The 288,358-nt window shown below is 40.8% G+C and overlaps 1 protein-coding gene and 1 long non-coding RNA gene across 6 annotated transcripts; one reads left to right on the top strand and one right to left on the bottom strand.

Annotated features, from left to right (window-relative positions):
• Nucleotides 1-34,425: 34,425 nt before the first annotated feature.
• On the bottom strand, nucleotides 34,426-117,586 carry LOC311521216. Its single transcript, XR_014711824.1, has 3 exons — nucleotides 117,484-117,586; nucleotides 38,744-38,837; nucleotides 34,426-35,211 (listed from the first exon to the last, which is right to left on the bottom strand). It is a non-coding gene; the product is annotated as an uncharacterized lncRNA (long non-coding RNA).
• Nucleotides 117,587-163,531: 45,945 nt separating this feature from the next.
• On the top strand, nucleotides 163,532-287,085 carry DAPK1 (death associated protein kinase 1). 5 transcript variants are annotated; one of them, XM_084628387.1, is made up of 26 exons: nucleotides 163,532-163,617; nucleotides 164,435-164,605; nucleotides 218,456-218,677; nucleotides 232,533-232,671; nucleotides 234,203-234,332; nucleotides 234,634-234,682; nucleotides 234,768-234,794; nucleotides 235,288-235,440; nucleotides 235,590-235,635; nucleotides 239,792-239,881; nucleotides 241,606-241,698; nucleotides 245,599-245,718; nucleotides 250,746-250,844; nucleotides 251,604-251,702; nucleotides 253,633-253,731; nucleotides 255,453-255,650; nucleotides 256,698-256,895; nucleotides 260,450-260,548; nucleotides 266,541-266,618; nucleotides 269,905-270,127; nucleotides 273,294-273,482; nucleotides 275,558-275,755; nucleotides 278,189-278,327; nucleotides 279,562-279,682; nucleotides 282,812-283,000; nucleotides 284,814-287,085. In XM_084628387.1, exons 2-26 carry the CDS (start codon nucleotides 164,544-164,546, stop codon nucleotides 286,044-286,046), a joined length of 4,293 nt encoding a protein of 1,430 aa, XP_084484513.1. In that variant the 5' UTR covers nucleotides 163,532-163,617; nucleotides 164,435-164,543; the 3' UTR covers nucleotides 286,047-287,085. The 5 variants fall into 5 exon arrangements, with proteins under 5 accessions (XP_084484513.1, XP_084484514.1, XP_084484515.1 ...); XM_084628388.1 differs by lacking the exon at nucleotides 163,532-163,617 and adding an exon at nucleotides 163,642-163,827; XM_084628389.1 differs by lacking the exon at nucleotides 163,532-163,617 and adding an exon at nucleotides 163,886-163,963.
• The last annotated feature ends 1,273 nt before the right edge of the window (nucleotides 287,086-288,358 follow it).

The raw sequence follows: 288,358 nt of genomic DNA, 5'->3' as shown, positions 1-288,358 counted from the left end.
GTCTGAGTTTAAACATAATACACAGAAAATGATCATTAAGGGTAAAATCCTATCCCCACTAAAGTCAATGGTAGCTTTCACCCTAGGTATTCAGTTTTGTGTCAATATTACTCCATTCTCATTTTGTCATCTTGGTGGGATGACATGTTTGTTCTAAAGAAGCTAGAATCTGTTGAAGATACTGAACATTAAAACTAAAAAGAAATAAAGCAGGTGAGGTGATTTGTGTTCATGATAAAAGCAATTTTCAAAAATAATACAGCATGAGGTCAATCATTACACAGGTTGCTTTTACCACTTTATGCCTCCAGCCAGATTACTACAGTTCAGGCCCTGTTACACCAGCCTGCATTACTGTTTCATAGTGATGAAGTCATGACAGCTGTGATTGCTGGCATGTAGGAAAAAAATCGGTAGAAACAGGCTCGATGGCTTCCCATTGCACACCAGCCAAAAATACGTACATTGGAATTAAAACTGCAAAGGAAAAAGTTTGAAGGTGGAGGGGGAAAATAATGACATTTTAGGTTTAGCTGGGAGAAAAACAGATTGACACACAATTACAGTGAGCCAAGTTCTGTCCTTGTTCACAGCCCTGCAACACTGCTGGAACTAATAGGGCTGCATGGATGTAATAGAACTTGGTCCAGCATGTCTGACTTCATGTAAATTGGAACTTTGCATTTCCCGCTCCCCCGGAGAGGCTCAAGTCGTTTGAAATGAATTTACTCCCAGCTTAACAACTGCCCCAGCACATCACCTCAGCCCTTGCACCTGAGGAAACATTTTAAATGATCTATAAACTTACAATGCCCCACTTGAAAATGGGAAGCAGGTGCTATTCACTGTTGTGCTGCCAACATTTTAACAAGGGACTCACACAAAAATGTCCTCACTTCACTGTGACAACCTCCACGGTTCCAGAGGTACCTATGTATGCAGAGCAGAGGGGTGAGGACATGGAGAATCAATTCCTTTTTATTTTTTTCTGTTTGCACCAAAACTTTCTTGTGTTCATACCCAAGAAGAGAGGCAGCACTGCTTTGCACGCAAACGTAGACATGACTGTCACTGGAAATGTTTATACTTTGTTCCTGGAACCCGTTGTGTGTGTGTGTGTGTGTGTGTGTGTGCATACACACACCTTAGAGAATAGATTAGCAGTATTCTCCCCAAGGATTTTTTAAAATACCTGATACTCGGTGCAATATTGTAAAGGCAAAATATGTGCTCTTCAGGATTATTTTTAGGAGCTTCAGGGACATGTGATTTCTGGCTGAGATGGTATCACAATACACAGAGACAAGGTAACCTGTAAGAGGCAGGGAAATCACCTCAACCCTTCCTACCACAGAGTTTCCAAGAACCACTAAGATTTCCCTCCAGCACATCGGTGACACCAGCAGATGGATGCTTTGTAGTAGGAAATCAACGGAACTACTCACATACTTAAAGTTAAGCACACGCTTAAGATAAATTTTTTCTTAAAACTGGGCCTTATTTATCTAGACATCGTCATATTGAGAGAACCAAACTACTTGTGGCTGTTACTTATGGTACATCTAGATTTACATGAAGTCAGACATGTTGGACCAAATTCTATTACACCCGTGCAACCCCATTAATTTCAATAGTGTTGCAGGGCTGTGAACAATTCCCAGCTCACACAGACGTACCCAAGTTAAGGCTGCTCAATCTAGCCCCTAAAAATAGCAGCGTGTCCAGGAAAGCATGGGTGGCAGCTTGAGCTAGCCACCCTGAGTACAACCCTGCCTGATCCTCTGGATACATACTCAGGCAGCTAGCCCGAGCCATTACCTATGCTGCAACAGACCCACTGCTAATTTTAGGTGCTAGATCAAGCAAAGCTAATGTGGGTATGTTGATGCAATCACACCTCCCCGTTCAAATGTAGATGTACCTTGAGGCTCATGGTAATTGCTGGTGATAGCTTCCTCTCCCTCAGCATCATAAGTTTTTTTTAATTAGAACTCCCCATTAGGTGTGATGGGAAATTGGATTATAAATTGATGGCATGATATACGCCTCGTGTTATGCACAAAGCACATGATGCATCAAATGGAGATACACAGAACACAACAGTTCAAAACAAAGATGAGATCACACTGCAGTCCTTCTCTTTTGGATACTGGGGCAGTAGCTAGTTTGATGTCCTCTGATGAGAGAAAATACCTGCCCCATTCACCCAAAGAAACATCAGAGATTCATTTCAAAAGCTATTGAGATATATTTTTCTCCTGAGTTTTACTAGCAAAAATGTGTGATGTATTTGAAAACTGTGTTAAAATGGTAAGTTATCGCTTGAAATTGCAGCAGTTGGTTTGCAAGGAGCCAGCCTACAACCAGGTGGGTTGAGTTGTGCCTCTCTACCTTAGGGAATAGCAGTGCCACCCAGAGAAGAGGATTCCGGGGGCCTGGGGCAAAGCAATTTCGGGGGCCCCTTCCATAAAAAAAACTTAGTTTTTGCCACCCCGTGTGAAGGAAAAAAAAAAAAGAAAAACCTAAGTCGTGCCACCGAAGAAAGAAGAGGACAGGAAGACCAGCCACCAAATTGCTGCAGAAGACTGAAGCGGACCGACTGAGCTGCCGCTGATGAGGAAGAGAGGGACTGAAAGACCCGCCGCTGAAATTGCCCCCACCCTGTCTGCAGGGCCTAGGGCAAATTGCCCCACTTGCTCCCGCCTCTGGGCAGCCCTGCGGAATAGGCATCTCTCTCTGTGTTTTTGGACTCGTGTGTGTGATCATTCTGAAGCAGTGTTTTGTTGCAACCTCCCAGAAAGAATATTTTTGGTTTTTATCTGCTTTCTCTGTGTATATGACATGAACGTAACAGCGTATAACAGGCAAGAATGGAGCAAGGGACTCACTTTGCATTGATCTATACGTATAGAGACTGACCCAAAGCCCAGTGAAGGCAAAGGCAAATCCAGCTCATTTCAGTGGGCTCATGCACGGAAAGTTCTTTTACAACATCCATTATCCAAGCACAGGCATTAATTCAGTACAAATCAATCCCCCTTGCACAACAAAAATGTCAGTTAACTCAATATACTAATAAAAGCTTCTAGTGCAAGGAAAAGAAACCAATCATCCTAATGAAAAACAAAAATAAATCATCATATTTAATATATTTAGTCAATAACAATGTTTAATGGCTTCAAGGATGGATTTGGCCCTATATTTAGCTTCATATCCAATATTCACTGTTTTATCGTACAGGCTGCATAGCTCTTATATATGAGTGTCTACTCTCCCCTTGATCTATGTACATAATGTGTGTTAGCTGTAGAAGAACACTTTTGCTTTGTAGCTTTAGATAAGGGGTGAAATCTTGGCCCCATTGAAGTCAATGTCAAAGCTCCCATTGACTTCAGTTAGATGAGGATTTCGCCCTATGAGTTCATATAATTGATTTATTTCATATGAAAATGGTGTATTGCTGCTTAGCCATTTGCAGGAGTAGAATACTGACCTCTGAGAGAAGAGCAGTAATTACATTTTGTCATTCATCCATGGCAAGCATGTTTATCTTCAAAGAGATTGGAGGAAAGGTCTATTTCCTATTCCTAGTTATGAAGATATGGGGGAAAGAGCTTTGGTAAATTCTCACAATAATACATTATCTTCCTGCTGTTCATAAATGACAATGTGATGTCAGTGACCTACTGTCCTTCCATAGCTGAGAAGCTGTCCTTTGTCTCGGAGACACGACTGGGTTGTGATGAAGTTCCCTAGTACGCATCAGTGACAGAAACAGCAGCTTGTTTTCCCCCAACTCATGTGGTAAGAACTAGTTTTTACCTTATTTAGAAATAAACTTTTTATTATGAAACTGGCCAATATGTTAACACAAAGAGAGACAGAGGGAGATTCAGAATGTTTGATTTTCTAATCTTTGTTTATGATTTTAAAATAATTTAAAGCCAGAAACAAAATAAGATTAGAAAATCAAACACTGTGAAAGCCATATACAAAGGAAGATTAGAGACACAAACATTCTCGCTCTGTCTCAGTTCAACAATCATCCTGTTTCATAAAAACCTTCTTCATGCAATGGCAGTGGCTATTGGAAAAGCAGTTAGAATACTTCTGAAAATCCTATTGAAAGATGATGAAACAGACTGATCAATATGAAGCTCAAAGTACACCTTAAAAGCTTCTTTCTCCAAAACTTTGAACAGTCAGGGCTCAGGAAAGACATCAAATACCTTCTTTGAAAATGGGATTGTAAGTCATTCCTTTCCTTCTAGATTAAGCCCTGGAAACCAAGACTAGACATATGAGTGACCCAATATGTTGCTCTGCTATAGCTAGTTGATTGATTAATAAAGCAGAATGAGTGTGATAGATTTTGACCTATTTCATCCACTAGGGATTATAAATTCTAGAGATGAAGGAAAACTTCCTTAAATTAAAAATTGGCAAAAAGTTCTAGTTCCACACCCATCATGTAAACAGCACATTAAATACTCAGACTTTTACTTTCCCCCTCCCAACCGCTTCCCCCTCTCTTTTTTGTTTGGATTTGGTCTCTCCTCTTCAGGCTGAGACATAAGTTTACATGGGGTCAGTGCAGTGACGCCAAAGACAGCAGGCTTGACAAGAAGATAGGATCTTTTCCAGCTTAGAGCAGAACCATTTACTTGTACGAAGGACTTTTGTACACTACACATCTTCCCGTCAGCCAGTGGTGTAACTTCACTGCTGCAAACCCCAAGAATGGACAGGAGGAGCTGTGATTTCAACCAGTGCAGTTTACCAGGTTTCAAGCAAGGGCAAGCTCCCCCCTGCAAACTGTGGCTTTTCTTGCCTACTCTAGGGAGTTGCATTGGCACAGCTACACCAGTAGTGAAATCAGGGCAGATACCTAATGTACACAAGGCTGAATCTGGCCCAGTTTGTTTTGACTGGTAATTCATATTTCTTTTTCCTGAGGGGAAAAAATGACAAATAGAAAAACTGAATGCTGATGACATATGCAAATCTCAGTAGGACTCCAATATGTTCTGTTTCCGTTAGCTAGTATGAGGTACACAGGTTCAGATAAAATTACACTTTATCCAAATTACACCTTACAACCAAAACTCAAACCAAATATTATTTCAGGCCTGAAAAGTTCCAATAATAATTATTCAATATTGCCTACCTAGGCACTTCCTGATTAGATCAACAGGAAACAGGGAATACCAGAAATCTTCCAAGGGTATGCCTACACTCCAGCCAGAGGTGTAATTTCATGCATGGGGAGATGTACCTGTTCTAGGACACTCAAAACACCACTGTGTCCACAGAGGTGTAAGCAGCAGCATGGGCTAGCTGCCCAAATGTGATCCCGTCCAAGATGCTAGGTAAGTATTCAGGTTGAGAGCCTACGGTGCCATCTGCACTGCTACAACTATGCTTCTGTTTTTAACGCATTAGCTCTTTCAAAGCTGGAGCATATACACCTAACCAACCTGGAAATTACTCCTTCAGCTATAATGTAAATGTATCATAAAAAAGTCTATTTTCCCAAGATTTTGAGCCTAGTTTTGCAAACCCAAGTAGTTCTGATAAATATCCAAATTTTTAGATACTTATTCAAACCAATCCAAAGAATGTTTTGTGCTCTGCCCATCACTAGTTAGTTCCAAACTGGGATGGTCATATCTTGTCCGATATGAAGTAATCTTCATTTAAATTCTTTGCAACGGGGCCTTGTATTCTAGGGATAAAATCCTGACCCCACCTCATGGCAAAACTCCCACTGACTTCAATAGGGCCAGGATTTCAGCTTGGATAGATAATGGTGACTTTTTAAGTGTGCCTTGATTTTTGTTCTCCTTTAATTGTATTATTGAAGAAGAAGAAGAAAACTCACCTTGAACTGTTTGAGGAAGAACGATACTCCTTGTGGGTTTTCATTTTCAGATTCTTAATTCATAAAGACTAAAATGTCCTGTACCATAAGAATTCTTTAAATTTATACAGCAAATCATCTGGGGATATCAAAGCACATTGCAATCAATATTAATGCCTCAAAACACTCATAGAGGTAGGTAAGTAATATCATCCCTGGGCCTGACTGGTTAGCCAATACTGGGGCCTTGCAAGATTGTTTCCATTAGGAGGAGAAATTGATCCTATCAATCAGGTATTTCTTTTGGTGCACTCATGTTTCTTTACAAAGAATGTACATAAAGCTCTGTTTCCCCGAACACAGTAGGAACAAACAGGAGCCAGTGTCCTTGCTAACAAAGCCAAAGCTGCTTTCCAGACAGTTCAGTGCCCAAAATAAGATCTGTCTCTTGGTTTCTTTCCAGGGTCACACTAACCAGCAATCTGTCTTTCTGGTCTTGTCTGCTGGCTTCCTTTTGGCTTTCTTGCTCTGTCTATCTCTGACACACAGAAACACACACAGCTCCACCAACCAATGCTCCAGCTACTATGTTTGCAATCAGTCTCAGGGAAACACCTCTTATCCTCCCTGAGTTAGAGCTTGGTCAGGACTTCTAATGCAGCCAAGCACCTTGGACAATGGCTTCTATTGTTTCAGCTATCACTAAAAAAGGGGCATTTAATTGCTCCCTGATTTAGCCAGTATGAGCAGTGGGTAGCATGCCCATCAACTTCAGCAAAGTCTGTGATTGTCCATGGATCAGACATCCTCCAGCATAACAGTATTATTATGAAAATGAGGAAACATAGGAATAAAGAATTCAGTTTATTAAGGTTGCAGTGCAGGAAGTAGCAGTGCCATTAACAGAACTGTAAATGCTTGACTCCCAGTTCAGTGCTCTGTCTACTAGCTGAACTCCCTTCCTAGACCATGCTTTCTCTGTGTACCACTAGTATACGGAACAGGGACTACACCGCTTCTCTCTAAAACTACCAGGCTTTCCCCTTCACCATTCTGTTATCACCTCAGGATACTGACCTTGAAGCTTTATGATTGGCAGGAGGCTTCCTGAATATCATATTTTGAATATTCTTTGCCTGTTTTCATACATGTTGATTCACGTTGCTAAATGGCAAAAATGACTTCCGTTTCATACAGAACAAAAGATTTACAGTCTTCTTATTTCAGCAGGAATATAGTACTAAAAAGAGTGTTTTTTGTCTTTGAGAAAAAATAAGTTGTTATAACTCTCTCATTATCTGGATTATTATTATTTTTCCACATATTTATAATTATGCAGTATTAATATCCCAATGATGTCTTCCCTGATCCCCATGCAGATGGTTTCCTCCATGCATACATCATCCTCACCCCAGTAGACCTGTATAGATCAGGAAGGAAAAGTGAATAGATACAGAAGTTATATTACCTACGAGCAGTGGAACAAGGGTGAAGGGGTGTTTAGCACCCCTGCTATGGAAATTTTGTGATGGCTGATGTATATTTCCACCCTCCAAAATGTTTTCCACCCTCACAATACCTAGCAGAGGCGAGAGCACAACCCAGCTATGTTTCTGTCCCCATGAGCATGCATTGGAGAGTAGAGGAGAGCCGTGGTGCACAAGATTGGGCCAACTGCTGGGGAGTAGATAGGAACAGCTATCCTCTCCCCACCTTCCAGCCACAGTGGGTCTCAGCAGAGACAGCTGGCCAGGATAGAGGCAGGGTCAGAGGCATGAGCACAATCACCAGCTGCCGGGGTGGGGTGGGGACAGGGGGCACTGGCATGTGGGTGGAGTGTAGGGCATTGGCCCACAGGGTGCCAGCTGCTGAGGGCAAGGAGAAGCATAGGTCACCAGGCACCAAGGAACAGGAGTAAGAACTGCCATGATGCCCTTCCTATCCTGGAACTGGCCACCCCCCAACCCTGAGTCTCAGTATCTTTCCTCACTCCCCCTCCTATTCCTCTGCCCCCAACATTCACAGCGAGCTCCTCCCCTCGGTATTTCTTTTCCTGCAGAGTTTCTTTTGCAATAGGGAACCATATGCCCCAAAATGGAATGCCACCTAGAGAACTTCATGGAAGTTTCTCCCCCCCTTGGTCCTGTCTTTTGAATTTTCTCATTGTGCAGTGGGCCTCAATGAAATCAATGTTGAAACTTCCATGGACTTCAAAGGGTCAGGATTTCACACACAGTGATTTACACCTTCATGGTTATCACATTCCGGGGTGCAATCCAGACCAGTGAGGGGCTGTGTCACCCCTGCCCTGTGAACTGGGGGTGTCTCGCAGTGCTTTGCTGCTGTAGCTCCCAACCTGGGCTCCTCACAAACAACATACAGGTTACACCCTGAGTATCTGTGTATAGTCACAGCCCTGGTCCAGCAACTCAGCCTGTCAGCAGACACCAGACACACTCTGACTTCCTGCAGCCTTGGTTGCTACCTGCGGGGTGACCCCAACACATCCCCAGTCCTGAATTTTTCCAGAAAAACCCCCTATATTCTGCTCTGTCCAGCCCTCTCCTGAGCAGTCCAGATATATTAGGTCTGTTGTCCCTCTAAGGGAATCAATATACAACACTTTGCTTCCATAAATGGAGTTACCCACACAGTTCAAAGATAACACTGGATTAGTTTTAATTAAAGAATAAAACATGTTTATTTAACTACAAAGAGAGGGGTTTTAAGTGAGTACAAATAATGAGGCATTAAAGTCAGAAATGTTTGCAAGAGAAATAAGGATAAAATGCTTTCTAAACTTAACTAACTAGACTTGGTTCATGGTGAAATTCTTACCACAGGTTCCCATGGAACATTACTGACCAAACTCTCAGGCCAGGATTTGCTCTCAAACTCCAATGGCTGTTTCATTTGTCGCCTTGGGTGAAAAGAGACATGGACAGGGAGCAATAACTTGGGATGTTTTGTCCCTCATTTTTATAGCTGTCACGCTTTGAAATGCATTTTCCTGAGGATTACCCCTAGATAAAGTTCCTTTCAGCTGTGGGAGTCCCTGTGAAAGAGGTTTCATGCTATTGTTTGCTAAAATGCAAATTTGCCTTGTCTCCCTCTTGCCGTTTAAGGATCTTGTTACTACTTATATGTAAATTGAGGTAAACACAATTTTTTTACTGTAGACAACTCCTGCCTAATCACGGCTACATGGGTTTGGACATGTGCTACCAATATCATTCAGGGGGAATTCAAAACTTTACATATGATATTGCAACACACATTTCATCATATTATTAGCCAGTGAGTTATTAGGTTTATGAGGCATATTTTGTACAAAGATTATTACAGTGGTGTGTAGGGTGAGAATACAGGAGTGCATTCAATCACAATGGTGCTCTATATAAAATAAGTATTTAACCTTAATTAATAAAGCTCCTCTGTGAGGCAGGTAAATATTATCTCTATTTTACAATTGAGGATTAAGGCAAAGAGAGGGTTAAATGCCAAGGGAACACAACAAGCCAGTAACAGAGGCAGAATTAACATTTAGTCATTCTTGGCTCCCAGTCCTGTGCTCAGACCACTAGACGATACTGTCTCTTAAATGAAGTGTGTATTAGATAGCGGTGGGTGAACTTCTAAAGGTACATCGTTTCAGTTCTGTTCATGCTGGATGCCTAACCTAACCACTCTATTCTAAGCATCTGGTGGAAATCTCAAGAGAACAAGCTTTCTGATGAGGCTTTCAGGAATTTCTCATTCCACCTAGGTCAGAATCAGAAACAAATGGGCCAATCACTGGGGCTTCGTCCACACTGCGATACAAAACCCACAGCACTGAGTCTCAGAGCTCAGGTCAATTGGCTCAGGCTGTGGGGGGTAAAAGTTGCAGTACAGATGTTTGGATTCAGGCTGGAGCATGGGTTCTACAACTCTCCTCCTCACGAGGTCTCAGCGCCTGGGCTCCAGCCTGAGCCCGAACGTCTACAATACAATTTTTAGCCCCAGCCTGAGCCTGAGTCAGCTGACCTGAGCCAGCCACGGATCTCTTATTGTAGGGTAGACAAAGCCTGAGACAACCTGAGCACCTACAACTCCCATTGACTTCAATGGGAGTTGCAAGGATTCAATAGATGAAAAAGAGCTCTCAGGATCTGGCCTCCTCTGAGCAGCCTTTCTAATTCAGTCTTTCCACCGCAAGTCCTGGCCAAATCCAAGGAACCACAAGCATGTAAAAAATAAGTTATCCAGGTCCTACCCACCTCAAAATATAGTCTGGATTTGGACTGGAGAGTTGGGCAAAGTTTTAGGGTGGAACTGCCGTATCAATACTGTATTTGATTTATCCAACTCTGCTGTTAAAAAAGTGAAATTCCCCACTGTGGAGAGAAAGGGCTGCTGAGTGGGACTTTAGTGGTGCACATGCTTCATGCTGACCTTCTGCACAGGGGTGAATTTCACCTAGCAATGAATAAAATGTTTAACTAACAACAAAGGGTCACTGTTTCTATTGTTTCTGGTATATGGTTGATGTGTGTGCGTGTGTGTTCCAGATTAATCTCACTACATGCAACATTGCTCTATCATAAAAAACTATTGTGTAGTACCATAAATAAATGGTGAGATATGTCACACATCTGCCACCATTTGAAAGCTATAAAGGGGTATGTATGGGGAGGAAAATAGGGACATGCATGGAAATATATTGGAATGGGAGAACTTTCTGAAGAGAGCAACTGGAGAAATACTAAATATATTGCTAAAAAAGCTAGGGACTGTCTCTGCTAAGAAGGAACAGCTGGCATATGCATATCATATGAAACCAGTAATTCTGTTATGTCAGTATTCCCAGAAATGATATTAAAATAAAATGCCATTCAAGCAACAAATATATGCTAGGGCCTTCCTATGCTGAACAATAAGTCAGCTTTATTACAGTGATTATTGGTAATATGAGGGTTGTGCTGGTATTTAGTCATAACTACATAAAATTATTGTTTTTCTGTTGTAATCATTGGCTATGCAGTTACAAGGGACCAATAACAAGTTTGTCAGTAATTAGTGACAAAGATTTCTTTTGTGCTTAAATGGAGTAAAAGCCTCGGGGTAATCTTACCAGCATGTTCATATGATATCACTTCCTGAAAATACATGAAAGTTTTTTTTAAAAGTGTGCACACAAAAATGAGGCGTCGTAGTCTTACTGAGTAAATGGCCTCCAGAAATATGCTGGATTTATATCTGAGAAACTTGATTTAACAGTCAGCACATTGCTAGAACTCAAACAGAAGTGCTGGTTTTGCCTTGATAAAAGTTCTATAGAAAACTGAGATCAGTTTTCACACTGTTTTGTTTGTTTGTTTGTTTTGTTTTGAATAAGGGGAAATTTGCCTAGAGGGTTGTTAAGTCAATGGAAAGTTCCTCTGGCCATGCACTGTTCCAGAGATGGGAGAGCTGTAGGGCCAAACTGTTCAGCCTGAGGGTATGTCTACACTACGGAATAAGGTCGAATTTATAGAAGTCAGTTTTTTAGAAATCGGTTTTATATATTTGAGTGTGTGTGTCCCTATAGAAAATGCTCTAAGTGCATTAAGTGCATTAACTTGGCGGAGTGCTTCCACAGTACCGAGGCTAGAGTCGACTTCCGGAGCATTGCACTGTGGGTAGCTATGCCACAGTTCCCGCAGTCTCCGCTACCCATTGGAATTCTGGGTTGAGATCCCAATGCCTGATGGGGCTAAAACATTGTCGCGGGTGGTTCTGGGTACATATCGTCAGGCCCCCGTTCCCTCCCTCCCTCCGTGAAAGCAAGGGCAGACAATCGTATCACGCCTTTTTTCCTGAGTTACCTCTGCAGACGCCATACCACGGCAAGCATGGAGCGCGCTCAGGTAACCGTCACCCTATGTCTCCTGGGTGCTGGCAGACACGGTACAGCTTTGCTACATAGTAGCAGCAACCCCTTGCCTTGTGGCAGCAGACGGTACAGTACGACTGGTAGCCGTCATCGTCATGTCCGAGGTGCTCCTGGCCACGTCGGCTGGGAGCGCCTGGACAGACATGGGCGCAGGGACTTAACCAGGTCATTCTCTTTAGTCCTGCAGTCAGTCCTATTGAACCATCTTATGGTGAGCAGGCAGGCGATACGAATTGCTAGCAGTCGTACTGTACCATCTTCTGCCGGGCAGGCAAGAGATGAGGATGGCTAGCAGTCGTACTGTACCATCTTCTGCTGAGCAGCCATGAGATGTGGATGGCATGCAGTCCTTCTGCACCGTCTGCTGCCAGCCAAAGATGTAAAAGATAGATGGAGTGGATCAAAACAAGAAATAGACCAGATTTGTTCTGTATTCATTTGTTTGCCCCCCTCAAAAAAACATATCCCTATCTTGGCACCGGAGCACCAAGCCGCCGAGTACATAAACCGCAAGGGATACTTTTCGATAGTGCTGCAAGCTCTGGTGGATCACGAGGGACGTTTCACCAACATCAACGTGGGATGGCTGGGAAAGGTGCATGATGCTCGCATCTTCAGGAACTCTGCTCTGTTTCAAAAGCTGCAGGAAGGGACTTTATTCCCAGACCAGAAAATAACTGTTGGGGATGTTGAAATGCCTATATGTATCCTTGGGGACCCAGCCTACCCCTTAATGCCATGGCTCATGAAGCCGTACACAGGCAGCCTGGACAGTAGTCAGGAGCTGTTCAACTACAGGCTGAGCAAGTGCAGAATGGTGGTAGAATGTGCATATGGATGTTTAAAGGTGCGCTGGCGCAGTTTACTGACTCGCTTAGACCTCAGCGAAACCAATATTCCCACTGTTATTACTGCTTGCTGTGTGCTCCACAATATCTGTGAGAGTAAGGGGGAGACGTTTATGGCGGGGTGGGAGGTTGAGGCAAATCGCCTGGCTGCTGGTTACAAGCAGCCAGACACCAGGGCGGTTAGAAGAGCACAGGAGGGCGCGGTACGCATCAGAGAAGCTTTGAAAACCAGTTTCATGACTGGCCAGGCTACGGTGTGAAAGTTCTGTTTGTTTCTCCTTGATGAAACCCCCCGCCCCTTGGTTCACTCTACTTCCCTGTAAGCTAACCACCCGCCCCTCCTCCCTTCAATCACCGCTTGCAGAGGCAATAAAGTCATTGTTGCTTCACATTCATGCATTCTTTATTCATTCATCACACAAATAGGGGGATGACTACCAAGGTAGCCCAGGAGAGGTGGTGGAGGAGGGAAGGAAAATGCCACACAGCACTTTAAGCACAGCACTTTAAAAGTTTACAACTTTAAAATTTATTGAATGACAGCCTTCTTTTTTTGGGGCAATCCTCTGTGGTGGAGTGGCTGGTTGGCCGGAGGCCCCCCCACCACGTTCTTGGGCGTCTGGGTGTGGAGGCTATGGAACTTGGGGAGGAGGGCGGTTGGTTACACAGGGGCTGTAGTGGCAGTCTGTGCTCCAGCTGCCTTTGCTGCAGCTCAACCATGCACTGGAGCATACTGGTTTGGTCCTCCAGCAGCCTCAGCATTGAATCCTGCCTCCTCTCATCACGCTGCTGCCACATTTGAGCTTCAGTCCTCTCTTCAGCCCGCCACTTACTCTCTTCAGCCCGCCACTTACTCTCTTCAGCCCGCCACCTCTCCTCCCGGTCATTTTGTGCTTTTCTGCACTCTGACATTATTTGCCTCCACGCATTCGTCTGTGCTCTGTCAGTGTGGGAGGACAGCATGAGCTCGGAGAACATTTCATCGCGAGTGCGTTTTTTTTTTCTTTCTAAGCTTCACTAGCCCCTGGGAAGGAGAAGATCCTGTGATCATTGAAACACATGCAGCTGGTGGAGAAAAAAAAGGGACAGCGGTATTTAAAAAGACACATTTTATAAAACAGTGGCTACACTCTTTCAGGGTAAACCTTGCTGTTAACATTACATACATAGCACATGTGCTTTCATTACAAGGTCGCATTTTGCCTCCCCCCACCGCGTGGCTACCCCCTCAACCTTCCCCCCTCCCTGTGGCTAACAGCGGGGAACATTTCTGTTTAGCCACAGGCAAACAGCCCAGCAGGAATGGGCTCCTCTGACTGTCCCCTGAAGAAAAGCACTCTATTTCAACCAGGTGACCATGAATTATATCTCACTCTCCTGAGGATAACACAGAGAGATAAAGAACGGATGTTGTTTGAATGCCAGCAAACATACACTGCAATGCTTTGTTCTACAATGATTCCCGAGTACGTGTTACTGGCCTGGAGTGGTAAAGTGTCCTACCATGAAGGACACAATAAGGCTGCCCTCCCCAGAAACCTTTTGCAAAGGCTTTAGGAGTACATCTAGGAGAACCGTGAATGCCAGGGCAAAGTAATCCTTTCACATGCTTGCTTTTAAACCATGTATAGTATTTTAAAGGGTACACTCACCAGAGGTCCCTTCTCCGCCTGCTGGGTCCAGGAGGCAGCCTTGGGTGGGTTCGGGGGGGTTCTGGCTCCTGGACCCAGCAGGCGGAGAAGGGACCTCTGGTGAGTGTACCTTTTAAAATACTATACATGGTTTAAAAGCAAGCATGTGAAAGGATTACTTTGCCCTGGCATTCACGGTTCTCCTAGATGTACTGACAGTTCCTGGCTGTCGGGAAAACCGGTTTCTCCGCTTGCTTGCTGTGAGCTATCTACAACCTCATCATCATCATCTTCTTCTTCGTCCCCAAAACCTACTTCCGTATTGCCTCCATCTCCATTGAAGGAGTCAAACAACACGGCTGGGGTAGTGGTGGCTGAACCCCCTAAAATGGCATGCAGCTCATCATAGAAGCAGCATGTTTGGGGCTCTGACCCGGAGCGGCCGTTCGCCTCTCTGGCTTTCTGGTAGGCTTGCCTCAGCTCCTTCAGTTTCATGCGGCACTGCTTCGGGTCCCTGTTATGGCCTCTGTCCTTCATGCCCTGGGAGATTTTGCCCTGGGAGCAAGGTTTTTGGCATTTCGAAAACTGGAACGGAGTTCTGATAGCACGGATTCCTCTCCCCAAACAGCGATCAGATCCCGTACCTCCCGTTCGGTCCATGCTGGAGCTCTTTTGCGATTCTGGGACTCCATCATGGTCACCTGTGCTGATGAGCTCTGCATGGTCACCTGCAGCTTGCCACGCTGGCCAAACAGGAAATGAGATTCAAAAGTTCGCGGTTCTTTTCCTGTCTACCTGCCCAGTGCATCTGAGTTGAGAGTGCTGTCCAGAGCGGTCACAATGGAGCACTCTGGGATAGCTCCCGGAGGCCAATACCGTCGAATTGTGTCCACAGTACCCCAAATTCGAGCCAGCAAGGCCGATTTAAGCGCTAATCCACTTGTCAGGGGTGGAGTAAGGAAATCGATTTTAAGAGCCCTTTAAGTCGAAATAAAGGGCTTCATCGTGTGGACGGGTGCAGGTTTACATCGATTTAATGCTGCTAAATTCGACCTAAAGTCCTAGTGTAGACCAGGGCTGAGTGATACTGGGAATGAGTAACATTTTTGGCCCACAGTCTGGCTTAAGGGAGTCACCTGGGCAAAATGCCCTTGCTAGGATGCATTCTATGTCAGCTGTAGCCTGGAATAGCCAGTCACACATTGGTGCAGCTTCACCTCTGTAGCGCTGCACATGAAGACAAGAAGCCCTTAGTTTTTTAGTTTGTTCAAAGAAAAGCTTTGATCAAATTCTGCTTTCAGTTAAGTTGGAGTAAATTCAGAGCAATGCAATGTGCCTCTGTAGCACATCAGTGAAGATGCTCCTGCACTAACAGGAGAGCTTCTCCCATCAGAGGAGTTGATCCCCTCCCCGAGAAGTGATAGCTCTCCCATTGACATAGTGCTGTCTATATGAGTGGTTAGGTTGGTATAACTAAGTTGCTCAGGTCGGGTGACCAGATGTCCTGATTTTATAGGGACAGTCCTGATTTTTGGGTCTTTTTCTTATATGGGCTCCTATTATCCCCCCACCCCCGTCCCGATTTTTCACACTTGCTGTCGGGTCACCCTATGCTCGGGGTGTGGATATTTCACACCCCATGAGCCACGTAGTTATATCGATTTAGATCTGTAGTGCAGACCTGGCTTAAGAGTGTGTCTATCCTAGAAATATGTGTGCCCATATTCCAGCAATGACCAACAACAACACAGCTGCATTGGTCCTAAGCCACTAGTATAGACAGGGACCAGATGTTTATTAACCACTCTCCTGAAAACCTGCTCTAAGCGAACTGTAAAAACACTTATACTCTTGCTACCACAGGTGCTGTTGTACCATTGCTACCAATTTCTGGAATACAGGTATTTTTTTGGTTTTCTTATGGAGATAAGGCCTATATATAAAACTCATCTGAATCTAGCCCAAGTTTCAGCCTGATTTCTGGTTGCAACTGGGCAAAACTGCTGAGTTTCCTATGATTTCCTCCTGAAACCATAACTTCCTCTGGTTCACACAAAACTTACCCCATGTTTGCCTCAAATTCACCACAAGTTTACAGAAGGATTCATGACTCTCAGCTGAGTTTTGGGTTCATAATTAAAATAAAACCCTGCAAGTTTAATGTGGTTTTGGATTTTCTAAAAAAAGCTTCCCATGTCTCTCTACAGTTTGCTTAGCATATTGGTTCAAAACTTCACTATACACCTTTTTTCCCAGTGAAGCTGATCCTGTTCTTGTGTCTTGATGTGGAATTGCATTCTACTGAATGGTAATTCTTGGTAGGGGTGAGTGAGTTGATGCAGAAGAAAATAGGAACCAAAGCAAATCCAACCCCAAGTCAAACTGACTTAAAAAAAAAATTGAGGTTGGACACAGTTCAATTAACTTATTTTTTTATTTCTATTTTCTCTGTACTACAGTAGTTGGGTTTGGACAGAAGTCAAAATATCTAAATACCACAAGGAAGGCCAAAGAGATTTGGATAACTTCAGATGAAGTTATTAGCAGATTATCTGCATCCAATTTACAGTTCACAAAACCCATCCTTGATTCCTAGCAGAATTCTTGCATAGGCTTAAGACCTTCAAGTGAATGCTGCTGGATAATATAAATCAGAGACCAAAGGAGTAGCAATTAGCACTTTTTAAATGTGACTTACCATTTAGTTCCTGTGCCCCTGTGTTATGCCAACATGCATGTTATAAAAAGTTTTGTGACAAAAAATGCCCATATACATGGAGTCACAATGTCGGCAAAGATAACAGCACCTGGCATTGATACTGTTTTTTCTGATGACTCAAATGTTGGCAAAAAGCCTAATGGGCCTGATTCTCATTTACACTAAAGAGGCCTCTGTACACTGCTAATCATGTAAAGGAGCCTAAAAGTATAAATTAGTCAGATCCTAATACATCTAAGGCCTAACTTTGGAGCTTTGACTCATATGGTAGCTTTATGTTGGCAAATTGTCTGGGGCCATGCAATGCAAATATCAGGTCACTTTGGGATTTCTCAATATGAAGAGTCAATACAATAATACAGACAATCAATTCTTCTGGGAAAATAAAACTAACTGGGTCCATAGCCTGGGTTTTACTCATATCTGATGTCCATAAGTGAAACTATGAGTGATAACAGAAATACAGGCTAGAGTCTTAAGTAGACATAACTGCTTGTCTCAGAAGCACTCTATCCCAGGTTAGCTAGTCCCTGGGGACAGACTAAGCCTAGTGCCCTGGGACCAGAGTAGATGAGCCTAATCCAGCCACTTAAAGAGGGCTGGGCTACACCTGGGCCTATAAAGGGCTGCTAATGGGCCGTTGGGAGAGGGAGTGAGATAGGCTGTGACCTGGGGATGGAAAGTTTATAATGGAGTAGAGCTAGCCCCTGAGGTCGATCACTGGAACAAGGGGCTTAGGGAAGCAGTTCTGAAGCTGTTGCTCCAAGAAGGGAATAGAAATGACTGAGACTGGAAAGCTTTTAGGAGCTGGACTCTAGAGAGCCCTGGGAGGGGTGGTTCTGAAGCCTGGGGCCAAGGATTGAGTTTAAAAACTGTTTTCTGTTTATTAGATAGTCTCTATTAATGAAATAAACCTCTGTTCAAAAGATTGGGCATGGCAGCATGTGCTTTGGAGCTGGGGAGAAGCTTTGATGGGTAACACTCTCAGAAGACACTTTGACCGTTGGCTAATATAAACACAGATGTAAGCAAATGGGCTAGGAGGCTATTATGAGAGACTAAAAAAAATGCTTTTGTATGTTTATCACAGAAGAGAAGTTTTCCTGCTCTCTTGCAGATATTGATGATTGTGATGTGGTGTGGGTTATGCAGAGGTTGAATGGTCACAAACTCTATCATAGAATCATAGAATATCAGGGTTGGAAGGGACCCCAGAAGGTCATCTAGTCCAACCCCCTGCTCGAAGCAGGACCAATTCCCAGTTAAATCATCCCAGCCAGGGCTTTGTCAAGCCTGACCTTAAAAACCTCTAAGGAAGGAGATTCTACCACCTCCCTAGGTAACGCATTCCAGTGTTTCACCACCCTCCTAGTGAAAAAGTTTTTCCTAATATCCAATCTAAACCTCCCCCACTGCAACTTGAGACCATTACTCCTCGTTCTGTCATCTGCTACCATTGAGAACAGTTTAGAGCCATCCTCTTTGGAACCCCCTTTCAGGTAGTTGAAAGCAGCTATCAAATCCCCCCTCATTCTTCTCTTCTGCAGACTAAACAATCCCAGCTCCCTCAGCCTCTCCTCATAAGTCATGTGTTCCAGACCCCTAATCATTTTTGTTGCCCTTCGCTGGACTCTCTCCAATTTATCCACATCCTTCTTGTAGTGTGGGGCCCAAAACTGGACACAGTACTCCAGATGAGGCCTCACCAATGTCGAATAGAGGGGAACGATCACGTCCCTCGATCTGCTCGCTATGCCCCTACTTATACATCCCAAAATGCCATTGGCCTTCTTGGCAACAAGGGCACACTGCTGACTCATATCCAGCTTCTCGTCCACTGTCACCCCTAGGTCCTTTTCCGCAGAACTGCTGCCTAGCCATTCGGCCCCTAGTCTGTAGCTGTGCATTGGATTCTTCTGTCCTAAGTGCAGGACCCTGCACTTATCCTTATTGAACCTCATCAGATTTCTTTTGGCCCAATCCTCCAATTTGTCTAGGTCCTTCTGTATCCTATCCCTCCCCTCCAGCATATCTACCACTCCTCCCAGTTTAGTATCATCCGCAAATTTGCTGAGACTGCAATCTACACCATCCTCCAGATCATTTATGAAGATATTGAACAAAACCAGCCCCAGGACCGACCCCTGGGGCACTCCACTTGATACCGGCTGCCAACTAGACATGGAGCCATTGATCACTACCCGTTGAGCCCGACAATCTAGCCAGCTTTCTACCCACCTTATAGTGCATTCATCCAGCCCATACTTCCTTATTTGCTGACAAGAATACTGTGGGAGACCGTGTCAAAAGCTTTGCTAAAGTCAAGAAACAATACATCCACTGCTTTCCCTTCATCCACAGAACCAGTAATCTCATCATAAAAGGCAATTAGATTAGTCAGGCATGACCTTCCCTTGGTGAATCCATGCTGGCTGTTCCTGATCACTTTCCTCTCATGCAAGTCATGAGAGTGTTAGTGACTGTCTCTGTTTTTTTAGGCCATAGCAGACCTGAATTTTAAAATGAAGGGAAGTGAAATATTCACCTATACCCCTTGCTTTCCCATATATTTAAGAAGACTTTATACAATGGGAAAAACAGGTCTCCTGTGAATTTGCAAATAAATGATTACTTTTGTCATTAACATTCCAAAAGGCTGATAGATAGAACATGTGAGCACGTCAGCCTCAGCCAACTTGCTATGGTTCAGCTGGAAGGTACTTTCTTATGTTGAAAGACAGAATGTAAAAGGGCACTGCTTTAAAAACAAAGTATCACTCTCTGAGTATATCCTAGTTTGGAAAATGCCCATGATTTAAACTATGTGGTATCCCAGATTTCTTTAAAGCCTTGGTCTTTACACTTCAGTTATAGAATCCTGTAGTAAGCATTTGTCTGTTTAATACACCATCTGAGCCACAACCTCTGACATCTTTAACTAATAATAGCAAAGATCTGGGAATGGATCATGCTGGAGTATTAGCAGCCACAAGAGAGCTGAGTTGGAATGCCTGCAAAGGCCACAAATTGGTACACAGAACTTGTGTTTTTCATTATGGTCTCAGCAGGTCTCTAGCATTCCAGTGGAGATTCAGACCTATATTAAATTAAACACAAAAAACAACAACATTTAAATAACTTGAAGGGTCAGAGTGAAACCAACAAAAGCTGGGAAATATAAAGTTAAAGCTGATACACACTGTTCTTCAGTCATACTATTGGTAAAAGATACCAAATTAGGATGACGTGCAAGTTAAAGATGGACTGCTAGCCTCAGTTCTGAAGTCTGACACTGCTGCTTTATGTCAAACCCTTGACTTCACTACAGGGTAGTGTGCTTGTTTGTCCGTTGTTTTTATTGGGTATTTTAGATAACTATTGAGTATGATTTTAAAAGTTATTTTTACTTATTTTTATTTTAACTTCAGTGCCATAACTAGGAAGGCTTCTCCATGGAAAAAAACATGGTGCTTCTGCCAGGGTTAGTTCACCTTCCCAGTTGAAGGGAATGAATCCAGGGAGGTCATATGGGAGCATGTGATGTAGACCCAGGCCTGCTGGGAGACCTGAGTTCAGGTAAAGACTCAAAAGGGTTTATGGGTTGTGGTTTTTCCAGAGATATTCTCTTCAGCGCCCAGACAGAGGGCCTGAGGGATGCAAGCCAGCAGGGCTAGCTAGGAAGGCAGGAGCGTAGGGACCGAGCCTGTTGGAGGAAAGCCTCGACAGAGCTGGAACTAAGAACTCTGCACCAAGGGTTTTGAGCTGGGTGGAAGTTTGAGTAGTTTTGAACTTTACATTAATGTACTAGGTCCCTAAAAGGGGAGAGTTAGTGAAAAACTACCTCCGTTGTGAAGTTTTATTAACTAAGAAAGAAGGAAAAAATGAGGTAGCTGTTTGGAGCCTGATTGAATAATCCTGCTATGTGCCCACTAATTTCTTCCCCCTGCAAGGCTGAGTCTTACCCATTCTACTTCTCTGACCTTCTAAGGTCTTCTCTGGCTCATAATAACAGAACTCCGCATTGAGAAATTCTATTTCAAGACAAAGTGTGAAATTAGTTATAGGAGAAATTCAGGACGGCAGAATGTATAGCAATTATCCGTTTTGTAATTGTCACTCAGGAAGTCAGTGCTGATACTGCCAATGCAGCTGTATATAACCCTCCTAGTGACATTTTTTTAGTACTGGCACTTATCTGGTATATTAATATTTCGATCGAAAGAATATAAACTGAATTTCAAAACAAAGAAGTCATTGCTGAAGTCACACTGCTAGAAAACTCAGCTGTCTTCTGACTCCAGAAACCATGCGATTCTTGAAAGGGAAGAGTAAGAGTTGGAAACCTCATTTGATCCATGTCTCATTTCTATGATTTACACTAGACTTACTCCTGATGCTGAAGGTTTCTGGAAAGATTATTTCCATGACCAGCATTCAAAACATCACATTAAAATAATTATCTCCATATTTCATGTGCAGGCTAAGTATGAGTCAGGGAACTGAATGTCCTCTAAGATAAGAGAGTGGAAAAGGAAACTCAGAGTGGATGGACTGATACATCTGATGCTATTATAGACAAGCAATGCACCTTTACCATCTCTGAGTGCTGTAGAACATGCAGTTATAATTTGGGCCTTGTCTCATCAGCCCACAATGTGGCAGGAATATTCAGTCAAAATCAATGCATGAAAGAATATTTAAAATGATGAAAGATCTATACTAATAGTGAGGGAAAAAATTGCAATGTAATTGGAACTAAAATGTTAGCTTAATGCAGCATGCACAGAAACTATAATTGCCTAACTAAGAAGCTATGTACTACCACACTGGCAGAACACTTCTAGGCTGCTACTGGAATTGGATCATATTAAAGAAGTTCTGTATTAAAATCACAAATGACTTTGATTCCCCATAGTTTAAATTCCAGGGTATTACTAATTAAGAGGTCTCTTGGTTTTTGGTACTGTTTCTCTCCCTCTCTGTGTGAAACTTGCAAGCTACTAATTGTGTTAGTACATGCTAAGACAGAGTCTGTTCTCAAAGCAATTCTTTGTAACAACAACTACTCACACAGAGAGAGACTCAAAGCAATACTCTGTAACAACAGAAACAGCACCCAGAGACTCCCTGCCCTTTTGTTGTATTCATCTCGCTTTGTTAACAATTGTGATTAAAATAGAGATAGAGGATGTATGTGGATGGATGCTTGGTGTGGATAACAACTGAATGATCAGGGAGGTGCCAGCCTAAGAATCCAGTGTCCATCGGCTGAAGAAGGCGTCAAGTGGAAATGACCAGAGGACGCCCGGAGGGCAGACTAGAATCCACCCAACAGCCTCAAGGATGAGAGAACCAAAGAACAAGATAACATCTGGCAGCATGGAGCCGTCAGGAATGTGCTATCTACTGATTGATTCAGCAATAGCATGATGAAAAGGAGTACTTGTGGCACCTTAGAGACTAACCAATTTATTTGAGCATGAGCTTTCGTGAGCTACAGCTCACTTCATCGGATGCATACCGTGGAAACTGCAGCAGACATTATATACACACACAGAGATCATGAAACAATACCTCCTCCCACCCCACTGTCCTGCTGGTAATAGCTTATCTAAAGTGATCATCAAGTTGGGCCATTTCCAGCAGCATGATGAAGCAATTCCCATAGATTGGCATAGGAAGAAATTCCTATAAAAATGGATTCTAGAAAGTGAGAACTTGGGGGTCTGATTCTGCAAACCAACTTCCAGGAGCATCAGATGAGCATCTGACAAAGCCCTGCTCTCTCCTCGTGTCCAGGCCACCTGGCCAGTGGCTTGGCATGAGCAACTCTAAGGCTGGTAACTATGATAACAACCTTGCAGAACTTGTGTGTGTATGAATGAATGTGTGAATAAATATGAAATTGAATGGAATGTTATAGCTATAACTAACTGCTTACTATGATTCTTTCTGTATTCACAATAAATGTGGCATTTTGCCTTTTCCCCTTTAATAAGATCCTGCTGGTTTTTATTTTATTGGTATAACACTGGCATTAAGGGTTAAAGGACCTGCTTAATGTAGCCATTACCAAGTGCCTTACATTTCTAAACAGAAAGCTTGAAAACTTCTCAGTGTATTTCTCTCTATATATGTCAGAGGATGAGAGTGATGAAGGAGGCAGTGCAGAAGGATACATTCACTCAGAGCAAAGATGCTAATTTCACACTTTTTTTGAAACATATGTGTGCCAGATATTCACTGCTGTATGTGAGCCACTGCAGAACATAGCAAATGCCTACGGCTTCACTTGGGGCGCTTCAGAATGGTAATCTAGCATAGGCTAAAACTTGTGTGAGCTGACTTGGACTTGTGGGGCTTGGGTTAAGGGACTGTTTAATTATGGTGCAGACATTCAGGCTTAGGCTGCAGCCCAAGCTCTGGAATCCTCCCACCTCTCAGGGTCGGAGAGCCCAGGCTGCAGCCCGAGCCTGATCATCTATATTGCAATTAAATAGCCCCTTAGCCAGAGCCCCGCAAGCGCAGGTCAGCTGGCATGGGCCAGACTCAGGTTTTTAATTGCAAGTGTAAATATAACCTCAGAGTCAAATACTGCGCCCACTGAAGTCAATGGGAGTTTTGCCATGAACTTCACTGGGATCAGGATTTGGCTCTTTTTGAGTATTAATGTATATAATTGTACATTTCAGCAGGCATTCATACACTTGACCTAAATCAAAATATCTTACTTTCCACAAAAGAACACAGCTTTTCACAATGGCTGAATGGTGAATTTTCACAACTTTAGCCTAAGTGAACATGTTTTGGCAGTGACAGTTTGCCATTTTGTGACTCCATCTTAGCTAACAGAAGGGGACTGATGGATAATTATATGTGACAGAGGTGCGGAACTCAAAGTCGACATTACATTGTTTGGTCATGTCCAACAATTCAGTTACATCATATACATCATATAATAAATCATATACATAGTAAATTATGTAAAAAAGTAATCTATGTTAAAATAAACTGCAAACACTGCCTTTTTTCACAAAATATTAACTACTAGAAAGTGGAAGAGTCAGTGAGTCCCAGCAATAGAAGACTTGGAAATAGAACTGCTTGAAATAAGTCCCTATGAAAACTTTGTTTATAAAGTTAATCAGAAAATGCAGGGTTACAATTCTCTATTTAGTAATTGTACCTCTTTAAAAGTAAATGCAGATAAACACATGAGTAATGCAGTATCAGAAAGGCAGAGAGTACAGAGCACTGGGGATGTAGAGTAGGTTTTTCGGTGGGGAGGGGTTTATATCTCACTCCTGTCTTCTTCCTCTTCCTCCTCCTCCTCCTCTTGTATTTTGTGATTTATGTTGGAACATACCTGGCATCCAGGCTTACTATGGTAGAGTTTTGTATTTGCTTTCTCCTTTTGAAACATTGTCCATGCTGTAGTAAGACACTGAATTGTGTTTCATCAAGACTGTCTGTTTTATTATTTTCATTTGTGGAGCGTAATGTGGATGTGGGTATCTGTATAAGGAAGTACAGAGGGGAGTTGATGCCCTTTTATCAGTCTGAGAATCTTAATGAGCGCTGGTGAGATAATACTTGGTCCAGATCTCAGTGGTAATTTTGGATAATTTATTTGGGTATCAAAGAATCATCTAAAAATTATTCAGTTCATTAATTCTCTCAAATGATAGTAAAGAACCTGAACTGCTCACTGAAAAAGACTTTGGCATTATGCTTTACCATGCTGAGCTTCTCCAGAAGTGCATAGGGGAAGCAATCACTGCATTCATTTCTGATCGGACCTTCTACTGGCTCTCTGCATGCTGTTTCCCACTTCCCTGTGTCAGGGTCTGTCACAATCTTGCCCACAATGCTTAATGGAAAATAACACACACAGCAATCACCAGTCCTGGATGTGTTACCAGATTGTGTTGCCCAGTGGATGGAATGCTAGACTGAGACCCAGGTTCTGTTCCTGTTTTTTCCATTGGCCTGCCGGGTGACCTGGGCAAGTCACTTCCCCTTTCTGTGCCTCAGTTTCCCCATCCATAAAATGGGGATAATGATACTTCTCACTTGTAAAGTTCTTAGAGAGAGTGTGCTTTTCACCAGTAGATATCTATATATTTTCGTTACCACCAAATGAAAGTCTCTTGATCTCATGAGAATTTGACATTTTGATTATTTTTTCCAGATTAATATTGATTGTCTGATATAATAAACAATGTTCAGCAATGTGCTTATTAAGGCTAACATTACCGAACACACATGCCATAGTCCACGTGGAAAGTTATACATCTGTGTTTTGGGTATATGTACGTCATGTTTGTGTGGTACATATATTATGACAAATACATGTCACAATATCTATAACAGAGACTAGATAACTAATGAAATATTTTTCACATCTAGACAACTAGTTCAGATTGTAATATTCTATATTTATTTTACATGTGGTCAGGTGTATATGTGAGACACATACGTATTATAGTATTGTATAGTGTATTCTGGAATTCTGACACAAAATGGGCTTCTTAGCAGGTTGTTACACCAGTCTTCTGGCTCATAGATATGGCCTAATAATGCTATGAGCTTTAAGAACAAACTGAAAAGCCTGGGGATACACCCAGTAATTTTCAAAAAAATCTGCTTGGTAGAGCTGGGAGGAAGGAGTATGGTTGCAGGAAATTCTTGTTAATTTGTCCAATTTATGGCATTTGGAGTCCAACCCCAAAACTGTGTGATTTCTACTACTATGAATTTCAGCCCAAACTCAAACATTTAGAAATGTATCTATCACTGATTCTCACTGCTGCCATTAACTTTTACATGAAATCCACCTTCATGACTGACTTCACAAAAACCACGGCTCAGCTGATGACAGAATGCAGGAGCTGGGTTTTCTGTTCTGGGAGAATAAAACAAGCAGTAAAAACAATATAGATACTTTCAGACAGAAAATTCCAAGTGCCTACCTGAGCAAAAACAGAAGGCAATCCAGCCCACTGGGCCTATGGAAATGCTTTAGCATTAATAATACCTGGCTTTTATAGAGTGCATTTCATTAGCAGATTTCAAATAATTTCATAAGGGAGGTCAGTATCATTAGAGATCAAGGGATTTTAGGAGGAATAGAACTTAACATGGGTCTTCTGCACTGTGGTGCACCCACATATATATGTGGAAAGTCTGTGATTAATATCTATTTTCCATCTGAGTCACATTGTAATTGGTCTACTGGTAGTTTCCCATTTATATCTGATGAGCCAACAGGACTTGGGGCTCAATCCTGCAAGGGGATGAGTAACCTTGCCTTGATCTAGCAACTTGCAGACATTGTTCAGATGAAGCCTGGTGAGCATCTGATGCAGGTTATCTTGCACACTTTTAAATTAAAAAAAAAATTGACATCACATAAACTTGAGCACACGTGGCTTCTTTTTTAAGTGTTGCAGGCTTGGTGCTTTTTTTGTTTTAATTACATGAATGTATATAAAGAGTGGTCCAAAAATACAGGGCTTCTCCAAGTTTCAGAGTAGAAGCCGTGTTAGTCTGTATTCACAAAAAGAAAAGGAGTACTTGTGGCACCTTAGAGACTAACCAATTTATTTGAGCATGAGCTTTCGTGAGCTACACCTCACTTCATCGGATGCATCCGATGAAGTGAGGTGTAGCTCACGAAAGCTCATGCTCAAATAAATTGGTTAGTCTCTAAGGTGCCACAAGTACTCCTTTTCTTTAGGGCTTCTCCAAGGGTTTCTGACCCAGTTGCTAAGACTGAGAGAGAGGATATAGCTTTTTATAGCTCGATCATCCACAGCTGGATCTAACTAGTGAAACTAGGAAAGGAGCAGCCTTCACCAGTGACTCCCCTCTCCTCCCAGATAGAGAAGTTATTTGGAGGACCAACAAGAGGAAGGTGGAGGGGAAGTGCATACAGCATGTCTTCTCACAGTCACTTAGCCAGCTTCCAGAGCCTCTTTTCCATCTTTTCCTCACTCTATCAAGTCTCTTGGGCTGCTATCCAGTATGTGTCTGCCTGCCACTTAACAAACTCAAGCTGCGGTTTTCAGGCTGATAAATAATTATGCTAATTAACAGGTTGGGGGAAAATGTGATGTTATTTCTGTGGAATGTTCTGAGACGCTGGAAACACTTAACTGCAAAAACTACATGTGGTGAAATAACCAATAATTTGCTTAAGAAACCTACATCTGGTTTGCCTGCTAGAAACAGGGGTTAATAGTCTGTCAGGGGCAGGCAGTGGCAGTGAGTAGCCCTAGGATAAACAAAAAAGCCTTAACAGCAGGAAATGGGCTTGTTCTCGTAGCATAAGCATTTACATTGGCTGCTAACCAGAAAGAGATGTAAAAGGAGTTGTTTAGTTTGCATTTTAAAAAAAATGATGGAAACAAACAGACTTTTGCATTATGTATATTTGTGTGTGTGGCGGCCGGGGGCGGGGAATAAAACCCATCAAGTGTAACTAAAAATGGTAATAAAATCCATGCTGCATACTCTGGGAAGAATAAGCAGACACAACATGAGATTACAGTGATAAAAAGGAGAAAGGATTACTTAACCATATTCATGTATTATTGCAATAACTGTGAGACAATTATATGCATGACTTGTCCACTCATTACCCATGCAGAAGACATGCAGGCACGGCCAAAGGCAGACAGTAGAGGAACCTTGAGTAATGGGTTAGGATAGACATACAGTCTCTCCGCTAAGTATATAAAGCTAGATTCTGATCTCCACTACGCTGGTGAAAATCAGAATGACTCCTCAGAAGTTGACAGAATTACTCCAAATTTATACTGGTGTAACCAAAAGCGGGAGGGGGGGGGGCTGGGGTTGGAAGGCTTTCATCCTAGTACATTATTACTGAAAAAGCTATTGGAGAAAAAGGCACACGCCACATTTAAGATGGATGCAATGTAAATAATGTATTCATCTGATGAGAGTCAGATGAAGTGCTCTGTGTGTGGCAAGAAGAATCCTGTATTTATAGCAGTTAAAGAAACACCCAAGACGCTCTGGATACACTAAAGAACATGAATGATACATTGTTAGTTTCTAATTTTCATTTTAAATAAACTGAAGATGATCTACTGATGGTATTATTTTGAACTAGAGTGATGCTAGCCTTACAAAACTTGCTGCAAAATCTGGTTCATATTTTTCATATGAGGCAACAAGACACCTCAGCAAATGGTGGGACCACTAGCTTTCTATTCCACACTAGAATATTTGACATTGCACTTCTAAACAGACTACACTTTCTCTCATACTCACTGTCACAAATGTATATTATTTCCTGTCAAATAAAGAGTTGCGGTCTTTCTCCAGCTCAGAAATACAGTAAGTGCATATTATTACCATAATATGTTAGCTATTCTCTCTGTCCTTCCAATATGTAAGTGCATATTATAGCCTTATAAACTACCCTTTCACAGCCTTGTGTTTTAGTGTCATGTCTCAGTTTATGATTCAGTATATTCAATATATACTGAGCACAGCACCCTTGTGGCCTTGTTGCTTTCTGAGATTTTTCATGGTGCAGAGAGCACCGGGGGATGCCTTTAAGCAATGAAATTTCTTGGGGAGCAGGTGCTGGTATCTAAGACAGGGAGCAGCAGCAAAATATGCTAGATATTCACTTATCAGCAAATTGGGGATGGTAGTATTTAAGGAAGAGGAGAGTCAATAACAGGTGCTCAAATAGTGATGACTGCCATTATACCTACACTATTGAATTTGTTCAGGTCCAGGCTGCACTCCCACCCGCTGTGAACCCACAACACACTTATACATGGTGAAGTTCTGTTATCATCCATCCTCCCTTGCCTTGTGAGGTACTAGCAAAAAGGGCAAGTGCCTTCAGAACACATGAAATGCCAAGTGGATTCCATCTCTACCTTCTGTGGGCCTGTTATTCTTCACCTTGTGAATATGACGCTGTGTAATCACACATGCTGGACTTTATTAATATATTCATGTTTCCTTTGATATTAGATGGTTCTCATGTGAGCAGGATGACACTAGAAGGACTACAAGGTTCCAGGTAGGACCAGAAATGTAAATCCTGAAATATAATGAGGAAGCCCACATCTCTATGTTTAAATGTTCTCTTTTTTCTTGGTTCAGCTGTGTGAACAGAAGAGTTTATCCTGTTTCCAATTAGATAGAGTGGATAGGTTTTTTATCATGAGATTTCAGGGGACAGATGCTCAGTTGGTATACATTTTTGTTCTGTATTTCCTACAGCCCCTACATAGTGGGTTCATGGTCCACAACTGGACTCCTAAGTGCTACAACAATACTAATTGTTAATAACAATAGCTCCAGTGAAGTCAAGGGTGCTATGACAATCTACACCTGCTGAAGTACTGCACTCAGACTTCATTTCCAGCCAGTAACTGTAACAAGGAAAATAGAAGACAGCAATAATTAACTACAATTACACAAAAGTTAACTGAAGTCTTGGAACCTCAATAACGATTTGTTTTGGATTTAGTTTGAGTTGTAGATGAAGGCTCAAGTCAGACTTTCTTTTATCTGTACATGTATGCACATTTCTAGTCAAGGTATATTGTACCATTTCATTCTCTAAAAATAATTCCTGACTCTAGACAGGGTACATAAGAACGTAAGAACATAAGAATGGCCATACTGGGTCAGACCAAAGGTCCATCAAGCCCAGTATCCTGTCCTCTGACAGTGGCCAATGGCAGATGCCCCGAAGGGAATGAACAGACAGGTTATGATCAAGTGATCCATGCCCTGTCACCCAATCCCAGCTTACGGCAAACAGAGGCTAGGGACACCATTCCTGCCCATCCTGGCTAATAGCCATTGATGGACCTATCTTCCATGAATCTATCTAGCTCCCATTTGAACCCCATTATAGTATTGGCCTTCACAACACCTTCTGGCAAGGAGTTCCAGAGGTTGACAGTGCATTGCGTGAAAAAATACTTTCTTGTGTTTGTTTTAAACCTGCTGCCTATTAATTTCATTTGGTGGCCCCTTGTTCTTGTATTATGAGAATGAGTAAATAACACTTCCTGATTTACTTTCTCTATACCACTCATGATTTTATAGACCTCTATCATATCCCCCCTTAGACACCTCTTTTCCAAACTGAAAAGTCCCAGTCTTATTAATATCTCCTCATATGGAAGCCATTCTATACCCCTAATCATTTTTGTTGCCCTTTTCTGAACCTTTTCCAATTCCAATATATCTTTTTTGAGATGGGGCGATCACATCTGCACACAGTATTCAAGGTGTGGGAGTACCATGGATTTATACAGAGGCAATATGATATTTTCTGTCTTATCTATCCCTTTCTTGATGGTTCCCAACATTCTGTTCACATTTTTGACTGCCACTGCACATTGAGTGGATGATTTCAGAGAACTATCGACAATGACTCCAAGATCTCTTTCTTGAGTGGTAACAGCTAATTTAGACCCCATCATTGTATATGTAAGTTAGGATTATGTTTTCCAATGTGCATTACTTTGCATTTATCCAGGGCTGGCCCACAACATTTTGGCACCTGGGGCAGGGAGCTCAAATGACGCCTCCATGCTCCCTCGCTTGGGCCAAAACTTTGAAAGGTCTCAGTTCTGCTCTGCTACCTACCCCAGTAAAGGAGAACTGACAACTTAAAATGCCTTGTTCAAAAATGTTAAGTGACACTTAATTTTCAAATGCCTGAACAGCAAATGTAACTTTTTTTGTCTGCATAGTAAACACTGGCATTTTTATCTGTTTGAATAATCAAAGTGGTGCTTTCCATGCTGCCTTGGTTGCAAAGATTTGAACTGCTTCCTGCTGAAGGTCCACAGTCTGGGCCAGCTCATCCTCTATTGAGATGGTTGCAAGGCTGACCAGCCTCTCCTGTGTCATTGTGGAGCATAGATGTGTTTTTATTAACTTCAGCTTGGAGAAGCTGCGTTCTCCACTGGCAACTGTTACAGGAAGTGTTAGAAGTATGCGCAGAGCAACAAAAGCATTTGGAAAGAGGGTGATCATCTTATTTGTGCACATATATTCTAGAACAGCCTTTGGAGTTGATCCTGCTGAAATGTATCTTGAAAGGGCTTTCAGTTCATCACCTAAATCCCTTGCATCAATATCGCTCATGTCATCATGTGTCAACATTGTCTCTAGTGCCCTGCATTGCTGATGTAGGTCTTCTTCAGGTATAGTGAGGAGTTTTGGAATATCAAACAACATCCCAAATATACTGGTGTGTTCCTTGAGCTGCGTGTAACGTTCTTCAACTGACTGTATTGCACAATCTAGCACCTGGTTAAAGAATTCAACTTTGAATTGTTGTTTGGAGTCTCTTATGGGATTATCCCATGCCTCGTAATCAAAATGTCTTCTTCTTCGGTGACTCTTGTAGTCTTGAATGGGTGGGAAAATAGCTTTAGTGTGAAGTTCCTCTGCCAACTTCTGTGCACTGTTCAGAACGTTTTGAAATCCCTCATCTGACCGGTAAGACTGTAGGTATGACTTTGCTTTGTCCAGTTGTTCCATTGCTCCAGATACATCAAGGTCAACACCTTGGAGTCTCTTACTTACAACATTTATTTCAAACAGTATGTCATGCCACAACACTAAGCCACACAGAAATGTGAAGTTATGTATGGCTCTGGTGATTCCATTTCCCTCTGCCACTGTTCTCCCACAAACAGTTCCTGTCATGGCATTATCCTCCATAATGGCAACAATGACATCATCTGTCTTCCCAATTTGGTGTTTGATAGGCTTTATTGCCTCCACTCGACTTTCCCATCATGTGGCACTCAGTGGTTTCAGTGTCAGAGAGGATGTTCCCAGATGTTGTTTCAAAATTTGCCATCGATGAGTTGATGCCCAGAGAAAAATACATAGATGCTTTGAATTACATTAAAAAATTCAGCAGCCTCACTAGAACTTAATGCTGCATCACTGACCACCAAGTTCAATGAATGAGAACTGCATGGGACAAATAAAGCTCGAGGGTTCAACTCTTGGATCTGTGTCTGTTCTTTCCTCTCATGTTTGCATCATTATCATAGCCCTGACCTCTCGTGTCAGCTATTGCAATTCCCATATCTTCCAGCTTTTTAGGAAGCACATTTGTCATACCAGCTCCTGTAGTATCATCAATATCAATAAATTCTAGAAAATGCTCTCTGACAGTCACCATTGCAGGGACATTTTCACTAGGTTCTGTTGTTGTTACAAAATGCACCATTAAAGTCATTTGTTCCGTATGGCTGATGTCAAGTGTGCTGTCCAGAATAACAGAGTAATATCTTGCTGACTTCAGATCTGCCACAATCTTCTGTTTGACTTTTGTTGCCAATAACTGTATGATCTCATTTTGAATTGTTTTTCCAAGGTAGTGGTGTGTGTACATTTCTCGGGTGGTGACTATTCTTGAGTAAGCATCAAACTCAGCCATCAGCTCTACAATTTTAAGGAAGTTTCCATTGTTTGGCACATACAGCTGATCTGAAGTGCCACGCAGTGCTAGGTTTTGGGTAGCAAGGATTCTCACAATGGCAATGAGCCTTTTCAGAACATTTTGCCAGTAAAGAGACTCTGATGCAATCTTTTCTTGATGCTGATCATCTATGGCGGCCTTTAACCTGAGTCTGATCTCAAGCTTTTTCCACCTATGGAATGCTCTTTGGTGATTTGCTGCCTTCTCATGGCATGCCAGATTTCTAGCCAGATTTTTCCAGTCCTTTGTTCCTGTAGAACCCAGTGTGGCTGGAGCATTAGACTGGAAGAGTTTGCAACAAAAACAGTATGCAGCTTTCTGGGTTTTTGAGTACATAAGCCATGGCCTCTCCACTTTGTCACCACTGGTGATTTCACGCCAGTAATGTTTTGGATGGAAACTTCTATTTTCATCGTCTTTGGGGAACATGAACTTTTTCACTTACTGTGGCCCATACAGAAAGTCCCTCAGGCTACTGCTCAAGTGGGTCCACAGTCCTGGATCATCTAGACTTAAGGAACTAAACTCAGCAGCAGCTCTTTCTTGCGCCTCCACCACACTCTTCTCTGATCTACACTTTTCTTCAGAAATGTGCATGGTTACATCCAATTGAGATGGAGATATGGATGCTGCAGTAGCTGCCAGGTCACCTGCACTCTGACTAACTGGAAGTTCAGGCATCTCCTCACCATTCACATCCTCACTGGGGCCAGAAGGCTCACTGTGAACATTTGTGTCTACGTATCTCAGGAGAGCTTCTTCCTGCTTAGATAGAAAAGCTTCCGTTGCTTTCTTTCTTTTTCTGAATGCTGCCCCAGAGGGGCATTTTCTTCTTTCACTCAGGACTGCTGTTCTGTGCCAGCTATAGTGGCTCTCAACACTCAATTGAAGGGGACAAAGAAGCAGGCTGGTAGCAGGGCCTGAGTGAGGGAAGATATCAGCGTCTTAAGGGTCTAACTGGCTCCTACTACTTCAGTTGACTGCCTGTTCTCCTCAAGTGGGTTCAGGGAAGCAGCAGGAAACAGAAAGCTCCCTGAGAAGTTGGTGTCAATCAGTCCAAGCTCCTGGGGGTGCTAGAGAGGTACATAAGAGGCTCCTCCTGCTCTCTCTCCCTGCAGCTCCTGCTGCTTTCTGTTATCCCCTCTCACCTTTTCGCCTGCCTGCCTGTTATGTCTCTTGTGCCCTCCTTCCTCCAGCCCAGCACTCCACCATCTCTGTGCATCTAGAGCAGAGAGAATACATATGCACCAGCAGCAGACACAATTTTCTACACTCTGGGTCCTAGTAGCGCCCCCCCACAGTCTGGCACCTGAGATGGCCGCTTCAGTTCACCTCATGGTAAGGCTAGCCCTGCATTTATCAACATTAAATTTCATCTGCCATTTTGTTGCCCAGTCACCCAGTTTTCTGAGATCCTTTTGTAGCTCTTTGCTGTCTGCCTGGGACTTAACTATCTTGAGTAGTTTTGTATCATCTGCAAATTTTGCCACTTCACTCTTTACCCTTTTTTCCAGAATAAAACAAGGTAACATAGTCTTCAATATGACAGCACAGATCAGGATGAAAAGATATTTAAAAACTGTAGGGCTAGCTGAATGTTGTTTATTGAACACATTATTCAAGGAATGCTGCTGAACAATTCATTCACCAAATAGCTGTATATCTGTCCCCATCTATAGTACATTTATTTTCATAATGCTTCCATCAACATAGCAAATCACATTTCAGCCCCACACAAGGTTCACATAAGTATTCAAACTTTGGGTGATCTGAAGGAAATCTACAAACCTGTTGAGAATCTCCCATCATTTATCTTGACCCTATAAAATGGAAAACAGGATCAAATCCTGTGTTTCTTATTTAGGCTAAACTCCGATTGAAGTCATTAGGGGTTATGACTTAAGAAGGACTCCTGGATCAGGCCTAGAGAATGAACTGTAAAAGTATTTCATAGTCTTTTATTTCTTTATCCTGAATTAAATAGAAATATATTTTTACTTAGCCTTGTATGCAAAATATACCACAGATGTGTTGAGGTTAATAAATATGCTGGTATTTGTTCAGCCAAAGGAAAGTTCTACAAGAATCTACCTGGACTGTAACAGATATTTATATCTGACTCCAAACACAGATTGTCTCTATCTAGGATGGCTCACCCAGAATTTTGAAGACATTTAAAGATTCCCCAAATGAATGGAGAAGCTTACCCCCTGGTGATTTCTAGACTTCTTAACAGTTTCATTCCCCTTGTTATTAAATAAACAGAAACCGTACTTTAGTTAAGCCTTCAATAGATTACTCTAAGTAGGTTTTATCTTTTATGATAACCATTATACTAAAAGATTGTGCTTATAAAATATTCTTTACATTTCCCCCATAGGCATTCTGTTTCCCTCAGCATGAGAACTTCCATTTAGACAGGAAAAACAACAGGAAAAACATCACAATGGGAACAGCCAGAGGCAGCTATTTTCATATAAGAACAGCTATATCGTCTATGGAGACAATGTGGAAAACAAGGTCAAAATGGGATTGACTACATAGGGGTTTATATGAAGTTTGTCTTCATAGTCCCTGACTTTACAGTTGGATTCATGCACTTCCCCACTGATATCTGCCTGGGCACAAGAGCTTGCCCATGTGGATCTGACTGCAGGATCAGGGCTTCAAAGTCCAGTGAAGCCAGTGGGAGGCTTTCCTTTGATTTCAGTGAGGTTTGGATCAGGCCCTAAGAGAACAAGCAAAGACAAGAACATACATTTTTTTAAAATATTCACTTTTCTAAGTTTTGGGGTATCTTGAACTGAGTCTATCAAGCTGCATATGGGCAGCAAGAACTGCTTAGAAGGTTTGCTTTTGTTCATATTTCCTTAAGCTTTCATCAGTGGTTTCTATTAAATCAGATCCTTTTTAGACATGTACCCAGTTCCCTTAGGGCAACCATTCCTAGCAGAGGTGGGAGTCTCTGAGGAACAATGACGGACATTCCTTCTCTCCCTGCAAATGAATTATAGTCACACAACACCTTTTATTGTTCAATTTTTTTTTCTATGCATTTTATAAATGGGTTGTTGGGAACATGACTGATAAGAAGGAAGAACAACGGGATATAGACAATTTCGAAGAATAACTTAAGAAGATAGGAGTAGTCAGACTGGATCAGATTCAGACCCAGAATCCAGTAGCCTGTCTCTGACAGTGGCCAGATGCTTCAGAGAAAGTTTTAGGAGCCCTGCAGTAAGAAGATCTGAGATTATCTGACCTTACATAGCTCACCCTGATCTCTAATAGTAGGAGATTGACTGAAGCCCTGAAAAATGAGTTTTAATACCCCTTCCAATATTTTTATTATCATTAACCATTGAAAACTCTGGATACTATTATCCATCTAACTGCCCAATCCCTTTTTAAATCTTGCTAAATTCTTGGCCGCAGCGTCTTCTTGTGGCACCTTTCAATATCATTGAATGTCCCTTTGTTCTTAAACTGGTCAATTACACCAATAGCAGTCCATGTGTACCTATGTGAGGACATACACATGGGGATGCATGAGGGGGGAGTGATTGGGTATATAAACATGTGAGTACACGAATGCACCTACATGTGGCTCAGTGAGTGCTAGTGTGTGCAGGTGAGTACTAGGTGTGCAGGAAAGTATTTGTGTATGAGTGCACCTGTGAAGATATGTGCAAAAGTATCTCCTAGTTCAGGTATGAGTGCCTATGTGTGTGTGAAAATGAGGGCATGTAAGTGTGTGGAAGCAAGCACATGTATGAATGCACACATACTTCCAGGAGTACTTAGAGTACCTGAATTGGTCTATTTGTTAGTGAGTGCCTGTCTGAGCAAACGTGTTTGTGTTTGTTTAACAAGAGACACCATTGTTACCTTAAAAGTTATGCTGTGTATGCCTGAGTATTTTACATTTTGTAGACAGAACTTTATACTGGCATTTTAATTATTATTATGATTATATAATATTTGCATTTCAATAGATCTCAGAGTTCCCATTCAGGATAAGAGCCTGAATGTGCTATACCCTATGCACATCAGACACTACATTTCTTCCCGTGCTGTTCAATTTCAATATTACTGTGGACAGGTAGTTTAATCTAGTGCTTTCTTTTTTCTCATTTTCAAGCCAAAATTTAAAACATACATTATTAACATTAATGTGAGTTGCACCCATGCATTGTTGGGTATAAAAGACTCTGTTAACTGTATTTGCAGTTTAAACATTTTACAAAATGCACATTGTGCGATTGCATATTTAAATGTCTAATGTTTTAACTACTTCGTTTTCAAAGGGCTAATTTCATTAATATCAGGTCATGTAATACAACACATTCCAAACTGGGTATTAATATGAATTTCTTCAGACATGCAAATTGTGGGAACAGTTCTAAAAACACTTGGTCTAGCACATTTATCTCAGTAAGTCTGTTTATAAAGGTTAAATGGTGGCATTCTGTTATATTTTTGTGCATGTTTCCATTAATGCAGTTCCGGTGAAAGGGACCAGACAGCTAATCTTGCAAAGTGAAGCTTTTTATTCACCGATCCAACAGATTCAGCACAGACATAATAATAATAATCGTAATAATAGCTTGGCTTCATCATGCGTCCCTGACAATGTGACTCAACACTGTTCAGAAGGGGGCACCTCTGTGGTAGAGCGGGGTTTAATATCCTGCCCATTCAGTCCCTAGTCTTTTTGCACTGCAACTACCAACAACAATGCCAATTAGCAAAAGCATGATGGGAACAATTTTGTTCTGTTCTTGGAAGTGGACTGAGTCACAAACCTCTTTCACACAGACCACTAATGAGCCATCATATCATTTCTCAAGCTGGAAAATATATGCTGGCATGCTCTCTGCTGCCTGTGTTCCACACAATTTCCTGAACCTCAGAAAGTTTCTCCCTTTCTCTACCTTTCCAACTTAGGTTCAGCCTTTTATGGGAGCATTACCTATTTTGCTCTGGTGGTGGCTGGCTCTTTAAATCTGGAACAGAAAACTGGCACCAACCCAAAGGGGAACATTGGCATTTGACTACTGCAGGCTGTACTTCCCTCCTTTCTGGGTGGTAAATGATTTTAGCTCCAGTTATGTTTGCTCCTGTTTTTCATCTCATTCCTTATCAGGGGTACAACTTCACAATCTTCAAGTCTTACCTAGCAACCTTCGCCATTCCTTGAAAGATACTGGGTCTTGCATAACTTTCCTGTCTTTACTGCAATGTAAGTCCTGTCAATGCCCAGTAAAGTTTTCAACCAAACAGGGAGAGTGTTTTCTCCCCCTGGAATTCCTAAATTTGTAAAAAATGCTGAATTTTGGGGTGCAATTCTCATACAGCCCTAATCTCTTTCTTAGCCCCTTGAAGCCCAGAATTGGAGCAGCTGTTGAAAAGTGCTTTTTTCTGATTCAATTAAGTGTTGTCAAATACCAACTCCTATCATCAAGATGTCAATTAAATGTAATTTCTTTCTGCATGCATGCACAGAGGGAGCTTAAGCTCTCTCTCATTTCGTTTCTTCATCCTTAAAAGAAACAAACAAACAAAAAATACTGTACAGTATTTTTTAATTTGATAGTATCTTTATAGGATTTTAATATCCTCCAATTTGCCAGCTATAAGCTAGTCCAGGAGCAACTGGAGATAGTGTTATGAGCTGCTCAGGGCCTGTGAAGCTCAACCTACAGTAGGAAATGTTTTGAAATATTTCCCATCATTGCTAACACTGGTCCAGTTCCCCTGGCATGAGCAAAAGTGGGAGCCTTAATGTAAACAGCCTTATGCAGTGGGTAAATTATACCTGCTCTGAGCAAGGTTTAGTTGAAATATAGTTTAAAACAGTGATGGCAGTTGGTAGCCAGTCTTTATACTAAGGCTCTCAATTCTGCAAACCCCAGTGGAGCCTAACCAGTGCAAGCAACAGAAGAAAATTCCAAGTGTAGAATTCAGTCCAAAAAGTATTTGTTGTTGTTTAAATGAGAGACCAGGCAGGCATGGGTAACGGAGTTTTTTTCAGGGTCTTTTTAGTGAACAAGTTTCGAGCCTGTTCCTGCCTTCTCTGAAGTCAATGAGAGTTTCGCCACTAATTTCAGTGGGATCAGGACTGAGCCTATAGAGCAGAAGTTAGAGGATTTAGCCAAGTCTTTTTCTGTATCATTTGCAATTTATTTACTTACATTTCCTGACAGTATTGAACTATAGACACTTTATATAGCATACAAAATAAGTTAACACAAACATACCTTCTCAGGTTGACCCTCCTGTTATGACATTATCACAAGCCTGCTAAATCATTTGGTAACCGCTCTATTCCAGCTCATGAACAGACCATCCTTCCTGAAAAAAAGGTGAGTATTACAGCATCCTCAAAAGGACGTAGATGTAGAAAGGTGATACGTGCAGAAAGACCTCTATAAAGACCTGGATTTAAAAATATTGCAATCAGTGTGAAGCTTGGAGTTATCTTGTGGATGGTTTTCCTCTTGACTACAGGTATTAAGCTTCCGTAGAACACGGTCACCCTGTATTCATGTGAAGTCTATACCAAACTTATCCAGCTAGTTAGGAATGCTAGCGGAGGGGTAGCAACTGTGGCTGGAACATATATGTAGATGTGAGGAGATACACAGGTTTCAGCTGCTTACCTGAATAGATAAAAAGTTTAGCAACATTTGAGGGTTATATATAACTATTTAGAGGATTTGGTCATATAGTGACCCTTTGTACTAGGATCAGGGTATCTGGCAGCTATTTTTCCTGCCCACCTGCAGTAGCTATAGTGCTGCTGTATTTACAAGGTACACCAAAATCAGTGGAAAGTGCCATTCTGAGCAACTCAGAGCACAGCGTCACCAGGACAGCTCTCTGTTATGTTCATGGCATACAAAACGAGACGCTAGATAAAAATATAAATTACTTTCTGGAAGGTTGCAGCCTAACGCTATTTTATAAAATCCAGAACCTTAACACACAAGAACTAAAAACAGAGCAAGTGGAACAGGAAGAAGGTACAGAGGCATCACATCACTCTAGGCTGGCTCTCTGTGGGCTGATTGCTGAAAGACCCACATTGCATGTTTCCCTGTAGAGCCCTCTAGGCTGCAAGCAGGACCAGGAAAACCTCTGCAGATGTAAAGTGATAGCTTAAAATTTTAACATAGTTTTCAATACACCACAATCTCCCTCCACTTCTTGATACTATCCAGTAGTCCTGACTCTCAAAATCCTTGTCTTCTGATGATGGCTTTCTCATCAAGATGGAGTAAGTAAAAAGGATTCAGATAACAGGTAACAAAGAGCAATTTTCAGTGTGAGGATGAAGATGCATCAGAATGCATAACACTTCCTTAAAACTACAATGTTTTCTTTAGAACATAATCTCTTACTGCCCAAAGGGCGTTCAGAGAAATTTGCTTCCTTCATACTAAAACTGAAATTTGTGAATTAATTTTAATTCCATAATAGAACTCTGTGGTTGCTGTCAGACTTGAAGGAGAGGATTATAGAAGCAAAAATATGTCATTCTGTAAACCAAACCTCTCCATCAGTACTATTCTGACACTAAATCTTTGTTTATTCAATGAATTAGATGTAATGTGTTTGTCTAACTAGCTCTTTCTGCCTAGAGCTTCAGAATTAAACCTCATTTAATTCTCTTTTAAACTTATTTGGCTCACTACCTTCATTCACAATAGCTTTACTAAAGGCTTGGTTTCACACTACAAACTATTCCTTTTTTCTGTCTTTAAATATTCTTTCATGAGCCACTGCTATACACATTAGACAGAGCAAATAAGCATAGGAAAACAGGGTGGAAGACAGCTGCATGAAAATGTATTGAGAAAGCTGCTGAATTTTAAGGGCCTCTCTGTAGTAGGCAAAAAGGTGTTGGAACAAATGCTTGGATACGTATACGTTGAGTTTGCAATGCTTGTACAATGCACACCATAGTCATCCCATTTATTTTGCAAATATTAGTGTTATCAGTTGCTCGAAATGTTTAGGATGAATCTTCAGCTCAGGTACAACTGAACTTATATAATCTACAACGATTTCTCCATGGTGTGGATGGAAAGCAACAAGTATCTCAGTTGCACTGGTTGACACAGTGTCCTGAATCAGGCAAACATATCTCCTTTTTGCACAACTCTACCATGTGCTTCGGAAACAGGCTGTGGTTCTACTTTCTCAGTGCCCTTCACCTCAGAATTTCAGCTTCTTTTCATGTGTCTACACCTTAGGGCCTCAAGCCACATATCACAAATCCAACCATTGCACAGTGGTTTGGCATCTGTCCAAGGCTTTCAGCCTTCTGTCCCTCTCTGTGCTTATCCTGCTGGCTCTTGTTGCATCATCACAGCTAGGCAGAGTAGTGATTATGTGCTTATACATAGAGTTCAATGTTTTTTCATCAAAAATTAAACTTTTTATGGAAAAAATATTAACAGATCAATATTTTCAATTTTTGCTAAATTTTCTGCAATTTTTAATACATTTTTATCAAAATCTGCCTCCCAAACCAATTTTGAAAATATTAGGGACATTTTTTACTTACCAAAAATCACTTTTTTTTTTGGCAAACATGATTTATGGTCAACAATATTCTTCAACATGCCTGTAAAAAACCTCTCAGAAAATGTCATGAATGAATGGAAAATGGGTCCATTTGGAGCTCTATGAAATGAAAACAACTTAAATAATTCAACATTTTGAAATATTTTGTTTCCCCTATTCCAGCCAGCTCTACTTCAACCCTTCGCTGAAGTCTTCCACATACCTCTAATTTTGCATCAGATTCACATGTGGAGAGACTTTTCCTTCATCACTGAAGTCCTATTCTACCCCACTCAGGGCTTATGCTGTCAGCCCACACCACTACCACCAAAGCAGCATCTCAGTCACTGTGCTGAGAATGCCTAGGACCTGCCTGAGCAGCTGTAGTGGGAACAAAAGTTATAGGGGTTGAGAGCTAGGCTGGTCTCCCCCAATGGCCTCCCAGACAAACACGTGGCCCCAACAGCCCAACCCTCCCTCTGGGCACACCACATGCACCAGGAACTCCCTCCATCTACTGCAGAGGAAGACAGTAGGGTTGCCAACCCTCCAGGATTGGTCTGGAGTCTCCAGGAATTAAAGATTATTATGTCATGCAAAGACATCTCCAGGAATAGATCCAGCCAACATTGGCAACCCTAGAAGAGAGAAAGCTGGGTCAGGCTTTTGCCCTGACTAACCCAGCAGACCAAGCAACTGGCCCCATGAGCCTATTTTCTTCCTTCTGAGCTAAAAGCCTTCTCCTGATGCCTGCTAATGTGTTGCTGAGTCCTTCACTAAGATAGTAGATATCTATGCTGCAGTGCGGAAGGTTCAGGATTTCACCTGAACCGCTGATGCTGTGTGATGGAGCAGTTGTTCATGGCAGAATTTGTTTTTACCTTTTTCCTTAACCCCCAAAAAAACCTCTAGGCAATTACATTTTTTAAAAGAGCCTACTTTAAAAGAATGGTTTCAGAGTGTTACTGTATCAGCAAAAAGAACGAGGAGTACGAAAGCTTATGCCCAAATAAATGTGTTAGTCTCTAAAGTGCCACAAGTACTCCTCGTTCTTTTTATATTAAAAGAATGTAATTTAGATTGCAAAGTCAAGCACTCAAAAATTAGAAAACGTTGGATTTAAAGATGCCGGTGCAGCCTGCTTTCATCCCCCCTGCACCTATACATTATGGTACAGTCTTTAACTGCATGATCACATACCATGTTTTCCACACGACCACTGCCTCATTCAGTGCACTAGTTGGATGCACTAGGGTCGCATGACCAACTGGACATTTCCTAACTTTCAGGTGCTTGACTTTGTAAACTAAGTAATGTTCTTTTAATGTACATTTTAAAAAAAATCTATACAAGAGATCTCTTTAATAGTCAGTAGCCAGTTGTAGTACATTAGTGATGATTCCTTATACAGAGGTTGCGCTACTGATTTATTTAATGCTGGTCTAATACTACGGGTATGTCTACACTGCACTCACAGTGCAACTGGAGCTCATGTAGCTCTATCTGAGCTAGCTTTATTCTAGTTAGCAGGAGTACCAACAGCAGTGACTGCATGGGTTTAGACACAGGCTGTACAAGCCCACCTGGGACCTTCGGTACCTACTTGAACGACTAGCCTGTGCTGAAGTCCATGCTCCCACATCTTCGCTGCTATTGGTACTTGCGCTAGCTCAGTGGTGGGCAACTTGCGGCCACTGGGCCGCGTGCGGCCCATCAGGGTAATCCACTGGTGGACCACAAGAGTATGTTTACATCACACACACGGCTGCCCACAGCTCCGGGTCGCTGCAGTTCGCAGTTTCCAGCCAATGGGAGCTGAAGGTGGCCATGGCTGTGGACGGGAACTGCAGAGTAGACATAATTTTAGGGCTTGTCTACACAGAGGGGTAATGCACACTACAGGGGTATGATTTGTAAAGCTCATTAATGTGTTGCACATTAATTGGTCCATATGGACCCTGCTGGTGTGCACTAAAGGCTCCCTAGAGCACTTTAACGTAATGCTGTGTACTACCTTAAACCGTACTAGGGAATCGTTAGTGAGCACCAGCAGGACCAATTAATGTACAGCACAGTGCTCTTTTGAAACCATACCCCAGTAGTGCGCATTACCTCACTGTGTAGACAAGCCTTTATATTAGAAACATGGTTGCTTATTAGTTGTAATTATGGCAGTAGCAATCATCCATGCTCCATTTTCTTTTTGAGTTCCCCTTCCTTTCTCCCTGTTTGATTCCTTCATGCTGATCTCCTTGCTGATTCCAAATCTTATGAAATACCACAGAATCCATCTGTTCTGATTGTCTCCCCAGTAATCACTCCCCACTTCACATGCACAAGCCTGGAAGTCAGAGCATTTGAACTCAGAACAGTAGGGGAACTAAAGTCACTACATCCAAAGAACTAAATAGTAGAGATTGTTTGGATTTGGCTTATTTACAAACAAATCTTCCAGGATTCAAGGTTTAAAGAGCTTGCTCCATCATCCAATTGGAGTCCTTTGATTGAGTTTAATAGGAGTTGGAGTGGGCCCTAAATAAAAATGACCCTATATTTCAGTCTCTTGAATAGCTGTAATAACATTATAGCAAGATGTACTGTTTTGACCTATGCATGAAGAATTCTGTAGTATTAGATACATTAGGCAGATAAGAATCATTTTCCCATCCCTATTGCCAATTAACAGAATTTATATGACATTTAAAGTATTTCTGTTAATAATTATTATCTGTTATTAATCTTGCACACTCTGGAAAGTTATGCACATTTCATGCCAGGATGTTTTTTGGAGGGAGACCGTTTTTCTATTATTTATGTATAATGTAAGTTGAGAAGAAATAGAACATAATGAATCTGGACTATGGGTCTTCTTAATGCCTGATAAAGCAGAGTTAGAAAATCTTTCGATCTAAGACCAGCAGTTACATTTTTCCCTGGGTCAGAAGTAAAGTAACTGATGCTAAAACTCAAAGGCAGGGAGATATTTACAGCAGATACATAGAGTACTCTCAGATTAGCCTTTTATGCACAAACACACTTACACTTTTATATTTCTGATCACAGAGACAACCTCACATCACTAGTTATAATCTGCACTATTGTCTGCAAAAAATCAGGAAATTGTTCATCAAAAGAAATCATCAAATTGCCACAAATATTCATACTGTGTTTTCTAAAGCCAATGTAGCACAAACATTCTGTTTCAGAGAAACTGGGATATTAATTTTTAAATATGCCAAAATAAGAACTGTAAAGAAAACAAATTCTGCCTTCTATCCTCAATGACTTCAATGGCTGTAATTGAGGAAAGAATTTTGCCAATGAAATCCAATTGTGTCTCCAGGGTTCTGTTGCACCCTGTGAAGCCAAGGGCAAATTTGCCTGATTTTTAAAAGTACTGAGCATCAACAATTCAATTGGAAATCAGTGGGTGCTGTGAGTGTTCAACATTTCTAGAGTGAGAGGAAGGATTGTCCAACAAATAGGGCACTAGCCTCGGACTTGGGAGACCCAGCTTCAGTTCCCTGCTCATCCACAGACTTCCTATGTGTCCTTGGGCAAATTGTTTTGTCTCTCTGTGCCCAGTTCTACAACTGGGATAAGAGCTTGCAAAGCTATTGTGAGAATTAATGCATTAAAGGTTATGAGGTATTCAGATACTATGGTAATAGGGGGAATGTATGTATGTAAGAGAGAGAAAAATTGGGCCCACCGTGACTAAACCTTAAAGCACTGTATTACAACAACCATAACTTCATTCTGTCTTGTAGGTAATTACCACTACAGCCCTCAAGACTAGTCACTATCAAGTGATGTCATATAAAGGCATCTACCAAGTTTCTCCCTTTCCCGGAGGAATTGCTATAGAAACGTTTCCCCTGTTGTTGTTTCGGAGGTCTATAGTTTGCTCGTTATGCAGTTCTGCAGGATATGCAGCAGGACTCCAGCTGTCACTGCCTGCAGTGGTCATTGTTTTAGTCAATGGGTGGGGCAAAGCGAGGGAAACCCAGATATTTGTCTAAACCTTGACAGTGAGTTACGATGATGTGTGGATTTTAAATCGGTGTAATGATTCACGCTGTTCAGAGCGTTAACTCAGGAGATGCTGCTCTTATTCAAAACGTTACTAAAAAAAAAAGAAAAAAAAAGCTGTAGCTTGCCCAGTGGTATTTGCCAACACACTTTATTCTTTTAAACACGTTCTAGGTTAAAGTTGACTCCCTAGCAGGTAGTTACGATATGCACTAATGAAAACAGATAAAGCTTTGCTGCTACAGAGCAGGGAGAAAAGGAGGTCACAATTTCCTGCTGTTGAACTCTAGAAAGGAAATTATTATCACATTCCCCGACCACTCAGAGCACTCCCCGTCTTCTGTTACATCACTGCTTCATCATCACAACATCTCCTCTTACTGTCTGCCAGAACATACTGTATAAATTAGAAATCCACCACAAAAAAGGACATACCTGTGGTCGCATAAACACTTTCACTCATAGCTGTGCTCTCATTATCTGGCCATCTGAGACAGCTAACAGTGAGACAGGAGAGACATTACTGAATCCTGTCTGCCTATTATGTTGATGGTCCACTCTAGCAGGGAATGCATTCCAGATGTTGGAGTGCTGTAAATATGCCTCCAGCCTGTAGCCTGACCCTCTAGCAATTACACTGGACAATGCTAGCATGGAGTGGGGGGAAATTACACTAATGCAGCCTTGTGACTTTCACTGATTTCAGCAGAAAAAGAACCTGGCTCTCCTGGGATGACTGATTTTGGAAATGCCCTATTTCTGTTAGAGAAAAAATATTTCATATAATAAAAATAAATAACCAGAAACCCACACCAAGATTAAAATAGCATCCTTAAATCCATGACATGAAATCCATCATAAATCAGTGGCATGTAGAATGAGCCTGTTGTTCGATTACCTGTGAAGGAAAATAAATGTGTTTGGGTCCCTTTTTGGTTGCTTGCTTCTTTATGATTTAATGTTATAAAGAACATCTGAAAGCAGCAAAAGGCTGTTTGTTTAAACCAGGCATATTTCAGGTCAGCTTCAGGCCTGGTCTACAATAAAAAGTTATATCAACATAGCTATATCCATTAAGAGTGTGAATAAACCACACCCCTGACCGACGTAGCTATGCCAACATAACCCCCAGTGCAGACACAGCTAGGTCAATGGAAGAGAGCTTCCATCAGCATAGCTAACTTCATTCAGGGATGTGGTGTTCCTACACTGACAGAAGAATCCCTTCTTTGGGGTAGGTTGCAGCTACACTATGGGGCTTTGCGGGTATAGTCTCTGTCATGTAGACATACCCTAAGTCCATTAGGAACAAGTTTAAGCTAAACCAGAATAAAACACTGTTAAACTTAAATAAGAGTGTCCACACTGCCTTCAAACCTATTTCAGTAAGCCAGTGCAGATCTGTGTATCGATAACCCCCATTTAAAACTTTTTGGATTTTGTTTGTTTTTGTTAATACCTGTTTAGCACAAACTCCTAGCAAACAAGACTTGAGAGAAAGGTTTTCTTTGTGAAAGATTCCACCCTTTCAGCTGAATGGTCAGACTTTGGTCACACACAAACGTTGTGGTTTTCTTATTTCAGTTTAAGGGCTTGTCTTCACCTACAGGGCAGCAGCAGTGCAGCTGCGGCCCATAGCGCTTCAGTGAAGGCATTCCTATGCCGATGGGAGAGTTTCTCCCATCAGCCCAGTTAAGCCACCTCCTCAAGAGGCAGAAGCTTCTCCGGCCGACATAGCACTGTCCACATGGGGAGTTAGGTGGGTATAACTACATCACTGAGGGGTGTGGATTTTTCATATCCCTAAGTGACATAGTCAGGGACATAACCAGAACAAGGTGATTGGGGCAGCCACCGAGGGCACAAAGCCATGAAGGCAGAAAAATGGGGTGGAAAAATGATGAAAAAAATGCCAGGGGTGCAAATATAAATATGCTTGCTTGCCCCAAACACTAAAATGTATAGTTACGTCTGTGAACAAAAAGTTATACTGATATAGGTCTGTAATGTAGACCTGGCCTAAGAGTTGCCTTATATCAGTTTAACTGAAGGATTTCCATACATGAAGGTTGCATCTATTCAACTACATCAATTTCTATACACATTTAGTTAAATTTGTGCAATTTTCTCACATAGGCAAGGCCTCAGAAAGCATCCACCTCTGTTACCTTGCTTTTTAAATTGTCCTCCAGTAAAAACAGGAAGACAAGACTTGCCTTTACCCATATTTTTAAATAAAAATCCTTTTCCCTTAAAAACTAAAACAAAAGACCAAAGACATCTTCCAGGCCTTAAAAAGAATACAACTTGCTTTATCCCCATCCGCACTGACAGGTTACTCTTAATTCATCCTCATTGTGTCTCTGTAATTGCAGACCTATGAGCGTAGGCTATGATACATCACACATGCTGCAATACCCAGGTTATACAAAAGGGTATGTGTTAAGGATGGCGTATGAGCCAGAGATGCCTAGACTCTGAATTTCCTGAGGTTTATGGGTTTAATCAGACCCTTAATATTACTTTTGCAGCTTTTGTATAATAGTTTAATTTCCTTTTTCTTTATAAAAAAAAAACTTTTTAAAAAAAATATTTCCTGGCTTTTTAAAATGAACAGAAACTTAGATTCTGAGATGTACCAGAATAGAAAATGAGATGTGAAAAGTGAGATGCCTCCAAGCATTTCTGTAAGGATGGAGAGAATTAAAGTATTTATTGTAATGAGTTTTGTTGAGTTGTCCAGATCCACACAATGGAAACTCAAGAAGATCTGACAACCATTGGGTGACAATGGAGTGCACTGCTCCCTTTCCAACAAACTATAAAATCAGATATGGAGTAACATTTTCAAAAGTGCCTATGTGACTTAGATGCTTAAGTTCCATTGACCTTCTGCGGGACTTAAGCACCTGAGTCACTTGGATGCTTTTGAAAATGTTACCCCCATAATATCAGTTTAAAATTGGATATACTCTCTCTCTCAGGGAACTCTACCCTGCCTTTGCAGGAGATGGATTTGATGATCTCGTGGTTCTTTTTAATCTACTTTGTCTCTCTGGTCTTTATGGGCTCCCTGTAATGAGATGGAGAAGAAATGAGATGAGGACGTAGCAGCACTGCAATATTTTAACAAACACACTTAACATGGAACTCTTGCTGCAGTAACTAAGTAATGGAGATTTTAGAGTAGTCATGGCAATTTTTAAACAGCTAGGAAACTTGTTTTGGTTTTGGTTTACTTTTATTGATATATTAGTACAAAATCTTCAGTTTTCCTTGTTAACATTCAGAATGCTGGTGCTTTTTTTTTTAAAATTGCAAGCCAGTGCTGTGATTCAGCAAGGTGCTTGATCACACACCCACCTTAAATGCATCTCAGTGACACCACTCTCAGGCTTAAAATCAGACCAATGCTCCCTGAACTAGAGCCCAAATGAATGTGAAGGAAGACGTGTGTGTGTGTGTGTGCATGCATGTATACTCTCAAAGGAGTCAAACTCCTCATTAGAAATTAGATTAATAAGACCTACATTTTAAAAAGTATTTAGGTGTCTAAAGATACGGATAGGTGTTGAGTGAGATTTTCAAAAATGCCTAAATTCCTAGCTCACCACTAGACGCCTAGCTGCATCTTTAAACACTGAAATACATTTAAAAATCTGGCCCTTAGCCTCTCTTGTGGTTAGCAAGCCACTCACAAACCAGTCCTGTTTTTCTCTGACTTTGTTACTTGTTAGTATGCACTAAATAATGTGAAGGAATCATTTTCATGCTGTGGGCTATTTGCAAAATGTTTGTTTCATCTGTTCACTGTTGTTCATGTGTGTGGTTAGTCACCTTAGTTACATGGCATTGTTTCTGTTTCCTGATTGGATGACTGAAACCTTTTAAACAGGGGAGCTATAAACAGAAAACAGCAAACAACAAGTAACAGAATCAGAGAAGATTAGAATTGGAAGAGACCTCAGGAGGTCATCTAGTCCAACCCCCTGCTCAAAGCAGGGCCAATCCCCAAGCCTCTCTCAGAAGTCGTATGCCCCAGCCACCTAATCATTTTCATTGCCCTCCGCTGGACTCTCTCCAATTTGTCCACATTCTTTCCATAGTGGAGGGCCCAAAATTGGACACAATAGTCCAGATGTGTCCTCACCAGTGCTGAATAGAGGGGAATAATCACTTCCCTCGATCTGCTGGCAATGCTCCTACTAATGTAGCCCAATATGCCGTTAGCCTTCTTGGCAACAAGGGCACACTGTTGACTCATATCCAGCTTCTCGTCCACTGTAATCCTCAGGTCCTTTTCTACAGAACTGCTGCTTAGCCAGTCAGTTCACAGCCTGTAGCAGTTCACAGGATTCCTCCATCCTAAGTGCAGGACTCTGCACTTGTCCTTGCTGAACCTTATCAGATTTTTTTTGGCCCAATCCTCCAATTTGTCTAGGTCATTCTGCACTCTAACACTACCCTCCAGCGTATCTCCCTCTCTCTCCAGTTTAGTGTCATCCATGAACTTGCTGGGGGTACAATCCATCCCATCATCCAGATCATTAATGAAGATGTTGAACAAAACTGGCCCCAGGACAGACCCCGGGGCACTCCGCTTGATCCGGCTGCCAACTAGACATCGAGCCGTTGGTCACTACCCATTGAGCCCAACGATCTGGCCAGCTTTCTATCTGCCTTATAGTCCATTCACCCAATCCATACTTTTTTAACTTGCTGGCAAGAATACTGTGGGAGACCATATCAAAAGCTTTGCTAAAGTCAAGGTATATCACATCCACTGTTTTCCACATATCCACAGAGCCAGTTATTTCATCATAGAAGGCAATCGGGTTGGTCAGGCATGACTTGCCCTTGGTGAATCCATGTTAACTGTTCCTGATCACCTTCCTCTCCTCCAAGTGATTCAGAATGGATTCCTTGAGGACCTGCTCCATGATTTTTCAGGGAACTGAGGTGAAGGTGACTGGTCTGTAGTTCCCTGGATTCTCCCTCTTCCCTTTTTTCAAGATGGGCACTATATTTGCCTTTTTCCAGTTGTCCCAGACCCAGTGCAGCAGTCTGGGTGCTGACCTTGTCTGTGAAGACTGAGGCAAAAAAAGTATGAATTTTAGGACAAATAATTATTCCTGTTAAAGTTCATTAAACTTCTGGAATTCACAAACACTTTCACAAATACCCAGCAGTTGTCCAAATCGACTAATGAACACTGAGCCCCTACAAATCATAATGAACCAATCTCATTTTATTCACAAAGGTACTTCCAAGTTTTTGCTGTTGTTTTGTTATTTGTACACTTATACTATAGCTGGTCAAAGAGCTCTATTTACTAACATGGAAGCCTAAGACTAGGTGCCTTAACATGTATTAAGGAATCTAAAATGACTATTTATATTTCTATGTGCCTATTTGGGGATCTAATTACAGATTTAGGTGCTGATCCATAGTAGAACTTTGAAAATATGGCTCTGTGTGTGTGTTTGTGTGTGTGTGTGTGTACATGCAGAATCCAAATGCTAAAGATTTATTTATTCTTTATTACCTGGCTCCCAATCTTCACGTCTGTTGACTTTCATAATAAAAAGTGACCAAGCTAATAAAAAACGAACATCCTGGTAGAAACCATGCCTAAACCACTATTGATCCTTTGTGGCAAGAAAGGTAAATATTTGACCCACAAAACACCTGTCAGACAGTGACAATTATTGTACATATATGTGATTTCAGTAAAATCTGAGTGAGCCTGTAAGTAACTCATTGAAATACAGAGCAACAGACTCTTTCTTCCCAAAAGGATGTCAAAAACAGCATTCAAACAAATTCCAAAGCAGCAAGACTTGGCATACATGTGAGGTTTTCATCAGTACAGTAGCATTTTATTTTACAGAATACAAATTGTACATAAGAGCTTAAAATGCATTGTCTCAGTCTACCTAATTGGGATGATTAGAGTATATATTTTTGGCTGTTCTGTGGTTTTCAGAAGACTAGGTCTCTTTTTATAAAATGTTCCAGGCTTAATGCACCATTAGGATAATGCATTGTGTCCAGATTCCCCTGCCTCCTACAACATGATGTATCACTGCAAAACAACACAACCTCTCATCCCTTTGGCAGTTCAAGTGGACTGCAACTGGAAAAAGAAGCAGTGGGATGCTCTTGTGACACTAGGTCTCTTTTAAACCCTGGAAAGGATTTCAGGTCCTTCTGTTTTATTTACTCTTCCTGGCTACCCACAGTTCTCTCTTTATCTCCTCCTGCAGGGATGCCTGGGGAGCCCAGTGGGGTCTCTCCTGGGAAGGAATTCCTATATTTGAGCGAATGGGTTTCACAAGATGAAGCAAACATAGATTATTCTTTACACATGCATTTACAATTGCACAGGGGAAATAACACTTTCATTGTGACTGGCCATAAAATCACCTACAGCAAAAGATAAGGACATCAATGTGGAGATATAGGCTGTCAAGGTTCCTCCCCCACTCTGAACTCTAGGGTACAGATGTGGGGACCTGCATGAAAACCTCCTAAGCTTACTTTTACCAGCTTAGGTTAAAACTTCCCCAAGATACAAATTAATTTTATCCTTTGCCCTTGGAATATCCACTGCCACCACCAAACTCTAACTGGGTTTACTGGGAAAGGTAGTTTGGACACGTCTTTCCCCCCAAAATCCTCCCAACCCTTGCACCCCACTTCCTGGGAAAGGTTTGGTAAAAATCCTCACCAATTTGCATAGGTGACCACAGACCCAAACCCTTGGATCTGAGAACAATGAAAAAGCATTCACTTTTCTTACAAGAAGACTTTTAATAGAAGTAAAGAATTCACCTCTGTAAAATCAGGATGGTAGATACCTTACAGGGTAATTAGATTCAAAACATAGAGAATCCCTCTAGGCAAAACCTTAAGTTACAAAAAAGACACACAGACAGAAATAGCCATTCTATTCAGCACATTTCTTTTCTCAGCCATTTAAAGAAATCATAATCTAACACATACCTAGCTAGATTACTTACTAAAATTCTAAGACTCCATTCCTGTTCTATCCCTGACAAAAGCTGCATACAGACAGACACAGACCCTTTGTTTCTCTCCCTCCTCCCAGCTTTTGAAAGTATCTTGTCTCCTCATTGGTCATTTTGATCAGGTGCCGGCGAGGTTACCTTTAGCTTCTTAACCTTTTACAGGTGAGAGGATTTTTCCTCTGGCCAGGAGGAATTTTAAAGGGGTTTACCCTTCCCTTTATATTTATGACATAGGCAAATCCCTTAGAGGAACTGGAAGTTCAGGGGAATTTCACCTCTTCATGCCCTTGTTTCATGTTTAATTTTTTTATCCTAAATTACTAGGCAAAGTGGCTCAGCAGATTGTCAGCTCAGGAACTCGGTGCGGACTGGATTCTTGCTGACCACAGTGAGGAAACCTCACCTCAATCCTAGCTCAACAGCTGAAGGTTTGGCAAGTGCCGTCTCAGCCCATTTGCCAAGAAACTGTGGTCCTCATCAAATAAAGCACCACCACTTTGGCAGCACATGCACATCCCTGCTTACTCAAGAGGTACAGGTGAAGAGACCAGCGACTCGGATATATTTTAAAACCAACTGAGAATGGCCAGGCAAGAAGTAGAGAGGTGGAGGAGTATGGATCTCCTTTCATTGCAGCTGCTCCTGCTGTGGCTTGTGGACTAAAACAGGACTTCAGGCTCTCATTCTCTCCAGCTCTAATGTTACCACTAGATAAGTGTGGGAAACATTTTAATGGCACTATAGTGCTTTTGAGGTTACAGCAGAAAGAAAAAAAAAATCAAAATCCTCCTAATATGTGCGTCAGCAAAACTCAGCATCTCTTTGTACTGTTAAAAGCTATCACTCTACTGGCTCTTCCCCCCCATAACGCAACCACTTTTTGTCCCACCACAGCCCAGCTCAGGGCAGGTGATTCCAGAGGTGCCAGGTCCAGGAAGGGAGTGGGTGCCATGAGGGGGAGGGCCCTTTCTGAACACTGTGGCAAGAGCCAATGGCCTGGAGCAGAGAGCTATGCCAGCCCCATGAGATAGGAGCAGCTGTGGGGTGAGTATAGGGTCTAGGGCACTTTAAATGGCACTCTTCACCCCCGTCTGGTAACATTATACAGCCACTTTGCACAGGTGTAAATGATATCACAAAAAGCAAGGCAGTGGAGAATCAGGCCCACAGTGTATGTGTAAAACGAGTAGGCAGTATGGTTTGCTTTCCCATGCATTTCCTTTACCTGTTTCAGTTCCAGTGTTATGGTCTCTAAGTACAGCTTTGGCTGCATTCCATCAGTGCTGCCACTGAGTTCCTTCCTGAGTACCTTCACAGAGGTATTTGTTCAGAAACACCAATTTATTTCCCTTAAATTTCATCTAAACTGACATGGGAGAAGAGAAGAGGAGTAAGGGGGCAGGGGGCGCTTCATAAAAAGTTCTTCACTTTCCAAATTCTCCAAGAGGTGGGTTTTTTTTTTAATTAAAATGTGGTGTTACTGGGGGAGGTGGAAGTCAATAAGAAAGTCTTTCCCCAGGCCACCAATGATTGTCTCTTTCTTTTCCCTTTTCTTGGGCAGGTCTACACTACGGGGCTAAGTCTACTTAAGTTATGCAATTCCAACTACGTGAATAACATAGCTGGAGTCAACATAGCTTCTGTCAACCTATTGTTGTGTCTACACCGTGCTGGGTCGACAGGAGAAACTTATGTTTCTCATTCCAGTGAAATACCAAAGTCGATGGGAGAGCAATCGGCAGTCGATTTACCAGGTCTTCACTAGACCCACTAAATCGACTCCCAATGGATCAATCACTGCCCTGGTAAGTGGAGACAAGCCCCTTGTCTGTGTAAATGGAGATTCTGAAGGAGCTTCAGTTGGGTAGTGGGTGAGGTGAAGAGAAGTCAGCAGTTTTCCCCCCAAAGCAGGGCTTTGGGGGTGGGGTAACTGGGGCAACTATATAAGGTCAGAGCAACCTAGAGGAGTGGTTTCAGAGGAAACTTGGCATGAGGTAGTATGATTTTGTGAAATTACTCACAAATTAGACACAGCATGGAATGGAGGAAAGCAAGCCAGCTAGCTCCTTTCAGACCTGAGCAATGGGAGCAGTGGGCTCCTAGGGGTTTTCTTCCCCTTTCTCTAACCATTTGGGACAAGAGCTCTTGGAAATGGTCAATAAAAAGCCTCAGCTCCCCTTCCAAAAACAGATTCAATCAGGGCACGAGCAGGAGAGGCAGGCTAAGATCAAGCTCACTAGCGCCTGCCTTCCATTACCTTCCAGTGATAGCCTATAGATTCATTCTGTTTATGTGAACAAAGAGAAGGTTCAGAAGTTATTTGATTACAGTCAAAAAGTGCCTACATGGGAACGGAAATTTGATAACAAATGCCTCTTTAAGCTGGCAGATAAAGGCATAACAAAACCTAATGGCTGGAAGTTGAAACTAGATAAATCCAGACTAGAAATAAGGTGCAGATTTTTAACAGTGAGGTTAATTAACCACTGGAACAATTTACCAAGAGTTGTGGTGGATTCTCCATCACTGGATACTTTTAAATCAAGATTGAATATTTTTCCAAAGGATATGCTCTAGCGGAAACAGGAATTAATTCAGGGAAGTTCTATGGCCTGTGTTATATGGAAGGTCAAATAAGATGATCACAATGATCTCTTCTGGCCTTATAGCCAATGAATCTATTTGAAGTCCCAACTCCTGAAGGAAGGAAGGGGCAAAGTGAGCAAATATACACTTCTTCTCACTCTGCCATTTTTATACTACCAATAAGACAAGCCCAGAAGGGTAGCCCTAGAAGAAGACTTAGAAATCACTTGAATATTTATAATGCCCTTGCACTATGATCATCTGAACATCTTTCCTTCCTGTTTCACATACATTCATATTGTACCCATCTATGAAATACAATCCTTATTTGCACATTGCTTTATCTCCACTCTGCCGAGAGAACACATGCAATGTCAATGTCTTCAAACCCATTTCCCAATGTGCACAGTAAAAATATCCCCCCAAAATGTTCTAAGTCACTTTCATCAATACAAACACTGATATTCATTATATTAAGCATCAGAGCTTCTACCTGATGACAGCCAAGAAACCATAAGCTGCTTTGAGGCTTGTCTTCCGATCAGTTCATGCAGCTGGATGGTGTTGGGTTGAAACTATTAGGTTGCTGTAGTTTATTTGGTTTCAGTTTGCCATAATTGCTGCCATTTTCACGAATGATTTGGGCTATGTTTGAAACTGATGTACAATATGAAGTGTGCTGCATGTGTTGCTTCTCGGTATGTGTCAAGAAATTAGAGAGGGAGAGTGTATGTATATTTGCATGTGTATATATAAACATCTGCCATGAAACTGTCTTCTACTTACTCGGGGCTCGGAGCGTTTACTCTACCAAAAGCAACTGGATGTCTTAAATACTTCCTCAGTGATAATCATTCAGGTTGCTGCTACTGGGCAAATTAATTTTTGTCAGATAAGGGCAAGGAACTTGGCAGGAAAAATATAGATGAATGGCATAGAGAATATTTCATAGTTTCTTATGCTCCAATAGGTCCGTTAGTCTATAAGGTGCCACAGGACTCTTTGCTGCTTTTACAGATCCAGAATAACACGGCTATCCCTCTGATGCTTAACAAATAATACTTACAGGCTGTTGGCCATGAGGTACTTGAAGCAGGCAGCCACATGGAAAATCAAGGCTGTTGGGGCTCATCATTTATAGGCCCCAAGCTCTGATCCCTCTGAGGTATTATCATCTTATCCAAGGACAGTGGAATCAGGAGTGTGAGGGCAAGTGGGATGGGGTGGAGGGGTAGTGCCCTTGCAATGGATATACTGGGGAGGGCAGACTTACGTTTCTGCCTCCCTCTCCAATATTTTCCACTCTAACCACTCTCACAGAGGTGAGACTGGGACCCAGCTATATTCCTACCCGTCACATGCACGGGGTGGGGATGGGGGCATAGGGCAGAGACAAGAGCAGGATCCGAAGGAGGGGCTAGAGCAACCCACCACGGTGCTTGACATCAGCTCAGCAGCCTTCCAGCCACCATGAGTCCCAATGGAGACACTCAGTCCAGGGGAGGGGCCAAAGCATGTGTGCTGGCCATCGGGGCAATGGGGGATGGAACAGGGCACCAGTACCTGGGGGCTGAGATGTGTTGGCACACAGGACACCAGCCACTGGGGGGGTGGGAGAGAGGGCACAGGGCACCAGCTGCCCAGAAACTGCCATAGGAAAAGCAGGAGATCTACCAGAACACACCTTCCCAGCCTGAAGCCAGCTGCCCCTCAAGTCTCAATAGTTCTCCTTGCTCTCTCTCCTATCCCTCCACTCCCCCATTCACAGTGAGAGTCCTTCCCCCAGCCCTGACATCTTATCTCAGCTACAGCATCAGAAGTGCTTAGACCTACACACATTGATACTTAACTGATTTGACAGAAACCCTGGGACTGGAAAAGAAACAAGAGATGATCATACAGTGAAAGGAAGGGTGCTCTTGTGGTGAAGGCACTTGCCTGGGACTCAGGACAGCTGAGTTAAATTTCTTTCCTCTGCCACAGACTTCTTGTGTAGCCTCAGGCAAGTCACTTAATCTCTCTGTGCTTCAGTTCTCCAACTGTAAAGGAGGGATAATAATGGTTCCTTTCTCCCCTTTGTGCCTGTCTTGCCTATTTCTATTGTAAGCCCTTTAGGGCAGGGACTGTCTCATGCTATGTGTAAATACAGTGCCTAGCATGATGGGGCCTTGGTCTTGGTTGGGACTTTGGGAGCAAGTGTAATATAAATAATAATAATGATAATGAGTACCATGTGTATGGGGTATGTTTTGATCCATAAAAGTATAGGATAAAAGGAATGGAATAATAATAAATGATTGCAGATTCTTAAATTTTTCTTTAATAATATGTTTAGGGTGTCTTTCTCTGGGTTTGCATTCCTTACATTGGCTTAAGGGAGATGAGAATTGGGCCCTTCAAATCTTCAGGGATGTTACTGAGTTCAGGGAGGGAGAGTAGGATGGTTGTGGTTCCTTTTTAAAATTCATCATTAGCATGTGGAAGGAGTGGTGGGAAATGGGAGTATCCCTCTATTTCCTGTTTCCATATCCCATCCTGTTTCATATCCCGTATTCTTGTTTGTGTATTCCAGCCAGCAGCTGTTATACTACTGGCAGACACAGTGTCATGTCATTCCAGCTGGGATAAATGTAAACGCAAGAAGGTGATGAGGGGAGAGAAAGGAGCTTGAAATGTATATTAAATATGATGTCTAGGGACTTCTTTAGCCAGATGGGTACAGAGTAACATTGTTCCACACACACACCTGAAGGTTCTGTCCAGTATAGTAAAGGGATATAGATTACAGTTAATGTTATGCTGTCCTGTTCCAAGTTGTATTAATATTTTATGGCATTGGTGGAAAGTAACTTAACAAGCAAAAGGTATAACACTTAAAGAAGATGTCTAAATGTCACTGCCAATATACTCAGTGTTAAACAACAGGGGCCCAAACATCCCCTCTTTCTTATTGAAGCCAATGTAAATTGTATATGCACAACTGAGGGGTGAACTTAGCTCTGAAGACAGAGATTTGGTGAGTGTTATGTCTTCCATGCTCCAATGGCAACCTCATACTTTTAGTCTACATGACTTTGGATTTTACAAAATGATAAAGAACCAAACAAGAATGAACAATTAAGGAGCACAGTGTGTGTTTCCTCTATAGCAAACTTGCCTCAGCTCTGCCTCACAAAATGGCAGCTGCTTCTGCAGATAGTAGATTCCTAGAAATATAAAGGTAGAGCACACAGAATATAGGATCATAATGGTTATCTATAGCCGTGGTTCTCAACCAGGGGTACATGTACCCCTGGGGGTACACAGAGGTCTTCCAGGGGGGACATCAATCCATCCAGCTATTTGCCTAGTTTTACAATAGGCTACATAAAAAGCACGAGCAAAGTCAGTACAAACTAAAATTTCATATAGACAAAATGAGAAAGTCAGCAATTGTTCAGTAATAGTGTGTCTGTGACACTTTCGTATTCTTATGTCTGATTTTGTAAGCAAGTCGTTTTTAAGTGAGGTGAAACTTGGTGGTACACAGGACAAATCCAACTCCTGAAAGGGGTACAGGAGTCTGGAAAGGTTGAGAACTACGTACTGATCTATAGCTACATACACAGTCATGAGCATTGCAGAAGGATTAGTGGGTAAGCAAGATCAAACTGAACAAAGTACTGTACACACCACCCTAATCTACAGTTGGAGCATTGCTTGGCTGTGTATTATTGTATACAACAATTGTAAGCATATGCACAGAATTCCTACTCCTCTGATCATTGTTTTTTATTATTTAGTTTTTATATTGTGGTAACTAATAATGCAATCAGAGTAATACTCCCATTGTGGGAGACTTGATATGAAAACCGAAACAGACATGATTTCTACCCAAAGAGCTTACAATATAAGACACATGCAACATTTGAAGAGTGGAGTGGTGTTGTTTCAAGAGGGGTCTAGATACTCGCACCTCTATTTTCCATCCCCCCCCCCCCCCGCCATAGAAAAGCCATTTTGTGATTCCAAGAAGGGCTGGGCACAATTTTTTCCAGAGCCTGTTAACACTGACCCTTAGTCAACCAGAAGGATTGCTTGCAAGGAACACAGTACACTGACTGCCCCTGCCTAGAATGAGCCTGGTGAGCCAAGAGCGGAGCTTTGATCCCAAAATAACATTATACTGTGCTTCAATTGGGGCTGGTCCTTGTGAGGAAATTTTGCAGCAGCTGGGCCTTTGTGCTACTCCTGCTGCAAGGCATTACCTTGTTCAGACCAGAGTGGCAGGAGACCTGAGGCAAGTCACTTCACTTCCCCTTGTCTATCTCCCTATTGTAAAATGGGGATAATGATACTTATCTTCATCTGCAAAGTGCTTTGAGATCTATGGATGAAGTATGGTATAGGAACTGCATATTATTATATATATTAATTAATTAATCAAAAATTCAGGGCCTGGAGCGTAAGCAGTTCAATTTTCCAAGGAGACAGCAAATGCCATGTTGTCCATGGGAGAAGGCTAAATAAACTCTAAGGTGTGCTGAGATACGAAACACACACACACAGACACCAAGCCCCTTTGATCAACTCTAAATGCTACAGTCACCTTCCTGGACCATGGCTCCTGGAATCCCTTCACTAAGTCTCCATCTTCCATTGCACCAGATACACATTTCTTCTTCTTCTCACCTTCAATGCCCTCTGTTCACAGCCCTGTCTCTCCATGATTGCCTGCTCTTATACCACACTCTGTCTCCTTTTCTCCACCACTGACTACTATCTTAAACACCCAAGTGTCTGTTTCTCCCACAAAGGTCTCTACACTTTCTTCCATGCTTCCCCTTATGCATAGAATACTTGGAAATTATCCATAAGGCAGTTACCCTCTCCTTGTTCAAATCCTTCAAGACCCAATGCTGCTGTGATGCCTACAAGATCAGGCAATCAGTGATGCCTTATGGCAGTTGGGGATAGCTGAGCTTAATTTTCTTATTTTTAAAATCCCTACTGATGATTAGGAATTATCAGGTTTTGCAATAGCTATTTAACAATGTAAGTTTATTTTTGTTACCCCCTTTTGTTACCTTCTTCCCATTGTTTATTGCCATCCTGGATCAGCTCAGTGTCCTGTCAATATCAGACAAAGAGAGTCTGTAGTAGAGCTGGGAATAGAAATGGAGTCTCCTGACCACCAGTCATGTGATTTAGCCACAAGAACAACTTTTCTCCATGAGTTACGCTCACTTGTCATGTCTTTGGTTAGACTGTAAACTCTTCAGGGCAGGGACTGTGGGCAAGTCTACACTACAAAATTAAGTTGACCTAAGTTGCATAATTAAACTGCTTTTACATGTCCACACTATGCTCCTTGTGTCAGCGGTGTGCATCCTCACCAGGAGTGCTTGCACCAATTTAACTCCCAGTGTGGGGCATATGTAAGCAACACAGTGTCTACACAGACACTGCGTGGACCTTGCCAGCAAGTTAAAGAAGTATGGATTGGACGAATGGACCATAAGGTGGAAAGAAAGCTAGCTAAATTGTTGGGCTCAGTAGGTAGTCTCAAAGTCTAGTTGGCAGCCGGTATCAAGCAGAGTGCCCCAGGGATTGGTCCTGGGGCCGGTTTTGTTCAACAGCTTCATCAATGATCTGGATGATGGAATGGATTGCACCCTCAGCAAACTCAGAGATGACACTAAGCTGCGGGGAGAGGTAGATATGCTGGAGGGTAGGGATAGGGTCCAGAGTAACCTAGACAAATTGGAGGATTGGGCCAAAAGAAATCTGATGAAGTTCAACAAAGACAAGTGCAGAGTCCTGCACTTAGGACAGAAGAATGCCATGCACTGCTACAGGCTGGGGATTGACTGGCTAAGCGGCAGTTCTTATGAAAAGAACCTGGGGATTACAGTGGATGAGAAGTTGAATATGAGTCAACAGTGTGCCCTTGTTGCCACGAAGGCTAACAGCATATTGGGCTGCATTAGTAGGAGCATTGCCAGCAGATCAAGGGAAGTGATTATTCCCCTCTATTCGGCATTGGTGAGGCCACATCTGGAGTATTGCGTCCAGTTTTGGGCCCCCCCACTATAGAAAGAATGTGGACAAACTGGAGAGAGTCCAGCGGAGGGCAACTGAAATTATTAGGGGGCTGGGGCACATGACTTATGAGGAGAGGCTGAGGAAACTGGGCTTATTTAGTCTGCAGAAGAGTGAGGGGGGATTTGATAGCAGCCTTCAAATACCTGAAAGGGGGTTCCAAAAAGGATAGATCTAGGCTGTTCTCAGTGGTAGCAGATGACAGAACAAGGAGCAATGGTCTCAAATTGCAGTGGGGTAGGTCTAGGTTAGATATAAGGAAAAACTATTTCACTAGGAGGGTGGTGAAGCACTGGAATGGGTTACCTAGGGAGGTGGTGGAATCTCCATCCTTAGAGGTTTTTAATACCTGGCTTGACAAAGCTCTGGCTGGGATGATTTAGTTGGGGATCAGTCCTGAAAGAAAGGGCTGAGAAGGTGCAAGGGCCAAAGGGGAAGTGGCCCAGGGAGTGTGAGCAATAGAGGGGAGAGAAGGAGGGCAGGACATGGCTGCTGCCAGAGGGTCCCTGGGCTGGGACCCAGAGTAGTTGGCGGGCCTGGATCCCTTCCACCCCCACTTACAGTGTACCTGGCCGTGGAGGAGCATGGCCAGATACAGACTGTGACTTCCCCCTGAGGCAAGGGGCTAGACTTTGGAGCTGAAGTTGGCCACGAGGCAGGGGCAGACAGAGGACTATGGATACCTCCTGAAAGGGGAGAAAACCGAGTGGAGCACAGTCGGAGGGCTGTGTCCAGAAAAGGACACTTCAAGCCAGGGAGCAATGTGGGTCCCAAATAGACAAACAACAGAGCAGACAGTGGCGGGACACCACCCACAGAGGGCACTCCACAGCTAGGACAGAGCTAGTTCCCGGAGCAACCAGAGGGAGGTGCCATGGTGGTGAGTCAGCAACCCGTTACAGCATGTCATGCCCTCTTTCGTTACCATTCATAGAACTGATAGCTACAGCATCTAGTGATGCACCAGTGGAAACCCTTACTGTAGTTTAGTCAATTCACACAGTCTTTTTTATCCCTTATTAATAAAAGACATATTTGAAAGTGAAATATATCATACACAGTGAAAGGAAGGGATTCAATGCCTTGCTGCTAACAGCCTTTGTGGCGCTGAATGAAATAGCAGGTTGCAACAGTCTTCTGTTTTTCAGACCAGTATTCAGACCCTGCATTTTTGACCCATTAGTCCTCCACTCATGCTAACACATTTTTGGAAATGCTACACAGACACTGCAAACAGTGTATTTGCTGACGCCAGCTGTAATCAGAAGCATTTCACAGGGACGATTGCTGGCAACAGCAGTGCTGACTGTGGGAAAAAACAGTGAATGAAAAGGAGTTACAGTAACAAAAGCCAAACTAAAACAAAGCAAAATCTCTCACATTCACAATAGTTTTATCGCTTATATAGACAATTCTACTATCTGCACCCCTCCTATTCCTGGTCATCTTGTTGATCCTATTTCTGGTCCCTCATAGCTCTATGAAACCTCACTGCTCGGGGCCAGATTCTCAACTGGAGGGTAGGCCGCACAATAATGGATGTACAGACAAACAGAACCTGAACTGAAATTAAAGAAGATGGGGGAATGCTGCCAGTTTAGGATTCAAAAAACATTCTCCAAGCCATGGAGAAAGAGAGCCTGCCCCAGCTGGCAGGCTGTGGAGCTGTACTCTTGAGGTTTCTAGTGGCTGTTATTCTAATAATACCTAGATTTTATAGAGAACTTTTTATTTTCAGTATGTCTGAAAGTGCAGCAATTTATCCCCATTTTGCAGCTGGAAAACGGAGGTACAGAGATTAAGTGATTTGCCCAAGGCCATCCAACAGGCCAGAGGCAATGCTAGGAAGAGAACCCAGGTCTCCTAAGTCTCTATTTGGTGCTCTATACTCTCGGCCAGGGGTAGGCAACCTATGGCACGCGTGCCAAAGGCGGCACCCTAGCTGATTTTCAGTGGCACTCATGCTGCCCGGGTCCTGGCCAACTGTCCAGGGGGCTCTGCATTTTAATTTAATTTTAAATGAAGCTTCTTAAACATTTTAAAAACCTTATTTACTTTACATACAACAATAGTTTAGTTAGATATTAAAGACTTATAGAAAGAGACCTTCTAAAAATGTTAAAATGTATTACTGGCATGCAAAACCTTAAGTTAGAGTGAATAAATGAAGACTCGGCACGCCACTTCTGAAAGGTTGCCGACGCCTGCTCTAGGCCAAACTATATGCTGTCCGCCATCATCACCAAATAGCGTGAACAGCTTCTTACTCAATCTACAGCACAGCAGATGGTTTATGATAGCCATAACAGGAGCATGCCTAGCACACCAGCTAGACTGTAAGGAGCACAGTTCTCCTGTTTTCTTGCAAAAATTCAAAGCTTTTCTTTTACTAAGGGAGCAAAAAGATCTATCTCCCTTCACAGATAGTGATTGCACAAAGAAAATGAAGAAAAATACGACTAAACCTGGGAGGACTGATTCCTTCAAACCACAAATGCTGGACTAATTCAGAAAGCACCAGGACCATTTTGTTCTATGAGTACAGAGAACGAGGAAGGCAACTCCTGAAATGAAATTATTTCACCTTTCTATGTCAAATTTGATGTTTTTCAAAAATCCCTATCATCTGTGGAAGAACAGGTGAAATCAATATCAAGAAAATTGACCGTTTCTGATTTTTAAATGACTGGGGCTAAACTTGTGGAGAATAAGATTCAAACTCTGAAAGACTGCAGGACAAACCTTTAACCTTGTACAGTTCCTTGTCCAGAATACACCAACTTGAGTATCACTGCCAAAAAAGGATGTGTTTTTATTGCAAATGGAGACAAGGCGCAGATAGTTTTTACTTTGATGTAGCCAGTTGAGGGCAATGCTACACTCACTGCCTGGGGATTACCTCAACCAGCTACACTGAGGTAAAAATTACCTGTGATAAAAACTATATTGAGGTTAGAGACTAGCTGTGTCTTGTCTCCCCTAGCATTTTACAGTGAGTTAGGTATCTCACTGTAAAAACACACCTTTCTGGGCAGTGAAGACTCATAGCCTAAGACTTCTTTACACTCACACATTGATAAAAGAGTATATGTAGGCCATAAATAAAGGTAAAGCAGTCTGAAGCTGCACCTTAGCAATTAGGAGGGAGCCTAGGTTTACCTCAACATGTTAAAATTATAACTGTCTTGTCTCTGCTATGAATTGACTTTGCATTTGTTATTATGTGTTAGCTAGTGCATTGTAAAAACACCCTTTTTAGTGCATTGAAGACACAGTTGGAGTGTGAGGAAGCCTAAATTAGTATAATGGTATTTAACTTACACCATCTTACACATCATCTACCAATTTGACCCAAAGAGTACATAGACACTCCAAAAGAAAAAGATCACAAATTTACCTGTGGTAACATGAAAGCAATCTGTAAAAATTTCTAATGAATTCCCATATAGCAGCATAAAAAGTAGTTCCTTACAAATGTTGTAGCGATAAGCACCAGAAACTATATGATTATATTCAACCAATGGTTAAATATGAATATATTAAAATACGTTGATCTAAGATTCCACTAACAGCTCACCTTCCAACTCAAGTAGGGACAAATCACTTGCATTTACATCAGATTTCATGTTCTGTCTGCAATAAAGTCCACCAGTCAGACTGGATTGTAAAACAAATATGTATTTTTATTTTGAACAACCTGACATGAGTATGGCTAAGGGAGTCTGAATTCTGCATGAATCCACTGAAGACTGAGAACTAATGATAAATCCTCCCTCTTCAATGTCAGGTGGATTGAGTAATGTCTGGAAAAACTAAAATTTTAAAAACATCTGGACATGTCAGGACAGTTTACATTTCCAGTCTGTGGCAAAAATGAAATTAACAATGAGATTGATTTGAAATATAGTTTCATATCCCGATGGAGATGTTAATTAAATCACCATCACCCTTTCCTTTTTTAAAAAATAAGTTCTCTCCACTGTTGCAAATGGAAAGATTTGTTTAGTAAAACAATACCTTGTGAGAGGAGATACAGAATGAATATGCACCAACTTAGTCACCTGTTTTTCTGGTGGAATGTAACTTCTGATTTTAAGATCACAAAGTCAGAATGCCTTCCTTCTTGTTTTGCATTAGCCATACACCTGTGGGAGCAGCAGTACTCAACGTTACGTGGCTTAGTAGATGCTGAACAGCTAATATGATTTTCTTTCCAGTGAGAACCCATCTTTGGAACACATCTAAGATATCTTTGATCAAAGCACAGCCCATATGGGATTAGAAACAGTAGAAAAAATAAAAATAAATGCTGAGCTTCGTTGACACATGAGTACAAATGGCAATGGGAAAAGCACCAATTACAGGCCTCTAGGAGCATAATCATTACGTACCTTGATTTCAGATTTCTTTGTTTGGCCATAATCTGATTCCAGCAGCTGTAAAGGACTAACGTAGTCTCTTCCATCATAATAGCAAAACACAAGTATTGGCATATGTATGGTGGCCTCAGAGTCTACCAAAATATATACATTTTGGAACAGAAGTACTGTTAGACTGGTCTCATTATAAGCAGAACAAGTAGAATTATTAATATAAATGACTAATAAGAATATTGATTGTTGTGAATAGTATTTGTTGCACACTTAACCTTTTATTCCATTTGTGAATCCTGTGTTAACAGCCTGACTTTAATTGGTCTTTTTGCATAATTATTCAAAGAACTGTTTATGTACAATACTTATAACCGTGGCTATTTATAATTATTAGCTGTTCATGCATAGCTCAAATTGACTATTTTAATCATATCCCTAACCAGGGTCTGTGTTTCATTGCACTCGGCCCAGTACACAGTTGGAGGCAGTCCCTGTCCCAAAGAGCTTACAATGTAAATAAACATGGCAGGCAAACAATAATAGACAGATAACATAAAATCAAACTGTTAAAAGGTAAAATACTTGGTAGTTACTGAGTAGCTATGTGGTTGCTGAGTTTTGTTTAGTAATTTCCCCAAACCATTCCTCTACTCCCTGCTGTACAGGTGCCTGGCCAACCTGCCCCATCATTGCTGTCTAAAAGAGACCTCCTTTCAGCGTTAGAAGTTTTTAAAGTTTATTGTTGTTTCTGCTCCCTGGTTGGATGTGTGAAACATTTTTAAACAAGAGAATAGCAAATATGCTTTAGACACATTAATACCTTTGCTCATGTGTGAGTATAGGCATTGACCGAAAACCAGCCATCTCCAAATACGAGAATGTACAAAAATACATTAAAATGAACGTTTATAAATAGAGAATAAGCAAAGAGCATAAACATGGTTGAAGTATGTAGCTGTTCAGAAATCAAACAAAGGTTTGCGTTTTGCAGTTTTTGCACAAAATTAATTTAAAGTATGTTCTTTAGTTTCTGGTCCATTGTCTATTTTGGTCCCAACTAAGCTATTTGCTGTAAGAAATCAAACCCAAAGAAATCTATTTTCAACCCAAGAGAGAAATAAGTATTAAAGTTTAACTACATGTGACTTTGACTAATTCACAAAGAGCCCAGTTTTAGACTTCTATGCCCTGCAGTGGTAATCTTACACAAGTGGTACTTGACCATATCTGTTGGACCAAACCTGATAAAAGTCAGGTGTAATTCCATTGATTTCAATGGAAACAAAAATGAGTTAGGACCCATTCCAGGAAAGCACTTTCTGCACAGCTCTCTCATCTGCAGATTTTTAAAAAATATTGCAGATTTTTAAAAACACAAGCTCAAACAGGAGGTTCAATGCTACCATTTCATTCACATATCGTCCTCTTTTCAGTTATGTTTTAAATTAAGATTCCCAAATAAGGAATAATTGTTAAAAATCTATAAGTATTTATCAAGGTTTATTCACCATGATATTGTTAAAATGAACAGAAAAAATACATATATTTTATGTACTAACTAGTAAATAATTCTATTTTTTCTAATAAAGGTTTTTAAACTATTTACAGTAACACTCTTTTTAAATTTAACATTTTAGAGATTTCATAAGACAAATCTCTGTCCAATACTAATTATTAAAAAAATAGAGACCTATCTTCATCTGGTATATCCTGACATGCTCCATTGACTTCAAAGGAGTTATGCTGATTTACACCAGCTGAGGGTTATTGGAGATATAATAAATATTTAACTGTTTAAGATAAGATTAGATATTTTTTATAAAAATATAATTTTAGTAACAACACACTTACATGTACTTTAATAACTGCTTGTAACAATCAAATATTTGATTACCATACTGTAGCTGCCTTGTTTAATTTAATTTAAATATACATTTTGGAACCTTAATCACAAGTAATCTCTTCCCTAGTAACATATGGTATCTGGCTGTTCCAAAAGGAAAAGTTTATATGTCTCCCTGTATAGCAATATTCGAAGGCCTCCAGATAAGGCAAAGGTATTGGACTACTTTAGTTATGATGTCTTTCCCTGAAACCAACCATGAAGCAATGTTACAAATTATTAAAATGCCAGATTAGCCAGTGTTGTGACCTTCTCAGAGTACAGAGTAACAGCCGTGTTAGTCTGTATTCGCAAAAAGAAAAGGAGTACTTGTGGCACCTTAGAGACTAACCAAGAAAGCTCATGCTCAAATAAATTGGTTAGTCTCTAAGGTGCCACAAGTACTCCTTTTCTTCTCAGAGTACTGCATTTGTGGATGCTACTTCCTGAAATACCATTCAAGTGAGATACCCATAACAAGTTAGCAGTTAATTGACCATTCCTTTATTCTGTTTAAGTTATCAGCTCCTTAGAGCATTGATTGTCTTTTTATTTAATGTATTTACAGCACCTAAAACAATGGTGTCCTGACGGGGCCTTTAAGTGCTATCACAACATAAATTATTATCATTGATTACGATGATAGGATATCCCAAACTATATTTCAATAACTGATTTACTAGTAATAATAAAATAATAAAATTCAGTGCTTATTTACTATCATCTTTTTAAAACACTCACACTTTTTCACTTCATTATTTTGAAATGTAAATGACACATGTATTTATGTGTAAAAGAAATAAACACATTTCATGTGCTAAAAGTTCAATGAGATTCTTCAGCAATCCTACAGATCAACAGTAAAACATTCCTTAGGACAATTGCTAAAACCATCAATTATTTTAAATGGAAAATAAAGTTGTTCCATATTGTCCCTCTGACATACAGTAAAGAGATGATTAACATTATGTGGTCAAAGAGGCAAAAGGTGAGATGTGAGATGCCTGGGAGCCCAAGAGATCATACAGCAATGTTGGGAATCTAAAAAATGTCCTCAGAGATATGATGTGAGCTGCATATGTACAAAACCAAACAGTTAAAATGTAATGACAATGCTTAACAACAGTGTGCAATCCGCAAAAGCTAGAAAAGCTGGACATAGATTGTTATTTAATGAATGCTGTGAATTTATAAGGGAATGGGTGGCTTGGACGATTAGTAAGGAGATATGGATCTTTTCACCTCTAGGTTACTGGTTCGGTTCCATCAATTCCAGGCAAGTTTGGTAGTGACTGAAAGCTGTTACCTGTTGTCAGCCAGTCAGTGCACTATTTGAAAATAATCAACGGTCTCAATGGCTAGAGAGAGAGAGAGAGAGAGAGAGAGAGAGAGGACAGGCATCCATCCCATAAAACCCTCCACCACTAGTGGCACTTATTAGCACCTTTTTTGGCAGACTCTGTGGAGAAGCCAAAGACTGAAAGGGCCATGAAATATTTATGTCACCTAGATGTGGCCACATCTGAACTGGCACATTGGTAGGTCTGCCCAGGGAAGCTTGCACTGCTGCCTAGGCTGTCTCTGTGGTTAAAGAGAGAGCTTCAAGCCTCAAGGACATCAATTTGGCACCTTTCATGAGCATTTCATTCAAGAAAGAAAAATACAACTTTTAAAAAATGTTTTTACCTGTGTGACCAGTAACAGTTTTGATTATTTAAATACACAGGTTATTTTAAAGTGCCTTTACTTTTAATAATGTATATTGTATCTTTGGGTTCTGTATTTCACACTCTTTAGACAAAGAAATAGAACAATTTCACTTTTGTTTTTCATCAGTTTTGTTTTGTAATTTTCATGCAAAACTACAATATTGTCGATTTGGTTTTCCAACACTGCAGGGCAGTATTTAAATTTAAAGAAACTGTGGTCAGCTAAAAGTGTTAATGAAAACATATGGTCATTTTATCATATTTTTCTTTTCTTTTGCAGAGGTGTGTATTCTATTTCAAAAAGAACAACTTTGTACTGGGCAAAACAACTAGTTGATGATGTCTCTTTAAGACATCCTGCTTTGCAGGGTTCACTATACTTGAGACAAAGAACATACATATCCTTGACACAAGAATCATTTATAGTCTAGTGTTTTTTCCTGCCTCCTAAAACATGGGCTACAGGACACATATCTTGTTACTCAGTGTTACGTGAGGGTAAACTGTGTATTTCCTCTCCAAGCACATGGAAGCTGGCCAGCCCAGCAGAGTTCCACTGAAATCAACTGGGGAAATGCCAAACAAACCAATTAGGACAGGAAATAATAACGAGGAAGCCCATGTCTATCATTATTAATTTTGTTTTCAGAGGAGGAAATGTTGTGAGTTGTACAAAGAGAAACAAGGCACCACAGGCAGTTGGCAAGGCCCAATCCTCATCCGACTCCTGCAGAGAGGAGAGCAGCAGAACAGGGTAGCAGAGGACATACAATGTGGGGAAGTACAGCCTGCGTCTCACATGAAGTAGGTGTAGTGAGTGAACGTTAGTAGTGTTATTATTTCATATGTCTAGTACCATAGCACCCGTTGCAGTAGGTGTTGTACAGGCACGGAGGTATCTGTCTCCGAGACCTTACAATCTAACATGACAAGCAACACACCATGAGGGAGAGAAAGAGGGAGAGACAGGGTTTATATACATACATATTATGTGCTTTCTATTATATTTTTGTCATTTTGCAATTAAAGAAATAAATACAAAGCGAGACATTGTAACTTGCACTCTGTGCACAGACAAAGAAGTAAGGCACCCCTTTGCTCCTTGTATGAGCTGCCGGTGTCCTGGGTAGTTAAATGAGGGTTGGGTAGGGAGCAGACTCCACAGGGCTGCTTCTTGCACAGATAGTCAGAAAGTGGGTGGGGAGATGGGAATCCAGCACTCCACGGCTCCCTCTGCCCTCCCCCAGTGTTCTGGGATGATCCAGCTCAGTCAGTGCAGCGGGGAAAGGAATTTGCACTAGGTACCAGGCTGACACATTTACTAGCAAGGGGGGAAATATGGACCATATGGTGATTCCTTGAGTCACAGTCTGGTACCTCATCTGCTTCTGTGTCAGGGCAAGTACACTCTGCCCCCTCCTCAGGGCTTGCGGGGCTGCCCAGGACAGGGCAGTTTGCCTCAGGCCCCCTGTTTGAGAGGGCCCCCAACCTGAGGGGCACTACAACCCAGACCAAGCTGAGTGGTATTACAAGCTTGTGCACTGGGTCTCCATGCCCAGAGAGGGGAGTCGGATCCAGGAGTCACTGCTATTGTGTGAGTGTGGGTCGGGCTTGCTCTCCAACATCTCCCCCCCCCCCCCCCCCCGAAGGTCCTTCCCTCCATGTTTTGCATCCTTAATTATTTTGGATGACTAGGGGGAACTCAGTTTCAGAGTTTGCCCCTGGCCCCCCAAATCCTCTGTGCGGCCCTGAGGGCTTGTGGCACTATTGTGCCCACAATGAGAATGATTTTCCTCTGCTTTACTGTAACTGTGTTTCTAGGGGGAGGGGTGTCTTTCTTTTTTACTAGAAGCAACATTTCCTGCTTTAAAAATTCATGAAATGATCTTGTTACCTTGGCAGCCGCATTTTAAGGAAACCCCATACTTTAGTTCTCTCAAGCTGCCCTGTCATTACCTTGAAATGTCCAATAATCCCTGCTTAAAGATCTCCTTTCCTTTCTCCCCTGAGCCCTGACCTAAAGTGAAGTCAACACAAAATAAACTTTAGGGTACTTTTTAAAAAAGGTGTTCATTACATATGCTGGGGATCAGCTTCACTAGGCTTTTTTACTTCCCTTACTTCTCTCTCTTCCTTTTCAAGAGACATTTTTAAAACAGTAAATGGCAGGATTCCAGGTGTTATGTTACTGTCAAAAATTAATTTAATAAACAAAAAGAGAAAAAGTCTGTGAGCTGAAAAGAGTAGAAATGGGAAGCATGTTGGTAAGCAGCTTTCCTTCCGCATTTGAGAGCTTAGACTTTTGGAAGAGTAACTGGTTCCATTTACCTTGAAAATGGAGGCCTCAACAAGACCCAGAACTGCCATGCTTCTGTGTTGCAATGGGGTATGTTTGTAAAAGGCCTGTAAGGCCTTGTACACTGAACGCCTTACCATTTGCTATGGGAGAAGAGATGGACACTTCACCCAGTTCAACTTCAGATCACCAGTTTTAGGGAAGGTCTATAATACAGTATAAAAGCTGGTGCCTTTTAGACTCAAAATGTCATTGTTTTACCATAGTAGGACTAAGGTTGAGGAAGAAGGTTAGAAAGTGCCTGCTCACTTAAGAAGACCCTAGGAAGAAAGTGGATGTGTTTACAAGAGGGAGGGCTGTGCTGCTCTGTAATGGAGTGGATGTTTTCAACAAAGATACTTGTTTGTTTGTTTAGACTCACCCACACATCCACTGAAAAAGGAGAATCTAGATCTTCCCCTAGGCACTCCATGACCAATCTTATATTGACAGAAATTAAACCACTCCTGTAGCCTCACTTCCATTTCAACCAATAATAACATAGCGGCAAAAATTAATAATAATAATAATAATTATTATTATTATTATTATTAAGATCTCCTTCTAGAACCTTCCACTTCCTCACAGTTAAGCTAAACAAATGGGCCTTCCAGCATGCCCTTAATATCAATAAATTAGGGTTTTTGCAAGCAAAGGGTGGGAATCCGTTCCGAAGCTGAGGAGAGCCTTACAGAGAGTTCCCTTCCAGCTGCCCCCTCTCTCTTATCCAGATGAGGCTCCAGTTCAGGAATAGCCTCTCATCTCTGCTCCGTCATTATGACACAGAGATGTAGTCTTTTTTCAGAGAAATAGGTCACAGGTCTACTTTGGGGCTTTACAGTTCAAAACCAACCACTCAGGTTCTTCCCAGTAATTAATAAGTAGCCAGAGCAGATCCAAAAGTACTGATTTTATCAGTTCCTGGCAAGATGTGCCCTTTAGAAAAGCAAGCTGCAACATTCTGCACCAGCATCAGTTTCCAGATAAATCCAAGATGTAGCCCCACAAAGTATGTACTGCAGTAGTCTAATCTGCTGCTGATAGTTGCAATGTCTGCAACAGAAAGGATTAGTTGCAACCCCCTTAGCCATAAGTAGATGAAAAACAGTTGTCCTGGCCATAACTACTACCTGATTTTCTGGGAGTCCAGCCAGATGCCTCTTTTGTCAACATACAGCAGGTAAACCCCCTCCATCAGAGTTTACATGAGTAAGGAATGCAGACTCAGGTCCTGGGAGTTTGAATTTATTAGTATTTTTATTTACTGATAGCATTATGGTAGCATCTATGGACTGGAGATCAGGGTCCCAGTGTGCTAAGTGATGTGCAAACAGACTAAAAGACAGTCCTTGCCCTGAAGAGTTTGGGTGTTTGTTTTTCGTTATTATGGAAATGAAGCAACCCTGCATGTCTGAGATTAGTTTGTATAACAGGTTTTTTGTATTTCTTCTTGATTTGCCACAAGCCTCTTCCCTGTGATAATATTTCAGTTTTCAGTTTTCTTTCAAGATATTACAATTCAAAACCTTTTAAATGTGTTTTGATTTTTGTGACCATTTAGTGTTTTCATGTTCAAATTAAATCCACATTATTAATAAAATCCCTTCACATCAATTACATTTCTTTAGGTCAAGGCATACAACACAACGATTTAACTCTTCAATAATATACTCATTTATTTAAGCAATGCCGTAGTGTATTCACATTCAACTGTAATGTGCAATAGCCCAACTTTCTAAGGACTATTTAGTCAAATAACAATAAGTCCAACATGTAAGTAGTTTGCCCCCTATATGGTGAAAGCCTGGCACCATTGAAAACAAATAGATTCTTATAGCTGCAGTCATCACCATAGTGTCTGACTGCCTTCCAAGGTTAATAACCCAAATTGCAGTAGGCCAATGGTAGAAGGTCCAGATTTTCAAAAATGTGTACCCCAGGTTAAGCTTTGAGTATTAACGTCATTCAGATGGGCAAGATGCTCATCACTTTTGAAAAGCAGACCACTTATTTAAGTGCCTAAATACAAACTAGGAACATAAATTTAGGTATTCTTTTTCTAAATCTTGGCATAATTGTCCAACTTTTTTCCTTACTTCTCTGAGGTAATCGTCACTTTAATTTTAAATTTCCTTCCTTCCTCCTCTCTCTCTCTCCTCTTTTGTTTCTACCTCTTTGACTTCCTCTTCCTCCTCTTCCCTCCATCTTCACTGTTTTGAGTTGTGTCTGTGAGAATACTAGGTTGAAGTCATGAATTTCAAGCCTAGTTCCAAAGGCTGTGAGTGGTGTGACCATTCTAGTGTGCTCTGTAAGGAGTCCCAGAATCCTGACCCTGTAGTCAAGAAAGCCCTGTCTCTCACTGTTCCTGTATGAACTTCACCTCTGAGATTGACAACTTCATCATTCCTGAGGAAAGCAGCTGTCATAGGAGGTCACTGTCACAATAAGAGACACTCTCTGTGGTATCTTGGACCAAGTCCATTGAGGGCCTTGAAGATAAACCTTGAGACCTTGATTTTGACTTAGTATTTCATGGGGAGTTGGTGTAGTGAGTTGCACTCCAGGTTGATGTGCTTTTGACAAGTGGTGTTGCTGAGGAGGAGAGCAGTAGCATCCTTGACTAATAGAAGCATTTTGCATGCCAAACTGCTCATTTCTAGGGATAATGCATTGCACTAGGCCAGCCTGCAGACATGCGTCATGGTGGCCAGGTCTGTGTTGGATAAGATGGGGCATAGTCTTTTGATAAGTCATAAATGGAGGAAAGTTTGGAGAGATTTTTTCCCTCTGCTTATTGTAATCTGTGAGTCCAGCAGCAGTGAGGAGACTGCAGATCATTCTGACAATCTGGGGGTAAAAGGAGGGCCAGGTGATAGTCATTGCTAGGTCTTCCAGATGGTTCCCTCTTTCCACCAGTTTCTTGACCAGGTTCAGCCATCTGCCTTTCACCCAGGTGCTGCTGATTTTGACTGGGATAGTTGGGAAATGGTGCATTTGCTATGACCCTGATCAGCAGGTCTTGTCAAGACATTTTCTATATGTAATTTGAATAGGGAACGCTGTTATTTTAGCTGTTCCTCTGAATCTTAAGGTATAGTTTGGGCTCCATTCTCCCCTATGGGTCAAATCCTGGTTACCACAGAAGCCATTTCTGACAGACATTTATTGTACACAGCTCCAATTTCACAAAGCAGTGACTACCAGAAGGGATTTTTCCCCTGTGAATTCTTTGTGATTCCTCCCTCCAAGAAGCAACAGGCCTGATTCTCCATAGTCACGCTGGCGTAACAGGGGGGAAATCAAGCCCAGTGTGGAGTAAATGCAGTTTTCTGCTTGACATTTATTTCTGTGGTGTCCACTCTACATAAACATAACACTGAACACTGCAAGGTATAAAGGGGAGGGACTCACAGGACCCAAAACTAGATCTCATAAATCTGTATGAGTCTCCATTGAAACAGAGGTCTAGGACTCTTCTGTAATCTGCTGTGTTCCCACAAAACTCCCTGCTACTGATCAACCAGTGGCCCTTTATAAATTCACAAAGTAGGAGGACAGGTAGATATGTACACAAAGAAGCAAGGTAGGTCTTATACAATTACTAATACCACCCATATCTAGGGAATAGCAAAATGGATGGAAATAACTCCAAAGAGAAAATCCAATCCAATTTTGTTTTCCAAACTGTAGTGGCATGTACAGTATCCTCAGGAGTAAGTAAGAGAGAAACTAAAACAGGAGTTAAGGGCACTGACTACCAGCTGGAGGAGAGAAACATACATTAGGCAGTTCAAAATAGCCATGCCAGCGCTGTTCTGCTTGGGGGAAGAGTTCCTGTAAGAGGGCAGGGAGAGTTAGTTAGGGAGCAGGCAGTCACAGGCACCTACCTGGGGAAGGGACAGCTGCTCTGTGTTTCATATTGGACTTTTATTCACACTGTATCCCTAAAAGCTTTACAGATTATGGGCTGGATTCACCACAGGGATGAAGTCGCACTTAAAACGGAGGGCTGAGGAGATGGGGACTAGTGGTTCTAAGCCACCTTCCTGCTGCCCCAAACCTAAAATGACAGGGGGCTGAATCTACCCACAGCATAAATTAGAGCAGCATGGGGGCTGTCGTGGCTCTGCTGGCCCAGAATCAGCAGCGTGTTGTATATGCCATGCTAGCCCTGACACACCCCATTTTCAGATGAGAGTTAAAAGAGAGGCGAGCGAGTGACAAAGGCCGTTCCAGATGGCAGGATCTGCGGGGGATAAGGTTTCCTTGCACCAACAGTGGGCAGGCTGAGGAGGGACAGAGAGGTGAGCAGTGATCGATAAGCTGGGATTGGAGTAGAGAGAGAAAAGTACAAGGTTTGATTCCCATACTGTGCTCTGCTACACATTCCAGACTTCTCTGCAAAGGTTACTATCAGCACAATGTACTTTAATTCAATCAGCAACTAGTTTATTCTGACAACTGTTTGCTCTCACTGCACATGAAAAATTATATGAATTCTACACTCAGGGTTTCCTCCTGTTAGTTTTCTGACTGATGCAGCCAGTGTCTCCTGCTTGTCTTTAGTATAAGTGGGTAGGAATAGCACTGAGGTACAATATAGCTGTTAAAAAGTTTTCTGGTTACATGGTGGTTTATTTTCCTGTAGTACTGCCAAGCAAGTGTCAAAAAGGGTGGATAAAAAACTGTGTTCTTGGAATAAATGGCACATTCCTCCCTGCCTTATTACAAATACTGTTGAAGGGCATGATAAAGCTCAGCTGCCCTGCCCTGCCATCTTTCTTCAGCAAAGGCAGACTTGAAAACAAAACCTGGAGTAATTTCAGCACTTTCACTGAGTGCAAGTAGAAAAGGAGTACTTGTGGCACCTTAGAGACTAACCAATTTATTTGAGCATGAGCTTTCATGAGCTACAGCTCACTTCATCGGATGCATACTGTGGAAAGTATAGAAGATGTTTTTATACACACAAAGCATGAAAAAATGGGTGTTTACCACTACAAAAGGTTTTCTCTCCCCCAACCCCACTCTCCTGCTGAGTGCAAGTGTAACCTAAACATGGGCAGGAGGCAAAACACAAAGACATCCCTATTGGTGTTCGTGGGAAACAGCCTTTGCATATCTATTTGGTCCTCCTCCTAAGACCTGTACTTAGTTACCAAACATTGCATTCCGCAGCATGCTAGAAGTCAGACTGCCTGCGTAGTCACTGTATCATGCACTCATATTGCTGTGTCTGTGGAAAAGTTACTTTCGTCTCAGTCGCTATTGCTGGGCAACAGGTTTGAAAGATGGGCTGGATCATCAGCTGGTGTAAATCAGTGTAACTTCACTGAGGTCAATGGCACGATGGGGCTTTATACCCACAGAGGATCTGGACTACAATAACAACATGAGTGGGATGTCAATGCTTGCTCTCTCACACACACACGCACGCACACACACACACAAAATCCATGCAGAGGGAAAGGATAGGCCAGGAGAGCAGGGTCAGGCCACTGGGTACATGTGATACCCCCATAGTGCTGTGCTGTGGAATAAAAGCAAAAACACAACCCAGCCTGTGGCAGTGCTATATTTTTGCTGGACCTGTCTGCCATATGAATCTCTCTTTAAGAAGACCTCCAATGCATCTGCTGGCTGCGGGAGCCCTGGCACTGTACCTCCATTACACCCACACTGCCACGAATTGGGGGATGGAGGGGTTACCACTGGCACAGAGCTGGTGTGTAGGCCTGTTCCATCATGCAGATGATCATGGCCTCCCACTGATACCTTGTAATTCACAGGGGCGGTGGGTCAGCCTTGCAGCCTGTTCCAAGGTTACAGAGGGAGTAACACCATTCATATCTTCACCTCTGATGGAACAACTAGGCAGAAATCTCCAGGAAGGAAAACCTCCCCTGTGTTCCCCACCCACAGGTTTTCCCAGTACCAGAGGAACTTAGGTCTGAGTAAGGACCGCAGGATTTAGCTCTATGTTAATATGCTTGGCTCTGTGGAAGGTACGATACCATGAAAGCCAAGTCATGCTGAGAATATAATAGAGTAAGGTTTGGTTCTTATATTTCATGCCATTTTCAAAACAAACAAACTGCAATTTTGACCTTGTCACAGAGCAAAAACTACTCAGGCTTTCAGGGGATATATTTTTAAGGGGGCCAAAAAATTGGCTCTTGCGTATGTGCAGTTGCTCCCGTTTATTTCACATCTCGATGTGCCCACAGACATCAGCGGATTGCATACATAAATACTGGGTACACAATTGCCCATCTATGCATGTCTGTGTGGATTTTGCACTTGCAAATGGCTACTGGTGTAAAAGTAGCTTTTGAAATTCTGCCCTCCACCCATCCCAATGTCTAGTGTTACGAGACTGTCTTCCTCCCCTCAAAAAACAAACAAAAATCAGGCCAGGTCATCTCTATCTGCATAAAACCACTTAAAAGGTTGCAGTAGTTCATTATAAAGGTAATAGAGTAGTCCCTTTGGGGAGCCCAGGGATGGTTGGTTAAAGAGAAATGACCTTCCTTAAGCAATACATTTATCTCAGGTTTGTTGGGTTTTCTTTTGTATACTTGTATGCGCTAAGTATATGTCCTCACTCCAGGTTATATTAATCATCCTCCAGTTTAATATGCCAAAGACGAATGATCATCTTTATCAAGCTGTTCTTACGAGTAAACTCTTCATGCATGTTAACTCTTCCCTTTGAAGCTGGTCAGTCAGCATGAGTACAGTACAAATAATACCTAGGTTTTGGATCTAGCAATGTGCCTCTGTAAGCAAAGTGTACTCCAGTGTAATGTTGTTTTTACCATTTCAGATCTGTAGGCTTATTAGCAAAAATATTTGACGCTTTTCAGTGAATGACTCATTACAATAGATTACCACACAAAGCGAGAGATTCTGTGCCTTAGATCCCTGTTCAGCAAAGTGCTTAAGCTGATACTTCACATTGACTTCAAGTGCCTAACCACTTTGCTGAATAGAGATGGGCTTATGCATATGCTCCATTGCTAGTTTGTTAAATATAATGTAGGAAACCAGACAGGAGGTGTTCTGGGGAGGTTCTATACAGAAACTGTACAATGTCTACAGTGAGACAGAGAAAGAGAGAAGCTTTAGGGACGATGATCATTGGAGTTACGTACACCACCAGGCCACACTATGTTCAAGCCAGCCACACTTGCAGACTCATCATGACTGAGTTCTTCTTTACTGTTGAGTTCTCAATATACTTATTACAGCTGACATTACCATTTTGAATTTTGTAACAAAATTAAAAAACAAAGTTGTTTCCTTTTTGCAGAGTTCAAAATGGACCCATTTTCATCGATCTTCAGCAACATTTTTATTGAAAATATTATCAAACTGTTATTAAAGTGGTTCTCCAACTTGTCATTTACCAAAAGGGGTTTTAGTAACTGGAATATTTCTATAATCATTTCACTAACATTTGTGATTTTAAATGTTGTTTAAAATGTTATGAGAAAACAAAAAAAATGAGGCAATAGTTTTTTTAAATTGTTTGTTCAAAAAAAGATGTTTTTTAAAAAAATGAAAATGTTATGTTTGAAAAATGTTGATCAATTCTAATACTTTATCCATCCCATAATGGTAGTGGGGAGTTAGCCTTGTATGAGAAGGAGCCATTTGGTGGCACTGTTCAGTGGAATGATGTATTTGTGGGGTTTTATAGTATTTGTCTCTTTTTTGCATTGGCTTATCTTATCCTCTTTTTTCCACCATTTCCCATTTCGAGTTTTCCTACCCTTGTTAGTATAAATGGAGAAGTTCAGCATGGGCTGCATATCTTCTGTGTTCTTGCTATCCAATTGTGGATGTTTTATTGTCTTGGATTGTGAGCATTCCTCTCATAGCACAAGTAAGTTGTCCTGAGGGAACTGAAGCTTTCACTCTGGGTGTGAAGTCTGTTTCCCCAAGTGGAGACATCATGCATACTCTAGCATGGCACTGGATTCATGCTCCTGGAGAGCCTCCTCAAATAGACCCAGGTCTCTGCTGCCTAGAAAAATTGCACCTTTGCTCAGAGGAAGTGGCAGGAGTTTCTGTGAGAGAGGCATGACATTGATAAACTGCCTTTTGTAACTAAATAAAATTAAGTTCTTGCTTTTGTTTGTTGAGAAAAGTTCACATGACTAAACTGCTATGAGGTATTTGGTTGATTGGCCAATGGACTGTATACAGAACAAATGAGTGATAAATCTGATACTATAGGAGATTCTATATTAGTGTCTGAATAAGGGAGGAGGAGGATGGAGTTCTGTAATGATTCTAAAGAACCAGATTTTAAGAGCAATGACCCATCATGGGACCAGACATAAAATACTTATAGAATAAGATTGAGGCCCAGATCCTCAGCTAATATAAATTAACATAGCCCCATTGACCTCAAGTGATGCGAGTTTATGAGGCTGAGGATCTGGCAGGAGTGATATTTTTAAAATCAACTCCAATCAGTTATATATCTGCTTACATCTTACAAACAGTGTATGTGAAAATTAATTAGGCAGGGAAGTTGAGTAGTTTTCATTTGCTGGAAAATGCCAATTCATGGAGTTTTCAGGGCCAAACACAGGCTTTTCATGACCTTGTCCTAAGTCTGTTGTGCAGGGCTCTGGGCAGATTTCCAAACCACATACATCTGGAGGGCAAAGAGAAGGTTTCTCAGATGGCTCAGATTGGGGCAACTGCAAGTAGAAACTATAAAGATATTCTACTGGCAACTGTAGCTAAACTATTGAATGGCATCTATTCTGTTTAACCTATATATATAAACTAGCACGCAAACACAGAGAAACCAAATGTAAATGTTAAGTGGTGCATTTCAAAGATTTCCTACTCCAGTTCCCTGCATAGTCAAGTGTAACCAGACACTGACTATTGCATTTGTTAAACAAAATGGACCACAAGTGATAAATGGGGAGAGAGCTATAATTTTATTGAATTGCACTCAACAATACTCAGAGTATGTAACAGTAATTCTATACCTTTTAATTCCGATAGCCATGTTTTATTCATTAGGGGCACTGAGCACAGACGCAAATGGAAGGCTCTGTTATGTCAAATTATTCCTGACTTTGGTGATATAATGAACTATAACTATTACACTAACATTACAACCACTTGCATGTGAATTCTGCTGCTTCATCTCCTAATTCCAGGGGTGAGGGGGAGCTTAGACCAGTGTACACATTCTTGTAAACTGCACACCCAAAACAAATTACACAGTAAAGATTGCAGAGGGGCATAATTTGTTTCACAAATAAACAAACAAACAACATGTGGTTCTTTCTGTGGCTACTGCAGTTATAATGAAAGTCTAAAAACAACAGTAATGCTTTTGACCATAAAATTAGAAGGGAAGAAAATGGATTTAGATAACTGCAAGAGCCGTAATTGCCTGTTTGTAAACTTACAGACAAGACTTTTATTCAAATATAGCTTTGACTCAAATACCATGGCACATGCAAAGCCCACATTCCCTCCCCCACCCATCTCCTTCCATTTGTGCGTAAGCAACATCCCATCAGACAATCCATACTTGCCAAGAGGGATTAAACAAATGGTGAATTTTTGCAAAGTCATCGTTGCACCGTGGAGCTGAAAAAGAACTAATACTTTATTAAGGATGCAGCTCAATTAAAGTATGGGGTTTTCATTCCTAAATTATTCTTATTACCATATCCAGATTCCAACTAACAAGTCATTTGGGAGCTTTCCTCAAGGTGTGCTCCTTACCAGACAATGCTGGGTATGTTTTAGACCAAAAATAACTGATGCTGGAGAAATAAAGGATCTGATTCATGTGTCTAATAAGATTGTGTTTTAAATTTAACTGGTTTAACAAAGCTGATCAAAGTATTTAGAAATAGTTTACTACGTTTCAAACAGTGGCAAGAGCAATCACCATAGCAGAGCCCTGTAATTTAACTGAAGCAGGAGAAAACTCTCTATATTGATCTTATCTGCTAGGGAATGTGTTGTCAGTGTCTCAGTGCTTTTAAAGGTATCTTGATCTCTGTCTGAGCCAGAAGACAAACATCCTGTCAGTTCTATCGGTATATTTTTCAAATGGTCTGTAATGTCCTGGTTTGAAACACAGGGGTAATTTTTGTTTTATACCTCATGTTCTGGGGGAATGAGGTTGCTGTTAGAGGGACTTTTTTCTAGCACAGCCTATAGGCAGTATAGTTGGACTGATGTATCTCCATTTGTGTCCACACACTAGTTTAAAAATAGACCTCTCTGACAGAAATGAGAGTTTGTTCCAAAGCAATGCGAACAGATCTAATGATAGAAAACTGTGTCAACTGGCAGATGCTATAGGCCTAAACAACCTTCAGTATTTTCTGTTCCCTGCAGATGAGCTGAAGAGAGCCTTAATTTCCTCCCATAATTCAAAGAAAAAATTGGGCCAAACCCTGCTGTCAGTGAAATCAATGGTAATACTCCCATAAATTACAGTGGAACCAGGAGTTGGCTTTAATGTTTAAGACCTTTGGCTAGGTGGCACTTTTATTCATTTACTTACTTACGAGTACTTACATCTTGGTGCCTAGATAGTAGTAACGTGATGAGAATTTTTTACCCCTAAAGATTTGTATTTATATTTTCATAGTCAGACTACAAATTTACAGAAAAAGCAGCATGGATACAGTCTAAAGAAGTTTCACTCAATACGAGCAAACAATTGGTAGAAAACGTTAACAGGAAACATTTCAAGGTTTAGATTGGTTCAAGATGTTTGTCATTATTTCGACAAAAATAGAAAGTATTGAAAGAGAAATAAAAGAAAGTAGGGGCAACCAGCAGGTTAACAATATTCAATGAGCACCTTATCTATCTATATGGAAGGAAAACTGAGGAGAAGGAAGAAGATAATGAGTCACAGAAAGGAAAGCAAAGAAAAGAGGGGGAGACAGAGCTGAGGAAGGAATACCACAAGAGAACCTATCCGCTTGTGCAGAGCACTTATAATAATATGCAATCATAAAGAGTCTTGAAACATCCCCCAGGGCTGTGAGGGTGGCTTTTTCCATTAGGAAGGTAGATACTAACTCTAATTTCTTCTTTGAGACTGGGGAACGATGTGGATCTTTCCAATGTCTCATAAAACTCTTGCATATAAGGTGAGAGTTGGTACAGTAGGACAGACATCAAAGCTAAGCTGGCAGAGGGGGGTAAGTTTAGTGCTTCTGACATGTGATTGCAAATGATTGCTCATGTAGAAGCACTCATGTTCCAGGACCATAGGATCTGTGATAGTGAGGCATGTGAAAGGCTGCATCTCCAGCAGTTAGCAGATTCTGTGAAGTTTGCAACCTGTAATCTGGGTCACATTCAGTAGAATCTGTTCAATGTTTTGTTTTTGAGTTAGGTTTGTATGAAGGCTAAATGCATTTTACATTGCATCAGATTCATTTCCAAGTTTCATCCCCTAGAAAGATTATGAGCTATTCCCTCATTTTGTCCTGGATTAGGGGGAAGGATAAACGTCACCAGTTCATACACATTTGGCCACCTGTAACATGGGCCAGCAGAGTGTGGAAGTCCACCACATGCTTATGGCAATTGAAAAAGGATCAATCTGATGACTGCTCAAGGTTTTTACCTTTCTAATAGCTGATAATAATAATAATAATAATAATGGTCAAACTTCCAAAGATCAGAAATTTAGTTAGATCGGCTAAGCACCCAAATCTCTGCATGTTTATTCAGAATATATTAACTAATTGAACCTGTAGGGTCTGCAAAACTGAAATGGAAATCTCATAAGGCTCTTTCACAATATTCTGAATGTTTCCTGCTTTGCAATTTAACCACATTACTTGACCCTCAAAAACAGTTCATGTCATAAATATAAAGGGAAGGGTAAACCCCTTTGAAATCCCTCCTGGCCAGGGGAAAGCTCCTCTCACCTGTAAAGGGTTAAGAAGCTAAAGGTAACCTCGCTGGCACCTGACCAAAATGACCAATGAGGAGACAAGATACTTTCAAAAGCTGGGAGGAGGGAGAGAAACAAAGGGTCTGTGTGTCTGTCTATATGCTTGTTTCTGCCGGGGATAGACCAGGAATGGAGCCTTAGAACTTTTAGTAAGTAATCTAGCTAGGTATGTGTTAGATTATGATTTCTTTAAATGGCTGAGAAAAGAATTGTGCTGAATAGAATAACTATTTCTGTCTGTGTATCTTTTTTGTAACTTAAGGTTTTGCCTAGAGGGGTTCTCTATGTTTTTGAATCTAATTACCCTGTAAGATATCTACCATCCTGATTTTACAGGGGGGATTTCAAAGGGGTTTACCCTTCCCTTTATATTTATGACAGTTCATTTTGGGTCTGCTTTGAGTTTCGGCAAAGTCTGGGTCACACATCCCTAATTCTAAAGCACTAAGGGCTATCCCACTATTCAAAGGACTCATCTGACTGAACATTGTTCCTAAGAAGAGATGACTCTGAGCTGCAAAATCCTGATCCAGATCCAGCTTCAAAGTTCCCCAAAGTTTGGAAGTGTTCGGATGAAGCACTTTGGTTCAGGTTTTTAGGCAGAAAGGGGCAGCTATGAAATATAAATCTGGATCCAAGCTTCTTTTCTTACTTGCACAGACACCTCGGTCATTTGTAGTCGCCCCCTTCCCCACCTACACACATGTGTAAGGGAAATCACCATGGCACAGTTGTGCAAAGGATCCCTGCAGCACACTCACAGTCCAATTCCAGCATTTTCAATACAATCTGAAACTTCTGAACTGACCATTGAAGTTTTGGATCCTTATTTCCCCCAAAGAGGGGGCACTTTAACAGGGAGGATGAGGCATGAAAATAGTTAGCCACAAGGACAGGGTTTTGCTCTTTAAAAAACAAACAATTAGACCTCCCTGAATGTATGTTTCATTGCCCAATCAGTGACAACCTCTGGCATAGTGTTGGAAAGGTGATGGATGGGGTGGGACTGAACCATGAGAGAGAAGCTGAGGGTACCTGCCTAAACACTACAGCCAGCAGTCATTACAGGCAAGGTCCCCTCAGAGGGATGTACAAATTATTTCAAATAAAGAAAAATAAACACCAGAAGAATCAGCTGCACTGAGCAGCTTGTGTAAAATATGAATGTGGGCAAGTTTTGTGAGTCCAGGGGGAATCCAGCTTTGTGAGCTTACCACACAAAAATGCAAGCCCTAGCTCGGAGCTCCTATAAAAGTACTGAAACGAAAGAGCGAAGACCTTTCTGAACATACCAAGAGAATGTATAAATGATTGCAGCTCACAGCTTGTCAGGCAACCCTCCCATACCAGTGCAATTTATTAATGGTTACCTAGGTTGTGATGCCCTCTTTATGTGTCTAGCACAGGCAGAAGAGAAGACAGGATAACTAAAATATGTTCCCTATCAAATGCTGAGGTGAGACTGGTACAAGGAAAATAAATCTCTCCTGATGTTTTGTTTGGCAGAGATTATTTCAGCAGACTCAGTTACAATCTCATACATTTGCAAAGCTCAGACTCCAGCTCCATATATTATTAAAACTTAATGGCTAATCACTTTCCACATTGCAGTTTTCCACACTGCAGCATTGCCAGAGCTGGGAGAACATAAGCAAAACCATCTGGTCAGCAAGATCTTTTCTATTTTTTAAAAAAAGAGTCCAGAATATTTCTCTGAATACACCAGACTTATTGGCCTGAATTGAGCTAACATCAATGGGAAGAAAACAAGGCTCTTCTGGATGATATCATGGGGAATCCAAACTCAAGACAAAAGAGTTTTAAATGTTTGGGTTTTGCTATGAGAACAAGAAATTGAGTACCCAAAACAAGAACATTGCCTCTCCTACATGGTTTCTCCCCAGCTTCCCTGCAGTACTTCCCTTCAGCTGCAGATTCCACCCAAGAGCTTCCAACTGCCATGACAGGCCTGACTTGGGATCCACATTGAAGATAATTTTTAAATGCTATGAAATTTGGACATATTGTATCCTCACACAGCAAAACCAATGGAAAAAGAGGACGGTCTGAGCCTTTAACTTCACTGACTTGTCCCCTAATTCTCCCCTGAGAGGAAGTAGCTTTGTGTGGAATGCAGGAAGCCTGGACCTATAAAATCCTTATATCCATGAGGAATGCTGCTTCCAACTCTGTGGATTCTGGAGACTCCACGGGGAGCCTTACTCCTTCATGGTGAGCTATAAGCCTTCCTCCAACCAGTAGCACAATTCCTGGAAGAACTGTTATAAAGTGTCACCATGGCCAGGGTTAACAAGGTTACCCAGAGTATATGGGAATGGAGCCAAGCTCCAACCTTCCTACTTCCTATTTAATAGGAGTTCCCTCCCTTTGCCCCTATGCTCAGTTTGTTGTAATGCAGTTGAATAAAGCATCAAGTTCCCCGGCCTGCAGGCTTAAGAGTAAAATGTTGGTTTTGCTGCACTGAGCAGTCCCTTACAAAAAGGTTACATTTCCTCATTGCCAGGAAAGGGGCTCCGTGAGATTCAGTGCTGTCTGGAGTAGTACTATCTCTCTGTAACAGGGTGGCATTGACCCAAGCTGTTCGCAAATGGCAGAATCCTGAGGAGAAATGCTGCTGGATTCCTATTGACTCATTGCAGCAGGTGAGGCTCCTTAACTTTAGCCTAGGCGTGATGGCAGAATGGCTGTTGGAGTACGGTGGGGTTTAGGTAAAAAAATGTGTGTTCGTACTCGCACTTGGATAGCCCTGGGCTTTGGAGGGCTCCTACTAGATCAAGCAACTGCTCTTCAGCTCCTTCCCTTCCTCCCTAACGTCAAAATTTCCTGACTCACAGATTGCAGACAAACTGTGAGGTGGGGCCTCCATGGAATCAAAGGCAGGGGAAAGTATGTTGCAGAACTACTGCTTCCCACTACCATTCCTGCACAGATCTACCTGACCTAGCTCTCCTCTACTCACTTTGCTGAAGATCACCACCACTGTTATATATTATGTATTGGCACTTTAACCTTTTGACAGCACTAAAATAAAACCCTTGAGAGATCAAGTATCCCACAGAAAGGGTGCTCTTGCTCTTACTTGCTCTTATGTGGCAAGTGACATGACCTTTCACTTCTGGCATCTTGCATCACAATTTTGTCCAGGTAACAAATAAGAATGAGTTTAGTGATCTCAGTCTAGCTCCACCTTGTGGGTATCTTTCCATGTCAAAAAAGCAGTGACAGTCTTGCCCAACTCAGTACGCTTGTCATTTGCTTCAGAAGAAGCCAAATACATAGATAATAGGCATGTTAACAATGCAGGCCAGAGGCGTAGATTTTGGAGGTAGGGTATGCACCCTAGGCAATGCCATTGTTTCTCTGATGCACCTTAATTTGAAAAAAGAAGTAAAAGCCAAGAGTGACCAATCACCTCTATAAAAATAGTATATGAAAAGTTATTAGACCTCATGAAAATACCTGCCCTATATTTCTTCTATATTTTAGTGCAATAACAGAGTTTCCACATAAATCCAGCAATAACATTATTTCTATGTATCCATATTCAAAAAAGGAGAAAAACTTTTCCTAAAGAGTACAGTAATATTAAATATAAAACCAGACAGCTTCTTAGCAGGTGCACAGGAATTGGTTTATACTTGTACAGCTCTCCTGAATGTAAACAAAAATACAAAAATATTTATAAAGCGCTATGAATCATTTTCATTTTCTAATGTGTCTCCTCTACTCCTCTTATCTCAGAAAAAATAGTTCTCGTTGGAAAGACAAAAGGTGATCTCTTCTTTCTCATCTACCTCTTTATTAGGAAATTTCATATAAATTATCTTGCAATTACATTTGCACCAACTCATATTGTTTCAATTGAGCATTACATGAATATTTGCAAAGGGTTATAAGCCCTGCAGATGTGCTCTGGTCTCTGGTGTGGCATATGGGGTTTTTACAAATTTAAAATAAAAACAGTTTCATGGTTTTAAAATTACAAGAGAGCAAAAGAAAGTAAATGTGAAGCTTTTCATTCTCATACTTATTTTTTTGCAAGTATTTTAAACAGCTCTCGTATTTTACAGTGAAATTGTTCAGGACAAAATATGGCTGAACATGTTGGGTTATTTCCATATTTAATTGAATAACCAGGTTGGAGGAATGTGAAGTTTTCTGTGTCTTAAAATTAAACTGGGTCAAGTCCAAGTTTTTTGTGTGTGTTGGTTTTGGGGAGTTTTTTGCACAGAAGAAGCAAACTGAAAAAGCTTGGCCACTAATCTGTCTTTTCAGGTAGTTGTTGATTGTTGTAAGTACCTAAGTTTCAGAACTGCAAATGTAGGAAACAAGTTACATGAGTTTAATAACAAGCCCTGTGGTTATATGGCACTTTAATAGTGGGATAGCCTATGCCACTATGAATTAGAAGTGTGAATAAAATCACAAGGGCAAAATGTTTCCCTCTAAGCCACACAGCTCATTCTGATTGATATTTTGCTCTTTTTAGAGTCCCACTGATATGTGCCTATGTCTGCTGTGCAGGTCTGAAAGCAGAATTGTGTCCTAAATGTTTACATTCGTTCCAGGAGTTACCGCTGGGGTGGTGTAAGGAAGGGCCACCCCCACAGTGTTTCCGACTGGGGCCCGAAAATTCCTAGCAAGGACTCTGATAAACTATCTTATTAAAAGTGGCTAGATGGCAGGGTGGGCCAGGAGATAGGGCATAAGACTGATAATGAGAAAGCATGGATTCTTCCATTCCCAGCTCTCTCACTGACCTCTGTGTGACTTAGGGTAGGTTATTTCACGTCTTTGTGTCTCAATTTCCTCCCTCTTTTTGAATAGTAAAGATAATGGGCCTGATCCTCAAAGATACTTAGGCACCTAACTCATATTGATTTCAGCGCAAGTTAGAAGCCCAAATACCACTGAGGATCTGGGCCAATGACTTTTATCTTTCTTTGTAAAACACAGCTAAATCACACTATATCGGATCTTAGTATTTTAGCCATGCTGTGTGCCTATGGAATTTGAGATAATATTACACTCAGACTGTATGAATGAAATCGTGGCCCCATTGAAACCAATGGCAAAACTCCCAATAATTTCAATGGGGCCAGGATTTCACCATCTATCTAGGTATTTATATGTAGAGCTGGGCAAAATCGGGAGGGAGTTGAATAGCAAATTCACTGAAAAGTGAAGTTTTGGGATGATCTAAACTATTCATGAATACCGGTTGAATTTGACAAACAGATTTGGCTGAAAAGAAAGCATTTTGGTTTCAAAAAAGTTAACTTCATTTGAACCAATTAAAAACGAAATGTTTTGACTTTCCATTTGAACTGCTTTATTTGGAAATTTAGCTATATTTAGTTTTTAAAAAATAAAAAAAGGTGAAAAACACCCAAAGTAACTCCCCTATGCCAAAAAAATATTTCCTTTCTCCCCACGTCCACCCCATTTTGGATGGGTTTTGGTCTGAAACAAATCGTTCTTTTTTCATTATTTTGCATTTTGGCAAGAAAAAACGAAAAATTCAGTTTCGATTGAAACAAAAATAATTTTTTGTGGTTCAGCCATCCAAACAAAAAATATCAATTATTCACTCATCTCTACTTCAATGGCTCTCAATACTGAAGTATCTGAGTGCTTAAACTTCTGTGTACACAGTGATTTTCATATGACAGTATCTGGCTAATTGAGTGAAATCTGTGCTGTCTGTGGAAGGGGACATGCCTCTGAAACGTCCATCTTTTCATGTCAGGTCCCTCATTTTAGTCCCAAAGTTCCTGAATTTCCATAAAAAATTTGTTTCCCTTCACTTTTACTGCTGAAAATAACTAACATCACAACTAAAGAATCATGAAACTGAGGTTATAGAAAGTGTAATTACACTGAAGGGAGGAATCCCACAGCATCTTAACTCCCCTGTGGGAATATTTCTTGTCCCTTATTTTGAGTCTTTGTCACAAATTGCAACATCAAACATTTGGGCATTGGCAGTTTGAACTGCATAGCCAGGGGTTGCCTTTTTTTTAAGTTGAATAATAATTTTTATTGCTATTGTGTCGTCAGCTCTATGACTGCTTTGATTTAACACATTTCTGTCCTCCATTGAACTGCAGCTCTGTCATTTACGATCTCCAATCAAAGGAAATAATATACTTTGTAGAAAACAAAAATAGGTCACATTTTATATTAAAGTTCCCGTTATGAATGGTTTATTATCAATGGTTTAATAAATGATTAATCATGTTACAGACGTGAATAATATGTGTTCCTGAGGGTTATAAAAACATCAGTAGAAAGTAATATATATGCTTTTTATCATGGCTTTTAACTCACTTATTGACCTGTTGAAGTGACTCTATGACAATGTAAAACAATCAATTAACTATTTATTGAAATACCTATCAATCATCTATTGACCCTTTACCAACTATTTAAATACTGTAGTACATTCACCTAAAGTATGACCCCAAAAGAGCTAAGTTGCCTCACTCAGAAAAGCAGTTATTGTTCACTCACAATAACTGCTTCTATTCAAAATCCACAGAGCTGCTTTCCATGCAAGGATGGGCTGATTCCAGGTTAATGAAGTATGCACTAGCAGCTTGTACTGTCGGCTATCCCCCCACATTCCCCATCTGTCTATGCAGGAAGGCATCAAGGTACATCACTGAAATAACCACAGACAGTTGCAGCTGCTGTGTTAGATACATCAGCTAACATAACAGCTCCTCTCAGTGGATGTATTCTCGCCATCCCAACCGGTACTATTAGTTTGGGTGCACAGGCACTTGAGATTTGCTATCACATTGTGGAGAAACATGCATTTAACCTTGTTTGCAGAAATCCATAGACTGCACTGAAACACAACAACTTTGCACACCCTGCTGTGCCCTGCACTAAGACTTGCTGGACCAAGCCCTGCATGCACTACTAATAGCCAGGCCCAGCATGAGATAAGGCTGAAATCAGCAGAAGCCCTAATTCTGAATTTCACTGCTTGTGTTAGTCTAAATTAAGCCTTAATATTACTTAAATGTATTTTCCCCTTGTGAGCTAATTGTTTAAAACTCAAGACTTCTGCAACTGGAAAAGAGAAAAAAAATCCCTGCCTTCTTATCTGTCATTAGTAACAAGAATAGACTTCCTTTCAAAACAGATTTCTTCACACTACAAAGCCCTGTGCATTTCACCTGATTAATCATATCGGAAATCAGCATGCGAAGTCTCCCAAAGTATAATCCCTGCTGCAGAACTGGAGCTCCCTGCTGGTTCTGTCTCCTTATTGATAGTCATGCTGACCAGAACTTTTTCATTTGGAGGAAATAATGAACCGCAAGAAAAAAGTAAAAGGAGCTGATCCTAGTTAGTCGTCTGGTTGCCATCTGAGGTCTAAAATATGTCTGGAAGGGGAAGAAAACTTAAAAAATAAAAAGGTAAAGGATGAAGATGTGGAGAAAGAGTTTAAAAGGTTTATTCTATTTTATTACACCTTGTAAGAATCTTTCCTACAGGATGATTTCGATGAAATTCACAGGGAAAGAGGCACCCTATTAAGAAGAGCAAGAAAATTCAACCAAACAACTATATCTAGATATATTTCTTTTGCGTCTTCTGTGCAAAGTAAAATATAAAATTCTACAATAAATAAAAAATATATATAATAAATGGAAGAAAGGGGAAGTTGATTGCAATTAATACAAATTAGAAGGTAGGAAATGTAGAAAATTGATAAGGGAAACAAAAGGATGCAAGAAGAACTCTATGGCCAACAGAGTTAAGAACAATAAGAAGAGGGGGTTTTCAACTATATTCAGAACAAAAGAAATCCTAACAATGGTGTTGGTCCACTACTAGATAGAAATAAATAAATATTATAAATTATTATAATAAATAAATATTTCTGTTCTATATTTAGGGGGAAAGGCAGCTAATGTATTCATATCAAATGATGATAATGAAATACTTCCCTTTCCAACAGGGATTCAGGAGCATACTCAGCTACTAAAGATAGACATTTTTAAGTCAGCAGGTCCAGATAACTTGCAGCAGAAAGTTTTAAAAGAGCTGGCAGAGAAGCTCTCTAGACAGTTAATGATGATTTTTAATAAGTCTTGAAACACAGGGGAAGTTTCAGAAGACTGGAAGAAAGCTAATGTTGTGACAATATTTTTAAAAGGGTAAATGGCATGACCTGGGTAATTATAGTCTTGTCAGACTGACATCAATCCTGGGCAAAATATTGGAACAGGCTAATATGGGACTCAATTAATAAAAAATTAAAGAAGGGTAAATATAATTAATGCCCATTGCCATGAGTTTATGAAAAATAGATCTTGTCAAACTAACTTTTTTTTTATAAGATTACAAGTTTGGTTGATAAAAGTAATATGGTTGATGCAATAGACTTTTGGAAGGCATTTGACTTTGCACTATACAACATTTGAATTAAGAAATTATAGTGATACAAAACCAACATGGAACACATTAAATGGATTAAGAACTGGCTACCAAATAAGGTCTCAAAATGTAAATGGGGAATAGTCATTGAGATCTCATGTTTCCAGCGGGGTCCTGCAGGGATCAGGTCTTGGCCCTATGCTGTTTAACGGTTGTATCAATGACCCAGAAGAAAGCATGAAATAATTACTAATCAAATTTGCTGATGACACAAAGTCTGGGGGAGTGGTCAATAATGAAGAGGGAAGTCAGTGATACAGAGCCATCTGGCTTGCTTGGTAAACTGGAGGCAAGCAAACAATATGTGCTTCAATATGACCAAATGTAAAGAACAAAGAAGGTAGGTTATGCTTACAGGAGGGAAGCAGTGGCTCTGAAAAAAGATTTGGGAGTTGTGGTGCATAATCAGCTTAACGTGAGTTCTCAGTGAGGCAAGAGGCCTAGTACTATTTAGTACTATCCTGAGGCCTGGTCTACACTGGGGGGGATTGATCTAAGTTACGCAACTTCAGCTACGTGAATAACGTAGCTGAAGTTGATGTACTTAAATCTACTCACCGTGGTGTCTTCACTGCGGTGAGTTGACTGCTGACGCTCCCCTGTCGACTCTGCCTGTGCCTCTCGCTCCAGTGGAGTACAGAAGTTGATGGGAGAGTGCTCGGGGGTCAATTTATCACGTCTAGACTAGACACAATAAATCGACCCCCACTGGATCCATCACTGCCCACCGATCCAGCTGGTAGTATAGACATACCCTTAGATGCATAAACAGAGGAATATCAAGTAGGAGTATAGAGCTTTCATTACCTCAGTATTTGGGACTGGTGCAACCAATATTGCAATACTATGTCCAGTTCTGGTGTCCATAGTTTAAGAAGGCTGAAATTAGGGTTCAGAGAAGAGCCACAAGAATGTTTAAAGCATTAGAAAACATACCTTACAGTGAAAGACTCAAGGAGCTCAAGCTATTTAGCTTATCAAAGAAGGTTAAGATCACAGTCTATAATACCTTCATATGGAACAGAAAGCTGATAATAGAGGGCTATCATCAGTCTAGCAGACAAAAATATAACAAGATGTAGTCGCTGGAAGTTGAAGCTATGCAAATTCAGAACTGAAATAAGACTCAAATTTTTAAGAGTGAAGTAATTAACCATTGGAACCATTTACCAAGGATGGAGTCTCTAGCACTAGAAATTGTTAAATCAAGAGAGGATGGATGGTTTTCTAAAAGATATGCTGTAGTTCAAACAGGCATTCATTCAGGGAAATCCTGTGGCCTATGTTATACAGGAGGTCAGACTAGATTGTTACAATGGTCCCTTCTGGTCTAATAATTTATGAATCTGCAGTGTCCATACCCAGTGCCCAGACCTTCTTTCTCTGCACACTCTAAAGCCCCATTGAACTCAACAGGCGTTTTGGGTACATAAGGAATGTAGGCTCACGTTCCTATTTTTTAAGAATATTCAAAACATAGGTCAACATTTGCAGCGTCTGTTTGGCATAGCTCCATCAGTGCAGTTGTTTTTTGTACCATTTTGCATCAGATGAAGTTCTGGCCTCTGTTTTCCAGCGTAGCAGTCTTTCCATATGCCAGAATGTTATTCACTAATTGGTGGGAGCTCAGAAAAGACCAAAACAAAAGGTCAGGATGAAAGGGTTGACTTAGAAGGGAAGTATAAAAGAGTTAAATATGAATCGCTTGGCTAAGAGATGACAGGGAGATAGCAATCTATAAACATTTGATGAGTGTAAACACCAGTAATGCAGAGGAATTAGTTTGTGTGATGCATGGCAGAGTAATGAGATGAAATTTACAAAAGTGAAAAATTAGGCTAAATATCAGAAAAAACTTCCAGACAGTGAAATGCATTAGAAATACTCTTATCAAGTGAAGTGGTGGAAGTACTTCAGATTTCAACCACTAGAAAATACATCATAAGAACAATACAACACTGGAAACGAGATAAACAGGATACTCAAATAGATCTTTTCTATCTCTAATTTATATGATCCTATGAATAATTTGCCTGATCGTAAATGGGAATTCTATGTACAGAGGGAATAGGAACACAAAGATAGGACCATCTTCTTTACAGGAAACATATGTTTGTTATAATTACAAACATGTACTTTCCTGGGGAGAATGGGATACTGTACAGAATATAACCTAGGACTGAACAAGACAACATGAACTGGAAAAGCCTCCTCCTATACTAAGCAAAATTTAGAAATTAAGCTGTAGTTATCAGCTAAAGAGAACATGAAGAGCCAGTAGAGAGGTCAAATACATAACGTGTGCCATGCACATCCAAGATAAGGAAGTAAAATAATAAGTGAGGAGATAAGAAGAGTATGTAAACATCACATGATAATCAGTTTTGCTGACTCCAGCCTTCTAGATAGACATTATGCAACCTGCAAGTCAGGGTACAGTAGAAAAGAAGAGATAGATTTAATTAATGATTACAGATCTCAGAGAAAAGAGATAATCCGCTGTCAGGAGCACCAAACCCTCCACCTGCCCTAAGAGCAGCCCCTGGCCTGTGTCCCTGCCCCCTGGGGCACACCATCCAGGGCAGGTGGAAGGTCTGGGGCTCACCACAGCAGCCTGTGCCCCCGGAAGGCTCTTACCAGCGCCCGGCTCTGGCTTCCAGCCTGGCTAGGAAGCAGGGCCTCAGAGGGGAAGAGGAGGAGCAGGGAGTGGGGCCAATGGCGAGCAGGGCTAAGGCCCACTTCACCCCTCCCCCACACTGGAAAGAGGCTGGTGCCACTAGCAGGGCCTGGCCCCCCCGATACTCCACCCCGGGTTCCAGGGCCCCAGGCCTCCAGAGTGTGGGTGACCCAAATGTTCTTTGGATAAATCTTAATCCACTTCTGACCAGAGGCTAGGTCAGATTAACTACAGAGTTCATGGTGTGAATTTTTCAGATAGCTAAATTTTAAGTGCCCCAAATCTCCATAGCTCTGCATGCCTGGCCCTGCCCCCACACACCCTTTCCACATCCCACACATTCCATACTCATGGGCTTGTGAGGAGGACCTCAGGAGGCAGCCTTACGGTGCCAACACCAAAAGAATTCTCCTCTGGCTGGATACAAGGTTCTTTGGGTCCTTTTATATTGTTCACAGTAAAGGGGCAAGAGCAGGGGTGACAATCTCACCCATAAAGGCAAGGTCGAGGTAGTCTCCACAAAGGAGAGGGGAAGGGCTGGAGTTCTCATTGCTCTGTGAAATCTAGCCCTAAAAATGTTAATTCCTCCATAGTGTCACGTTTCCTAGGCCCATTGAAGTTTATGGGAGTTTTTCCATTCAATAGATCCAGATTTTCACCCTGCAGTTTTAAAATGCTCTGCTTTAATTTTCACTAGTAGAAAATGACTAGCAAAGAACAACCAGCTTCCTGCCACAGATACTTAAAGGGTAAAAGGAAGCAAAACTCAAGCAGTACAGAGCTGCCTGCAGTTAAACCAGCACAAAACGCTACAAGCTGAAGCTGCTTTGTATCATCTAGTTCTGGTTTAAGTCAGCGAATATATACTCTGCTTTGAGGACTTTTTGTTTGTTTTTTTCTCTCTGTCTCTTACTTTGAACTTTGAATTTAGCTTTGCTGAGTATCTTCTAGAGGACACAGATATACTTTTTAAATAACTTCCAAATCTTGGTACTCTGAATTTTGAGAATATTGGCCAAATTCTCTGCTCATGTAACTAATTGAAACCCCATTGCAATTAATGCAGCTGCATCCATTTATGGCAGCAAAGAATTGGGGTCAATGTCTTCTGAATAGGTATTGCAGCATACTTATAAACTAGCACTGTCCAATCATGCAAATATTTGCAAAAATCATTTTAAGGGTGGGAGGTTCAGAAGCAGATCTAACTTTGCTCCCATTGAAGTCAATAGCCATTCTTCTATTTTACAGATCTCAAAGATCCACTTCCTTATAATTTTTTTAAATATATCTATTTATAAATTAGTAGGTAATGTAAAGAAAGAGAATGTATTCTGCGCAAAGAATGGTGTTGGCACTGCTGACAAATGCTGTGAGCAGGTCAAATCAGGTCCAAATATCCTCCCACAAAACACACAGTGGTCCCATTTCTCCACTTCAGACTGTGTAGCCATCTACATCTGTGCAAAATGGGTGTAAAATTGTACCATTCATAGAGGTTAAGGCCAGAAGGTACCATTATGATCATCTGACTGGATCTCCTGCATAATAAAGGAAAAAGAACCTCACCCAATAATTCCTGCATCTATCATTTTGATTTTGACAAAAGGCAGGAAGAATCTGTGCCCAGCAGATTAGACTGATTCCTGATACCCACCCAGGACAGGAACACCTAGTTTTTAATGGTAAATATACAAGGATAATGTAAAATAGGTGATAAATAAGCAAGGATAATGTGACCATAATATAAATGTTTGTGGCATGACCTTGAAACTGCGCTACTTAATGTCAAACAAAAATGTACAAGTTCGTGAAGGCTACCTGAAAGAAACTGATGACAGACTATATATAGCTAGCATATTCCGTAACAATGAAGGGTGACCTACTTACAGGGAAATCCAAGATGTTTAAAAAACTATGCTGAATGTGCAGAACAAATAGTATTCCAAAATAATATCCAGAGTAATACAGATCCCCCACAAAATGGTCAGAATTGGCTAACAAATTAATGGTTTTATATAAAGCTTGCAAAGAAACAGGAAGCAATATACACTGGGACTAAAACAGAAATGCTAAAACAGAATGACAAACAAGGACTTTGTGAAAGCTGAAGGGTGGAAAAAATGTCCATGACTATCAGAGCCAAAAATCAATGATGAAGGAAATTAGAATACTGGGACGGAATGAAGTGAAATGTCAGAGAAAACAGAACATCCAAAGCATTGTATAGAGAGTACCTCAAGATACTTACAAGGCAAAATAGCGTTAGTCCTCGTCATAAAAGGTATTATGTCCAGAATCCCAGATAAATTCAAGATCAAGCTGCAGGAGCAGACATCCTTATAAGAATACTTTTACCATAATACAGAATATTGTGGAGTAGATCATCAACTGATGTGAATTTTCATAGCTTCAAATGGAGTTATGACAATTTACCCAGCTGACAGTCTGACCCTACGCATTTCGTGAAAGTTTGCTCCCCACTCCAAAAAAATAATTTTCCACAGATTTAATGTTATTCGGTGAAGCAGAAGCATCTCTCATAAACGTTAAACAGCTGTTTACCATAGATTTTTAATAGAGAGCAAGTCAGAAACTGGCAGAGCAAAATAAATACCAGTGTAGAACTTATGACATTAATTCTGGACAGCTGAAGAGTTATACATACCATAGTTCTCCACATCTCTTTAGACTAGCATTCACAGAAGGACAAAAGAAAGAGACATGTCAGCTGTTCAACATCAGGTGAAAAACTTGTATTTACAAAGTAACAAATGTTACCCAAAGGGATAGTTAAAAGCACAAGGGAGGAGTTTACCCTCCAATGGTCCTCCAAAGCAAAATATACTGGAAATCTTTACTGCCTTGTCTCACACAGACACACACAAATGATTCTTTTAGCTGATTTGTTCCTGGAGCACACATTAATTTAAAAGGGCCTCATTGTTTTACTTCATTTTGGAACACAGAAGATGTATCTCTTAAACAGATCTGTTCTTCTTTTATTCAAACCTTGATGGAATTTTGGCACTGAAAAGCTACTGATCAGTCTGTTACGGAGAGACATTAGCCTCTCCATAGTTAAGGCAGTGATTCTAACTATTCTTTATAAGCTCCATTTTTGACAAATGTAATTCTGGTCTCAGCCAATAAGTCTGAAATTTCTCATGTGTGCTCACTATGCCAGAGAAGAACCCTTTGTGTGTGTATAGAAAGTTTAGGGGAAATTGGATTCTTTGGGAGAGGCACAGTTCTGTTATTTCACTGTGCTGCTCTGTGTTCTTTAACTTTGTGAGCTGCTGTGGAAAGGCAGGAGAGGATCAAGTCACAACCATAGAGTCAGCCTCACTGGTCACCACCATAATCTTTGTTGAAATTCTGAGGAAGTGGTCACAAGTAAGGATAGGAAACGCCCTGTATTTCTCACTCCCATTGACAAGAGGGTGCGTGACAGGAGTTTGGGGTTGCGGAGATTGAAGAGAAGAGAAAATACAATAATCCCAGTCATCTCCACCAAAAAAACAGTCGCCATTTGGGACAACCAGAGTCCTAATATTAAGCTGGACTTAATTGCCTCCATCACTTATTCTCAGGTTTCCTCTTGAGGCTTTTATGAACTTTTAGTTACTTTTTTTTTCAACGTGTCAGGCATACCCAAAAAGACTCCATCACAGAGATTTTTCTTTCTGTCTCAGGTAAGCACTTGAATATATTCTCCTAAATTAATGGAACATATCCTTGCAAGTAATCTAGCAGCCTTTTATCAATCAGCTCTTTGCCATAAGCAATCCTATCATAAACTTTCTCTAGGTTGTAATCCCATGTAAATTCCAACCAACAAGAGTACAGGAAAAGAGAGAGGGCTGGCCCAGAGTTCAGTGAGGCACCTTAAGAAAAGAAAGTTCTTCTTTCAGCTTCAATTCCTGACTGTGACTCTAGCTTGCCTCTGGCTCTGGTAATTGGCAATTGACTCTGGTGCTGACCATTGGCTTCATTCCCCAACCTGGATGTCTTCTCTGCCCTCTAGACCTGACTCCGGCTCTGACTACTAGCCAAGACTGTCTACATCCCACTCCACAACAGATACCAGGTGTGAATTACTACAGCCCAAGGCTAAGGTAGAGTAATACTGATTCTCCTGCAGACAGTATGAAGGCTAGTTATGTTGGCTCACATCACTGATGGAGTGAATCCTAACCCTGAATCCCAGGGATCTCCACAACTCAAGTTTCTTCTCCCTAAAGCTCCAGCCTAGTGCCTAATTAATCTTCCTGATGGTTTTGAGCCTGGAAATGTGGTAATATAGTCAAGCCTACGAGACTATTCATATTGATTTTCAAGGAAATCTGTTTTGATGACCATCTGTGGCATAGGACCATGCTGAAAATATTATCCACATCAGTCAGACTACAAAGTTGTCATTAAAACTAGAAATAGCATATTCAAAGCAGTCCAATTTGCTGATGATACAGAATTGTGTTGTGTGCGGTAGGGAAGCTAACACAGGCAGCAGCAATTAAAAACAAAGGGATTTAGGTTTTTTTTGTAAATGGGGCTTGGCATATAGCACATCATAGTTCCATGCTGACAAATGGGAAACAGTTTGCATTGAGCTCACAGATAGAACAGACCTGTCTGCCTCCTACCAACACCTTCCTCAAGACTCTCTAGCCAGCCAAGATTACCCATTTCTACTGACAAGCCCATCTGAATATAAGTAACTCTGGAATGCTCTGTGAGAAGGTTGGCAATGGCACACATACAGCTCTACACATCTGGCACATATGTGAGTTGTTGATTTTTTGGCAACTATCTACAGAAAGATTTGCGGAAGGGATGGATTCCCATACAGTTCCCTAGTGCTACCTATCCTCCAGAAAAGAATGACTTGGAGACACACTGCTCAAGCCCACATGCCTTCAATTCTGAGCCATTATCAGGTTTGTTACCCTTTTCCCCAAGAAGATGACAGATTCTTTTGGCTAGAAATGGATGAGCAATATACACTAAATAGACTTGTACAAAATGTTTTGTGCCAGATCTTCTGAGCCCTAAATATTGTCATAAACAGAAAAGCAACTTTAACAATAGCACTTTCTTGTGCATGAACTCTGTGTATCCTTGTCATATCTGCTGTTCTGTTCATATACACATACATTTTTACTCCGTCACTGTTGCAACCCCATTACAATGATGGGAGAGTGAGTTGGATTCCATTCTGTATCACCTATCAACAACAGAATTCTCCTCTAATTTCCAATTCCTGAATTTTTATGACTGGCAATGATGCTAGAAGCAGAAAGAATATAGCATGATTTCTGGCCCTGGAGCTGAATTTTCAGGACTGCCAGTTACAAAAAAATACCTTTTGACTCATATACTGAGCAGATTCAGTACCCAATCATTGCTAGAGAATTATAATATTGACCCCAACAATGTATCTAAGATTCTTAGGGTAAGTCTACACAGCAGTTAGACACCTGTGGCTGGCCCATGCCAGCTGACTTGGGCTTATGGGGGTCGGGCTGTGGGGATGTTTGATTGCTGTGTGGACTTCCAGGCTGGGCCTGGAGCCCAGACCCTAGAACTCTGCAAGGTGGAAAAGTTCCAGATCTCAGACTCCAGCCTGAGCTCAGAAGTCCACACAGCAATGAAACAGTCCCGCAGCCTGGTCCCCGTGAGCTCAAGTTGGCTGGCACAGTACAGCCACGGGTGTCTAGTTGCTGTGTAGACATCCACTTTCAAAAATGCTCTGATTGACTACAACAACAACAATCTTCTCTATACCACCAATACAGAAATAAACCTGAGCTTCAAAGTTCTGATCCAGGTTCACTGGGCATGTTCATATTCAGGGTTCTGGGTTGAGCCCATCTGTACTTGGATACAATATTGTCTGACTCACAGAGAGACAAACAAACTAAAATAGATGACAAGATGACAAGGAGAAAGAAAGTAGCAATAGAGTTTGGCAGAAGAAAAACTCATCTACTTAGTTCCCCATTGTGATAAATCTTGTCTCTGGCTCAGTTACACACACAGTAGCCCACAGGATTTAGCATGGGATGATTAAAAACCAGTTTTCCATACTTTATATAAAAACTTCTAAACTCCCCCTTCACAGCAGATGAAAACATTTGCTTGATTAATCTCAATATTAAGGTGTATATTTTCCAGAGGGCCTGACCCAAGCCTTCTTTGTGTGTACCCAAAATTGCATGTATACATTCATGTATCCACTCTTGGTAGATGTAAACTTTTATGTGCACACTCCAACCATTCTAAAATCCGCACACACATTATCAACAGGATGCACAGAATTGACTCCTGCCAGGCATCATGCAATTGCAAGTGCATGCACAGGTCTTAGCACATGTATAGAGGCAGACATTGTGGGCTTATTCCTACATGTAACCTTACAAAAAAGAAAACTGGTTTCACACTTGATGAAAGAAGGGGTTTCTTTTTATAAAAATCATAAAAGCCTGGGACAGATTCTGAGATCAGACTGACAAGACTTCGGGACCAGTCCTTAGCCCTAAGTTCATTTGTGGTGTGGAGCCCCTGGGAGATATGCAGCCCAGCCAAATTCTACAGCCACAAAAATCTACCCATAGCCTACTTATAAACCTTCCACCAGTATGGATAATGTAATATATACATATATCGCCTGATCCTGCCCAGGGTGTAGTACTTGACTCCAGCTCACCTGGATATTGGGGGATGATGTTGCATGTACAATGGATCTATCACCCAAAGGTGAAATCTGGGTCCCCTTGCACCAAAGATCCCTCTCCACCATGGCAACTAGGGAAAGGACACAACTTCTCTAGTGAGCTTCCTCCTACCCCACCATACACACACATACACACCACTAAAATACACTTTTTTTCTAACCTCACAGATTGCCTTGCATTTAACCCCAGTTACTCTCTGACCCCTTTCCTTACCAGACTGAGTATTCCTTAGGTTTGGTGGGCAGCTTAAGAGTCAGTTTATGCAGCATTAAGTGAGGATATGAGCTGTGACATAATCTGATTAAAATAGGACCGTATAGATCATTGTTGCAATCACTGTTATATATTTGCAACAAATATTGTACAAAGGTTGTTAAGTGAGGTGTCTGTGGAAAGGTTATGATTTGCTGGTTATGATTATGCTATCTGTATGTGTCTATCTTTTTTGTATGTGAGGTTATGAGTATTGGCTCTATAGTTGGATTTCAAATGTTTGCTCCCGGGGTACCACCCACAAAGTAATTAGCCAGCACATCTTGGAGGGACTATTAAAATTGAGTGGCCCATCAAAAGAACATTTAACTGACAATGGACCATGGGAGATGCCCATCTACACTTAATGGAATGTCCTGCTCTGACTAGGCGTAATGCATGGGCATGGGACTTGCCCATGTGACTCCAAACTCCATCTTGTTGCTCTAATTTTCCACAGTAAGAACAATGGGATGCCCTCCACATGGCAAAAGCTATAAAACGACCTCCATTTTGTCTTCAATCCTGCTTCTTACCTCTGGAGGAACTTTGCTACAAACTGAAGCTCTGAACAATGGACTGAATGACCCATCCAAGCTGTGGATGTACTCCAGAGACTTGACTTAAGCCAGCAGTTTATTCCATCACTGCTTCAAGCTTAAACCAAGAACTTTGGCATTCCTATATCTAATTGATTCCTTTAACCAATTTTAACTCCCAACTTTCTTTCTTTCTTTCTTTCTTTCTTTCTTTCTTTCTTTCTTTCTTTCTTTCTTTCTTTCTTTCTTTCTTTCTTTCTTTCTTTCTTTCTTTTTATGAATAAACCTTTACATTTTAGATATTAAAGGATTGGCACCAGCATGATTTTTGGGTAAGATCTAAGTTATATATTGACCTGGGTGTGCGGCTGGTCCTTTGGCATCAGAAGAAACTATTATTTGATGAGATTGGTTGTAAAGAACCACTCATCTTTGAATACAGTGTTTTTGGTGGTGATCTAAGAACTGGAATGCCTGAGGAAACTCCCTTTATGTTTTCTTGATAGCCAATGTGGTGAAACAGGAGTTTAATTTTGTGGCTGGTTTGGTATATCTTATAAAAGAATAACCACCAGTTTTGGGTGGTGTTTGCCCTATTTCTCAGCAGTTCATCCTGAATTTGGCATTCTCAGTTATGACCCACTAAGACATGGTTACAGGTTTGGTGGGACAGTTTAAGAGTCAGTTTATGCAGCATTAAGTGAGGATATGAGCCCCTTATGCCTGAGTAAATAGGACTCAGTATGTGTCTCTTAAACAGTCTGGGTTATTCAACTAACAAGTAGCTCACATCCTGAAGGCACTGACATTTTTACACACACACACACACACACACAGAGAGAGAGAGAGAGAGAGAGAGAGAGAGAGAGTTAAGAGCCTTGGTGTAGGCATACAGTATTTTCAAGACTCCAGGATGTCTTCTCTTTGCTTAGAGTTTGGTTTAGTCCGGTAAGATTTCACTTTTGGATTTTTGCGTGTGTGGGATAAAGAGATAAATGCTTCACCAGACATCATTTCTGTCATCAATCCACTGTTAGTCAGAGGCTGAAGCCCAAACATCATCTGAACTGAAAGCATGTGATTGCATGTCCATTTGGTTACACGTTCTTAACTTTTGCTATCCAGAGTACAGCAACTGAAGTAATAACTGATTGTGAAGTGCAACTGCTGCAATAATTACAAGAGGTATTCTTTTAGCTCATCTTTTAGGCCTTTGGCTGTTGGACAAGAAATTCACAAACATGAATATCTGTAACTCTTCTATCTGCACTGACAAATTTGTAATAATATTTGTCACGAATACAGTGCTTTTTGTTTTGTTAGTCTCACTAAAAATCATTTACATAGTACCATCAATTTACATGGTGCTTCACAAACATGGAATAAGACACGTTCCCTGCCCTTGAAATCTTAGATTTGAAGTTGCACAAGAAAAACACACACAAAACAAGACAGTGGCCATTAATGGCTGCATTTGCAGAGTGCTCCACAAATGTTAACTAAATAGTCCTTTTAACACCTCTCTAAAATAGCTGCCCAAGGCTACAGAGGGAATTCATTTCTGAAGGTGGATTAGAAATCAAAAGTTCTTGTATTCCAGGCTTGTGTTCAGACCCATAGGCCACACCTTTCCCTACAGCTAAATGATGCTGTATTTTAGGCCAGGAATATTAAGGGTTATTTCTCAAAGTGGGTTTGAGATGGACAAAAAAACAAACTTCAATCAGATTAATTAAGAATAACATTTGAGTCTTTATTTTATATGCATATTTGGAACAGACAGCTTTACCCAACATGGAAGCTAGAAGCACTGTTTTATGTATTAGCTTAGTTGCCATTTCAGTACATCAGTCAATAACCACCTATGCTTCAATAACTATGGCCTTGATTATTCATTTTCCCTTTGTCATAAAATAAAACCCTCTGTCTCACTTGAGGACATTCTCTCCTATGCATGGACCTACCAAATTCATCCTTAAACTTTCCTTCAGATTTTGTTTAAGATGCTATTTGTCTTACACTCTACCAGCTAGTATTACAAAATAAACTTTAAGCCAAAGGACAATACTCAAGTTTTCAGTGGTTTTAGTGCTTTACTGGTAACCTTGATGATTTAAGATTTGACTGATTTTGATTTAGAACATATATTCTGCAGGGCTATGAAATGCCAGCCAAATCTAAGCAGTATGAATGGTATTTAATTGGCAAAGAATTCACTACTGACAAACGCACAACACACTGGGTATATTGTAATTGTACCAGCTGGGAGACCAAACAGCGCAAGGAAATAAGCACAAACAGGTGTTAATGTTAGTCCCTTAAGGGTCATTAATGAAGTATAGCAACTGACAAACACTGAAAGAACCCACACACAAATCCTGGCAATGAGGTGGTGAGAGTCCAGTGACCAGAAGAACATATTTATTTACACTACACAAAACTCTATGCTACACAAAACTCTACACAACCCTGCTGCTGATTGCATCTTCCTCTGCATTCATTCTTCACTATAACGAGCCCTTCACCCTAACTGCCCTTCAGAGCACTTCTCCTGCTCTTGTCTTAGTCTCTTTTCCTATGCCACTCTTCATGCACTGAACTCCCTACCAGTATGCCAGGCATACATTCTCAAAACCCAATTCTTCTACAAAGCCTATCAGTTTTAACCAAGAATTGTTTCCCCATATATTCTTCTAAAAAGAAATCCTGCATCAATGTGGGATGAGTCTATAGTCAGGTTACCCAGTGCATTATGGGTGAGAATGATATCTGTTTGTTTAGCCTCTAAGCTCCTTGGGGCAGGATCCACTTCTCCCTATGCCAAGAGTAAATGACATTGACCTGGACAAGTGTATGATCAGAAGATCTCTTAAATCAGTGTATCCCTCATCCTCCACTAGCAGGTGCCTATGGAGCTCCCTTTGAAACTCAAACCTGCTTCCCCTGTCCCAGAAGGAAACTTTGCAGAAAGGCTGGTGATAGCAGTACCACCTGCCTTTTCATGTGGTTAACCCTCCATCCCCCACCTCCACGCCCAGAGCACAGAGGGTCCAGGCAGACACAGAGAGGTGCAGTATACACTGCCCTGCAGTATCAAAGCTGAATCTAGCCTGACACGTAACAAGTCAAGTTCTCTTTATCTGATGAGTGCTGAACATAATCTAGATTGCTTGTTTCTTGACAGAAGGTCACTGAACATGTAGACTCCGTTACAATAGAAATGTGTTGATATTTAATCAGCTAATGTACTCCAAGAGAAAATAACGAATTGTGACAAATCGTTAAACTACAGTATTTACTTGACTGATTTCTGCCCCTGTCCTTCCCAGGAAGGTTTGTCTTGGCGGGCAGTCTAAAACTCCCTGGGATCCTGTTTTCAAAAGAAAAGTACCTATCACACTCATGTGCCACAGTGACAGGGACCTCAGAGAAACCTGAGAGAGAAAGAGAGACCCTGGGGTCCTTTTCCCCCAGAAAGGGGATGCTGAGTTCTAAGTCATGCACCCCAGGGATGCAGACTCTCTCTAATTTAGGCCATTGTATGAATAACAGAAATGGCACAAATATAAATGTAGCAGTTCACTAATCACAAAATCTAATTGCTGAATGGGTTCAAAGATACTCTGAGAATTAGGGATTGGAAGGTAAGAGCATTTTTAAAAGGCCAGAATAAGGTCCTTTTCCAGTGCTGCGTGCCTTAGTTAAAATCCTGCACTTAATGTAATCCATGACATTTGGCCTAAGGGTGACCCTAATAATAATAATAATGAATCATTAATAATTAATTACCATTTCCATAGAACACTCCATCCTGTTCATCACTTTTTACTTTGCACATTTACACACAGCACTCCTCATCTCCACTGTGCAGGGCTCACCCCAGAATGTTTCAGAGCTTCACAGCAATGCCAAATTCCATTTGTAAAAGGCAAGCAGGAAAAGAAAAAAAGTTGGATATATTTGGCTATTTGACTTATTCTCTGAAGTTAATAGAGTGGTGCCAGCAGAGAAGTTGGTCCCATGTGTCTGTGTCTTGGTCAGTGCCAAGCTCCCTCTTGGCACTTAAACAACAGCCATATACTTTTTTGCACTTGGAATCGTATAAGTAATTAACTTACAGCAAAATCTTTGCAGTTCACTTTTAAGTACCTCAAGTAAACCAGAACTGAAAGAAAAATATACAAGCAATCAAAGAAAAATCACAGGCAGGAACTGTATCTTAACCCCGAGCAGGAAGCTCTGAGGCCTGGTTGATTTATGCTACTGGGTGCATGTGATTTTTCTCCTGTTTGTATTTTTTCTTCATATGAGGCCTATGACCTATTCCATCCAAACACCTATGTTAAAAAGACACGGTTAAGATTGCAAAGTCCAGCACTCAAAGGCAAGGAAATGCAAGAATTAAGGCTTCCTGTGCACGTTCAGTTCAGCCCATTTGTGCATAGGCATTATGACACCATCTTTCATTACACAATCACAGACTATTTTTGCCACAAACTGAGAAAACAGAAATTCAGTCATGTGGAACCATATTGACCCCCCCAACCTGGCTCATCACCAGGGTTCAGACTTTCAGATCCACAGCACGGACCTCTGCCACTTGAACTAAATGAATAACTGGTAGCAGTAGTAGGTTGTGAACTTCTATATGGACCAGCCACTAGAGGGGGGTGAAAGACACACTTTGCCAATAGGGTTCACAGCTATTTGCTGACCGCAGAGGAATGTAGAGACTCAAGACTTCTAAGTTCAACTCCAGTTTCTGGAGAGGCATGTACTGTAATGGTTATAGTTCATTCTGCCCCTGTGCCCACAGCCTGTCTTTGTCCCCGCTCTGTTCTATCCACACACCACTCCCTTTCCTCATATCTATCTTCAACCTCCTAGCTCTGCATTCTCCCCCTCTGCTCCTATCCTACCTAGTCCTCTGCTTCTGTCCCCCTCCTGCTTTGCTTTTCCCTGCTCTCTGGCTCCTGCAACACCCTCTCCCACCCCCTCCATGGCTCATGCCTTTGCTCCTCCTCTCTGGTGTTTGTCCCCTTCACCCCTCTGCATTCCATAGAATCATAGAATATCAGGGTTGGAAGGGACCCCAGAAGGTCATCTAGTCCAACCCCCTGCTCGAAGCAGGACCAATTCCCAGTTAAATCATCCCAGCCAGGGCTTTGTCAAGCCTGACCTTAAAAACCTCTAAGGAAGGAGATTCTACCACCTCCCTAGGTAACGCATTCCAGTGTTTCACCACCCTCTTAGTGAAAAAGTTTTTCCTAATATCCAATCTAAACCTCCCCCACTGCAACTTGAGACCATTACTCCTTGTTTTGTCATCTGCTACCATTGAGAACAGTTTAGAGCCATCCTCTTTGGAACCCCCTTTCAGGTAGCTGAAAGCAGCTATCAAATCCCCCCTCATTCTTCTCTTCTGCAGACTAAACAATCCCAGCTCCCTCAGCCTCTCCTCATAAGTCATGTGTTCCAGACCTCTAATCATTTTTGTTGCCCCTCGCTGGACTCTCTCCAATTTATCCACATCCTTCTTCTAGTGTGGGGCCCAAAACTGGACACAGTACTCCAGATGAGGCCTCACCAATGTCGAATAGAGGGGAACGATCACGTCCCTCGATCTGCTCGCTATGCCCCTACTTATACATCCCAAAATGCCATTGGCCTTCTTGGCAACAAGGGCACACTGTTGACTCATATCCAGCTTCTCGTCCACTGTCACCCCTAGGTCCTTTTCCGCAGAACTGCTGCCTAGCCATTCGGCCCCTAGTCTGTAGCGGTGCATTGGATTCTTCCGTCCTAAGTGCAGGACCCTGCACTTATCCTTATTGAACCTCATCAGATTTCTTTTGGCCCAATCCTCCAATTTGTCTAGGTCCTTCTGTATCCTATCCCTCCCCTCCAGTGTATCTACCACTCCTCCCAGTTTAGTATCATCCGCAAATTTGCTGAGAGTGCAATCTACACCATCCTCCAGATCATTTATGAAGATATTGAACAAAACCGGCCCCAGGACCGACCCCTGGGGCACTCCACTTGACACCGGCTGCCAACTAGACATGGAGCCATTGATCACTACCCGTTGAGCCCGACAATCTAGCCAGCTTTCTACCCACCTTATAGTGCATTCATCCAGCCCATACTTCCTTAACTTGCTGACAAGAATACTGTGGGAGACCGTGTCAAAAGCTTTGCTAAAGTCAAGAAACAATACATCCACTGCTTTCCCTTCATCCACTGAACCAGTAATCTCATCATAAAAGGCGATTAGATTAGTCAGGCATGACCTTCCCTTGGTGAATCCATGCTGGCTGTTCCTGATCACTTTCCTCTCATGCAAGTGCTTCAGGATTGATTCTTTGAGGACCTGCTCCATGATTTTTCCAGGGACTGAGGTGAGGCTGACTGGCCTGTAGTTCCCAGGATCCTCCTTCTTCCCTTTTTTAAAGATTGGCACTACATTAGCCTTTTTCCAGTCATCCGGGACTTCCCCCGTTCGCCACGAGTTTTCAAAGATAATGGCCAATGGCTCTGCAATCACAGCTGCCAATTCCTTCAGCACTCTCGGATGCAACTCGTCCGGCCCCATGGACTTGTGCACGTCCAGCTTTTCTAAATAGTCCCTAACCACCTCTATCTCCACAGAGGGCTGGCCATCTCTTCCCCATTTTGTGATGCCCAGCGCAGCAGTCTGGGAGCTGACCTTGTTAGTGAAGACAGAGGCAAAAAAAGCATTGAGTACATTAGCTTTTTCCACATCCTCTGTCACTAGGTTGCCTCCCTCATTCAGTAAGGGGCCCACACTTTCCTTGGCTTTCTTCTTGTTGCCAACATACCTGAAGAAACCCGTCTTGTTACTCTTGACATCTCTTGCTAGCTGCAGCTCCAGGTGCGATTTGGCCCTCCTGATATCATTCCTACATGCCCGAGCAATATTTTTATACTCTTCCCTGGTCATATGTCCCACCTTCCACTTCTTGTAAGCTTCTTTTTTATGTTTAAGATCCGCTAGGATTTCACCATTAAGCCAAGCTGGTCGCCTGCCATATTTACTATTCTTTCGACTCATTCCAGTGACACTGCTCCTCCTCCTCCAGGCTGCCTGCCCTCTAGCAGAAGGAGCACTGAGAGACAGTCTCCCAGCTCTCAGTTCTGGTGCTTTGCACAACAGTGGCCCAAGACCAACAGGAGCAATTGCAAAGAAAATTCTGCTTAGCCTCTGCCTTCCAGGGATGGAGCATTCTCAATTGCTGTGGGGGATTGGTGCATGTGTAGTCCAGTCAACACAGAAAAGCCATTAGGACTAGACAATGCTCAGTACAGACAGGCTCTTCGAAGAATTTAGCTGCCAAACTCTAAGTCAATATTCAAATTGAGATATCTCAGAGTCTTATAACTTAGCTAAATTTTGGGAAATTTTCATGGGGTCAGGAAAACCACATCCCTGACACCAGGGCAATTGTCTTTCCAGATTATAAACCCTTGAGTCCAAGCATGCAGACATTATATCTTCTCATCAAAATGGTAGTAAGAATGTTTGTAACATGGTTAAAAAAACCTTATTTTCCCTAAATTCATTCTCAGAAATGGCACAACCAGCTCCACCACTTTGTACATTCACTTCCGTTTATATTTTATAGTGTTATATTTCAGTTTGTTAACCATTATAAACCTAAGAGTGTTAGAAGAGCAATGGTTGGAATACTAAGATTCAGGAGTCTCATGAAATTACATATAGGATTGATCATACCAGCTGAAACCTCTATTCCATCCTGTCTGGAATCCTGCCTTACATGTTCATGATCGAGATTTGATCACTGTATTTTAGAATGCTCCAGTAACCCATGTTTGGGAAGATGAAAATTTTTTCTTCATCTTGGCATGTCACTCAAAGAACCAGAGTTGACTAATCAGAGAGAGTTCAGAGAAGAGCAACTGAAGCCAGAAGGGACTGACTTATTAGGAAAGTTTAAAAAAGCTTGACTTTTGCAACCGTAGCTGGCTAAGTAATGTTCAAGGGTATGATAACAGTCAACAAATCTATGACTGAAGAGGAACTAATCAGGCTCTATAAAGAGTCCTTGAAGTGAGCGTAAATGTAACTTGTAAAATGGGCTCAGTGTAAATGAGAATCCATCCCTTTAAAACTGGACTACACATTTAAAACTGGGCAAAATTGAGAAGCTGTTTTTCACAGGGTAATTATGAAAGGGGGTTTTTTTCCTTCTCTGATCCACACCACAAACGTCACCATTGCATTTGGCAATCCCTTGTTGGCAGCATCAGCAGGAAGGTCAAGGATTTCTGGGCACAGAAACTGAACTACTTTTTTGTCCCTAAAGCGTTAGGCTTGAAGTACTGCATAAGACAAGACAGCGTGGGGCTGGGGAAGCTTGACCTGCTATTGCCCGTGCTGTTCATGCTCAGTGGCCAAAGAGAGGCCATCAGTCTCCAGGAAAACACTAAAATTTATGTAAAAACAGCAACACCAAAACAACCAGTTCAGTTGACAAACCTATCTTGATACACAGAAAACCAAGCACAGATACATAAACACACAACCACAAATGAGCCCTTATTGTTCAGAGGCACTGAGTGGTTACAAAAGAAGCTTGTGTTAAATGGTTTTGGTTTTGTTTTTTTTAAAGTGGTGTCCTTAGTCACAATGCCACCTGGACAATAGTTCAGCTAAGTTAAACAGACTGAAGAAACATCTGCATCCTACTGTGACACACCCAGAATATGCTAGTAGCACCACTCTGTGGATCTATGGAGCGTGATTGCTTTGCAATATTAGCCCGCTCGGCAGCAAAGAGAACTCAGTAAAGGGCTGCTTGCCCAAGTCCAGATCAACGGTGCTGAAGTTAAAGGAAGGATGTGAATAAGCAACCATACTTCACATTATTAAATCAGAGGAAATGGGTTGCATCCAATTCTCAGTTATGTTAGTGTAAATCCAGAGACACCTGAAGTTAATGGAGTACCCCAGATTTACACCAGTATAACTGAGACTATAATTTGGGTCACTCCGTTCACATGTGTGGGCTATTTGCCACTTAGTGCATGTACATAATTCACACAAAGGTCTGAAGAAAAACACGGAATTTCAAATGCTTGTTTCAAACCTTTATTGAACTTCTTGTGTCTGCAAAACAGGACTAGAAAGAACAGGCTTTCTACCAAGATTTTCTGTGTCTGGTTAGGCCAGAAATCAGGGCTTAAAGTTGGATATGAAACTGTGGGAAGTGAGCAGCTTTAAAGTCTTCCCTGCTGATTGACTGTTGCTCAGGTAGGACGCTTCTTCCTGGCAGCCAGCTGACTGGACTGAGTTTTGATTGGGGGCTTCAGTACTTAGCCTGCAGGAACTCTGTGTGATGTGAACAGCAAGTCCTGCTTCCCACTCTCCTACTACCTTAAGTCCAAGTGGCAATTCCACATGAAAGGAGTGTGGTGTTGTGTACTGCCATACTTTGCGGATACCCACAGAAGGACTAGGCCACCTTGACTGTGTATCTTAACAATAAGGAATGTCAGTAGCATAAGTTTGTATCCCTGCAGGGGAAAAAAACTGAATAAAATGTGTGTCATTTGTTTATAAAAAAGGCTAGTTCCAAATCTGGGGCTCAGTTGTGCCTCTTAGGCCCACAGCTGCACATGGGGCAGTGTAAAGCAATATGTCTTTAGGGGGAAACACTGTGAGATATCTTGCCTCAGGCGGTCCCAGGCACACAGGAGCAGCATACCTGCTGCTACACCTCTTTGGGTGGTGTTGCTATGTCCCCGCTACAAGGCCAGTCAACATAGGGGAGTGATGGAGCAATGGCCCCATCCGCTTCCCCTTTTACAGATACTGTGCATCCCTTGTTGGGATGGAGCTAACAGAGAGCATTCTGTTCAATCCCCTGAATAGGCTGCTCTTCCTGGTCCTTATGTGTATTGTGAAAAGGTAGGGAAGGTGCCCTATGCTATTCCCTCTCAGTCCTCACTGGCAGACAAAGACTAGGTAGAATCTAGCCCTGAATCGGGGGAGTCACCGTGTGAGTGTGACACTCTCTTCCTCCTTCCAAGAAAGAGATGACTTCAGAGCTCTCCTCCCGCCACCTCGTCCTGACACAATCTACAGGAAGAGAGAGAATTATTGTGCAGCTGGTTATCAGAGGGCAGAGAGCAGCTTGGACCAACATCCTCCCCAGTGTTGTCACAGAAAGGCCAGCTAATACCTGCATTTGAGAAGACACCAATAGGGAATAGAGGGCAGGTAATACTCACAAAGTGAGAGAAGAGGAACATTAGGAAGAGGAAATAGAGAATGTACAAGGAGAGCAACAATGGTGTTCGGGGGCACTTGCCATAGCCAGATGTCCCTGAAAACCAGAAACATCTCCATTTTCAAAACTTCCCCAGCATCCAGTCTTTTAGACAAAGATCATTGTTCTGATTTTTAGTAATATACAGCAGGCTCTTTTGTAAACCCACACTGGCCAGCTGAGCAGGTAAAACTGACAATAGGCTGGTTGAGCACAAAGACCACAACTCATTGGACAAGGCAGAGAACATGCAAAGAAAGGGAGCTAAGAGGGAGACAGCACTTGGGCATGGGGAGAAGAAAGGAGAGGGAACAACATGGGGAGGGAGAGCTGAGAACAGACAAAAGGAGCTGAGACCAATAAAACCAGAGGAGAGATTAGGGGAGAGAGATACAGAGAAAAGAAAAACAGAAACAAATAGCAATTTAGTTTGGGAAACAGACATATTGAGATGACAGATGGTCTTAAGATTAAGGCACAGCGTGGGAATCAAGAGACCTATGTTCAATTCCCATATCTTCCACAGACTTCCTGTGTGACCTTGGGCAAGTCACTTTATCTCTCTATGCCTCAAGGGGGATATTTCCTTTCTCCCATCCTGTGTCTGTCTTGCCTATTTTGACTGTAAGTTCTTTGGGGCAGGGTTTATCTCTTACTATGCATAATACAATGCCTAGCACATTGGGCCTTTAGGTCCTAGTATGAGACAACTAATACTAATAGAACCTCTTCCTAAAAATTGTTGAGGCCCCTTAATTTGAAACCTCATCTGAGAGGAAATTTATACACATCCACTGAGACAAAAATGGAGCTATTGCCGTGGAAATACCATGAGAACATTCGATAATATTTTGGCTCTTTAGCTTTCACTTCCAAGAAGATCAGAGGTGTGAGAAAATGGCAGGGGAAGTGAGGAGGTAACCAAAAAAAGCTGGTTCTCGATTCATTCAAATTCTGGGTGAAGGTTCAGGTCATTTCCTATTTTATCCCAACTAGTTCCCATCCCATTCATCATCAATCAAATGTACATGATTCAGCCTGTCCTATAAGCCCATCTTCTGAGCAAAGCAATATGCAAGGTTTGATAGCCAAAAAAATCCCTGCTTTGGACGTGAATCAGCTTCTTTGTTGTGGAAGAACTATACATTGTTTCAGAGTAGCAGCCGTGTTAGTCTGTATCTGCAAAAAGAAAAGGAGTACTTGTGGCACCTTAGAGACTAACAAATTTACTTGAGCATAAGCTTTCGTGAGCTACAGCTCACTTCATCGGATGCATCTCCCCACTGTATTTTCCACTGCATGCATCCTATCAAGTGAGCTGTAGCTCATGAAAGCTTATGCTCAAATAAATTTGTTAGTCTCTAAGGTGCCACAAGTACTCCTTTTCTTTTTATATATAGCTTGGAGAGCTTTCACCAAGGTTCCTATTTGATCTAATTCTTACACAAATAATATATTCAGTATGAGTGGGCAAATTTTGCCAACCTTCTTTTTGCACACAACCAAAAAGGAAAACAAAAGCAATGGAAAATAAACCTCTTTGGAAAGATATGAAATACAGTATAATTACAAAAGAACTCAAAAATACCACCTTTTTTCCATCAGGAAGGTTGGGATGTTTAATGAATGTATTGATCAATTTAAGTTCTAATAATGTACCTGAAACAAATTATTAATAAAACAAAGAAACTGGTTACAAATGTTGCTTAAGTTTCACAATTCCTCGCTGCCCAGGGCCTGATCCAAAGCGCAGTGAAATCAATAGATGTCACTGACTTGAGTGAGCTCTGGACCAGGTCCAGGTTTATGACTAGCACTTGCCCCACTGCCTATTTATTTAGTTTTGCATTCAGCTAAATTGTAAAGCTTATCCTGATGCTGTTGGGTTGTGGAATGAAAGGAAAACCACAGAGTGTCATGTCCTAACTAGATTAGATTGGACCTCTCTTGGCTTGGACAGGATGCATTACTGATCAGAGGAACTTTATATCCCTGACTGAGATGCATGTGAAACTAGAATCTATAATTTGGTTGTGGTTGAGGGGAAGATAATGTTAGAACATAATAGAACAAAGATCACCGTGCAGGCAGTTATCACAGTGACGGGGCTAGGTCAATTAAATACATATTAGTGGCACCTGGTACAATTTGATTTACATTTCAGCAAGATAATGGCCTTTCAATCATACTTACTTTAGTAATAAAAATGCCTATCACAAATCTTTGAGGCTCTAAAAGTGTTTCTGGCATCAGGGCCATCCCTAGCTATTCTAGGGCCCTACGCAGCCCCCCCCCCTGTGGGGGGGGAGTGTGGGGCCCTACACAGAGTGTGGGACCCTAGGCGTCCACGGAGGGTGGGGAGGAGCTGGCTTGGGGGGTAGGGAGGAACTGCCCCCTAGCACTCACCAGCGGCGCAGCGGGGGCCAAGTCGCTGCACATCCCGCAGCCAGTGAGTGCAGGCCCAGCCCTGCTGCAGTCCTCAGAGGAGTGGGGGTGGGGCTGGGGCAGAGCAGGGGCGGAAAGAGGCAGGGCTGGGGCGGAGCAGGGGCAGGGGGCATGGGGAAGAGGCGGATCAGGGGTTGGAGCAGCATGCAGCTGCGCAGGGCACCAGGAAATGTGGTGCCCCAAATTTCCTGGTGCCCTACGCAGCTGCATACTTTGCATATGGGTAGGGAGGGCTCTGTCTGGCATTGTGTGGAACCCATGATTGCTACAACAGGAGGCTCTATGGGCTAATGGTTTAGAGCAGAGGATTTCTGGGCTCAAATCCCAGCTGTGTCACTGGTTCACTGTGTTACCTTGTGTAAATCAAAATGTCCTTATCAAAGTTTTAGATTTTATGCTGCCGTGGCAGGAGTTGTCCTTATCCATTTGTCTTATACAATGCCGAACATCTTGGTGCAAAATATTAATTAATTAAGCAATAACAAATATAAAACTGAATATAAAGCAGGACCTTTCTAAAAATCAGGTGCTGCATTTGAGTTGGTTAAATATAATAATAATAATAATAATAAATTAATAAACATTTTGCATTTGTGATTATATAACTCCTTTCATACCAAAGGATCCCAAACTATGGGCCTAATCCTGCAGCACTTATTCCTTGTGTAGTCTTTATCCATGTAAGTGGTCTCAGTGACTTCAACGGGGCTAGTCTTATGGTAGATCGAGATCTACCTGGTAAGTGAAGACTATAGATTTTGTACCCTCATACCCACGGCTTTACCACTGAAACACACCTGCCTCTGGGGTAAAAGCAATAGTTAAATGGACTACTGGTACAAAGCACACTGACAGTCCAGAGAGGCGAAAATGTGGCAAGACATTGGAACGACCATTTCCAAAAAATGTCATACAATCATTAGTGTCCATATTAAGCAGACAGGAGCTCATATATTAAGGTTTTATCCAATAAAAGCCCACACATTAAACTATGGAGTACTCAAAATATCTATCTAAATTATATGAATGAAGGATTAAACTGACTCTCCCGGGGTTTGAATCTGCAGTTCTAGGGAGTCCAGATATTGCAAATCAGATGCTTAGACAGCTAAGTGATGCCCTATGAAATACTGTAAAATACAGAAAAACTTCAGAAAGTGCTAGAGTGCACTAGTTGTACATAGGATCATATATACTATGCAACTAGGTTTGCAGTATTACTGCCAGCAACTCGATTACATTTAACTGGGGATAGAGAAGTATAACACTGCCATCTGGAGGTCCTTAGATGCGTGGCATTAAGTATTCCATGCGGTTTTGTAGCCATGGGGGTCCCACGATATTAGAGGGAGAAGGCGAGTGAGGTGATGTCAGGTATTCAGTCCAGATTCTACAGCCTTATCCTGATTGTATTATCATAATGCTTGCATCCAGTACAGGTATCTTAGTAAAATAAGGAACTAAGACCTAATTCTTCTTATTGAAATAGAATACTGAAGAATATTTATATGGTTAAGATTATGGTTTATTGTATAGAATCATAGGTCTTTTCTATACATACCTTCTATTAGGCCATCTAGTCTCCCTCTGCTAATGCAGGATTGTGCCCTACTGTACATGCTTTTACTATTTTGTCCAGACTGGTTTTAAATGTCACAAGTGATGGGGCTTCTAACACTGCCCTTGGGATGCTATTTCACAGCCTGATAGACCTCACTGTCAGAAATGTTTTTCTGTTAATCAGCTACAATATTCCCTTGTTTAATTACACCCTCTTAGTGCTAGTTAAAACTCTTAGTATGACTGAAAATAATTAGCACATAAGTACAGTCATACTGGATCAAACCATGGTCCATCTTGCTCAGTATCCTGTCTTGGACAGTGGTCCATACCAGAATTTCTGGGGGAGTGTTCAGAACAGGGCAATCAAGGAGTGATCCACCCCTGTCGTCCACTTCCAGCTTCTGGTAGTCAGAGTTTTAGGGTCTCCCCATGAATGGGGCTGCATTCCTGACCATCTTGGCATGTAGTCATTGATGGACCTATCTTCCATGAACTTATCCAGTTCTTTTTTGAACCCAGTTATACTTTTCGTCATCACAGCATCCCATGGCAACAAGTTCCACAGATTAGATGTGAATTGTGTGAAAAAGTACTACCTCTTGTTTATGTTAAACCTTCTATCTATTAATTTCATTGGCTGACCCCTGGTGTTTATATTGTGTGAAAGAGTAAACAACACTTCTCTATTCACTTTCTCTACACCATTCATGATTTTATAGACCTCAACCATATTCCCCTCTTAGTCGTCTCTTTTCCAGTCTGAACAGTCCCAGTCTTTTTAATCTCTCCTCATACGGAAACTGTTCCATACTTCTATTCATTTTTGTTGCCCTTCTCTGTACCTTTTTCATTTCTAATATATCCTTTTTGAGATGGGACAACCAGAATTGCATGCAGTATTCAAGGTGTGGGCATGCCATGGCTTTATGTAGTATCATTATGATATTTACTGTCTTATTATCTGTAACTTTCCTAATGGTTCCTAACATTCTGTTAGCTTTTTTGACTGCAGCTGCACATTGAGGGGATGTTTTCAGAGAACTATTCGCAATGACTCCAAGATCTCTTTCTTGAGTGGCAACAGCTACTTTAGACCCCGTCATTTTGTACGTATAGTTGGGATTATGTTTTCCAATGTGCATAACTTTGCATTTATCAACATTGAATTTCATCTGTCATTTTCTTGCCCAGTCATCCAGGTAGTTAGAAGCCTTTTTTAACTCTTTGCAGTCTGCTTTGCACTTAAGTATCTTGAGTAGTTTTGTATCATCTGCAAACTTTGCCACCTCACTGTTTACCCACATTTCCAGATCATTTATGAATTCAAAAGCCACTTGGTGATAATTACACCTAATGTACAAACATAATCATATACACCTATATTCTATACCCAATAGCAACACAGTTATAAGTACTGGCCAAAATACTCACAACAGCGTCAGGCCCGGGAGGTACCTTCCCATCACAGTGTGACTCCAGAGGGTTAAGGAAAAGGTCTAAGAAAGAACCCTGAGAAAACTTTGCTTTTTTTATACATTATAACAAGGAAGTGATGCCACTGCTGGTTATTGGACCTTGGCTCTAAAGCTAGGTGAGGAATTTTAGAGCTGAATCCTGACCCCTGGCTCGATTAAGACAAGATTCATGCCTGGGCCTCTTCCTTCTCAAGGTTTCCTTCTTATCTCATTTTGCTATATTTCTTTCTAATGACTGAACTATGCATTTCTTTATAATAAACTAAACAAACCAATTATTTACTGCACCTGGTGCCCAATTAACCATGTTTTCTTTATATCTATTATCTAAGCCCAAACCTTAAATGAGAAAACACTGGTATTTCCAGGGTCACTACAAGTTTAACACAAACAATTCCTCTTTCTCTTGATCTCATTCTTTTTGGTCACATGCTTTGGACCTTTCACTCATGTTAAGATCCAAATTCAATTTAAAACCATAGTTCATCCAGGTCTAACTGTATATACCTATAACATATACCTGCAGTGCCCTTGGCCGGTCATGAAAACAAGATGGTCATCTCATGAGATTACCCTGGAGATGCCATAGCTTCTCTGCTGAGTGCATATCCTGGCCATTTCTCAGAATTTTCCTGTACCTGAACATACATCATCCTGCGTAGGCCTTGCTCCGTTGTTCACATCAGCTTATGTCCTAATATGGGATTCCTCTACTTATAACAATCATACAGAACTGCACCACTCATTGTTCACAAAGGCAATGAGAACAGTATTATCTTTCGGTGAAGCTCCAGGGATACATGGCTTTTTCAAAATTTGTACTGCCTGTCAAACAGCATCATTTTAGGCTTACTGTAATTGCATTTTATAATTATTTTACTCTCCTTAGCTGTAGCTGTAGGTTTGCGACTCAGACAGAAGTAGATATATTTCATCATTTGTTGATCTTTTGGTGCCAAATTCTGCTGCCTGTTACACCCATGTGAATGCTCCTTTGATTTCAATGGTTATTCTTGAGATATACTGGAGTAACAGAGCACAAACTGACCCAGACATTTTATCATTGTTTTCATCTGCATATAAATGATCATACAAAGAAGAAACCTCATTTATATGCAGTGTAAATGTATATGGATTTCTAAGGAAATCCAACATTTCTATGGACTGCTGGTCCAACAAGCCCAGTGCAAGAACTTGCTCTATATAGGGATTTCATGGACCAGATGAATCAGAAAGATTGTCAGAGGGATGAATGGAGTCTAGTTAACTTTTTGAAATACATAAAAATGTCATTTATTTCTTATCTACTTTTAAATAGATATGAGCCCAAAATGCAAAATGCTGACCTGGTTCCTAACTTCTCCAAACTTCTCACATGCTAAGATCTGAGTTTTGTTTTGGGTCCATCTGTATTTTTAACATTTTAATTTAAAAAGTTTTAAGGATAATTATGAAGTTAACTGTTTTAATTTTCAGAAAACTTCACAAATACCAAATTGGCTAATAGCTGATTTACATACATGTACTAAATAGTGAATTTCTATCATTTTCACTGGAGCTATTGGATAAAATTCAAAAAGGGATGAAAAAACAAACAAGAAACTAATGACTCTCGACAATAGATCTGTGTGAATAATGCAAAGTAATTAATCATTCACATTTTCATGTTAATTTGCATTGACTTTGCTCTCCTGCATTCGCTTTCCTCAAATCTAGTAAACAAAACTGCAGACAGAAACGATCATGGAGACAGTGAATTTTAGGTGAATATTTTAGAGAAGAATTTTAAATCCAGAAACACAATTATTCACACCTGACCTTGCCCACGATTCTACACCATTCAAGTCAATGGAGATTTTGTCATTGGATTCAATGGGAGCAAGAGCAGGCCCTTAAAGAATCAAAGAATCATGCTCATCTAATCAGGAAACAAAAACATGGCCTGTGTTTCAGAGTAACAGCCGTGTTAGTCTGTATTCGCAAAAAGAAAAGGAGTACTTGTGGCACCTTAGAGACTAACCAATTTATTTGAGCATAAGCTTTCATGAGCTACAGCTTATGGCCTGTGTGTCAATCAAAAGTAACCAACACACACAGTATTCCACATATTGAATAGTCACAACACACTGATTATGAACAATGTGATTCTCAAAAATGATCCTGAAAATAAATTTCCACAAGAAATAAATGAGAGAAGATCATGAGCCATTGACAGACAATTTGTGAACAGTAAAAGAGGTGAAATTCATCAGATAAATTATTCATTATACAGTATTCACCCCTCTCTACTCAGCATCCTACTCCCTGTTCTGCCTCTCTGCTGCTTCTGCATCTAACCGCAGTTCAGGCTAAGAGTGTGTAACTGGCACTAGAAACTATCTCCAGCTCGCTCTACTTGCTGCACTCTCAACATACCACCCAGTGTAACCATATCCCTGCAACTGTAGTGCTTACTTGGTGGCTGGGAAAGGAAGTGATTGTGAGAACATGGAGACTGGGGGAAGTCCTGGTGACAAGTGAGAACCAGATGGGGCCCTGAATATCTTACTTCACATAGAGCTTTGCAAAACCTCGAGCAAGATACAGTTGTCTTGCTTGCTCACGCAGGGTGACCAGATGTCCTGATTTTATAGGGATAGTCACAATTTTTGGGTCTTTTTCTTATATAGGCTCCTACTACCTCCCACCCCCTGTCCCAATTTTTCACATTTGCTGTTTGGTCATCCTATGCTCATGGTACCAGTTCAGCAAAGAATTTAAGCACATCCCAAACTTAAAGCACATGAGTTGTCCCATTGACTTCAAAGGGATACTCATGTGCTCAGAGTTATGCATATGCTTATGTACCTTGCTGAATTGGAACCTATTACTTTGAGGAATCCAGTACCAAGAAATCAAAGACCTTGGAAAGTCCTACACATGAGGAAAAATCCTGCACCCTGCTTTGCAGGTGCAAGAGCCCCTGCAGTGGAGGGAGTTCATAAAGTTTCCCTCTATGCCAATATACATGGGGGGGAGGGGGGCAGGGTGTCACAGTATGGGTAGACCAGGGTCAGATAATAGATAAAACTCCTGTCATGCTTCCCCAACACAAGAATGGTGTCTGAGGGCCAAGTGGCACCGTTGAGTAGTTTTGCTGTCATTCTATGGCCTGTGGGTGAAGATTCCTTCCTCTCTGGGCCCCCATGAAGCTATCAAGCTATCAAGCTTCAGCCTAATATTGAAGATGCATGTTGCTAGAGAGGTTGTGGCTTATAGCAAACCTGTTATGTGCAGTAGGAGAGATATCATTGTATACTCTAATTGAGGTAGCGTTAGAGCACTGTGTGCTGAACAAAAGCCTGCTTATAAGGCCTCCAGTAACACCAGGTGGATTTAAGCATACTGTAGGTTGATTTTGTGTCAAAGGACCTAAATCTTTTGAAAAGGATAGAAGTAGCAGCCATGAGGCAGGCCTAATGATCTTCTAAGACGTGTCACACTTTCACAGAGCGATTTCTTGAACTATTCTCCTGTTTCCAAGCAACCTAGCTAGGGAGGAAGATAAATTAAACATTGTGTTAACAGATTGACATATCACTTCAACCCCTATTTTTAACAAATGTAAATCTAAATTACTGCACCCAACAGCTTCATTCAAATGCAGTGGTCTTGGCTAGCATAATATCTCTAGTGAATGTCTTCTCACTTTTCTATCAAACATTGCAGTCCCACCCAAAGCCATGTAATACTATTATTATTTACACAATGCTGTGGGCATGCATGGTACTTTACACACAGATAAAAGTGACAGTTCCTTCCACAATGAGCTGACAATTTGAAGTGTAAATATAAAAATTACTGTCCAAGTGCAGAGGGTAGAGGGAAACAGTGCATCCCAGCTTGAAGGGCATAGAAGTGCAGAGATCCAACTCCATGGCATTGTTCCTCCCTTCCCCGACAAACTCTGCAGATGGTCTCCACAGATTCTGTTCAGATTCTGTGCATGGCAAAGTGGCAGGCCTGGGCAGAGCCCGGGGCACAGGTGCCAGCTTCCTCTGGGCCCCAGGAGGTGACCTTACAGTGACTAATGCATTTATATCAGTCTAGAACAATTTCAGTCTATACAATTTCTTAAACCTATCAGTGTCTTTAAAGGCCTACTGAGCATACTTCAATTTTTTACTGAGTTCACATCAGTTTTCTTTCAGTGATGGGATTTCAAAACTGATCTGCAAGTGCACTTAACCACCTAAATGTTCCACATCAGTGAGTCTTGCTTGCTGCTTCTGTAAAGCTTCCCTATAATATTTTGCTGCTCTTTTTCAGTTGAGTAAGAAGACACTGGATTAGATGCTGCACTGCCCGGCACCTGGTGCAGTCATTTACACCACTACAAAATGAAGTCAGAATGCTCATTATGCAGCTGTGGGAAAGAAAGAAAGAAAGAAAGAAAGAAAGAAAGAAAGAAAGAAAGAAAGAAAGAAAGAAAGAAAGAAAGAAAGAAAGAAAGAAAATGTTTGAATGCATAAAGAACATGATGAAGAATAACAGGGAGAATATTATACTGCCTTTATCAATGGGGTAGCCTTATTGGGCATACTGTGTGAAATGCTAGTCACACCATCACAAAAAGGATATTGCAGAGTTAGAGGGGGTTCAGAGAAGAGCAACAGGAATAATGAAGGGCTGGAAAAACTCATGCAAAGAGAGATTGAAAAGATTGGGATTGTGAACCTTAGAAAAGAGACAAAGAGGAGACATAATAAAAGTCTATAAAATAATGAAAGGTCTAGAGAAGAAGGTATGCTTCAGGTCTTAAGCCAGTCTCCATTAGAGACAAGGATGAGATCCTATGTGCAGGGAAGATGATTCCATATCTGCCTGCTGTAGGGTTCTTACACCTTTCTCTGAAGCCTCTGGTACTGGCCACTGTCAGGGGCAAGATAGTAGATTAGATAGATCTTAGGTCTGATCCAGTCTGGCAGGTCTTATGTTTCTAGGGGTGTAAAATGTTACTAACTCAGTATGGTAACAATTCATACTCACTTTGCACTGGTGTAAATGACTACACAAGCTGCCAGGCAATGGAGAATTAGACCAACAGCTTTTTCTTACTTGCTGTTCTCTGTCTTGTGAGGATCATCTTCCTGAAGCAGTGGGAGGTCAGGCCTGATCCTGTACCATTAAAGCAATGGGATTTCACTGGGCATAGGATCAAGCCCTGAATGCAGAAGGAAGTCTGTCTTTTTTTTTTTTTTTTAATGTATTTATTGTTGCTCCCAACTCCTGGTGCAGAACTTCTTGCACCTGGGGAATATCAGCTCCCTTTAATAATTAAAAATTAGATGGTGTGGAAAATCACTCAATGCACAGTAATGTCATGGGGTTCCTGAAGGAGCAGAGAAGCATGGACCCTCTTGTACTGTTAGAAAATGTCACCCCGCTGGAAGTTTAGAGATGATTTTGTTGAATAGTTGATCAAAAAAGGTCAGCAAATAAATTATATTGCACACCAGTGAGGTGTGTCTTCTCTCCGCAGCCATTTCGATGTAGACTATTGGTACTAAAAACGATGTGCCTGCTCCTGCTCCCTCAGAAAGCAGTGGCAAAACTCCTGTGGACTTCAAAAGAAGCTAGAATAGGCCCTAGGTGAGTTAATTAGCATTTGATAAAATTCACTCTCTGCTCCAGTCTGATTTGCATAACTTCCAACTGCAGCTAAGGAAGGGGAAAATAATTACTGAATGCAAATGAGTTTATAAGGATGCTGTTTGGGAGGGGAAGATACTAATGAAGCTAAGCCAATAAGTCTATACTTATCAGTTTATAATAAGGTCACAGTAGGGTATTGTTTTATTTGTTTGTGCCAGGAAAATCTCTGAGGATACTAAGGATTTGAGCTTCCAGATATTTACCAAAATTGAACGCAGCGGGTGACATATTACAGTTGTCATCCATAAAAGCTTATCAATTTTTTCCATATAATTTATGGCATTATTTAGCAGACATTATATGCAGTATTCCCTATAAATACCCTGTAGTAGACAATCCCACAAATACCAAGTTAACCATATTTCCCTAAGGGCTGGGTTGTGACCTGCCCTTATACAGCTGCAAAAGATTGTCGGAGGGTGTACAGCCTATCCTCCTCCCCCTTGTGTGGCCTATAGAAGAACAGGTCACAATCGCAGACCCTGCACTCTAGAGCTGGTGTCCCAAATGCTTTCCTCAGGGAACAACTCTATATACATCAAAACAGCTTCCATAAAATAGAAGGCAACAGATGAAAAGATGAAAGGGCCAGATCCTCAGATGGTGTAAATCAGCATAGCTCCATTGACTCCATCTATGTTCATTAGGTTCATAATGTTCGTTAACTGAGGACCTGCCCCAAATGTTTTTATAGGTCTTATTCTTGTAACCTTGCAAATAGCCCCTTGATAGTGTTAGATCTGTGACAGGATATTGACCTTTTTTATGTTTCCCCTTATCTTGTGGAGATTGCTTGAATTTGAACACTTCTAAGGAATATAATGAATGGGATGGAGTCTAATGTGACCTTCCTCAAAAGAAATATGCTATTCATTATTCAAAGAGAGAACCACAAAGACAACCATTAGCCTGGAGAATTTAAACCACTTAAAATAAGGGTCAATTGGGTGGCTATGGAAACTGTAATTATTTTACCCTCTGATAAAAAAAAGGTGCACCAAACTGCACAGTGCAGCCAGCTGAGTGGATACAAGCCACAGGTCATCACAGTCTTCTAATGAAATCAGAAGTGTACTGAATAAATTTGTGCGTAGATACTCTGTGGTAGTCTTTTAAAAGTGCAGTTTGACTAACAAGAGTGCTCTCTTACAGGATTCACTGTAATAATAAAATAATAGTGGCAATATTATTTGGCACTATTTTGTAGTAGCCTTCATGTAAGGATCAGAAAGTCTTTACACAGGAGTTTTTCAGAAATCAGAGAGATTGTTCGCTCAAATGGTAGAGATCTATGCTATAGAGTAAAAGTTCAAATCCCGCTGCTGGTAAACAATGGACTTTTTTAGAGTTATACATAATAGAATTTGTTATGGATGCCCTGAAAGATGTGTTTTAATTTAAATATAGGAAGGAGGAGGAGGAGGTCAGGCTAGATAATCACAATGTTCTTTTCTGGCCTGAAGATTTGTAGATCTATGGATTCCTTTCAATTTTCTTTTCTCCAGTAAAGCATCTTTAAAGGAAGGATAATAATTATATGTGCTTTCCAAACAGTTATTAGAGCATAGGGCAAGGCAAACCCCAACTTCTTCTCATGATGGCCCTAACTACTGTATTCTCTTGCAATTTTCCCTAAACTCATCCCAAAATCTCATATTAATCCTGCAGAAAGATTGGGTACCTATATTTGAAAAAAAAATGTCCCAAGGTTAGATCTACTTAAATCTGTAGTTAGGCACCTAAATAAGTGGCCTAATTTTCGGAGACGCTGAGCATCGATAGCTCGCTTTAATGTCAATGATAAGCGCAGATGCCAGCCCTCTTAGAGATCAAGCCACTTATTTAGGTGTCTAAATATGACCTCTGAAAATGTTGGCCCATATGTCTGACTAAGTGGACAGGCTGATGATGAAGAAAGGGTGACAGATGCTGTGGTAGTCATTGTAACAAGGATGCTAGTGTCCAGTGCTACATGATCACTGTATTACTTCCAACTGTTCCTCAGGTAAAATTTAGCTTTCCTCAAAGGTGTAGCTTAGGCAACCACCACCAGTCTGGGTGCTCCTCCCAGAATCTTGCATTTTATCTAAGAGATGGATATCATAAGATGATATAAATCTTGGCTTTTATTATCAGTATCTTGTCACTGTTTTACAGTCTGCTACTGCTAGGCATCACCTAGCAACATACTATAGTCCTGTGCTCTGCTGCTTTCCCTTTGCACTTCACATTTTCAGTTTTCAGATACTGTTTGAGGGGTCACGAATAAAACTATCTGAAGTGCCATGGAGCTCGGTGCCATTTTTGAATTTTACAGGCAGCGGAAGTTCACACTACTGGTTGTTTCAGATCCTGCAGACAGTGTCAGCTGTGGAATTCTGCAGTAAATCTAATACGAGGCCCATACAAAATATAAGAATTGTGCTACTGGCACAGTTTCTTTCTCACAAAAGACAAAGCGTCAACTGCACAGGAAAGAAAGGACTCTTTACTGGTACTGTACTCACAATATTCTTATTTGAGCAACCTAGAGATTGTGTGGTTATTAATACTTAGGACCACTGATAAGCTTATAAATACTTTAGCCCTTATTGTCAGTTGAGCACATGCAAATTTAGCATTTTCATCTCATTCCTTTCCTTTTTTTAATCTACACACGGCATGCTAAAACCATGTTTAATTTGATAGCAATATACCTCGACTGCATCTTTTTCCATGTTACCATTTTTATTTACATAGAAAGACAATAGCTTTCCCAAATGATGCAATCTATAGGAAGTGTATATAAACTAATCAGAGATGACAGTGTAGCACACCAGAGTACACGAGTCAAAGGGAATACATGAGAACTGGAGTAAACAGTCATACCTTGGAGAAGTGTACAAGATATGGAGGTCATTGCAGATGTAAACAAAAATTAAAAGCAGGTTTTCCTCAGGGAAGAAGTAATCCCAAATTCATGTCTGCAGTTTAAGTAAGGCCTTGTTCAATACAGTTGTAATACCACAGAAACTTATGAAGGTCTGAACAGCTTCCATATCCAGCCCACTTTCTCATTGCAATATCATGCACCTGCCCTAATGTGGTTCTTTACCCTTTCTCTTTATTAACTATTGAAAAGAACCTAGGAAACTGGTGCCAATATGCATTAAAAGCTAAATCCAGCTATCTGTACTGATGCAAGTAATCCCATTGATTTGAATGAGGCTACTTGTATGAGTCAGATAGGATTTTTGTCTCTGCCTGTACCCAAGAATATTTACTGGAAAGTGCTTTCCTCCTACAACATTACTTCCTGATGCATTTATGTGGTGTGGAAAAGCCTCTGCATTTTTTTAAATAACAGACAAAATAGATAGAATCATACTCAGGAAGGTTTAACTGGAGAGTGTTCTTTGAATGCACATAACAGCCTGAAGCACTGTACTGAGTAATGGGTTAGAGATACTTGTGCTGGTGGAAATGCACCCGGCAATACTAAAAATAAATATCAGGCACTTAAACTGGGAAGCAAGTTGTCATAAATATAAAGGGAAGGCTAACCACCTTTAAATCCCTCCTGGCCAGAGGAAAAACCCTTTCACCTGTAAAGGGTTAAGAAGCTAAAGATAAAAGGCACCTGACAAAAATGACCAATGAGGAGACAAGATACTTTCAAAGCTGGGGGGAAAACAAAGGGTTCTCTCTGTCTGTGTGTTGCTTTTTCCGGGACCAGAGCAGGAATGCAGGTCAGAACTCCTGTAAAAAGTCAGTAAGCAATCTAGTTAGATATGCGTTAGATTCTGTTTTGTTTAAATGGTTGATAAAATAAGTTGTGCTGAATGGAATGTATATTCCTGGTTTTGTGTCTTTTTGTAACTTAAGGTTTTGCCTAGAGGGATTCTCTATGTTTTGAATCTGATTACTCTGTAAGGTATTTACCATCCTGATTTTACAGAGGTGATTCTTTTACTTTTTCTTCAATTCAAATTCTTCTTTTAAGAACCTGATTGCTTTTTCCTTGTTCTTAAGATCCAAGGGTTTGGGTCTGTGTTCACCTATGCAAATTGGTGAGGATTTTTATCAAGCCTTCTCCAGGAAAGGGGGTGTAGGGCTTGAGGGGATTTTGGGGGGAAAAATGTTTCCAAGTGGGCTCTTTCCCTGTTATATTTGTTAGACGCTTGGTGGTGACAGCAATAAAGTCCAGGGACAAAAGGTAAAATAGTTTGTACCTGGGGGAAGTTTTAACCTAAGCTGGTAAAAATAAGCTTGGGGGGTTTTTCATGCAGGTCCCCTCATCTGTACCCTAGAGTTCAGAGTGGAGAAGGAACCTTGACACAAGTCCTGTTAGGATGGAAAGGAGGTTATTTAGGCATAAAAGGTGGTAGAATACCATAAGACTTATTCCCCACTTCCTTGTTGCTAAAACCCAACCTGTCACAGCAGCATGACTGATCATACCCAATCCCTGGAAACTTGCCAGATCACAAGTGATGATCTGCTTAGATGTAAATAGACACTAGTTGCAATACTTAGATCCAGGACACTGATTATCCCCTACTCCTTTCCAAAAGCGTCTTGGGATCATTAACTTCTATCTGGAAAGCTACCAGAAATGGCAAAAGGGACTCTGCTTAATGTTTCATGAAAAAAACGACACCTTTACCCCTGCAGTGATTCCTATAGCATATGAGATATAGTAATGCCTATGGAAAGCATTCTCAAGCAACACTGCCCAGGTACAAGCAGAAGAAGGTACAGAAATTCCATTTGTCAAGATAAATCAGCAGATGGCTATTAAACGTGCCTTGCTAAGCAATTTCTGTAACCCTCATATAAATGGCTTTTATGCAAGGTTTGTATTTCAAGGTTACCAGAAGCTTTTCAGGCGAGACATTTCTTTCCTTATTGTAATTGCTGGACCATATTGGCTCGACAGTAAGCAATGCACAGAGAAATCCACTTACGATAGGATCATCAGAGGGTAAAATATTCACATGTTCTTAGAAAGCATCTGAGCTTTGGACATATCTGTGCAATATCTGTGCATTTACATCAGGCTATAGTGGGGATTTCCAGTCTCCTTGACTTGCTTCTCAAAAATTCAGATTTAGATTTAGATTTTTTTTCCTGAAAAGAAGCAGGCTCTCTCCAAGAAGCAAACAAGCATCATGTTTCAGAAAGAAACCAGTAAAAAAATGTTTTTTAGTATTGTAGCCTGGAAATAAGAGACCTTCAAAAGAAGTTAACATGTCTGAGGGTATACTCTGGACCATGTGAACTTGTCAGATGCCAAGATCTAGAAAAGCAAATGACTCAGCTTAGTGATCATTCCTACAATGGTGTCTCCATGGGCAATCCTGAGCAATTAATTGCCAATTAAATGTTAAAGGAATAGTTTAAAAAACGCTTTTTGATTCCTTTGCCTCAGTATCATTCTCTCTATGCCACTCTGAATAACAAATCAAATGCAGTAAGCCATAGCTGACTTGCTAAATAAGCCCAAGGGAAGGGTGCAGGATGGTAGATCCACAGCTGATTTTGTCTGTTTGTTTGTTTTTATAACAGCTGGGAATCCCAAGATCCTGCAGCACAGTAGAAAAGGGACAGCAGTTATCAAATGAGCTGAATATCATCAGCTGGAAGTGTCTATGGGGAATTGTACCTTCAAGAGGCTCTGGCTGAAGCAATGCTGATCAGTTAGAACTTAGACATGTGAATGAACCAGACCTCTGTCAGGCTTCTTGGCTTGGAGTGATCACTGAACACCACATGGTACCAGGTTTGGTGTTCAGTGATCACTCAATGCTTAAAGTGCTCTCCAGTGTAAGAACTCTGCTTTATCTGGTGTCTGGTTCCAACTGGCTGTGCACAACAGCAAGAGCTTCGCAGCGCCTCACCCAGACTCTGTCTCGGAAGCTTAAAGGCACATCACCTAGTACCACACCAAGAGTAAAAAGGAACTAAGAAATAGCTTGAGTGTAAGAATGGAGCAGATATTCAAAGTGACTGATTTACAGAGGAGAGCAGGCCTGCCAAGAAATATCTACCCATAGGACCCTAACGGATTAAAAAATTATTAACATAACATCAGCAACGATTACAAATAACCATAACAGTATGTTCTCTTGACATTTCAGGGGTCCATTCTCATTATGGTTCTGCCTTTTGGATGCACAATGGGGATTTAGTGTAAGATGAACCAAACGATAACACCACTTGGCACATGCACAGCAGTTCACATCTTCTGAGTGCTGTACAAATATTCATTAATTAACTCTTACCTCACTCTTTTGAGGTAAGTAATTGAGTTTTACTATTTCCATTTAAAGAACGGGTTGCCTAGGATAAAACTCTCTGCTAAAAAGCAGAGTGATTAGGGTCTGATTTTCAGAATGGCACATATGCATTTGTACACATAGTTTGCTCAGGCAATTGCTATGATTGCATGTAGAAACACAAAAACTGCACACGCTAATTGGCCATTGTGCTGAAAACTGCAATAACTGTGTATGCAAATCATCCTCGTAAATATGCAACTGTTGAAAATACAGCACTCTGTGACTTGCTGTAGGTCACAGTTATTCAATGGCAGAGTCAGGATTAGAACTAAGGCATTCCTGACTCTCAGTGCTATGCACATTCCTCTACATTCCTTTGTGCATTCCACAACCTTTCTGATACATTATACATTTTGACCTATATTTTGTGAACTGAAGAAAACCCCAGTATTTTTGTAGCAGAATGCACCAATGTATTCACACCCTACGCAGTATTGTAATAACCTTTGTACAACATATGCCTTGTAAGCTATCATTTGAAAACTAATAACTTGCTGATCAATAATATTATGGTGAAATGTTTGTAGCAAAATTATATGTAAAGTTATGAACATAAGCTGAAATCATGATTGATGTGTGTTTATCAGACAAGTCTGCGGATGGGTTCTCAAAAAGAAAGGACAAGTTGATGCCTCTACTGAGGTGTCATCAAACCTGATGGGCCATGACCTATCAAGTGGCCATTCTTTGACAAGGAAAGAGGGCAGAACAAACAGATCTTCATCTTAACAAACAACAGCATGAAACCTTTCTCCTACCAGACTCCATGTCTCCTTGCTCTCAGTTGGAAAGAACTTTATCTAGGGATACTCTCAGGAAAATGAATTTCAAAGGATGACTGAACGATAAAAGTGAGGGGCAAAAATGCCCCAAGTTCTGTCGCCCTATCCATCTCTCTCTTTTCCACCTAAGAAGACAAAAGAAATGGTCAGATCCTGATCTGAAACCTGGTCAGCAATGTTACTGGAAACCTGTGGTAAGAACTTTACCTTATACCAAGTCTAGTTTGTTAAGTTTAGAAAGCTTTTTATTTTTATTTTTCTTGTGACCATTTCTGATTTTAATGCCTCATTACTTGTACTCAGTTAAAATTTCTTTAATTAAAACTAATCCAGTGTTGTGAATTGTTTGGGTGACTCCATTTAAGGTAGCAGACGGTTGTATGTTGATCCCTGTGGAGGGGCAACAGACCTAATATATCTGGACTGCCCAGGAGAGGGCTGGACAATGCAGAACACATGTGTGTGGGGGGGGTGGAAATCTGGGATTAGGATTGTGTCACCTTGCAAGTAGTAATGCTGGAAGCCAGTGTGTGGCTGGTGTTTGCTGACAGGCTGCTGGGGTTAGAGCTGCTGGAACAGAGCTGTAGCTATACACACCCAGGGTGTGACCGGCATGCTGTTTGTCAGTGGCCCAGGTGGGAGCTAAAGCAGCAAAGCATTGTGAGGCAGCCCCTCATTGGTCTGGATGCCACCCTGGAATATCATAATTTTCTAATGCAGAAAATGCCACAAATGAGTAGTTTAACATATCAATAAGGAAAAAAAATTCTGATGCAGATAAGTTAAAAATACCCTTTACTTTCAGATGTATTCCTGACTTTCCATTTCTAGCAGCAGTATACAAGTATGCTTTGAACCTTCTCTGTCCTCTAGTCTGACAAGCCAACATAATTTTAAATAAACAAAAGATCCTTTTATATTATGTTTCAGGAAATTTGCAGTAAGGTGCCCGAAGGCTTTTGGCAAGCCAGACTGGAATATTTCGTGTGTGTGTATGTATGAAATATTTTCAATATATATATATCAGAGTAACATGTAAAACAGCTTCAGTGCCTTTTGCCAGCTGCAAAAAATGGTTTGAGCAAAGCCTTAATGTTTAGCTGGCACAAATGACTGGTAGTACATAGAATCATAGAATCTCAGGGTTGGAAGGGACCTCAGGAGGTCATCTAGTCCAACCCTCTGCTCAAAGCAGGACCGATCCCCAATTAAATCATCCCAGCCAGGGCTTTGTCAAGCCTGACAGGTGTGGTTCTCCCTGGAAGCTTCCCTCACATTTGTATTTTTAAAATAAAACAGCTGTTCTACTGCATGTTCCTTACTTGCAAAACAAATTCACTGGAAGAGGGTAGGAGACCACAGAGCTAAAAAGGCTGCGAAATATAAATGCTTACGTTGGCTACGCATGAATGACAGTTTTCACTATATTACTGCTGCCTGACATATGAGGTGCAGGAGACAAAATGTTCTACAGTGGCTTCACCATGTGTCTGCTACCTACCAGTCATTTTAAAAGAGCCACCATAATCCACAGTGGTACAGCAACAGCAGCTGAACAGACCAACAGCAACCGGGTCAAAGCTTGACATAATTTAATTTATTTTCTGGTTTGCTCCAAAGTACCAAAACAAAGGTTACTCTATGCAGATCATGCCCACCATGAAGTAAAGAGACCTCCGGGATCAAAGTGAGTGGTGATGTAATTGTAGACAGTGATATAAACTACAACAGGCATGTAAGCCATCCAAGAAATGTACGTATGTTGGTTAAAGTCAGTCACTCTCTACTTGTGTTCCATGCCCACCAGCAATCTGTAGAGCCCTTCTTGGTGCTCCAAGCAGAGAAGGATCTGGTAAAATGGCCCTTGAGGGGATTTCTCTCCCAGTGGCCTCAATCGGGATGACAGCCCAGTTGTATAAAGTGACTTGAAGTCACGGCCTTGCCCTGAAGAGATTACACTGAGAAAGAAGTCTACAAAATGCAAAACATAGAAAGCTAAAGATGCACATTGCAAAATACACCAATTTGACATTCATTGGATATGAAAAATGAGTGTTACTTGGATGTTAAAGGTGTGAAAAGGTATGTTCAGCAGAAAAAGCAATGCCTTGGGGGTGTCAGATAGAGCAGGAAACTAAAGATGAAGGTAAATTAGCTTTTTTCTAGTCCTGGAATTTTTGCTATGTAAGAAGAAAATATGTTTGATCTTAAGCCTCTTGTTATAGCCACTCTGATGTAAACACCAGCCACCTCTGTGTCCTTGTCTCTACTTAGTAAACAATGAATTGCAACATGAATAGTGGCTTGTGGTTATAATGATATGCAAAATAAAACTTCTTAAAGAAAGTGAGTCAACAACATGTAAGCAAGTCGGCTTCAACTCCATAAATAGTAAGAAAAAGTAATCAAAACAACTATCTAGCCAAGAAATAGAGTAACAGGTACACTATACATACACCAATTTGTGATTTGGCCAAGCCATTATGGTACAAATGAAAGCAAGAATTTAAAAGTGTGCTGTGCCCACCAAGAACAGCCTCAGTTACTGTTGCTATTGATCCTGCTGAACTATTATGGGAGGTACTTCCCTTCAGGCCTGCATATCAAGAAGTTGTTGGGGACTGTTTCACTTCTTGAGATAAGGCCCAGCCTGGGGCCTTTGCCTTTGCCACCTCTGCTTCTGCCTTTTTGTCTTCCACTTGTGAGATGATGTATTTCCATAAGGGCCTACGGTATTGGTGTCAGAATTACTACAAATGTGTGAAATGCAAAGTGAGGGTTGGTAATGTGTTTCTCCTTCTCTATTACAGTTTTGATTTCTACTTTATGAAACAGACCCAAATAATTGGTACATCAGCATTCCTCTTTCGATTGGTAATGATCTGTGCCTATGTACAATAATATCAAGAGGAAAAGATGGGACTAGAACTCTGCAAGCCTTTCATGATGAAATTCTAGCCTAGCTGAAGGAGATCCAATTCATGGTTTCATTACAAGCTAAGAACTCAGCACAGCTTGTCAAAAGGGTCACTGAGTCTTCCCCAAACTTTTGGCAGAACCCGGGTCCAAGTTTGAGGCTGGGGTCAGTCCATCTTTCATCAGAATGTTTCCAGAAGAGAGGAGGTTCAAGAGAAATTTGGAACCATGGTACATCATGTTCACTTCCCCACCCCTTCACTTTATTTACCTTGACGTTAGAGATGTTTTGGTACAATTGAACCTCCCTGCCCCATCCCCATCAGAGTTGGCCTAGTGGACTGAAAACTCCCACAAACCCTCCAATATTTTTGGCGACTACCAGCTACCAACTCTTCCCCAGTTCTTTGGGAATTGAAAGCTGGTTTGTTCTCCCATCTTTGGGAGGACTGGCATGGTAAGTCCACACTCTTGCTCCCAGTCCCAGTACAAGACTGGCCCTGAACTAGGCTATTACCACGATCTGCTGATAAATATTGTGCATTCTGGAGAATATCTATTAAAGAATCAAATTATAGCAATGGAAGCAAATGAAGCCTTTAGGGTCTGGCTGCTACTAAAGGGCAGGGAATAGGAGGAAGAGAGTTTCTGTAAATGGATGAATGAGCTCTCCTTGCCAGACCTCTAAAGTCACTGAATCCTCAGAAACAGAGGGGAGGGCATTGCAAACCACCAATCTCTGCTACTCCAAACACTGCGAGAGTGTGTGTCTGTTGGCTTATGGGCTTGAGTAGAAACAATGCAAAACTACACCAATTTTTGGAAACAAACGGTATTTTCCCTATATACTACTTGTATGTAATTTTTTCAATCTGTATTTTTGCTCAGTATAAGTAAATGCCAGTTTGCAGATAAAATAAGCTTTACAGGCATTTTCTGGGTATGGAATTAATAGTACCACTGCAGATCCAGATATACCAAGGCCCTAAAAACATGGAAGGTGGTGTCCGTGCTAATTCTAATGCCAATTTCTTAATTGTCCCACAGGCCTTTTTTCCCAAAATGTTTGCCCCATTACTGAAAAGCTCCAACATCTCATATTATGAAGACAAGGACAGAGAGAGAAAACTCATTCAGTTAACATAAATTCACCCTAGGTAGAGCAGGCCATGAAATAACAATGGGTAAAATAAGGACTGTTATAAGGGAAAGAGGACAAGTGCCATGAATGTTCAATGTGTCAAGTGAAATAAAATCTAATGTTTATCAAAATGCAATGCTGAACAAGTGGTGTCTAACACAGCTGTTGGCATTTCTTTTTTCTTTTTAAACTTCCAAAGAAAAGACTTGGCTGCTGAATTGAATAACTTTTGTGAGAGGAAGAAACGGTAATCCCATCTCTGTGCACATTAATTTTGCACCTTAAAATTAATTGTTTTCCTTGGATTTTTGTACTGGAAATAGTTTTCAAGGGGAAGAAATTAAAATGTCATACATATTTTAAAAATGAAAAGCTGCAATAAGAGGGAACTACAAATAGCTCTAAATGAGCCCCAGTGCACTGATACATATTTAACAAACAAATGTCCTTCAGTTTAATTACGAAGAGTGTATTTTCCCTTACAGTACTTGCAGCATATTTGGTTATGGATCAGACCAGTACTAATATTATACTGATAAAGCATTCTCGCATCTTCAGTTATTCTAGTGTAATGATGCATCTCAAACACCTAACGTACTATCAAACAGTATTGCCAAATATCAGACAATGATATTTTGAACCTATTTAAAACATCCCTATCATTTGTTTTTGAAAAGCTATAACCTTTGTGGCACTCAGTAGAGAATTTAGGAGTCTATAATCTCCTGTATGGATTACACATAGATTAAAGTTGTGCTTGAATAGTACTTCAGATACAGTACTATACTCTGTTACTATTGACATAATCAAAATGCCTAAATCAAAGCACTCAATTCATTTTAATGGAATATTGGCAGCTAGTTTACAGTCTGTAATACGAGTGCAGAAACAATGCCGGGGAAGTTCCTGCCTGTAGCATTCATTCTTATTCAAATGTTCCTCTTCAAAAGGATGAATAATTAACTCAGAAGAGGGAAGATCAATTATCTAAATGGGAATAAATTCTGAGTCCTAATCTTTAAAAAAACAGCTTTTACATGAAGTGAGCTGTAGCTCACGAAAGCTTATGCTCTAATAAATTGGTTAGTCTCTAAGGTGCCACAAGTACTCCTTAGCTTTTACACAGTTCATTTGGTGGTGATGCTCCGAACCGTGGGCCTATGAGGACGGTTTAGGGAATGAATATCACAAACACCATTTCTCAGATATAAATTGATGATCCCACAATGCACAATTGCAGGGTTGTGTATGGAAGTGTAATAGCACATCTAGTAAATTATGGTAACAGCCAAACTAAATTACATGGGGACAGATAATTTCCACCTGCAAAGAGATCAATGAATGGGGGCCAAAATACCAGGAAAATTGGCATGATTTTCCTCTGCTATGCATCCACTTAAGGAGAAGGGGACTGTGATGGGTGGTACAAATACTTTGATGCCCAAAAGAGGACTGTGACAGAACGCTAGCAGCAGCCCCCTGATCACTGGCGGGTAGTACAGCATAAAGAAGACTGCAAGCTCAGCTCTGAGCCATTAAATATGATCTCTTGCGGGATTATGAGCACATAGGTGGTAATTACTTGGCTAATGAGGTAACTGAGAGAATATAAGTTGAAGGAACAGGAAGCAAGAGGGTAGCTCCAAACATGAGCTGTGCTGAGGAGAGGGGTTGTATAGCAAGAGGCCAGCATTATGTTCCATGTGTAAAAGAGTGAAGGGATATAAAGTATGTGTGTCGGAAGAAAAACAGTGTGGGAGTGTTTATGACCATATGGTGACAAAAACAGGTGAGACAGTGTGGCATGCTAGGTAGCTGAGGGAGCACCCTGTGACAGGGCCCTTAAGGCTCAGAGTTCCCCCACATCTCTATTCCTTTATGTAAGTGGCCATTACCTGCCAAATGAGTGGGATGCTAGGACCTAAAGGAGTCATTCCTTCCAGTGGCCATGGGGATGGAAACGGGGCAGCTGGGCCTAGTCACTAGGAGTGGATATAAAGAGGCAAACTGAGCAGAAAGTTCCTGCAGCTCTGAAGATAGAGAGCTTTCCTCTGCCTAAGGAGAGGTCTAACACACAGGTTTTGTTTTACCTTGAGCTGAGTGGTGACTTGTCTTTTGGGGTAAGTGTTCCTGAGGGACTGAGTTTACTGGGCTCAAGCTCTGACAATAAACTGACCTCTCTTGCCAAAAGAGGCATCCCCTCCCATGTAGTCTGTCTCCTGCAGTTCTGAAACTCGGTCTAATCTCCTTGAGAGTTTGTAGGGGGTAAGGACTCCAAACCCATGGATGGCTTTGAGTGTTCTTTCCTCTGCTCCCATCCTCCGATTCATGGAGGTAAGAGCAGACTGCATTAACTCCTCTAGGAGCCCTGCTGCCACCATGGTAGTATCTGAGCACCTCAGAACTGTTAATGAGAGTTTATGTTTTTTAAAAAAAAGCCTCCATACCCCTTTGAGGATCAAGAGGGTTTTTTTTACAGGTGAGGACCTGTGGCACAGACACCCTTAGGTTGGTATCTATGAAGGGATGTCCATGTTGCAACACTGAGTGTTATGGCCCCTTACTTTTGAGTGCCTAGAAAATCACAGGAACAATGGTGCAATCCACAAAGCTGGGGTAGGTTCCCTATATGATGAAAGGGAAGAGAGGCACCTAAGAATGAGGTCCACAGAACCTGCCATACTAGGTGGGTAGCCATCCAAGTTAGTCACTGAGAGATCCAAGGACAGGGTGTATGCACTAAGCTCTGTCCATCTCTGAGATGAGCACCTAAGTCAGAGCTGCAGGGAGGTGCCTACCTCCATGAGTGATCCATAAATGGGAACTCATTTCCCAGAGTTGGGTAGCTTAGGTGCTTCTTGAGGCAATGAGTTAAAATGCTACTTTATTCCGCACAAAATAGCTGATGGAGGAGGAGGCAGCTGTGGCATTCTGGGGCGCAGACCAGACCACCCCTGCCCTGCAACCTGCAGTGCTCCACAATGCATTGCTTCTGTGGCTCCCAACCTGGGCTCAAACAACATGCAGGTCACACCTTGAGTGTCTGTGTATAGCCATAGCCCTGGTCCACAACTCTGACCCCAGCAGCCTCTTAGCAAACACCAGCTGCACTCTGGCTTCCAGCAGTCTCTGTTACTCCTTGCAGGGTGATCCCCAACACACTCCCAGTCCTGAATTTCCCCCCGCAGAATGTGTTCTGCTCTGTCCAGCCCTCTCCTGGACAGTCCAGATATAGTAGGTCAGTTTCCCCACTAAGGGGTGAATATACAATAATCTGCTACCTTAAACGGTGTAACCCAAACAATTCACAACACTGGATTACTTTTAATTGAGAAATAAAACAAGTTTATTTAACTACAAATAGATTTTATGTGAGTACAGGTATAAGTCACTAAAGTCAGAAATCTTTATAAGAAAACTAAAGATGAAAATGCTTTCTAAACTTAAAAAACTAGACTTGATTTAAGGTGAAATTCTTACCACAGGTTCCCAGTAACAATGCTGGCCAAGTTTCAGGTCAGCATCTGCTCCCCAAGTCCACTGGTTGTGTTCTTTTGTCATCCTAAGTGGAAAACAGAGAGATGGATAAGGAGAGAGAGAACTTGGTGTGTTTGCCCCCTCGCTCTATAGTTCAGTCACCCTTTAGAATGAATTTTCCCGAGGTTTATCCCTAGTTAAAGTTCATTCCAACAGTAAAGAAGCCAGATTGGTGTTTGGTGAAGGAGGTTGCATGCTGTATCTTCTCACCTCTGTTTTCTGAAATGCACGTCTTCCTTGTCTCCTGTCTTCCCCCTCTCTCAGTCTGAGGACCCTGTTTACAACTTGCATGTAAATTGAGGTAAATACATTCCTTTTTTTAGGACAAACCTGCTTAACATTTCCCTAGGCAAGTCTCTGATTTTGAACATATGCAAATATCCTACAGGGGGATTTGATTACATTGCACCATATTGCTATGTACACTTCACCATGCTATAATGGACCAGCAAATTATTAGTTTTCAGATGATACTTCACAAGGCATATTTTGTACAAATATTACAATGGTTTGTGAAGTGTGAAGATGGGTGCATTTGGTCACACCCACCTTGTGACTTTTAGGTCACTTGTTAGAGCATTTGCCTGGGATCTGGGAGACCCAAGTTTAATTCCCCTGTCTCTGCTAACGGGAAGAAAGGAGAGTGCGTTACCCACTGAGCTATGGGATATTCTCATGCGGGGCTCCCTCAGTCTCTCCTGTTGAAGCTGTTCCATTGTGGATAAATAATGAAAGATTGAAGTACGGATCTGGATGCGGATCTACCACCTCCCAGTAGGATAGTCCATAGTGGAACAATCACTGGGTGCAAGAGAGAGCCTGTGCAGTCCAGAGGTTAGGGCACTCATAGTGGCGGGGGCGGGGAGGACCCTGTGTCCAGTCCCCTGCTCCAATCACTCATTATTTATATATAGTGCAAAGATTGAAGGAGCCTCCCGCCCCCTCAGAATGCCCCATAGCTTAATGGGTAAAGCTCTCTCAGAGAGGGCGCGGACCCCTATTCAAATTGTTTCTCCCCTTCTAGCACAGGGTTGAACCTGGGGTCTCCCACAACCCAGCTAAATACTCTAACCACTGGGCTAAAAGTTATAAGGTGGGCACTTCTTCCTCAAGCTGGGTTATGAATGGGCCCCAGTCTGGTAAGCCTGCTCGGAGGCTGCCTACTTTATTGGGCCCTGCATGCAAGACAGGTGGCCAAGCACCTGCCCTCCCCCAGTTCATGAATCCCTCTGGGATTTATATGGGAAATAGGTGTCCAGATGCCTGGGGGAGGCGCCAGTGTGCATGTCTGAAAACTTAGTCACTGAGTGAGTTTAGGCACCTATGGGGTTCAGTCGGAGTTTTGTGGATCACAGAGGAGCCAAAACTGGGACTTAGGTGCTTAAGTACCTTTTGTGGATCTCACCCTTAGTGACTTACCCAAAGTTATGTAAAAATTCTATGCAAGAGGGGACTTAACCTCAGATTTCCTTGGTGCTATGTCTGCACCCTAACCGCTGAACAGTGTTCCCTTTCATGTTATCTGCTGGATTGCTCCTCTATAGTGCTCCATATCAGCTATGGAAAGGGATCTAGCATAACTCTGAACTGTAGCAACTCTCTTCTTAATGGGAACACAAGAGCTGAACTAGTTTCAGTGCCACAGAAAGTAGCTGGTACCTGGGCTGGGTATCGGAAGAGTAGACCCTACACTGCCACTCCCCCTTCCCCACCCCTAAAAAGACCTTCTGAGGCACCAGGAGAGGGGTACCCAAAGCATTGGACTTGGGGAATAGACAATACTCCAGGGATGGCCCTTCCTGTTACTGTGCCAGCAAGGGAAAAATCTGAGGCTGGAAGATCTTCTATATACATAGCCTTTGAGTCAAGGTTTTCTACCAATGAAAGAATGGTCCAAGTTCAGCTGTCATCTACATTACAGATATTGTAAAGGAGGGGAAACATTGCATTAACCAACTGAGTTTGTAACACTTTGTGGTATTATATGAGGCAAGAGATACCATCCGTATCCTAAAACTGATGAAAACAGATGCAGTTTGCACCACTTCCTGCTCGAGCTAAAATCTTTGCTGCAAAGGTGACAAATGGATTCATGATGTTTTTCTCTGTTCACCACAAAAATATGACATCTTGTCTTAATATTGGTTACTTGTTCTATATCATGTTAAGAAAAATCACTCGCTTTTCAGTACAAAGTACTCAAGAATCTTGTATCTAGAGGTATTTGAACTCATAGGGAGGCACACAGATAATTGGATGTTAGTTTGGGGTGGGAGGGGCGAGGGTGTTTTTTTACTGGCTGCCCAGTCCATTACTTATAGGCAATGGAAAAAATTATTCTCCTTCCACACTGGAATGAGCTCAAGAGGCCTGGCATCTTGCATCATTCTACAAATCTTCAGTTATATTCACATAATATGGCATGTGTCTGAATGTGTACCGTTCCTTTTGTGGATTACTTGGGGGAAGGGGGAGACGAAATCATACCAACTTTGATCTTTGTTACAGAGAGATACAATGGTGACATTTGTTCTTCTCCTTTCGCACTTATTTTTCTTTTAGTTCCCCCTCCTATCTTCCCACCACCCCCGCCCATTTCCTTCTTGTCTAAATATTCTGTAACACTGAGTGGATTTGAAGTATTGATGTTCTATCTGTCTGTTTAAAAACAAATACGGTATTGCATATCAAATTTGTTTATGAAAACAAACCCTTTCACAGTGTATGTTGCACTTTACCATTGTGAGTCACCGTACCCATCTACAGCAATAAAAGTACAATAAACAGGAGGAGTCAAATATTCATCAGTTACAGAAGGTCCCAGATAAAACCCCTCTCCCAGCCTGGCAATGAGATCATCTCCATTATTTCAGCTGAGGTGAGACCCTCCCTTCATGTACATACTGGTGGATTTAGCCAGCTGCATTAAATCAATACCTCTCTCCAGACCTCATAGAGATTAGATGGGTCCTGGTCCTCTTTGGGAGACCGAACAGATAGGCTACATCATCTCCTCCTTCCCATGCCTTCTAGGGGCAGCCTTAACCACAGGTAGGCTTTAGTAGCATTGTTCCAATAGAAATGTCCGCTAATAGTTGAACTGCTGCAGAAACACAGGGCCTCTGTATAGATGGCCTATGCCTCCCTTGTGTAGCTAGGTATCAACCATATTTTGTTTGATTCCTGCCTCCTGTTCTTCCTGCCCCTCTATGTACTGATCAGGCAAAAGTTCTGCTGGGGCTCACCTCTGAGACTTCATCTCCCTTTACCTGGGGTTGCCATAGAAGGTGATCTACCCCCAATAAACTAATAAACCAAAGATGAAATCCTGAAGTCCATCTTCAAACAAAACTCCCAGTGATTTCAATGAGAACTTTAGTGAAATCTGCCAAACATTGAATGGGTGCCCTTATTTCATTACCTAACATTCGGATGATCGTTTTCCTAACTTAGAACAGTATTTTCTGAAAATTTTTAAATTTGTTAAAAAAGACATAAGAATCTGGAAGATTATTCTACAAACCTGGACAATACTTCCCAGGCTCTCCCCTCCTGCAAAAGACCCATCATTTCATGATTTTCCCAAGACAACTATGACTCCTTTTTGACCTAACTACTACTTCGGGGCTGGGCTTCATCTGAAATATGGGAGCGCATGTTGGCAGTACAGTGGAAACACAAGGAGCAAACTTTACACAGTAGACCTCATTAACTCACTTTTTACTTAACAGTGTAGATCTACTGACAGAGTTTTGCCTTAAGTGATCGACTGTGTAGGAATTTGCAAAAAAACCAAACAGTCTACTTTCATCTATGCACCAAGCTGCCAAAAAAGAACCCATGCAGAGAGAATTTTTCTGAACAAATTTTTTTCATAAAAGTGCTGGTGTGTGTCAGAGGATCTTGGAAGATAAGTGAGCAGTTTATTTCTACCTGTCTACTTAAAAGAAACACATTTAGCATGGCATTTACATTTTTTCAAACTTATACAATTACAGTAGTGTTTTCTTAACAAAGGAAGTACAGATTTACTATCAGGTTTTATGATGTGAGCTCAGTCAATGAACAAAATTATGGAAATTCATCCGTGAAATGTGCTGCAATTGTAATGTAAAAAATGTCTAGGGAACAAAATGTGTTTTAATACTTGAGCTTTCTCCTACTGGAAACCAGAGTTCAAATCTTGCCTTATGCCACAAGTGAAAATGAGTTTGATGATCAGATCATAGTCCTCATTTAAATACATCAAACTCCTGTACACATCGTGAATTGCAGTCTGTGGGCTGGTCTACACTAATGCTTAAGTCAATCTAAGTTACGCTAGTTCAGTTACTTAGATCGACTTGCAGCGGTGTCTACACTGCACTATGTCAACGGGAGATGCTCTACCGTCAACATAGCTTCTGCCTCTCAGGGAGATGGAGTACAGACGTCAATGGGACACCATTCCCCACATCGACTGAGCGTATCTTCACCAGAGCCACTAAATCAACACTGCTGTATTGATCACAGCAGTGCCAATTTAGCCAGTAGTGTAGATATGGCCTATGTTTAGGAGTGACCTGAGCTTGGAATAGAAAGGGTGTCTTTAAGGGAGAGGAAGGAGGTACAGTGGGGATGGAGGGAAGAGAGGAATGGATGGGAACTTACAAAATAATAGTTCACTTTCTGCCTAGTCCTAACACATGTTGTGTCCATTACCCTCATGAAGATCAACATTCATAGCACTTTTCTTTTTAATCCTTCAATCAACACATAAATCTGAACTATCTGTTCAAATGGAAAACACTGCAAAGTGTTTCAGACTATAGACACTACAGTGAATTTCCTTTCTAATTCTGCCTGGTAACACTTAGCTACTGCAAACATGTGATGTGATCTTTCTGCATCTGGACCTCTAAAACAGTCTTGTTAGGGATTTGCCTGAGAGCATCAGTGTTGTGCCTTCAGTCATGGAATATCCTAGAATTAGGATACATGTTCCAGCAATGCAGAAGCCTCTCTGTGCAGCAAACTAATCAGCTCACCACCTCACACTTTCACAGTATAAATATTCACAGCCATGGAAAAGAGAACATAAGAAATACATCTGATAGTGCCTAGGATTCCCTCTTTTCTTTATTCCATGTTTTCCTTAATGTGAATCCAGTCATCTGGATTGAAAACACACTTTTTGCTCTTACTGTATGGAAAACATAGAACCAGGAAGCTCTGTAAGGCTATGGGAGGAAGTAATCAGGAAAGTGGCATTTGATAGGAAGATCTGGGGGAAGGAGGGAAAGAAAAACGTACCATGTGGAATATAAAATAATCATATAAAATTTCTAAAAAATTGTTAGCAGATGGCATTCCCACCCTACTGCTACCAACAAGACCGATTCTTATACTCTTACTCTTGTTGAATAGCACCTCATATACAAGCAACCCCATTGACTTCAATTACACATTTTGCAGATTAAGGTGCCACTCAGTGTAAATAAGTGAACTGGAACTTGGTCAAAAGTCTATCAACATACGGTTCATTTTACCCACCTCCCTGGAGTTTCCTTTATTGCTAAATAAATAGCAGGAAAATGTGAATCTCAGCTACAGCTTTCTCTGGATCTTAGTAATTCCTAAGTGTGATGGGGTATATCCCCACATAGGTAATGAAAGAGTTAACAGGAGCTGGAGAACTCCGTTAAGGTAGCTGAAGGTGGACCAGGCCCCACTAAAGATTAGTCCCAGCTGGGGGGAGAGCTGGGTGGTTAGTATAAAAAGAGGAAGCCCAGCATAGAAGGGGGGTTGCTGCAGGGAGAGAGGAAAAGATTATTGCAATTTCTCTGTTGATAGAGTGGAGAGAGCAGCAGGGGCAAGGAGGAAGCCCAGCTCTAAAGCTGATCCTGGGATTCTTTCCTGAAAAGCTGGCAAGTGGCCTGGAGAGACATGGAGCAGCCACTGGGGTGGAGCAAGCTCTGAGGGTAAGCCCTGATAAAAGGGCAGGATCTGAACTTCTGTGGGTGTTCAGTGGAGGAACAGGGCAGGGAAAACTGAACAGGAATGAAAGGTCCTGCCCAAGAAGGGCAGAAGCGGGTTTACCTTTGTGTTTTTGGCTGGAGATTTACTGAAGGATTTTATGGAAGAGCCCTGTGACTCCTCACCCCCAACACAAGGGTGACCTTAGACTCTGAGTCTGTAGGCAGAAGGCTTTAAAAGCCTCCAGCAGGAAAAAGTCCAGGAAGTTAGCAGCAAGAAGCCTGACAGAACTGGCATCGTCTGCTGGTCATAGAGTCCCTGAACTGGAACCCAGTGTAGTGGGAGGGCTTGGGTTCCCCTACCAGTTATTAGGAAAGGTGGTATGAGGCCCCTGAGAAGGAAATAAGGATGACTGAAAGCTCTGAGTGAAGAGGCATAGGGATGGTGGGGCCAGAGCAGGGTCTGAGGACCAGATGTAAGGACACTGGACTACTGTTTGTTGGACTTTGTTACGCCAGAAGGGGTGAAACTAAAATGTGACCTGGCTGAAGTGACAACTCACAGAAGAAAGTCACTCAGGCACAGTATTGCTCCATCATCAGAGGGTACTAGAGAACCATAGCCTGCTATGCCATGCCCAGCAACCCAGGGAGTCCGTAATGAGTCCACTTGGCTACATAGGGTTTTTCTCTGAAAGCCCTCTCTGTCTTTGTCTCCTGTATGCCTCAGACTGTTTTACACACCTGATTTAAAGCATAAATACCTTTCATAGAAATGGAAGAGTTCACACGATTGACATCAAGATGACTCTGCTGAGGAGTCATACATTTTTATGCAAGGCCCTAGAAACAATAACCTGTCAACCATACCCCTTTCTTTAAAGAGGAAAAAACCTACCACACATCTAATGACCCGTCCCCAAGCCACGTGGGCCAACTGCAAAGGGTATACCGGACAGACTGATCACATGGTGTCAGCAAGAGTTGATGGAAAGCTCAAGAATTTATAGGAAGCCTTATTCACCAGTTTCTAAGAACCCACATGTTAGCAGAATTTCAATAACAAGACAACATGGTGGCACTGAAAATAACACCCACAGTGTGAAAAATCCTTCTGCTCTTGCAATGAACAAAGCCTCTTGGCTATTTATAATCCTTGTTATGTAAGAACTTTGGGACACCCAAAGTATGACAGTCTATAAACTCAAAGTCTATTTTGCTCTCATCATTTCCTGTTTTTATCAAAAACCTCTTTATATATATAGTTAGAGATTTACTGGAGGATTTATATATATATATATATAAAGAGAGAAAGAACACGCAAGAATTTTAGCAGTAGGGAGGGAAAGAGTTTTTCTGTTTTGAGGGAGGATGTTTGGTTAGGTCCAGATTCTGCCCTGCCCAGGCCACCCCTCCTATGGAGTAATACCTTACTCCGCCAACAGTGCCATTTTCTTCTGTTGGAAAATGCCACTAATATAAATTTGGCAGAGATGAACAATAAAGCGGTCATTTCAGCCACCACCACTGTCACAATATAGGAACTTAAAAACTCTACATCGCGACAGGCAACATTCAGCAAGTTGTCCATCACCAATGCTCTAGCTCAAAGGTTCTCAGACTGATCTGTGAACAACTGGCTGGGAGTATGTTGCTGGCTTTTGCCCTTGTTTCCAACCAGTAAGTTGCATTAATAGATAGCTAAAAATATATTTAATTCTTTCCTATTTAAATTTCCAGGTAAATAATCACTGTAGTTTCCACAGATGTTATGCAATTGTGAAGACAGGGGAGGTGGTCTGCAGGATCATGAAGTATATTATCTCTAGTAAGATACGATCTACAACATGAAATAGCTTGAGAGCTCCTGCTCTACTTTCTTCCCCTGCTACTTCACCTGCTGTCAGTCATCTGTATACGAACTTGGACTGCAAGAACAATATAGACAGAGGGCACATCTTGTGTAGATGGCAGGTGGTGAAGATAGAAAATGATCATGGTGTCCAGCAGCTGAACAGAATTTTGCTTCAAAGAGTTCTGACACACTGGGATCCACCACTCTGAAGATGTGCCAATGCAATAGGTTCCTATTTCTACAGGAGATAGGGTCAGCGTTGAAGAATGACCATGATATAAATAAAATTGCCACACTTTTTATGTTCAGTGGTCCCATGACAAAGACAGAGTATGTTCTAGTGATGATCCAGTCAACAGCTGCTTGGGATAGCCCTGTGGTTGTAATGGATACCAAGCCAATACTCAAGAATGATTGTCAGCATGGAATTTCATGTCACACGGTACATTTTCAGTTTGAAACTCTTCTTTAGCTGATAACAAATACTTCTGAATTTATTGTCTTACTGAACTTTACCTGAAAAACATATATAATACCTTAGTCAGATACAGAGAAGCAGCATCCAATAATACTCTGATATAAAGAGGAAACGAATAAACCTCTCAAATAAATAAAGCAGACATTTTCCATTACCACCTAGTTTCTCATAAGGTTATTTTTATTTTATGAGCCCCCTCCATTGCACGCAATTATCTGTTACACACCCCCAGCCAATACATAGCTGCTATCGGGCTCCCCATCCCATGCTAACTACATATATAGGAGGCAGCATACTAATTAGGAGAGATTCAGAAACAGCCACTCTGTGACACACATTCCCATCAGAAAATAGCTTATAATATGTTACATAGTCATGAACGTTAATATCAGCATTCCCTTAAGATGATTGTCTCTTGAGATTTCCCTTATCTAGAGCTATGTTGAAGCTCTGGTGCATAAGAGGTCTTCTAACATGCTTGTTCTTGGTACCTGTTATAGATATTTGGGTCTAGTATAGGGCACACTGCAATGTTTTTGGTTACGTAGGGATATTGGACCAACATCCAGTTTGTCAACATACTTTACAACCATATTGGAGACAGCAGATTTTTGCAAGACACAGCCATTGTCAGCAATCCATGCCCTACACAGTTGATTTGCCTTCTTCGGTACATTATTTTTTTTCTTACCATCTTTCCTGATGTCACATACTTTTTCCATATTGAAACATTGCATAGCTTTCCAAAACTGTCCACTTAGCAAATGATGCACATGAATGGAGAACTTGATATCTTCAACATCATCATCTTCATGTTGTTGGTTTATATAACAGTCAACATGGATTCACCAAGGGCAAATTATTCCTGACCAACCTGATTGCCTTCTATGATGAAATAACTGGCTCTGTGAATATGGGGAAAGTGGTGGATGTGATGTACCTTGACTTTAGCAAAGCTTTTGATATGGTCTCCAACAGTATTCTTGCCAGCAAGTTAAAGAAGTATGGATTGGATGAATGGACTATAAGGTGGATAGAAAGCTGGCTTGATCATCAGGCTCAACGAGTAGTGATTGATGGCTTGATGTCTAGTTGGCAGCCGGTATCAAGCAGAGTGTCCCAGGGGTTGGTCCTGGGGCAGATTTTGTTCAACATTTTCATTAATGATCTGGATGATGGGATGGATTACACCCTCTGCAAGTTTGCAGATGACACTAAGCTAGGGGGAAAGGTAGATACACTGGGGGGGTAGGGATAGGGTCCAGAGTGACCTACACAAATTGGAGGATTAGGCCAAAAGAAATCTGATAATGTTCAACAAGGACAAATGCAGAGTCCTGCGCTTAGGACTGAAGAATCCCATGCACTGCTACAGGCTGGGGACCAACTGGCTAAGCAGCAGTCCTGCAGAAAAGGACCTGGGGATTACAGTGGATGATAAGCTGGATATGAGTCGAGTGTGCCCTTGTTGCCAAGAAGGCTAACAACATATTGGGCTGCATTAGTAGGAGCAGATCGAGGGACGTGAATATTCCCCTCTATTCAGCACTGGTGAGGCCACATCTGGAGTATTGGGTCCAGTTCCTCCCCGCCCCCTGTGCTACAGAAAGGATGTGGACAAACTGGAGAGAGTCCAGTGGAGGGCAATGAAAATGATAAGGGGGCTGGAGCACATGATTTATGCAGAGAGGCTGAGGGAACTGGGCTTATTTAATCTGCGGAAGAGAAGAGTGAGGGGGGATTTGATGGCAGCCTTCAAATACCTGAAGGGGGGGGTTCCAAAGAGTATGCAACTAAGCAGTTCTCAGTGGTGGCAGATGACAGAACAAGGAGCAATCGTCTCAAGTTGCAAGTGGGAAAGGTCTAGGTTGGATATTAGGAAAAATAATTTCACTAGGAGGGTGGTGAAGCACTGGAATGGGTTACCTAGGAAGGTGATGGAATCTCCATCCTTAGAGGTTTTTAAGGCCAGGCTTGACAAAGCCCTGGCTGGGATGATTCAGTTGGGGTTGGTCCTGCTTTGAGCAGGGGGCTGGACTAGATGGTCTCCTGAGGTCTCTTCCAACCCTAATCTTCTATGATTCTATGACTTTGTTATCTGTTGACAATGGTGTTCTTGTGTCCGCAATAGGGACATCTTTGGTTCAAAATGAAACAGCTGTTACAATATGCCCTCAAGGACACAGGTCTCACAAAAGATAAATAGTTTGTCAGAGCTGTAAACTGATTACATCTTCAGAATAACTGTTAAATGCCCAGCGAAAAGGGAAGGTCAGGTGGTTGCTGCTGCCAAGGAGAATGAGATCACTCTAATGGGCACTGTGAATAGAGGAAACAGAAGATCAGGAATTCATCACTGTCTTCTGGAAATAATGACTGGAATAGCAGAAGAGAAATAGCAAAATGCACTTAACACTCTCTCATGCAGAGGAATCAGACTGAGCAGCAGTCTCAGACCGTGACTCTGATGCCTGCTGAAAAAATGATTAGCCTTCTGTCAATTTGACCACTCAGAATCCCAAGCCATTGCAGCCATTATGGGCTAGATTCTGATAGCCTTGATTTTGCTGGTTTCAGTAGAGTTATGCTAATTGATCCAAACTGAGGATCTGGCCCAATGAAGGCAAACACTGGCATGGCGTCCAGATGCAGTGCTGCCTTCTCCACTGCAGATGGCACTACAGCTAACCAAGCCACGTAAGGCCGGAAGGCACCTGTATGGACTGAACTAGCAGAGGGGAAAGAGACTGGGAACAGGAGGGGATAGAAGACAGTACACATTGAATGGGAATGGGGGGAGGGGGAGAGAAAGAGAAGAATGTAGAAGGGAGAGGGAAGAAACAGAAGAGGAAAAGAATAAAGCCGAGTTGGAAGTACCACCCCTAAAACAGAGGAAATAGTTTGATCTGTGTGCCATTCAATCCTTTGCCTCTCTGACACTACTACACAGGAATGTGTCAACTTTTGAGGGTGGTTTTTATTCTAAATCGGGCATGGTGCTAATGTTTACCTGCTCAATGGGAATTAAGCAGCCTCAAAGATCTGTCAGGCTACTACACCCTCGCGCACACATTGAGTGTATGTATGCCATGATACCAGAATATATAGGGGATTCATTCTCAGAGCTCCAATGGGATCTATTTACATTTCTTTTCAGAATGTTGTACTTTTTATCTGCTTTTTTTCACCTAAAACCTTCATTTGTCTGATCTTAATCTCTATACTCAGTTCTGACTATTCATGCTTTAGCTCTATATTCTGCTTTACCAAATTTAAATGATTGTCAAGAAGCTACATCTTGTATCAAGGTTGCAAATGTTCAGGTTACCAGCTATCCCAAAATACTCCTCTTATGGGGGTTGGCTGTAAATATGTGAGGATATTTGTCAGCTAGCTACAGTACCTCTTGTCTAGTCAGATTATAAACTGTGAAGTTAGCACCAACCTTGTATCTTTTCTGAATAGCAAGAGTATCTGCATTGTCATATTAGATTAGATTCAATAACTTAAGTAAAAAATGCTCCATTGGCTTATAAAATTATATTAGATGTTAAATATAAAATTCAGGATAGTCATTCATCCACATTATTTTATAAAAACAAAAAAAGTGTTCGACAGTCATTCATAGGACCTTCAGAGGCTTCATGGATGCTCTTTCCTTCCAGGCTGGTATAATCTAGCTACAGTGGCTGTCAAGCTTTACTAGTTATTTCCTTTTTTTGTTTTTGTTTTGTTTTAGCGAATGGGGGAGTCCATGCCAATGACAAGAGAGAAAATGAGATTAGCAGAAATTTGACTAGCTAATCTTGTTCAGTCTAGTCACAGTGATGACTCATTCTTGTACTCCCTTGTTTATCTTTTTCAGACCTTCTGTTGAGCACCTGACAGTGTACTAGATTATCTTTCTTTTAGGAAAACCATTACTGAGAACCGTTTCCCTGATACAGAAGTTCCAGAGGCCAAACAGGAGCAATAACTCTAAACTGCAAATATAACTACTTAATTTCTTGGACATTGTGGGTGATTTATTTTATTTTTTTTATACTGCATTGACTTTTTTTAGTTTTTGTTTAGGGCCAAATTCTGTCATCCTCACTCACAATGGGCTACACTGTGTTTTTTTCTTATTCATCTGATCTGGGTTGTAATAACCGCTTCCCAATCCCTTTGTTCAGCTATCTGGATCTTGGGTCTGCTATGGAGTCCAGATTCTGACCTCCAGATACTTCGGTTGCAAACAGTGGGGTGGGCAGGAAGCAGAGATGGGCAGGGAATGGATGGAGCCTTGGTTTCTTCCCTCTACTTATGGGCTAAAGTAGCTGGCGCCATACAAAGGCAAAAGTAAATTGCACTCAGTCAAGGACTCTAGTAATTTACTTTCTCCTGAGCACAAATACCAATCTAACAATAAATTAATCTGTCAGCTTCTTAACTGTAAATAATATTGCAGCAATGTTATGCCATACACTATGATGCCGGTGTTAATTAGTTTGCAGAATGTTTCTTTCAGTCAAATAAAGAGGATTTTTTTTTACAGAAAATATTAAAAATGCAGAGCCACATTCTCTTCTCATTTTTACCTGTGTAAAACTGGAGTAACTCCATTAAATTAAGTGGAGTTACTCTATTTACACTAGTATAGCTGAGAGCAGATTTTGGCCTGAACTGGGTGCCTCAAAGGAATGACAGGTATGTAAGGCTGATAAAGTTTAATAGATCAACAAATGGATTGTAAATACCTAAAAGGCCTTTGAGCCTGCTTCTTCAAGTGCTAATACAGTAGTTTAAAAGCAACCCTTATTTTAAAAACCTATAGACCTTAATACAGAATGATTATCTTTCCCTGGAATGTTTAAAACAACCTACAGAATGTTATAGTGGGCATATAATTCTCTATACAACCTATAGGTTTTTAAAATTATTTTTATGGTTTCCTCACTATTAAATTCTAAAATGATTTTTCATAAGAGAAAACTGTGAAAGTGATGGGTTGCATTGCCCCCTTTACTGTGACCTACATGGACACAGTACAGGGAAAGATTTGCACTGGATGATAGGATATTAAATTACTATTTCACCTTTCCTTTTTGCTATGTACAACGGAATTGTAGGTCACCCTTTTGTACCTTGAATAGCCTTTGATATGATTTGTTTATACTGTCATACAGCAAAAATCCAATCACAGTAAACATAGCATATTTTACATAAAGTATCCTTTCTTGTATATATATTTGCATTGGAAGTTAAGAAAATGCAACTGGGCTAGCAGCAACCCTGGGGAATACTCCAAAATTTTCTCACAGCCATATAGAATGGGTATTTTCAGTAAATACCCATCTTTTAGAATGGGATTTTTATAGACCATCAAGTGCTACATTAATCACTAGTATAACATCATTGTTTTCAGTAGAGTTATACCAAGGAGGAATGTGGGCCCTAGTGACTGCTTCAAAAAAATTCTAAGAAAAAATAATCAATGTGAAATTATTGGCCAACCAAACAGAAAGCCATTTTCCTTTCAAGCTCCATTAGCAATGCAAGGAGGGTGAAGGGAGAACAGAGTGATATCCTGGCCCCACTAAATGACAAAGCTCTAACTTCAGGAGGGCCAGGATTTCATCCTGAGTGTCTGCCCTACAGAAATTAGAAAACTTTTCGGGGGGGGAGGAATTAGAAATAAAAAAGTATCTAAGACACTTCAGGTTGCCTTAATAGAGAATTGTATCGCTCCTACAAAACCCATTAGATGATTGAAGAACCTCCAGAAAATATACGCTCTTTAGATAATTTCTGCAAAACCCTATGATACTCATATGGAATCCTATTGGTTTCATGCCTATTAAATCCTGTAGGACTTTTCCATAAGGGAAGAGTTTGACAAGAGCTTTATTTTAGTGACATTTTGACATCCAAAAAAGTAAGGGACATATACTAAAGAGTGCAAAAGAATGAGGGCAAAAAAGCATTTGCAAAGGTACACCTACCTTTGCATGTGCATTCACGACAGCTGCCCACAGAAATTGCTAATCAGGTGCCATTTACATGGGCAATAACCCAATTTTCACACAGTCCCAGTAATTGTACATAGATTTTAGCCTTCATTTTGAAAAAAAATTGGCCCTTCTGTAAATTATTTATTTACAATCTAAGGATTTTGTCCAGAAGACCATTACCTGCAACAGCCCTTGAGGGACCATTCTGCCAACTCACGGATGCTGTAGCTCAGAGTATTCCAGGTATGGCTCCCTCTGACACAGTCCTTCTCATCCCCAGAGCACCCACTACATGCAAAGTTAGGCCTCAAGATTGTTTATCAGCCATACTAATATGGAGTGGGTGGCATAGAGCTGTCTGCACCAGTCTTATGCCACCCAGAGATTCCCCTGGGCAAGGGAATGCCCTAGCTAGCTGTTGAACCCAGCAAGGGAGTTTTCCATCTCTTTTACACCCACAGAATAGCGCAAAGAGAACAGAGTGGGGTTGAGAATCTGTCACTCCAATTCCACATGCATGAAAACTAATGGCAGCTCAGTGGAAAAAATGTAATTATCAACTCTTCTTCAGCCATAGGATGACTCATTAGGCTTCCAAGATGCCCTCTCTCCAGAGTGGTGTGTAACTGTAAGTGATCCCTTACAGTTGTGTGGCCGTGGCTGAAGTAGAGATGCTTTTGGAATTCCCTCTTCCTGGATCATCATCCCTACCATTCCTTTAAGCAAGACTACAGGTCTCTCCTGGCTGTCACTGTTTATTTGTCATTTTAGTTTGTTAGTTTGTTTGTGTTTTTATGGCTATGTGAATTGTAGATATGAGGGCAGGAAGGGTGTTTTGTTTAATTCTCTGCTCCTTGCTCTGGGCATTTTGGCTTTCTTTTCTAAATATATAAGTTGTTTTGGGCATGGAGCACACAAGTTCACACCAGCGAGAACAAGGATTCTCTCTAGCAAGATCTGTGTCTGGAACATGACAATATGTAACCTCCCATTTGTTAAAAATGATATATGTAAATGTAACCCAGGCAAAACAAAACAAAATTAGTCCCAAGAAATCTTGAAGTATAGTTAAGTAGGGAAAAAATGCCCAATTCATTGTGCCTGTGTGGAGTTGAAATATTAATGCTAATGCAAATATGTGATTGTAAAATGTAATAGTCTTTCTCCTCTACCTTTCTGCCTATAGTAGGTTCTCATGTGGTGCCCACCACCGTGGTATCTCAGAACCTCCCAACATTATAAAGTGTACACATATCTTTCTCTCTTTACCTCTTCCCTGCAGTAATCAGGGACTGACATTTATTTTGTGTGTGTTACTGTACCGTTGGTGTGGGAAAGTTGGTCAAAACCATGAGGTTTGCATTTTGCTCTGAAAGTACTGAAGTTTCAGCTGTTGTTATGGGAGTTAGTTCCAGATTTGAGGGCTAGTTGCTGATAAAGTTTTGCTTCCTGCATGCATGAAGTTTAATTAGACAGGAACCAACCCCACTCACTTTACTTATTTTTTACTGATTTTTAAAGACCTAGGGTAAAATCCTGGCTCTATTAAAGTCAATAGCAAAACACTCACAGGTTCCAATGGGGCCACGATTGCACCCTAAATGTTTTAAAAGCATGGTCCTTATGGCACATGTTGATGGCTAGTTAGCTGCCTAAACAATCATTTGCACAATATCAAAAGAAGATGCTATCACCAATCCTTCCATCAGCCACATGCTCGGGCAGCTGGAAAAAATCTGTGCCAGCCACCATAAACTGATCTCTCCCCTTACACACCTAGGCCGCAGTGTACTGCAGTTAACAGCACTCAGGTGGAACAGTACCCGCACATGGAGCACTGCGGATGTCTCCATGGGCCTTCATGAAGGCAGGTTACAGAATCAGGACGTTCCGTACCTAGTTTGGATAATTGTACTGAACATAGAGTATAGCATATTAATTATGACTATTTCACCTTTCCTATTAACGGTCAGTCTTCTTCATTTATGTCTTTAAGCACATAAAAATGTTTTGGATTATCTTTATATTTTTTAAAACATCTACACTTTCCCCTAGTCATGTCTTATGATCCCTTATCCGCCTCAGTGACCCTATTTTAATTTTAAATTGCTCTCTCCAAGCCTCTTCTCTCCTCCCACTAAATGGAATTTGTCATTTAATTACCCTGATGTGACCCTAAAGAAATTATAACTTGAAGAAATTCTGGGACTAAATGAGTTTGGGAGTATGTGAATATGTTAGTGCTATTGGGAATAGCATGTGCATCGTATTTAGCTTTGTGTTCATTACCCACATGGGGGAAGGTTAAACAGCAAAATAATAATTAATTATTTGGAAGGTGGAAGAAATAACACTAGAACATATGGTCTAAAACAATTGACTAACGGAGTGTGTATCACGTAAACTGTATTTATTTATGTACTTTAATGTGGTTCTGCCTTCGTTTCTGGCTCTCTGAGGAAAGGCATTTTCTTCTCCTACTGGCTCTTGGGGCTGCCTCTTCCCCTCTCTGGTTCTCTGGAACAGGTCCTCACTGAAGCTATGGCAATTAACAACAGCTGAAGATCTGCCCTTGTGTGTTTCTTTCTCTCTCGTTTTGCACCATTTTCCATATGAGGGACCTCAAGATGTATGGAATGTGTGCATTATTTCAGTATTTGCCACTCACCTGTTATTGTTTTGTTTAAATCTCACCTTTTTCTGGCTGCTTTCTACTCCTAGAGGCAACCATTGATTTTTTTTTCTAATTTTTCACCACATATTAAATCCTGAAATCTTTACCATCCCTCACCACCCATCACACAAATCAGCAAGACGTGGTAACTTCATGATTTGAGCAATGAAAATATTACCACACTGAAAACTTCTATAAGGAAGAGTCTTGGGAGAAGAAGGGAAGTACAGAAAGGGTGAAATTTGGAAAAATCAAAGGGCTGGAGCTAAGAACTGATTGATCTGGTCTGTAATCCATTCAACTGGTAACTCTATACTTACAGTTCACAACTTTGGGTTATAGAGGACTTTTTATGTAATAAGCCTTCATTCCTTCTGTAACTAAAATACCATTGAAACTAGTGAGCGAGCGAGGTGCACAACAAAGGCAAGATCTGGTCCTAATTTTTGTATGTATAGATGGCCACTGACAGAATCGGACTCATGATGCAAAAGGCTAGTTGTTTAGAATAGGCCACACATTTATTTGGCCTCTGGATTTCTATTTGACCTTCTGTCAAAAAGCCTCATTTCCCTGTGGGAGGGGATGATTATTGTTTCTTCATTCGATTTTACTGCAGATCTTAAATCCTTCCTCCTCCTCCTCCTCCTTGTGAAGAAAATGTAGGTGACTGCTCCCTCTCCTATACCCTCCCCATTATCCCCACAGCTCTACCCACTATAGTGATAATGAAATGTTGCAAGCACAACAAGTCTCTTAATGGTATATACATACTGCTTTGTTCTCTTTGAAGAACAGAAGTGTTAGACATTTGTTCATTATTTCATATTAACTGGCACATAGATATATATTGGCCAAATTCTGCTCTCCATTACATCAGTGTAAATCTGGAGTAACTCTATAGTAATGTAACTCCAATTAGAATGTGTTGTCTTATAGTACATACACTGAGGATATCAGAAGCATTTTCTTGCTGTTTCATCACACCAAATAAAAAGAGCTTTTATTTTTTTAGATATGTACTTTAGCACCAATTTCTTATTTTTGATAATGTGGGTCAGTAAACATTTCAAGTAAATATTTAAATAAATAAAGTATAAGCTAAATGAGGAAAGGCTGTTTTTTATATAACCATCTCTCTGCTTTTATGATACTTTTATATTGAACCTTATTTTTCAAAAAATCTGTTCTTTGTTGCCATAGCAATAGATTCCCAGGGTGAAATTATATCATACTGGCTTTCTTTCAGGTTTCTGCAATGTGCAATCACCACCCACTCCTCCTTCATACTGTCAATAACCCACCACCTCCCTCCCCATAGCTTCTTATACCTTAGCATCCTTAAATTGTTTTGGGAGAGGTAAGATGTAGAATACTGGTGGGGGGGGGAGGAAGGAAGGAAAAAGTAAATTCTTGAATTGTTTAGAGATAGACTGGTACACTGTGCAAAACGTCTCCTGTCCAATTGGCCTCAAATAATATCCATGAATGTACCTCCATCCAGAGTCCTATAATTGTATCTCTTCTGAGTATACACTAACTGCCAATGTCAGTTGTGCCAGAATGTGTAGTGATTTGGTGATGGGGGAGGGAGCAAACATCTATATTAGATTGACACTGCCAAAGCAATTTCAGATTTAAAGTTGAACCTTGGTCCCCTGAGGTGAAATGCTATTACATGAACACAGTGTGCCACCTCACCCTTGCACCACAGCAACTTGATATATGTTGTAATTTTGAAATCTACAGGCTGAGCAGAACATCTCCCACACATGGCATGTCAGAACAGAATATAGTTTAATTCAAAATAATTGCATTAGCAAAAAAATTACAGGCCTCTATTTTATTTTGAAATGATATATAAAGCTACCATAGCAGCATGAATTATGAGCCTCTATAGCTAGCTGTAGTGATATTTCTTTAGGGCTCTGTTCTGACAGCTTTTCTCACATTGAGTAGTACCTTACTCCATGCTTGATCCCATTGATTCTAAGGGGACTAGTTTTGGAGTAAGGTGCTACTCAGTGTGAGTGAGGGGGAGCAGAATGGGGCCTTGAGTGATCATATGAATTCTGGTGAGAGTCACAGCAAACTGAGCACATTTCTCTCCTCTGAGAATCAAACCAAGTGCTTAAGTTAAACTGTTGATTTGTGTTTTATTTATATAGATATATAAAACATAAAGGGTCAGATCCTCAGCCATTTCAATGCAGGCACACTGATTTACATGAGCTGAAGATCTGGTTCAAAATATATTTCAAATGTGTATTATTGAAAGTTTCCGTTTCTTATATTTTCATTAATTGGCCAAAGCATTATGTACTATTTAATTAATAAGTTGTTTATATAATATATATTCTTTGGTAGATCATTATTGTTGCTTTTTTACATGCCCTGACCAACTTTGAATAGATCTTGTACTACCTCTAAACCTTTTATTTATATTATGCTTTTGTTTTGTGTAACAGAAATTGCTCATCTAATGAAAAATAAATGTCTGTACTTGAATAAACTATTTCATTGCATGCTTGTCCTGGCAATACAATATTATCTATTAGCTCTTTTTGCAACCACACAAAATCCTAAAGTCAAGAGATATAAGAGCCATAGCACAGACCTGCTTTTCATTGCTTGTCAGTTTAAATTAGCTATTAAACAGAGTTCCAGGTACAAGACAATCAATGTTAATGTACTGTATGTATTTTTAAATTTAGGAATATTTAAAGCTAACAAGCTTTTTGATCTTTCCAATGTCCATTTAGATTCCATTACATTCATAAAACATTACATTATTTACATGAATATTGTTTAGATAGTATCATGGATATAATTATCAGAAAATGTGTTTATACATTTATGTTGAGAATAGCAAAAAGGCACTCATTTTCTATTTTAATACGCTGAAGGGAAACAAAAAATATTGAGAATTAGTGTATCCAGACCCTCCAAGCCTATTCTTTCAGCTAGAATACAATTATGTTAAGAAAAAGATCAACAAAGATCAACTTGCTACCCTCAGTGCAACTAGTCAGTCCAAATGTTAATAGGTGGCCATAACTGTGCCTACTCCCCAGGAACTGAAGTCTGTAAGAGCTACTGGGTGCTCAGCAGTTTTGAAAATCATCCCACTTATTTAAGAATCTAAGTAAGAATTTAGGGGCTGAATCCTGCAAGGTGCTGAGCACTCTGGTCCCACTCCAGCAAAGCACATAAGCACGTGCTTAAATTAATTATGAGGCTAGTGCTTTACTAAGATGGGTTCAGAGGGCTCAGTCCATTGCAGGATCAAGCCCTAGAAGCCTAACTTGAGGAATGTCAAGGCTAGGTCAGGGTGACCTGTGGGCATGGGGTGAGCTGCTCAGTATCAGGGCTGAAGAGTCAAAGATCACTTCAGGGCCAGGCCAAGTCAAAACCAAAAGTCAGAGTCCTTTGCCATATTGAGTGTGAGGTGACAATGAGGATTAGGTCAGGCCAGGGTCTTGAACTAGGGTCAGCAACAGTCCTAAGACAAAGACACAAATGAAGATAAAGGTCGAGAGCTGGGCTGAGGTTGAGAGCCAGGCAAGTCACAGTGAGGGCAGCAAGGCAGGGTCTAGGGAAAAAGCACACCAACAAGCCATGTTGCTCAGACAATGCCCAGAGATGGCCGCCTGGTTTATAGGAAGAGTGTCAGCCAATGAAGGACTCAGGGCTGTCACTTATGTCCCTCAGGTTGGGACTTCCTGCAGGGCTTAGCCTCTCCATACTTCTTGGTGGCAACCCTGCCTGGGGCACCACTGGCAATGAGGAAGTAGTGCTTATCTCAGACCCACACTCCCCAGCTCTTAGACGGATCTATTTTTTTAAATCTTGGTCAAAATTTTGTGTAGGTATTTTCCATTCCAGTGAGCAACTTTAGACAACCACTGACTAAGAGAACTTGTTTTTCTTGTGACAATAAATGACAGGGGAATGCCACTTGTCTCACATGTTATATCTGCAGCTGACAAACCTCTAGGGTGTTTGGAGAAGGAAAGCCCTTACAAGGCTCAGGATTTAAAATCCTACACAGTCAGCTGGATGCATACGTACACAGCAGCTATTATGTTGTACAGCACATAGGTACACAACAGCTATTCTGTTTCAGAAATTTCACAGGAACAAAACAACTATTTAAATCTCGGAAACATAATAATAGATCATCTATTAGTCCTTGTAGATGAATCTATAAGGTACCTGCTCAGCCTCACATATGACCCCACCCAATGATAAATCAAGTGAAGATATGTTTGGAAATGGATATATTGGCCCAGATTCTCTGCTGTACCATTTCCTTTTGGCACAGCAGGGAGGAGCCATCAGGGAACCTCTTGTGGCTCCCTGATTCTGATGGCAATCTAAGCCCACCCTAGGTTGGCCTGCCTCCCAAGATCTGTGAAAGTGAAGGATTGTTTTCCAGGATAGGTTGTAGATCGTTGATAATGTGCTTAAGAAGTTTTAGCTGGAGGTTGTACGTGATGGCCAGTGGTGTTCTGTTATTTTCCTTTTTTGGCCTGTTCTGTAGTAGGTGATTTCTGGGTACCCGTCTTGCTCTGCCAATCTGTTTCCTCACTTCCCCAGGTGGGCATTGTAGTTTTAAGAATGCTTGATAAAGATCTTGTAGGTGTTTGTCTCTGTCTGAGGAATTGGAAGCAAATTCGGTTGTATCTTAGGGTTTGGCTGTAGACAATGGATCGTGTGATGTGTCCTGGATGGAAGTTGGAGGCATGTAGGTAAGTATAGTGGTCAGTAGGTTTCCAGTATAGGGTGGTGTTTATGTGACCATCACTTATTTGCACAGTAGTGTCCAGGAAGTGGATCTCTTGTGGTGACTGGTCCAGGCTGAGGTTGCTGGTGGGGTGGAAATTGTTGAAATCCAGGTGGAATTCTTCAAGAGCCTCCTTCCCTTGGGTCCATATGATGAAGATGCCATCAATGTAGCGCAAGTAGAGGAAGCGTGCTAGGGGACAAGAGGGGAAGCGTTGTTCTAAGTCAGCCATAAAAATGTTGGCATACTGTGGGGCTATGCGGGTACCCATAGCAGTACCACTGATTTGAAGATATAAGTTGTCCCCAAATGTGACTACATCCACCCTGATCGAATTGGCCCTGTCAACACTGGTTCTCCACTTGTGAGGTAACTCCCTTCTCTTCATATGTCAGTATATAATGCAAAAAGAAAAGGAGTACTTGTGGCACCTTAGAGACTAACCAATTTATTTGAACATGAGCTTTTGTGAGCTAGCTAGCATGTTCAAATAAATTGGTTAGTCTCTAAGGTGCCACAAGTACTCCTTTTCTTTTTGCAACTACAGACTAACACGGCTGTTACTCTGAAACCTGTCAGTATATAATGCCTGCATCTGTAATTTTCACTCCATGCATCTGAAGAAGTATTTTTTTACCCACGAAAGCTTATGCCCAAATAGATCTGTTAGTCTTTAAGGTGCCACCTTGTTGTTTTTGTGGATACAGACTAACACAGCTACCCCGATATTTGGGATGAAGGGCACTATTATAAAGGTATTATTGTTTGTATCAATTCATTTATTGTTCTATGCTACTCTTTTCTAGGCCTGGGTAGCTGTAGAAATTAAACTTTTGTTGCCAAATTACCATAAAAGACTGGGCCAACAGCAGAACTCTTTGGTCAAATCAATCTTACTGCCTGGACCTTCTGACTTATCTGGTTTTTTTAAGTAATTCTGAAGCTTCCACCTGTAAACAAAGCTGATCCCTCCAAACACCATAATAATTCCTCATCTGGCAATCCATTAAAAATACTTAGCAGGACACTATCAACTTAAAAACCACACTTCTCTCTCCAAATCTTTTACCTACCATTGTTACAATAAACAGCTAAGGTTACCATAACTGAGAGATTATGGTGGGGGACAGGGTGTTTTCTTTTTTTGTTTGTTTGCTTTGAGTATTTGACTACATTTTGCATATAGTCAATGTCACTGATTCCTAAGGCCCTGATTCAGCAAAGTACTTAAGCACACTGAATAGCAAAGGAACTACTCACGTACTTAAATGTTTTGCTGAATCAGGGCCTTATTCCATTTCTGTTTTTGGTGTACGCCTTTCACATAGCAAAAACGAGAAAAAATAAAAAGAAAATGAGATTATAAATCACATTGACAGGAGTATTATGCGACAAGTGTAATACCCCAAACTACTTTTAAATGTTTGTCATTTAACTGACTAAATTTCAAGTTGATGTTGTCTCTTTATATCAAATACATTCCAAACAAGTAAAAATGGGGTTTTATAATTAAAAAAAAAAGGCCAACATTAACATTTGCAATAATTCACACAAAATACCTTTTTTACTTTTTGTATGTATCTTTCTATTAGCTCAGGACCACATTTGTCTGCTGTGGAAAAAAATGAAGGAGCAGAAACATGTTTAATTATTTTTTCAAATAATTTAAAAGTACATTCCAGTTCTAGAGATATTGCTGGTTCTAATGGTATTCTCCATTTTAAGGGTCGAGAATATCTCTAAAACTGTAATGAACTTTTTAAAAGTTTATTGACTGTCTGTACTAAACCATGGGATACATGGGGGAGGGGAGGGGAGGGAAAGGTGCAGCAAACCATAGAAATCATGAGTTTGAACATTCATTACAGAGAGATGAAAGCCATAGATGATGTGCTAGAGATTAAGTGCAGCACTGTGTTCCTTCACAGTTGGTTACAAATATATTAGGAATCCTCAGTATACATTTCTGAGCTCTTTTCTGTCTGAAAAGTCCACACCCTTCCACTCTTTGGCAAGGGCCCTGTAAGATTTGAAACTGAGGGATCCATTCAATTATATTATCTCCATCTGGCAAATGAGGTCGGTTGTGGCACAGAGAGTTTAAATACTTGCCCAAAGTCACATAGTAACTCAGTGGTAAAGTCAAAATCCAGGTCTCCTACTCTCAGCACCCATTTATAGTACAAGTAGGCCAGGTTGCCTCAGGTGCTAAATTAAGTATGTGTACAGGCACATGACTGCGTTGAACTTCTCTTCACCTTTGATGAGCACTTCATTTTCTAAAAGTTCTGATAGTTCAGAGGGAAGTTATAAACTGTTTTGTTACTCAGGGTCATATGTTCCCTGGGGGTTGTACACCAGGGGTTGTGCAGGAAATGGTAGCAACTTGTACTGAAGAATTTGACTCAAAAATTTCAGCCGTAGGTAAACTTCTTGCCTGGCATGATGCCATGCCAATTTACTACTGAAAAACAGACACCAAATTTTCGAAAAAAGAAAACTTGGCAATGGTGAGTGCAAATAAGGGGACAATTGAGGAAAATCAAATATAATATGTGATGCCCTGAAAACCCAATTAAATCTATTTCAGGGAAAAAATGCTAGTTACTACTGCATGATGGTCACATACTTTCAGACATCCAGACCTCACGGAGCCAAAATAATACTTACCCATCTTTGAAATTAGTGGATGCAGTAGAGGCATCGTAGGGTGCATACTGTGTGTTCCACTTTGTGCCAGATGCTGTATGATTTTTACCACTGATGCATTGGCTCTCAGCATACATTTAAAGCTGGATTGTGTATTTTGGATGCAGCCCTGCAGAAAGGGTGCTGTAGAGTCACACCACTAGTGCAGGTACAATTTACAAAGAGAGATTGTGCCTCAGGAACTGTAATCTCTTCTGTGGCTGCTCTTTCTGTGTATGGGGTGTGTGCGCTAATGTACAGCACAGATTGCCCTTAGTTGGGTGTACCAGCCCCATTCTGTGGGGTGGTGTGGGAGAGAGTCCTGCAGGGCTTTGCCTCATCACCATCTCCTTTGGGGTGAGAGACAACAGATGGTGAGCAATCCTTGTGGATGGGCTGCTGTTTTGACTAGCCATTGTATGGCCCATGCAAAAGGGGGGGGGGGGAACTAGGAGAAGAAGACTCCTTAGGTGCCCAATCTCTCACTGTGCCCACGCAAGGGCTGCTCATAACCTGGCTCTTAGGAAGGTCAACAACTTGCCTGCCATCACGGTCACTCCACAATGGGCAGTCCCATACCACCCCGTGGGTCGGGCCGCAGGGTGAAATGCTTTGAGGACTAAGGGGGGAAAGGGGTTTCTGGGGTTGTGAGGAAGGCAGGTGGATCCGCGAGAGGTTTTCTCTTCCAGGGGGCCAGCGAAGGCAGGAGCCAGGGAGAACTTCTCTTTGGGGTTTCTGCACCTGCCCCCAGAAGCTGATCCCGACGGGCAGCCCCGCCCCTGAATTAGAGGGGAGGGTTAACAGCCACCCCCGAGCACCGGGAGCCGGTTCTCGCTTCAACCGCCCCGAGATTTCACAGTCCTCTCCGGGGGTCCTTGCCGCTCCACAGTCCCACCCGTACCACATCCCAGCGGGCTCCGCCGCAAGGAACCTGCTCGACCGTGCTGGTGCCTCCCCCGCGCCCGGCTCCCGCCCAGGGCTAAGCCTCCGGGAGTCAGGGCCCCAGAGCCGGCGCCTCCCGCACCTTGGCCGGGCACCTGTGAGCGAGCGGCGGTCCCACCCCACGGCCGGGGCAGGCCGCGGCCAGAAGGGGAGGAGAAGGCGGCGGAAGGGGGGCGGCGGCGGGCGGTTTCTCATTGGCCGCGCTGCGGAGCCCCGCTCCCCAGCCCTGCGCGGCTCCCTTGCGCGCTGCTCCAGCGAACGCCGGGCCGCGGGGAGGTTGGCGCCGCGTCCCAGTTCCTGCCTGCCGCGGCCGAGCCCCCGGCAGCTGCAGTGAGTGGCGCCGGGGAGCGGGCGGGCGGGTTCTCCCGGCGCTGCGGCCGCGTCCCCGTCCCCTCGCCCTGCCGCAGCACGATTGGGGTGGGAGGGGGGCTCCCCCCCCCCAGCCTCGGGCAGCTCTGCCGGCAGGGGAAAGGCCGAGGCTCCTGCCACTAGACGCAAGAGGCGTCGTCCCCCGTCTCCCCCCCCGCGCCCGGGAATCAGGTGCGTTGGAGGCTCGCGGGGATGCCCGGAGTCCCTGCCGCCTGGGCGGGTTCGCCCCTCGCCTTTGCTAGCTTGGCGTGTGTGGAGGCGCGGTAGCCCCGGCGGCTCCGCCTGGCAGCACGTCTTCGTTGGCCGGGTAACGGGGGGGAGGAGGGGGGTCACTGAGGAATGTGGCGTCCGTGCGGCGGGGAAGTGCCTGCCCGGGAGCGGCTGGGTGCCGCGGCGGGAGAAGGCGCAGGGGAGGAAGCCGCGGGGAGAAGCGGAGGCTCTGAGCCGAGAAGGCTGCCGGCCGCATTCCTGCTCCTGCCCATGTGTCCGCCGCAGAGCCGGGACTTGGGAGGCGCGGTTCGCAGGTTTCCTTCTTCGGCTCCGCACTGGGGGAGTGCGGGAGTGGACGCGGGGCTCGGGCCCTTCTGCTCTGCGCGGAGCAGAGCGAGGGATTCAGGGCCACACGCGCTTTGTGATTAATCCCTTAAATCCCCGTGGGGATTTCTGTGTAACCTTAGCTGGGAGATTGGCTACTGTCAGTCTGCGTGTGTGATGTGCACCACCCCACGCAGCCCTCTTACAAACCCAGGCTCTCCCCTACCTCTTCCCCTCTCTCCAGGGCGCACAGTAGTGCATGAAGTGTCATTGGGTCCTACAGAGATGTGGTGATGAGCTGGAAGGGAAAAGTGCTGAAGTCGGCTGGGTTTTTCTGAAGGGTGACAGCTATCATGACTGTCTTCAGGCAGGAGAACCTGGATGATTACTATGAGACTGGAGAAGAACTCGGCAGGTACAGTAGGTCCTGAAAGATTGTACAGTGTGTTTGTGAATAGCTATCAAGCTGGCCAATAACCATCATAAATTGTGAAAGGAATCTAGTGATTAATATCCCTATTAATAGTATTATAATATTGGGGGGGGGGGCTTTTGTGTGATGCTTGGGCAAAGCTTTTTAGCTATGTCTCTTAGGCTGTGAAAAACATTGTGCCTTCTGCAGTGTAGTTAGGTCAGCCTATGGCACTTCAGTAGAAAATATTTTTTTAAGTTTTGTGAGAATCCTGTATAGACTTGACTAGATGAACAGAAGAATGTTTCCATTTACCTAGCTCGGGCTCTCGGAGAGGTGGTTTACCCACAATGACACAAAAAACCCTTCTATCAATGTGGGAAGTGTCTACACTATGGCGCTACAGTGGCACAGCTGCAGAGCCATAGGTGTGCCACTGTAGTGGCTGTAAGGTAGACATACCCTGAGTGTGAATACAGAAGAATGAGGTGATCATACAACACAGGTTAAGGGACTCCTAATGGTACTGGTAGTACTTCCATGTCATACAGAAATTCATTACTATGGACTGAAGCAAAATGTATTGACCTAGATCTAGAGAATGCATGCAGATTTAATTTCTTGTTCCTATACATAGTCATGTTGTCCCATCTTATTTTCTTTAAGATACCAGTGTGTTCTAGAAGGTATAATTCAAATAAGGATGTGACTTTAAACAATATATGTTGCTGTCTTAAATAATTCAAACTAATAGGAATTTAGAATTTGATAATTGCTAATTAATACCTTCTAACGTCATACTTATATGTCTAACAGTCTGCATGTATATGTGTCCGAGATTTTAAATAGGGATCTGAAATAATTTTGTGTTGTGCTTTGACGTATGTTATTCAAACAGGTAACTTAAATTGCAATATATTGTTTGTATACAGAGAGAAATCCACTTTACATTTTAGAAGCTCTGTATATCTGTCATATGATCTTTAATTATTTTACTAAAACCAAAATGGTACTCCCCATATAAAGATATGGGAGAATCCATCTAATTTTTTTAACTGTTCTCTGTTTAATGAAGATTCAAGGCATATGTGTTGAATTATTCTGTTCCAAGTGGGAAAAAAAAGTCAGATCAAGAGACTTATAGTAGTTAAGAGCTGTAGGTTTTACACTGTCTATATAAAGCCTATTTGTTGAATGCTATTAAATGCACAACTTCTGGTAGTAAGCCCAAACTGTTGGCTAGTGTTTGTAGTGTTCTTTGGCTTTTAAGAGCCTTCAGCTTAATGTTAAATGAAGTCAATTGTGTGTGGGATCTGTTTGTGTTTTGTCTTTTGTGAACTGCAGGATTTTTTTTTTTAAGTTTGTTGTTACTGGCCCAGTGAATCTGGAGTAAATATTGTATAATTTTAGTATCAAAATATTTGCAATTTAAATGTAAATTTTGCAAGGGGCATAACTTAACCTGGTTATGTCAATGTGAATACATATGTACTCTGTATGCACAAACAAAAATGTTCACAGGTAGTGCTAACAAATTTTGAAAAGTATATTGAATCTCTTGCTTCAGGGTTTACGCCATCTCTAACTATTAGGGACCAGGATGAAACCTAATCTGTGAGGGAAATGATCCCACAGCTGCTTACTGGGGGATACCCCTTCCTCAGAAGCATCTAATGCTGGCTACTAGATTAGACCTTGAGTCTGATCCAGGCTGGCAATTCTCGTGTTCCTAACATTAGCCTTTTTCTTATTGATAATATGGCACTTCAGTAGAAAATATTTTTTTAAGTTTTGTGAGAATCTCGCTTTCCTTTTTTTTAAATAAGCTTTCAGCCCTCATGGTTGCAAATAAAAGCTTGCAAATGTGAAACCTAAAGGCTCAAAAACCAGAAGGCAAATAGGAAGGACCCCATTTTTATTATTTTTAAACCAATATGTTTGGGGCGTGACTCATAGTTTTTTAACACTGGGGGTTGGCAGTGCTGGAGGCTGTAGTCTTGCAAAGCCACGCTGTTTCTCCCCTTACTTAGAGATAGTGTGTGTGTGGCAGTCACAAATAAGGTAGGTGAATGAATGCACTGATTTTAATAGTTCAGTGGAATATGGTGTGCTTATTTATAGGCATCATAAAGTACCTCGAACACCTTTTGAGAAGGCACTGTACAGGTGCCCTCAGGCTCATTGAATGAGTTTCAAATTAAGGACTCTTTCAGTGTTCTATTTTTAGTTGTAAAATACTTTGATTCTTCCTTTTTATCATATAGTTATTGTCAGAAGTATTACAAAATAAAAATTTGTTACTATTTTAATGAGGAAGATCCATTAAAAATGTATTGCTAAATGCACTGCAGAAGTTAAACCTCCTTTATTAGTTTCAATTTAAAACCATCTTGGCTTGTCATAAAATCCAGAGATGTTTTAAGCTAATGTAAGGAATAGCAATATGCCCTGGCTGAAGAAACACTTCTTAGTTTGTTTACTACTGACCACAGTGCCTTTACCCAAGAATAGTAAACTTTGCTTCATCATCCTACTGGTGTATTTTTATTCTGGGGGGTGGGAAATGCAAATAAAGGACCACAGAAGTATTGATACTATGGGATCCCCTGTAATTGTCTCAGCTGTACATGATTTATTCCTGTGCGTGTTGGCTAATCTGTCATTATCCTAAGCATGTGTGTATGTGTAGAACAATCTTGGGAGACGTCCAGATCAAATATTATTTTTATCAGAAATGTCTATTCAAAAAACTGCTCTCAATTGTTGCAAATGTTTCATTACATATACAAACGTTTTTTCTCTAATACAAATTTAAGCTTGCTTATGACATCTGTATAAGGAATAAACAACATAGTAATCAATCGTCTAACCATGAAATTTCATAATGGTGATGCAGATTCAGTTCTAGCCAGGATGCCGATTATTGTGAAAGAGCAACAAATTTACTGAAGCTTTTCTGTTCATTTAAATTCTGCCTGCAGTTGCAAGCTGTGTGACCGTGCATTTTAAATACTCTTCTGTAGTGTCTCTACTTTTATTCAGTTCCAATGCTTTTGTTGGTGTATGAGTTTGCCGAATTATTGCGTGCTTACTATGAGATTATTTTTTTAGTACTGCTGATCAAACTTTAATATTCCAACTTAATGGACTTATCAAAATGTGTTTGCCTCCATAAAGATAGGCTTGTCTTTGCTGATGGAAGTTGTTTCAATACCGGAGGTATTGCTTAATTAATTATAGTGACAACTTACCAAAGCAAGAGTACAGTTATAGCTACATCCCTGTTTACCTAAGTTGGGTGTGATTTGGTCCATTGTCCTATAATGACTTTTTCTGCAGCTTGTTTTTATTATTTTTGTGAAATCCCCAAAAAAGCTACACTGTCTGCACTACAGCTTATGTTGGCATAATTTATGTCACTCAGGGGTGAATAAACCACGTGCGCCCCCACCCGAGCGACATAAATTACACCAACATAAGCACCAGTGTGGACAGCGCTATGTCAGTGGAAGAGCTTCTCCTCAAATATTTACTGCCTCTCTCAGAGGTGGTTTTATTACGTTAGTGGGAGAGCTCTCTCCCGTCATTATAGAGCATCTTCACCACATGCACTCTTCAGCGCTGTATGTGTAGACAAGCCCTTAGATTGTTACAATGTCACTTCTTTTTCTAGATTAGAGAGAGAAAATGCATTGGTATTGCAATATGTTAAAAAAAACTGACAAAATAACTTAAATAAAATTTATTTCATAAGACTTCATAGTTGTCAGACATGAATTTATGAATACTCCTTGTGCATGAAGGCTTTTTTATCCCAATCATTTTTAAAATAAAACAAATATTTTTTAAAAGTAGTAGGAATAAAGTTATAAAGTGACAGGTGCCTAATAAGCATCTACTAGGAAATGGGCCCACCCGTGAGGTAAATAAAAATATACTTTTAAATAAGGTAACTGCCTTGTGTTACACTTAGGGGAAAAAAGACTGGAGAAAAACAGTGTAACTGCCTTGTGTTACACTGTTTTTCTCTGGTCTTTTTTCCCCTATGTGTATCATTCTAATAATTAATATACAAACCAAAAATTCTTGTCTCGTCAGAAAAAAGAAATACTTTAGATTTAAAACTCCCAAGAAGGTATGGGTGTGATTCAGATATGTGCTGAGTGTCTGCCCGTCTCATTGATGTCAGTTAGAGTTGTCTGTGCTTGGTGTAGCTGAAAATCAGGCTATATGTGCTCATTGGTTCGTGAAATGAGGAGGAATCGCCACTGACAGTTGCTATTTTTAATTTACCCAAGGCGGCTGATAAACTTCACTATAGTCACTGATGAATTCTCTATATCCTTATCTTCAGTCTGCTACATGATGAAAGAGAGAACAAGTAGTTGTCTGTTTATCATGGTGTTTTGTTTGCACATCTGGACCTTGTCTAAACTAGAATTTACTTCAGTATAACCATACCCCCTGTGTGAATAATCCACACCCCTGAGCGATGTAAATTATACCAAGCTAAGCGATGGTGTAGACAGTACTCTCCCACCAACATAGCTACCGCCTCTCGTGTAGTAATTAAGCCGACGGCTTAGAGCGTTTTAGCCAGAAGTGCGACAATGGCGCAGCTGCATCAGTGCAGTGTGCCACTGTAGCACTATTAGTGTAGAAGTAGCCTAAGAAGACGCGATTTTATCTCTTTGTATTCAGTAGTGTGAGTAAATAGTCTGGAGACAGTGTGAAAACAAATTTTTGCTGTGATGTTAGTCTGCCTGTTGCAAGTAGGCAAATATCTCCTTAAGTGATACATGCTTTGTGCAAATCTTTAAAAGTATTCCACTCTTAAAAATGCAGAGAATGTCCATCTCCTGAGTATCAGCTTATAGTAACTATATTGCATTCTCTTATTAGGAACATGGTGAAAGGATATTTGAACAGATTAAGCTTTGCTAGCAAATAAGAGTTTGACCTTCAGTGTTGGTTTTGAGAATTGGAAACTTAAACTCTTAACAGGTTGATGTACTGAAACCATGCGATGTCACTTCTTTTCCCTCTAGAAATTTGTAACATCTGATACTCCTTTGAGATATTTGCTTCTTCCATGTCAGGCTTATCTTAATTGCATAGTAATGGTACTAGCTCAAAATTGTTGTGCCAGAGGGATTTTTTTTTAATATGTAGTTATAATGTAATTGTGATCTAGATTAAAAAGCAGTTCGAAAAAACACTGTTAATTTAGACATAAAAAGGACAAATGTGAGAGATGATGTGTCAGAAATGTGAGAGATAACATTACATATAAAGTCTTAAATTTTTAGCTATGAGAAATTACCCTTCGGAGTTCTCCTGCGGTGTAATCTCTTTGTAGCCTCTCTCTGGTTACGTATTAAAAGTGACACAGAAGTATGTACCAACCTTAAAAATTTCTGTGTAGCCAAAATGGTTAAATTCAGAAGTCACAGAATATGTCTATATGTGCAAGTAATAGGGAAAAATGTCTTGTAAGCATATTAGTAGTACTTACATAACCTAAGCATCAGTAGCATGCTCTGTTTCTGTAGGATAATTCTTGTAGTAATACAACTCTGTCTGCTAGTACTGTTGTATTGCCATAAATTGAATGATATCTGGGAATGCTAAGAAGTCTATAAATACTTTAGCAATGAAGTAGGTGTTAATTATAGTAAGAGGTTTTAGCTTTTCTTTAGTGAGTTTGGAGGTTCTAAACTCAAGTTACAACCTAGAACTTTTCAGATGTTTTGTATACAAATACTGTTCACATAATCAGTCTTCTGAGGTGTCATCACTCAGAAGAAATGTTAAACTGCTCTATGTTGTGCCCATCTTTTGTGGCTGAGCAAGTGAAACACTCGCTCCTCCTGCCATCGATTGGACCCTGTAGTTTTGTGAGTGGGAGTGGGGAGGAAATCTCTGTATAATCTTGAAAGCATGGTGGCAAGGCAAAAGGGAATGGAAAAGAGTCCTTTGTGTGTTTCCTTCCCCATCCCTCTGAGCTGTGTCTTGAAATGCGGTCTTCAAAAGTGAATAATAAACTGTGTAGTGGATGTGAGCTGTTGATGTCTGAATGGGACTGTCAAAGTGGTACCACTGGTTGATAATCTGTTGCCTTATAAAATGTGTTGATGTGTAGCTATGTGAAAGGCACAAGAGGTACAGATCGTTTTCAGAAATAAACTAAACAGCACCACCAAGCAATTATTTCTCAAGGAAAAAAAATCTGCTTTATTGGTTTATGATGCAGTGTAATTAAAACTATAGCAGCCTACTGCTTATTCTACCCCTTAATTTTAAATGTGTGAACTTTTTTAAATTTAAACTTTTCAGGAAGTGGATAACAATGTCTTTTGAATTATTTTTCTTGGTTTGGCTCCATGAAGTACAATCAGTGCAGGAACTGGTGTGTTAGTAATGCACTGGCACTTTCATTAATTTGTATTTTTAAGGATCCATATCTCTTCTTGCAGATGCTCAAGGATGTAATTTCTTTTGCTTATACAGCACATACTGAACAGATTTTTTTTCTGGCTTGGTTAGGCATCCAAGCAAACTTGCGAAAACTGTGTACGCTATCAGGGCGGGATGTGAATTCAGGCAGTTCTTCTCTTATGGGGGAAGGAGAAACTGGAAATAGTTACACGGAAACTCTCTCAAATTGCAATCAGGATTAGATTATGGGTTTGCCATATGGTGCAATAGGTTAGCTTTTTACTTAACCAACGCCTGTTTATAAGTGAGGGAGGGCTAAGAAGAGGGCGGCAGAAGAAATATAAATATTAGTCTTAAGGCCAGTCGTGTTCTTTGCTTATCTTCACTGTGCATGTAGATCCATTGATTTCCCTCGGGCTATTTATGTGAATAAGGCGAACAGAATTTAGTCCTTGCAGTGCAGGTTTTGTTGCTTGCTAGAACCTGCAGCCTCGCCCTGCATCCCACCACCAATAGGAACTCCATGGGAGGGAGGAGGATGCTGTTCTTCAGCAGAGAGAGCCTACAGTCCCATCGCAGCCAGATGGACTGGCTTTGTTTTTGTTTTGTTGGCTGGTTGAATTAACTTGTTACCTGTGTATGGTTGTTTTTTTGTTTTTGTGTGGTTTTTTTCCCCCTTCTTCCCCCCCCTCTGTTGGTCAAAATTATGTGGTTGAACCTAATTAATTGTTAGGGTGCCTAGAGTTCTTGTGTGGATGTTTATTGTTTAAATCTAAATAAATATTTTCTCAAGTGTGCTAAACATGGTTCAAACATGTAGGAAGGTGCAGTCCTTACCCTGAAGATCTTACAGTCTAAAGGCTAGGACCTGAAACGCTTAAGCCTGTGGGTAATATGACTTGTGTAGAGGCACTGAACTCAATGAAAAACGGTTTGCATGAGAAAGGTCTTAGAAGGAAAATGTTTGCTTCAGGCAATAGTATTCAATTTGCAAGAGCAACAAGAATTGATAATTTAGCCTTTAACTAAAAAATATACTGTAAATGACAGGATAAAACCCAGTTCTTAAATTCAGCACTGTCCTTGCTTTCATTTAATCAGTGCATAAGGTCTGGTTGTATACCTTCCCTGCTTAAACAAATAAGGTTTGTGACACAGGGATAGTTTCTTTTAAGGAACTTAATTTTGCCATTACCTCAATAGGATAATATCCCATTCTGTTTTGACGTCAGTTACAGCCATGTTATTTCACCCAATTTAGTGAAGTTATTGTGTCTGACTTTATACTGACTTCTTCTTTGGAGAGGAGTTCTTGGTTTTTGTTTTTTTTCCCCTAATTGCTATGGTGATGGATTCTAATACCAGATCTTAAGAGTGAAACAATTTTTTTGTTTAATAACTATTTTAATGCTTGTCAAAAGAACTTAATTGGAGCATCATGACACCTGCTGGAGGCCCAGGGATGTGTGGCTGCTAAATCACAACTGCACCATATCCCCGCCTCACTTTTTTTTTTTTTTTCACAAGCACACAAAGAGTGGACATGTTGGAATGGGGGTTAATACTGCTTCTTGGAGCCTTAACTCCCATAGTATGGCAGTATATTTCTGGACATGTCTTGCATTTCATTTCTTTCTGGGAGTTAGGCCATCCATACAGATTTGTAATGGGGATGGAATGGAGCTTCCTGCAGGCTCCCAGGAACGAGAGAGCATACCAAGGGAAGACAACTCTCTCTCTTGCTGCTTTCTGGGTTTTTCTCTGCTGTTCTTCCGTGTTTCTCTCCATTCATCACAGCAGATGGATGTACAGGGAGCTGGATCATTATATTTCTGTATGCATGTAGTGCACTAGTTGTTGTTGTGATAAGAGTAGCCAAACCATTCCAAAACAGCATGTATAAAGATGCTTTTCTTCCTCCTCATTCCTGTCCCTTTAGAAGTATAGTATTCACATCGTTTTCCGTGCCAAGGATGAGTAAGTTGGTGTTACCTCATGGCCAAAGCTACCATGTCTGCCTGCTGTCCTAAGTAAATTGTGTGAATGTTTTGGTGGTTGTGGCCAATTAGAGACCATATAAAAGAAATGCTCTGAAATGACAGATAAAATCTGAGTGTGGGGTTAGCTCTGGGTACTCAGAGCCATGACTGAACAGTCTGAGTATGTTTTCCGGGTCAAAGCAGCTGGAGAATAGCTAGACGAGGATTCCTTCATATGGGGATTGGGGAGTAATTAAGGATAAACAAACAAAAAAATCCCAAACTGGTCATATTCATCTGTCAGTGAGCATTCTGTAGATAAACACCTGATGAGTGGAACAGCCAGACAATTAGTTGGCTGTAATTAACAATAATTCCCTGTAATAAGTTATGCAGGGAAGTTGCTAATATAGCAGGCATTCAGTGTGGGATTTGTGACAAATTGACTATGCTTTGTTTGCAATTTTATTTTATATTCCATGAAGGTGATTTGTTTAAACCAAGAACAAAATATCTCTGAGAGCAAAACATTTCCTGTTTCTTGCAGTGGGTTTTTTTTTATGGGCCATTGTATTGTAAAATGTGTTGGTTGGTCAATTTGTTCTTGCATTTAGCATCTTAACTCAGTGTTTGGAAAAAATACACTTACCCACTGATTATTTAGCAAGAGAGAAGTTTTCCATGGAGGAAAAAATGGGCCCAAGCCATCATTTTCTGCTCAGTATAAAAAACTTTTACTATGGATCATAGTTTTCACTGCTGTCCCACAGGGTTGTGAATATTAGCTATGTCTTGGTAGTTCTGCAAGTAGTGCAAAACTACCTCATCCGTTTCGCTCTGCTGCTGTTTGGGAAAGCAATGAGCAGTAAGCACACAAACCCCTGCACACCTATCTTTCACGTCCACCTCTGGCTGGTGGGTCTAGTCCTCCTGGCTAATAAGTGACTGGTAAATTATTCAAGCTCTGTCATAAATATTCATTCATTTTCCAGAGTTACTGAAGACTGACATAAAAATTTCTTAGAGAGTAATCTTAGAGACTCATCTAACCAAATTATTGCAGCTTTCAATGGTGTCTCTTGACAGCATTAATGTGCAACAGAAATAAAATTAAAACCTGGTATAAACTGCACATGTGTTCTTGCTGTCTATCCCCATGAAATGTGGAAACCCCAAAAGTGCTGTATAATCCCATCACGTATATTTATTACCATCCAACCAACCGGTAGATCCCAAGCTATCTATCTTTTTTAAAGGTTGGGGGGGGTGTGATTTGGAGGGGGTGGAATAAGAGAAAAGCTGCTCATTGTCCTGAAGTAGTGGGCAGTGCGAGAGTTATATAATAAGTGACCTGGTGCCCTAAATAGAATCCGCCTCCACAGGTCATGGATCAAACAGTCATTCCAAAACCGATCCACTTCTGGACCCATTGTTATAAAAGTGACTTTTTGAGGGAGATTCTTCAAGTACTCTTTCTTTATGAAGTTAAAGACAACAATACTTACTGTGCCATTGCTTCCCTTTTCCAAAAACAAAACATCTTAAAAAGGGTGTAACAGATCTTCACCACAAGTTCCTGGTTGTGCCACTGTCTTCTGTTTTGAGTCAGATATGTTTCATATGCATTTCCCCCCATGTCGTTCCCCCCCCCACCACCATTTTTGTTAACATGAAGGGTAATTTCTTTAAAATATGATATATAATACAGAATACACACTTACTAGACGGATGTGAACAAAGCACTCATTGAATAACAGTGCAAAGATTAAGGTTCAAATATGCCACCTTATCTTTCTCTTTGCATGGTACATTGCTTTCTTTTATTATGTGATGCTGTACTATAGCCTTGATCCTGTGCACGCGTGCACACACACACTTCATTTTACTACTTCGAGTAGTAGTAATAATAGTACCTAGCTGTTACATAGAGCTTTTAGTTTTGGGACTATTCATGGTAGTAAAATGGAGCATGTGTGTAAGTGTTTGCAGATTTGGGGCCCATTTCCCTAATGTACATTTTTTTTCTACACCCGCAACTTTGTAAGAATGACAAATATTACATACTTACATTAAATTCATTATCAGAATGTTATCTAGAAGACAGAACTTATCATACAAGGTTATAATACAGCATGTATTGCTTTTTAAATTTTTTGTCACATATTTACTAAGGACCAGATTGAAAGCTCTTTGAAATTAATGGAACAGCTAAGCAGGATGTTTTCTCTTTTTTTACACCAAGATGGTACATCTCTTAAAGACAACATATGGTACCTCAATATGTTAGAAACGTTCTTCGGGGAATAACTATTTATGTTATTTTTTGTTGTATGTGTATACCTTATTTCTGTTTCAAGTGAGCTATGCCGGAACTGTATTAATAAAGTTTAAACATTACTCTTACCAATTATTGGATATATTTACTTTACAGTATTTATTTTTAACTGAACAAGTTAAACCTCTTAAATGGCTTTTTTCAATATACTGACATGTAGCTTTTGGTCAGTTTTAATTGCATTGCATTATAATAACCTTATTGCAAAATAGTGGGAGTGAAAGTGGACCTGATGATAGTTATGTAAATTACTGAAACAGTTCACTTATGCAACAGTGTATCTTTAAACTGGATATGAAAGCTGTACATGAAGAAAGAATTGAAAACCACCGGGCTAAGTTATTTTCCCTCATGAGTTGCTACATAGCAATCGTGTACCCTATTCATCTGCCATGTTCAAGCAAGGAAGTTCTTTAGCTAGTGAAGAGCATAAACTAGAGATCCTTGCTAGAACGTTGCATCCATATTAACCTACCTTGTTTACTTTGGAGGGGGGGATGGTGCTGCCGTGTTTTGTTTTGGCTGAATAGAATATAGTTGCATTATTACACCCATGATACTAAAATCCTCAACATGGTTTGTTTCATAGATCTTAACAAGGACTAAACATCAAGCTAAGTTTGAAAAAATCAATCTGGTAGTTATAAAGTTATCAAGAGTAATAAAATGGCACGTTTATACCAAAAATGTCATTGCTAACTTAAACAAAGAGAAATTTTTCTACTGGGATGTTCACTGGCAAATATTTAAAGTCTTTTTAAGATTTAAAAAAAAGTCAAATAGCCTTCACTACTCATTAGTGACTGGCTAATTTTGATTGGAAGTTTAACCATTTTTAAATGATCCTCTCTCTTGGAGTGGGGTGAGAAACATAACCCTCGCATTATTAGTATTTGTGTTACTTTAGTGCCATGAGACCCTAGTCATAGACCAGGACTCCATTGTGCAAGGCACTGTACAAAAGCAGAACAAAAAGATGCTATTTGCCTGAAGGAGCTCACAGTATAAGTATAAAACAAGAGACAACAGACAGATGGAGAATTACAAGAAAACAATATTGGCCGACATGTAAGGCAATGGTATCAGCACGCTAATGGCTACTTGGGTTTTGCTCAAACATTTAAAAACAAAACAAAAATCTTATTAGGCGCAGAGCTAAAGAATGAAAAACTTGAGTTTGAAAAATGAGGTTAAAGTGTACCACCTCCTACATGGGGATTGGGGATTGACACACCTATTGGGAAGTTGTGTATGACTGCTAGATTGGGCATGTGAGTTTGTGAACATTTGGACCTCAGTGTTTTCAGAAAGAGGAGTGACCTGACAATGTTGTTGTAATAGAAATATCGTTGAATAGTTATTTAATTATAAGGGGTCATACATTTCTTTTAATTGCTTATGCAGCTAATAGAAGTAGTCAGTCTGGTTCAGTTTGTTTATTGTGGCCCAGAACCGTGTGTGTGTATAGACTTGTTCCACAGATGTGTCCTGTCTGCTCTTTCTTCTCCCTGACTCCATATACCATGTGTTTGACACATTCACTTATAAAATAGGGTTCTGATACATTCCTCTTCCTTTCTCTTTCCCTTCCCCCTGCTGTTAAAATTTCATAAGGCTTTGTTTTACATTAGTTGGATGCTTATTAAGTTCTATGGCACAGTGACTTTTGACACACATGTATGAAGCAATAAAAGCAGTTAATAATTCAGGTTAGTTTTGAACACTATTTCACTTCGGAGGGTGGTGAAGCACTGGAATGGGTTACCTAGGGACGTGGTGGAATCTCCATCCTTAAAGGTTTTTAAGGCCTGGCTTGACAAACCCCTGGCTGGGATGATTTAGTTGGTGTGAGTCCTGCTTTGAACAGGGGTTGGACTAGATGACTTCCTGAGGTCTCTTCCAACCCTAATCTTCTATGATTCTATGAAAGGACAAGGAATAGGAAACCAGTGGCCCTATTCTCTTGCATATTGGTAGGTTTGAAAGAATAAATAATGCATCACAAATGAAGGGCTGTTAACTGCAGTTTTTTCTTGACCTCAGTGGGAAAGATTTGCTGGTCAATAATTGCGAAAATATTTAATCACACATTAATCACACTGTCTTAGATGAAAGTAGAAGAATGATTGCACAGCTAAATAAATCCCTTTTTAGTAACAATAGGGAAATTTAACAAAATTGGTTAATCCTTCCGGCAACAATATATTGTAAGTTCTTATATTTTGACTTTCCTAAGAAGTCATATTTATATGCTTTTAAAGAGACATGCCCCCACTTGAAAAATGTCTGAAAATGTTGTGCCTGTTGTTGCAGGTAACCACTAGATTATGAGAGTGGAGAGATGAGAGGGAGAAAAAACTGCTTCTGTTTACTCTGTGCATTTGACAGTCTTTTGTGTGTAGCTAGTTCCGCTATGATGCTGATGGTCACTTGCACTTCCCCTGTCATGTTGTGGTATGGTAACCGTACTCATGCCTAGAGTTCCCTGACCTCTGCAAGAGAGCATTATACTCATAGCTGCAGCAGCAGTTTTGAAACTGCAGGCAAGGCAGGCAGGTGTGTGGGGAGGAAGGAAAGGGTGGGCACCAGCATGTTTGGTGTTTCTCTTGGGGCCCACCAACTCTACCCTGATAGAAAGACATTTATAAGCCTCAGAAGGGGAACAGAAAACCTTATTTAAAAAAAATAAGATAGGCACACAAAGGATGCTCTATCAGACTAATTATTGTTTAATTTAATTCGTTTCAAAAAATCAAGTTGACCGTATCCCTTTGTTTTTGTCTTTCTGCTCTAACTATGTATTACAGGAAAAAAAGCAAGTAGAAAATCTTCCATCAGAACTATATCCTTTCAGTGGGTCTCTGTTAAAAGGAGCTCTCTTTTGCATTATGTATATTTTTCTTTGGTTAACGGAATATACTGTATATTTATCAGAACTATTTATTATCTCTAATGCACTAAGCAATGCAATATACAGTAAAATTAAAACAGTGGCAGTGAATGTGAGAGCTCCATTCTTTCTGTAAAAATGTCTTATGCTTCAGTAAAATTTGTTCAGTTCATACATAAATCTTTCTTTTAAGCAATGTTAATTTTATATGGATGCCAGTTTCCTTGTGACACAAACATTCCTTTTTATTCAGAATGGTCTAGCAACAGTATAATTTTTCCTGATGGCAGAGGATTTTGGGTCTGAGAGTGAAAATAAATCCCCTCTGTTCCCCTTTCCCTCTATCCTGGTGCACACATCTTATTCCTTGGCCTTCATCTGTCTTCAGCTAATTTTAAAGAGCAAGATTTGTCCTAATTGTTTAGTAGAATGTGATCATGAAAAGATCCTTTATATTGTTAGCTAAGCTTCTGGTCATCATTTCTTTAACAAGTCATGTGATCTATTGAAAGATAGTATAGTCTATTGAAAGACTACATTTGATAGACAGTAGCTGCACATAGATCTCCTAAAGGTCCAGGAGCTGTTAGACCCCTCTCATTCTCTTGCACTTGCTGGGAATGTCATTGTCAACACTTACCTCTCTGGCCAGCATGTCTTTACACCACAGGACACTTTTTTTAAAAACCTTTGATCAGCAACTCAGTAAATGATTAACATCTACTTCAGTTTCCTTTGTGGTCACAATAAAATTCCTGGAGGAGTTTCAATTCAATATCCCTTAAAATACTTTAGTGTAAGGAGAGGAAAGATGGTGTCTGCTGTGAAATGCTCCACTGGACTTAAAATAAAAACAAGCAAACAGAAACCTAGTACAAGGCTCAAGTGTAATAGTAAATTGTTTCAAAAGGAGGGAGGTAAATGAAAAGCTGCATCTCTTGGTACTATGGACCCCTGCATCTTGTCTGACTATTCGATCTTGTCTGTAATACTGAACCTATAGGCACCCTGTACATATTAATGACCTGGAAGATTAAGGTGTGCTGATTTTTCAGCTCACATAAAACTAAGAGAATCAAACAAAAGAAAGAGGAGAGTGAGCCCAGAGTGAAGGGGAGATAATGGTAAGCATCGCTTGAAAAGTATTGGCCATGTTTAGAAAACCCTCCAATATGTGGGGAAGGGAAGAATTAATGGTCAATAATAAATATATAAGCAGGGTATTATTCTGTGTAAATGGAGAGGCTGGGGTGCATTTCTCCCTTTAAAGGCTCTAGGTACACTGGCTGGTGTAGGATTTACGGATAAGGATTTTTTTCATACCTATCTTTAAAAATATATGTGAAGTCAAAGACTTATTTGGAGAAGATTCCACACATATTACAGCTTCCATTCTTTGTTGCAATGAATGAGGGGCCGAGCTATGGAAATTGCTGAGGATCTAATTACATTTTGAGCTGCATATTAGTAGCATCCATGTAAGTCAAATCAAGAATTATTTTTTCTGCTGTGGGAGGCAGATTGAAATAATCTGCTGTGTAAAGTTGTGTGTTTGGATACCTGTGCCAGGCACAAGCCTCAGTGAGTGAGGGTTTGGTTTTCAGTTGGTTTACAAAAGAGATTGGATTTGCATAGTGCCATTCATTACTGTAAGTGGCATTCTTCAAGTGTGACGCTTTTAAGGATTATTAAAATTGTGGAGATTAAATTGTAGCAAGAAAGATCATTAACTGTTACTAGCTGGTGGCAGACTTGTTAAATAAATAAATGGGAAGCCAATGATTTTTCCTGGAGTATTGATTAAATATCGACAGTGACAAGACTCTTTTTACCACCAAGCAGCCCCTGCTGAGTTTAAAGCTGTATTGTGGTGGCACCTGTTAGTACTGCTGTAGCTTTGGGGATTGGGCCCTGTTTGTCCTCCCCATTTTTTGTGGGGGTGGGGAAGAGAGAAGGGATGTTCTGACTGTCGTTTCAAATCTCGTCCCACAGAAAATTAAATGCAAACTGCTAAACTAAATTATTATTTTCATATTAATGAACTATTTATATTACTACTTATGTTGGGTGGCAGTTATTTAATAGTTAGCTATAACTTCATTTAAATGGAGTTGATACTGCCATTTGGGGTCGAGTGTTTATTATCGATATTTCTGCATTTTAAACAAAATACATGCTATGCCTGTGCAGCAAGTAAATTTTTCTTCATGTGTTTCCTCCCTCCCGGGCACCTACATTTCATAGTGTGAATTAACAGGCACAACAGAAGGAAGTTGAGGCTAACTCTACACATCCTGATTCTTGGACTGTCCTTGCTTACGTTATGTGTGTATTGTAAAGCCCACCTCCCTTCTGACTTTTGGAAATGAATTCAATGGAATCTGTGAGTGCTCAGGCCATTAATGCTAGATTTACATAGTGTGTTTCTTGTTTAATTTTTGGGGAAAGGTTGAGACCTCCATCCCTGTCAGATTAAATAATGCAGAGTCCTCCTCCTCTTGTCGGATTTCCTTTTGGGAGCAACTCCTCAGCAGATCACTGAAATAAATGGTCAGTTATTCAGGCAGTTCAACTCCATAAACTCTTCTTTACTGAATTTTTAATTAATTTTTTAAGAGCTGTAGCAAAAAGAATGGGTGTGGAGGGAGCATTGGATAGGATTAAAGGCCTTGGCTGCTGCACAGCTCAGCCACCAAGGTATATTTTTTTTTTCCTTTTTACATCAAGGAAGAATAAAGGTAATTGGAGGGGGGTGGAGGATTAAACCAGTGTTAGTCTCTCCTTTCTCTTTTCAAAACACACACTACTCTGGCAGAGCCAAAATGTAGTGTTCAACAGAGGTTGCAGAGGTTAGACACAAATACCCCAAGAGCAGAGCATAAGGGACGCTGTCTATGTGAAATGTAGTTAATGGCCTTACAGACAAACGTACCTTTTCATCCGTCATACTCCTCCTTGAGACCCACTGTACTGAGATGCTTACAAGTAACTTAGCCAGCCATTAATGGCCAAGTAAAGGTGCAGCTGGGTGGTGAGTGTATATGTGCATGCGTACACATTTATATAAATACTGCAAAAAATGCAGCTAACGAGATGGCACGGGTGGGGAGGGAGCATGAGAAGGGAAAAGAACTAAAGCGGACCTTTATAAGATTCATGTTAATTGTCTGGATTACTCTGCTTGTTTATATCCTTCTCCCCCAACCATAGTTGGTTTATGTTTTATAGAGCACATTTTGGATTCTACTATAATAAGTCAGTTTAGTAGGATAAGTTAAATGTAGCTTCTGCCTCTGGGCCAACTACCAATTTTTATATAGTTAACAAGGACTAACTATAACCATATAGCACACTTTCAAACACAGCTGCCCTCAGTCTCTACGAGGTGTAAATTACATTTCACAGTGTGTGTTTCCACTTTCTCTAACACAAGGCATTGTTAGTATTGCACTGAATCCCACCTCACGCGTAGCATTTCTTATAACAGAAATGTGGCATCTCACAAGCAGCAAGGACTAAATCTTGCTTTTTTTTCGGGAGATTTGATCATAATCGTAATTCAGACTTGCTGAAATTTTCTGAATTTTCATACTTTTTAAAATAAGAATTTAATTTAACCATTTAGTGGGGGAGGAAGAAGCCATTTTCTAACCATCATGATGGAAGTAAAAGGAAGGGAGCTGTGAGTGACTGGTGCTGCCTGAAGTGGTGCTACTGGCCTTATCTAGAAGGGCTGCAGATCTTCTGTGTTCCATGTTTGCACAAGGAGCACTTATAGTCAGTGTAAATGCCAAACTCAATTTCTAAGCAAATTTGACATCTTTTGCTGATACACTTTACTGTATTAGATTTCCTGTTATCCTCCCCTGACACTGACCAACCCTGATTTGTTTCCCATGAATATAAGAAGCTGTCATAGTACACCCCAAAAACTGAACCAGTGATCAAATGATGTATGGCCTGGAGACTCCTAATGTGGGTGGACAGAGGGCTCTTGTCATCTTCCATTTTGAGACAACTATGATGACCTCTTAGGCTTCCTTGATATACACAGCACTCCTCTCCAATCCAGCCAAAGTGATCTTTCTTGACTGTTTCAGACCACATTACTCCACTGATTTCCCTTTTCCCAATGTATCAAGTTTAAACTGCTCGTATGTGCCTTGAAAAGTCGTGCACAATTCCTACATCTTTGATGTCTTTTCTCTGCACATTTGTCCTCTCCTTTTGTACTTTACCAGCTATATTAGTCTCAACATACCATTCATTTCGTACTCTCCATTACTTTCTTCTTTCCTTATCCATTTAGCCTCTTGTGTGAAAGTGCACCACCCTCCTCATTCACAACTTTCCTAAAGCCCCATTTGGTCTATGAGACTCACAAATTATAAAAGGTGGAGATGTACGGGAGGGGAGTGTCAAATATTTTTTAACCTTCCTCGCCGTCTTGTGATATGTCTTGTCTTTGTCCAGCACCTAGATTATAAGATCTCTTCGGGCAGGAACTGTCATGATATGTGCATTTTGTAGAGTGCCAAGCTCATTTTGGTGTTTAACAAATAGTTAGTAGTAGACTGTTCAATATTTTTAGTTTTAGGAAGCTGATGATGCCAGAGCTGTTTTCTCTGGAAGCTGATAGACTGCTGTTACCTCGCTACACAAGGTGATCACATTGCGACTATAAACTTTGGACCATTAGTGTAAAAGGACACATTACAGTGAATTACTGTATCAATATTTAAATTACTGTTTTCTAGTGATTTTAATTGTCTTAGATATGTAAATGAAACTGTGAAGGGCAAATTCACTTATCTTTACATAATTGTTAGTCATTTGATTTTTTTTTTTACACTATTATGAAGGAACATTGTTGCATTTAACAGGTGAAATGAGATGCTGTTAAGACAATTACAGTGGATCTTTAATGGAGAAAAGAATAATAAGTAAAAGTAATACATATCTTTTTACTTCTGAGATGCCTCTAAAGATCAGTTCACTGTTCTCTTAGAGGTTTCACAATAATTGCATTGTTAAGAGGTTTTCTCTTAGGACTACAGGGCATGAAAGGATCTTTGCATATTTTTGGGGGGGAGGGAGGATATTTAATGGGGATTTTTGACCAGGGGCTGGAGGGGGGAGAGTCTAACTTCACAGAGATGAGAATGCAATCTGGCATCCTGTATCTCGATTTAATAAAGCAACAATTTTAATACAGTCTTTTTTACAAGATCCAGAAGGCTGGTTTCTAATGCAACCCCACCAGTAATATAAACCTTCCCAGCAGAAATACTTCTGTCGTAAAGTAGCACACCCTGTCCACATGCTACCCTTTTTTTAAAAATGCATGGGAACAACTAAATATAACAATTACAGGTAGTTATGTAATTAAAGACTATATAAAAATGCACAAGAGCAGAATTAGGATTACATGGGCAACCTTAATATTTGGTATTTCCTGTCTTTTGAGTGCTTGACTCTATATTCTTTTCAGTTTTCCTTCTTACACAGAATGCAGGAAGGAAGTAATCCTGACATGGATGAGATAAGAGAAAAAGTCTCTGAACTATTTTGCTTTTTATGACTCCATTAACTCAACCACAGAAGGATTATTTTTCATTTTAGATAATCTGTTTACTGCCATGGTCTCAAGTATAAAAATCAAATTCTAGGGCTTCATGTACAGTTCCCAAAATGACGATATGCATCCACTAGAGCTAATTCAGTTTAAATTAATGTCACTTTTGTATCTTAAAACATAAAAATAATCTGATTTTTCTGTACTTAAAAGTGCCTGGGCGTGGCACAAATAGAATAGAATTGTTGAGCAAGATATATTGTGTTCATGGTGAAAGACCTCTTCTTGGATACACCACAGATGTTATCTTCCTCTTTCATGTCCAGCTGGAGTGGCTTATGCTCAGAAAATTATTACACTGAATAATTGTACTAGATGCTGACAAGCAAAAACTAGTGATTTCCTTAAAGTAGCTTCCTGTTTGTTTTCCCCAAATAGTTTTTTAGTGATTAGCATGTGCTTGATTGGTCCTCAGAAAAATAAGAGATTTTTTTTCTAGCATTGATTGAATGCTAGAAAACGTGAGCAGCATTTTGATTCCCGATTAACTATTTTTTTCTTGTTGTCAAGTAGCTTGTACTCAAACAGCCACTTATTTATTCATGCCATCTATCTCTGCCCTGTAGGAAAGTATTACTAACTTTAAAATGGATAAATACATACTGAAAATTTGACAAGTAGTGAAAGCATATCTGCATTGAGGTCTTCCTGCTTATGATCACTGTCTTCAGAATTCCATCCACCTTATACAGCTGTAGATGGCTATGCTGATCACATCCAGTTTGAGTATTGTGCATTTTGCCTGTTCTTTGTTGTATGTAATTGAATATTTACACTGGCTAATTGAGGCATGGAGGTGCTCAACAGTGTATAGTATATCAGGATCCCTGTCAAAGCATAGAAGATATTAGGAATGATGGGTAGCATTTCTTTCTTTACTATACAGACTTACTGCTGTAACATGATTCTTCTTCAGCAATTGCAGGTCTAAATTATACATCTTTAAGCAAACTTCCATATTAGCGTTAACTTGATGCATATGAAAGAAATAGTACTTGAGAAGGATTGTACAATGAGAAGCCACACATTAAAAACACATTGTATATAGAATAATGTTCCATTCTTTTTGCTACCACTATGTTTAATCATCTTTCTGTGTGTGCTTTCTCTTGATTCTGTTTTGCCCTTACTTAATATTCATGTACAGTCTGTGTGCCCCCCGCCTCCGCCAAGGTGCTGGATTCCACATGTAGGTTTTGAGCCCTTACCACTCTTCTTGGTTCAGGGGAATTCTGATTTTGAGTTCTAGTTTGGGCCGTTTAGCCTGGCTAAACTACTGAAATTTGGTACTTTACTTCCACAGGTCATATGGAGAAAAAAGGAGCTTAGATTCTATACTGGTAAACTCGATAGGTAGATCTGAAAAGGAAATACACTTAGAGAAAAGAGCCATGTTGTTTGGGGTTTTTTAAAGAGTCCTGTAGTATCTGCATGGATGCTTAAGATCTGGGGTTTTTTTAATAACTGCCTTTAGAAAAGCCTGTGTCTTTTTATTATGTTAATTATAACTCTTATCCATTTTACTAAGGGTTTATCTACATTTGAAATGCTATAGCTGCAGCTGCGCGGATGTAGTGCTTCAATGTAGGCACTGCCTATGCTGACAGGAGGGGATTCTCCCATCGGCACAGATGCTTCACCTTCCCTAGAGGCAGTAGCTAGGTCAACAGAAGAATTCTTCCATTGACCTATGGGTGTCTACACCAGGGGCTAGGCTGGCTTAACCTATGGGGTTTTTCATACTCCTGAGCAATGTATCTGGGTCTACCTAACTTTTTAGTGTTGATAAGGCCTTAGTTGATCATAAGAGTTAATCTTTCAAGCATAATACACAATGAAGCAGTCTACTATAAGTTCAACTGACTCGCCCCTATCAGATTTCTGTACTGCCCTGAGAAGTCTTACATAGTTGTCATTTCACGTCACAATGAATCCATTTAATTTCAACTGTAGGTGTCCTTATAAGCACCTACGCTTTCTCTTTAGCACCATTGTGAAGTGCTGAAATAAACAGGATGGTTCAGTTGTACAGCTTTTTTTTTTTAACTTAAAACTGAACTGTATCAACTAACTACTACTTCCCCTTTCTTGCTTCTCCCTTTTGTGGTATTCTAGATATGGTTCTGTGGTGAGTTAGCAAGAAGAGTCTTGAATTAATAAAGGTGAACAGTCATAGCGTCAGACAGTCACTGAGCTATAAGCTAAATTATCAGTATTTCGACGTTAAAATTTGCTGTCAGGCACACTTTGCACTTCTGTTGTATGTGCTGTGGAGGGATACTAAAAGTTTGAAAAAGTGCCTGCTTTAGAACAACAAATCCTGTATAGTGACAAAAGATTATAGAAGTATCTATGATGGAGGGGTAACTGAAAACTCCAGAGCTGCTCTTGTAACAACCTAATATCCATAGTTGCTACCTAGTAGAGTTGTGAACCTGTATTTCTATCAGTATTTCTGCACAGAGCCCCATTGAAGTCAATGCAGAGTAATAGCAAAATTGGGGCTTTAGACTCTAAATGATTTGGGGCAGGGATTGTCATTAACGTCGTATAGATTCCAGTGCAATGGGGTCCCCAATCCTGATCTGGGCCTTCTGGTGCCATTGCCATACAACTAATAATAGTGACTGATAAGTCTACTTTGGAGACAGTCAATTCTCTCTCTTTGGGATATACATAGCACCTAATTCAAATTTTTATCTAAACAGCTTTTAAGGTAGTTTGTACATGGGCTCCCTGCTTGGAGTGCTGTTCAGTACCCAGTCTAGCTCCTCCTAGAACAGGAACATTCTAAATGGGTTATTGGACTGGTAGTTTGTGGTCTTTTGCCCAGCAAATGTTCTTCAGGGATTTTATCTTTTCCTGCCACCAAACACCAAAGCAGGCCATTTATACCTTTTGGAGGTAATTTCTGGTCTGGAGTGGGTAGACAGACACAAAAAAGGCTATGGGGGAATTTTGGGATGGCATTGAGTGATCTGTGAACTTTCAAATGGCCTGTAGCTGCGTCCAGACAGGAAGCAATAACTCGTGTCAGCAGCACTCGATCTTAAATCTATATCCTCTGACTAGTCAGCTAGCTCAAGGTTAAAGCACCACTACGCTCAAGCTAGAGATATTGGTGTGTGAATGAGAGTCAGGTTGGGAGAAATGTTTTAGTTATGACTGTGCAGTGAAGACTTACCCTAAAGCAGTGTCTACTAGAGGAAGGAGCAAAGGGTTGAATGTAGGGAGGTGTGGAGAGTTGTTTTGTCTGTTTCCCCATGTAAAATGGGGATAAGAACTCTCCTCTCACAGTAGAGTTAATCTCATTAGTGTTTGAAGTTATGGTGATGAGCACCCTACGTAAGGAAATGTATAATTTCATGGTCAGTGGAGAGTTTTGATGATGTACACTAACAGCAGGGGCACACTCAGGTGAGGGTAAAAAAACTATTGAACTGTGGTTTTCTATACTATCGATCTTTTCTTAGGTAGTTATAGTCCCCATTACTGTAGTATGTGAACACTTCAAAATCTTAAATATATTTTGCTTTTCAACACCCCTGTGAGAGGTAGGGAAGTACCATTATCCCCATTTTTCAGATAGTCTCTCTCTGTTTCAGTTACCTAAATGACTTGCCCAGCATCACACAGGAAGTTTGTGATGGAGCAGGGAATTGAACCTGTCTCCCCCAAGCTACCACTTTAAACACTAAATCTTGAGGATTTCCTGAGGACCATCTGTTCTCTATGCTGAATGAGATAGTGTGTGATCAATACAATTAACGAATATCAAAATGCATACATACAAGGGGGATGAATTAAGGTTTGTCATAAATATAAAGGGAAGGGTAAACCCCTTTGAAATCCCTCCTGGCCAGGGGAAAGCTCCTCTCACCTGTAAAGGGTTAAGGAGCTAAAGGTAACCTCGCTGGCACCTGACCAAAATGACCAATGAGGAGACAAGATACTTTCAAAAGCTGGGAGGAGGGAGAGAAACAAAGGGTCTGTGTCTGTCTGTAGTCGTCTTGGCCCGGGACAGAACAGGAATGGAGTCTTAGAACTTTTAGTAAGTAATCTAGCTAGGTATGTGTTAGATTATGATTTCTTTAAATGGCTGAGAAAAGAATTGTGCTGAATAGAATAACTATTTCTGTCTGTGTATCTTTTTTGTAACTTAAGGTTTTGCCTAGAGGGGTTCTCTATGTTTTTGAATCTAATTACCCTGTAAGATATATACCATCCTGATTTTACAGGGGGAATTTCTTTATTTCTATTTACTTCTATTTTTTATTAAAAATCTTCTTGTAAAACACTGAATGCTTTTTCATTGTTCTCAGATCCAAGGGTTTGGGTCTGTGGTCACCTATGCAAATTGGTGAGGTTTTTTTATCCAACATTTCCCAGGAAAGGGGGAGTGCAAGTGTTGGGAGGATTGTTCATTGTTCTTAAGATCCAAGGGTCTGGGTCTGTAGTCACCTAGGCAAATTGGTGAGGCTTTTTACCAAACCTTGTCCAGGAAGTGGGGTGCAAGGTTTTGGGAAGTATTTTGGGGGGAAGGACGCGTCCAAACAGCTCTTCCCCAGTAACCAGTATTAGTTTGGTGGTGGTAGCGGCCATTCCAAGGATAACGGGGGTAATATTTTGTACCTTGGGGAAGTTTTGACCTAAGCTGGTAAAGATAAGCTTAGGAGGTTTTTCATGCAGGTCCCCACATCTGTACCCTAGAGTTCAGAGTGGGGGAGGAACCTTGACAAGGTTGCATGGACAACCTAAATTCTGGCAGAATTTTGCAGTTTTGACTGCACTTCTGACAACTGAATATCCATTGTTGGCTTTTTAGGGGTGAAAGGGACCCCAGGATATAAGTGCCCACAAGCAGAAAATATGTTAAAAGACATGCAAGAGGACATGAAGGTTGTTTTATGAGAGGTCTCTGCAAAGGAAAACAGATCTAGTAAAGCTCAGTTGAAAGGTTCAGGATTCAGACAGCCTCAACATCCAATGGGAAGGGAGATTGGGATTATTAAAGACACAATTCTGGGATAAAAAAATCAAGCTCTGCAAAAAGAAGCTAATGTATTTCTTGTCTTCAGCAATTAATCTTGACTTTTTTCAGGATTCACTAATGTTTTTCTTGCTATTTTTCGATTCAGCTAATGAGCTCCAAAAACCAGACCAATTGTTCCTTCACTTTAATCCCAAGGTAACCTTTCTTGGCAGTATGTCCAGTCACATCATTCTTGTTCTGTGCAGGCTGCTCCTTCATAATAATTCACTTTAGCCATGCCACACATGGTTATTCATCCAAGCCATACTCCCAGTATGACATCTCTGGCAATTCTGTGAAAGCAGCAGTACCACACTTTTTTAAATACTTAAAAAGGAATAAATACTATTTCTTTAATCAGGAAAAATAGCTTGCTCTGGCAGTGTAGGTTGGAATATGTGGCTTTTGCAGATACTAGTGTTTGTTACTGATAAAGTATTAGTACTAAACTCCAGGGTAAGCTAGATATTACTGTTGTCTGATGATAAGGATTAGTGAGCTTTCTGCTTCCTTATTCATTGCCTTCAATGAGAATCTTTGCCTCAGTAAAGACCACAGCATCAGGTGACTGAGTTCTGGTTGTAGAACTGTAGCTCCTTTATAACAGCACTCTGGTGTCTGTGGGTGACAGGCAGGTTTCATTGCCCTTAGTAGAGGAGAGAGAAGCTATTTCAAAAAATAAAATTGTAGATTGGCTTAGTAGTATCAAAGCTCGAACTAGTGCTATTGTGGGCTTCTGTGAAAATAGTTGGGTAGAATAAGGGATTTATGTGGATGAAAGAGGGAGCAGGTCCAGTCAGTTTGTAAAGCATGCCAGAAATCCATGTCATTCTTTCCTTTCTCAGACAGTCAAACCTGCTCTGTTAGTTTTGGTGTGGCAGGAAAGAAGTCCATGACCTCTGTCTCTCTTCACATGTGCACTTCCAAAATGCTATAGATGTAAACCAGTGTTGAGTTTCACTGATCCATACTAAATTGAAAACCTGTGTTTCAGGATAGGTTATGCCCCAGGTCAGTTGGGGGCAAATGCTAGCTACTCTTACCAGCATTCTTAAAATAATAAAATCCAAAATTGTGTTAACATTTTTCTGGAGAACTGAAATGGAATTTAATTTAGAGAAACCTGGAGAGCCATATGTAGTTTCTTAAACACAGAATTCCTGGAAACTCCTTGGCAAATATATGAACTTGACAGTTGTATTTTGTCACTGTTTTAAATGGATGCAATTTCTTATTGCACTTAAAGAGGGCTGAACTTGGCACAGAGGCAAATGGATAACATAAAAGTTACAGAAGTGCTTGCCAAAATCCTGCTGCACAAAGAACAGAAAGCAGGAGGAGGATGTGAAAAGGAGAACAGAGAGTTTCTATCAACGTTAGCTATGCAGCAACCCCAATTGATTGATCCTTTTGTCAATGCCGCAGATTGATGGTGTATCATGTGGTCACCCTTCTGCCACTCAGCAGTTAGGTTAAATTAATTTTTTTTAAACGCATTTCAAGTCCTCTTCAACTATCTATATACAGGGCACACAACAGCATCTACAACAGTTGAATTGTGTATGTTTAACTCTTTGAGTAAGTATAGCTTTTGTCCTTTTTAATCGTAAAAACTAAATATTAATTTAGACTTTAACTACCCTTTTCCAGAACAAATGTTTTGTTTCAGTTCATGCTTTTAACCTGCACGTGCTAGGAACCAACCAGCTCATAACACAGCTCATAGTCACACGGGTAATTTTTCTGTTTAAGTGTGCTAGTCGCCTAACTTCTTTCTACACTTTTGAGGCTTTCTTGTTAAATAAAATATACTGTATAGGTATCTATGCCAATGCTCTGATTATCCAGGATCAAAATGTATGTTACTCAGTAATTAGGAACTTTGACCATGCTGTTCCTTTAAGTGAATTTGGTGCATGTTAAGGGAAGAAAACGCTGGCATCAGGAAGTTGAAATGCTGTTTAATTCCAGAATTGATACATCACTGCCAAAGTTTTTTCCTTACACAGAACCTTGATGATGTGCCTGACCCTTTCACTGAAGGGAAAATCTTGGAAAGTGAGAGAATAATTTAGTTCCAGTCCAGGCGTTAATATCTATGGCGCTGCATATAATGGGAAAAGAGGATTTGGAGACAGGTGTCAAAGGTTCAGAAGAGATCCAATTGAGAATGTACGTTCATGATTCAGATCCTGTGTTAGTAATGTACTTAAGAACATCCCTAACTTGAAGACTTTAATGGGATAACTTAAGTGCTTAAAGTTGAACATGTGTTCATCAGTCAGGGAGGAGTAAAAAGGAACAGAGCAGAGCTGGTAGAGGGAAGAATGAATATGTAGTGGTGTGGATTCTGGAATTTCTCTAAGGAGATTCTGTGGCCTACATGCAAGGTTCAAAGAAGCAGATGTGAAGGTAAGCCAAAGGATTCTTGAGAAAAGGGTGAAGTTGAAGACCACGGAGCCCTCAGAGAGGGCAGCGATTAGTGAGAGAAGTGGTCAAAAGTGAATAGTCATTGATTTCAGTAGATCAGAAATTACTAAAATAATTCAAGATAAGACCTTTTGCCTTTATTGAAGACTACAGAAAGAAGAGGGCAGTGGAGGGAGAGAATGAGCATGATACAGTAGAACAGAGGTCGGCAACCTTTTAGAAGTGGTGTGCGGAGTCTCCATTTATTCACTTTAATTTAAGGTTTCGCATGCCAATAATACATTTTAACATTTTTTAGACAGTCTCTCTCTATAAGTCTATACGTTATATAACTAAACTCTTGTTGTATGTAAACAAGGTTTTCAAAATGTTTAAGAAGCTTCATTTAAAATTAAATTAAAATGCTGATCTTACGCCGCCGGCCCACTCAGCCCATTGCCAGCCTGAGCAGGGCCTGCGGCCGGGACCCTTGCTGGCAAGGGGCCAGCAGCCAGAACCCCAGACCGGCAGTGGGCTGAGTGGGACCAGCGGCTGGGACCCCAGAAGGGCAGTGGGCTGAACGGCTCAGCCCGCTGCCACTCAGCCCGCTGTCGGTCTGGGGTTCCGTCCGCCGGCTCCTGCCAGCCAGGGTCACAGCTGCCAGCCCTGCTCAACCCGCTGCCGGTCTGGAGTCCCGCCCTGTCCACACAGAGTAGGGTACCTATCTTCTCCCTGGTTCTAGCCATTCTCTTCTTCTCTCTGCACTGAGATGAGGATGGGAGTTGTGTTGAGAACAGGGCTGGGGTGAAGGAGCAGGCTGGGGGTTGGGATGCAGGGTCTGGCCAGGAGCTAGAATGAGGGAGGGGGCTCAGGGTTGGAGCAGGAGGTTTGGGTGTGGAGCACTTACCTGGGAAGCTCCTATTTGGTACAAGGGGTGCAGGTGGGAATGGGGTGTATGTGTGTGTGTGTGTGTGTGTGTGTGTGCAGGAGCTCCCATCTGGTGTGAGGGGTGGGGATGTGGGGGGGGGGTGCAAGAGTCAGGGCATTGGGTGGGGGGGCTGGGTATGTATGGGGGGTGCAGGAGTCAGGGCAGGGGGCTAGGGGTGTGTGAGGAGGATGCAGGAGTCAGGGCACGGGGTCGGGGGGGGTCTGGGTATGTGGGGGGTACTGGAATCAGGGCTGGAGTTAGGGAGGGGTTCTGGGGTGTGGGGCGAGGTGCAGGGGTGAGGGCAGAGGGCTGGGGGTGTGGGCTGGGGTTATGGGGGTGCTCCCAGGCCCCTGCCCTGAGCGGCTCATGGCAGGGGGCTGGAGGGGATGTGCCCTGATTCCACCCACTTCCCCAAGGTCCCTGGAGCAGAGAGTGCGCTGTGGCTCCGCTTTTACCTCTCCCCCTCCATAGCAAGGGCTATCAGATGATTGGCCCCAGGGAGGGAGAGAAGGAGGGGCAGAAACCCAGCATGCTGGGAGAAGAGGCAGGGGAGGGGGAAGCTTGCCTGCCCTGCAAAGAGAGAGCAGGGGACGGAAAAGAGCGGGCCAGGCTGGGCAGGATTTTTAGTGGCACGCTGCTGTCTGCCTGGGTCCGGCAGACATCAGCGTGCCATTAAAAATTGTCTCGCGTGCCATAGGTTGCCGACCCCTGCAGTAGAACTTCAGTGTTACGAACACCTCGGGAATGGAGGTTGTTTGTAACTCTGAAATGTTCGTAACTCTGAACAAAACGTTATGGTTGTTCTTAAAGTTTACAACTGAACATTGACTTAATACAGCTTCAAAACTTTACTGTACAGAAAAAAATGCTTTTAACCATCTTAATTTAAAAGAAACAAGCACAGAAACAGTTTCCTTACGTTGTCGAATCTTTTTTTAAACTTTCCCTAAATTTTTTTGGTTATTTTCATTTAACATAGTATTGTATTGTATTTCCTTTTCTTTTTGTCTCTGCTGCTGCCTGACTGCATACAGTACGGAATGATCTGTTTATCCATAGGAATGCCACAGGCAAAGAGAAAAGGGTTATAAGTAACAAAAACCTAAACGTGTGTCTTACCAAACCATTATCTGTTCCTTGTCTGTTTAGGTGGGATCCATTTATACAGTAATCACTTCTGAGTCTGAGGTTCAGCCTGCATCTCTGCAGACAGTGCTTCTGTCTGTCTGAGATTATGAGCAAAGTTCCTTTGTCTGCTCTGGGACCCTCAACCTGGTCTTAACTGGTTAAGATTGGAAACAGTCTTCCAGCAGTGGATTCCTTGTGTTGTCTATTTTAGCACCAGGCAGCTAAGGTTGTCTACAGTCATCAACTTGGTTCCTGAAACCCAAAGATAATAAAGTATCAGAAGGGTAGCCATGTTAGTCTGGATCTGTAAAAGCGGCAAAGAGTCCTGTGGCACCTTATAGACTAACAGACGTATTGAAGCATAAGCATGCATCCGACGAAGTGGGTATTCACCCACGAAAGCTTATGCTCCAATACGTCTGTTAGTCTATAAGGTTTCACAGGAGTGTCACTTTTAAAGATAACTAAGACTGACTTAACCCTTAATAAGGACAAAATCCATCAAATTCACAGAGAGAGATCCTAAAATATATGTAAATTTATAAAATTAATACAGAAGTTTCCCATGTTCTTCACACTTACTATCTAAATGAACATGCATTTAAGACAACAGCTATTAATATGACACTTTTAGGGGGCTGAAGACTCTTGTCTTGACTTAAAACCAGTCCAAAATCTGCTTCATTCCAGTTGGCTTTTTTAGTTTCTCCTTTTTCTTTTCTTAGTTGTTCATTGGTATTCTAGTAGCCCAACAGGCCCTAAGCAAGACTGGGGTCCCAATTACCCACACAGGAGGAGATGGTACCTGCCCAGAACAGCTTACGGTCTAAATAGACCAACCAGGAAATTGGTGGGAGGGGAAACGGAGACAGAGATGTGAAGTGACTGACCTGAGGTCATACAGCAAATTAGTGTCAGAGCTGAATGGTCTCACTTTCCTATCTTGTATTTAGCTGGTTCCTGATAGTTCTCTCCTCCCACCCTGTCCTCTCAGTTGTGGAAAAGCATCTCCTGTGCCTCATTTGCAGAGTGTGGGACAGAAAGAGGAGAAAAAACAAGAGGTGCGGGAAGTGTAAAAGAGTTTGAGGCATAACAAATTTCTGTTGGTCTTGTTGGCCTCTGCCATCCCCTTGAGCAAGGAGGTGGGATAACCCATCAGTCTGATGCAGCTGAATTATTTTTCTTGAATCAGTTCTTTAGCAATAAATCATTTTACAGAATGTAGTACTGTTATTAATATGATCACTTGTACTGCTGTGTTTTGCCACAGGTGACTGGTGTCTATAATTCCCAGCATATTTCAAATGTGCCATGGAGCAAACACATTAAATCAGTGTCTAAAAAAGAAAAATATTTCCCAGAGAATTAGCTGAAGGAGTTTAGTATGAATGTCTTAATCTTTTAAAGTAATTAGATCAGTATTACATGCTATAATTGTATATAACTTATGTAAGATTCTAAAGTTTTGTGCCGCTTTCTGAATGTGAGGTAATCCATGATTTTTTATTTATTTTTATTTTTTAAACCATGCAGCTGTTTTTTCTGTTAAATTTTGTCTGAAATACATAGGTACCTTAAACAAATTTAGCTTGGCAGATCACAGGAGAGGTTGATGTTTAGGTAATGGGTCCCTTAAATTAAATATAAGTATATGAAGTGGTTGCCTCGCTTATAGAAGAAAAATTGGGTAAAATTTAGATAAGACTAACTGTAGAACTAGAGAACAAAATATATAAATGCACAGGTTCCAATTTTAGTCCTGAGGAAATCTTATTCACAGAGGATGAGCAAAGCTACTCAAGTTGTGGGTAGAGAAGTCCAGCAAGAACACATCACATCCATACTCCACCATCTGTCTGGTTTACAGATCTGATCCCGGAACTGTCTGTTTCAAGGTCGTTAGCATTAAATTGGGACCGACAATCTCAGTAACTGTCTCTGCACCCTACCACATCAGTACCTTTCAGGGATACACTGGCTTGTGTAGTCCAGTTTTGAAATCATGTGGACAAGACATACTCTCTGAGGGACCTAGGTTTCAGGATTTACTACTGTTGGATATCAGGTTGAGCCTGAACCAAGCTAACTTGGGAGCTGAATGTGATTTCTTTTTGTGCAAATCTTTGCCTCACAACTGAGGCATGGTGCTTCCTTTGCCTCATTGTTGTAGAGAGCCTACATTAGCTTTGATCCCTCTGAACTAAACCTCTATAGTAGGGAGGAGTGGACAGGTTTATTACTTTACAAAACTGTTTTTTCCCTTTAGTTATGTGATGGGTACCTGGATACCATGCCGATGAGCTCATGAGAAATGCTTACCTATTTGCACTTGTACTCAGTAGTCTGCACTGGGTTTCAAGTTTCCAAATGCAATTCAAGGTGTCTATATTGATCAGTAAAGACTGATTTGTATGTTTTGGGTCTTGTCTACTTTAGAAATTAACTCTCTGTCCTCATTTCTTATCCTGAAAATTGAGGTCAGCTGCAGTGCTTGACGTAACAAAGTGTCTGGATTCAAATGTCTGAGGGCTGGCTATAAGATGTTCTAGGATGAGGGGCCTAGGGCTCTAGAACTTGCTTCCACTGTTGATCCAAAAGGCCAAATGCATTGATTTCATGCCATTCTGCAAGGTGCTTAAAAAAACAAAACAAAAACACCTTTGCCAAAGGAGGTGGCTTTGGGAGAGGGGTGTATATGGAACTCCATATACACCACTTGAGCTGGAATCATTCAGTTGGTATTGTTATTTTGTACTGGTTTAGATTTGTGTAGGTGCATCCATTTAAAATCCTCGAGGTGCATTTCATAATCTAAACTTGTTAATTTAATATTGAAATGATGAGTGGCCTTGTAAGCCTTACATGTGGATCACTGAGATGCTATCTGAAATATTCATGTTAAACAACAACAATCCTTGCTGAACTAAGAACTTGTGTCTACTATACTTGCTGTGTGCAAATTGCCTTACTAGGTTATAATCCAGTATTTTTTTTTCTGCATTATCCTCAGACTAACCCCTGGCCCTCCAAATATTTGAATAAAATAAACTTATGTTTAGTGTTGTCTATTCAGTCCATTTACTTTTTCATTAAATTGTTTACATTAAGCCAAAAGCATGAAAAGCATATTAAATATTTGCTTGTATAATCTCTTAAATTTTTTCCTTTACTCTGGGAAATACAACTTTTCTTGATTACTTTTTCTTATATAGAAGATAAATGTTGTTAAACAATTGTTCAAATATTTAAAATGCACAAAAATAACATCCACTCAAAGTTGTGAAGTAAATTTTTAGTAGGGTTGCCAGGTGTCTGGTTTTTGACTGGAATGCCGGGTCAAAAAGGGGCCCTGGCAGCTCTGGTCAGCACTGCTGACAGGACCGTTAAAATCTGGTGAGTGGCACAGGGGGCCTAAGGCATGCTTTCTGCCTGCTGTGGCTACACACGGCTCAGAGGCAGCGGCATGTCCCTCCTCTGGCTCCTACTTGTAGGGGCAGCCAGGGGGCTCTGCATGCTGTCCCCGCCGCAAGTTCCTGTTGGCTGGGAACCGTGGCCAATGGGAACTGAAGGGGCAGCTCCTGTAGAAGGGGCACTGCGCAGAGCTGTCTGGCCACACCTCCGTGAAGGAGCCGGAAGGGGGACATGCCGCTGCTTCCGGGAGTTGCCTGAGGTAAGCGCTACCTGGCGCCTGCACCCCTGACACCCTCCCGCACCCCTGCCCCATGCCTGATCCCCCTTTTCACCCTCCAAACCCCTTGGTCCCAGCCCGGAGCACCCTCCTGCATCCCAAATTCCTCATCCCCTGCCCCAGCCCGGAGCCCCCTCCTGCATGCTGAACCCCTCATTTCTGGCTCCACCCCAGAACCCACACCCACAGCCTGTACCCCCCCACATACCTCAACCTCCTGCTTCAGCTCGGAGCCCCCTCCTGCACCCCAAAACCCTCAGCTCCACTCCCCAGCCTGGAGCCCGGTCCTTTACCCCAAACGCCTCATCCCTGGCCCAACCCCAGAGCCCTCACCCCCTCTCACATCCCAATCCACTGCTTCAGCCTGGAGCCGCCTCCCACACCATGAACTTCTCACTTCTGGCTCCACCCCGGAGCCCGCACCCCCAGTTGGAGCCCACACCCATACCCCCTGAGCCAGCCCGGTGAAAATAAGCAAGTGAGTGAGGGGGCGAGCGAGCAACGGGGGGGTGGAGGGAGGGATGGAGTAAGCAGGGCGGGGCCTCAGAGAAGAGTTGGGGCAGGGGCAGGGCCTTGGAGGACGGGTGGGGCAGGAAGGGGGAAAGGGTGTTTGGTTTTGTGTGAGTAGAAAGTTGGCTACTCTATTTTTAGTCACATTTAGCAGAAAATCAAATAGGTGAACAACATAAGGAAGTTATAAATAGTCTCCATCTTAAACAAAATCCTGCTAAGAACTATTTTACCCAACTTTTTCCTCTTTCAGATTTGTTTTCATGACAACTTTCCTGTTTTTGTACAGTGAATTTTCTGTAGATCAGCTTAAAGCACCATACACTGAGGCCGAATAACGTTTCAGCATTAAATAGACATACTTGTAACTTTACCAGGAGAGATCTTGTCTTATCCATGCTGAACACATTAGTATGCTGAACTCTGCAGTGTTCAGTCTTGAGCTGTGATCTGGAACAAAGCTTTCCTCAAAGGGAAACATTACAGGCTACCGCCTTAGATAAAACAAAGAGGGCTGCACTCTTAATTTTGTTACATAGCAGCCATGGTTGGCAAGTGCTGTGTGTTAACCTTCAGGCAAAGAACACCAGCGAGGTGCAATTGTTACAGGTTTTTCCACTTGAGTTTTGTTTCTTTATATGCTGCACTTTTTATGCGAAATAAGCTTTTAAAAGAAAAGGTAATCTGGTTCTTGTTTATAAAAACTACAATATACCATATATATATAGCATATATATAGAGAGAGAGAGAGCTTGTGGGTGTGAGCATGTGTGTAGTATACATATTTTGCCTATAAATAGGAGTAAGGGGTTTGCTCAGATCTGTTAATTTCTTAAACTCATTATTCTCACATTCCATAAAATAAGGCATGTTCACCTAAAGCTTCAGTTTCTTAGGAATTTAATGTTTTTGAATAAGAACATTTTCTTTAGTCATCGCATATATGCAATTGAAATTTGCAGTCACATTATTGGTGCCAAGAATCAGTTATTTTCCTTTTGCATAATGGGCAACACTAGTTAATGAATGTTGTTCAGACTGGCAAAAGTATGTGTAGGTGTGTGCGTGCATGCATTCTTCAACAACATTAAACTTGTAGGAACTATACTGGGGAACCTTTATGTATAGTCCTGTGGGTAGAATAAGTAAACGCACGTGAAAGTGATCAGGCTCTTTTCTTTGCGTTGTAAAGACCAAGAAATAATTCCAGTTTTCCTTTAATATGTGGCCACAGTATACTAAACATAAAGTGCAGGTTTAGCTTTATTTTTGGATCCCATTACTAATTCACTGAGCTGGCCAGTCCCCTGAACTGAATCTACTCGTGTATATTATTCCATTGGAGTGAGTTCAATGTTTTTTTGTTGTTGTTGTTCAATGAAATATGATCTTGATTTGAATCTGTACATGCATAACACTTTGATACATTGGAATTTGGCAGCACCAGTCACCTCCTTGGTACCAATTCTAAACGTTAATGTGCCAGGAAAGTTGGCTTTGTTATGCAGCCAGCATACTTGATAAAATACATTTGTGATACTCTCCTCAAGGCATCCAGAAACATAAGCCACTGTTTCTCCCTTGCTGAGACAGTGGAGTGCTTTGCTGGGGCTTAAACTGTGTGTCCGCTTCCTGCCACACCAGTCTGTCTGCCTCCCCTACAAACTCCTTGAGACTCTGCCAGTCTGAACCTAGCCTTGCAGGTAACAGTGAACCCCGGTTTGCAAGTTCCCCAGAAACATTACTCTGCAGTATCCAGTCCCTCTCACTGTACACTCCCAGAAATTGTTTGATGCCTCCAAAGAGAAAGTACATGCACCAGACTGTTAAGTCAGTTGAGGACTCCCATTTTAATTCAGTGTAATAGCACTGAAATGGCTTCTGGTAAAACTAAGAATAAGTTTATTAACAAAGAACAGAGATATAAATGGTTACAAACAAAATAAAAACATACTTTCTAGTGTCTAAAACTTAATTCTAACACATTATGTCTTTGCCTAAACAGCTTTCTCAGAGTATCTTCAGCCCTTCCTGTTAGGAGGATCCAGTGTTCACAGAATCAGAGGATGCTGTGCCCTTTGTTTCTTAAGTAATGGATAACTAAAATATCTTTTTGGTCCCCTTATATTTCCCATTGTCTTTGTCTCGAGCCAGGAAGACTTCCTGGGGATGGAAACTCTGTCCCCCAGTGTAATCACGAAGTTGCTACTTATTAGCTTGATTGCTTTATTTACATTGTGGGTAAATGTACTTTCATTGTCTTCTGCCTATAATCAAGCCAGTCATACAGGTAAACCATGTTTCTTTGTCTAGTGCTGACTTGATTTATACACTGCCTCCAAAACACATTAATAACATATTTCCAGGACACATACATAACTCTTTATATAGAGCTCGTACATACATCATGCAATAATGTTCGTGACCAGCATGTCACCAGTTTTTATATTGTACTTTACATGACACACTTTTATAGTACAATAATATTGTATACAGTCAGTTGATTCAGTTGCTTGTTCTTTGGGATTCGGACCCTGATTGTCACAACATTAAAAACAAAAAACATTACTTATAGATTTACATATAAGAAAGGAAAGAATAGAAAATATTCGGTGGGGGAGAGTGACTGGAAAGCATCTATTACATTCCTGTTTCTCTTTCCTTCAGAATCCCATGTGTCTGTTCCTCTTGAAATGTTTTCATATACAGTAAAACCCAATTTAAAGACTTTTTTGGAAGGCTCCACATAATACCACTTCTATCTTAATTACTAGCCCCTGAAAACTGTTATATATTCTCTTCCTGTCTCGCTCTAACAAAGAATTTTATATGCTATCTATCCTCACCTAGGCTTCTCTGGGTTTTTGAGGAAAATATGAAAATAAGAGATTTGGGGAAAAAAAACACTTTTTGAGCAAGCTTAATAAACATCTACTGAGATTCTGTAGTAGCCGAATTAAATCACAGAAAGTAGCACCACAGGCCTTCTGCCCAGCTTGATATGCACAAGGAGTACTGCTCTAAAGTTACTCCTGGGAAAGTTTTGTATGAGGGATTATAAGTATTTAATTGAAACACACAATATAATGCTCTTATAACTATTTAAACAAAGAAACCCTGACCTCATTAGGTATAGGAGAAAATCACAGTCTAAGAAAAATCTCACAATTTTGAGTCTCGGCAACTTCTATTGCATTCTGCAATCTTGACTTCAAATGGAATTGCATCTTCTTATACCAGCAGGCAGTTTAGCCTGTAGATGCTCTTACAGTATTCTCAGTCACTCTGCCTGTTGTCTTCTCTTCTCTTCTTTCTTATATGTAAATATATATTAGGAATAGTTTTTGTTCTTAATGTATTCTATCAAATATATTGGTTGTGTAACAAAATCAAATTAACTGGCTGTGAACTTCGCTGGAACATGAGCATGTGGAATTGAGAGTCTTGGAAACTAGGACTGATTTTGTTTTCATATTAAAACATTTAAGTACTTTCAGTAGGAGCAAGATGGAGAATTCTAGATAACTTTGGTTTAAAATGAGAAGGAGGTGAAGGATGAACATCTCTCAAAGAGAATCTGGGAAATAGAACAAAACCAAAAATACTTATTTGGTAAAACCTTTTAGTTTGAGAGTCATAAATTCTTTGTCTAAACTTTAGCTATTTTTAAGATATTAGCCGGTCATTTAAAATGAAATATTGGGTAAATTTCTATCACAAAATAACAGAAATATTTTAGATAGTCTGATACATTGGAGTTTGTTCAGATCATTCCTGAAAACACAAAGTACTTGAGGGGGAAAAAATTCTATTTTGCCTCATACTGTAGAAAGAAGGTGAAAGTTATTGGCTCAGGGCTCTCTTCTTTCAGTAACTAATCCTGCACACAAACCAATATACTCAAAATAAAGTACCTGAAAAGTTTATAAGCCCAGTTTAAGATGCTGTCAAATTGTTACCGCTGCATGCAACCCTAAATTGCATCTTTGTGTTTTGATTTGTATTGTTACCGTCTTGCACTGAAAGCTCTAATGTTCCTTTCCACCTGCCCTTAGGTTTTTCTTGGCCTTGCTGCTTTTCCAAGAAACTATTTCCTGCTGATATCTGCTTTTCTGACTAGTTTTTTTCCCCAAAAAATGTATTGGATTGCATTTTTCAGATTAAGTCTAATTGTATTTCCTGTATGTATTTCTAAAATCTCAAGATAATTTCTCTGGCTTTACTGGTGCTTGCCACTCCTTCTAATTTAGTATGGTGTTCAGATTTAATTAAATCTTTGATTACTTGCTCTTTTAGATTATTAATGAAGAGATTGACTAAGTCTAGTCCTAATCGTGTCTGTGGCCCCTTCACTGCCACCTGCCCCACATCCCCACTCAGAATGATACATTAGCATTTATTATTGCTTTTTTGTGAATACCCCTTCACACAGTTTTCACTACTTGTGACATATCAAAGTCAATTTCTATTTCTCTGGGTTTCGTGATGCCACCCATCACTGTAGTATTGGAGTATTATTTTTAAAAAATGGTCAAGAAATATCATGAAACATCCTATCCTAAAAAAATTCAGTATCATGTGTAAGCCTAATTTTTCTTTGTACTCCTCTGCACTGCCTCTCCCTCACTTACTTCTATCATGCTATGGAGGGAGGCTTTGTTAGCCATTGTGCTCCTATGGGTGGGTGTGTTGCTGAAGCAAGTGTATACGTGCAACCCTGATTTTTTTTTCTCCCTGTGTTCAGATGCTTGCAGCTCTTTTCCTACCCTTACCTTTCCTGTGAATAGGCACTGTTGCTGTAGTTCATAGAGTAGTCAACTGAATGTTTTGCAACTATTCTGATCACTGCTGCTTAGAGTGGCTGCAGATTGTTAAAATATAAACTCCCTAACCATGGATACAGAATGAAACTATATCATCCACCTGATATGCTCCATAAAGAAAAGGAGTACTTGTGGCACCTTAGAGACTAACCAATTTATTAGAGCATAAGCTTTCGTGAGCTACAGCTCACTTCATCAGATGCATATCGTGGAAACTGCAGCAGACTTTATATATACACAGAGAATATGAACCAATACCTCCTCCCACCCCACTGTCCTGCTGGTAATAGCTTATCTAAAGTGATCATCAGGTGGGCCATTTCCAGCACAAATCCAGGTTTTCTCACCCTCCACCCCCCCCACACAAATTCACTCTCCTGCTGGTGATAGCCCATCCAAAGAGTTGTCACTTTGGATGGGCTATCACCAGCAGGAGAGTGAATTTGTGTGGGGGGGTGGAGGGTGAGAGAACCTGGATTTGTGCTGGAAATGGCCCACCTGATGATCACTTTAGATAAGCTATTACCAGCAGGACAGTGGGATGGGAGGAGGTATTGGTTCATATTCTCTGTGTATATATAAAGTCTGCTGCAGTTTCCACGATATGCATCTGATGAAGTGAGCTGTAGCTCACGAAAGCTTATGCTCTAATAAATTGGTTAGTCTCTAAGGTGCCACAAGTACTCCTTTTCTTTTTGCGAATACAGACTAACACGGCTGTTACTCTGAAACCTGATATGCTCCATCTATTTCAGCACTTGAAGTGTGAACCCAGTTTTTGCACTGATGACTGTTTTTTGTTTTGGCTGTACCATCAGTAATTACAAATTTTAAAAAATTGGTCCTTACTACCCAAGATACAATCCAACATCTTTCAGATTCTGGTGCCCAAAAACATTGCTTTTCAGTTTCTTTACCCTCTCCTTTCAAAATTCTCTGATACACTGAGAACTTGAAATTAAAAAAGGCCTATTGACATTCTCTTAATGACTGTGTCATTGAATCAAACAGTAGAGAAAGAGAGCATGAAAGCTCAAAAATGTTAAGGATTGTTGCCAGCACTTCTTGCAACTGCCTCATAGAGACTGAACAAATGTGTTGGGTTAATTCCATGTCCAGTCATATATTTTATTTGGTTACAGAGTTTAAAATAGAATGGAACAGGAGTACTTGTGGCACCTTAGAGACTAACAAATTTATTTGACAATAAGCTTTCGTGGGCTACAGTTTGTAGCTTATGCTCAAATAAATTTGTTAGTCTTTAAGGTGCCACAAGTACTCCTGTTCTTTTTGCGGATACAGATGAACACGGCTGCTACTCTGAAACGTGTCCTTAAAACAGAATGGGTTTTCATTTAATAATGTCTGTTTTTCCCCTGAAATGTCCTCTGGAAAAGGATTTATTTGCATATGCAGATAGTGGTCTTCTGACAACATAGCAAGTCCTGCTATCTTGCCACTTGTTTCCCCTTCTGTCAAGGTTTGCATAGGTATGGTTGTTTTTTTTCCTTCACAGGCAAATGCTAGCATTATTAAAGCTGCTTCTCAGTTAGAAGGGACTAACTTAGTTTAAATATATTATTTATTTATTTATTTATTTTATTTTGGGACAGAGATGTGATTGTAGTCTTTTGAATATGGTACTGAGTGTCTGAAACTCCATTGGCACCAGTTAATGCTCAAATAGCATGGCAAGATAGTACACTATTCATTATAGTTTACCAGCTCTAACCATATAGATAGTGGCTCATCCTGTTTCCAACTAAATGGGGTGACGGTGGGAATTTGTGTAAATGATTCCACAACTATTTTAATGCAAATGACATATGTCACACTTCAGGGCAACTGCACCTGTATTTCCCCTTCAGAGTCCAGTAAGGGCACCCACTCTTGGCTTCCATCTTCTCAGCAGTCACTTTTTGGCTTGAGATTCACATCTTTCTCCCTCGCAAATGGGGTTTTTCCAGGCTGCTCAATTCCCTTCCTACACTGCAAGTTCCCCAGCAAGTCAGACTGCTTAAGCTTTGCTTTCTCCTCAGAGGCTATAAACGGTGTAATTGCCACAGTTAGAAGTTATCACATAGTCCTTTCTAAGCAAGCACATATATTAAGGTGAAAGCATTACAGAAAACAACATTAAAAACAATAAAAGAACCTACGCACATGCTAATGAGCTTACCAAAGATCATCCCCAACTCCAACTAGGCTTCTGGCAGGTGATCAGTCTTTCAAGCCCCACCAAGGGGCTTGTCTGTGGTTACAAATTCATAACAGTTGTGAACTCAGAACAAGCACGCCTATGAACCTGTGAGTTCCTCCTTTATACAGTTTGGACCTTTGATCTAGGGACCCTAAGAACCAGTAATCAGGAGACAATCATCTTCTCCTCAGGGTATAGCTACAAAGGCCTCGGTTTTTGCCTGATTAGAGGCAAGAGGTGCACAGATTTGCATTCACCTTCCCCTAGATATTTCCCAGAAATATTGTATTGTCCCAAAAGTTCATTCTTGTCTGCCACATTGTTCAACATAGTCCTTTGATCATCCAGGCCCACATAATAATAACTTTTGTGTATAATATGGTGGACTCCAAAGATACTTGACTTAATTTAATAAGATCTCCCAAAGATATTTCAGGAAATGGCTTTCTGTCACAACATATGCACGAGAGGGTTTCTCTTGTGTTCCTCACATGGTATACTGTATATTTTGCAAGACCTGTGAATGCATGTGATAGCCCAACAGTGTGCGCAAAGCACAACCCTAAAAAGAACAGTGCACGAGCCTTACTGTAAAGCAGGAGAAGGAGGTCATTGTTATATCCATGTTGACACTATTGCTAGCACTGTAAATGAAGGATGGGGAGGGTAGGGATGAATGCGTACTGAGCCCACAGTCCTTTACAGTTTCTGCAGAAACCTTGTCTGTCTTTTGGACATGTTTTCCCAAATTCTGACTGTATGCTGACCCCAAACCATAACTTTATGGTTCTAAATGTCTGAGGAAGCCCTGACATCTTTCATGCCAAGAAGTCAGAATGGATGATGATAGTGGTAATTGACGGAGGTAACTGACAGTGAGATTTTTATAAGAGCTGGAGGTGGCTTTGGTTCCTTTACCTTTCATAGAAAGTTAGTACTAAATTCTTTATCCCCAGGCTTTTTCCATCCATCCTCTTGCTCTTTCACCTCCACCACATATCTCCTTTCCTACAAGAGACCAGGGAATTTTCAAGTTGATAGAGCATACACAATTACAAATGTCAGATATATTTGAAGAAAAGTGTCTTGGAGCTTGTGCTCAAGAGAGTGACGATATGTTTAAATTCTGAGGAAGAGACTTGGGTTTCTGTATGTTGTAGATGAGGGGTTCCCAAACTGTGTACACATACCCCTGAGGGTATTAATGTGAGACATTTCTGAGGTGGTACATGGGAGAAATGATGTAATGGTGGATTTTATTTATTTATTGCATTTTAATAATGGGCTACTCAGATGAAGCTTTAAAAGTCTGTGGGAAAATTTGTTTTATAAAATATAGTAGTTAATTTACTTCAAGATGCACCAATGAGAACACAGATACACAGAGATACTGATGAACAGAGCCCTTGCCTCCAATCACTGTACAGTTTGGGTTCAGTTGCCTAGCAACTGTTCAGTCTAACTGAGCTCAGAACTTCGGGTGTTTTTGGAGGGGTTGTATATGTCGCACTATAACTATATCCGTATGTAACAATTAAATATGGACAGATGGCTAAAGACTGGTAGTGTTAAGAAGAACACACACTGTATCAGTGATGAGAAGGGTAGGGATTACATGGGCAGCTAGTAGATCTGGAAGGGGGTACACAATAAGTAACGTTTTTGAGAGCCTTTGTTTTAGACCAAACAGATTCATTCAGAGATGGAAGTATGAAATAAAGAAGGCTATTTTAACAGCAGACATGTTTGTTTTGCTGGATGATGGGCAGATAACTGCTTTAATTTAATTACATTCTGAAGTAGTAAACCATTTTTTGCATAGATCTGCTATCTAATATTTTAAAAACCCACATCCTCTCAGTATGGAAACTTTCTTCATAGGGAACAGTATGCTCTAAAACTATTCATGAGTGTGTGGTGCTAATTGCACAGCACTTACATTCCTCAAGCCTGAGAAGTTATGTGCTTGCACTTCATAAAAGGTCTCAAATTATACATAGCCAATTGAAAACCCAGAGAAACTTCTGTGAAGTTACTATGGATTATAAAAGCATAATTAAATACAGATTCTGGCCCTAAGTGTTTTGTCGTCTTGAGAAACTGAAGTTAAAATAATCCGTGTAGTTTGAGAGCATCCTTACAAAATCAGTCTCTCAAGAAGAAATCCACTATGGATTATTTGGTATTGTTTGAATTTTTTTAATGTTGCAGCAATTTTATTTTAAAGAAAAGGAATAGTTAGAAGATGAGCAGACAGACATTTACAAAAAACAAATATTGGAAAAACATTCTTCATGGTACATTCTACAGATCCATTATGAGAGTGCTTGCAGCTTGGGGACAGAACCAGACCTAACAGCAGGGGAATGCCCTGCCCTCTGTAGTTCTCTTTAGGGTTGTTTTTTTTTTTTTTTACCTGCACCCATAGCACTAGGAGGCTCCACAAATCCTCCCTACTGCAGAGTTTTTTTGAGGGAAATTCCAAACTTAATTTTAAATTCTTCGAGTACTTGCTCACATCCATTCCATGCTAGGGGGATGTGTGTGGCTCCAAAGGGCACTGGAGCCGGTCCTATGGATGCCTCTTGGGGGGGGGGGGGGAAAGAAATCTCTGGCAACTGTGCATGCTGCATGCACACATCTAGCATGGAATGAACATGAGCAACGCATCTCAAAGAACAGCAGTTACGAAAGATAAGTAACTTTTTTTTTAGACTAATAATTTGACTCCATAATGTGTCAGTCTAATTCCCAACCAGGTTCCCAGGGCTATATTTAGTTTTGTGGGAGTTTTTCCCCTTTACTTCACTTTTTCCCTTCTGAGGCATTTGCAGTGGCTGGTGCCTCTATAGGCTTGAAGGAGAGAGCTAGGCTGAGAAAAGCCAGAGGCAAAAGGAAAGGTATGTGTTCCCCCTCCCCATTCCTCCAACCTCAGCCTTATTGAGTGATTTGTTGGAAAGCTTGCATGGCTCTGTGGGCAGAATGCAGTTTCCCTCATAGTCCAACCAGGTGGACTCACCTCAGCCCCCTTTTCTTTTGCTGGGAAAAATGAAATTCAGGAATGTAAGACAAAATATCAGTAAAAGTTCTTGACAGCAAAATAAGAATGGCCATGCTGAGTCCGACCGCTGGTCTGTCTAGCCCAGTATCCTGTCTTGTGACAGTGGCCAATGCCAGATGCTTCAGAGGGAATAAACAGAACAGGCAATTATCAAGTGATTCATCTGTCGTCCAGGCCCAGCTGCTGCCCGTCAGAAGCTAGGGATAACCAGAGCAGTTACATTCCTGGCTATCTTGGCTAATAGCCATTGATGGACCTATTCTCCAGGAACTTATCTAATTCTTCTTTAAACCCAGTTCTACTTTTGGTCTTCATAACATCCACTGGGAACTATTTCCACAGGTTGACCGTATATAGTATGAAGAACTACTTCCTTGTGTTTGTTTTAAACCTGTTGCCTATTAATTTCATTGGGTTATCCCTGGTTCTTGTGTTATGTGAAGGAGTAAATAACGCTTCCTTTTTCAGTTTCTCCACACCATTCATGATTTTATGGACCTCTATCATATCCTCCCTTTAGTTGTCTCTTTTCCAAGCTGAAAAATCTGTTCCATACCCCTAATCATTTTTGTTGCCCTTCTCTGTACCTTTTCTAATTCTAATATATCTTTTTTGAGTTGGGATGAGCAAAACTGCATGCAGTATTCAAGGTGTAGGTGTACATTATTAAATCTTATTAGATCTCGTCTTTCAAGTGAAAGAGTGAAGCACTACCCCTTGAGACATCTTAAAACTAGTCTGGAAAAAGTATTTGAAAATATATTGTAGAAAATAATCCTGCCCTGGGAGGGGGGATAGATTTAACATAGCTAATAAGTCTCTCCCATCTTTAATTACTATGATTCTGATAGTCCTTTTTTAAAAGGACTATCTTCAGCTGGGGTACCTTCTTGTAAGGAAATTGGATTTTGTGGTTATGGTTCTAAAATGTCTGTGACTGCCGTTGCAACTGTCCGTATTTCTGCTAATTAGTAGTTGTGTTGTGAGCATGCTAAAGAAGAATTGAAGCCAAAAAACGAGCACTGGGATTTAGAGTGCTTTAGTGTCAATTGTCTGTCACTGGATCATATCATTTTTGCACACTGCATTATGAGAGGCAGCTTATAACTTTTTAAGGGATGAAAATTCTGAAACACAAACATTGGTTTTCAGTTAATAAGATAACTGGTCAAAAACAGGTTGTTGGTGGTTTTGGTTTTGGTTTTTTTTAAATCATTGTACTGTATATAGAGGCATTGGAGGCATGATGCCAAGTGCCCTGAAAGGAGCGGATTTAGAGTAATAATTAACTACTGGTTTCAATAGGAATTATGAGATCACAAAACAAATTACTGTTATTAAGGAAAGTATTTGTTCTCACACCAACCAGTCATCGTATTTCACTGTCTAACTTGATCTAGCCCTGTGTGTTTAAAAAAAAAAAAAGCTGATATAAACGAGTTATATTTTCCATAGAATATTGTGTGTGCATGTTTCTGTGATTTACCTCTTATTTCAGTTTAGCTGTCCCTAAAATGACACGAATTCATGTGATTCCTGCAGTAAACAACCAAAACTACATAACATCTGTGTGTCTTGCTACTTTATAAAAGGTAGTGAATGTATGCTGCACTCAGAACGAAGGTGAGCAATGAGAGAAAATCACTGGAAGGAACTGAGCCAGTCATTATATAGCTGACTACAGTTTGCATGCAGCAGTCCTAATAGTTCTTATTTAGTAAAATGGCATTTGTTTGTTTTTCCTACACTTTGAAAAGGAAAAGGGAGGAAAAAAACAAAATGGCTTGGCTTTGAGGTCACAGCCATGAAGTAGCCATTTGAGTACGGCATAAAGGTGATCTGTAGATACAGTACTTAATCCCACAGCTAGTTGTTTCTTATTATGTACTGAATACCACAAATAGGAAGACTAAGAAGGCTATTCAGCATGTAAGAAAAAAAATGTTTTACCTTATTCATTTCAGACACTGCACAATTCTCTAAAGTAGTTCTCAGTCATAGAACCCCACTAGAGCATGGTTGCAACCAATCCATATAAGGAGTCAAGTGAATGGCATTTGTTTTTAAATGATGTGGTGTAGTTTTGGAACACCTTTCAGTAGATTTAGGTAATATAACCTTTGGGGTATAGAGAAATAAAATTTTTGCAAAAACTGTGCCATATGTTTAAAAAAACTACTTCTCTTACCTGGACTCCCATCCTTTGTCCCCAATAGGTCAGCTTCGTGCTCTAACAGGTTGGCTGGGAAATCACCCTAGAGGGTACCCAAAATGTGGAGCAGGTGTGGGAAAAGGCATGGTTTTTAATACTACTTAGGCCATGTCTACACAACAAACTTTGGATGACGCAAATTACTTCAGCGTAAAGGTTCCACAGTTAGTATATCACTCATGAGCATTCATACTTGTCTCCTTGCATCAGTGCTGCACGTACTTATCAGGAGTGCTTGTGTGGATGCTCAGTGCGGTGCACCATACGTAGGTATCCCAGTGTACAAATAACCACCGTCTGGCGCACTGTTTTGTGGCAATGCATGGTGGGGCAGAAATGAGTTGTGCGGGGGTGACTGGGAGCCTGGGGTCAAGTTCCCATCATGCAGTTTTCTCCATCCCATAGTGCCATCCATATCCCATAATTTTCACACTTCTTTTTAAAATCCCACAAGCCCGTACGGCACTTCACGCTGTCTATCTCTGACAGAAGTATGGAGTCCACACAGCTCTGTGCTACTGTCATGAGCATTGCAAACACAGGACAAACAATTCTCTGGTATTTGTAGAGTGGCAGGAAGAACTGCAGCAGAAGGGGACATGACCGTTTCATGCAAGCCAGATTTCTTCTGGACCATAGAAATGAGCACTAACTGGTGGGGTCACATCTTAATGCAGTTCAGGGAAAACGAGAAATAGCTGCAGAACTTTCAGACGCACAAGGCCACGTTCCTGGATCTGTATGCCAAGTTTGCCCAGCCATCTAATGCAGGACCACCAGAATGAGAACTGAGCAGACAGTTGAGAAGTGAGTGCTGCTCATTCTGTGGAACTTGCAACTCTGGGTTGCAAATGGTCAGTGGGAAATCATTGTGGAGTTGGAAAATCCACCCTGGCGGCAATTGTCATGCAAAATATGGAGGGCCATTAATGGTCTTCTGCTATGTAGGACTGTGACTCTCGGTAATGTGCAGGATATAGTGGATGGATTTGCAGCAATGGGGTTCCCGAACTGCGGTAGGGTGATAGACAGCATGCATGTTCCTATTTTGGCACCAGCCCATTTTCCCACAGAGCACTTCCACTGAAAGGGCTACTTTTCTGTGATTATGAAAGTGTTGCTGGATCTCTGGTGACACTTCACCCACAGCTTTGAGAACACAGGACTGTTCAGGAAGCTACAAGAGGGGACCTTCTTTCCTGAACAGTGGATTACCATTAGCAACGTTGAAATGCCAATAGTGATCTTGGGGGACCCAGCCTACTCCTGTCTCATAAAGCTGAACACCAGCCACCTCTCCAGCATCAAGGAAAGATTTAAGTACTAGCTCAGGAGGTTCCAAATGACAGTTGAATGTGCTTTTGATCATTTGCAGAGATGCTGGTAATAGCGCTGTTTACTCAAAGACTGGATCTCAGTGAGAAAAATATCCCAGTGGTTATAGCAGCTTGTTGTGCCCTGCATAATAGCTCTGGGGCAAAGGGAGAGAAGTTGCTGCTGGGGTGGAGGGCATGGAGGAGGAGTGGCTGCCAGTTGACTTTGAACATCCAGACACAAGTGCAATTAGAAGAGCTCAATACAGAGCTATGCTACTGAGGGAGGTCTTAAAAGAGCAATTTAACAGTCAACCTCAGTAATATGTTTTGTTGGAATGTGCTCTACCTGGCCCTGAAGTTTTGGGGTCTGTTAAGGATTGTATGGTGCTTGGTGTACTTTTTATGAATATAACACTGTTAATACCCCTATTAATTTTGTGGTGCTTGCTGTGCATTTATAATTATTACACTCTCACAGATCCTATGAGTTCTCTCGCCTTGTACAATAACAGGTGGTGGATGCTTTCAGTAGTGCTAGGCATTCTGCAGCATATGTTGCAAAGTAATAAAGATGAATTATTTAGGAAAAAAAGTGCTATAAAAATGACAAAACTTCTGAAATACATTAACAAAATACCACTTAAAGGGAAAGAACATTCATGTCCATTTCAGTTCATTTTGGCTATATATACAGCAGCCAAGGCTCTCCTAGGTCTGTGTAAGTGAATCTGTGGTTCTCCTTACTGTCACCCAGCATGGAGTGCAAGGCTATGGATGTGGCTTCTGATGCCATGTGGAATGTCAGGAGTATAGGGAGCTGCTGAAATGTAGTTCTCCATCCGCTGCAAATGGAGGCGAGCCTGTGATTGTTGAACTTGTAGGTCAGTGAGAATCTTCAGCATTTGTTTGACAGAGAAGCCCCATTGTGTCCTGGTGCATCTCCCTCTCTGAATCCTGCACCTTTCTCCTGTCTGTTCTTTCCCTCTCCATATTGTCTGCAGTATTCAACTGCCCAGCCTTCTCTTCATGGTCTGATACAGCAAGACAATGCTGCATCTCACCGAACATATTCTCCCATGTCCTCTTCTTTCTCCTCCTTATCAGAATCGGGTGTTCCAAGGGTGGTGAGGGGGACCCTCAAGGCTGCAATGGCAGCCGCTACAGAAAACAGCATCATTGTCAATGTAGTCACAATGGAAAGCAAAAGTTAAGTTTCAGATCTCCCTTCCTGTGCTCCTCTGAAATTTTAAACAAATAACATGCTTATTGACACTTGTGCCTTATTGACACTCGGCCCACCAGGGACGAGTGGCTGGGGAGAGTGAGGAGGGAATTGTTTGGTTACATGAAATAATAAAATTTCAGACTCTGATTCCATGGACATCACAATGACACTGAGCACTGGAACTGTTTTGCACAGGCAGTGGTAATTGTAGCTGATACCTTGCTCCTGAGAGTAACAAAGCTGCTGCTGGCATCCCAGGGCTGTGTCACTAGCCTCTTTACTGCCATGGTGCCTGCCAAAGTTGTTGCAGGCAGGCGTGGGCAAAAGTCCTGCTGCAGAGGAAGAAATAAGGCTGCCATCCCTAGAAACCTTCGGGAGAGGATTGTAGAGCATCTCCATGAAAGTTTCATTTGAGGCCTTTTGGGAGGAGTCAGTGGACATCCCTGTGTACGTAAACTGCTCAGCATGGCCTCTTTCAGCTAATTCTACAGGGAATGAAAAGCGGATAACAACACTTCCTCTTTCTGTTGTACTGCTACCTCTTCTAGTATGAGTAAAGTAATGAAAAGTCAGTACCTCTGTCATCCTGTTGGGCTGGACATCATCTGTACACTTAAACATGGTAATACAAAATGCAATCACACACTTACGTGAGGACCCTTCCCCTACATTGAGCTCGCCCATGCTCGCCTGCTGGAATTGACTGGACTGTGGTGGAGTCTCAAACAGGTCCTGGCTCACAGCATAGCTGGACCTCCTGCTCGCATATCCCCTATCCTTCTCCCTCCTGATCCTTGCTTTTCATGACAGAGGCACGTGACTTGGGCTCCTCAGAGGTATCCACAGTGGTGTGTGGGGTAGTGGCAGGATCTTCACCAAGTATAATATGCAGCCCTTTGTAGAAGAGGCAGGACTGCAGCTTGGCGCCAGATCAAGTATTGGCCTCCCTGGCCTCCTGGTATGCCAGCCTCCATTCCTTTGCTTTCGCATGGCACAGCTTCTGATCCCTGTCATACCCCTTCTCCTGCTTTCCCCATGCAATCTGCTGGTAGATTTCCATGTTTCTACAGGTAGTCTGTAGCTGTGCCTGCACAGTACAGTGTCTTCTCCCCACAGGCCCAGGAGATCCAATAACTTCTGTCTACTCCAGGTGGGAGTATGTCTGGAGCATGCAGCTGGCATGGTTGGTTGGGCAGGTGCACACAACAAGAGAGAGCTACAAAGTGTACTTGCTAAGCTAGGCAATCGGGAAAAGGCTTTTCAAAGTATGCTGGATTTTTAAAGTGGTGGGGAGAACCCCTTCCCGTGTCCGTGAACCCTGGGCAATGGACGTCACAACTGTGAGCAGAGCTGTCAGTGTCGGGCATTATGGGACAGCCGCTGGAGGATTGTTAGGGTCATCATAGGTCACGTGGAGTTTGCAGTTGCACTGCATCGCCCACAGTACATCAGCAATGGTTCAGAATTGTTCAGGAGGTGTTACTGTGTCACTGTAACAGGATGCTTTCGTTGGTGGGAGACAAATTTCAGTGCCTTAGGTTGTAAAGCGCCTATGGGTGGTGGGGATGCGGCAGCACCCCCGGCTTGAAATGGTTTCCATCATGTAAAGGGTTTACAGTTTTGTTCAATGGCTTTCAGTATCCTCACTATAAAAATTGTTCCAATGCCACTGTGGGTGCCTCCTTTCTTCAGCATAGAACTCTACACTTAATGCATTATTTGAAAATTCTTGCAAGTCATTTTTAGATTAAAAAGAAATAAACCAAAAATTAATTGTTGCTTTTTGCAGATAGAGGGGTTAAAGAGCAATTTCCTGCAAGGAGTGAAGATCAGAAATCAAAGAGCAAGGTTCTTCAGAAGATTAACTGCATATGTTGAACTGACAAAACAGTCATTAGTAAACCTACTGGATTTTGTACTCAAATCCCAGATTTGACTGGATTTCGGAATCCATTGTATATCCACATACTAAAACAATGTTGGTTTTTCAAGACTAGCCTCTAGTAAATTGCCAGGTTCATATTGGATCTGTTTTTGCTATCTAAATCAAGCAGTGGCTGGAGCAGGTATCTCGTGTGTGTGTGTGTGTGTGTGTGGTTAGCCCTTAGTAGTTTTTTGGTGGAAAATTGTGACTGATGCGTTTAGTTCTTTATACTGTGTAATGGTTGCTTAATTGTTCTTTGATGTAAGGGTGGCTTTCATATATCCCACAGAAGGGTGTACATTTGGAATAACAGGGTAGCTTTTTACATGTACACAAAGTGGATTGTGAGCTGCTGGGGGCACTGTAAAGCACTTAGAACGTTAGAGTGCTGTAAATAATAATAAGTCTTTCAACTGTTTCACATTAATATTTCTGTAGTTCCAGCATCTCCTCTTTATTGCTGTGTCTTAGATCAGGGCTTCTCCTTTGGAAGGAGTGTGTGACGAGGTCAGTGGTTTCCATTCCCCTCCTTCCCTCACTATCAACCTTGCTCTTCTAGTTCAGCCTCAAGTCTCTTGTTCTCCTTCCATAGGGTGTTTTTCTCACCAACCTTTTTAAGTGCTGGGAAATTACATAGTGGTAAAATCTGTAGTAGAATGTTGTTAAATCCTCCATGTGTTTTAACATTGCATCAGCTGCTTGTGGTTAAACCAACAGTTTTTGTCCATTCTGATGGAAATCTTGTTTTATGCTGTGTGATCATACGTTTATGTTTATCATTGCAGACAGTGCCATAGAGTGCTGTGTATGATTCAGAACCCAGCCTCAGTGCTGTTACAGACCTAACCATAGAAAGGCAAATAGTTACCATTTACCAGATAACTTGCTTTCAACAGCGTAGACTTCCATCCTGCCAGACTTCACAAGATACTGTCTCACCACTTTAGTTGGGGAAATACAGTAGGGTTTCAGACTTGAAGGACTCAAGTTGGAGAAGCAGGAGGGAACCCTAGAGAAAAAGAAAATCCTGGATGAAGATTGGTTGTAATCTTGCCTGTCAGAGGAACATAGAAGTCTGTGCATTCTCAATCAAGTCATAGAATGCAAATCAGCTAAGAGAGTGTGAAGACCTCTTACCACTTGATCATTTTAGCTCATTCAGAAGTTTCCCTACTAAGCTGACATATCTCTGTTTTCTGACTACTGTTTTTGAGCTATGGTGATCCGCTGGCTCAATCATTTGATGGTGATGGTTTCCAAAGTAGCAGACTGCTTTTTCAAGTACAGCTGAGCCTGGGTTTTCTGTGTTTCATAGTCTCTGTGCAGATGTGTGGAGAACCCCACAGCTTCTCCAATCCCTTCCAACAGAAGGAGAAAAATGCCAGGAATTGAACTTGTTCTCTTGTGTATGGGAATACAGAGCACTATCATGCCAATTCAGGGCCCCGCTCCAGTCACTTATCACTAAGGCTGCGCATTTATCTTGGGGGTCACGGAAGTCATGGATTCCATGACTGCTGCAGCTGCTGGTGCTGGCTCAAGGGCTGCCCGAGCTGGCCAGCAGGAGCAGTTTGGGTGTTTGGGAGGGGGGCACTTACCTAGGGGTGGGGGGTTCCCCGGCTCCCACAGTCTTGCAGCTCCTAGGTGGCAAAGGGGCCAGGAGGGAGCTCCGTGCTGCATGCTGCTTGTGCCTGCAGGCCCCGCCCCCTCAGTTCCCATTGGCTGTGGTTCCCAGCCAGTGGGAGCTGCAGCAGAGCTGGCACTTGTGGTGGGAGCAGCCCACCGAGCCCTGCCAACCTTCCCCCCCAGCACCAGCAGGGGTCCTGGGCCATGCTGCTCCCCCTCCTCCCCCCCACCACCAGCAGGATCCCCTGGTCCACCTCCCTCAGAACTCACAGCAGCCCTGGACTGCCCCACGCCCAGCACTCGCAGCCCCCGGCCCAAGTTGTAGTCATGGGTATTTTTAGTAAAAGTCATGGACAGGTCACAGGCTGTGAATTTTTGTGTACTGCCCGTGACCTGTGACTAAAACATAGCCTTACTTATAACTTCTTCATCAGTGCAAAGTGGATCCTAAAGCTAGACAATCTGACCCTAGAGAATCTCTCCCCATGTTGGCTCTAAGCTCCCTGTGTAGTTAAAGTGACTTGGAAAAGAGGATCTGGCTAGGACACAGCCCCTTTGGTTCATTGTCAGCTAGCACAGATTAAAGCAGTCTTCAAGCTGCTCCAGTTTTTATTGGTAATGGGCCTGCTGGTGCAGAGTGGCCTCTATGTCGGAAAGCAAAAAGGGAATCTTTGTCCTTGTGTTCTTGTAGCTGTCCTGAATGCTCCTCAGTCAGAGCTAAGGATCTGGTCCATTGCCTACTGAGACTACAGAACTATCAAATGTTTCCCTTTTAAAAAATAAACTCTAAAGATTACATTGTCATCTGCATTTTAAAATGGCTAGTTAAGGCCAGACACTTTTTTAAAATCTTTTTTTTTTTTTTAATACACCATGGTACAGTATTCTCAGAAGGGGATAAATATGTTGCATAATATTCTGAAACTTCGTGGGACTTGGATGCAGATTATAAAGTAGACAAATATATAGATCCTTATCTAAACCTATTTTATTTTTTTAAACTACTTGTCAATAAATACTTTTGTTATGAATCACACGTTAATTTTTTCTGCAGGAACGTGCTCGGTTATGGCTGTGGAATCTTCAGCAACTCAGTTGTTAAAGATTTTATCGGACGTGATCCTTACTTTCACGCAAAAGCAATATATACATTTTAAGTTTGTTTTTCAGGTATCTTTATGTCCGAAAGATGGGTTCCTTAGTTTAAATTTGAAAAGTACATATATTTTAATTGAGGCAAAATGCCACAAGTGTTTTAAATGCTTTATACAGCTGTCTACAGTATGCCTTGATTTAGTTTAGGTTTACTAGAAAATATACTTTAGAGAACAAACCTGCTTTGGCCAAAGGAAGGGACTATCTGGCTTCAAACGATTTTCCTGGTTCTAATTTCTGTTGTCCTAATTCTGTAAATTCTCAATATAATAACATGAACAGTCGTCCTAGAGAATTCTCGTGTAGATAGTTTGCTGTTTTAAAAAAGCATAATCAGAAAATCACACAATGTTACAAATGCTATTCATTTAAAGCAGCAAATACGTTCTTGAGGTGTTTTGCTTTGAATCACTGTGTGTTTTAAGGTCCAACGAAAGCCTTGTAACCCAACAAGACAGTGGGTCAACAACTTTATTTGATTCAGACATCCTTTAAATCAGTGGTCTTTTTCATTTTTAAGGGTGTCATGGTCTTGTCTTCCTGAATAACAAGTTATTTTTTTTTCCTCTTGAAAACTTTTCTAGTGGGCTAGTTGATACAATATCAAGAAGTAGGCTTACATTTCTCTGTGTTCAAAAAAGAAATAAAGCCAAACTACCTGAAACCATTTAAAACAAAATATGCAGGGCAGAGATAAGTGAGTATTGATGGTATTGAATTCCACTTCAAAGAAATTAAAGGTAATTTGTCTGGGGGTAAATAATGAAACAAAGTTATTTTAGAGAACGGAGAAGCCTGGAAAGCAGTATTTTTTTTTTCAGTGACTATCCCAGAATTATGCAGTTATCTGTCACAGTTCCAGTTTTTTTGCCACTGTGGACAATAAATCTATTACCTGTAGATTTATTGCAGGCTGCAGGGGCATTCTGGACACTTCCAGGAGCAGCGTGGGGCTGGGGCAGGCAGGGCGCCTGCCTTATCCCTGCTGTGCCGCCGGACTTTTAGCAGCCAGAGATTACGATAGACTGTCAGAGATTCCAGGATCGACCAGTTGATCGTGATCTACCAGTTGGTGACCACTGAACTGGATGATCATGATGGTCCCTTCTGACCTTAGTCTGAGTCTGTATGTAAGAAACATTTTAACACCTCCTTCCTTACCACCTGTAGCTTTGTTTATGTGTTGTGCTGGATTGTGCAAAAAAGCAATGATGCATTTTTACTGACTTGTTAGTTCAAAGCAACAATAGTTTCCTCCAGCAGTAGTAAACATAAACTGTCCCTAATTTTACAGTTCCTAGAATCAGATTTTCCCCCCTTCTCTTCCTGCTTCTTTTAGTGGGCAGTTTGCTGTAGTGAAAAAATGTCGTGAGAAGAGTACTGGTCTACAGTATGCTGCAAAATTCATCAAGAAACGGAGAACAAAATCCAGCCGACGGGGAGTGAGTAGAGAAGACATTGAGCGAGAAGTTAACATACTGAAAGAGATTCAGCACCCCAATGTGATCACACTGCATGATGTTTATGAAAACAAAACAGATGTTATTCTTATTCTGGAACTGTAAGTAGCTCTTGAGGGGCTTGGGGCATGGTGGAGATTGTCTTTGTGTTTGGGAAGTAGGGGCTTTCCTTCAGAGTGGTAACGACTTAATGAACTTCCTGTATAAATGCAGGCGAGTCTTGGTGTTTTGAAAAAAGAAAAGGAGTACTTGTGGCACCTTAGAGACTAACCAATTTATTAGAGCATAAGCTTTCGTGAGCTACAGCTCACTTCCTCAGATGCATATCGTGGAAACTGCAGCAGGCTTTATATATACACAGAGAATATGAAACAATACCTACTCCCACCCCACTGTCCTGCTGGTAATAGCTTATCTAAAGTGATCATCAGGTGGGCCATTTCCAGCACAAATCCAGGTTTTCTCACCCTCCAGAGCTCTTTATTCCAGGTTAGACTTGCAACTCATAGTAGTTCATTTTTGGTGAAATAGCTTGCCCAAAATCCAGAGGTAGAATCACAGTTCAATAGATCCAGTGTAGGTCTTTCTACTTGCTACTTTAGTCACTATGATTATGGTGATATCCAAAGGTAACATTCAGCTACATATCTCCAGTTAGATACATAGATTTTAAGAACCAAATTAGATGGTGATTTGATTCATAATTATTATAGTGGGCCAATTTTTTTCTGCGTTATATTGGTGTAAATTCAGAGTAACACTACTGGACACATTTTTACATCTGTATAACTAAACAGGATTTACCCAATGTATGTTGCCATTCTGCAATGTTGAAACTTAATCTGAGCTTTTATATTCCTGCATTTGTCTTTCATATGCTTCTTACTAATTCATATTAATACATGCAAGGCTAGTATTAATGGATGGGATAGGGGCAAAATACATTTGTAAGAAATGGTTTTGGATAGTTCCTTTCCGTTCTTAAAATTCCCTCGCAGGTTTTAAGAGGATAAACACAGAGACCACTTTTAAGGGAAGGCCCCAAAAGTGCTTTTCGGCAGCGGCAAGCACATTCTTTGTACACTTTTGATGGCCTGTGGTGCTGCAGTATTGGTCAGACTCAGTTTACCAGAATCACCATTTACTCAGAACAAGAAGCCAGAACTGGGACAAGTGAAGCTCTAGGTCACACCCATGAAGCACAGCATAGCACTAGTATTTATTTGTGTGTGTGTTTTGAGCACTTCTTGCTTTACTGAAGCATTAGAGAATGGGGGGGTTCTAGCCAAAATTCAGTTTCATGCTGAGTATTATTAAAAACAAGGCTATGGCATTATTTAACGTTGATCAGTATGACAAACAGGTTTAATTGCAGGCCTGTACACCAATGCTCCACTTACGTTTCAAAGGCGTAAAGGCTGAAATTTAGGTTATCCCAGGAGAAATAGTCGTGAAAACTCTAGCAACCACTCACAATTGGAAACTGGCACCAGAATCTTGGCCGGGGTTCTGTTTTGTCACTATGTTGGTTTTTTCTTTTCCTTTTGTGCTGATTGTGTTTCTCTGTTTACTAATTTGTACACTTAAAACTGTCCCCTTCCCTTCTTTTATAGTTTTATACTTTAGGACACTGTATGTATACCAGGGATCTCAAACTCAAATGACCACGAGGGCCACATGAGGACTAGTACATTGGCCCGAAGGCCGCACCACTGACCACCCCACTGCCCTGGCCCCGCCCCCACTCCACCCCTTCTGTGAGGCCCTGCCTCTTCCCACCCCTCCCTGCCCCCAGGGGGTTCAGGAGAGGTGCGGGGTGCGTCAGGGGGCTCAGGGCAGGGGGTTGGGGCGCAGGAGGGGTGCGTCAGGGGGTCAGGGTGCAGGAGGGGTGTGGGGTGCAGCAGGGGGCTCAGGGCAGGGGGTTTGGCTGCAGGAGGGGTTCAGGGGGCGGGTCCAGCCCGGTGCGCACCGGGGGCAGGGCAGGCTCCCCCCTTCCTGCCCTGCCCCTGTGCTGCTCTGGGAAGCTGCCGGGACCTGGGGGTGGGAGCACAGGGGTCTGTGTGTTGCCCTGGCCGCTCCTCCAGGTACCTCCCCCGAAGCTCCCATTGGCCAGTACCTCTCCCGAAGCTCCCAATGGCTGCAGTTCCCTGTTCCCGGCCAATGGGAGCTTTGCGGGAGGTACCTGGAGGAGTGGCCAGGGCAACACACAGACCCCTGTTCCCCCGCTCCCCAGGTCCCGACCGCTTCCCGGAACGGCGGGGTCAGGGCAGGCAGGCAGGGAGCCTGCCCTGCCCCCCGGTGTGCGCTGGGCCGGAGCCGCTCTTGGTAAATGCTGGGGGGGCCGTGGGGAGCTGGTGGGCCACAGAAAATAACCCTGCAGGCCGCATGCGGCCTACGCACCATGTGTTTGAGACCCCTGGTGTATACAATGCTTTTTTTCCCCCCTATTAACCAACACACAAATTAACAATAGGGATTTAGGAAGGAAGCAAAGTTAGAGAAGAGGAGAATTCCCACGGATATTTCTTGTGATTTTATACATACTATAAATCCTAGTAAACTTGTTGAAACGTTTCTACAGCTGTCCTACATATGATTGTTTACCATGCCTCTACTTATCTGTCTGGTATTTATCATCTTAGCTGCTTTAATTTGTGCTCCCTGTCTACACTGCATTGATAATAATTAAGGAGGAGAAGAGTGAAAAAATGTAAGCTCTTCGTTTCTACAAATATTTTGCATGATAAAACTTCTTGAAGATTTATAATTAGCATTGGAAGACCTACCAATCCGTCCCTTCTTCCAGACCCCTTAAATGCTGCATCAATGCAGAGTGAATGTACGGTGACTTATTTTTTCTGACTTGTTATTTCCAGGGATGTCATTTATCACGTCCTCTAGCTATTTTAACATCTGAGTTGTGACACAAAATTCAATCCCAAGGATGTTTCAAAGGGCGTCTCCTGCAGCTCTGGTCCCATGGGGCTGGCTGGGCTTGGCTCCCCGCTGTGGGCATTGGGACCTGCCTGGTGCATGGGCTCACAGCGCTGCTCAGATTTGGCCCAGCCACCCGTCCATGATAGTGGAGAGCCAGCCAGGCCAAATTTGAATGAGTGATACTGCAACCTCATGCATCATGGTGCAACACCATTCTCATAAATTTGGCCCCCAATCTCTCATCAGGGGGCCTGGGCCAAAACTGAGCAGCACTGCAACCCTGTACACCAGGTCACCAAGTCAGCCCCGTGGAACAGGAGCCACCACTACAGGCTAAGTGCAGGATGGACTCTGTTACCTCCCCTCCAGGGTCTTCTCCTCTCTAGGTGCTCTCAACCCTCTCCCTAGCCCATTTATTGGGCCATGACAGGCCATCAATATGTACAAATGAGTCCTGAGCCCTGAAAGGTTGGGAACTAGTGCTTTGTGCATGGAAATAGTGCTACGTGGTGCCAAGGATAAAAGTCATACTGGAGTATAAATGTGTCCAGTATTCCATTGAGCAGTGTTAATTGATGCTAAAGTCCTCTTCTCACATGTCTGAGCAACATGTTTAACAAAAGGACTTTAGCATTAACTAAGGCCACTCACTTCCATATCATTATACTTTATACTCTTTGGAATTTATGACAACTTTGATTCCTCCCCTGAGTAATTGCTAAGCTCTACTCAACATAAATAGTTTGACAGACTCATTTGTTTACACTCGGAGTTTAAATGTCCAACCTGCTAGTGCAAGACCGAAGGCTTGCAAGTGTGTATGCAAAATCTAGTTTGTTTTGCTTCTCTCAATTCCTAGGATATTTTCAGTGTGGAGTCATTTGTTTTTTGTATGTAGTAGCTAGCCATTACAAGTCCTTATTTTATTAATAGGATTATAACAGACTGTATAAGGGCTCAAAATTCACTATTGCTTTTGTTTATAGTTTAATTTTTTATATTAATACACTTAAGTAATGTTTCAGAAAACTCATGTAATTACATAAAAATTTAACATCAGATCTAAAAAGATAATTTTTCTATCTATATAATATATATGTAATATAACCTTCATTATCCTTAAAATTACCTTCTTCCATATTTTGATCTCATTCAGCCTTGTCGTCTAAGCAGGGTGAGGTCAGATCAGTACTTGCATTGCAAGCCTGTGAGCAAAACCTCACAGGAGGAGGAGGAGATAATGGGGGTGGTGGGCTTGCTGGGAGCGCTCTTACTTCTTAGGAAAAAAACTATTGACCACGCAGAAGAATGTTATAAGACTGATAGTGTTGGACTCAGGGAACTAGCCAGCCCTCAACTTAGTTAATTATATTTTGCTTACATAGAAAGCCCCTTATTGTTTCAATTGAAAGTTTTTTCACTTCCCTCCTTAGAAATTACTATTTGGCCTTGCTGGTTCAGAAAGCTGTCTAACATTGAATTCATTTTAATATCACAAAGTACATATAATTGTGTAATTACAGGAATAAAACAGAGAAGATAAAGTGATAGTAATCCCTTTAATAATTGAATATAGCAATTGCTGTGAGAGCAAGCTTTAGTAATTAGCCATAACACGAAGATATTGTGAAAAACAATTTATAATGTAAATAGATGGAATTTTTTAATGTCATGCTGGAAAGACTTTTAAATACAGCATAATTCCAGTTAGTCGAAAATCGTAGTTATCAAAATCCATATTGTGTACCTGTGATGGGATGAACCCCCATCACCTGCAGAAGAAGGGGGGGAACCCAATTAGAGAGATGCTCTACCTGTGGGGTGATTGACTGCTTCATTCCTGGCCAGAAAGGGGAGAGGTAGATGATGAGCCATTAGACACCCTGGGTTTGTAAAGCTCCTGAGGGAACTCCATTGTGGGTAGAGACTGCAGAGAAGGCAGTACTCTCCTGCAAAGAGAAAATGACAGGGAGCAAGACAGGCTTTTATGAGGGAAGTTCTGGAGAAGGAGATAAGCTCTTGTGGGAGAAGTCCTGCGGTAGAACTGACGGCAAAGTTGGTATTTCATTGGATACTTGGTACCCTGGAAAGGGACAAGACTGGAGAAGTGTCCTGGGCAGAGGACTAAGTCACAGAAGACAAAGGTTAAGTCAGTGCAGCATAACGGAAGCAGCTAAAGGGAGCGCTGGAGGTGCGGATCAGTTTAGTGCCAACTCTAAAAGCGCTCTGACTGTGAGTAGAGGCAGTTTATAGTCCCACATGTAGCCCTATATTAATAACGTGACTGTTTATCTGAACACCCGGTTGTCTGAAAGATTTGGATAAACGGGAGTGTACTCTTGTATGTAAGTGCATCTTTAATGTTTTGATATTCCTATTCTTAGGGACATACTCCTTTAACATTGTTTATGCTTAAACAACTAGTCCAGTAACAAAACTGAAACTTGCCTTCTGTCCTGTCTCTATCCATCCTGAGGTAGCTTTTACCCATTATTAGGCAGTTTGACTATGTTTTCTCTCTGCATATAAATTCACCTTCCAGAAATCATTGAGTCAACAGTGTGCCCTTGTTGCCAAGAAGGCCAGTTGGCATTTTGGGATGTATAAGTAGGGGCATTGCCAGCAGATCGAGGGACGTGATCATTCCCCTCTATTTGACATTGGTGAGGCCTCATCTGGAGTACTGTGTCCAATTTTGGGCCCCACACTACAAGAAGGATGTGAAAAAATTGGAAAGCGTCCAGCAGAGGGCAACAAAAATGATTAGAGGACTGGAACGTGTACATGACTTATGAGGAGAGGCTGAGGGAACTGGGATTGTTTAGTCTGCGGAAGAGAAGAATGAGGGGGGGATTTGAAAGCTGCTTTCAACTACCTGAAAGGGGGTTCCAAAGAGGATGGATCTAGACTGTTCTCAGGGGTAGCAGATGACAGAACAAGGAGTAATGGTCTAAAGTTGAAGTGGGGGAGGTTTAGGTTGGATATTAGAAAAAACTTTTTCACTAGGAGGGTAGTGAAGCACTGGAATGCGTTACCTAGGGAGGTGGTGGAATCTCCTTCTTTAGAGGTTTTTAAGGTCAGGCTTGACAAAGGTCAGGCCTGGGATGACAGTTGGGGATTGTCCTGCTTTGGGCAGGGGTTTGGACTAGATGACCTCCTGAGGTCCCTTCCAACCCTGATATTCTATGATTCTTTTCATTTTACACCAATATTCAGCTATTGCTGTGGGATGAGCCAGAATACTGTATATCCGGTGTAATCTTACAAAAACTATTTAATGTCTGTATTGACACCGTAAAGTTATGTCTAATGCCAACATTTTTAAAGTGATCTTCTGTTTTTACTTTTCACACAGATAACTCCTTAATCAAAAAAGAAGCCACAAAACACTGCCCATAACTTCTGCAGAGTTTTTTGTTTAGCTGCAATCTCTTAGTAGCTGAAACACTAATTCAAATTAGTCAGCAAATATTGCCTCGTCACTGCACTTCAGCAAATCAGTATTTCTGATTTGTATTCTTTATGTAACGTGAGTATCCACTGGAGGCATGTCAGTACAGACATCTTTTTAGTTGCTGTCAGTAACTGTTAACATGCATTCTCAAGGAGGCCTTTCTGATGCCTGTTAACTTTGATTTTCACCTCTTGGTTCACCAAATGGATTGCAATATTGCATGCAAACTCCTTTAGAAATAGGATGTACCCTTTTAAAATAATTCTTGTGCACTGTTCATCAGCTATTTCTTTACCATGGCCAATAGACTACAGAGGGGCTAATTCCAGCATTCCATCCTCTCATTACAGTTGTATGTTAGCTAAAGATTAAATAAAATCTATATATTCATGATAGTGCTATATTTTCTCGAGAGAAATATATGGGCATTGTCCTCCCAAAACCTTCTTTTGAACATACATTTCTGTCAGCCTTGGATAGACTATTCTTGATTTTCATATCATGAAGCTGACCTGGATAAAAATTCCAAGATAGTATTGCAGAAACCTTCTGAAGCAAATGTTTTTCAGTACCAGATTTAGTTCTTATTCACTAATAGGGGTGCTGGAACAATTTTTATAGTGTGGGTGCTGAGAGCCATTGAACCAAACTGTAAATCATGTATATAATGGAAACCACTTCAAGCCCAGGGGTGCTGCAGTTCCAGCACCTATGTTCACCAACATCAGAAATCTCTTCGAGGATCTTCCAATCTGCGATATTTCATTCTGTCATCCTGTTCAATTTTTTTAACCTTTTGGATCAGTTTTCATGATTGACTGCAAACGTTTTCTCAAGAGTATTACAATTTCTGGTCTCTGGCCCGTCATCCATTAATCTTACAAGAAATACCTGTGTTTGACTCATGAACTGAAACTATCCTCCTCCTCTTCTAATCTAATGTTAACTGCCTGCCGTTCTTTCCCTGTCACTCTGGTAGCTAAGCCAGTTTCTGCTCACAGTTTTGTGTCCAGTTCTCTTCCTCCCCAGCCGCTGCACCTCACTTGCTAGTTTCTGTTGTTCCTTAGTAGAACTTGGCTACTTCCAGCAACTCTGGATGTTAAGAGGATAGGATAGCTCCAGGCTCTGCAAAATGCAGAAAACACAGCAGAAGAATGGTTCTGCTCTGTCACAAGCACATTCTGCTGCTACTGCTACCTGGACACCTCTCCACTGACCTTGGATCCATCACTTTGTTTGTCGGTGCCTCTGTTTTCCTTCCCACACTATCTGATTTCTCCATTCAGATTGGAAGCTCTTTGGGGGCAAGGACTCTTTCACTGCAATGTTAGGGATAAAATAATGCATTCCTACCTCTTTTTCTGCAGAAATGTTTTGCCCTCTGATGTTGGGGAGAACATCTCTTAGGTGGTTTCCAAGTAAAAAATATTAAGTTAGCCCCAAGATGTTTTTATAGCAAATTTCAAACTTGAATAGGATGAAACGAAAAATCTGAAGTATGAACATTTATTTTAAAGATGAGAGAGAGAAATAATTTCTTATGGTGGGGAATAAGATGACTTCAGACATTTTAGCGACAGCTACTTTTTTACATATACGTGCACTTCTGATTTCATATAAAACTCTTCCTCTTGAACAGAGAGAAAGTTGTCACCTTCTTACCATTATTTCAGTTACTTATCCTAAAAAGTGGAGGATCAAAAATGCAATGTTCAGGAATGCTGATGATTTCAGTAACTGCTTACTTGAGTTAGCAGTCTCAACTAGTAGTGGACCCGTTATATTCCTGTTTCATCTTACTAATCATGAGAGGTAAGGAATTAGCTTACAGCCAGCAGCCTGAAGTTCACCTAGCTCATCCAGTTCTTCAGACTCTCTGAAACTTCATGGTACTGGTCTTGTCTTGGCCTTAGATGAAGCTTAAAAAAAAAGTCATGGTGGCTGTAACTGTCGGCTGCCTTTAATTGTTTCACCATGAGGTTTTTATTAAGGCAGAGAGTGCTCTTGAGTGGCTTTGTATCTAATTTTGAAAGAATGAAAATGGTAGTGATGAACTCTCCCCTTAGAACTCTTGCATACCTATTATGAGTTAATGTTTGTAGGTTATGGAAGCATCTGGAGTTTTTGACCAGCATTTACGTTCGCACACCTGATACGAGGGAGTGTGACGACAGCCATTGTTAACACCAATGTGCAGTTTAGGTGTGTTTTTTGGGACCTGGGCTGTTTGGTGGTGTAAGTAGTTGCTGTTAAGTAACAACCTTATTAGTTGGAGTGTGTGTATGTGTGTAAATAAATATTTGTAGGACACAAATAGTCAAGCTCGCTTAATCGCTTTTGGAAGCTGAACACAAGAATAGGGACCAGTTCTACTTTATAATGGAATTGCTGTGTTACTTAACAAAAACAATGAATTCCCATGTTTCTTCAAAATGTTGTTTAAACTGTAACCTTTTTACTTTCTGTCCATCATTAATCTCTTTTTCATCAAAGGAAGGGGCTTTTTGTCTTGACAACAGCACAGCGCAAGAAGGTTGCTCTGAAATAGTCAGTGTAGGAATCTAGAAGGTACAATAAAGCAGAGGTCGAGATATTTTGTCATAGTGTTGGGATGAAGATTTCCATTCTAAAACGAAACAAGGAGTTACCTGAGACTTCTCCAACTGTGGACAGCCTAGAAGAAACATTTTTGCTATCAGACAGGCCGACGGAACAAGCTAAGGAAATCTGTTGGGTCAGAACTCTTTTTCTAACACTGGCGTATCCCCAGATTGGTATGATTCCAGAAAAATTATGAAATTGAGTCTCCTGAAAAAATGCCCCAAACAGCTTAAGAATTTTTTCTTACTTTCCTGATTCACTCCCCATTTCCAATTCTAAGCAGCTTTGATTGTTTTTAAACCTATTGGGCTTAAAATTAAAGTTTCTTCAAATACGTTTATTTTTCATCATACCATAAATCCTCAGATGATCCTTTTAATTATAAGAAAAGGAGTACTTGTGGCACCTTAGAGACGAGCACATTTATTAGAGCATAAGCTTTCGTGAGCTACAGCTCACTTCATCGGATATCCAGTGAAGTGAGCTGTAGCTCATGAAAGCTTATGCTCTAATAAATTTTTGTCTCTAAGGTGCCACAAGTACTCCTTTTCTTTTTGCAAATACAGACTAACACGGCTGCTACTCTGAAACCTTTTAATTATGTAATTCATTTTGGAGTATGAGCAGCATGGCACATGGCTTAGACATTAGGAGTTGATGCCACTAGTTTTGAAAGTTAATTGGTTCCAAGCTCCATGTTTAGGATCCATAATGATATCCTGTGGGAGCTGGTGATTAGTCCCATATCATAGTTAAGGAGGCCTGATAACTTGTAAAAACATTATCCATAGTTATTTGTACTCCAGAGATGCAATACAATTCCTTTCCCACAGGGAGAACCTGCCTGATGTAAACACATCTGTACAATTCACTTTTAATATTCTGTTGGAAGGTCAGGCAATGCTTGTACCAATAAATGTTTATAGAAATATCTTTTGTAATAGCCCAGTTATTGTTAACTAATTTTATTCACACAAATTGTGGGAAAACCCAAAGGAAGAAGTAGATGTTGACTTTGCTATGAACATGTGAAAATGGTTGCACAAAACATTCTAGAATGCAGGGTTAATATAAAAATGGTTTGGTGCTTGGATATAATATAATACAAAACACTGCATTACAGGAATTCATAGAAATATATAACTGCACCTAATGTGTTCTGCTTTCATAATATGCTCTGCATATTCTTGTATTATGTGTAAACTGAAAGGTTTTATGTAGGAATGAAGAAAAGTATAGTGCTTCAAGGAAAGTCATTGTGTTAGGGTGACTATAAAGGTGAGAAGATTTTGAAGTTTATTTTAACAGTAATGGAAATTAGATGTGACTTGAATTTAATTTAGTTACCCTGTTAATCTGAATTGTCATTGTGTGGAGTCTGTGGATAGCAGTCACACACATTCTGCTAATCGGAGTTGTTAGCGTACAAATGAGCAACTCTGAATTTATCCAGTAACTTCAATCAGCAGCTAGGAAAAAAGAGAAAATGAGCAGAGAATATATTGCAGGCATTGTGTAAATACTGTATACAGAACTCTGAGAGTCTGTATAAAAAGACCAAAATACAGTGCCTGATAAATTATCTGTACTACCTTCAGGAAGCAATTTTTATCCAGTCACTGGTTACTGTCACGCTGCTGAGCTCTAGCTTCATGAACCTCTGTGGATACTTACAGCAATTCTTCTTACTTACAGGTGAACTAAAAATAAAATCTTAAAATTCCATCTGCTTGAGTAAAATGTGCTGAACGGTCCAGGTTAGTGAGGCTAATAGGGACATTAATCACATTGCAACGTCAAAGCAAACCCTTTTTATTTACCTTTCAGTTCTCCTAAATCACGTCAACTGGCTTCAGCTCAACATGGTGCATGCTAGGGCATCGTAATGAAGCTAAAACTAACCAGCTTGATTTGTAAGGAATCTGAAAGAGGAAGTGGGGAGGTCAGTTTTAGGTGATGGTGTGCTGTGTTGCCCTCCGCCTCCTGACTTCATTGTGACTACTCACGTGCTTGAAGTTAAGCACGTACATAAGTGCTTTACTGGGTTGGGGCCGCGTGCTGAAGAATTGCCATGGGAATTGACGCTGTTTAGTTTCACCTTTTAAAGATGAGACTGTAGAGGAGACCAAGTGGCACTCCAATGCAAGCAAACATTGGTGGAAGTTGTTAGTGTGTTCCTAAATATTTCCCTCGTGTTTATGATAGAAGCCTATGGGTACATCTCCACTACAGCTGGGAGGGCACTTCTTAGCGTGAGTAGACAGACACATGCTAGCTGTGCTTAAGCTAGCACGCTAAAAATAGCAGTGTGGCTGCAGTGGCCCAGGCTAGCCACCTGACTCTATACCCAGGGGCTTGGAACGGGATTGTACTCAGGTGGCTAGGCCCAAGCCCGTGCTGTTGCAGACGTGCCACTGATTTAGCTTGCTAGCTCAAAGTGCATGTCTGTCTGCCCATACTGGAAGGCTCCTTCCCGCCTCTCCCACCCCTGCTCCCTCCCCAAGGCCTATCCGCCCATGACTCCCTTCTCTCCGCCCCCTCCGCCAAGTGCCTCCCAGCAGCCCTCCGCCAAACAGCTGATTGGGCCGTAAGCCCTGGAGAGGAACCACTGTGGCTGGTGGGTGCTGAGCACCTCCTGGTTTTTTTTCCATGGATGCTTGAGCTCCAGAGCACCCACCGGTGCCTATTACTCAAGGAAGGTATGTGAAAATAGCCCAGGGGTCCTTAAACACTCTCTCTAAAGATATGGTCTAGCCTAGCGGTTCTCAAACTGTGGGTTGGGACCCTGTTTTAATGAGGTCACCAGGGCTGGCTTAGACTTGCTGAGGCCCAAACCCTACCACCTGTGGTCAAAGCTGAAGCCTGAGGCTTCAGTACTGGGTGGTGGGGTTCAGGTTACCAGCCCCCTGCCTGGAGCTGAAGCCTTTGGGCCTCAGCTTTGGCCCCCCCAGCTCAGCGTGGTGCAGCTCAGGCTTTGGCCCCTCCTCCTGGGGTCATGTAGTAATTTTTGTTGTCAGAAGGGGATCGCGGTGCAATGAAGTTTGAGAACCCCTGATCTAGCCTGTAAGAGAGATTGTCTCGTGAATGTCTCCCTTTCCATTCCTCATTACTCTCTTATCCCTGTGGCAACTACAAGAAACACTCACATTGACAAATATTATTAGGAAATTAGCTTATATATTTTTAGCGATCTCTTAGTACAAATCAGTAACGCTAGATGAGGAGGAAAGCCAGCAGCATGTGATCAGCCACCTTTCCCTGGACCACCAGAAAGAGCTATGGGCTGTAGATTATGGACCATATCTTAGGGGAAATCTCTGAAATATTCAATAAATAGCTGACAGAGAGTGAGTGTGTGTTCGTGTATCTGTGTGCACGCATGCTTGTAAGGTCTTCTCAACTGACGGGCAAAATAATGAGCCGTGTTTAATTTGTAGGTATTTCATTTTTATACTACTGTACTAACAAAGGGAGTTAAACCTGATCACCTTCCCTTATAGTCTTTAATTTTTTATTTAATTATTATAGTTTCCTTTATTCTTTATTATTATCATTATTATTGGGAAGAAAATGTCACTTAAAAAAAGACTTGTTTTCCACCCATCTTGATCCAAGCAGTAAGAACTCATTAAGATACACTTTATATGAAATTTCCATTACAATGCTGAAAGTTGTCTCATAAAAATAGACCTAGTAGAAAGAAAAGGAGTACTTGTGGCACCTTAGAGACCTCGTAGAGCAAGTCAAATGTATTTTCAAAAACTTACACTGATTATAAAGCTATTGTTGTATATGAATCCTATTTTTAATTATCAAAACTTCAAATCTTGATCAAATTTTAAGATCACACTAGTGGACAGAATTAATACCAATGCTTCTGTGCATCTCAAATATTGTCCTTAAGCTGTAATTTTGAATTTCAGACTGTTGAAAATCACTATGCAAAGAAGTGAAAAATAAAAGAACTTTTGAGGGTTCCAGTATATTTCTAATGACATGATTTTTAAGATTCAAGAGGTGACTAAATCAACCAATGGTCTCAGTTTGAATCCCCCAACTGAGAGAAATTTGGAGACTTTTTTAATATGGTGTTCAGATACATTAATAGGTTAAAAAAAAAACAATTCAAGACCTTATCTTGCCTCCCCCTTCTCAGTCACTGAGCACATCACCATCAATCCATGTTGATCAGGCTCCTACCTCAAATGACAAGAGGATTATCTTCAACTCCTTACTTTCCCTCTTCTCTCATATCCAAGCTGTGTCCAAATCTTGCTGCGGTTTCCTACACATCCTTTCTGACCTTTGTCGTCTTTCTGTTGACATACCTAAAACTCTCACTTCAGATGGTATGCCCTTGAGGACAGGAACTCTGTCTTCCTCTGTAGAAAGTACTTGGCACGTTTTGAGTTCAGTTTTAGTATGAATGATTAAGGCACTAGATTAAATCAAGGATTGGAATGTGTTTTGGAATGCTCTGAGCACAAATAAAGCATGTTGGGGCTGCTGCTAACTGCAGATTGAATAAACCCTGATCTTGATTCCTTCTAATCCTAAAAACCATCTATTATTGTCCATAGCATTTTGCTGCTAGTGTATGTTAAAACATAGTTTAGTTTTCTATCTATTCCAGCAGTTACATGTGTTCAGATATATTTCCTTAACTTAACATTGAATTTTGACTTCTGTGAAGATGGGTACACATGTATGGAGTATTCTAATTTAAGCTATATAAGCCAGCACAAATTCTTGTTAAAATCTCTCCACTGTATTCTCAAGAGGAGGGGAAAAAAGTCTTACTGATTTTGTAGGTATTAAATTATGTAAATTGTCGTGTTCTGTTTTGATATGAATGTCATTAAGAGCTGCTGGATGCTTTATAAGATGGCTGTGAGAACAGTTAAACTACAAAAATCAGTAAGTTAAAATGTTCTTGCCAATAACCCCCGCACCTCTTCTCTCAGCGTTGCAGGTGGAGAGCTCTTTGATTTTTTAGCTGAAAAGGAATCTCTGACTGAGGAGGAGGCCACAGAATTTCTCAAACAAATCCTTAATGGTGTTTACTATCTCCACTCTCTGCAAATTGCCCATTTTGATCTCAAGGTATGTTGGACAGATAATTTGGGGTACTGTAAGCAACCCCCTTAAAGTCCCAATTACGCTACCAAAAAAAATCTCCAGTTGTAATACAGATCACATCTTGAAAATGTGGTTGCCAGCCTATGTAGATAAGGGAGAGAACTCAGCTGAAAAGTAATGGTTTCCAACCGTCTTTAATTTAAAAATCAAAAAATGCTTTTCCCGCATTTACACAGACTGGGAGTTACCAACAAAACAATATCCTGGAAACGGTTTTCAAGAATGATCTTGAAACCTATGTCAGGTTAGGAATTGTATGTAGTGTGGATGTGGCCTTGATTAGAGCTGTGCAAATAATCAATTTTTCAGTTCACTGGCAATTTTGAAAAATCAGAAGAACAAATAATTTGAGGTCAAAGAAAACATCTCATTTAAATTTCAAGCAATTTTTTACTATTTTAAAATAAAATTTAAGGAAATTTCAAAATAGGTCATTTCAAATAAAAAAACGTTGACACGAAATGCTTTGACTTTTTTCCCAAAAATTGTGTTTTTTCTACATGAACAATTTGGCAAAACCAACACACATTTGCAAAAATTTTTATGTCAAATTTGTATTTTTGCCCCCCCCCCCCCAAAAAAAAAGTTTCCGACAAAAATTTTTACCCTACTCTAATTTTGATGCAACATTCTGAACTGGAAAATTCTTCTGTCTGTTTGCATTCCATGCATCTAATGCTCACTCAGAAGATCTGCATTTCCTTAAACTGAAACAAGACAACAAAATTATTTACTGTCAGGGATGGTTGTGAAGCAAGTAGCAATTTCCAAAAAGTGAAAAGACTGTTTCAGATCAATCTGTCAGTGAAAAAAGAAAAGCAATATTATGTGAGAAATGACTATGTATTTTTGCATATGTGAACTCCATTAATATGTTGAATTCTTTTTAATATCATTTTACTAGCTTTTTCTTTTCGTAGTCATCAATATTTTCAAGTGTTGAGCATTTTGATATTTCTTCTTGATTTTGGATTGTGGAGGTATATAGGCCCCAAATCAGGAAGGCATCTCAATTCAAGGAAGGTATTTAAAGAGGTGCTGAAGTCCTCCTGAAGATAATGGCCATGTCTACACTATGGAAACAAAGGTGAATTTTTAACATGTGCTAGCTAACACATGTTAAAATCCTAGTATATCAGAGGAAGTTGTAGTTTTAACATGTTAGCTGTCCCAGGTAGAGGAGAGCCAAGGGTTTACCTCAGCCAGCTAACACTTGTTTAACCTACAACTGCAGTGTCTACACTAAAGGTAAAATCCTGTCACCACAGAAATCAATGAGCATTTTGCCATTGACTTTAATGGAGCCAGGGTTTCACTTTAGGATTTTAACTTGGATTAGCATGTTTTAACTAATGTGGCTTCTCTAGGGAACACGTATATTTTTAAGACAAGGCCAAGAGACTGAAACACATATTTAACTAACGAGCACATTAGTAGCCTTGTAGCCTGTGCATATTATGAAATCTTTTTTGTTTGTTGGTTTTTGTTTTGAAAGCCTGAAAACATAATGCTGCTGGATAGAAATGTACCAAAGCCCCGCATCAAGATTATTGACTTTGGCTTATCACACAAAATTGACTTTGGAAATGAGTTTAAAAATATCTTTGGAACACCAGAGTTTGTTGGTGAGTACAGATTATGCCTTATATATTGTTTTCTTTTCCTTAAGCCTATGAAATCGTGCATATGGCATGTCTCAACTTAGCTATGATTTACAGAATTTGTGTGCAGTAAATGACATTTTGAGATTTTGTAAAGTACACCATATTTCTTAGCAGTAACTTGGTTGTATCATTGTAAAAGATTTTCTGTTATAATGACATTGCAGGTTATAAATCAGTGTTTTTAAGGTGTCAGAATTAAATAAAACTGCTGTTTGCATCTTTGTTTGCTTATGTACTTCACATACTATTCATTCTCTCTTAGCTCCTGAAATAGTAAACTACGAACCCCTTGGTCTTGAGGCAGATATGTGGTAAGTTAATGAACCATTCTGAGATGGTAGTTGTCATTATTATATATTATATTATTGTTCTGACTCTTTCCCTCTCTCTCTCCAGGAGCATCGGTGTAATAACTTACATTCTGTAAGTATCAAAATCCATAAATCATTCTTTGGGAACATTTAATTTTTTTGTTCTAACATTATGTTCTGATTCTGTCCTCTTGGCTTTCAATTGTTTGGTGTATTTTTGATGTCAATAAGACATATACATAGCATATGGCCACTTAACTAAACTGCATTGATTCTACATGATTTTTACCTAATTGAAGTTGAATAATAAAAAAAGCTATAGCATAATTGTTAAAAGAATAGCTAAGAGTCAATGCTGAGACAGTGGGATGGAAGCCTTGTTTAGATGATTAGGCAGTGTTCCAACATTAATTTTAATTTCTCTGAAGTTAAATCACAGCTTTTGTCTTTGTAAGATCATCATCTTTAAGATACGTCTGAACTCTAAAAGCAGAAAGCCTCTTTTTTTTTTTTTTTTTTTTTTTTGCACTTCCTTGTCAGATCTTGCAGGGATGAAATGGCATGTAGCATATAATATATACTGTGTCCAATCTTACTTTTAACAGCCTAAGTGGTGCATCACCATTTCTTGGAGAAACAAAACAAGAAACATTAGCAAACGTATCTGCTGTGAATTATGACTTTGAGGAAGAATTCTTCAGTAATACCAGTGCCCTAGCTAAAGATTTTATAAGAAGACTTCTAGTTAAGGATCCAAAGTGAGTTACTTCTGTTCCTGTGTTTCTGCTGTGGTATCCTGAATTACATATCCTGGTTCAATTTGTATTCTGTATCTGTGCTCATTAGTTAAATATGATCTGCTAGAGTCAACAAAGTAATAGGAGTATTTTTTTTCTCCCATTTAAAGGAAAAGAATGACAATTCTGGATAGCTTGCAGCATCCCTGGATCAAGGTTAGTGTATAAGGAAATCACTTTATATTCTCTTTTGTTTATCATTCTCTGGTATACATACCTATGCTTATTCAACTACTTCATGAAAACTAGAAAGCATAAAGTGGTGTTCCCACTTAATAAATATTGCTGTTTGCAAAGCTAAATGGAAGGATGCTGCGTATTGGCTATAGACTTAATTAAGTTATGTTCTGTACATGGTAGTTATGGGCAAGTACTGTAGCCCATTATTCAGATGATAGTTTTGTTTGGTCAGGGAGAGACAAATGTTCAGGAAAGAGTGTACCAACAAAGATACATTTTCTGAATCAAATCCAGTTTCTCCCTCTTCCTAACCTTTTCAAATCTCTATTTAAGTGTGGCTAAATGATGACTGAGCTAAGGAGAGCCATGTCTCTTCCTCACTCCCTAATTGGTCTGAGAAGAGAACTGCTGGGACTGATCCACTTCTTTCCCAATTAATACTTGGCTTGAGTAGGGTTTTCTAAGATATAGTGTCATCTTTTCCACAGGAGAGAGAGAGATCTAGGTTACAAGGGGGAGAATAGGGCATCTGGCCTTTTTTGATCATACAGGCCACTTGGTGCAATCTGGCCCATTTCTAAGAGTGTGGTTTTGAAAAATTAAAATAAAATTGTTCCTTCCCCTGCCACTTGTCATCTCTGGAAGACTTGATTTAGCAGTATCCAGAGAGGACCTAACTTCATCAATCATCCCAACATTCACTGGTGACATAATTTCAACAAGGAACTCCTGGGAGCCTCATCCAGCACACTGCTGTATAATAATCTGTTAGATCTTATTAAAATGCAGTTGTGCTCTGAAGTTTGAGTAAAAATTGCACTTTGTTCACTAGATCTGTTCCCTGCATAAATTCCGTCCTGTCTACTTCCCTTTGTGAATTAAATGAAGAGGGACAAAATAAGTGCATACTGCTATTAGCCCTGCAGAGCCAGCACTCCTAACTGGAAGTCAGCTGGATTCTGTTCCTTTTTATGCACAATCAATAATAATGCATTAAGTTCCAGTCAGTTTATACCTATGCAAAGCCAGTAAAAGCAGTGGAGTGATGGAAATGTCACTAAGAACATATTCTGGCTTGCAGAACTTTTATGGTGGGTCATGATGATGTACAAGAAGCAGCTTGGTTCTCAAGGTACTTGGTTGAGTTTGCAAGGCTGACAGGGGAGGGGAAAAAAATCTCTGCTTGTTAACTATATGCATTTCATCTGCAAATCATTGAACCAGAATCATGGAACTTCTCTGAGATGTTCTTACAAAGTCTCTTCACAGTATAACTACCCTTCAATAGTTGGTTTAGTACTGATTTTTTTGCTCTAGAGTTAGAGCTGTGCTAATAACCATTTTTTTTCCGGTCCCTGGCAGTTTCAAAACAAAATAGTTTGGGATTGAACAAAATGTTTTGTTCAACCTGAAACTAAACATTTTGTTTCCATTTTGGGCATTTGACCCCTTTTATTTAATAAAGCAAAGGAATGTTGGCAGTAAAGGGCTAGATTCACAAAAGGACATTCACAAAAGCAAGGTGGTGGTGTTGCCTCCTTTATACCTAGGATGTGGAAGATGCGGGTTTGAATCCCCACTCTGGTGCAGGGACTTGAGCTCAGGTCTCACCCATCCCAGGTGAGTGCCGTAATCACTAAAGTATTAACTGTTGGGGGGAGGGTGTCTCTCAGTATCTCCTATTAAAAGATATTCCACTTTGTATAAATTATTACGTATTCATTGGACCAGGAACTGGAATATGGGTGTCTCCCAGCTGAGGGCCCTAACTACCAGACTACAGAGTCATTCTCTCCCCCTGCCCCAAAGAAACACTTAATTGTTTATTTAATGTGAAACAGCTTCACCAGGAGAGATTGTGAGACAGACAACCCAGAATACACTATAGTTCAGGTGTTAGTGCACTCACCTGGGAGTAGGGAGTCCTTGGTTCAAATCCCTGCTTCAGAGTGGGGATTCAAACCTCCAAAAGAGCCGGTGAGTGCTCCAACCACTGGGATATTGGGTATAAGGTGGCCACCTCCATACCACCACAGTTCTGTGAGTGGCAGTTAAGTCTCTTTGGGGACTATAACCCAAAAAACTGAAACATTTCAGTTTGAGATTTCTGAAAAAGTTTTGACCAAAACAGCCAAAATCAATATGAATTTGCAAAATGGCTTTGTCAACCCAAATCTGCATTATGTGGCAAAAAACTGCTGAAAAATGTCACCCTGTTTGAGATAGAGTAACTAAATCAGTTTAGTTACACTAATAGGAACTCTAAATGTACACACACTTAAGCTGATTGAAATTGTACTTAAGCAGTTTTATATTAATGTAGTTACTCTGGTTCACGTTTTCCAGCTCCTGGCACAAGAGAAGAAGTTAGTCTGATAGCCTGAACACCCTGATTTTTCTAGATATCTCGTCCTCCTGCCACCATTTGCCCCCTATTTAAAAATATAACAATCTAGTACCCCTGTTCCATATGAGCTCCAGCCACATCTTCCTGTTAAGCTAAATCGTACACTGGTATTTGGGGCCTTCCTAATCACAGAGCATGCAAGATCACTTAATGCAGGGGTGGCCAACCTGTGGCTCCGGAGCCGCATGTGGGTTTTCAGAGGTTAATATGCGGCTCCTTACCTAGGCACGGATTCTGGGGTTGGAACTATAGATGCTAACTTTCTAATGTGCTGGGGGGTGCTCACTGCTCATCCCCTTGCTCTGCCCCAAGCCCTGCCCCCACTCCACCCCTTCCCCCAAGGCCCTTGCCCCTTCCCCTGAACCTGCCATGCCCTCGCTCCTCCCCCCATAGCCTTCTGCACATGTGAAACAGCTGATTGCAGGGGGAGGGGAGAGTAGGTGCTGATTGGTGGGGGCTGCCAGCGGGCAGGAGGTGTTGGGGAGTGGATCGGGGGCTTCTGACCTGTTACTGCAGCTCTGTGGCAATGTACATTGATAAATGCTGGCTCCTTCTCAGGCTCAGGTTGGCCACCCCTGACTTAATACAAGGATGCACTCATCTGAGGGTTGGTGCTCAGTGTTCGCTCTGAGAGCTTGTCTGTATTGAGTGCCTACTCAAGTGTAAATCTACAGCGCATTAGCCTGCTGTGCACTAAGTGGCCAGTGAACCCCGCTGCCACACACTAAAAGTTCGATAGTACACGTTGACCTAAAGCACACTATGAAACTTTTAGTTCATGGCAGCAGGGTCTACACTGCCACTTAGTGTGCTGCCAGCAAAAGGGCTGTAGATTCACACACCAGCTTGCCGCACATTAACTCGTCATATAGGAGCCCATTGCAGTTGTAGCTGGGTTTTGACTTGTAAACTAGTGAAATGAAATGGGAGATGTTGGATACCAAATTGATTATCTTGAAAGCAGAACAAAACCTGGGCTGCATTTATAATCAACCAGGAAATCCTTACAGAAAACAGGTCTTTGCTGGTACACCAGGATCGGGGAGGGGTCTCTGCCCGAGAGATAGAAGTCCTAGGTTAAAGATTAAAAAAAATCAAATGGTTTACAAAACAGTTAACTTTCTTTTGAAACTTGCTACCTTGTTACTCTGGAAAGATCTTTCAAATTAATAGAGCAGTCAGCTACTCTGACTAAACTCATTAGCTGGATGTTTCTGCTAAGGCAGTCAGCAGCAAAATAGTTAACTATACTGATACTTGTAATTAATGTTTAGAGGTGACAATTTAATGCCTCTCTGGTATGAATAAGATTGTACAACTGTTTGTGTATGCCTCTAGCCAGCACTGTATTCATAAACTGTCTTTACAACACAATGAGGTGGAACTTCGGGTTTTGGGAGTTTTTTAAACTACAACTTAAAGAAAAAAGAGGGATGATTAGAGACCCTAACTCTTTGGAACACATGAAATTTGTACAGGTGTGGCTTCCTGGAGTGCCTACTGCTTTCTTCAAGTATACTAACTGCACACTCTGCTAGGTCTTGCATATTAGAATGGTGCCTTTTTGTATACTTTACTACAATACTGTGGACTTTACTGTCTTTGCAACCTCAGATAATTGTTTAGTTGGAGTTAAAATTGTACAGCAGAAAGATGATTTTGTGAAAGCAGTAGCATAATTGGGGGATATTTAAAAATATGCTTTTGTGCTTCTCTTCCTCATAGCCTAAGGATACCCAACAAGCCCTTAGCAGAAAAGCATCTGCAGTAAATATGGAGAAATTCAAAAAGTTTGCAGCACGAAGAAAATGGAAAGTAAGTTATTTAGCAAGTCTTCATAAAGCTGGTGATGAATGTAATGTCATTCTCTTCTCAGGATAAACACAAGTGAAATATTGTTAATTGTATTGCTTTTTTGCTCAGATGAAGTTTACAATCTGAAACTTCATTAAAAACAGAAAATACATTTTCGTACCAATCAAAGTATTTGCAGTATGGGAGAAGAGGAAGGAGAACCCGCTTCTTGTGTTGACTTGGAGTACATTTGTAGGCACTTAGATGCTGTGGTTGTGGGGATGTAGTGTAAAAAGCTAAAGAGAAATTCTATTCATTACTGAACTGAGTATAAATACTTAAATTATTGTGCATTGAACTGTATTCATTTTATATAAACTGTTTTTATATAAGCGGCAAAGAGTCCTGTGGCACCTTATAGACTAACAGACGTATTGGAGCATAAGCTTTCGTGGGTGAATACATGTATCCGACGAAGTGGGAATTCACCCACGAAAGCTTATGCTCCAATACGTCTGTTAGTCTATAAGGTGCCACAGGACTCTTCGCCGCTTTTACAGATCCAGACTAACATGGCTATCCCTCTGTTTTTATATATTATCAAGACAGTCAAATAACAAGAGTGCATATTTACAATTTGAAAAGCATTTATATTTTATTGTATTTATTTGTATGACTCTAATGTCATGGAAAATGTTATAGGTGTGCATGGCAGTGTAAATATGCAAAGAGGCTAGTCTTTTTTAAAAAAAAAAAAAAAAAGGAACAGGAAACAACTGGAGTTGGTCAAAAGTGGGAGGGGGGAGCAAAAATTTAGTTCCTGCCCCACAAAGATTACAGTCTAAGGCTCTACACCTTGAAAGACTTACATGAGCCTCGCTTCTGAACCGAAACTGGGTGTGGAATTGACAGAGTATGGGTAGGTGTAAGGAGTAGAATCAGCAAAGGAGAGAACTTCACTTCTTCACCACACATTCTGAGAGACCTGCACTTGAAGCAAGGAAAGGAAGGGATGTAGCAGAAGAAATCTATGTACCATGATACCAGAGTTAAGCGAGAGTCAGCAATGGGATGCATGAATTATAAAAGAGAAGTTCCTTCTTTGGGATAGAGGTCAAGAAATAGGATTTTTCTCTCTAGCTTAAGCAATAGAAAAAAATACTAAATATCTGGCCTCAGAATCTGTTTGCCAAGATTCAATGTCTGGTTTAGGTGGGATCAAGTGTGCTTGTAAAGCTTAAATTGCATGAGAAATGTCAGTCTTCTCTGGTGTCTAAGAAGAAGCAGTGTGTAGACATCTTCATCCTTTTGTATAATGTAATATTTAAAGGAACACTATCAGGTAATTTAGGTCCAAATTAAATTGTGTATGTGTGCACATTTTAAAATGAGAAAATCCATTCGTAGAAGTATTTTCATGAAATGTATGGCCTGAGCAAGGGGAATTTAGTACAAGTAACTTTTTTTGTTTGCATAGAAAAATGTTTAAATCCAATGTTTGCTACCCATTGGTGTTCTACTGAAACAGACAGTCTGTTTTATTACCAGTACAGATGAAACCCAATGAGTAAACAGTATACACAGTGAAAAACCTGATATATCAAAAATTCTTTCCACTTTTATGTGTTTAAAACACAATTTTCCTTTTCTGTGATGATAAAGTTTGTTTTAAAAGAAGTATCTTCCTATCACAAATGTTCTATTTGATATTTTAAGTAAAAATAGCTCTTCTTCTTTTTAAAAAGCAATCAGTACGCTTAATTTCGTTGTGCCAAAGATTATCAAGATCCTTCTTATCCAGAAGTAACATGAGTGTTGCTAGGAGTGATGATACTCTGGTAAGCATATATTTTTATTGGTTTACTGCTTTAAATACTTTCTGACATATAACATGAATACTGAAATATTTTAAAATGTGTACATAGGATATTATTTCTGATATAGCAAGAGATAGATTCATGAAGTTTTAGGCCAGAAGGGTCCATTATGATCATTTATTCTGACCTCCTGCATAACAGACTATAGAATGATCTTCACTAACTTCTGCATTGAGTCCAATAACTTGAGGTTCAAATTTATTTATCATGTTGTTGTAGTTTGATTCATGAGACACTTTCACACCATAGTAATTATAAAACAGATGTATTGAGCATTTGCAGGTTGAGTTGCTCAGGGAACTGTACGCTATAAACCATTTATTTTTTTTTTTTTTTTTTTAGTAAAAAAGCTTAGAATATTTAAAAGGAATTTTTTAAAAAGTAGGTGCTTCTACAATGTAAATGTTTCAGGAAAACATGTGAGGGAAAGGAAATAATTACGAGCAAGCAGTAGCCAAATTTGAATAAGTAAAGCAGTCAGATGTAAAGGTGGGGGATGGGTGTTAAGGAGCACCTGAGGGCTCACCACAGTAAAGGCACAATTGCTTAGCATGCCTTACAGTTAGGAGATCTGTAGGTCTCAGTCAGGACACTACAGAAATCTGTAGGGTTCCTTAGTTTTCAAGGTGTAAGAAGAATTGTCCCTTGTACTAATAGAGTTATGGAATGCCCTTTGTGTTAAGGCAGATAGAATGGAAAAATGAATGAAATACATACTCTAGAGCAGGCATGGGCAAACTTTTTGGCCCGAGGGCCACATCTGGATATGGAAATTGTATGGCGGGCCATGAATGCTCATGAAATTGGGGTTGGAGTGCAGGAAGGACGTGAGGGCTCTGGCTGGGGGTGCAGGCTCTGGGGGGGGGTGCCAGAAATGACGAGTTCAGGTGCTCTGGGCAGGAGATTGGTGTGCGGGGGGGGGGAAAGAGAGCTGGAGGTGCGGGCACTGGGGTGGGGCTGGAGATGAGGGATTTGGGATGTAGGAGGGTGCTCGAGGCTGGGACCAAGGGGTTCACAGGGCAGGAGGGGGATCAGGGCTAGGGCAGGGGGTTGGGGCACATGGTGGGGGGTGAGGGTTCGGAGTGGGGGTGGGGCCAGAAATGAGGAGTTCAAGGTGCAGGAGGAGGCTCCGGGCAGGGGGTTGGGGTGAGAGCTCCAGTTGGGGGTGCAGGCTCTGGGGTGGGGCTGGGGATGAGGGGTTGGGGGTGCAGGAGGGGGCTCTGGGCTGGGACTCGGGGGGTGGGGGGGAGGGAAGGAAGGGGCTCTGGGCTGGGGCAGGGGATTGGGGCTCAGAAGGGGCTCAGGGGTGCAGGATCCGGGCAGCACGTACCTCAAGCAGCTCCCGGAAGCAGCGGCATGTCGTCGGCCTTTTCCCCCCCTCTTCCCCCCCCCCCCCGGCTCCTATGTGGAGGCATGGCCAGGCGGTTCCGCACGCTGGCCTGTCCACAGGCACCGCCCCTGCAGCTTCCTGCAGTTCCCAGCACGTGAATCCCGCTGGCTACCTCTAAATGGAGCACGGCGCGACCCCCAACCCCATTCCTGGCTGGAGTGTGGGAAGGCAAGCCCCAGACCCTGCTCCCCAGTGGGAGCTCGAGGGCTGGATTAAATCAGCTGGAGGGCCAGATGTGGCACGCGGGCCATAGTTTGCCCACCCCACTCTAGAGCTTCAAGTCATAGCACAGCTGTTCACTGGTGGGGTTGGGGGGGGGGAACTTCTGTGCACCTGTTTGTGCATTATTAATTAGTGATAGTGGTAGGGCCAAGTGGCTCCAATTGGAGTTAGCATAATGGGGCTAGGCAGGGTGTAACTGCGCAGTAAGATAGCAAAAGCAACCAGTAGAAATATTCCCCTTCATTCATCCGAGCTAGATGTGTTGAGTTCTACTCTTGTCAGTACATTTTTTTTGAATGACACCTTGTGTTTGCTGTGTGTCGTGTCTATTATCTTGCTATGACTGAAGACACTGGAGGGCAATTCTGAGTACTCTGGAATGGCATAGAGGGTAGGCTTGCCCTAGAGTCCTTTCACAAAATTACCCTTCTTACTTACTATCATGTGTTTAGTTGTGCTACCTGATTCCTGCATTCCAACTTCAGGTGTAGCTAGCAGCTGCATATCAGCAGTGTGTCTGTATAACTTGTGAGGAAGTTAAAGATGAAGAATGTTATAGAAATGCGAACAAATGTGCTTATGATTCTCTAATGTGGTGTTTGCAACACCCTGATTTATTACCATAGCAATTGTTCCTCCCGTTCTCCACTGGACTGGTCTGCTTGACCTTCTGAATTAGTCAAGAATAACAGGATGATTCAGAAAGGGCAAACTTCTAATTACACACAAGTTCTATGGTTGACAGCAATATCAATAAGTGAAATGCAGACAGGAGGCCATTTTTAATTAATCAATTTTTTTTATACTCTTGACTATAACAGGGATTTTTAAAGACATAAAGGTCAATCTGCAAGTGTAAGTCTGGATATGTCTACATTGAAATCAGGAGATGTGACTGCAGCATGGGTGGACATACCTGAGCTAGCTTTGATCTAGTTAGATCGAAGGAGCTTGGATGACAATAGCAGTGTAGCTGTGGGGGCATGGGCTAGCTACTTGAGTATGTACCCAGGCTTCTACTCAGGAAGCTAGCCCATGCCACCACCGCTGTTGCTGCAGTTATAGTGCTATATTGGTACTTGAACTAGCTAGCTAGATCAAAGCTAGCTCTGGAATGTCTACACAAGCTGCAATCGCACCTCCCAATTTCAATGTTTACGTACCTTGAGAGATGTTGAGCACCCTCCTCTCCCATTGACCTTGCAGGATGGGCCCAGAGAGTACATTAGACCCTATGCCAAACAAGCTTCCTTTCAGTTTATGCAGCTGTATGCCTTTTAGGTTTAAGCCCTTGGGAGCTATAGTTAGAAGCTTGTAAATCCAGAAGCTTTCTCTTTTTAGCTTGCTCTTCAGGTTTTAATGCAGTCCTTAGGAAATATCCTGTGATCAGTAAAGCTTAAACATTTAATGCATTAGAACGTAAACATCCTTTTTTCTGTGCATAAATAGTCTTAAAAATCAAAAATTCTGCAGAGACTTCTTTCTTACCCATTTTATCCTCCCAGTTTCCCTCCTGTGCAAGTCATGTTCTCACTTCCACTTTCCTTTTCTTATCGTTCTACTTTTGTGCTATTTGTTCTCTGACCCATACTACTCCTGCTCCTATTGCTATACTTTAACACTGAATCACCATTTAAGATATGTCACACCAACTCTTTAGCAGGGAGGAGGGTTGCAGGCAAGTGCTAGTGTTTAAGACACTAATAAACTTAGGATAAGGAAAATTAGAGTGATTCAAAAATCAGGCTACATGATTTTTTCTGTGACTTTTTGCTGACTTACTCATGGAGAACACAGATCGTCCCTGGGAAGTACAAGGTTTGTACCTGTATCTTATATTGTTGTTGTAGATGCATTTTTTTAACAAGTTCCTATCACAACTTGCATCTTCAGCTTTACTTTATACAGCTCTCCATTTAGATGATACATAGAAAATTCCAGTAAGGAAACAATGTGGTAGAGAAAGACATCTCTGGAATCTCACTCAGTAAATAATGTGTATAGATGTGGAAAAAATGCACATCTTATTAGGGTAAATTTTCCAAGTAGTGTTCCTACATTTTAGCAGCGTGACTCTTGTGAATAAGTTTTCCAGTCTTGCAGCTAAATGGCTGTATGGTGCTTTGAAAATGTAATTTTCTTTCCTTTTCCTGACAGGTTCTGGGGGATTTTTTGTTTTTGTTTTTTTACTATTATTATTTTGAAAGCTAATGATGATTTTTTTTTTCTATCTCCTTGTTAACTATGAGGATGAGGAGGATTCATTTGTGATGAAAGCTATCATTCATGCCATCAATGATGACAACGTTCCTGGTCTACAGCATCTCCTGGGATCTCTGACTAATTATGATGTCAATCAACCCAACAAGGTATGGTGTTAGGTCTGTGCTGCAACAAGTTGGGGGGCCAGTATCTGTTTGTTCTTGTATGGAGTGATGTGGCTATAAAATAGAAATGTAATATTTGAAATAAGACTAATGGTTAAATGGCTTGTAAGCCATGTAAATGGCTGTCCTACGAAAAGTTATGTTAGGAGTTCATTGTTCATTCCTCTGAAACTGTCTGGATATGGATGCCATAATATTTTTCCTAGGCCTCTGAAATGTAAAGAGTACTGTTGCTTGAAAATCAGCACAAAATTTAAGTTTTGGTAATAAAAAGGAAAATATCTGAAACTTGCAATTAAATATAACCACAAATATTTTAAATCATGATGGAAATTGGTGGGGTGGGGGTGGATTCAGGGAAGGGAGTGTTATTTACTTCATTTTCCAATCAAAACCTTCCCCCTTTCCATACCAACATCACAGGAGAACATGCAGGTGTGCATGAACCTGTGTGCAGGACATTGGCAGGTGCCTGCCCTTTGTGAGTGCAATGGGCTACAGGATGAGAGAAGAGCTCCTGCTGTACCTTTTTCAATGGGTATGTGTGTGTTTGCAGCACTTGCTGTAGCTGTGCATTGGAAATATAATAAGAGGCCACACTGGCTTAACCAGGAGATCTTCAATGACCTGAAACTGGGGGGAAAAAAGTGTCCTACAAAAAGTGATAACTAGATCAAATTACAAGGAATGAATATAAAAATACCACAAGCATGTAGGGACAAAATTAGAAAGGCCAAGGCACAAAATGGGATTAAACTAGCTAGGGACATAAGGGGTAACAAGAAAACATTTTACAAATACATGCGAAGCAAGAGAAAGACCAAGGACAGGCTGATTACTCAATGAGGAGGGAAAGACAATAACAGAAAACATAGCAAAGGCCAAAGTGTTAAATGCCTTTATTTGTTTTCACCAAAAAAGTTAGCAATGATTTAGATGACTAACATAGTGAACATCAGTGTAAATAGGGTAAGATCTGATGCTAAAACAGGAAAAGAATAAGTTCAGAATTACTTAGACAAGTTAGATATTTTAAAGTCAGCAGGCCCTGATGAAATACATCCTAGAATTCTTAAGGAACTGGCTGGAGAGCAATCTGAGCCATTAGTGATTATCTTTAAGAATTTGTAGAGGACAGGAGAAATATCAGAGGACTGAAAAAAGGTACTGTATTTGCCCATCTATGAAAAGAGGAATAAGGACAACCACCCAGGGAATTACAGACTAGTCAGCTTAACTTCAATATCCAGAAAGATAATGGAGCAAATAATCAATCAGTGTGTAAGCACCTAGAAGATAATAAGCTGATAAGTAACAGCAGGGATTTGTCAGGAACAAACCATGTCAAACTAACCTAATATCCTTCTTTGACAGGGTAGAAAGCCGTGTGGATATGGGGAAAACATATGTGGTATATCTTGACTTTAATAAGGCTTTTGATATGGTCTCACATGACTTTCGCATAAACAAACTAGAGAAATATAGCCTAAACGAACTTACTATAAGGTGGGTGCACAACTGGTTGGAGTACCGTACTTAGAGTAGTTATCAGTGGTTCACAGTTGAGCCGGAAGGGCAATATCGAGTGAGGTCCTACAGGGATCTGTCCTGGGTCTGGTTCTGTTCAATATATTCATAAATCATAGAATCATAGAATATCAGGGTTGGAAGGGACCTCAGGAGGTCATCTAGTCCAACCCCCTGCTCAAAGCAGGACCAATCCCCAATTTTTGCCCCAGATCCCTCAATGGCCCCCTCAAGGATTGAACTCACAACCTTGGTTTAGCAGGCCAATTCTCAAACCACTGAGCTATCCCTCCCCCTAAATGATTTGGATAATGGCATGGAGAGTACACTTATAAAGTTTGCAAACTGGAAGGAGTTGAAAGTGCTTTGGAGGACAGGATTAGAATTCAAAATGATCTTGACAAACTGGTGAAATGGTCTGAATTAAATAAGATGAAAGTCTGTGAGGACAAATGCAAAATACTATACTTAGGAAGGAATAGAAATACAAAATGGAAATGAATGCCTAAGAAGCAGTGCTGCAGAAAAGGAACTGGAGCTATAGTGGATCACATTAAATATGAGTCAACAATGTAATACTGTTGCAAAAAAGTGAACATCGTTCAGGGATCTATTATAGGAGTGTTGCCAGAAAGACACAAGAAGTAATTCTCCTACTCTATTGAGCACTGATAGAAGCTTAAATGAGGGTACTGTGTCCAGTTTTGGGCACCATGCTTCGGGAAAGATGTGGACAAATTTGAAAGTCGAAAGAAGAGCAACAAAAATGATTAAAGGTCTAGAAAACACGACCTATGAGAAAAGATTGAAAAAATTAGGTTTGTTTAGTGTGGAGAAGAGAAGTCTGAGGATGGACATAAGTCTTCAAGTATGTAAAAGGTTGTTATAAAGAGGAGGGTGATAAATTGTTCTCCTTAATCACTGAGGACAGGACAAGAAGTAATGAGCTTAAATTGCAGCAAGGGAGGTTTAGGTTGGACATTAGGAAAAACTTTGTAACTGTCAGGGTAGTTAAGCACTGGCGTAGATTACTTAGGGAGAGGTACTGGAGACAGGTTAGACACACCTCTGTCAGGGATGGTCTGTATGATACACAGCCCTACCTCAATGCTAGGGGACTGGACTAGATGACCTATTGAGGTCCCTTCCAGTCTTACATTTCAGTGATTTGATAAAGAGGAGGCAGGGTGGGGTGGGACGGATATCATGTGTCCTTGGTGTGGTGTGGGTGGGAAAGGAGACAGCCTGGATACCACTGGCTTTAAGGTATGTGTTGGTGTGAAGGAGATGTGTTTGAACGGAAAGGAAGTGAATATTGGGTCGGAGCAAGCAAGAGGATTTGCAGGGGCTGTGAAAACCAACTATTCATTTGATAACTTTATTTATTTAAGACTGCGGTAGAGGATTGCAGGATTGAGAGCAAGATTAAAGATGGTTTAGTGCATATCCGAATAAATTACACAAGAAAACTTTTGTAACACTATTTTTAACAGCCATATAATGATAATGTAATATATTTACTCACATTCATGTTTCCAGTGCACACCTTGGAGCTGTTCATCTCCTAGCATGTGTTGTTCTTGGAATCAACCTTCGCTTTTGCTAGGAACTGTTTCTTCGTGTAGGTCAAGATACCTGCATTTAAAATGTTCCCTTTGAATCCCAGATTCAGGGCATCAGTTCTTCCTCTTTGAACGGACTTTTTAAAATTGAGTATGTTTGGATAGTTCACTTGCCAAAATTGGGTTTGTAAGACTATTTAAAAAAAAAAAAAAAAAAGGAAATAGCCCAGGCTACAGAAAGAGGAAACAGAAAATATGATATAGGTAGTAGGGTAGTCACGCGATTAAAATTAATCCTGATTAATCACACTGTTAAACAATAATAGAATACCATTTATTTAAATATTTTGGATGTTTTCTACATTTTCAAATACATTGATTTCAATTATAATGCAGAATACCAAGTGTACGGTGCTCACTTTATATTTTTTATTACAAATATTTGCACTGTAAAAAAACAAAAGAAATAGTATTTTTCAGTTCACCTAATACAAGTAATGTTGTGCAATCAATTTATCATGAAAGTTGAACTTACAAATGTAGAATTATGTACTAAAATAACTGCATTCAAAAATAAAATAATGTAAAACTTTAGAGCCTACAAGTCCACTTGTCGCAAGATATTTACATGCTAGATGCTCTAAAGATTCATATGTCCCATCATGCTTCAACCACTGTTCCAGAGGACATGCGTCCATGCTGATGATGGGTTCTGCTCGATAACAATCCAAAGCAGTGAGTTCACACCTCATCCCCCTCAGATTTTGGAAGGCACTTCAGATTCTTAAACCTTGGGTCGAGTGCTGTAGCTATCTTTAGAAATCTCACATTGGTATCTTCTTTGCATTTTTTCATATCTGCAGCAAAATTGTTCTTAAAATGAACATGTGCTGAGTCATCATCTGAGACTGTTATAACATGAAATATATGGCAGAATGCAGGTAAAACAGAGCCGGAGACATACCATTCTATGAACTGCCCGAGGAGTTCAGTCACAAATTTAATTAATGCATTATTTTTTAACAAGCATCGTCAGCATGGAAGCATGTCTTCTGGAATGGTGGCTGAAGCATGAAGGAACATACGAATGTTTAACATATCTGGCATGTAAATACCTTGCAACGTAAGGTACAAAAGTGTCATACAAACACCTGTTCTCACTTTCTGGTGATATTGTAAATAAGAAGTGGGCAGCATTATCTCCTGTAAATGTAAACAAACTTGTTTTTCTTAGCAATTGTCTGAACAAGAAGTAGGACTGAGTGGACTTGTAGGCTCTAAAGTTTTGCATTGTTTTGGTTTTGAGAGCAGTTATGTAACAAAATTAATTATGATTTTGTAAATTTTTTTTAGTTAATGGTGTCAGTTAACTGCGATTAACCGACAGCTCTAATAGGTAGTGTTGTATGATGTGTATTGTTCAGCTGTTTTCTGAGATGGGTTGATTTTTTTACATGATTTCATTACCAAAAAAATCTTGAGGATCATTTGTTATCTCTCTGGTCTGTTTTCTTGGTGCAGTCACATGAAATTGCCAGATAAGGTAGGAAGGAAGATGGCACGCATCTCTAAAATAGTGTGCCCCCTGCTTATATTCAGACTTCTAAAACCTTATTTAGGAGCCTAAATAGAAGAGAACTTCAGGTGCCCAACTCATTTGAAAATGAGGCTGTGTTTATTTAGGTCATAAATATAGATTTAGAGCCTAATTTTAGGCACCCTAATTTGAAAACACTGGCCCATGTTCGTAAATTATTCCCTGTAGACCATTTATCTAAACGTGACTTTCTCTCAAGAATATGGAAAATCAGTCGTTCCTTTGTACATTTGTAAGTCCAGTTGCTATTTCAGCATTCTTCCCCTCCACATCCAAATCTCTCAAAAGACAATATTTTTCCCTTTTTTATTCTTTGTTTTCAGCATGGAACACCTCCACTGCTAATTGCTGCTGGCTGTGGAAACATTCAGATGCTTCAGTTACTCATAAAGCGAGGATCCCGTATTGATATTCAGGATAAGGTCAGGATTCTATTTTGTATAACAATTTTAGTTGGTACTACTGAGTTTCCTGTCATATTAGTGGGTTTATTGCAGCTAATGTAGTAAATTATTTCAAGTTATTAATCGTAAAAGGTTGTTTAGAAAGTGTCTTCATCGAATTAGTTTCATATTTCTCTTACACCAAATTAGCTAGAGCGCTTTTCACAAACCTCTACAGAATGATAAATGTACTGCTTAATTACTTGAGCTGTCATTCCTATTAAAACACAAAAGCTATAATGGGGATCCTTTGTGAAAAACATTTATACTTCTTGAAAAAGTGTTATGTGGTGGCTTTGGCTCAAGTTGCCTGAGCCACTAACTTGTTAAATCACTATTTGACTTAAAGTATTTGGGAAAGTATTTATTTTCTCCATGAAGTGTTGTTCGGTGATTCTTCCTCCCACCCCCAGCAGCTTGGCAAACTATCTTTTAAGAGAATACGGGGATGTTAAGATAATTTGATATTAACTCTTGTTCAACTGACATGAAGTCCCAAAATCTCAAGGTTTTGATGAAAGCTCTAGTCCTGGCTCGTCTGGAAAACTTTTGTAGGTTTTCTTGGTCTTATTGTTTCTTTGGCTTACTTTGGCTGTGGATGAGCCTCCTGTTGTTCAGCACATTCGTGTGTGTGTGTGTGTGTGTGTGTGTTCGCGCGCGCACAAAGTTATAGCCTAGTGAATATCCTGAAGTGCAATGTTTTTGTTCATTATTTTTATAATACAATATTTTGAACAGGCTGGGTCTAATGCAGTCTACTGGGCTTCTCGACATGGTCATGTACAAACTCTGAAATTTCTCTGTGAGAGCAAATGCCCTTTGGATGTTAAGGATAAGGTAAGGAAAAAACTCTTTTCATTGTCAACTTAAATGCTGAGAGTATATTTTTATGAACAATTAACTGTATTTTAGGGTATGACAGGCAGTTTACTGTTACTTTTCGCCATGCTAGCTCGATTACATCCTACAATCCTAATCCTAGCAGTGGGAGACCTAACTCATAGGAACTTCCCTTAGCCCAGGAAGTCTACCTCCCGCAACACTTGTCTGGGGAGGCACACCCTCTGCACCCCTAGCCCTAGCCTGGTAACATCTGCTTCCTGGAAATAAATCCTACCAAGCACTTAGTGCTAGAGCCCTAACCCTAACCCTAGCCTGGGCCCGCCTGCCTTTTAGATCCCTAACCCTAGCTTGGGCAGGCTTACCTCCTGCAACCCTAATCCTGGGAGACCTTAGTACTAGAACCCTAAGTCTAGCCTAAATGAGGCCTACCCTGGAACCATAATCCTAACCCAGGGAGGCCTACTCCTAGAAACCTAACCCTTGCCTGGGGAAGACTACCTCCTAGAACCTTAACCCTGACTTGCGGACACTTATCTCCCAGAAGCCCGACCTTCAAGTCGGGAGACCCATCTCCCAGAACATTAACCCTATGGCAGGGAAACTAACCTCCTTCAACCCTAACCCTAGCCCGGGCTGGCCTACTTCCTAGATCCCTAGGTTCCTGAGCTGCAGTCACACCTTTGATTGCAGTGTAGATAAATCCTTCATCAGTGAGACAGATCTAGTTGTTGAGGAAGAAGTCCTCAGCTTTGCCTTGTATCAAAGACTGTCTTTGTAAGTCAAGTGACAATAATAATATAGTCTTGTAGTCTTGTAGTGATGGTGTTTTTATTGGGAAAATAAACCCATGCATATGAGTGTGATAAGGAGAGTGCAAAGTGCACTTATATACTTAATGAAAATGCTTCAGTTTCTCATAAAGAGGATCTCCCACAGATGTCCAGGATAAGGTCAGAACTGTGTTTTCATTTATCCTGCATGAAAAGAATTTTGACTTGAAATTGAATGTAGCAAAGGTTAGTGCAGTTCAGAGCTAATGAAAAATTACCTTATTTCCACTAATGTTACTAAGGCCAGGTCAACACTAAAAAATTTTGCCATGATAATAAGGTCAGTTAGGGATGTAATTTTTTTTTAAGCATTTTTATGCCAAGAAGAGTCCTCGTGCAGTTGCACCAGCATAAAAGTGCTTTTGCCAGGTTATTTTATTTTGCTCAGCGCACTGGTACAAACTGTATTGGCAAAAACATTACTTTGGCTGGATAAGCTGTACGATGTTTGTATGGGCCAGCCTTTTTCTAGTGTAGGCCTGGCCTAAATAAACTATTTATTTTGCTTTATGGAAGATGTTAATCCCTGAATAAAAGTTCTATTCTATGCTCTAGGAGCCATTACAACATTTAAAAACCATATATTATCTTTTTAGTATCATATGACAACATAATAACTTCTCATCAAACTTCAAATAATTACAGCACCTTAGCCGCCAGCAGCCCAGGAAAAAAATCTATCCCCTCAGACACACGTCCCTTCCCAAGTACCGGGGAGAAAAGATGAACCAGAGAGCATGCCCCAAATGTTGACGAATCAGGTCTCTGGCAAACAGTGAGGAAATAAATTCCAGAAAAGGAAGGCCTTCACAGATAACACACTCTGCCAGTTGCTCCCCCCATTTATAACAAGGGAGCTGTAGCTTGAATGTCTACACTGACTGTATTTGTGGCAGTATGGCATGGGAAGAGGTGGTATCTGAGGTAATTGGGCCCAAAACCATCTAGCTAGAGCATTAAATGTTGAAACCTACACTTCGTATTCCACCCAGAAACTCCCAGGCCGCCAGTGGAACTCGCAGAGAACTGATGTTCCATTCATGGGAGTGTGACACATGAAATAACACTTGAATGTGCTTGCTCTGTCATTGCAGTCTGGAGAGACAGCGCTCCATGTGGCAGCTCGGTATGGTCATGTAGATGTGGTTCAATATCTCTGCAGCATTGGATCCAATCCCAATTTTCAAGACAAGGTAGGTAGGCTCAGCTCTTCTTCCTCCTACAGAAATATGAGTTCGTTCAGCATAAGTAACCATAACTTCTGGTCTTGCCTTATAGCCCCTTGCCATGTTTCAAATAGAAACTACTCTGGTGTTTTACCTCCTAGTAAATGGAGACTGTTCATAAACTGTGTGCATGAGAAAGCTACCGTTTTTCCTTGTAGAACACCAAGGTATCTTGAAATGATTTACAGAAGTTTAAGGATGGAGAGAGCTGCACCTCTGTTTACACAGCAGAAGTGCAAGTTGTGTGCAACCTTCATGGGTTCAGCTAGCACCTGGACTGGCTATTGACTCTGCTATGAAGCAGATCCTTCCAAAATTCTCTGTGACTGATAAAAATGATGAGCCAAAGTGATAAACAACTTATTTTTTATATATATAAAATTAAGGAATCAAATTATATAGCTATAATTTTGATAACTTATTGAATTCAGAGAAGAAACATGCATTTCTTTAAAGAAGACATGTTTAACATATTTCAGCTATTAATTGGTGTCCATTGTGGGGAGGTGAAAAGGGAAATATATCATCCAAAAAACCCAAACAGTTTCCAAGCTCAAGTGTCTCTCAGTCCTTGGGAGCTCCTTCTCGCTACAGACAGTCTCAAGTCTTTCAAAATATTGTCTGCAATGGGAGAATCTGGAACTGACTCAGGCAGTCACAGAAGCAGGGCAACGGGCAAAAGTTGCAAACCCAACCCTTTCTCAGTCTGTCAGCTGAAGCCATCCCCGTACACACATGTCTAAAGGCTTCACATGACTGTTACTCCTTCAGTTACCATGGAAAGCTTGAGTCCTCTCTACTAAGTAAGATCGCCTGTAGTATGAGCTTCGAGTATCTGCTTCCCTTATGCCCAAATAAATCTGTTAGTCTTTAAGGTGTCACCGGACTCCTTGTTGTTTTTGCTTCCCTTATAGCTCAGTGGAGGGGTGAGGAGGTTACATCTGCAATCCCATTGCCCTTGTCGTTTGGCAGGACCCTTCTTCCCTTTTAATCTTAACTGGTTATAACCTGTTGTACTTACAACTGCATCTTTTGTAGAACATTTGTGTGTCTCTTATTAAACGTTAAATTAGAGCTTAAAGATTAAATATTTTAACACGTCTTAGGGTCCTTAGTCACTTTTGAAAATGGGGCTTATGCTTCTAAGTTACTTAGGTATGCTTTAAAATCTTTAACCTTAACTGACTTGTGGAAGGCAGATCACACTCAGAGCTGGAAATTGAATACTGGAGTTCTCACTCCAAATTTTTTGTTTCAACCACTTGACTAATCCCTAAATAAGTGAAATAATTCCATATGAATGAGGACATGTTTTAAAATGAGAGAACCTAGATAAATAATTAGCTTCAGTTGCATGGAAACAGCAAGACAGGGGTGCCAGTATTTGCAGGCAAGTCAGGTATCACTATTATGTTTTGTACTAAGAAATCTGCATTCCTGGAATCCAGATGGTTAAGAGAAGCTACTGAGTTATCATAATCATTGTGTGTGTCAGGGTGAAGTACACCCACATTGAGAAAGTTATCTTAATAAATTATAGTGATGCTAAATCATTTTATCGGATTTAACTTGAATAGACAGATTTCTTTCCTTTCCCCTTCTTCCGGTTTTACAGGACAAGCTGGGGAATTGGCACTGCTAGCACATAGTTTCAGCTGTTTTTTGTTTTGATTTGTCAATATTGATAGGAAGAAGAAACTCCTTTGCACTGTGCTGCTTGGCATGGCTACTACTCTGTTGCCAAAGCACTTTGTGAGGCAGGTTGTAATGTGAACATTAAAAACAAAGAAGGGGAAACTCCACTCCTGACAGCATCAGCTAGAGGTTACCATGATATCGTGGAATGCTTGGCAGAACACAGAGCTGACCTTGATGCAACAGACAAGGTTAGTTATGGGTGAATGAGTCACATTTAGTCAGGAATTATATGCAGAGGACATGAGTGATACAGGACTATTTATACCTCTAAATTACTTTCCTTAAAGTACTTCATTTGACTGCTTCAGGCCATCATTCTTTTTTAAAATATAAGATCTCTAATGGATTATAAAGAGAAAATTGATGGCTGCTTCTAAAAGTTGCTGACTGATTTGTTCATTCATACTGGAAATAACCATTCCATTATTATGTCTGTATTCCTGTAAATACCACCTTATTAAATCTGTTTATCTGTCCATCACACTTTATGGCTGACACACATTCTTTATACAGAAAATAACTGAAATACTGACTCTTGTAATTGCAATAAGCTATTCATTTTTAAAGGACAAAAGGCAATGAATTTATCACTTGCCTTCAATACCTGTGTGTCAGATAAAGAGAATAAATAATCTGTTTTCCAATAGTCTAAACTACAGCTTTTTAAAAATTGCACTAATTCAGAATTACTTTTTTTCTTCTCATGACTGGTATTGAAGAAACCTTGAGTTTCGTTGTTTATATTAGCATACTGATGATGGTTGTTATTTCTGGAGTTTCTATTGCATTTAAACAGTGCTTATGTCAAAGGTCTGCTGTGTGCTGCTGATGAAACATTTTGCTTATAAGAGAATTAAATGGAATGACTTTTGAGTCTTGCTACCTTCCCACTCCCAAGTTGCTTCAAATACAGAAGGAGCTGCACCACTCAGAAGCTGCCATTCTCTACGCAGATTGTGTGACTTTTGCATTGGCCACCTTCTGGCAATAAAGACTTGCGCTAGTATGTCTTAGCCTCTGTACCGCTTTCAGGGAAAACTGTTGATTTGTTCTGAGATAGACTTGTGCTGGGAAAATAAAATTGTTATGGCTTGTGATCCAAAAGGCAGGACAATATACACAACCACCATTAAATTACCACACATCTATGGAAAAATACTTGAATTTGTATAACTCACTTCATAATGGTGGGATTTTTTTTTAAATGTGACTGACCAGTTGTCTTGTGATTTCAGGATGGACACATAGCCCTGCATCTTGCAGTGAGAAGATGTCAAATGGAAGTAGTTAAAACTCTCATCGGTCAGGGATGTTTTGTAGATTTCCAAGACAGACATGGTAACACCCCTATGCATGTGGCCTGCAAAGATGGGAATGTCCCTATTGTGATGGCACTCTGTGAAGCAAGTTGTAATTTGGATGTTACAAATAAGGTAAACAAAAAACAGTAGTGCTGGTACAGAACTTCTCTGTTAAATATCTTACCTTCTTGGGTGCCTGAACTTCTCTTAATTTATAAAAAAAAAAAAAAAAAATTGTGTAAAAATCCTTTTATTTTTCAGAGTGCAAATAGAAAACATTTTCAAGAACTTAAAAAGGTAGAGCTATGGTAAACTTTAGAGCGGTTGAGTTGTTAATTGAAAATCCATGCGGAAAGAGACAAACTGAATTAGTTGCATCAGTAAACTTTTCTGTTCTGTCCTAATGTTAATATAGATGCCGACACATTTGTCTGGTAGTATGGCTTTACTTCTTGCAGATGATGTTTAGGCAACAGGGGTTGGGTGGAATGCTGTACACTTCATATTTTGTTGGTAGTCTAAAGAAGTATTAAATTAAGTAATAAAGATTATTAATAATAATAATGATTTACTTATAGAACTGATAACAAGTACTTCTGTATATTAAAAAAGCTCTCCTTTTGAATTATGAGGAAAGATTCTCATATACAGCTATTAAGTGATTTAAATCAACTTCAGATTCCACCACCAATTAAAGACAAGTGTTGTGTTAGTGCAGGGGTAGGCAACCTTTGGCACGTGGCCCATCAGGGTAATCCGCTGGTGGGCCATGAGACATTTTGTTTATATTGACCGTACACAGGCACAGTTCCCCGTGGCCACGGTTCACTGTTCCCAGCCAGTGGGAGCTGCGGGAAGCGGCAGGCCACAGGGACGTGCTGGCCACCGCTTCCCGCAGCTCCCATTAGCCAGGAACGGGAAACCGTGGTCACTGGGGGCGGGGGCTGTGCCTGTGGACAGTCAATGTAAACAAAATGTCTCACGGCCCGCCAGCAGATTACCCCGATGGGCCGCATGCCGAAGATTGCTGACCCCAGTGTTAGTGGATTCATGTGACATTCATGTTTTAAGCCAATTTTTAGAAAGTTAAACATCAATGATACTTTAAATCAGTTAACAAAAATGTTATTGACCATATTAGTGCTTTCCAGAGTTGAGGACACTAGACCAAATGCTGTACCCTTTCACCAACTTTTTTGTTTCATGTAGGAACTACACTTAATCACAGAATTGGTTAGTAAATTATACCCCTCTAAAACAACATTTATTCCACTGTTTGTTACAGGATTATTGCTAATTAAAGGTGGAAAATGTTCATCAAGTTGTAGAAAACCCTTTCCGGTGTGACATTTAGTAGCCTGTGTCTCAGATAGTCAAGTTATTAGTGCTTTGTTGGCCTCTCTTGTTGTAATAGAGCTGAATAGGGTGTATGAAAACCAAATATAATACTTAACGGGTTTAACATTTTAGCTTTCTGCCTAGGATTGTTAAATAACAGTAAACCGCTTCAGGAATGTTTCCTGTAGCTAGTTTGTATAGCTTTAATGTCAGCCATTAGACTTTACTGACATACTGTGTGGATATTTGATATTTTGCTTGATATTTTGCTTTGAATGTCTAATTATGCAAAAGTGGGAGAATACTGCAATATCATGCAATTTTTATATCCCACTACATTTAAAACAATTAATTGTAGTGGTCTTTGTGCTGTTCTTTGGGATTCATTTATTTTAAAATGTTACAGTTCTTAGAAAAACATAAAAGTATTCTTGTAATACAATATTACTAATTGTTTCCATTCATTACAAAAGCCCTGTGATCTTCTGTGCTACAGAAAGCTATGGAAGATTGTGGATTTTTGGCTTAAAAGTCTGGCCCAGTACAATCAATATTTTTTTTTAAATCTAAAGGTCAGCAGCTGCCAAGTGGAAAGCTTATTATAATGAGCTCTCCACCCCCTGTTGTTAGCTTAATTGTGACTGATCAGGCAATTAAATGCAGATCCATGGTTGAGAACGCATTTTTGGAAAGGTGGGTTAATGCAGCCAAGGGCTGGATTAGCACCTCTTTTCATGACTGAGAATCTTTGGCTGGCCTCAGTGGCCTGGGCTCAAAGAAGTAGGGTAGAAAAAAATAAACACCTAAAACTAAATGGACCAGCAAGCCTTCCACATATGGTTAAGGATTTTTGTCTTGTTACTCTTTAAGGCTGTAGTAGACTGTGCAAATGGAATGGACTTTGAATTCCAGGTCTCTGGAAGAGAAGAGCTCTCTTCACATAGCATATGGAGATAGTGCCATTATCTTGAAAGCAAGCCCTGCCATGTGAACCAGTTAACTTAATGAAGCATTTATCTTGTGTCCACAAGTGATATCTACCAGTATAAATGCAAGATGCTGGCTTGCTGACATGTGCCCGATAGCTTTCATGTCCATATATTTGGGGGGGAGAGGGGATCTTTCCAGTTAATATTTTTTACAATGTTAGAGACTTTAAAAGTCATAATCCTAGAATCCTATTACTACACTAAAAGAGAATCTGAAAATGTTTACTTCTGAGAAGGAAGCATTTAGGGTTACAGCAGAGAAATTATAGGAGAAAGCAGATGACACGCAAGTAGGTGTAGAGAGGAGATACAAACAGAAAATGTTGCGAAGACAGGTCTATTGATATGAACAGAAAAGAGGTAGGAAGTGGACGTTACGAGTGGATTAGTGGGAGAGAATCAGGAACAACTAAGACATGGGAGTGTGAGAATCTTACAAAATAATAATTTAATACCGTAGAAGGTAAAGATGAGAGAGGACAAGCTAGCAGACTGCTGTGGTCAGGATGACAATGATTTCATTCAGCAGTCATTGCCCTCCTGACAACAGACAAAATGGTACAACTCTTATTAGTAAATCCCATATTTCATATTTTCCATATTCTTAAACATCGTCCCTGTATATTCTGGATCCTGATTTACTATCTAGACTCTTTTGCTTCCATTCATTTACCTCGTCCATTCATTTTCTAATTTTCAAACTCTCTACTGTCTTCCACTTCCACAACCCATCTGCCCTAGTCTTTTTAGTGTTTTCAGAAAAGTTTTGGTTCACAGTGCTCCTCAGCATACTCTGCTCTCTTGCGGGTTTACAAGTATTGTGTTACCCTATTCCTTGATATTCTTGCCTGTAAACATTTTCTGTCACTGGCATTCTCAGGGAGCAGTGACCTTTTGGGCTTGCAGAGCCCTTCCTTTTCTGTTTACTTCCATCAATACGTGACTGGGGAGGAGAAGCCACAGCTGCCAAGCTTATGGAGCCAGTGTTGCGGGCACAGGCGATATTTATTTTCAAACTCCCATTTAATGTTTCTGGGAGTCAGAGAAATTCTCTCTCACCAGTGGAAATTTTTAGGGCATTTCACATAAATTTGTAGATCTGACTTATTTAATTAAGTGTCCCATATTCAAATCTTCTTTTTGATTAAATCAGACTTTAAATTAGTTGTGTTCAATTTTGAAACTTAGAGTGTAAAATTAATCAAATTATCCTAATTTTTTTCCAGTCCTTAATTGTGTAGCTACATGTATATAGTAGCCAGGTGGTGTCTCTTGAGCATAGAATAAACATGTACCTGAAAGTCAGACTCTCTGCGCATCATCCACAGAAAGTTAACCTATTTTTTATCCCCCTCTTAGTATGGACGAACACCTTTACATCTGGCAGCAAATAATGGAATCCTTGATGTTGTCAGGTACCTCTGTCTCACTGGTGCCAACGTAGAAGCTTTAACCTCTGTAAGTATAACAAATGTTATATTGCTTACTTGGTTTTCTACATAAAAGGAAACAATTTAAAACAAAAGTGATGGTCTATTACAATTGTATTTTGGAACAGTAAAAATTTTGTTACACTACAGTATATAACTCTGGCTTGATAAATATTCTCAGTTGCCCATGCACAGATGCAGCCTACCCCGATAAATAATAAATTTAAAACAAATTAAGGTACAGAATCCTATACGCTTATCCACAGGACCTTAACTGAGAGTTATTTGTGCTGCTCTGTTTTCATTGAAGCACAATTTAGCCATTTTCCCTGCAAGTCATATACCTGTATAAACGCATTTTAAAATCTTTTTAGGAGATTTTTTTCAAAAGGTTTTCGTCTTATTGCAGTGAAAAGAATATTTCATGGCATACATGCATGGGTGAGTGAATGGGTGAGCTAGCATTAGGATATACTTGTAAAGCAATTACTATCTGTCATGTTGATCTGCACCACTGCTTCCATCACACCACCTAAGGTATTTTTCATTATCAGAAGAGTTGACACGTGTTCCCTTGATTAGCATATCCAGGTTGATTAAGAACAACAAGCTATCACACACAACATTGCCCATATATTTAACAAACAAATACTATTTGTTTGCAAAAGAAATACAGCTGGATCATCCTAAAATAAAAAAACAAAAAATTCAGCACATCTTATTCAGGCTAAACTGCTGAAGTCCATATTGGTGAAAGTCAAATCATAATTTATGTGTAGCCAGGAGCCCAAAAATTTTCAAAGCTCCCCTCTACAGAAATTACACCTGAGATTGTGATAAATGAAATTAAAGAAAAAAATGTATCTACTTGTTTGTTTTGTGAATTTGACAGCACTTGGTGTAGTAGTCCAGTTTCACTGTTTCCCTCTATATTCAGCTAGCTTGTTGGTATCACCAGGTTGTGTGGGTCTTTCACAAAGTGACATAGGAGAGAGAGAGTGAATGCAGTTGTGCCAATTTTTATGGTTTTGCAGGGCCTCAAACATACTTAGTACCTGAAGATACATTTTTTTTATATTGACTATATTTTAAGTTTCCAGTTTCCTTTGTTTTTTCCTGGTTTCATCATTTCTAATTACCAAAATAAATGCATAAACTGAAGCTGTTTCAGCTTATCCTCATTCTCCTATTTTATGGAGTACTTGATTCAGTATTTATAACATCAGCATTAAACACTGTGGCAGTGATTGTGATTTAACAAAGTTTATCTACATATAGAAAATTACCAGTGGAACTATACCATTATAGTTATATTGGTTTAACTATCTGTGTGGACGGGACTGTGCTCCTTCCAGAAGCGGGGTTCCTTTTTCCAGTGAGCTTAGATCTCTTTGAAAGTGATGACAAAGTGAATTGTGATGACACTAAGGTATGTCTATGCTTAAAACACTACAGCAGTGCTGTTGTCACACTTCCGCGTACACACTATCTACTCTGATTGTAGGTAGTGCACCTCCCAAAGAGGTAGTAGCGAGGTCAACAGAAGAATTCTTCCATCGACCTTGTGCCATGTACTCTAGGGGTTAGGTCGGTCTAGCTACATCTCTCAGGGGCGTAGATGTAAAAACCTAATGTAGACCAGGCCGAAGTCTGGCAGGAGAAGCCGGCTGATTAAACAGGAGAAACTCCTGTTTATGCACAAATATCAGGGCAATGAGCATGTTGGTGGAAAGAGGAAATTGGAGAAAGTGAGTATGTGGTGATTTACTGAGGTTTCCCTTTTTTTTTTTTTTTAAAGTTTACTGGAGTCTGATGTTAAACTTATGTGGAAGGTCCAAATGGTGGTTCTCGGTGAACCTTTTTGTTAAATTATTTTCCGAGCACCATTTTTCACAGTTCAGTAATGCCTAAAACATTAAGTTTGGGCTGGAGCTTGGTAATTTTTGGAGACTTTTATTTAATTTTGAGTGTATAAATGTTTTTAGTGGTTTGAGAAAATCACTCAAACATTTAACAATGTTCATGCTCCTGGAACATGCAAGCTGTTCAAATGTTTAAAAACAATAATAATAAAAAAAAGTGTGCTGTATGCACACATGCAGTTTGGCATCTCATTGTTCCATCACATTATCCAGTATCTTCTGGAATTTTAAATGCCCAAACTGTTTAATTTGAATAACGGTATGTGCAAACATGTAACTAGCTGTTTTCACGTACAGCTACCGAGTTTGCATCAAAGTTTCCAGTAATTGTGCCGAAGGGTATGTCTAAGCTGGCAAGTTTCTGTGCCACAAATTATACCACTTTTAATAAAATGCTGGAATTAAACCCCTATTGCATGTCCACACTGTGCTCCTTGCATCCACATGAGCAGCTCTTGCAATGGCAAAGACAGTAGTGCATTGTGGTAGCTGTCCCACTGTGCAACTGGCCACAACGTGCTTTGGGAAGGGTCTGCAATGCCTCATGGGGCAGGCACCGTCTCAGATGATGCAGGTTTCCCAATCCCATTGTTCAGTGGGTATCCTACTACATTGCCAGCTGTTTTTCAACTGAAGTTGCGGAGAGGGAGGTGAGTGATGGGGAGTATGTGTGTCTGAAGTGGGGGAGAGTGTGTCAGCATGCTGTCTTGTAAATTCAGAGAGCGACAGGAAGAAACCAGTCCTGAGACAGGGGAGGGGGAAACACGAACATCAGCCCCTGCTTCCCTTCCTGGACTTTCTGCGCACACCTTCCTCTGTGATCAACAGCGGGACATTCCACATTAATAGTTTGCTTTGTGTCCCGGAGCAGATCAGCACAACAGCTGTCAGAAATGGTGCTTTGAAAGGGGAGGGACGCCTGTCTCCAGGGCAGCTGAGTTCAAAACAATGAGCAGAGGCATTATGGGACAGCTCCGGAAGCCAGTTACAGCGCAGAAAGCAATCAAGTGTTTTCACTGACAATAGAGCACTGGAGCCTCTGCACAAATAGCCTTGCGACTCTCACTGAGATAGGTTTTTTGCAGCGCTGCAGTGGAGGAGTTTCTGCGCACAAAGTGGCTTGGCAGCGTGTACATATCTGCAGTTTGAGTGCAAAAAGCTGCTTTACTGCGCAGAAACTTGCCAGTGTAGACAAGCCCTAATCTGCATGCACATATTAAATACTTGTTCACGCTTGGGAAAATTAGGCCCTTTTTGGATGCCAAGTTTGCTTAGCCACTGCTCTTCCAGTAACTAGCTCCCTACTTTGTAAAGCATTTGTAAAGTTAGCTTGAGTAGGAAAGCCATTTATCAAAAAACATTCTATTTCGGCTGCATGTGTATATTTTCAAATACATGTTGTAATATACAAATACATGCTGTACTTTGCAGCCAGAAAATTTTGCAGCCTCTTTGTATTCGTAATGATTGACATAAGAGAAGGGTAATATTGTTCCTTATATTTTTCCCTCCATGGGATAAGATGCCTCCTTCAGGCAGTAATACCTAACCCACTAATGCCATGTTCTCTGCTAATTAAACCTCAATTGCTCATAATAATCCTTCCTGCTGACGTGACCCTCTTCACAGTTCACAGTGGTTTAAGCTGTAGTTTTGAAGTGAGGTGACCAGAATTTAAGACCATTTATCATCATCACTGGGTTAAAAGTCACAAATCCCCCCACTCCCCTCTCCAAAGGCTCTCAAGGATTCTTTACACAAGGTTTCATTTCTGCTTTTCCTTTTTTATGGTTACCGTATTATTTTCTATGGGTTTTAATAAATTACAATACAGCTTTATATTTTACATAGCATTCCGGGACAGTTTGTTTAGAGATTCTGTATAGGACTAAATTGTGAGTGTCCAACTCCAGTTATTAGGGCTGGGTGTGGTTTTGTCACCCTGATAATGTGGCTTAGAGAAGCCACCTCTCCACTGTCAGAGATGTGACTAATGTGGGCTTCACAGATTCAGCCCCATGACCACTCACACCTAGGTTGTGAATGCTGATTCACAGCTTGGCTCTGTGGAGCAAAAATCTTGTTGGGGCCCTGTGCAGGCTCCCTGAGTCCCAATCACACTGATTTCACAGCATTATGGGCCTTCCATGACTCCTAGGTTTTCAGTCCACATTCATAAGTCTTTTCCAGAGCAAAGGGGAAGCTGGATCGGATGCTGGTTTGCTTCTGCATCCCTTCCATACATACATCACTTGTGCAAATCACTTGACCTTCCTCCCTCAGTTTGCCCATGTGTAAAAACAGGATAATTACTCACAGAGGTGGTGTGAGGATTGGCTAATGGATTAATTATCTATCTAAGCTACTTATATGGCCCCCATTACCACAGTATCAGAGCACCTCTCAATCCTTAATGCTGTTATCCTCACAGCATTCATGTGAAGTTGGGCAGTGCTATTTTCCCCATTATATAGATGGGGAGCAGAGACACAGAAAAAGTGACTTGCCCAAGGTCAAGAAATCTGTGGTAGAGCCAGAAGTTGAACTCAGGTCTCCTGAATCCGGGAGCCCCCTAACCACTAGACCTGCTTTTTTCCCCTCATACAACAAGAACAGAAGACCAAAACAGCAGATGGTGTAGGATGGTCGGAGAGAAAGTAGGTTTCCCTAGAGGAAAAAAGCTGACAGTGAGAGGAAAAGGAAAGTGTTAGACATTCAAATATTTGTTTGGGTAAAGCAGCAGCTAACTATGCAACTGAGGAAGAGATTTACAGAGAAAATGGTAATTTTAAATTTACCCACTTGTTGTCCATTTCAATTCCTGCTTTTTCCTGATAGTGATACATTGCTGTTCCTGAATCTCTAACAACCTTGTCTGAAGTTATTAAAGTTGTGGTATTCAAATTGAATGTTATGGGGGCCTGAAAATGTCTCCTGTAAGTAGACCTTGACTTTTCATAGACAAGGACATTTTATTTCAACAAAGAAAATGCACATATACAATGAAGTTTATTTTATTTTAGATTTAAGGATGTGAAAGCCATAATTTGTCAATCATCTTATGTGCTACTTATGACAATGCAGATTTGTCATGAAGGACTGGATGTGATGGGAATAAAGAGTGAAACCCCAAAAGACTTAATTTACCAACAATTTTTTGTAAACACAGCAAAGTAGAAAAAGGACAAGTTTAAATCGAATCATAAATAAAGTTGTTTTGCCATCAAACACAGCACAAAAGCAGTACCATTAATATAGTCTTAAGAGAGTAAAGGAAGTAAGCAATTTTTCTTACAACTCATTTCATATTAAACTGCTGACCTATGAAACACAGGTAATTAAATGTCAAGAGCAGAATGCTGAAGACAGCTTTGCTTCTCCTTTAAAACTTGCTGAAGCTATTTAAATCACAAGCCATAAACTGGTTTCAGAGTAGCAGCCATGTTAGTCTGTATTCGCAAAAAGAAAAGGAGTACTTGTGGCACCTTAGAGACTAACAAATTTATTTGAGCATACGCTTTTGTGAGCTACAGCTCACTTCATCGGATGCATCCGATGAAGTAAGCCATACACTGTTTGTTTTTTTGAAAACCTAGATCCAGTAGCTAATTCACCACTGTCAATGCTTACATGTTAATAAACATAATTTACCTGCTTTACGTAGTAATAAATATTCTGATGCATGTCCTTCTGGTGGCCTTTTAAAACTGTATGTGGTATGTAATATGTATATAGATATTTCTACCATCCACTAACATACTGTATATTTAAACGGGAGAGTGAAGAATGATCATTCAAGAGGGGAGTACTGGCATTGCTCTAAGCCTCTGAATCCAAAGCATCCTGTTACTGTTATGTCATGATACCGCTTTGCAAAAGAGTGGCTGTTTTTCTGAATTTTCTTATCTTTTTTTGGATGATTAAACAAACTAGAGGGACTACAGTTTAGGGGGTAATTCTGGCTGTTTTTTCTAATCCATTTGCTTCTGACAGCAATTTTATTCCATTACTGCCATTAGCAGAACTGAGCTACACTGCACGTGTTTTTCTGTTGCAGACAAAAGGAAGCGATTACACTTAATAACTTGTCTTTAACAGGATGGGAAAACAGCAGAAGACCTCGCTAGAACAGAGCAGCATGAACATGTAGCCAGTCTTCTTTCAAGGCTCAAAAAGGTGGGAATGCCTGGCTATCTATTTGGATGTATGAGGGTGGGGGTTTTTTGTAGGTGAGGGGAGCGTTGGGTGATGTTGTTGGTATTTTAAAGTTTGGGGTAGCATTTTGAACACAAATGATGAGAAAATAAAACCTGCATCAAAAGCATTAGTCAAAAAGCATTACAAAACCACTCAGTGACATAATTAGGTAAAAAAAATCTTATTAATTTGGCTGATGTGTGACATAGCTATGATGTAATAGAGTGAGTGTGTAAGTTTTTATTTTTTGTTTTTCTCATAGATTCCACACAAAAATAAAGGGATCATATCTCATGATTGTCCAAGGGCCCTATCTGCCAGAGATTTCCCATGGGAAAATGTGGGTGCTCAGAATCTCATGACATAGGACCCTAAATCTGCAGTCTAGCAATACTATTTAATGAATAGTTGCCAGACTGAGAGGAGCAAAATTAGATGTAATACTTCTGTTGAGGTTGTCAGCTGAGACGCTGCTTCTAGTATTAATTTATTTTTTTCTTAAAGATATAGACATCTCTTTTTAATTGCTGAGCCTACATATTCACTGAAGCATGGGTGTCACTGTGAGGATGTGTCCCCCTCACTTCCAGTGGGGGTAGGAGAGGGAGGAAAACAGTTCCTTTCTCACTCCACCTTTCTGCATTTCTCTTTCCACTCCCCTAAATGGCCTTTTTTGGATGGGGAAGGCTCAGCTGCTCCCTGTTCACTCCCCTGTGCTCAGCTGTTAAGTGGGAGCAATGCAAGGGCAAGAGCTGCACTCAGACTGTTGGAAAAGCTGCCCAGCAGCTTTATCTGAGTTGCTCCTTGCTGCCAGCTGGGAAGAAGAGAACAGATTAGTTGGCCCCAGCTCCTGTAGCTAGCCAGAGGGAGAAGGAAAAAGGTTATGGTGGTTCTCTCTCCTCCCCCACCAGCATGGATCTTTAACAGCCTAGGAATGGAGATACATCAGGCAATGGGTGAGTTAGGCCATGTCTGCGTTACAGGGACTATTGCGGCAGAGCTCCGTAGTATAGATGAAGCGTACAGTGATGGAAGGGGTTTTTTCTATCACTGTAGCAACACCGCCTCCCCGAGTGATGGTAGCTAGATCTCTGGAAGCTGTTGGGTGTATGAGTGGGAGGAGGCAGCGAGCACTGTAGGTGATTGCTGAGAGTGAGCTCCCAGTTGGGGAGGAGGAACTGGATGCACTGGTCAGAGCTTGCACAGGGAGGAAGACCCCATGTCTTCCAGGGAGGAGAAGCAGATACTGGAATGTGTGCAGGGGTGAGAGGAGAGAGGGAGGCAAGAATGAAGGCTTTCTAGGGAGGAAGGGGAAGAAAAGAATCAGCATAAGTGGGATTCGAGACGTTTTGAATGTGGGGGAGGAAGGAAAACCAGAAGAAATGAGGGTACTGAAAGAAAAAAGAAGAATGCAAAATGAGAGAGAAAAGAACAGTCTTGGGGAAATACTCCTAAATTAATAGCAAAGGTTTTGGGAGGCAACAAACAGAGCATTATATAAGAAAGGGTTCTCCAAGGCACACAATAGAATCACAGGAAAAGTTGATTGAAGATGAGAAAAGGGAAACAAAAAACAAGCTTAGAATTACGATGGAGAAATATTGTACTAAAATAACTACGATGGCTGTAACCACAAAATGTTTCAATATTGTGTGTGTGTCTGTTTCATCTATAACTTATACCCACTATTGTATTGCAAATATATATATATATATATATATATATATATATATATATATATACACACACACATACATACACTTAAAGGGTCTATGCAAGTCACAGTACTATTACCAAGCCTTGTGGGTGAAGGATCCAGGACGCTGGCTCTACACTGCAAAAAAGAAAAATAGTAATAATAAAAGACCTGTGGCACCAAGTCTGAACCCTGTTCTGCAGACTCAGGCTTGTGCTACAGCACTAAAAATAGCAGTGTAGATGTTCCCTCTCAGGCTGGAGTTCAGGCTCTGAGACCCATTCCCCTCTCCAGGTTTCAGAGTGTGAGCTCCAGCCCAACTGGGAACGTCTACACTACTAGTTTTAGTGCCCTAGTGTGAGCCCAGATCTGTAGATCCAGGCTCTGAATCTCACTGTTGTGGGAGATTTTTTTTGCTGTGTCGATGTACCCACTGAGGCCTGACCTACATGTAAAATGTAGGTGAACGTAACTCTGGCACTCACGGATGTGAAAAATCCACACTCTTGAGTGCCACAGCTCTGCCAGCCTAAACCCTAGTGTAGAGGGGGCTAGATCACTGGAAGAATGCTCCATCGCTTGGGGAGGCGGTGTTCTTACAGCGATGGCTATAGGCTGTCTGCACCATGGGATTATGCCAGCATAGCTGTAGCTGTGCCGCTATAGTCCCCGCAGTGTAGATGTGGCCTGTGGTTCTTGGTTCCCCCTCCACCCTTCCTCTCAATCTTTGGGGCAAAATGTTTCCACTGCAGTGATGGTGCATCAAAAACTGTAGATATAATCAGGGCTTATTGGAATCTGTTCTCTTCTGAACAGTTCTAGGGCTATTAATTGGAAAAATTCCCAGATTTTCTGTATTTCAACCTTGACTTCTAAATTCTGGTTGATGGACTCATTTTTTTTAGTTTCCTCTGTTCATGTTAGAGCTAAGCCACATTTTACTGCCGGTTCCTGGGATTTATTTTGATACAATAGGAACAAAGTGCAGTGTTTCACCTACCTGCCTTTCTTTGCCTCCTACTGCCCCCAACTTTATAACAAAATAACAGAGTGAATATCTGTTTTATACCTCCCTTTGCAGAAAAAGAAAGAATGGGGGTATTGAAATTTCAAGAGAATGAGGTACTTTAAAACTTGCTTCTGTCCCCAGAAAGTAGCACAGTACTTTACACTGCTGTTCCATAGTAACAATGCTATCTGAATTATGTGACTTAAATAAAAACTTACAAGTGCCTTTCACCTAGTTTTATTTGAATTAAATTGTTGCAAGTTTATATTTTTCAGTATTGCTCAAAAATAATTCTGCTTGTTCTGGAACAGCTGAAGTTAGTGCTGATCAAGCATTCTGGGTCTCTTCTATTCATGTCCGTTTTAAAGATACCAAATAAATTGATCCAGAACGTAAGGAGGCACATTGCTAAATCCCTCCAATACACTTTATTCAGGACAGTGTATCCCAGAGTATTTTCAAACTGTGCTTAAGCTGAAAACGCAGCTTTTAGGCTTCTTATTGAGATTTTTTTTGCATGGTAATTAATGGATCTAATTTCTGCATTTTGTTTGATTTAGGATACACATAGAGGACTTTTTATCCAACAGCTTAGACCTACTCAAAACCCACAGCCAAGAATAAAACTTAAGCTGTTTGGACACTCAGGATCTGGGAAAACTACTCTTGTGGAATCTCTCAAGTGTGGTCTAATAAGGAGCTTTTTTAGAAGACGAAGACCAAGGCTTTCCTCCACAAATTCAACCAGATTTCCACCTTCACCCTTGTCTACCAAACCATCAGGTATCACTTTAAGGCTTCTGGTTTTATAGCATTTAAAGTAAGAGAATAATTATTTCTATCTTAGTGCTTATAACTATATGTTTCAGAGTCGCAGCCATGTTAGTCTGTATTCACAGAAAGAAAAGGAGTACTTATGGCACTTTAGAGACTAACAAATTTATTTGAGCATAAGCTTTCATGAGCTACAGCTCACTCCATCGGATGCATCCGATGAAGTGAGCTGTAGCTCACGAAAGCTTATGCTCAAATAAATTTGTTAATAACTATATGTGAAGCACTGTTGGCTTGATCTCTAAAAGTAAAGATTAGGAGAATGGATTTTAGGAAACCAATGCAGAGAAATGGCTTTTATTGTTGGTTCCTGGCCAGCAGGATGAAACAGTCAGTGTGAAAGATACAAGATTAGCCAGAGAAACTTTTATTGCATCAGATGAGATGGAAAGTAGAGGACCTGACCACTTGTCGCAAGTATTCTGGAACTTTTTTGCAAATGTAAAGGTGTTAAATCTGTGTCCTGACCAAATTCTAATTTTTGGCAAAATGTAATTGGTCGTCTCTGGCCAACGAACATTTTCAGTAGACTATGATATTATCTACTTCCAGTCCTAAACTGTTTGTGTGATATTCAACAACTACTGCATTCTACCCTAGAAGTGGTTGTACTAAAGTAATAAGTGAATTCATCCCTGTTAATACCTCTTTGTTAGATAGGAGATAGTGTGTGGGAGGTTGTTGGGGGTTAAAAGCTTTTTGAGGTCCTTGGATGAAAGGATGCTGTAGAAGTGTTGTTTTATCTATTAGATAAGCTTTGTTTTTAAGTTGGTTCATAATTAATGAAGTAATCATAAATAATTACGTGTTTATCACTTACCATAATTTTTAGGTAATACCTGACCATGTTAGGAAAAAGTATATAGTAACAGCTTTCATCTTTGCTCAACCTTCAGTCAGTTTATTCCAAGGATAGGAACTCTGGTGAAAGAACAGGCCCAAAAGGTTTCTGGCACAAAGATATAATATATGAATGATCAATGAATCACTGAAAGAGGCTTTCACATATTACACAGGAATTACTTAATGAGAGTAGAGCGGAAATAGATAAGAAATGCTCTGTTCCATTAATCTCAATTTATAGGTCTTTGCACAAGGAGATTAAACTATCTATCAAGAAATGCAGGCATATTATCTACTGGAGTTAGCACAGGAAGGAGGGGGGTGGGGTTTTTTCTCTTTTTTTTTAAAATGTTAGAAACCAGTGGGAATAGGTTTTCAAAATCAAACACAGCCATATGAACAAGAGAGATACGGGCCTGGGATTTTTTGCACATATCACCACAGGCTACTGCATACAAAAACTCAGTCCCATGTAACCATATGAAGCAACGAAAAATCGTTTTACTTTATTTATTTAATTACCCCTGTTCTGGAAGAAATTGATTCGTTATATATATGGTATTATGTACACAGTATTGCTTTAGGTAAAAAACTAAGAATGACCTTACTTAATATATACACACGCACATGCTGTATGAGGCATCAGATGAGCACAACTTAAAGCAATACATAATACTGTATGCAAAAAGAAGTAAGCATATAATTACTGTAAAACCCACAAATACGAATTTCCTAACATTATACACACAAAATATAAAACCATAATGTTGTGCTAACATTGTTTCATTTTAATCTATGTTCAGTCTTTTAAGCACTTTTAGAGTCCTGGGCTTTTTTTGGTTTCATTTGGTTTTTTTGGTTGAAAAGTATTAAATAAATGTACATTGTTGTTACTGCTAATATTTGAGATAAGAAAAAAGCCTCCTGAGCTGATGGACGCTTACAGTAGTTACACTATAATGTGCATCTGATTATGTGTTTGTTATATAGCTCATTAAAAGCTTGTGTTTATCAAGTATTTACATGAATACTCTGAAAATCATATATATAAGTGGCAAATGTATAGTGATACTGTACTTATACTGCTGAGTTATCTCACGCACAACTTGTTTCCATATTAAAATCTGTATATCATAATGGTAACTTCAATATCTGGTGAAGGGTGAAGAATTCTTTGATTTGTCTAATAGAGGGGGCTGACTGATAATAAAGACTACTCTGTGGTTGTCTTTCTCTTTTTGGGCTGATCTTTCAGAATCTAACTTGATTTACACAGAGATTTTGTACCCCTGTAACTAGGGGAGGGGGTTGATTTTTTTTTTAAAACAAAATAGTTATGCCACACAATCCCTACTGTAGATGCAGTTATATCAGTATAAAGTTATACGGGTATACCTTATAGCTGCACAGGAATAGCTATACCAATATAAAGCACCTTTATACAGCTATAAATATGTCCACACGAGGGAGTTGTAGTGCTTTAATAATGGCAAATTAAAGCAATACAACTTCTGTGTATAGAAAAGCTCTAACGGATGAACCCTCATTTTCACAAACTGTGTTCTGTCACTTCCATTATTTTGACCCCACCTGTGTGTGTTTTACAGGCTAACAGTGCTATAAGGGGAACCTAGAATTTGCCCTTTCACACCACTAAAACTTACTTCTAGTACATCATTACTTTATCATTGGATAATATAGAAACTAAAGTACCTGCCCAACCTGTGGGTGTTCTTGAGTTACACATTAGAAATTGGAAATTGTCTAACAGTTATTGAAAACCTGAACATGTCTCTAACTTGGGGGAAATCTCAGCACAGAGAGAAACTGGAGAAGGTCTGTTGAACGATGTTAATCAAACACATTGTACTTCACCTCTATTTTTCTTTCTGTTTTCCTTATTCCCACCTCCTTGTGTGCTTTCTTTCTTACACTTCCATGGTTCTCAGTATCTTCCGCTTCCTTTTCTCTCCTCTCTCTGCCTCTTTCATCCCCTTCTTTTAAAGCCTATTATGTATAATTCGATCTCTCAGAACCATTTTGCCAAGACAGGGTATTCTAAGGTACCGAATCAGCCCTAGTGAGAGGTATTTTCTGGTTCTGAATCTTGAGCACAAACATTGTTCACAGCTACTGATGCTCCAGCTACTGATGCTGGGTGTCTGTTTGAAGAACAGATCTTTTTAAATCAAATTTTATGCCCAGCACATGATTTTGAAATGATCTTTTTCTAAACTCTTCATGGTTTGTAATCTTCTTTTTCATGACTCAGTTTCAGTGAGCATTACAAATCTTTACCCCGGCTGTGAAAATGTTAGCGTGAGAAGTCGAAGCATGATGTTTGAGCCAGGCCTTACCAAAGGGATGCTAGAAGCATTCGTTTCACCATCTCACCATTCTCACTGCTCTGCAGATGACCAGTCTACAAAGGCCATCGACATTCAAAATGCCTACTTGAATGGTAATGAATTAATTGAATTTATGTGTGTTAATTCTATATGACTGACAGTGGCTTTACTTGTTTTAAATATTTGAATTTGAAATCTACTTTAAGCATTACCCTGAACACATCCACTAGTGCGTATCTTTTTAAAGCAGAGATTAAACCAGAGGTGGGCGAACTACAGCCCACGGGCCACATCTGGCCCACAGGACCGTCCTGCCCGGCCGCTGAGCTCCCGGCTGGGGAGGCTAGCCCCCGGCCCATCCCCCACTGTCCGTCCTTCCCCACAGCCTCAACTCGCCACGCTGCCAGTGCTCTGGCCCGCCACTCCTGCCAGGCAGTGTGGCAGCATGGCTGGCTCCAGCCAGGCGGTGGGGCTGCAAGCTCCTGGTGCTCTGAGCAGCATGGTAAGGGGGCGAGGGGTGGGGGTTGGATAAGGGGCAGGAGGTCCCGGGGGGCAGTCAGGGGACAGGGAGCAGGGGGCAGTTGGATGGGGTGGAGGTTCTGGGGTGGGGGGGAGTGGTCAGGGGACGGGGAACATGGGGGGTTGGATAGGCATGGGAGTCCTGGGGGGCCTGTCAGGGGGAGGGGGTGTGGATAGGAGTCGGGACAGTCAGGGGATAGGGAGTGGGGTGGGGGGTTGGATAGGGGGTGGGTTCCTGGGGGTGTGGTTAGGGACAGGGGTGTCCCGGAAGGGGGCGGTCAGGGGACAAGGAGCAGGGGGGGTTAGATGGGTTGAGGGTTCTGAGGGGGGCAGTCGGGGGCGGGATGTGGGAGGCGGTGGATAGGGTGCGAGGGCCAGGCTGTATGTGGAGGCACAGCCTTCCCTACCCGGCCTGCCATACAGTTTTGCAACCCCGATGTGGCCCTCAGGCCAAAAAGTTTGCCCACCTCTGGATTAAACCTACATAAAGCCTTGTGAAGTTAAGCACATTATAAAGGCACCACATACATTGACGGGTTTATGTATCAATTATAGGTACTTTTTTTTTTTTAAACCACTCAGCACAAAAGGTCTTGGACCAGAAGTGAATCTTCATTACTTGTATGTCATCGCAGGTGTGCATAATTCTTTGTGGGTGCATAGTCATTAGACTTTGTCCTTGCCACGAAGACCTTACACGTGAAACTCTTTTTGTTCATCATCTTGTCCTATTGTAGATGACCTGATCTTCCCTCAAGTGAAACTCAAAACAGGGCTAATGTTTTACCTACCATATCAATTGTTCCAGGGTCAAATGGGACTTAAGCTTTTAATCTTGGTTCAGGGAATATATTTGTAAATGCAACATACTGTAAAACATTTCCCATGTGTGATGAGCAACTTGACACGTAGTCAACACTTGTTATTAGTCCAGTTATTCTCTTTCAGCACAATCATGTAATAGATTTAGTTTCTAAAATGTATTAAAGCTGTACTGCAGACTGTCAGTAGAAACTATTCAATTGTAAAGAATCATAGCATAGATGATTATTCCAATTTTTTATTTTTTCTATAATATTTATAAAATTATCTTATTACTCTATAAAATCATTACTAAGTAAAGACGGTACAAGTGCATATGCTTTCAGCCAGATTAAGAGAGAGACTGTGAGAAGCTAACACATCTTTCATCTACAGCAAAAATAGATGCCAGAAAACAGCACACCAGGGCTAGTGTTTTTAAGTGGTAATTAGCAGTAAGAGGTGATTCTTAAAGCCCACTCTGATTTGGCAGTAGTTTCAATTTTATAAACCAAAATGGGCTGTCTTCTGAATAACCCTTTTATCTTCTCTTTTTGACACCAGATATCGTACATCACAAAGAAGTAATTGGAGAAATGTTTAGTTGCATTTTCAGGGGCAAGAGAAGGAATGGCAGCTGTTGTTTCTCTAATGTCTAGTGCTCTGTTTTGTTTTCTGAAGGATTTAATATCCATAATTTCTGTACAAAGCCGGGGCTCATTTAATCTATAATGCACAGTGTCTGTGACTCCTGGAACTTATATTTGGCTTCCAGATGTCAGCCCTGGAAAAACTTTGCCTCCAATATTAAAAGAACAGAGCTCCTTAAAGAAGTTTGACCTGTTTATCAATCTGTCCCCTTTTACAGGAATTGGTGATTTCAGCGTGTGGGAATTCTCTGGGAACCCTGTATATTTCTGCTGTTACGATTATTTTGCTGCAAATGATCCCACTGCAATTCACATCGTGCTTTTCAGTCTTGAAGAACCTTATGAAATCCAGTTAAACCAAGTGACCTTTTGGCTTAATTTCCTGAAATCACTCGTCCCAGTTGAGGAACCCATAGGTATGACATGCTGTGTGTCTATATGGCTTCTATGGAGGAAAGAAAAAAGTTTGTGTTTCCCTGTAACTTTGTTGAGTCCTGTCATATGTTCATCTTCCTGCATCCTACTGAAATCAACTTTAAACAAAGTTCAGTATAGAGGTGAACTTCTCCCTCACACCAGAGCGTCTAAACAGGGCCATAGGCACGTAACCCTACTAAAATTGTTTAGGTTGCGCTTAAATATTGTGGAGAGCCTTGCATGGCTCCTGAATTTCTCCCTAACCCCTTAAACTGAAGTTCTTGTATCAAAGAACTACTTTGACATTCTTGTGTACTGTCTATCTACATACAGGCTCCAAGTGCACTGGGTCTTTAAACCAAGTTTGGAAACATTGTTTAAATTCTGTTTAAACCCAACCTCAGTTAAATTGCTTTCCAGCACTAGCTGGGTTGGCCAATGTGGATGGGTCTAAATCATGTTAGAATTGTGTTTTAAAACTGTGCTGACTTTCTGCGTGTGCTGCTCAGACCTGTTTAGCTGGAACTATATTTAGACTTTAAATGAACTTAACTCCTTTTAAGTGTTGGTGTGGATGGAGCCCAATATTTGTAATGAATTTTGCTTGACATCTGCTAAAGGTTTGTTCAGTTTTTAAATGAGATGTCTAGTTTAATACTCTAGCTGGTTGTGCTGTTTGGAATTGCTTGTATGTCAAACAAATTGACTTGATCACTATATCTTAAAGAAGATTAAGGTCACCTATTCTTGGTTTATACCAATTTATTTAGCTTTTATTGCAGTGGAGCATTCATCCACACACGCTGACAGTTTGATGGAAGAACCAAGCCCAGGGATCTGTCTTGGCTTCATCAACCAAAACTCTGTTCAGGCCAATGGATACGATTAGACATGTATGGAAAAAGAAAACCCATGAAGTGATAAAATCACTGTGTAATTGCCTGGCAGGCATATCAAAATATTTATCAAGAGCTGAATGTTCCCTATGTCCTATTGATATTTTGGTTAATATTAAATGCACTCTCTCAGAGCCCAGGCGATATTCTATATTCCTTATTTATTAACTTACTACAGGTCAATGTTAGTTTGCCTTCCTCCAGTTCAGACACACACAGGCCTTTCAGTTTCATTTTGAGTTTTAAAAAAAAAGCTAGTATGCAAGTAGTTGTGTAACAGAGATAATAGACTCAGAAGTTTGCCAAAAATTAATAGTGAAGCTTTTAAGTTATTGATTGAATATTCCTGCAGTTGCTAGAATCCAAATTTGATTCAGCCAAATATAGAACTAAACTTCGTCAGTTCTTCTTGCAAAATGATTAGCAATATTTAAATAGTTATGTCAGTTTAACTATAGTACAGTAATTAACAAAGTTGTTCAACTTGACCTTGCTGCTAATAGTTTATAAGAAATCCTTCAACTATCCTAACAAAGTGTAGTAGTAGCGTATATTAACAGAAATCTTAAAGCTTTGGAATACTTTCCTCGCCCATTCCACTAGGTCCGTCATAAAAAGCCAGAAAACAGGGTGCTGGCTGCAGTATAATATATTGCTTCACAGGCCACAGAACACTAATTTTGAATCACTAGACATATAAAAGGGTATTTTTGTGTGGCTTAAGCAAAATGGATCAAATTCTGCAGACTTTATTCAGTCTTCACTCAGGCAAAACTGTTGAAGTTAATTGAGGCTTTGCCAGGATGAGGATGAAGTAAAGACCACAGAATATGACCCATGTTTTGTAAAACTTGACCAACGGTCTATTCTTTTCTGGGTAGTATATTAGAGAACAGGCTGTATAAATGTGTGTTACGTACTATCACCTCATTCATATGCCATTTGTATCTTTCTCTTTTTTTCTCATTCTTTTCATGGTATCTCCCAGGCTTTCCTTCTTAACTCTCACCTAAGTGAGAGTTCATTGTTTGTGTAAGTACTGTACAGTTGCATTCATACCACAGTATGAATGTTGTAGATCATTTGTGTTCTGCTTATAATCCTCTCTAACTCACATCCTGTAGTACTAAAGAGCATCCAAAGAATTACCAAGAATCTTTGCAAGTAGTTGCTATTACTGACTTAAATGTCATTCCCAAAATGGTTTCATAGTTTATAGCTGATTTGTTAGTGTTGTTAGTGATATTTATCATGTTTTAAAAGAAGAAAGAAAGAGAGCCATATAGTATCAGTATTTCTAATATTATTTGAAAGGGCAAGCCATCCATATTTATGGGCTATAGACAAATCACATCAACCAAACAGTCTTTAAATTACACACACAAGTGTGTAGATTATGTTTTTAAGATGGCAAGTGTACTCTCAAAAATGACCAGTATGTCAGGAACATAAAATTCATCTCTGTCTTATGGTACAGTAAGAGCACTTTTCCTGAAATTATTGTACTCCGGGTGTGTATTTTTCTTTCTCATGAAGCATTTGGTGGAAGGCTGAAAAATCCATTGTATGTTGTGCTGGTGGCCACCCATGCTGACATTGTGAACCTTCCTCGCCCTGTTGGAGGAGAATTTGGATATGACAAAGACATGTCATTGCTGAAAGAAATCAGAAACAGGTGAGAAGAGGAGCAGTGCATTTTTTTTTTTAATTTAAATCCAGGATTAAAGCGTGGAAATGCCAAAGCTGGTTGTTGATTTGGGGTGTTACATATTATTTACAAAATAACATTCATTGATCTGTATGGGAGCAAAGAAAATGCAGTACTTTGTTTTAGTTGCTGCTTTATATTGAAAATGGTCTCGGAGTGTAATGTGCAAAAATGGAAAACACTTGATGGTTTTAAATGAAGTAGGTTGCTTCACACCTTTAAGTATTGTAGCAGTCTGAGAAAAATAGGTGACTTTATTTATCAATGCTCCAATACCCAGACACAATGGAGTTTCATCCTTTAAATTAAGATTAAGATATCTAGTATACAAAAATAAATCTCATAGATGTATTGTATATTACAACTTTCTAAAGAGCTGCATGGCAATATGGACGAAAAAGAAAACGAACCAAGTGTCCTTAGATGTTGGAAAGTCCTAATGCCAACCACTATGAATTGCAGGGAGAATAGCGCTGGTTTTCAGAATTAGCTATTTTCACAGACTAGTTTTCCAACACAAACTATACACAATTCACAGCAATACCATAATATGAGGAACCCTGCAGGCCTTCTGAGTAGGGTCTGTTGTTAGGAAGAGGATGTAAAGAGAAAGTCTAGGGCTATATCCCCCAGATTTCTAGTATTACTGTGTTAGGGCAATTTCCTGGTCTACTGAAATTGAACAATAGATACCTGTGTATAATCCTTAGAGTTTCAGTCAATAAATATATCTCATTGCTATGCTTCTAAAAGCAAATATAAATGTGGAACTGTTTCAGATAAGAACCACCAAGTGAGCTGAACTCATTAAAAACAAATCATAGCTATAACTTTTATAGCAGTACATATAGCTAGTATGTCTACTTGCTATCCCTTGACTCTGCTGTAATTCTCTTTTTATAATATATGTGGAGACCTCTTTTCCAGTGCTTACATGAAAGAGTAACTTTTACTTTCAACAATTCTGTTATCTTGAATAAAATATTAGTTACTAATATACTATGTTTTGCTTTTAGTATTGTGCATCATATCCAGTATTTAACTTCTTACTATTCTTGTTCATTCCATTTTTCATGAGTCCCTTAAAGCTAAAGAAAGAGTTATTACACAATTTATAACAAATTTACAGTTGGGTAAATTAAAATAAAATTTGGTTTGGGACTAGAAATTAATAAATAAGTACTGTCTGTTTCTCTCTTAGGTTTGGAAATGATCTTCAAATTTTGGACAAGTTATTTGTTCTGGATGCTGGAGCATCTGGCTCTAAAGATATGAAGCTTCTTCGAAATCACCTACAAGAATTAAGAAGCCAGATAATTTCTGTGAGTAGTTAACTGAAGGCCTAGGCCTAGAACTCCATGTGAAATTCTGGTTTTGAAGGAAACTTGCATGGGGAAGTTATTACAGGCCTCTTGCTTCAGGGGCGTCAAAGGCTGGGCACATACACCATAGAGTTCAGGAAGAATAGATGCAGTTTCTTTATTTGAACGCTCTCTGGTGGTTAATTCAGAGACCCTTTCAGTTGATAATGAGCCTACAGACACTCGGGTTTGAAGGAAATAGGAAGAAAGCAGTTTTTCCTCTCTTCAAAGGGACACTGTTAGGTCAAACTCAGCTGAAAATTGAGTTTGTAAAAATCAGTTTTTATAAAAACTATCTCCATGATTTTTTTTAAATTCCAATGGAAAAGCTTTTTCTTTTTTTTTAAACATGCCCCTGTCGTGTAGCAACCCAAACATTGTAGTGTCATATCAGCCCATGTGAATCAGACAATCTAATTGGCTAGAAATTATTGATTCTATTCTTATTGTCCAGTGTGAGAGAAATGCAGAAAGTCACCAAGCAATATAAATAGCCAAGAGTAAATTACATCTCTTTTGTTTTTTATCATCAGAGGTGAGGTTTGTAAGTTCGAAGGATATTTTGTTAAATATTTTAATTTATGTGTGGCTTTAAAAGGTACTTTGGACTCAATCCTGCATTGAGTAGCACAAGGGCTTATTATAATCATTAAAGTTCTTTAACCCTCTGAGTTACTGGCTCTTTAATAAAAGAAAAGGAGGACTTGTGGCACCTTAGAGACCAACAAATTTATTTGAGCATAAGCTTTCATGAGCTACAACTCACTTTAACCACAGGTTTCTGATATGTTTCACAGTCTTTACATTACCTCAGTCCTAACAGCTCAGTCCCAGGTTTTCTTATTTGATAATTTCTTTAAAGCTTACAATTCAATTACAAAACAGTTTCACAGCCTCTTGTCCATGAAATAAGTCGGTCTTTGTCTACACAGAGGATTTTTCTAAAGAATTCCCGTTGTTGCTAACACCAGTTCAGTTGAATTAGTGTTCGCTTTAGTGGGAGCTAAAGAGTAGGCAAGTCTCTGAAGGCTGGAGCTATTTTACCAGTGTGTCAATTAGATTTGCGTCGTACAGCAGGTTTAACAGACGTGGTGATGAAAAAAGGTCCAGTTACCAGATTCCCAGTTGTGTTAGCACCAGTTCAGTTTAACCAAAGGGAAAATAATCCTACATATCCCCAGTATAGATATGGATTCTCAGCTCCTGCTGCTACTCATGTGTGTTCCATGGGAGCCAAGAGACCCTGACCCACCAATTCCCAGTAATGAACCATGAAGTAGTAAGCTGTACATTTCCTCAGATAATGATTGATGATTTGTAGTGACTTTAATACGTTATTTTATGTGAGATATCACAGCTGGGACAGCTGCACCAATTTTAATGATGATGGGCCAACAATTCCGTATGAAAAGCTTGTGTCTTGAATGAAGACCCTAGAGAGGTGTCATAGGAGTCAGAGGATGATCTACCATAAACCTTCTCCCACATTTAAAATGGTCAGTCAGTGAATCTGAGACTGTATTAGTGCTTTTTTGGTGGGGGAGTAAAATGGAAAAGTTGTGACTGTCAGTTTAAAGCTGTGATTTCAGTTCATAATTGACCCAGCTTTGACTTCAGTGACTCCATTTCTCTTAAAATAAATTACAGAGTAATGTTATGGACACTTCCAATATTTTGCTATTCAAGTAGATTGTCTTTTACTTAAAGAACACCATGGCAGAGCTAACTGTTATCTGAACCAATGGAAATGTAATTTCAGAAATATGCTAATCAGATATATATTGATAATTTTCCTAGAGTCATACTCTGAAAAATATATTTGCAGTTTCTAGCTAGGTAAAAGGGCAGTAGCCAAGGGATCACGTACCCAGTGGTAAACTGACCTAACTTCTGCAGCAGTGTTCCCTTAGGCCTGATCTGCACTTAAAATTTAGGTCAACATAACTACAGCACTCAGGGATATGAAAACCCCACAACCCTGAGCGCTAGAGCTATGCCGACCTAGCTCTTGGGGTAGACACAGCTGGGTTGACACAAGAATGCTGGAGGACGTGGTGTTGCTACAGCAATGGAAAACCCCTTCTGTTGGTGTGGGCTGCATCTACACTCCAGGGTTATGCTGGCATAGCTATGGCACCGTATCTGTGCTGTTTTTAATCTCTGTAGTGTAGATGTGGCCTTAGTTTCTGATGCAACAGGCTTTTAATTCTTCAACCACTTCATTTGCATTTTAAAAATGAGTTTTATTATTAATTAAATATGAACCTGTAAAATGCAGTCGGCATTGTAACACGGGTGTTATTTATTTTGATATTAAATTCATTCTATGTTATGCTTGCCCCAAAGTTTCTTATTTTTCAATTAACTACCGTTTTTTGTACTTGCAACACACAACTGCATTGTAGAAGTTGTGGGGATGAGGAGCTGTTGGTACTTCTAGCACATGGGAGGTGGTTTGGGATTTCATGATAAACTCCTTAGTGGTGTGTTCCTGCTAAAAAGATCAGCAGTGAAATAATTAACTGTTGATATTTTAAACTATTTTTTGGTTTCGCAGTTAATCCCCAGGTGAGTGGGGCAGTTAATACCACACAAAACCATTGTTTCAAATTGTGCGCAGATTAGGCGAGAAAGCACTTAATTGGTTCACTTTCAGATTGTCTTTGTAGTCATGAAAACAACAAGGAGTCCGGTGGCACCTTAAAGACTAACAGATTTATTTGGGCATAAGCTTTCGTGGGTAAAAAAACCACTTCTTCAGATGCAAGTGGTTTTTTACCCATGAAAGCTTATACCCAAATAAATCTGTTAGCCTTTAAGGTACCACCGGACTCGTCGTTGTTTTTGTGGATACAGACTAACATGGCTGCCCCCTTATACTTTTGTAGTCATGGTGGCTAGAAATTGGTGTTTAATGAAAATTTAGATTCTAGAGTACAATTTTTCATCCGGGTGGATTCTGTGGCAAATTCTGCAGCTGTGGAATACACAAGTCTTTGGCAGTAGCTCTTTTTCTAAACAATTTAATTCAGTTTTTGTCAGCATAGTAGAGGTAGAACTACAAATTGACATCCATTGTACTTTTGTTAGATTTGTCCACCTATGACTCACCTGTGTGAGAAAATGATTTCCACCCTCCCTTCTTGGAGAAAAATTAATGGACCCAACCAGCTGATGTCATTGCAGCAATTTGTATATGATGTACAGGATCAGCTTAATCCATTATCAAGTGAAGATGATCTACGGCATATAGCCCAGCAGTTGCACAGCATAGGAGAAGTAAGTAATTTTTTTTCAAACTGCATAACTGTGTAGTGACTTTACTTGCATTCTGTCTTTGACATAAACAAATTCAGATTGTTGATTCTACACAGTATCCAATTGAGTTTCACCCATCTGGAGCAAAGTGTATTCTCTGCACCTTTTTCATTACTTTTTTCTTTAATTCAGTGGAAAAAAAGAAGAAAATCCTAACCAGTTAGTGTGTGTGAACTGTGAGTGGTTTCCAGTATAAGGATACTGAATTGAAAATGTATCAAGCTTCTTGGAGGAACTGGCGGGTAGAGCATGAAAGGAAATCTTGTGGAAGAGAAAAAAAAAAATCATTTAACAGCACACCCAGTCTAGAAAGCCAAAGTGAATTCAGCTAAATCAGAAAAAGGCATTCTTATTATGGAATAAGAGTGTCCGCAAAGGGAGCTATTCCAGAATAGCTATTGCAGTTTGAATTCACACTATATCTAATTCTGGAATAACTTCCTTATGTGGACACGCCCTTAGTTGTTCATCCACAGTGCAACTTCAATCTGAAATGTGAGTTAAAATGGCTGAATAAATTGTTTTCAGATTTGGTTAAAGAAAAGCATTCTCTGAAGCCATCTATGCCAAACATGTACAGACAGATACTCCTCGGATAAAAGGGGGTTGTAATAAGTGATGGACCAGCTTTCACAGCAGCGGAGTGAAGCAGTGACTGCACCATCCTGGTATCAGATTTTGTTTCTAAAATTAGAAATCTGAATCAGCAGATTATTTCTAGCTCACATTGTTTGTTTAAATGAATTAAACAGCAGAAAAATGTTGAACAACAAGATATTTAACTTATTAAAACCTGAGATTTCCAGGTAGTTCAGAATGTTCTGTTTTGACAGAATCTTGCTGTGTTCTCAGCAAAATTCCTTAATTATTCTTTCCTCAACTTCCCATTCCAAGACAACATACTCAATGCAAATCAACCCATACAGACTTCAGTTATCTTTTGTCTTATGGCTCCTGTGTATTTGTTTCATTGAACATTTTTCTTTAAAAGAGAAAGAGTTCTATGTTAGACTATACTCATTATAAAAGCAAATAAAATAAATATTCAGGAAAGGGGTGAAATAAAATGCTGAACTTCAAATGAGATAATAGCTAATACAATTACTCATAGGCTTACTTTGCTGTAGCTACTTTATTTTAGTATGTAGTGACATGGCAAAGCATTCAATTGCTCGAAGTTGCATACCTGTTAAGGAGGCTTGTGATGCTTTCCTTGCTGGTCATATCATTTCCTGCTAATTTCAGCTATACCTCCAATCCTATATTTCTATTCTCTGTGGCTAGATTTTTGTTTTCTACCAACATTAAATTCTGTGTAAGCAAATGACTAATGCAGGTATGAACTTTGAATGTGACATCCTGACTCTTACATATCCGGTGGCTTAAGAGTTGAATGTGAGAAGCTCTGAAACTGTGCCAAAAATGCTGTTCCCTTTTCAGCTGCTATCAGGGCCAGGGCAAATGAGGAAAAACTGCATTTTAGGCCAGAATATTTTCTATGTCCATTGAAAATTGTTGGAAGTGCAGAAGAAGATTTCTGCTAAAATAGTTTGAAAAAAATCTTAGTGAGCCATGTGCTCTGATGGCTTTGTCAATAAAACAAGAGCTGGATCCTGATTTTGTTTTAAGAATATGAGAGGAAGGAAATGCACTATTATCTTGCTACAGCTGTAAATCAATGATGTGACTGGTGAGTCAGCAAGCCATAAGAGCAGCTCTACTGTAGACTTGTACTTTACAAGATATAATTTGTAATTTTCCTCTTTCTGAGCAGATAAACATCATGCAGAGTGAAACTGTCCAAGATGTTGTGCTCCTGGATCCTCGCTGGCTCTGTTCTAATGTCCTGGGGAAAATCCTGTCAGTGGAGAATCCCAAAGCCCTACATCATTACAGAGGTCGGTATACCATAGAGGACATCCAGCGCCTGGTATCAGACAGTGATGTGGAAGAACTGATACAGATTTTGGATGCCATGGATATCTGTGCTAGAGATCTTAGCAGTGGAGCAATGGTGGATATTCCAGCGCTGATCAAGACTGACAGTCTTCACAGGTCTTGGACAGATGAGGAGGATGAGGTTCTGATTTATGGTGGTGTTAGAATTGTTCCTGTGGAACACCTTACCCCATTCCCTTGTGGAATTTTCCATAAAGTTCAAGTGAATCTGTGTCGGTGGATTCACCAACAGAATGCAGAGGGAGATGCAGATATACGTCTCTGGGTAAATGGATCAAAGATTGTGAATCGCGGGGCTGAGCTTTTAGTGTTGCTGGTCAACCATGGTCAGGGTATTGAAGTTCAAGTTAGAGGACTGGAAACAGAGAAGATCAAGTGCTGCTTGCTTCTGGATTCTGTTTGTAGCACCATTGATAACTTAATGGCCACAACATTACCAGGCCTGCTGACTGTGAAACATTATCTTAGTCCTCAGCAGCTGAGGGAACATCATGAACCAGTAATGGTCTACCAGCCTAGAGACTTCTTCCGGGCACAAAGCCAGAAGGAGACATCATTGACTAATACCATGGGTGGTTATAAAGAAAGCTTCAGCAGTTTATTGTGCTTTGGATGTCTGGACATCTACTCACAGGGAGGTCTAGGAATGGACATTCATGCTTCTGATCTGAATCTTCTTACAAGGAGGAAACTTAGTCGACTTTTGGATCCACCTGATCCTATGGGCAAGGACTGGTGCCTTCTGGCTATGAACCTGGGCCTTCCTGATCTTGTTGCAAAATACAATACAAACAATGGAACTCAAAATGATTTTCTCCCAAGCCCAGTCCATGCCCTTTTGCAGGAATGGAGCAATGGCCCTGAGAGCACTGTAGGTATCCTAATGTCTAAACTGAGGGAATTAGGCCGCAGAGATGCAGCAGACTTTTTATTGAAGGCATCATCTGTATTCAAAATGAATTTAGATGCTAATGGCCAAGAGGCCTATGCTTCAAGTTGTAACAGTGGGACATCTTACAATTCAATTAGCTCAGTAGTGTCACGGTAAGAACAGAAGTTTTGCATGGACAGTATCTTTTCAAACTGCAGAAAGTGTAAAAGGTACAATATGAGGTTCTAGACATACTAATTTATAAGCTTCTATATCGAAGGGTCTTTATCCCTCCCTATCACCACCTTTTATGTGAATAATCTTTCTACTTTTAACTGTGAACTGTTGCTTTTTATTTTAGCTGTTAAAGGCTGGTGTAATTCTGGTGTTTTACAATTCTATTCTGATATACAATGTGCTGCTTAATATTGCCATTTTAACTGGGAAGTCTAACTTTTGGATGATGTACTATAATCTTTTTTTAAAGAAATTCAGTTTTCCTAAAAGGAAGAAAGGTGCACAATCATCCAAAATGTGTGTGTTATGCCCTGTTTCATCTTTTCATCATATTCTTTGCTTAACTTTTTTACATTGGGGGGGGAAGGGAAACACCATTTATGGTCAATTTGCTGGAATTTAACACCATATTATTTATAAATGAAAAAAAAGTGAGTGCCTTTTGCAGAAGAGAGTGTGGTTGAATTGAGTGATTCTGCTGAAGTTATAAGAAAATGCTACCTCTGTTTCACTGTCTGCATGCTGATCATTGCAAGTGGTGCTTGCCTTTTTTGTTTCACCTGCAGCTTTAAGACATTTGGTAAAGATAAATTCATTATTTTACAAACAGGTCTCGTGTTGATACTATGTGTACAAATGCATAAGACTCAATCAGCTTTGATTTCAATCAAACCATAATGTGAAAAAATCTGTTAAGCCTACGGTCACGCTTCATTATGTCCACACATCTCAGGTAAAACTTCAGAGTTGTAGAATTCACCAAGACACGCATAAAATGTTGAGTACTGCAGAATAATAATTGTATAGCTGTCAGTTGTCATTTGTGCATAACAAATAGTTTTCCACTTTTAGATCCTGGTTTGTTTATTTCCTGTACTTGAAGATTTAAAAAAAGGAAGCATGGTTTATTGCAATCAGAAATTTAAAATTGATGTGAAGGAACATGACCCATTCTGTTCTGAAAAGCATGTAATTTTAATGGTACAATATATGTGTATATACATATACTGTATGTGTATATATATATTAATAGTATTATTTTTCCCTTAATCTTTAAGACGTAGTAAAATTTTAAAGGATTTTTTTTACACAAATAAACTGTTGCCTATTGCATCCTTTTCATTTTTTATTTCCTGGGTGCACGCATATTTTTTTAACCCACAAGTTGTCAAAAAATTTATTATTTAAGGGCTTAATCCTACAGGAGCTGTGCCCCTCCTATGAGAATCTGGGCACCTTCAACTTGATTGCAATGGGAGCTTTCAGCACCTTCCAAGATCATGTCTTAAAATACCAGAACTCTGGGAGGGGAAATTTTTTTTTTTAATGCCACTTCTGTGCAATAGATTAGATTCACTTTTCTTTTGAAAAACAACAAACGAAGCAATTTTCCCTTTAGTCTCCTTTTTGTTTGCACAGTGGAGACTAAAATAGAAAGTACAAGTCATCATAAAAAGAAGAATCCCAGTCTTATTTATTATTGTCCAGTTGGCAAGTAGGGGGAACAAACACTAGTTAACGTCCCTTTTTATTAACGATAGCAGTTTTTCTAAATCCACTCTGCATCACTGGGTGAATTAGAGAGCTCTAGTACTTTAAAAATATGTAAATGTTTGTATTTTGTCTCTGCCTTTGCAATATATAATTATTTTTGTGAAGTTCTGCATTATCCACAGAGTTTGGAAGCTGAATGTTATGTCTAAAGTAAGGTGTTTAACACAGTTATTTAATTTACTACCTAGGTGTATAACACTTCTGGGGCTAGGTGATACAGTGGGGTAGTGCACTAGTCTTCTGTCTGGAGACATGAGTGCAGCTATAGAATTGTGCCACAGGTAAATTATTGATGAACTCATCTTCAGCCTTGTCGCTGTCACTGAAAAGGCTTTGTAAGTATAGATACACCAGTAGAGCTATACCAGCAAACTCCACCATCCCCACCCCTGGAGAGACAGCTTATACTTGCAAAAGGACTTTTTTTGCCAATATAATTGCATCTACACTCGGGTTTTGCTGGCATAGCTATGTCAGTTAAGGCTGTGATATTTTTCCACATTCCTGACTGACCTATACCAGCAAAAAATTGAAATATAACTCAAGCCTTAGATGTTAGTATATCTCAAAACCACTGTTAACCTCAGCACAGCCATAAGCAACATTGCAAGTAAGCAGAGAGGTGCATTCATGTAGGAGAGCTGCCTGCATTATTATGCCTGATCCTTTGCCAGTGATATTAGTCCCTCATACTAATG

The sequence above is a fragment of the Lepidochelys olivacea genome, assembly GCF_965140295.1.
Source record: "Lepidochelys olivacea isolate rLepOli2 genome assembly, chromosome: 5".
NCBI lineage: Eukaryota > Metazoa > Chordata > Testudines > Cheloniidae > Lepidochelys > Lepidochelys olivacea.
Note: the sequence above shows the minus strand (reverse complement) of the source record. Positions and strands in the feature narration are given on the sequence as shown.

What these genes read in the sequence shown, in the direction of transcription:
- DAPK1 (XM_084628387.1), top strand. Translation starts at nt 164,544, where the DNA reads ATGACTGTCTTCAGGCAGGAGAACCTGGATGATTACTATGAGACTGGA. An exon ending in GGTCTTGAGGCAGATATGTG is followed by an intron (nt 234,683 to 234,767) that starts GTAAGTTAATGA and finishes CTCTCTCTCCAG; the next exon opens with GAGCATCGGTGTAATAACTT. An exon ending in CTAGGAGTGATGATACTCTG is followed by an intron (nt 241,699 to 245,598) that starts GTAAGCATATAT and finishes GTTAACTATGAG; the next exon opens with GATGAGGAGGATTCATTTGT.